This window comes from Nyctereutes procyonoides, unplaced genomic scaffold (assembly GCF_905146905.1).
Source record: "Nyctereutes procyonoides isolate TBG_1078 unplaced genomic scaffold, NYPRO_anot_genome, whole genome shotgun sequence".
In the NCBI taxonomy this organism is placed as follows: domain Eukaryota; kingdom Metazoa; phylum Chordata; class Mammalia; order Carnivora; family Canidae; genus Nyctereutes; species Nyctereutes procyonoides.
Genome location: NW_026575135.1, coordinates 47,158,603 through 47,446,960, shown reverse-complemented (window position 1 = coordinate 47,446,960; position 288,358 = coordinate 47,158,603). Strand labels below are relative to the sequence as shown.

The 288,358-nt window shown below is 38.8% G+C and overlaps 4 protein-coding genes and 1 pseudogene across 8 annotated transcripts; 1 reads left to right on the top strand and 4 right to left on the bottom strand.

Annotated features, from left to right (window-relative positions):
• Window positions 1–11,639: 11,639 nt before the first annotated feature.
• LOC129494609 (ribosome biogenesis protein BRX1 homolog) lies at window positions 11,640–15,032 on the bottom strand. The gene is made up of 2 exons (XM_055301514.1): window positions 14,998–15,032; window positions 11,640–12,228 (listed from the first exon to the last, which is right to left on the bottom strand). The coding sequence occupies exons 1-2, from the start codon at window positions 15,030–15,032 to the stop codon at window positions 11,640–11,642; spliced, it is 624 nt and encodes a 207-aa protein (XP_055157489.1).
• A 56,017-nt stretch (window positions 15,033–71,049) lies between these two features.
• MLANA (melan-A) lies at window positions 71,050–83,010 on the top strand. 2 transcript variants are annotated; one of them, XM_055302099.1, is made up of 6 exons: window positions 71,050–71,096; window positions 72,728–72,829; window positions 76,930–77,026; window positions 80,467–80,580; window positions 82,442–82,522; window positions 82,624–83,010. In XM_055302099.1, the coding sequence occupies exons 2-5, from the start codon at window positions 72,753–72,755 to the stop codon at window positions 82,508–82,510; spliced, it is 357 nt and encodes a 118-aa protein (XP_055158074.1). In that variant the 5' UTR covers window positions 71,050–71,096; window positions 72,728–72,752; the 3' UTR covers window positions 82,511–82,522; window positions 82,624–83,010. The 2 variants fall into 2 exon arrangements, with proteins under 2 accessions (XP_055158074.1, XP_055158075.1); XM_055302100.1 differs by lacking the exon at window positions 71,050–71,096 and adding an exon at window positions 72,498–72,582.
• KIAA2026 (KIAA2026 ortholog) lies at window positions 81,104–212,127 on the bottom strand. Of its 3 annotated transcripts, XM_055302098.1 has the most exons (10): window positions 211,784–212,127; window positions 210,681–211,417; window positions 186,278–186,478; window positions 149,638–151,043; window positions 140,403–140,482; window positions 131,599–131,688; window positions 117,035–117,150; window positions 101,956–102,143; window positions 97,738–100,500; window positions 81,104–81,508 (listed from the first exon to the last, which is right to left on the bottom strand). In XM_055302098.1, exons 2-10 carry the CDS (start codon window positions 211,271–211,273, stop codon window positions 81,210–81,212), a joined length of 5,736 nt encoding a protein of 1,911 aa, XP_055158073.1. In that variant the 5' UTR covers window positions 211,274–211,417; window positions 211,784–212,127; the 3' UTR covers window positions 81,104–81,209. The 3 variants fall into 3 exon arrangements, with proteins under 3 accessions (XP_055158073.1, XP_055158071.1, XP_055158072.1); XM_055302096.1 differs by lacking the exon at window positions 81,104–81,508 and having other exon boundaries at window positions 96,210–100,500; window positions 211,784–212,123; XM_055302097.1 differs by lacking the exons at window positions 81,104–81,508; window positions 131,599–131,688 and having other exon boundaries at window positions 96,210–100,500; window positions 211,784–212,123.
• Window positions 212,128–214,365: 2,238 nt separating this feature from the next.
• RANBP6 (RAN binding protein 6) lies at window positions 214,366–218,948 on the bottom strand. Of its 2 annotated transcripts, XM_055302776.1 has the most exons (2): window positions 218,783–218,948; window positions 217,479–217,667 (listed from the first exon to the last, which is right to left on the bottom strand). In XM_055302776.1, exons 1-2 carry the CDS (start codon window positions 218,916–218,918, stop codon window positions 217,597–217,599), a joined length of 207 nt encoding a protein of 68 aa, XP_055158751.1. In that variant the 5' UTR covers window positions 218,919–218,948; the 3' UTR covers window positions 217,479–217,596. The 2 variants fall into 2 exon arrangements, with proteins under 2 accessions (XP_055158750.1, XP_055158751.1); XM_055302775.1 differs by having other exon boundaries at window positions 214,366–218,948.
• A 48,485-nt stretch (window positions 218,949–267,433) lies between these two features.
• On the bottom strand, window positions 267,434–268,297 carry LOC129494608 (non-POU domain-containing octamer-binding protein-like; annotated as a pseudogene).
• Between the last annotated feature and the right edge of the window lie 20,061 nt (window positions 268,298–288,358).

Below are 288,358 nucleotides of genomic sequence, written 5' to 3'. Positions count from 1 at the left end.
TTTCACTTGGCACCACAGCCACCGGCCACCGCAGAGACGCATGTCCCGTCTGCTGAGGTGAGAAGCTAGAAGCACGGTGCACTCTAGGAAGGCCGATGTCCCCTAGAGGTGGACACGGCTTTTGAAGGCCCCCCCAAACTTCCTGAGGTGCTGGCTTCTCAAGCCCTTCTGGGATAGACCAGCAGAGAGCCACCCACAGGAGACTCTTGGGCCCAGGGTTCAGGACAGTGAGTGCCCTTGGGTCTCTATTGTACGGTGGAGCCAGGAGCCAGGAGCCAGGGCATACCTCCCACCTGGGAGGGACTAGCTGACAGTTTCATTCAAGGGACGCTCGTTCCTCAATGTTCAGGTCGTCGCACGGTCTTTTAACCTCCACAAAACCTGTGGAGAGGATGTGCCTAAGTCACCTGGTGACAGACTGGTTGAAAGCTCAAGGTCAGTCAGGGAAGCTGCTTTCTCAGTGAAAAATGCCTGGCTTCTCCAATGTCCCTCCACCAGCAAGGCTGGAGGTACCCACAAGTCTCCCTCAGCTCGGAGTGCTCGTTTCAAAGTTACATCTTGGGGGGCTGGCTTCTCAGGCCGAAGCCAACAGCCTGGCTGGCTACAGGCCAGACTCATCTGCTGGACTGAGCAGATCGGCGTTCTGTTCAGAAGGAGCCAGGGGGTGCTCTCCTCAAGGCAGCGTTGTGTCCCAGAGGCCTTCCAGCGCTTTTGAACTGACCTTCTAAAAGTTCCAGGAAGAGGGGTCTGAACCCCCTTCACGCAGAAGCTGGCCTCAGAACTCAGGCCTGCTCATTTCCATTGTGACCTCACAACTGCTGGGGAGTCAGTGTTTCCCAGGTGTCTGGGAGAGGCTTCGCTGTGAGCTTAGGCAGGGAGAGTTTTGCCCTCAGACGAATGTAGCCTGCTTTCACTTGGTGCCACCACCACCCTCGAAACAGATGTTCCATCTACCTGAGGTGACAAGGTAGACACACGGCGCACTCTGGGAAGGGTCTATATACCCTGGGGGTGGACAGGGCTTTTGTAGGCCCCTCCAAACTTCCTGAGGTGCTGGCTTCTCAAGCCCTTCCCAGGCAGAGACCAGTGGAAATCTCCTCTCTCGGGATCCTTTGGCCCAGGTTGCAGGACAGCGAGTACCATTGGGTTTGCAGCCTAAAGTGGAGGCAGAGCACACCTCCCGCCTTGGGGGTGGGGGGTGAATAGCCGAAAGTTTCGTTCAAGGAACGCCAGTTCCTCAACGTTCGGCAGGTCACACAGTCTTTTCACCTCCACACCAACTGTGGAGAGGATGTGTGCCTTGTCACCCCATTGACAGGCTTGTTGTACGCTGAAGGCCAGGAAAGCCGCCTTTTCTTAGTGAAAGATTCCTGACCTCTCCAATGGGCCTCCACCCCCAAGGCTAGAGGTGCCTGCTAACCTCCCTCGGTTCTGAGTTGCTTGTTGAAAGCTCACATCATGGATTGCTAGCTTCTGAGACTGAGGCCAACGGCCTAGCCCAGTGGCAAACCTCTTCTGCAGGGCCGAGAGGTTTGACTTTTGTCTGGGAAGCAGCCAGCAGAGCGTTGCCCTCGAGGAACTGTAGAATCCTAGAGGCCCTACGGCACTTTTGGATCTTGCCTCCAAACCTTTAGTGGGCACAGGTTTGATCTCCTTTCATTGTGAAGGCAGCCCTCTGAGGATTCCTGAGACACGGTGCTCAGGCCAGCTCATTTCCACTGTGCCCTCACAGCTGCTGGGGTGGCAGTGTCCCACAGGCCTCTGGGGGCCTAGTGGTGAGCTTAGCCAGGGAGGGCTTTGTCTTCGGGGGAAAATAGCCTGCTCCCCCTTGGCCTCACCACCCCTGCGGAGATCCCTGTTCCACCTCCCTGAGGTCTTTTCACATCCACAACAATTGTGGAGTTTCTGTACTAATTCACCCTGGTGACAGACTCCTTGTAAGCTAAAGGCCCAGAAGCTGCTTTCTCAGTGAAAAGTACCTGAACTCTCCACAGTTTCTCCAACACCAAGGCTGGAGCTAGCTACTAAACTCCCTCAGCTGTGAGGGATCATTAAACATTCCCTAGGGCAGGGCTTGGATCTCAGACTGAAGCCCAAAGGCTTGCCACTGCCCAGTCTTGTCTCCTGGGCTGAGAGATTTGACTTTTCTCACTGTAGGCACCTGTAGAAAGCTGACTTTAAGGAACTGTGGTATCACAGAGGCTCTACAGCACTTTTGGACTGCCCCTCCAAAATATCAGGGGAGACAGGATTAAACTCCCATCATTGGGTAGCTAGCCTTCTGAGAATACCTGAACCTCAGAACTGAGGCCTCTTCACTTCCATTATGTTCACACAGCTGCTAGGTAGGCAGAGTCTCACAGGTCTCTGGGAGACTGACTAAGCTATTTTTCAGAGGAAAATAGCCTACTTTCCCTTGGCTCTGCCACCACTGCTGAGATCCATGTTCCACCTCCCTGAGGGGCAATGTTAGTCACATGGTGCACTCCAGGAACACCTATGTCACCTAGAGGTAGACAGGGCTATCCAGGCCTCTCCAAACTTCCTGAGGAGCTGGCTTCTCAAGCACTTCATAGAGAGGCCTGGAAAGCTGCTCTCAGGTGACCCTCGGGTTCAGGGTTCAGGACAGTGAGTGCCATTGGGTCTCTGTCCTAAGGTTGAGCCAGAGCACACCTCTCTATACTTGGAGGGATAAGCTGAAAGTTTCACTCAAGAAATGCTAGTTCCTCTGTGTTCAGTAGATACAGTGGTTTTTCACTTCCGCAACTGTGGAGAGGGTATGCTAAATCACCCTTGTGACAGACTCCTGGTAAACTGCAGGTCAAGAAATCTGCTTTCTCACTGAAAAGTACCTGGCCTCTCCCCTTCCTTTCCAACACAAAGCCTGGAGCTAGCTTCTAAACTACCTCAGTTGTGAGAGCTCATTTAAATATTATCTAATGGAGGGTTTGGGTCTCAGACTAAAGCCCTGAGCCTTGCCACTGCCCATACTTGTGTATTGGGCTGAGAGATTCAAATTTACTCACAGAAGGTGCCAGTGGATAGATGCCGTCAAGGAACTGTAGTGTCCCAGAGGCCCTATAGTGTTTTTGGACTGCCCCTGTAAACCATCTGAGGAGACATGTTTGACTTCCCTTTATTGAGAAGCTAGACTTCTGGGAAGGCCTGAGCCACAGACTCAGGCCAGATCATCTCCATGGCTCCCCCACAACTTCTGGGAAGGCAGGGTCTCACAGGCCTCCGGGAGAGGCTTAGTTGTGAGGTTAGTGATCCAGAGCTTTCTCCACAGAGGAATATAATCACTTGGCTTCACCACCACTGCTGAGACATAAGTTCCAATTCCTAAGGTGAGAAACAAGTTGCAAGGTGCACTCCAGGAAGGTCTATGAACCCTCAAGGTGGACAGCGCCTTCCAGAACCTCTCCAAACTTCCTGAGGAGCTGGCCTCTCAAGCGCTTCCTGAAGAAGCCAGTGGAAAGTTGCCCTCACTGGACCCTTGGGACCAGGATTAGAATAGTGCCTGTCACTGGGTCTCCAACCTATGTGGAGCTATGAAATTCCTCCCCCACTGGGAGGGTCTAGCTGGAAGTTTCATTCAAGGAACACTGATTCCTCAGTGTTCAGTACATCCCATGGTCTTTCACGTTGAAAACAACTATGGAGTTTGTGTGCTAACTCACCCTGGTGACAGACTCCTTGTAAGCTGAAGGCCTCGAAAGCTGCTGTCTCAGTGAAAAGTACCTAGACTCTCCACTGTCTCTCCAACACCAAGGCTGGAGCTAGTTGATAAGTCCTTCAGCTGTGAGGGAACATTTAAAATTCCCTAATGGAGGTGAAAGAACAGCAAATAAAACCTACACTCAGCAGAAGAAGAGAGTTAATAAAGATTTGAGCACAAAAAAAAATAAAGATTTGAGCACAACTCAATGAAATAGAGACTAGAAGAACTGTGGAAGAGATCAACAAAACCAGGAGTTGGTTCTTTGAAAGAATTAATAAGATAGACAAAACATTAGCCAGTCTTATTAAAAACAAAGGAGAAATGACTCAAATTAATAAAATCATGAATGAGAAGGAGAGATCACCACCAATACCAAAGAGATACAAACGATTTTAAAAACTTATGAGCAGCTATATGCCAATAAATTAGGCTATCTAGAAGAATAGACACATTTCTCGAAAACCACAAACTACCACAACTGGAACAGGAAGAAATAGAAAACCTGAACAGGCCAATAACCAGGGAGGAAATTGAAGCAGTCATCAAAAACCTCCCAAGACACAAAATCCAGGGCCAGATGGCTTCTCAGGGGAATTCTATCAAATGTTTAAAGAAGAAACAATACTTATCCTACTAAAGCTGTTCAGAAAGAAAGGGATAGAATACTTCCAAACTCATTTTATGAGGCCAGCATCACCTTAATTCCAAAACCAGACAAAAACCCCACCAAAAAGGAGAATTATAGACTAATATCCCTGATGAACAGAGATGCAAAAATTCTCAACAAGATACTAGCCAATAGGATCCAATAGTACATTAAGAAGATTATTCACCATGACCAAGTGGTGAGATTTATCCCCATGATGCAAGCCTGGTTCAACACTCATAAAGCAATCAATGTGATAAATCATATCAACAAGAGAAAAAACAAGAACCATATGATCCTCTCAATAGATGCAGAGAAAGCACTTGACAAAACACACCATCCATTCCTGATCAAAACTCTTCAGAGTGTAGGGATAGAGGGAACACTCCTCAGCATCTTAAAAGCCACCTATGAAAAGCTCACAGCAAATATCATTCTCAATGGGGAAGCACTGGGAGCCTTTCCCCTAAGATCAGGAACAAGACAGGGATGTCCACTCTCACCACTGCTATTCAACATAGTATTAGAAGTCCTAGCCTCAGCAATCAGACAACAAAAAATAAACAAAAGGCATTCAAATAGGCAAAGAAGAAGTAAAACTCTCCCTCTTCGCAGATGACATGATACTGTACATAGAAACCCCCCCCAAAAAAAACTCCACCCCAAGATAGCTAGAACTCATAAAGCAATTTGGCAATGCAGCAGGATACAAAATCAATGCCCAGAAGTCAGTGGCATTTCTATACACTAACAATGAGACTGAAGAAAGAGAAAGTGAGGAATCAATCCCATTTAGAATTGCACCCAAAAGCATAAGACACCTAGGAATAAACCTAACCAAAGAAGTAAAGGATCTATACCCTAAAAACTACAGAACACTTCTGAAAGAAATTGAGGAAAACACAAAGAGATGGAAAAATATTCCATGCTCATGGATTGGCAGAATTAATATTGTGAAAATGTCAATGCTACCCGGGGCAATTTACACATTTAATGCAATCCCTATCAAAATACCATGGACTTTCTTCAGAGAGTTGGAACAAATCATCTTAAGATTTGTGTGGAATCAAAAAAGACCCCGAATAGCCAGGGGAATATTAAAAAAGAAAACCATAGCTGGGGGCATCACAATGCCAGATTTCAAGTTGTACTACAAAGCTGTGATCATCAAGACAGTGTGGCACCGGCACAAAAACAGACACATAGATCAATGGAACAGAATAGAGAATCCAGAAATGGGCCTTCAACTCTATGGTCAACTAATATTTCAACAAAGCAGGAAAGACTATCCACTGGAAAAAAGACCGTCTCTTCAATAAATGGGGCTAGGATAATTGGACAGCCACATGCAGAAGAATGAAATTAGACCATTCTCTTACACCATACCCAAAGATAAACTCAAAATGGATGAAATATCTAAATGTGAGACAAGAATCCATCAAAATCCTAGAGGAGAACACAGACAACACCCTTTTTGAACTTGGCCACAGCAACTTCTTGCAAGATACATCCACGAAGGCAAAAGAAACAAAAGCAAAAATGAACTATTGGGACTTAGTCAAGATGAAAAGCTTCTGCACAGCAAAAGAAACAGTCAACAAAACGAAAGGGCAACCTACATAATGGGAGAAGATATTTGCAAATGACGTATCAGATAAAGGGCTAGTATCCAAGATCTATAAGGAACTTATTAAATTCAACAGCAAAGAAACAAACAATCCAATCATGAAATGGGCAAAAGACATGAACAGAAATTTCACCAGAGAAGACATAGACATGGCCAAAATGTCTGAGAAATGAGAAAATGCTCATGAGAAATGCTCCGCATCACTTGCCATCAGGGAAAAACAAATCAAAACCACAATGAGATACCACCTCACACCGGTGAGAATGGGGAAAATTAACAAGACAGGAAACAACAAATGTTGGAGAGGATGTGGAGAAAGGGAAGCCCTCTTGCACTGTTGGTGGGAATGGGAACTGGTGCAGCCACTCTGGAAAACTGTGTGGAGGTTCCTCAAAGAGTTAAAAATAGACCTGCCCTATGACCCAGCAATTGCACTGCTGGGGATTTACCCCAATATACAGATGCCGTGAAACACCAGAACACTTGCACCCCCCCCATTGTTCATAGCAGCAATGTTTACAATAGCCAAACTGTGGAAGGAGCCTCGGTGTCCATCGGAAGATGAATGGATAGAGAAGATGTGGTCTATGTATGCAATGGAATATTACTCAGCCATTAGCAATGACAAATATCCACCATTTGCCTCGACGTGGACGGAACTGGAGGGTATTATACTGAGTGAAATAAGTCAATTGGAGAAGGACAAATATTATATGGTCTCATTCATTTGGGGAATATAAAAAATAGTGAAAGAAAATAAAGGGGAAAGGAGAGAAAATGAGTGGGAAATATCAGTGAGGGTGACAGAACATGAGACTCCTAACTCTGGGTAACGAACAAGGGGTGGTAGAGGGGGAGGTGGGCGGGGGGACAGGGTGACTGGGTGATGGGCGCTGAGGGGGGCACTTGATGGGATGAGCACTGGATGATATGCTATATGTTGGCAAATTGAACTCCAATGAAAAAGAAAAAATTCCCTAATGGAGGGTTTGGTTCTCAGACTGAAGGCAGAACCTTGCAGTTGTCCAGACTTGTCTGCTGGGCTGGGCTGATAGATTCGAATTCCTCATGGAAAAGGCCAGTGGAGACCTGCCCTCTAGGAACTCTGGTGTCCCAGAGGCCCTATAGTGCTTTTGGACCACCCCTCCAAACTTTCAGGAGAGACAGGTTTAAACTCCCTTCATTGGGTACATAGCTTATGAGAAGGCCTGAGCCTGAGAACTCGGCCCTTCTCATTTCCTTTGTGCCCCCACAGCTGCTGAGTAGGCAGCTCACAGGCCTCTGGGATAGGCCTAGTAGTGAGCTTAGTCAGGGGCAGCTTTGTCTTCATAGGAATATAGCCTGCTTTCCCTTCGCTCCATCACCACTACTGAGACCCATGTCCCACCTCCCTGAGGTGCAATGCTAGTCACACTGTGCATTCCAGGAATGCCTATGTCACCTAGAGGTAGACACGGCTATCACTCCCCTCCAAACTTCATAAGGGGATGTCTTCTCAAGTCCTTCGTAGAGAGGCCTGGAAAGCTGCCCTCGTGGGACCCTTGGGCTTAGGGTTCAAGATAGCAAGTGCCATTGGGTCTCTGTCTTAAGGTGGAGCCAGGCATACATCTAACCTTGGAGGGGCAAGCTGAATTTCATTCAAGAAATGTTAGTTCCTGGGATCCCTGGGTGGCGCAGCGGTTTAGCGCCTGCCTTTGGCCCAGGGCGCGATCCTGGAGACCCGGGATCGAATCCCACGTCGGGCTCCCGGTGCATGGAGCCTGCTTCTCCCTCTGCCTGTGTCTCTGCCTCTCTCTCTCTCTCTCTCTCTCTCTCTCTCTGACTATCATAAATAAATAAATTAAAAAAAATTAAAAAAAAAAAGAAATGTTAGTTCCTGTGTTCAGGAGGTAAAATGGGTTTTTCACCTCCACATCAACTGTGGAGATTGTGTGTTAACTCACCTCTATTATACAGTCGTTGTAAGCTACAGACTAGGAAAGCTACTTTCTCACTGAAAAGTACCTAGACTCTCCATTTCCCCTCCACCACCAAGGCTGGAGCTAGCTTCAAAACTCCCTCAGCTGTGAGGGCTCATTTAAAGTTTCCCTAAGGGAGGGCTTGGTTCTCAGACTGAAGCCCAGAGGCTTGCCACTACCCAGACATGCCTGCTTGGCTGGGAGATTCGACTTGTCTCATGGAAGTGGCCAGTGGAGACCTGCCCTCAACGAACTGTGGTGTCCAAAGGCCCTACAGCTGTTTTGGACCGCCCCTCCAAACTTTCTGAGGAGACACGTTTGACCTCCCTTTATTAAGATGCTAGCCTTCTGGGAAGGCCGGAGCCTAGAACTCACACCACGCTTATTTCCATTGCGCCCCAAAGCTGCTGGTGAGGCAGAATCTCACAGGCCTCTGGGAGAGGCCTAGTGGTGATCTTAGTCAGGGAGAGTTTTTTCCTCAGAGGAATGTCGCCTGCTTTCACTAGGTGCTGCCACTATTGCAGAGACACATGTTCCAACTCCCTGGGGTGAGAGAACCTAGACAAATGATGCACTCTAGGAAGGCCTATGTCTCCTAGAGGTGGACAGGGTTTTCCAAAGCCCCTCCAGACTTCCTGAGGTGCTGGGTTTTCAAGCCATTCCTCGATAGAGCAGTGGAAAGTTGCCCTCAGGGGACCCTTGGCCCCAGTGTTCAGGACAGAGAGACCCATTGGGTCTCTAGCCTAAGGTGCACCCAGGGCATACCTCTCACCTAGAAGCAACTAGCTGAAAGTTTCATTCACAAAACGCTAGTTCTTTAGCATCAGTAGGTCACATTGACTTTTCACCTCCACAGCAACTATGGAGATGTTGTGCTAAGTCACCCCATTGACAGACTCATTGTAAGCTAAAGGCCAGGAAATCTGCTTTCTCTGAAAAGTCTCTGACCCCTCCAATGGCCCTCCACCACCAAGGCTGGAGGTATCTGCTAACCTCCCTCATATCTGAGTGCTTGTTGAAAGGTTACATCAGAGAGTGCTTAGTTCTCAGACAAGCGCCAACAGCCTTGCCAATCTCCAGGCTTTTATAGTGGACTGAGAGGTCTGACTTTTCTCTCGGAAGGGGCCAGTGGAGAGCTGCCCTCAAGGAACTGTGGTGTCCCAGAGGCCTTCCAGTGCCTTTGGACGATCCTCAAAACCTTGATGGGAGACAGATTGAACTCCCTTCATTGAGAAACTAGCCTTCGGGAAAGACTGAGCCTCAGAACTCAGGCCAGATAATTTCCATTGTGCCCTCAACAGCTGCTGTGTAGGCAGGGTCTCACACATCTCTGGAAGAGGCCTAGTGGTAAGCTTAGTCAGAGAGATTTTTGTCCTCAGAGGAAAGTAGCCTCCTTCTTATGGCTTTGCCACCAATGCTAAGACACATGTTCCAACTCTGTAAGGTGAGAAACTGGTGACTGGGAGATTCGACTTGTCTCATGGAAGCACCAAGCACTTCAGGAAGGCTTATGAACCCTACAGTTGGACAGGACCTTACAGGGCCCCTCCAAACTTCCTGAGGAGTTGGCTTCCCAAGCCCTTCCTGTAGAGGCCAGTGGAAAGCTGCCGTTACAGGACCCATGGACCCATGGTTCAGGATATTGAGTGTCATTGGGTCTCTAGTCCAATATGGAGCTAGGAAATTCCTCTCACCTGGGAGGGTCTAGCTGAAAGTTTCATTCAAGGAACGCTAATTCCTCAGCACTCAGTAGGTCCCATCATCTTTCACATCCACAACTGTGGAGAGGGTGTGCGAAACCCATCCCCATGACAGACTCCTTGTGAGCTGAAGGTCCCGAAAGATGCTTTCCCAGTGAAAAGTACCTACACTCTCCACTATCTCTCAACACCAAGGCTGGAGCTAGCTGCTAAACTCCCTAATCTGAGGGCTCATTTAAAGGTTCCCTAAAGGAGGACTCGGGTCTCAGATTAAAGCTCAGAGCCTTGCCACTGCCCATACTTATGTATTGGACTGAGAGATTCAAATTTACTCACTTTTTTTTTTTTGGGTCTGGCAGCACATGCCAACCAAGTCCCAAACCAGTTTATTAGTTTAACCAAAAGGTAAACAGGTGATGGAGATGCAGAAAGACAAGCATGCAAGCAGCTAAAAGCATTATCCGGCTGTCTACCAGGAAACAAATTTAAGACATTTAAAGTGGCATTAAATAAATGAGGCTATGTTTTATCTACTTGGAGTTTCCATTGTCTTTAAAAAAGGAAAAAAATTCACATTGCAGTATATAAATCTAGATTCTACATATACAGTACAATACATAGGGCGAGCACACGGGCACAACATGTATGTCTTTGTAGCCACACCCTAAACCAGGCAAACGGTCCTATATTTTGCGACCTTCAAACCAAGAAATTCAGGCTGAGGCTACATTTACTTCCATCTCCATGATGTCTAGCACCCTGGCCATCTCTCCTTTTTTTTTTTTTTTTGCATTTAAAAAAATTATCTTTATTTAGTTTTCGGATTCAGCACATGTATCAAAGACTAATCAACATGAAGTAAATAAGACATTAATTGGAAGTCTTACATCTGTCTAAACTCTGACCAATGTCAAGATTGCCACTATTACCAGAACTCCAACATAGTCAAGTTGTAAACAAGCTATCATGAACAACACACAGTGTGCACGGAGATGCAGAGGCAAAAGACATGCTAGCACTGGGCTCTCCTCTCTTCCTTGCTGATGTCTTCCCATTTGACGGTCCACTTTTGCTTTCCGTGCTAAGTCCCAAATAAAGTTCAAAGGCTCAAGGTCAACCTGACCAAAAACTCTTCCAGAGGAATGCATTCTTAAACTGTTGTGTCTGCAACCTTGTTTTTGCCAGGATGAAGTTCAGATCAAGATGTACAATACAATCTCGATGACGGTGCAGACCGAGTCGAGAACTGAAGTTGAGCAGTAACCCGAGTTAAGGCATGAATGCACACACACACGTGCACACACACAGCGCCCGCGCTATCACGAACGTAGGATTCCTTCTACCGCCTCCCGAGAGGCAACCAGGGCTTGGCAGTAAACCACGACTGCTGAGCATTCTGGAAAATGCTCCCCATAATGTCATGCTAACAGCTGTGTGTATGTTAAAAAAAAAAAAAAAGTAGAAAAAAAAAACAACCACCCAGAAACGAAAACCTAAAAACCCCTTAATCTCTTACAATGGCTATTGAGCATGGAACTCATGTAGCAGTGTCAATGGCTGGCTCTTTAATAAATTTGGAAATAAAAGATTCTTTTACTATGTATTTCTTTGGTAGTTACCACGACAAAGTTGTCAGTGTTGGTTACCTAAAAGACAAGTACTGGACAGAAGATCAAGTTACACAGAAATGATTCTTCTGTACTGGTAAGAGAAAAATATTGCGCTCTTGAAGCACAAGTTACGATGCTTGTTCTCGCCTTATTGGGCATCCTCTATAAGCAAGGCTTCGTGCAGGAAAAGTTTATGTCTACCTAACAAAGGGCGATACATAGTCTATTTTTTTTTTGAAGCCACGAAGTTTAATTTGGTTTTTCTGTCTTAAACGCCACACTAATGAGATGTAAGGTAGTCCTGGATAATAAAACCATATTTACACACTGAATACAAAATAAATATAAAATTACTGAAAAGTTGGTTATCCACTGATTCATTTTGCATTGCCACTGTTCATCTTCTGTTTCATTTTTCTTTGCCTTTTGTAAATCCTTTTCTTTCTTGCCTTCAAATCCACTTTTGGCTCTGGTTTTACCCACTGTATTTCTATTGGCTTTTCATCAGCTGGTATAACAAAAACATCAGCAGTGGGATAGTGTGGAAGAATAGTCTTTGGTTCTTTCTTTTTCATTTTCTGTGCATCATTCACTTGTTGTTTCTCTTTGTATTTTGCAGCTGTGATGGATCTTATGATACGCCGATGCATGTTTGGTGACTGGTAGTGAGGATTTTCATATAAAGTTTGTCCTCCAAAACTTCCCTGGAAAATCTTTATGAGATTTAAGACAAAACGAGGTCCTATTACTACAAGAGCAGCATCTTCTTCTATGATCTGAAAGTTCCAAAACCATATCCTATTATCCAAAATGGTGAAAGTAAACACATGGTCCACAAATGGTTGGCTTTTGGGATGATACCGTGGTGTACTAAAGATCTGAATTAAGAGTTCTTTTAACAAAGCATAATGTGGTAATTCATCAAAAGCTGGGTCAAATGACAAAAGGGGCCGAGAACCTAAGAAACTAAGAACGTAAGAGTGAGGCTGAAAAGTTCTTCTTGAAGGCTATTGAGCTGGATCCCACCAAAGGAAACTGTTACATATATTATGGTCAGTTTCTCTTGGAAGAAGCTCGCCTTATAGAAGCCGCTGAGATGGCAAAAAAAGCAGCTGAGTTGGACAGCACAGAGTTTGATGTGGTCTTCAGTGCTGCCCACATGCTCAGACAGGCTAGCCTCAACGAAGCTGCCGAGAAGTATTATAATCTGGCAGCCAGACTAAGACCTAATAGCTTTCCTGAAAAAGAAGAAAAGGAAAAGAGAAAGTAAAACACAACCCTTCAGACATCTCCAGACATTTCCATTTCCTTTGTGCCTGAGGGTTGAAACTGCCAGGTTCACCGAATGAAACACTACCTCCAATGAATCCCCAAATGTATCATATAAAACAGGGAAGAAAAGGCACTAAAATATTTTTATAACTCTTAAAAAAAAAAAAGATAGATGGATAATGGATAGATGCCCTAAGGAGCTGTGGTGTCCCAGAGGCCTTACAGCAGTTTTCGACCGCCCCTCCAAACCTTCTGGGGAGACATGTTTGACCTCCCATTATTGAGAAGCTAGACTTCTGGGAAGGCCTGAGCCACAGACTCAGGCCAGTTCATTTCCATGGTGCCCCCAACAGCTGCTGGGGAGGCAGGGTCTCACAGGCCACTAGGAGAGGCTTAGTAGTGAGCTTAGTCAGGGAGAGCTTTGTCCTCAGAAAAATGTAATCTGCTTTCACTTGGCCTTGCCACCACTGCAGAGACACATGTTCCATCTCCCCGAGGTGAGAAGCTAGTCACATGGTGCACACTAGGAAGGGCTATGTCCCCTAGAGGTGGATAGGGCTTTCCAAGGCCCCTCCAAACTTCCTGAGTTGCTAGCTTCTCCACCCCTTCCTGGATAGACAAACGGAAAGCTTTGCCCACGGGACCCTCGGCCCCCTGGTTCATGACATCAAGTGCCACTGGGTCTCCAGCCTAAAGTAGAGCCAGGGCATACCTCCCACCCGGAAGGGTCAAAGTGAATGTTTCATTCAAGGAACCCTAGTTCCTCAGCGTTAAGTACATTGCATGGTCTTTTCACCTCCACACCAAGTGTGGAGAGGGTGTGCTAAGTGACTCAGGTGACAGACTGTTATAAGCCAAAGGTCAGAAAAGCTGCTTTCTTAGTGAAAAGTACCTGGCCTCTCCAATGGCCCTCCACTACCAAGGCTGGAGGTACCTGCTAACCTCCCTCAGCCCTGAGTACTTACTGAAAGGTTACAGCAGGGATGTCTTCATTCTCAGACTAAAGCAAACAGCCTTACCAATCCTCAGGCTCTTAGACTGGGCTGAAAGGTTCGATGTTCCTCCTGGAAGGGGCCAGTGGAGAGCTGCCCTCAAGGAACTGTGGTGTTCTAGAAGTCTGCCAGCGCTTTTGGGTGACTATCCAAAGCTTCTGGGGAGACTAGTTGAACTCTCTTCATTGAGAAGCTAGTCTTCAGGAAAGCCTGAGCCTCAGAACTCAGGCCAGTTCATTTCCATTGTGCCCTCACAGCTGCTGGGGAGGCAGTGTCTTATAGGCATCTGGGAGAGTCCTAGTGATGAGCATAGTCAGGGAGAATTTTGCCAACAGAAGAAATAGCTTCCTTCCCTTGACTCCACCACCATTGCTGAGATACATGTTCCAACTTTTTGAGGTGAGAAAGTAGTGGCAAGGTGCACTCCAGGAGGGCCTATGAACCCTAGAGGTGGGCAGGGCCTTCCAGGGCCCTTCTAAACTTGCTGAGAGCTGAAGTCCTTCCTGGAGAGGCCAGTGGAAAGCTGCACTCAGGCGACCCTTGAGCCCAGAGTTGAGGACAGTGAGTGTCATTAGGTCTCTAGTCTAATATAGAGTTAGGAAATTCCTCCTACCTGGGAGAGGCTAGTTGAAAGTATCATTCAAGGAAAGCTAATTCCTCAGTGTTCAATAAGTCCCATGGTCTTTTCATTTTTTTAAAAAAGATTTTATTTATTCATGAGAAACACACACACACACACACACAGAGAGAGAGAGAGAGAGAGAGAGAGAGAGAGAGAGAGAGGCAGAGACACAGGCAGAGGGAGAAGCAGGCTCCATGCAGGGAGCCCGATGTGGGACTCGATCCCGGGTCCCCAGGATCATGCCCTAGGCTGAAGGTAGCACCAAACCGCTGAACCACCAGGGCTACTCCAAGTCTTTTCATCTCTATAACAACCATGAAGAGGGTGTGCTAATTCACCCTGGTGACAGACTCCTTGTAAGCTGCAGGCCAGGAAAGCTGCTTTCTCAGTGAAAAGTACCTGGACTCTCCACTATCTCTCAACACCAAGCCTGGAGCTAGCTGCTAAACTCTCTCTTCTCTGAGGGATGATTTAAAGTTTCCTAAGGGAGTGCTTTGTTCTCAGAATGAAGCCTAAGCTTTGCCACTGCCTAGAAATGTCTGCTGGGCTGAGAGATTCAACTTCCATCATGGAAGAGAATAGTGGAGACCTGCCCTCAAGGAACTGTTGTGTCCCAGAGGCCCTAAAGTGCTTTTGTACCGCTCCTCCAAAACGTCAGGGGATACTGGTTTAAATTCCCTTTATTGGGTAGCTAGCCTTCTGAAAAGTCCTGAACCTCAGAACTCAGGTCACCTCATTTCCATTACTCCCCCACAGCTGCTGGGTAGGCAAAGTCTCTCAGGCCTCTGAGAGAGGTACACTGGTGAGCTTAATCAGGGAGAGCTTTGTCTTCAGAAGAAAATATCCTACTTTCCCTTGGCTTCGCTACTGCTGCTGAGACCCATGTTCTACCTCCCTGAGGTGAGATGCTAGTCACACAGTGCATTCCAGGAATGCCTACGTCGCCTAGAGGTAGACAGGGCTATCCAGGCCCCTCCAAACTACCTAGGGAACTGGCTTCTCAAGCCCTTCGTTGAGAGGTCTGGAAAGCTGCCCTCATGGGACCCTTCGGCCAGGGTTCAGGACAGCGAATGTGATTGGGTCTCTGTCTTAAGGTGGAGCTAGGGCATACCTCTACACTTGGAGGGACAAGCTGAAAGTTCATTCAAGAAATGCTAATTCCTATGTGTTCAGAAGGTACAATGGTTTTTCACTTCCACAACTGTGGAGAGGGTATGCTAAGTCACCCTGGTGACTGACTCCCTGTAAGCTGCAGACCAGGAAAACTGCTTTCACACTGAAAAGTACCTGGACTCTCCACTTCCTCTCCACCACCAAGTCTGGAGCTAGCTGCTAAATGGCTCAGCTATGAGGGCTCATTTAAAGGTTCCCTAAGGGGAAAGGAGAGAAAATGAGTGGGAAATATCAGTGAGGGTGACGGAACATCAGAGATTTCTAACTCAGGGAAACGAACAAGGGGTAGTGGAAGGGGGGAGGTGGGCGGGGGAATGGGGTGACTGTGCGACAGGCACTGAGGGGGGCACTTGACAGGATGAGCACTGAGTGTTATGCTATATATTGGCAAATCGAACTTCAGTAAGTGAATATACAAAAGAAAAAAAAAAGTTTCCCTAAGGGAGGACTTGGTCTCAGACTGAAGCCTGGAGCATTGCCACTTGCCGTAATTGTCTATTGGACTGAGAGATATGACTTTCCTCATGGAAGGCGCTAATGGAGAGCTGTTCTCAAAGATCTGTGGTGTCCCAGAGATGCTACAACAGTTTTGGACTGCCCCTCCAAACCTTGAGTGGAGACAGGTTGAACTCCCTTCATTGAGGAGCTACTTTCAGGAAGGCCTGAGCCTCAGATCTCAGGCCAGCTCATTTCCATGGTGCCCCACAGCTGCTTGTGAGGCAGGTCTCACAGAACTGCCTCACAACTTAGGGAGAGCTTTGTCCTCAGAGGAATGCAGCCTGCTTTCACGTGGCGCTGCCACCACTCCATAGACACATATTCCATATCCCTGAGGTGGGAAACGGGGTCACATGGTGCTCTCTAGGAAAGCTTATGTCCCCTAGAGGTGGACAGGGCTTTCCAAGGCTCCTCCAAACTTCCTGAGTGCTGGCTTCTCAAGCTTTTCTTGGATAGATCAGTGGAAAGCTGCCCTCAGGGGACCGTTGAGCCCAGGGTTCAGGACAGCGAGTGCCATTGGGTCTTCAGCCTAAAGTGGAGCCAGAGCATACCTCCCAACTGGGAGGCACTAGCTGAAAGTTTCATTCAAGTAACACTAGTTCCTCAGCATTCAGTAGTTCGCATGATCTTTTCACTTCCACACCAACTGTGGAGAGGGTGTGCTATGTAACCCCACTGACAGACTCATTGTGAGATAAAGGCCCAGAAAGCTGCTTTCTCAGTGAAAAGTACCTGGCCCCTCCAATAGCCCTCCACCACCAAGGCTGGAGATACCTGCTAACATCACTCAGCTCTGAGTGCTCTTTGAAAGGTTTTATCAGGGAAGGCTTGGTTCTCAGACTGAAGACATCAGCCTTGCCACAGGCCAGGCTCATCTGCTGAAACAAGACATTAGACTTTCCTCTTGGAAGGGGCCAGTGGAGAGCTGATCTCAAGGAACTGTGGTGTCCAGAGGCCTTCCAGTGCTTTTGGACCACCCCTCCTAAACTTCTGAGGATGCTGGGTGAAATCCCTTCATTGAGAAGCCAGCCTTTGTGAAGGTGTGAGCCTCAGAACTCAGGCCAGTTTATTTCCACTGTGCCCTCATAGCTGCTGGGGAGGCAGTGTCTCACAGGCCTCTGAGGGAGGCCTAGTGGTGAGCTTAGAGTTTTTTCCCCAGAGGAAAGTAGCCACCTTCCCCTGGCTCTGCCACCACTGCTGAGACACATGTTACAAGTCCCTGAGGTGAGAAAGTAGTGGCAAGGTGCACTACAGGAAGGCCTATGAAAACTAGAGTAGGACAGCACCTTCCAGGGCCCCACCTAACTTCCTGAGGACCTGGCCCTTCTTAAGCCCTTCCTGGAGAGGCCAGTGGAAAGCTGCCCTCATGGCACCCTTGGTCCCAGGGTTCAGGACCATGAGTGTCATTGGGTCTCTAGCCTAATGTGGAGCAAGGAGATTCGCCCCACCTCTGAGGGACTAGCTGAAATTTCATTCAGCAATGCTAATTCCTAAGCGTTTAGAAAGTCCCATGGTCTTTTCATTTCCACAACAACCGTGAAGAGGGTGTGCTAACTCACCCCGGTGACAGACTCCTTGTAAGCTGAAGGCCTGGAAAGCTGCTTTCTCAGTGAAAAGTACCTGGATTCTCCATTGTCTCCCAACACCAGGGCTGGAGCTAGTGGCTAAACTTCCTGGAGCTATATGCTAAACTCCCTCAGCTAGAGGGATCCTTTAAAGGTTCCCTATGGGACTCCTTGGTTCTCAGACTGAAGCCCATAGCCTTGCCACTGCCCAGACTTGTCTGCTAGGCTGAGAGATTTGACTTTCCTCATGGAGGAGGCCAGTGGAGAGCTGTACTCAAGGAACTCAGGTATCCCAGAAGCCTTAGAGGGCTTTTGGACTACCTCTCCAAACCTTGAGGGGAGACAGGTTGAAGCCCTTCATTGAGAAGCTAGCCTTCAGGATGGCCTGAGCCTCAGAACTCAGGCCAGCTCATTTCCATTGTGCCTCTACAGGTGCTGGGGAGGCAGCATGTCACAGGCCTCTGGGAGAGGCCTAGAGGTGATATTAACCAGGGATAATTTGTCCTCAGAGGAAAGTATCCTGTTTTTCCTTGGCGCTGCCACCACTGCTGAGAGACATGATCCAACTTCCTGAAGTGAGAAACTAGTGGCTAGGTGCACTCTAGAAAGGCCTATGAACCCTCGAGGTCTACAGTGCCTTCCAGGGCCCCTCCAAACTTCCTGAGCAGCTGGCTTCTCAAGCCCTTCCTGGAGAGGCCAGTGGAAAGCTGCCCTCATAGGACCCTTGTGTCCAGGGTTCAGGACAGTGTGAATCATTGGGTCTCCAGCCTAATGTGGAGTTAGGAAATTCCTCCCAACTTGGAAGGGGCTAGCTGAAAGTTTCACTCAAGGAACACTAGTTCCTCAGCGTTCAGTAGGTCACACAGTCTTTTCACCTCCACAACTGTGGAGGGGATGTGCTAACTCACCCTGGTGACAGACTCCTTCAAAGCTGAAGTCCTGGAAGCTGCTTTCTCAGTGAAAAGTACCTGGACTCTCCATTGTTTCTCCAAGACTGGAGCTTGCTGCTAAACTCCCTCAGCTGTGAGGGATCATTTAGATTCCCTAAGGGAGGGCTTCATTGTCAGACGGAAGCTCACAACTTGCCACTGCCCAAAATTGTCTGCTGGGCTGAGAGATTTGATTTTCCTCATGGAAGAGGCCAGTGGAGACCTGCCCTCAAAGAACTGTGGTGTTCCAGAGATCACACAGTGGTTTTGGATTGCCACTCCAAACCTGGGGAGACACGTTTGAATTCTATTGAGAAGCTAGACTTCTGAGAAAGCCTGAGCATCGGAACTCAGGCCAGCTCATTCCCATGGTGCCCCCACAGTTGCTGGGAAGCCTTGGTCTCACAGGCCTCTGGGAGTTGCCTAGTGGTGCGCTTAGTCAGGGAGGGCTTTGTCCTCAAAGTGGCCTGCTTTCACATGGTGCCACCACAACTGCTGAGATACAGATTCCAACTCCCTAAGGTGATAAGCTAGTCACAAGGGGCACTCCAGAAGGCCTACCCTAGAGGTGGACAGGGCCTCCAAGGCCCCTCCAAAATTCCAGAGGTGCTGGCTTCTGACACCTTCCTGGATGGGCCAGTGAAAAGCTGCCCTCATGGGATACTTTGGCCCAGGGTTCAGGACAGAGAGTGCCATTGATTCTCTAGCCTAAGGTGGAGCCAGAACAGAAATCCCACCTCGAAGGGGCTATCTGAATGTTTCATGCAAGGAAACCTGGTTTCTCACCTTTCAGTAGGTTGCATGGTCTTTTCACCCCCACAACAACTGTAGTGAGGTTGTGCTAACTCACCCTGGTGACAGACTCCTTGTAAGCCAGGAAAGCTGCTTTCTCAATGAAATGTACCTGGCCTCTCCAATGGTCCCCCACCTGCCAAGGCTGGAGCTAGTTGCTAATCTCCCTCTGCTGTGAGGGCTCACTGAATATTTCCCTCAGGGAGGGCTTGGTTCTCAGACTGAAGACACAGCCTTGCCACTGCCCAGGCTCATTACTGGGGTAAGAGATTTGACTTTTGTCATGGAAGGGACCAGTGAAAAGCTAAAGTCAAGGAGCTAAGGTGTCCCAGAGACCCTCCTGTTCTTTTGGACCACCCCTCTAAACCTTCTGGGGAGATGGTTTTGAATTCTCTTCATTGGAAAGTAGCCTTCTGGGAATGCCTGAGCCTCTGAACTCAGGCCAGCTCATTTCCATTGTGCCCCCACAGCTGCTGGGTAGCCAGGGTCTCACAGGCCTCTGAGAGAGGCCTAGTGTTGAGCTTAGTCTGGGAGAGCTGGTGTGAGGAAGGGGCTTAAAATATCTATTCAGTACATAAATCCATTTCTGGGACATCCGTACAGTCCCCTGGGCGGGGGGTTTGCTGGAAAAGAGGTAAATATTGATCATGAAGTTGTCCAGGATATTAAGGTGAAAAGGAAAATAAGGCACAGAATTTCATTTGGCATTGACAAAACATTTTTTCTTTCTTTTTCCATTTTTTCCCTTTTGTTTGTTTTTCTAGTCCAAGTATTGGAGGGCACCTGACTGGCTCCATGTGCCTCTTGATCGGCGGGTGTTCTGAGTTCCAGCCAGCACCATGTTTGTTGGATGGGTGTAGAGATCACTTGAAAACAAAAAGGCTTTGGAAGCCTGGGTTGCTTGGGGATTGAGGCTTTCCCTTAGGCTCCAGGTGTAATTCCAGAGTGGCTCCCCATGGGAGCCTGCTTCTCCCTCTGCGTAGGTCTCTGCCCCACCCCCCCCCCTGTTTCTCATAAATAAGGGAATTTTTAAAAATCTTAAAAATCAATCAATCACAATAAAAAGCTTTGAAAAACAAACAAAAGTGACCACAGAGGACAAGGAGAAGCAATAACTATCAAAGATATACATCTGTGAGCATTAAGCAGTCATAGGAAAACATAAACAGTGGTGGCAGATAATAGGACCCTGGAGGTGACAAAGCAGCATCCTGTCTAGGTGCTATGGCACTTTAATGCTTTCTGAGACCAGTAGGGACCTTTCAAAAAAACTTCACCCTCTGATCCAGGCAGGAGAGGGCACAAGCCCCTCCAGCAAGAATTCCTCTGATTAAAGGTAACTCTTATCACGTTAAGGATCACCAATTGACCATGGGCTTTTAAGGGTTTCATTTCTGAGCCTCTATCTTGGCCTTCTTCTCACCTGTATGAATCCCTGATTCCACTTCACAACATCCACCCATCCCAGGATGAAAATTCTTCCCTGTAAATCCTACATTCTGAGCACTATGAAAGCTACTGATGAGACGCCCACAAGAGAGAAATCAAGCAAGTCATGTGACTCGGAAGGCTGGCCGTCTAGCAGGTTGAAAGCGTTGACTGAACATCAGAAACTTGAAAATAAGGGTTTTCTTTCAAGGGAATCCTTCCTCAGTTGGCTAAACTATGTGCATTACTTGTATTTCCTCCACTCAGAGGGCAACTGAGCAAAAGGCTGCTCAGCAGGAGAAAGGTCATGGGTGATGTCTTCATGTTTGTTTTACAAGGACATGTATTTTAGGGCACCTGGCTGTGGCTAGAGGAGCATACACCTCCACGCATGATCAGAACACGTCCTGAGGGCCAGCACCGCATCAAATGGGTGTAGAGATGACCCTGACAAGCTAGACAGGTAGAGGTTTAGAGACGCTATGGCTCTCCGCTTTTGCCTCCTCTGGATCACCCAGGACTGATCCCAAGGAGTGGGATGGCTGGATCCTCCAGTAAGAGCGTGTGCAGCTCACAAAGGCATAGCCTCTCCCCAGGGTGTTTCTTGAGATGGTGGCTGAGAGGGGGGGCAGCACCCTGAAGGGAGCGAGGAAGACCACGAAGGAGGTCAACCCCAAATTCACTGGAAAGGAAGGCATCCCTGAGACACCAACTTGACCTCCACCCTCTCAGCATCTGGGGCCCAACTCCGAGGATGACCTTGAAGTCAGTCCTACAAACGAAGGAAAAGGAGAGGACAAGTTTGTCCTTGATAAGCTTCAAGTGGCAGAGCCCTCCTGAGCAAACAAAGACCCCAAGGAGTGGCAAACCCTAAATGCTTGTCTATTGGGCTGAAAAAGGAGAAGAGATTGTGGAAGAGTAACTCAACTATGTGGGGAGGCTAAAGGAGCATAAGGATTTTCTTTTTTTAATAACAAGATGTGTTTTTCCAGAATTCTCATGCTCATGCTCAACTTCCTGTCCTTGAAGATAAGAATGTCATTCACTCCCCTCCTGGCACTCCCCTCCGAGGCACCTTCCAGGGACACGGGAAGGGGTGTGCATCTCAGGAGGAAAAGGAGAGGAGTCAGCACACCTTCCACCTGCTGGGGGTGGGGGGTGGGGGTCCATGTGTTTCTTTGCTGCTGCTGCTACATTTCAAAAATGTCTATAGTTCAAAAAACTATTCTGGTTTTCTTTATATCCAAGCCTTATCTCAGATTTGACTTTTGACAGGAGGAGGGAGGGCGGGCCACATTTTCTTCTGCCAAGGTGGAGAAAGACAAGATGGGTGCAGACCTGTGCATATTCTTTTCTGTCATGGGGGTGAGCAGAGGATTCAGATTCATCTCTTGCGGGATGGGATCTAATTGCTCCGTGAACAATCAGGCAAAATATCAGGCAAACTGAGGGCGAGTAAAGGTTAAAAGAACATGGACAAGATTGGCTATAGATGCTGGAGTTTCCAGAACAATGATTTCATCAGAGGCATGTGAACGTCAAAGATTTCTGGGGACCATGTTTGTGGATGCCTTGGCGTGTAGGTCCTTTCAAATTGACAGTGCTACCATCTGGTCACTTTACCATATTGTCTCCAGCTCACGTGAGCAGTGTGGTCATATTATTATAATATGGGCCTAATGGGGGATGGAGTTGTGTCAGAGAAAGAGAGACAGCATCAAGTCATTGAACCTAAGGCATGTCTAAGACAGTGACTCTCTACAGTAGATTGAGGCAGAAGGAGGCCAGCTGGATTTTTGTTTTGTTGGTTGGGTATCTGTGGCTATGGGGTGGTTGTGGGTAGCTGTTGTTTGTTTTCTGGATGAGGTGTAAGAACTTTTCAAGTGGAAGTATTTGCAAAAGTGGTCTGGCAGGATGGGAGGGTGTGGGTCAGTCCATTCACTGAGAAAACAGGAGAATCAGGCTTTTTAAGAACTAGGCAATGGGAGGAGTTTAGCTTTGCGCATCACAGCAACTGACAGCTCAGCAGAAAAAAAAGAATGTTCCCAGCATGAATCAAGTTGCAGGAGCCAACTAGAGCATGCCCCACCACCCTCAGTGTGCACCCGCGCTCACATACACACATATCTGGTCTTCCATTCCCAAATTCACTGGAGGATGGGGTGACTGGTGGCTGAAGAGAGGTTCCAATGGGCCTCAAACATTTCATTCAAATGGGCTTCAATCATTTCATTCAAATGCACAAGGTTGTCTGTTTTTGTTTTTGTTTTTTTAAAGATTTTATTTATTCATGAGAGGCACAGAGAAAGAGAGACAGGCAGAGACAGAAGAAGCAGGCTCCATGCGGGGTGCAGGGAGCCCGACATGGGACTCATCCCGGGACTCCAGGATCAAGCCCTGAGCCAAAGGCAGGCGCCAAACTGCTGAGCCACCCAGGGATCCCCAAGGTTGTCTGTTAAAGTCAGAGTCTGGGATTTCTCTACATTGAATGGTTTTCTTCAACTCTCCAACCCTCAGCCTGCAGCTTCCAAACTGTGGGGGAGGGGAGGGGAGGGAGAGAGAGAGAGAGAGAGAGGGAAGGAAAAAGGGAAGGGGAAAGAGCATGTCTGAAGAACTTACCTTGTCTGGGGGCAAAAGAGTCACCTCCTCATTTCCTAAACCAGGAAACACCAATAAAACCTTTGGGAATCATTGATGTGGAGGATGACATCTCACTCTAATGCCTTCCAGGGGTGGGGGTGCATCTGGGAGGGCATGGCATGGTGTGGCATGCTGAGTCTGAGGGGGACTTAAATACATGATGGTAGTGTCTTAGGGTCCTAAGGCCAAACACAGACATGGAGTGATAAGGGCGAAGGACTAAGGGAGGCCTGGCAGAGGACAGTTCTGACTCATCCACCCTGGGTGAGGGCCCCACAAGCAGATTCTTTCCTCTAAAGCAATGCCAACAGTTTACTGGTTCTCCATTGACCTATTCTCCCTCTCGCACCCAATTCCTAAGGGAAATCCTCAGTCTCTTTATTTTTCCCTCAGTCTCTTTTGACATAGTCACTGGCTGTTTCACAAGCCACCTTCTGTCTACTAAAAGGAGGAAGGAAGATGGACAAACATGAACCAGCCTGACAGATGTCACCTCCGCACGGAGAGTTGGGGAATGGGGGGCCTCACCAGACAAATGGTCACTCTGAGCCATAATCCCAGGGTTCTTGAAAAAATGAAATGGCAGGAGCACCTGGCTGGCTCAGTCAGAATAGGACTCAACTCTTGATCTCAGTCAGGGTTGTGAGTTTGAGCCCTATGTTGGGTTTGGAGATAATGAAAAATGAATGAACAAACTTTTAAAAAATTAAGTATGTATGGGTGCCTGGGTGGCTCAGCAGTTGAGCGTCTGCTTCAGCTTGGGGCATTATCCCAGGGTCCTGGGATGAGTCCCGCATTGGGTTCTCTGAGGGGAGCCTGCGTCTTCCTCTGCCTGTGTCTCTGCCTCTCTCTCTGTGACTCTCATGAATAAAGAAATAAAAATTTAAATTTAAATTTAAAAAATGGAATGGAAAGATAACGGTGTGAGCAGCATGTAAATGTACCCAATATTGCTGAACTCTAGGTTTAGAAACGGCTAAAATGCTCCATTGTAGGTGATGTCCATTTTTAAAAAAAGATTTTATTTATTTATTCATGAGAGACAGAGAGAGAGAGAGGCAGAGACACAGGCAGAGGGAGAAGCAGGCTCCATGCAGGGAGCCCGACATGGGACTCAATCCTGGGTCTCCAGGATCACGCCCTGGGCCCAAGGTGGCACTAAACTGCTGAGCCCCTCCCACCCCGCCCCGCCCCCTGGGCTGCCCACAACTATTTTTAACCACAACTTAAAAACAAAACAAGACCTCTGTCCTTGGCCCAGAGTAAGGGAGTTCCTGGTTCAGGTTGGGGGGAGTCCTGTCATCCGCAGTGTGGAAAACGAGGGTTCAGCAATCCGCAATATTTTCTTCCTCTGCAGGTAGGAAGAGGACCATGCAGACATGGTCACTGACATCATCCCTGTAAAGGCAAGGCATGAAGGAAGAACTTCAGCGTTTCAAAGCATCTTTTAGGGGCACTTGGGAGACTTGGTCCGGTTAAGCCTCTGACTCTTGGTTTCATCTGCCAGGAGGTGGCACTCTTGACTCACCTGGTAAGGCTGAGGCAAACTCTGTAAGAAAGGTATTAGGCCAACATTTTGCAAGGGGTTTTGTTGGCTTCAGAAAGTTGATCTGAGTTTCTCAAAGCTGTCTGACCCTATCTGAGGCTATGCACGTGTCTTAAGGACGGGATTCCTGGGGCACCTGGCCTGCTCAGTCAGTAGAGAGCACGACTCTTGACCTCCAGATTGTGAGTTTGAGCCCTACGTTAGGAATAGAGATTACATTAAAAAAAAAAAAAACAAAACCGGGTGTGAGGGGTGAGAAAAACAGATGTCATTCTAGTCAAGACCTTGGTAATGTAACCAATCCTTCCAAGGATGTCTGGTTACAATGAGAACAGAGTCCCACCCAACCTATGCAGATGATTTACAATTGCCATAAAAGAAGGAATACTCAGAGTTTCTGAAATCTGGAGGGTTACAGGTAGGGGGAAAAATAAATATTTTAATTTGTTTACAAAACAACATTTTCATAAAATTTCTGTAAGTTATAGATATCTCTAGAGACAAAGTTTCCTTCAATCTAGAGGAGGAAACATCAGGGGATCAACAATGTTTTGAACAAGAGTCATTCAAAACGGTCATCATTTTCCTTCTCTCATTCAGTTCCATGTTGTTCCCTTTTCTGTTTAAATGCAGCTTTTTCATTAGTTCTGGCAATTCATACTGCAGTTTTATGATCTCAGGGTGACCAGAAACTGGTATTTGTCGAAAGTCCTTTTTGTGAATCTTCTGGAAGCTGGACCATATTTTTGCAAGAGCATCAGAACAATACCTGTAATTGACAGGGCGGTCAACAGTGGTGTGGTTAAAGTCCCTATGGGAGTTCATCAGAATGCAGTTGAGAAGAAAATTTGATTATTTTTTGTCACACACAGTATTTTAACAATTCAAATGTTGAGTGATGGCACTATACCAGGACATATTACAACTTTAGGAATTTCATTTAATTTTTGAACAGCGAAAGCATTCATGCACCCAATATAATCTAAGAGGGTTTATCGTTATTTGTTTGACAATGCTTCTCACATGTTGACAATGTTCTCCCAATCTCAGTCAGTCCTGACCATGCATAGAATTCCTTTTCAAAAAGCCTCCTTCAGAAACCCCTTCTACAATGTCCTTTGTCATTCAGAGTCAGTCTTAAGTTTTCTTTCTCTAAGTACCCAGGCTCTGGGAAGACTGGGTGGCTCAGCGGTTGAGTGCCTGACTTCAGCTCAGGGCATGATCCTGGCGTCCGGGGATCCAGTCCCATATTGGGCTCCTTTCATGGAGCCTGCTTCACCTGTCTCTGCCTCTCTCTGTGTCTCTCATGAATAAGTAAATAAAATATTAAAAAAAAAATTAGGGACACCTGGGTGACTCGGTGGTGGGGCCTCTGCCTTAGCTCAGGGCTTGATCCTGGAGTTCCAGGATCTAGTCCCACAGTGGGCTCCCTGCAGGGAGCCTGCTTCTCCCTCTGCCTATATCTTAACTTCTCTCTGTGTCTCTAATGAATAAATAAAATGTTTAAAAAAATAAAAATTAAAATTAAAAAAACCCAAACAATAACCAGGCTCATTTCAGGACAAAATTATTTTCCCTCAACCAAAAATGTATTCTCATGCCTTGTACCTCTTCTACACATCTTCCACCTTCTCAAACACCGAGTTGCTTTCCTTATTATTTTCCAGCAGTCTCGAATCCATGTAGCAGACTTTTTAAGAAAATTATCTTTATTACCTTTTTTAGAGAGAGAGAATGTGTGTGAAGGGGGGAAGGGGGAGAGGCAGGGAGAAAGAGAGAATCTTTTTTTTTTTTAAGATTTTTTTTAAATTTTTTTTTTTAAGGCGTGAAATTCTGCACTATATTTTATTTTACTTTTTATTGGAGTTCAATTTGCCAACATATAACATAATACCCAGTGCTCATCCCATCAAGTGCCCCCCTCAGTGCCCGTCACCCAGTCACCCCCACCACCCGCCCACCTCCCTTTCCACCACCCCTTGTTCTTTTCCCAGAGTTAGGAGTCTCTCATGTTCTGTCTCCCTTTCTGATATTTCCCACTCATTTTTTCTCATTTCCCCTTTATTCCTTTTCACTATTTTTTATATTCCCCAAATGAATGAGACCATATAATGTTTGTCCTTCTCTGATTGACTTATTTCACTCAGCATATAACCTCCAGTTCCATCCACGTCGAAGCAAATGGTGGTTATTTGTCGTTTCTAATGGCTGAGGAATGTTCCATTGTATACATAAACCACATCTTCTTTATCCATTCATCTTTTGATGGACACCGAGGCTCCTTCCACAGTTTGGCCATTGTGGACATTGCTGCTAGAAACATCGGGGGAAGATGTTCCAGCGTTTCACTGCATCTGTATCTTTGGGGTAGATCCCCAGAAGCGCAATTGTTGGGTCGTAGGCCAGATCTATTTTTAACTCTTTGAGGAACCTCCACACAGTTTTCCAGAGCGGCTGCACCAGTTCACATTCCCACCAACAGTGTAAGAGGGCTCCCCTTTCTCCACATCCTCTCGAACATTTGTGGTTTCCTGTCTTGTTTATTTTCCCCATTCTCACTGGTGTGAGGTGGGATCTCATTGTGGTTTTGATTTGTATTTCCCTGATGGCAAGTGATGCGGAGCATTTTCTCATGTGCTTGTTGGCCATGTCTATGTCTTCCTCTGTGAGATTTCTCCTCATGTCTTTTGCCCATTTCATGATTGGATTGTTTGTTTCTTTGGTGTTGAGTTTAAGAAGTTCTTTATAGGGATCCCTGGGTGGCGCAGCGGTTTAGGGCCTGCCTTCGGCCCAGGGCGCGATCCTGGAGACCCAGGATCGAATCCCACATCGGGCTCCTGGTGCATGGAGCCTGCTTCTCCATCTGCCTGTCTCTCTCTTTTTTTTTTTTAATTTTATAAATTATTTTTTATTGGTGTTCAATTTACCAACATACAGAATAACACCCAGTGCTCATCCCGTCAAGTGTCCCCCTCAGTGCCCGTCACCCATTCACCCCCACCCCCCCGCCCTCCTCCCCCTCCACCACCCCTAGTTCATTTCCCAGAGTTAGGAGTCTCTATGTTCTGTCTCCCTTTCTGATATTTCTCACACATTTCTTCTCCCTTCCCTTATATTCCCTTTCACTATTATTCATATTCCCCAAATGAATGAGAACATACACTGTTTGTCCTTCTCCGGTTACTGTGGCCAAGTTCAAAAAGGGTGTTGCCTGAGTTCTCCTCAAGGATTTTGATGGAATCTTGTCTCACATTTAGATCTTTCATCTATTTTGAGTTTATCTTTGTGTATGGTGCAAGAGAGTGGTCCAGTTTCATTCTTCTGCATGTGGATGTCCAATTTTCCCAGCACCATTTATTGAAGAGACTGTCTTTCTTCCAGTGGATCGTCTTTCCTCCTTTATCGTATATTAGTTGACCATAAAGTTCAGGGTCCACTTCTGGGTTCTCTATTCTGTTCCATTGATCTATGTGTCTGTTTTTGTGCCAGTACCACACTGTCTTGATGACCACAGCTTTGTAGTACAACCTGAAATCTGGCATTGTGATGCCCCCAGCTATGGTTTTCTTTTTTAGAATTCCCCTGGCTATTCGGGGTCTTTTCTGATTCCACACAAATATTAAAATAATTTGTTCTAAGTCTCTGAAGAAAGTCCATGGTATTTTGATAGGGATTGCATTATACGTGTAAATTGCCCTGGGTAACATTGACATTTTCACAATATTAATTCTGCCAATCCATGAGCATGGAATATTTTTCCATCTCTTTGTGTCTTCCTCAATTTCTTTCAGAAGTGTTCTATAGTTTTTAGGGTATATTTTGAGAACCATTTGAATGGTAAATGGTTCTCCAACCTTTTATTTTCAGGTTGTAGGTGTCCTTCTGTCTAAAATGAGTCTCTTGTAGACAGCAAATAGATGGGTCCTGCTTTTTTATCCAGTCTGAAACCCTGCGCCTTTTGATGGGGTCATTCATCCCGTTCACGTTCAGAGTTACTATTGACAGATATGAGTTTAGTGTCATCATGATATCTATTTAGTCCTTGTTTTTGTGGATTGTTCCACTGAACTTCTTCTTAAAGGGGAATTTTAAGAGTCCCCCTTAAAATAGTGAAGCTTGCAAATTCCAAAGATAAAGAGAAGACCCTTAAAGCAGCAAGACAAGAAGTCCCTGACTTTCATGGGGAGGAATATTAGGGTAACAGCAGACCTCTCCACAGAGACCTGGCAGGCCAGAAAGGGCTGGCAGGATATATTCAGGGTCCTAAATGAGAAGAACATGCAACCAAGAATACTTTATCCAGCAAGGCTCTCATTCAAAATGGAAGGAGAGATAAAGAGCTTCCAAGACAGGCAGGAACTGAAAGAATATGTGACCTCCAAACCAGCTCTGCAAGAAATTTTTTTAAGATTTTGTTTATTCATGAGAGACAAAGAGGCAGAGACACAGGCAGAAGGAGGCTCCCCACAAGGAGCCAGATGCAGGATTAAATCCCAGACCCCGTGATCATGCCCTGAGCCAAAGACAGATGCTCAACTGTGGAGCCACCCAAGGGTCCCCCCATGTGGCAGACTTTTAACTCATAGAAACCTCAGTCTCTGGTGAAACATCAGTAGGAACCAAGGGCGCACTGTCTCTTGTACCAGAATTCTTTAGATTGACAAATGTATGAATACATGCCATAGTTTTTAGAAACACAGTGTGTGTGTATGTTTATAATACAATTTTTAGGAAAGCATGAAACATGTTTACTAATGCACCCAAGTGTCTACAGTTTTCCTGAATAAGACAAAGGACAAAAAGAAAAAAGGGAGGGGGATGGAAGAAAAGGGGGAAAGGGAGGAAAACACAGCGAAACAAAACAAAAACCCACCTTCGGTGTCTTAGTGACTCATGCTTTAGCATTTTACCTTATGTTGAAAAGATGTAGGTATTCGATGAATTCAGCCCAATTTATCAATTAACCTTGCACAACTTCAAAGTTTCAGGTCATCAAAGATTTTGGAAGCTATTGTAAAGATTTACCTATAAACCATTTTTTAACCTTTACCTATTTGCTCTTAACAATGAAAAGTATACGAGACAGACAAAATAGGCCATTTTAAGTAGTTTCTGTGGACACATCACAACAGGTGAATTTAACTAATCAACTGAGGTAACAGCAAAGCTGTGTACACCCCTCCCTTGGGCCTGGACCCTCCAGCATCCAGGTCGGTCTGGGTAGAACAAGGGCATAAGTAGTTCTCATTTTCTTTTTTGTGCCTGTTATATAACAAGACAGCAAATGTGGCTTCTTTGTATAAAGGTGACAGAGGGGTCTATTTTAATCACCACCATTCCAAGTTTACAAACTGTGATGGGAGTGCAGCACATCCCACTGCTCACCCCAACAGTAGATAGAACTGAAAATCAAGTGAGTTTAGAACTTGAGGGGGCTGGGGGGTAGATAAAGCTGGTTATCTGTATAATGTGTGATGTTGATAGCTCCAAAGACATGTCTTTTTAAAATAAACCAACAACCTTGAATTGGCTTGAAATCCATATATGTCTCCCCTGTGTCCACTAAAAAGTCAATCCATTTGTTCCCCACTCCCACTGTCAGGCTCCTGTGAGAAAGTCTGAGGTGGGCAGTTTAAGTCCAGGGGAGCCCTTGGGCCCCATCCTGCCTGCAGATTTGGGAGGTACTCCAATGTGAGAAGGAGGAGGGGGAGAAGAGGAGGAGGGGGAGACAGGGAGGGGGAGATGGGGTAGGGGGAAGCAGAGGTGGCAGGGGAGCTGCCTGCAAGGCTTGAGGCAGATTTAAAGTTTTTAGGTTTTTTAAAAAAATTTATTTATTTACTCATGAGAGACAGAGAGAAGCAGAGACACAGGCAGAGGGAGAAGCAGGCTCCATGCCGGGAGCCTGATGTGGGGCTCGACCCCCAGGAACCCTGGCATCATGCCCTGAGCCAAAGGCAGAAGCTCAACCACTGAGCCACCCAGGCATCCCTCTTCTCCTTTGTCTTATCTGGCACCTTCCACCCTTCCGCCTCCACCTCCACCTGTTCCTTCATCTCCAACTCCTGTCTTTTCCTCCTGCAATACAGGTTTCATCTGTGGTTGCCTTGCAGCCCTCTGAAGAAGGTGGAGGAGCAGGCAGTGGCTTGGGCATTGGTTCTGGTGCTTGTGCTTGGGGAGGAGGAGTGGATTTTGGATTTCTGGCATCTGCCTGGCCTGCTTTCTCCCTCTTCTTCATGATTTTGATTATTGGGAAGTGGGTGGTCAGGTCAGGTGTGTAAAATTTTGGTCTATCCTCATCTCTCTGGATCACCTCTTGGGTCCCATCCTGCGAGGCATCTTTCTGATGGGGTGACCCAGAAGTCCCAATGTAGGGAATTTCTTTTTTTTAAAGATTTTATTTATTTATTTATCGGAGAGATAAAGAGAGAGAGAGAGAGAGAGAGAGAGAGAGAGAGAGAGAGAGAGAGAGAGAGGCAGAGGCCTAGGCAGAGGGAGAAGCAGGCTGCATGTAAGGAGCCCGATGTGGGACTCAATCCTGGACCTAAGATCACGCCCTGAGCCAAAGGCAGATGCTTAACAACTGAGCCACACAGGTGTCCTGAATGTAGGGAATTTCATCCCAGATCATGGGAACTTGTAAAAGATTGGGTCTCATCTTTATCTTTCTGAGATGTACGGTGCCTGAGTTTTACCGGCGCCTGCCTTTCAACTCATGAGCTAGAGTTCCTTTACAAACGGGTGTTAGCAATAGCATCTGGAGGCAGAGGAAACCTCTCCCACGTAGAACACATAGGGACACGTTGGCACAAACAAGATGCCAACGAACTCCCATTTGTGTACAGGTCATGGAAGACCCGATGTTCCAATTTCAGCCACTTACGAAAACAACTCTAGTTGCCAGGTAGCACGACCATGTCTGGATCCCATCCATCTGTTGTTTTCCATTTCCAATCAGAACAGGGCTGGTTTCACGCAAAGCTACCAAAAGCTGCAGCAACAAACCAACCAAACGAAGACCAGAGTATCTCCCTGAGCTGGCCGAGCACTGGTTTCTCCTCAAAAGTCGGGGCTTTCTTGATGGAACCAGAGGGCTTCCTAGGTTCTCGTCCCTTAGCTAGCCTCATTGCCGACTTTCCCTAATTGTAGACAGCATTCAGGCGTGTCCAAAGAACAGCGTTCAGGCATGTCCAAAGAACCCCATTCGGGCCATCTGAGCCTCAGGTTATCCTTCCACGTGTCCCACGTAAGTGAGCACTTGCAGGTAAAGGCCCCCTAAGCCTTTATCATATGGGTAGCCTGCCAGAGTGTTCTGTGGGTGGCGGGTGTCTATTCTCAACCTTCCATGCAGGGTTCTATAGGGTCTGGGTCGGTTTGGTCTGGTTTGCTGCGTGCACGTGTATATGCATGTTTGCGTGGGTGGGCATTCTCCATAAAGAGCTGGGGTGTCCTCATGATGAGGAACACTGTAGAAAGTGGACAGTTTATTTTCTGTTTTTAGGATGTGCAAGGCTGTAGGACTTGAACAGTAGGGGAACCAGGAAGGTTTTCTTTCATTTTCTCATCTTCAGGTTTGCCAGGTTTCTTTTTAGTGATGGATCAATTGAAAAAAAAAATTTTTTTTAAAGATTTTGTGTTTATGCAATCTCTGCAGGTAGGGCTTGACCTCGCAACCCCAAGATCAAGAGTCCCACACTCCCCCGACAGAGCCAGCCAGCAGCCAGGCACACCTTGATCAATTTTACTTGTTTGTGTGCTTCCTTGCTTTCTTGCTTATTTATATATTTATTTATTCATTCGTTCATTTTCATTAATCACTCATTTGTTCATTTTTAAAAGATTTTCTTTATTCATGAGAGACAGACAGAGACAGTCAGTGACAGAGGCACAGGGAGAAGCAGACTCCCCGCGGGGAGCCCGATGAGGGAGTTGGCCCCAGGACTCCAATGACCTGACCCCAATGCAGACACTCAACACGGAGCCACCCAGTATCCCTGTTTTTTTTGTTTTGTTTTGTTTTTTTAAAGGAAGCAGACAGGCAACGTGTGTTCAGAGGGACAGAAATAGAGCCTGCATGCTGAGGTTTGTCTGAGCCATTTGGACCTGGGTCAGTGTGAAAGCCAAGGGAGCAGGGCCCAGAAATGTTCAAGGCTCAGAATTTTCTTCCTTGATATTCATTTCACAGATGCTTTATTGAAAGTGCTAGTGTATGGCAAACATCATTCTATGTTTGGGATATACCAAGAACCAGTGAGCTAAAGCTCCCAACCTCACGGACTAAGAGTTAGTTGCAAGTTGGATGCAGAGACAGGCAGGCAGGCAGGGCCAGAAAACCAGCACTTCTGTGAGTCCAGGTGTGATGAATATGGGATCACATGGTGGCTGGGATGCAGCCTCCTCCGGATCCACTTGGGTCAGTAGCATTCCCTGACTCAGGACTGGTGCGTGCACACTCATGCCAACAGCCAAAGAGGGGCCTTGGGGATGTTTTTCTCCTCCTCCCTGGGACAGGGACATCTGCACTGCTAGGGGCCATGCCCCTCCTCCCCCCCCCCCCCGCCCACCTCCCCCCACGTTGCTGCCTCTGAATCACCCAGGCTGCACCAGTTCCTGTTCTGGTTACAGTTCCGGTTCCAGCCCCAGGCAAGGGCGCATTTGGAAAGATCATCAAAGGAGTCCTGTCGCACTCACCCCCAAAGACCCAGGACACTGGACAGTGGGAGCAGTTCCCGATCAGATGTAGAAATGTCCACAAACCAAAACCCATCCTTCCTTCGTCATCTCCCAATGACCTGGCACCTTTTGTGGAGAGAGACCCTTTGTTTCGCTGCCACCACTACAGCAAACAAGGACAGTCCTCAACACAAGATTTGTCAAATGAGAATCAGTCCCATTTAGCCTATAACCTAGATGGGGATTGCAGGGTGTGTCTAGAGATAGAAGGAGAGCACGAGGTTGTGTGTGGGAACCAGACAAACACGCAGGACCATGGGTGGCAATGGGGTGTTAAGATGGACTGGACTAGGGATGTCTCGGTGGCTCAGCAGTTGGGCATCTGCCTTCAGTTCAGAGCATCACCCTGGTCCAGGGATTGGGTCCCACACTGGGCTCCCTGTGAGGAGCCTGTTTCAACCTGAGCCTAGGTTTCTGCCTTTCATGAATAAATACATAAAAATCTTTCTTTAAAGAAAAAAAGCAGGGGGGGGGTAGATTAGGCATGATGAGAGTCAAATAAGGGGTGGAGTCCATGGGTACCTGCTACAGGCCATCAAACTCTGGTTCAAAGGCAGAAAGAGCAGAAGTTGCAAGTGCGAGGACAATGGGCAGCAGGGTGAGGAAAGGGCTGCTGATCGACCTGGGATAGTGGGGCGGGGGAAGGGGGCCAGAGACTCCAGGGTTCCAGATAGCTGGTCGGCAGGCCTGGACACTTGGGTGGCTGGTCAACCCGGCAGGTGGGAGACCTGCACAGCTGGTTGACCCAGGGTGGTGGGAGACTTAGCGCCTTGGAGTTGCCAAGAAGTGGCTGGTTGACCCAGTGGGCCGGGAGACTCAGCGCAGCTGCCACACCACCCACAGGGCCGCTGGTCGACCTGATCTACTGGGAGGGAGGAAAAGCGGCATAAGGTCGTGCACCTGGCCCCCACCTCCGCAGCAGGTGTAAGGACCCTGGCACTGATGGGCGTCCCTGGCTCACGCACTGCCCTCTTCTAGCCTCTCCTCCCTGTTGACATAGGTTCTAACTCCCTTATGTTAGAGGCTTGTCAAAAGCTGCCTTCAAGGAACGCTTGTTTCTGAGTTAAGTATACCGCATTTCACTCCATCCTCCCCACTTACTTTTGATATATGTTCTAATGCTTTTCTGTGAGAGGGTAGTGGAAAGTTGCACTCAAGGAACGCTTGGTTCTCACAGTTAACTCTACAGTATTTCCATCGAACCTCCACTTCTGTGGAGATAGCTTCTACCTCCCTTATGTGAGAGGCTAGTTGAAACCTTCAGTGAAGGAACGCTTTGTTCTCAGAGTTAAGTACAGCGCATTCCCCTTGAGACTCCACACTTACTTTTGATATATGTTCTAACTCCCTTATGTTAGAGATTTGTTGAAAGCTTTAGTCAAGGACTTCTTGTTTTTAGAGGAAGTACAGCACGTTTCCACTGTACCTAGACATCGACTTTGAGATAGGTCCTAACTTCCTTCTGTTAGAGCCTACTTGCCAGCTGCATTCAAGAAACATTGGTTTCTCAGAGCTGGCCCTGTGCCTATCCCTAACTCTAATCCTACACTATCAACCTACCCTACTCATACCCCTATCCCTACACCCAAACCTACACCTACCACTAACCATCCTCCACGCCTAAGCTTTCATTTACCCTAACCCTTCTCCTACCCTAACACTTACCATTACCCCTACCTGTAATGTACTCCTATCCCTACCTCTTACCGGACCCCTAAACTTGCCCATACACCTAACACTACACCTAATGCTAATCCTACCCTTATGCCTACACCTACATGGATCACTATGTCTACCCATAATCCTATCCCTACCCCTACCCATACCTCTAACCCTACTCCTTACCCTACTCCTACTCTCAACACTACTCTTACCCTATCCCTGAACCTAATCCTACCCCGACACCAAACTCTACTGCTACCATGATTGATAAACCTATACCAAAACCTACCTCAACCACTACCCATCCTCTTCCTTACCCCTGTCACAGGTCATACCCCAAGACATACCCTTAACACTACCCTATCCTTAACCCAAACCATAAACCTACAATTACAACTACACCTGGCCCTACACATACTTATAACCATACGTATAACTCTAATCCTAACCTTGCACATACTCCTAGCCCAAATCTTCCTCCAACTCATTCGACTACCCCAAACCCTTACTAAATCTATTCCTACCCATACCCCTGCCCCTACTGCTACCCTACTCCTACCCTGAGTCTATCCCTACCTCTAACCCTACTGCTACCCCTACCCCTAAACTTACCCCTATATCTTGCAGAATCCCACCGTTACCTTAACCCTATCCCAATTCCTATCCCACCCATAAACTTACCCCTAACCATGCCCTTAACCTTCCACATACATAATATACCCGTACTCCTACTCCTACATCTACAAAGAACTGTAGACTTACCCCTACACCATAACTTATCACTTCCCTACCTCTACTGTTAACCCTGCCCCCACAACTTCTATTACTCCTATCCCTATCTGTAACCCTACCCCACACCCTACCCTACTCCTATCCATAACTATACCTGTACCCCTACTCCTAGTTCTACCCCTAACCCTAGCCCTACACCAATATCTTTATTTTTTTATTTTAAAAAAGTTTTTATTGGAGTTCAATTTGCCAACATATATCATAACACCCAAGGCTCATCCCGCCAAGTGCCCCCCTCATTGCCCATCACCCAGTCACCCCAACCTCCCGCCCACTTCCCCTTCTACTACCCCTTGTTCATTTCCCAGAGTTAGGAGTCTCTCATGTTTTGTCACGTTCACTGATATTTTCACATATTTTCTCTCCTTTCCCTTTATTCCCCTTCACTAATTTTTATATTCCCCAAATGAATGAGACCATATAATGTTTGTCCTTCTCTGATTGACTTATTTCACTCAGCATAATACCCTCCAGGTCCCTCCACGTCGAAGTAAATAGTGGGTATTTGTCATGTCTAATTGCTGAGTAATATTCCATTGTATACATAGACAATATCTTCTTTATCCATTCATCTTTCGATGGACACTGAGGCTCCTTCCACAGTTGTGGACATTGCTGCTATAAACATTGGGGTGCAGGTGTCATTGGGGTGCAGGTGTCCCGGCGTTTCACTGCATCTGTATCTTTGGGGTAAATCTCGAACAGTGCAATTGCTGGGTCATAGGGCAGATCTATTTTTAACACTTTGAGGAACCTCCACACAGTTTTCCAGAGTGGCTGCACCAGTTCACATTCCCACCAACACTTCAAGAGGGTTCCCCTTTCTCCACATCCTCTCCAACATTTGTTGTTTCCTGTCTTGTTAATTTTCCCCATTCTCACTGGTGTAAGGTGGTATCTCATTGTGCTTTTGATTTGTATTTCCCTGATGGCAAGTGATGCAGAGCATTTTCTCATGTGCTTGTTGGCCATGTCTATGTCTTCTTTGGTGAAATTTCTGTTCATGTCTTTTGCCCATTTCATGATTGGATTGTTTGTTTCTTTGCTGTTGAGTTTAATACTCTTTTTTTTATATATAGATCTTGGATACTAGCCCTTTATTTGGTAGGTCATTTGCAAATATCTTCTCCATTCTGTAGGTTGCCCTTTAGTTTTGTTGACTGTTTCTTTTGCTGTGCAGAAGCTTCTTATCTTGATGAAGTCCCAATAATTCATTTTGCTTTTGTTTCTTTTGCCTTCATGGATGTATCTTGCAAGAAGTAGCTGTGGCCAAGTTCAAAAGGGTGTTGCCTATGTTCTCCTCAAGGATTTTGATGGAATCTTGTCTCACATTTAGATCTTTCATCCATTTTGAGTTTATCTTTGTGTATGGTGTAAGAGAGTGGTCTAGTTTCATTCTTCTGCATGTGGATGTCCAATTTTCCCAGCACCATTTATTGAGGAGACTGTCTTTTATCCAGTGGATATTCTTTCCTCCTTTGTTGAAGATTAGTTGACCATAAAGTTGAGGGTCCACTTCTGGATTCTCTATTCTGTTCCATTGATCTATATGTCTGTTTTTGTGCCAGTACCACACTGTCTTGATGACCACAGCTTTGTAGTACAACCTGAATTCTGGCATTGTGTTGCTCCCAGCTATGGTTTTCTTTTTTAATATTCCCCTGGCTATTCGGAGTCTTTTCTGATTCCACACAAGTCTTAAGATGATTTGTTCCAACTCTCTGAAGAAAGTCCATGGTATTTTGTTTTGTTTTGTTTTTTTATTTTTAATTTTTTAATTTTTATTTTTTTAATAATAAATTTATTTTTTATTGGTGTTCAATTTGCCAATGTACAGAATAACACCCAGTGCTCATTCTGTCAAGTGCCCCCCTCAGTGCCCATCACCCATTCACCCCCACCCCTCGCCCTCCTCCCCTTCCACCACCCCTAGTTCATTTCCCAGAGTTAGGAGTCTCTCATGTTCTGTCTCCCTTTCTGATATTTCCTACCCATTTCTTCTCCCTTCCCTTCTATTCCCTTTCACTATTATTTATATTCCCCAAATGAATGAGAACATATAATGTTTGTCCTTCTCCGATTGACTCATTTCACTCAGCAAAATACCCTCCGGTTCCATCCACGTTGAAGCAAATGGTGGGTATTTGTCATTTATAATGGCTGAGAAATATTCCATTGTATACATAAACCACATCTTTTATCCATTCATCTTTCGATGGACACCGAGGCTCCTTCCACAGTTTGGCTATTGTGGACATGGCTGCTAGAAACATCAGGGTGCAGGTGTCCCGGCGTTTCATTGCATCTGTATCTTTGGGGTAAATCCTAACAGTGCAATTGCTGGGTCATAGGGCAGGTCTATTTTTAACTCTTTGAGGAATCTCCACACAGTTTTCCAGAGTGGCTGCACCAGTTCACATTCCCACCAACAGTGTAAGAGGGTTCCTTTTTCTCCGCATCCTCTCCAACATTTGTTGTTTCCTGCCTTGTTAATTTTCCCCTTCTCACTGGTGTGAGGTGGTATCTCATTGTGGTTTTGATTTGTATTTCCCTGATGGCAAGTGATGCTGAGCATTTTCTCATGTGCATGCTGGCCATGTCTATGTCTTCTTTGTGAGATTTCTGTTCATGTCTTTTGCCCATTTCATGATTGGATTGTTTGCTTCTTTGCTGTTGAATTTAATAAGTTCTTTATAGATCTTGGAAACTAGCCCTTTATTTGATAGGTCATTTGCAAATATCTTCTCCCATTCTGTAGGTTGTCTTTTAGTTTTGTTGACTGTATCCTTTGCTGTGCAAAAGCTTCTTATCTTGATGAAGTCTCAATAGTTCATTTTTGCTTTTGTTTCTTTTGTTTTCGTGGGTGTATCTTGCAAGAAGTTACTGTGGCCGAGTTCAAAAAGGGTGTTGCCTGAGTTCTCCTCTAGGATTTTGATGGAATCTTGTCTCACATTTAGATCTTTCATCCATTTTGAGTTTATCTTTGTGTATGGTGCAAGAGAGTGGTCTAGTTTCATTCTTCTGCATGTGGATGTCCAATTTTCCCAGCACCATTTATTGAAGAGACTGTCTTTCTTCCAGTGGATAGTCTTTCCTCCTTTATCGAATATTAGTTGACCATAAAGTTCAGGGTCCACTTCTGGGTTCTCTATTCTGTTCCATTGATCTATATGTCTGTTTTTGTGCCAGTACCACACTGTCTTGATGACCACAGCATTATAGTACAACCTGAAATCTGTCATTGTGATGCCCCCAGCTATGGTTTTCTTTTTTAGAATTCCCCTGGCTATTCGGGGTCTTTTCTGATTCCACACAAATATTAAAATAATGTTCTAACTCTCTGAAGAAAGTCCATGGTATTTTGATAGGGATTGCCTTAAACATGTAAATTGCCCTGGGTAACATTGACATTTTCACAATATTAATTCTGCCAATCCATGAGCATGGAATATTTTTCCATCTCTTTGTGTCTTCCTCAATTTCTTTCAGGAGTGTTCTATAGTTTTTAGGGTATAGATCCTTTACCTCTTTGGTTAGGTTTACTCCTAGGTATCTTATGCCTTTGGGTGCAATTCTAAATGGGATTGGTTCCTTAATTTCTCTTTCTTCAGTCTTATTGTTAGTGTATAGAAATGCCACTGATTTCTGGGCATTGATTTTGTGTCCTGTCACACTGCCAAATTGCTGTATGAGTTCTAGCAATCTTGGGGTGGAGTCTTTGGGGTTTTCTATGTAGAGTATCATGTCATCTGCGAAGAGGGAGAGTTTGATTTCTTCTTTGCCAATTTGAATGCCTTTAATGTCTTTTTGTCGTCTGATTGCTGAGGCTAGGACTTCTAGTACTATGTTGAATAGCAGTGTTGAGAGTGGACATCCCTGTCATGTTCCTGATCTTAGGGGAAAGGCTCCCAGTGCTTCCCCATTGAGAATTATATTTGCTGTGGGTTTTTCGTAGATGGCTTTTAAGATGTTGATGAATGTTCCCTCTATCCCTACACTCTGAAGAGTTTTGATCAGGAATGGATGCTGTATTTTGTCAAATGCTTTCTCTGCATCTATTGAGATGATCATATGGTTCTTGGTTTTCTCTTGCTGATATGATGAATCACATTGATTGTTTTACGAGTGTTGAACCAGCTTCGCGTCTTAGGAATAAATCCTACTTGGTCATGGTGAATAATTTTCTTAATGTATTGTATCCTATTGGCTAGTATCTTGTTGAGAATTTTTGCATACATGTTCATCAGGGATATTGGTCTATAATTCTCCTTTTTGGTGGGGTCTTTGTCTGGTTTTGGAATTAAGGTGATGCTGGCCTCATAGAATGAATTTGGCAGTACTCCATCTCTTTCTATCTTTCCAAACAGCTTTAGTAGAATAGGTATGGTGTCTTCTTTAAACGTTTGATAGAATTCCCCAGGGAAGAAATTGAGGAGGACACAAAGAGATGGAAAAATATTCCATGTTCATGGAATGGAAGAATTAATATTGTGAAAATGTCAATGCTACCCGGGGCAATTTACACATTTAATGCAGTCCCTATCAAAATACCATGGAGGGAGAGGCAAGATGGCACAAGAGTAGGGTCCCCAAGTCACGTGTCCCCACCAAATTACCTAGATAACCTCCAAATCATCCTGAAAATCTACGAATTCGGCCTGAGATTTAAATAGAGAACAGTTGGAATGCTACAGTGAGAAGAGTTCGGGCTTCTATCAAGGTAGGAAGACGGTGGGAAAAGAATTAAAGAAACAAAAGGCATCCAAGGGGGAGGAGCCCCGCGAGGAGCCGGGCTAAGGCCGGGGCGAGTGTCCCCAGGTCAGGAGAGCCCCGTCCTGGAGAAGCAGGAGCTGCACCAATCTTCCCGGCTGGGAAGGCGCTTGCAGGGAGTTAGAGCAGGAACCCAGGAGGGCGGGGATTTCCTCAGGTTCCCTGGGACACTAGCAGACACCTGCCCCCAGGGAGAGCGCCACAACCCGCGGCCGAGCTCCCTAAAGGGCTGCAGCACGCAAGGCTGGACCCGGGAGCAGCTCGGAGGGGCTCGGACGGCTCCGCGGGGAGGGGGCTGCCCGGCTGGGAGCGCGAATCCAACAGTGCAGGTGGGGAGCACAGGGCGCAGGGGACACAGCCCAGGATCCGGCCTCCCCCCAGGACAGGCAGAGGCCAGGAGGGCCCAGGACAGCAAGGACGCTCCTTCTGGCCCTGGACTTTTGTGTCTTGGGAGGTTTTTGATGACTGCTTCAATTTCCTCCCTCAATTTCTTCAGAAGTGTTCTGTAGTTTTTAGGGTATAGATCCTTTACTTCTTTGGTTACGTTTATTCCTAGGCATCTTATGCTTTTGGGTGCAATTCTAAATGGGATTGATTCCTTAATTTCTCTTTCTTCAGTCTCATTGTTAGTGTATAGAAATGCCACTGATTTCTGGGCATTGATTTTGTGTCCTGTCACACTGCCGAATTGCTGGATGAATTCTAGCAATCTTGGGGTGGAGTCTTTTGGGTTTTCTATGTAGAGTATCATGTCATCGGCAAAGAGGGAGAGTTTGACTTCTTCTTTGCCAATTCGAATGCCATTTATTTCTTTTTTTGCCTGATTGCTGAGGCTAGGACTTCTAGTACTATGTTGAATAGCAGTGTTGAGAGTGGACATCCCTGTCATGTTCCTGATCTTAGGGGAAAGGCTCCCAGTGTTTCCCCATTGAGAATGATATTTTCTGTGGGCTTTTCGTAGATGGCTTTTAAGATGTTGATGAATGTTCCCTCTATCCCTACACTCTGAAGAGTTTTGATCAGGCGTGGATGCTGTATTTTGTCAAATGCTTTCTCTGCATCTATTGAGATGATCATATGGTTCTTGTTTTTTCCTTTGTTGATATGATCAGTCAGATTGATTGTTTTATGAGTGTTGAACCAGCCTTGCATCCCACCACTTGGTCATAGTGAATAATCTTCTTAATGTATTGTTGGATCCTGTTGGCTAGTATGTTGTTGAGAATTTTTGCATCTGTGTTCATCAGGGATATTGGTCTATAATTTTCCTTTTGGTGGGGTTTTTGTCTGGTTTTGGAATTAAGGTGATGCTGGCCTCACAAAATGAGTTTGGAAGTATTCCATGCCTTTTTATCTTTCTGAACAGCTTTAGTAGAATAGGTATTGTTTCTTCTTTCAACATTTGATAGAATTCCCCTGGGAAGTCATCTGGCCCTGGACTTTTGTGTCTTGGGAGGTTTTTGATGACTGCTTCAATTTCCTCCCTGGTTATCAGCCTGTTCAGGTTTTCTATTTCTTCCTGTTCCAGTTTTGGTAGTTTGTGGTTTTCCAGAAATGCATCCATTTCTTCTAGATTGCCTAATTTATTGGTGTATAGGTGCTCATAATAAGTTTTTTAAAATAGTTTGTATTTCCTTGGTATTGGTGGTGATCTCTCTCATTCATGATTTTATTAATAAATGATGCTGGGAAAATTGGACATCCACATGCAGAAGAATGAAACTGGAACATTCTCTTACACCATACACAAAGATAAACTCAAAATGGATGAAAGATCTAAATGTGAGACAAGAATCCATCAAAATTCTAGAGGAGAACACAGGCAACACCCTTTTTGATCTTGGCCACAGCAACTTCTTGCAAGATACATCCATGAAGGCAAGAGAAACAAAAGCAAAAATGAATTATTGGGACTTCATCAGGATAAGAAGCTTTTGCACAGCAAAAGAAACAATCAACGAAACTAAAAGACAACCGACAGAATGGGAGAACATATCTGTAAATGACCTATCAAATAAAGGGCTAGTATCCAAGATCCATAAAGAACTTATTAACCTCAACAGCAAAGAAGCAAACAATCCAATCATGAAATGGGCAAATGACATGAACAGAAATTTCACCAAAGAAGACATAGACATGGCCAACAAGCACATGAGAAAATGCTCCGCATCACTGGCCATTAGGGAAATAGAAATCAAAACCACCATGAGATACCACGTCACACCAGAGAGAGAATGGGAAAATTAACAAGACAGGAAACAACAAATATTGGAGAGGATGTGGAGAAAGGGGAACCCTCTTGCACTGTTGGTGGGAATGTGAACTGGTGCAGCCACTCTGGAAAACTGTGTGGAGATTCCTCAAAGAGTTAAAAATAGATCTGCCCTACGACCCAGCAATTGCACTGTTCAGGATTTACCCTAAAGATACAGATGCAGTGAAACGCCGGGACACCTGCACCCCGATGTTTCTAGCAGTCATGTCCACGATAGCCAAACTGTGGAAGGAGCCTCGGTGTCCATCGAAAGATGAATGGATAAAGAAGATGTGGTCTATGTATGCAATGGAATATTACTCAGCCATTAGAAATGACAAATACCCACTATTTGCTTCGACGTGGATAGAACTGGAGGGTCTTAGGCTGAGTGAAATAAGTCAATCGGAGAAGGAGAAACATTATATGGTCTCTTTGGGGAACATAAAAATTAGTGAAGGGGAATAAAGGGAAAGGAGAAAAAATATGTGAAAATATCAGTGAACGTGACAAAACATGAGAGACACCTAACTCTGGGAAATGAACACGGGGTAGTGGAAGGGGAAGTGGGCGGGGGGTTGGGGTGACTGGGTGATGGGCAATGAGGGGGCACTTGATGGGATGAGCACTGGGTGTTATGCTATGTTTGCAAATTGAACTCCAATAAAGAAACAACACGAAAAAAAACAGAGTGTCTGTTTACCTGAGGTTTTCAGAGGTTAGAAACATTATGCTAAAATAGGATTTATGCATGACATGGGAAAAATACATGAACAGAAATTTCACAGAGGAAGACACAGACATGGCCAATAAGCACATGAGAAAATGCTCCGCATCACTGGCCATCAGGGAAATAGAAATCAAAACCACAATGAGATACCACCTCACACCCGTGAGAATGGGGAAAATTAACAAGACAGGAAACAACAAATGTTGGAGAGGATGTGGAGAAAGGGGAACCCTCTTGCTGTGTTAGTGGGAATGTGAACTGGTGCAGCCACTCTGGAAAACTGTATGGAGGTTCCCCAAAGAGTAAAAAATAGATCTGCTCTACGACCCAGCAATTGCACTGTTCGGGATTTACCCCAAAGATACAGATGAGTGAAACGCCGGGACACCTGCACCCCAATGTTTATAGCAGCAATGTCCACAGTAGCCAAACTGTGGAAGGAGCCTCTGTGTCCATCGAAAGATGAATGGATAAAGAAGATGTGGTTTATGTATACAATGGAATATTACTCAGCCATTAGAAACGACAAATACCCACCATTTGCTTCGACATGGATCAAACTGGAGGGTATTATGCTGAGTGAAATACGTCAATCGGAGAAAGGACAAACATTATATGTTCTCATTCATTTGGGGAATATAAATAATAGTGAAAGGGAATATAAGGGAAGGGAGAAGAAATGGGTAGGAAATATCAGAAAGGGAGACAGAACATGAGAGACTCCCAACTCTGGGAAACAAACTAGGGTGGTGGAAGGGGAGGAGGGCAGGGGGTGGGGGTGAATGGGTGACAGGCACTGAAGGGGGCACTTGACAGGATGAGCACTGGGTGTTATTCTGTACGTTGGCAAATTGAACACCAATAAAAAATAAATAAAAATAAAAAAAATAAAATAGGATTTATGGTGGGATTCTTGGGCCATGTGGTATCAGCTTGACTTCTGGAGAGACTGGAGTCTGAGGATCAGTAACACAGGTGTCAGCTATGCCTACATGACCAACTTCTTGGATGCCAAAGTTTGGATGAGAATCCTGGTTGGTAACACTGCATATGTGTCATTACTTATCACTTCTGGGAGAATTAAACACTATCTGCATTACTCTTATTGAGAGAAGACAACTGGAAGCTTGTACCTGGTCTCTTGGATACTGCTCTACTTGTTTTTTTTTTTTTTGTTGCTGGTTTTAATCTGTATCTTTTCACTGTACTACTCATGCTACTGTAAGTATAATAATTTTGTTGAGTTATATGAGTCCTTTTAGGAAATCACTGAACCTAAGGATGGTTTTGGGGACCCCTAATCATAGTAGACAGCAACTCCCTTGTGATAACATAAATAACAAATGTAGTCTCCATGTTATCATTTGTCTTTTATTCTTTACTGCTTTTAAGTTAATTTTAAAATTTTCTGCATCATAAAATTTTTTTCTTCCCTGTGTAGATTCTAAGTGTGTATGAGGTTTTGTTTTGTTTTTTTTTTCCTTACACAAGTTATAGATGTTCACAAGTTTTTTTCATACATTTTACATGAAAACATAAGTACACAAAACATGGGAGTCTATGAGTGTAACACTGAGTGACATTCAACTCCTATTCTAATTCCCTCCCTGGAAATTTACTGTCATTTGGTGTACCTCCTTTTTTTGGGCATTTATGAACATATATAATATAATCACAGCCCTACTTAATGTACACCATACTATGTGCCATGGTTCTACAGCATCCTTTATTCACAGTCTTAGAGATCTTTGTTTGTTAACTTCAAAATAAATTACCTTATTCTATTTGATAGCGTACAGTATGCCACTGTGTGGATCTATCATAATATATTTAACCATATCCCTAGCAAACATTTAAGCTGTACTCATTTCTCACAATTGCAAATAATATTGTAATAAACATCTTTTTACACACCTCCTTGTGTACCTGCAAGTAATTCTGCAGGACTGATTCTAGAATGAAATTTCTGAGCCAGAGAGAGCTCATTTAACATTTTGGTAGGTATTGTCAAATTGCCATTCAGAGTGTCTTCCTTAGTTTTATAACTGGTACCCTTCCCCCCAGCACTTTCCTCAACACCTTGTATCATCAGTATTTTTTTTTTAAATTTATTTATTTATGATAGTCACACAGAGAGAGAGAGAGAGGCAGAGACACAGGCAGAGGGAGAAGCAGGCTCCATGCACTGGGAGCCCGATATGGGATTCGATCCCGGGTCTCCAGGATCGCGCCCTGAGCCAAAGGCAGGCGCCAAACCGCTGCGCCACTCAGGGATCCCTCATCAGTATTTTTATATATTGGCAGTCTACTGAGTGAAAAATATCTTTGTCTTCATTTGCATTGTATGGTCATTTATGAGGCTAAGCATGAAAATTTTTTTTCTGTTTTTTGGTTACCTATATTTCTACTATAAATTGCCTATGCATATCCTTTGCCCATTTCCCTTCCTCCCTCCCTTCCTTTTTTTTTTTTTTAATTAACAGAGGCTCTTTACATATAATGGAAATCTTTTGTCTCTTACACATGTTACAAATATTTTCATCTGTTTTATTTTTAGGTCTTTGCTCTCTCTGAATACAGAAATTTAAAATTTTGACATAATCAAATTAATGAATTTTTCCCAGAGGGCTGTGTGTCATGTTTAAGTAGTTTGGTATGGCTACAACATGATGTGCAAGGGTGGAAGGCAAAGCAGTATGCAACATTAAGGTCATAAAGGGCTTTGAGTGCACTTCTAAGAAAGTAGAATATTATCCTGATGGCAATAGGGAAACATGTAAAAGTTTTCAACACAGTGACTTTCAATAAACACTCCCTCATTTAATAACTATCTGTTGAGCACCTACTCAGTACCATGATCAAATCTGTCTCTTAGGGATCCCTGGGTGGCACAGCGGTTTAGCCACCTGCCTTTGGCCCAGGGCGCGATCCTGGAGACCCGGGATCGAATTCCACGTCGGGCTCCCAGTGCATGGAGCCTGCTTCTCCCTCTACCTATGTCTCTGCCTCTCTCTCTCTCTCTGTGTGTGTGACTCTCATAAATAAATAAAAATTAAAAAAAAATCTGTCTCTTAGAGAATGATAATTTTTGTATTTTTACATTTTCCACAAACTTCAAATACATCAAAAGAAATTACCCATTATATCCAAGGACATATTTAAGGGCGATTTGCTCTGATACATATTAAAATAAATTTTAAATTAAAACAAAACGGTATCAGGGCATAAACTATCAGAGCTGTGAGAAATTGTCTAGAAACAGACCTGATGGTGGAAGGGGAGGAGGGCGGGGGGTGGGGGTGACTGGGTGACAGGCACTGAGGGGGCACTTGACGGGATGAGCACTGGGTGTTATTCTGTACGTTGGCAAATTGAGCACCAATAAAAAAAAAAAGGAAAAAAAGAAGAAAAAAAGAAACAGATCCGAGGTTACACACCTGCAGAATATAATAAAAGTGTCGCTTCAATTCAGTGGGAAAATGATTCAATATCTAATAGCAGGACAACTGGGAAAAAGGTAGATTTCTATGTAAGACCTACAACAAAATTACTACCTAACGACATATAGGTAGAAATGTAAAAAAAAAAAAAAAAAAAAAAAAAGATATTTTAAAAATCCTTTAGCAGCATTAGAAAAAAAGGTGAATGTTTTAATAATGCTGAGATGGCGAAAAACTTTCCAAAAAATGATACTGACCTCCACCCACACAACCCGCAACGGCAGAGGAGCCAGAGGAAAATACGTGTATAGCCTTGGGATGGGGAGGCCTTAGCAGGGAAGGGTGCGGGTCTCCGGAACGCCCGGGGGCGCGGCTCGGGGGCCCCGGTGGAGCGCGGGCGGCCGCCACGGCGGCACCGGGCCCGCGCCGCACTCCCGGGACTCCGCGGACAAAGGGCGCCGGGGCGACTCCGCCCCCTGCCGCCGCCGCCGCCGCCGCCGCCGCCGCCGCCCCGACCCCGGGGGACAGCGTGCCTCAGCCAAAGAGGCGGGCGGCGAGGCCCCTGCGGCCGGACCGCCCCCCACGCGGGAGGGGCTCTAACCCGCTTCCCCAAGGGGGAGGCCGCGGCGCGCGGGCCGGCGCTCCGGATGCGCATGCGCGGGCCGCTCCGGCGTCCGGCCTCCCGCGTGCGCGGGCGGAGCAGAGCGCGGCGGACTGGGGGCCTGCGGGCGGCGCCGGTCCCCGGGCGTGGACCCGCCGCCCAGCCGTCGCGGAGCGTCGCTTATGGGAGGCGGGGGCACGTGGAGGGGGCTCGGCGGCCCGGGGTCGGGGGCTCGGGGCGGCGACGGCGCCGAGGACCCTTCCGTGGCCGGTTCCCGCCGGGGGAGCTGCTGGGCGGGCGACTCCGCGGTCCTGCCCCCGCCCGCCCCCGCCCTGGGTACCAGTCCCGCCCCGCCCCGCTCGCGGTTAGACGCTCGAGCTGTGATGGTGATGAACGAATAGCTTGCTTCCTTGTGCTGCAGGTCTACCGAGGAGAAGAATGAAATTCTTTTCATGGGGGAATATTTTGTTGAGCTGGGATTCAAAATGTTCACCAAATTCCAACGCATCTGTTAAGGTTACTCCAAAATATCTTATTTCATCTTTGAAAACTTTTCAAATAGATCGATGCTGTCACATACTGACATTCACAAGCCTAGGATTTAAATGGAGCACATTCATTGCTTGGAAGGCATTTATACAATCCCCTGGTTTCTTCTCTGTTTTTTTTTTTACACGTCAAATGGCAGACGAATCACTTCTAGATGAAGGTTAGGTACCAGCTCCTCAAATGCATAAAGGGATTGGGAAATACAGAAGAGACATTTGCACTTACATAGAGATTTTTAAAAATTAAATTACAGTTTAATTCCAGTGTAAATAGTGTTCTGTTACTTTCAGGTGTACATTATAGTAATTAAGGTGTACAATATATTACTCAGCGCTCATCATGATAAGTGAATTCTTATCCTCTTCGTCTGTTTCACCCCTCCCCCACCCACCTCCCCTCTGGTGATCATGTTTGTTATCTACAGTTAAGAGTCTGTTTTTTGGTTTGTCTCTTTTTTCTCCCCTTTGCTTGTTTGTTTTGTTTCTTAAACTCCACAGATGAGTGACATCATACGGTATTTGTCTTTCTCTAACTTATTTCACTTAGCATGATACCCTCTAGGTCTTTCCATGTTGTTGCAGATGAAAAGATTTCATTCTTTTGGATGGCTGAGTGATATGTTGTGTATATATACGACTTCTTTATACATTCATCAGTTAATGGACATGTGGGCTGTTTCCAGATTTGCCTGTTGTAGATAAAGCTACTATAAACATGGGGATGCATGTCTCAATTTGAATTAGTGTTTGTTTTTGTATTATTTGTGTAAATACCTGATGGTGCCATTGCTGGATTGTAGGGCAGTTCTATTTTTTGACTTTTTGAGGAACTCCACACTTTACCAGAGTGGCTACACCAGTTTGCATCCCTACCAATAGTGCATGAGGGTTCCTTTTGCTCCACATCCTCACCAACACTTGTTTTCTTGTTTTTTATTTTAGCCATTCTGCTAGGTGTAAGGTGATATCTCATTGTAGTTTTGACTTGCATTTCCCTGATGATGAGTGATGTCAAGCATCTTTTCATGTGCCTCTTGACCATCTGGATGTCTTCTTTGGAAAAATATCTATTCATGTCTTTTGCCCATTTTTAAATTAGATTATTTGGTTTTTTTTAAAAGATTATTTGTTTTTTGAGTTTTCAGTGTATAAATTCTTTGTATATTTTTGATACTAACCTTTTATCAGATGTTTTTTGCAAATATCTTCTTCCATTCAGTAGATTACTTTCTAGTTTTTGTTGATTGTTACTTTCACTGTGTAGAAGCTTTTTATTTTGATGTAATCCCAGTAGTTTATTTTTGGTTTTATTTCCCTTCCCTCAAGAGACATACCTAGAAAAATGTTGCTATAGCCAATGTCAGAGAAATTACTGCCTGTTCTATCTTCTAGGTATTTTATGGTTTCAGTCTCACATTTAGGCCTTTCATCCATGTTGAACTTATTTTTGTGCATGACGTAAGAAAGTGGTCCCATTTTATTTTTTTTCATGTTGTTCTGCAGTTTTCCCAACACCATTTGTTGAAGAGACTGTCTTTTTCCTGTTGGATATTCTTTCTTGCTTTGTCATAAATAAGTTGACCATACAATTGTGGATTTATTTCTAGGTTTTCTATTCTGTTCTATTCTGTTCCATGGACTAATCTATGTTTATGCCAGTGCTATACTGTTTTGATTATGATAGCTTTGTAATATAACTTGAAATGTGGACTTGTGATACCTCCAGCTCTGGTTTTCTTTCTCAAAATTGCTTTAGCTATTCAGGGGCTTTTGTGGTTCTATTAAAATTTTAGGATTGTTTATTCTAGCTCTGTGAAAAATGCTGTTGGTATTTTGATAGGTATTGCATTAAATGTGTAGATTGCTTTAGGTTGTATAGACATTTTAACAATATTTATTCTTCCAGGACACGTGGTTTTGCTCAAAGTTTGAGTGTTCACCTTGGGCTCAGGTTGTGATCCCAGTGTCCTGGGATAGAGTACTGTATTGGGCTCCCTGCAGGGAGCGTGCTTCTCCTCTGGCGTGTCCCTGACTCTCTCTGTGTGTCTGTCATGAATAAATAAATAAAATCTTTTAAAAAATATTTGTTCTTCCAATTCATAAGGATGAAATGTCTTCATTTTCTTTCATCCGTGTTTTATAGTTTTCAGAACAGATCTTTTACTTCTTTGATTAAGTCTATTTCTAGATATGTTACTATTTTCAATGCAATTGTAAATGGAATTGTTTTCTTAATTCTCTTTCTGCTGCTTCATTATTAGCATATAGAGTGCAATGGATTTCTTTATATTGGCTTCATGTCTTGTGACATTGCTGAATTCGTCAGTTCTAGTAGTTCTTTGGTGGAGTCTTTCAGGCTTTCTGCAAATAGGGAAAGTTTTACTTCTTCCTTATCAGTTTGGGTGCCTTTTATTTCTTTCTGTTGTCTAAATTGCTGTGGCTAGGACTTTAAGTACTGTGTTGAATAAAACTGGTGAAAGTGAACATCCTTGTCTCCTTGACCTTAGGGGGAAAACTCTCAGTTTTTTACCATTGAGTATGATGTTCACTGTGGGTTTGTCATATATGACGTTTATTATATTGAGGTATGTTCCTTCTAAACCTACTTTGTTGAGGGCTTTTATCATCAATGAATGTTGTAATTTGTCAAATGCTTTTTCTGTGTCTATTGAAATGATCTAATGGTTTTTATCCTTTCTCTTGTTAATGTGATGTAGCATGTTGATTGATTTGCAAACATTAAACTACTTTTTAAAAAGATTTTATTTATTTATTCATGAGAGACACACACACAGAGAGGGAAAGTGACAGAGACATAGGCAGAGGGAGAAGCAGACCCCCCCCCCCCCCCCCCCCCCCCCCCCCCCCCCCGTCAAGGAGCCTGATACGGGAGTTGATCTCAGATCCCAGGATCATGCCCTGAGCCGAAGGCAGGTGCTCAACCACTGAACCACCCAGGCGTCCTAAACCACTCTTTTTTATTTTTATTTTTTAATTGGCAGTAAATCCCATTTGATTGTGGCTAATGATTTTTTTAATGTTGGGTTTTATTTGCTAGTATTTTGTGAAGGATTTTTGGTCTATTTTCATCAGAGATGTGGTGTCTTTTCTGTTTTCTTGTCAGGCTAATGCTGGTCTCATAGGATGAATTTGGAAGTTTTCCTTCCTCTATATTTTTTATTTTGTTTTGTGAGAAAGAGAAATGTTTCATTTTAATTCAGTAGCAATATTAAATGTGCCTGGGAGATATGACTCCTTTTGAAAGCTCCCAGTTCAGTTCACCAATGAGGTGCTGTTGTGATTAATTCATGGGGATATATTTACTATATTGCCAAAATTCTCATCTAAGTGTACTTCCTTCAATAATGATAGAGGGGATTCAGGGCACCCCGATCCACAGCCAGCATTTGGCAGATTGTCCAAAAGAATCTAGCTTCCTGCATGTTCCAATTCAACCTTTGTTATTTCAACATTTAGTTCCTATTTCATTTAAAACAATTCATGTCTTCATGAATTTCCAGTGGACAAATGTATTAAGCATTTATGCTCTATGTCGTTATCGTCATGGGAAATTAGCTGGCAGGCATCATGTTTCTTTTTACTGTCTTAATATATACGTAGGAACGGTTCACGGTCTAATGTAAAATCTTTTCATGCACTTCTTTGCAATTAGTCCTTCCTCTATATTTTTTAGAATTGAGAAGGAAAGGTATTAATTCTTTAAATCTTTGGCAGAATTTGCCTATGTCACTGTCTGGTCCTGGACTTTTGTTTGTTGAGAGTTTTTTGATTACTGATTTTATTTCATTGCTAGTAATTGATCTCAAATTTTTGTTCCTTCCTTCTTCAGTTTTGGTAGGTTATATGTTTCTAGGAATTTATCGGTTTCTTCTAGGTTGTCCAACTTCTTGATATATAATTTTTCATAATATTCTCTTTGTATTTCTGTAGGTTTGGTTATTACTTCTCCTCTTTCATTTCCTTGTAGTTTTGCCACAATTCATAATTATATACATATCCAATAAAAATAATTTTTGTTTATTTGAGTCCTCTTTCTCACTCTTTTAGATGGGTATGGCTAAAGGTTTATCATTATTATTGAATGTTATTCTTTTTTAAAAGAATCAACTTCTGGTTACATTGATCTGGGTTTTTGTTATGTTTTGTTTTTTGTTTCTTTGTTTTTGTTTTTGAGAGAGAGAAAGAAAGAGCATAAGCAAAGGGAGAAGCAGAGGCAGAGGGAGAAATAAGCTCCCCACCGAGCAGGAGCCCAATGCAGGGCTGATCCTAGGATCTCAGGATCATGACTTGAGCATGAGGCTGCTTAACTGACTGAGACACCCAGACACCCCTGATCAGTTCTTTTATTTTTTTATTTTTATTATTTTTTATTTGTTACTTATTTATTTTTTTATCAGTTCTTTTATTTTTTTTTAAATTTTTTTAAATTTTTATTTATTTATGATAGTCACACAGAGAGAGAGAGAGAGAGAGAGAGAGAGGCAGAGACACAGGCAGAGGGAGAAGCAGGCTCCATGCGCCGGGAGCCCGACGTGGGACTCGATCCCGGGTCTCCAGGATCGCGCCCTGGGCCAAAGGCAGGCGCCAAACCGCTGCGCCACCCAGGGAATCCCTATCAGTTCTTTTAAACAAAATTCTATGTTGTTTATTTCCACACTAATCTTTATTGTTTCCTTCCTTCTTCTGGTTGTGGATTTTGTTTGTTCTTTTTCTAGCTCCCTTAGGTATAAAAAAGGTTGTTCATCTGACATTTCTCATGTTTCTTGAGGTAGGCCTGTTGCTATATATTTTCCTCCTAGAACCACGTTTGCTGCCACCCAAAAATTTTAGATCATTATATTTTCATTTTTATTTTCCTCTCTCTATTTTTTAATTTCCTTTTGATTTTTTGGTTCACCCATTCATTGTTTAGTAGCATGTTCCTTACCTACATGTATCTGTGGTCTTCCCAGATTTGCCTTGTGGTTGCCTTCTGGTTTCACAGTATTGTGGTCAGAGAGGATACCTGGTGACTTAGAACTATTTGAATGTGTTGAGACTTCATTTGAGGCCCAGTATGTGAGCTATGCTGGAGAATGCTCCATGTGAACTTCAAAAGAATGTGTATTTCGCTGTTGTAGAATGGAATGTTCTGAATATATCTGTTAAATCCATGTGTCCCGACGTGTCATTCATTCAAATATATTGTTTCCTTCTTGATTTTCTGTTTAGATCATCTGTCCATTAATATAAGTGGAGTATTTCAATACCTACTATCATCTCACTATAGATTAGTTCCTTTATGTCTGTTATTACTATTTTATGTATTTGGCTGTTTGCATGTTTATGTACATGCATATTTATAATTGTGATATTGTCTTGTTGGCTTGCCTACTTTATAATTATATAGTGTACTTTTTTGTCTCATACAGACTTTTTTTTTCCTTTATTTTTTAAAATTTTATTTATTTATTTATGATAGTCACAGAGAGAGAGAGAGAGAGAGAGAGAGAGAGAGAATGAGAGAGAGAGGCAGAGACATAGGCAGAGGGAGAAGCAGGCTCCATGCACCGGAAGCCCGACGTGGATCCCCAGGTGGTGCAGCGGTTTGGTGCCTGCCTTTGGCCCAGGGCGTGATCCTGGAGACCCGGGATCGAATCCCACGTCGGGCTCTCGGTGCATGGAGCCTGCTTCTCTCTCTGCCTCTCTCTCTCTGTGACTATCATAAATAAATAAAAATTAAAAAAAATAAAGTCTACTTTGTTTGATATAATTATTGCTATTCCAGCTTTCTTTTCATATCCATTTACATGATTAATGTATTCTCATCTCCTCACTTCAGCGTGTGCCTTTAGGTCTGAAATGAGTTTCCTGTAAACAGCATGTAAATGTGTCTTTTAAAAAAATATTTTATTTAAATTCAATATGCCAACCTATAGTTTAACACTGAGTGCTTATCCCATCACATACCCACCTTAGTGCCTGTCATTCAGTTACCCCATTGCCTCAACCACCTCCCCTTCTGCACCCTTTCTTTGGTTCCCAGAGTTAGGAGTGGCTCGTGATTTGTCTCCCTCTCTAATTTTTCCCACTCATTTTCCCTCATTTCTCTTATAATCCCTTTCACTATTTCTTATATTCCCCAAATGAGTGAAACCATATGATGATTGTCTTTCTCCAAATGACTTATTTTACTGAACATAATACCCAGCAGTTCCATCCACCTCGAAGCAAATGGTGGGTATTCATCCTTTCTGATGGCTGAATAATATCCCATTGTATGTATAGACCACATCTTCTTTATCAATCATCTGTCAAAGGACATCATGCCTCCTTCTACAGTTTGGCTATTGTGGACATTGCTGCTATAAAAATTGGGGTGCAGGTGTCCCGGCGTTTCACTGCATCTGTATCTTTTTTTTTTTTAATTTATTTATGATAGTCACAGAGAGAGAGAGAGAGAGAGAGAGAGAGAGAGAGAGAGAGGCAGAGACACAGGCAGAGGGAAAAGCAGGCTCCATGCTCCATGCACCGGGAGCCCAACATGGGACTCGATCCCGGGTCTCCAGGATCGTGCCCTGGGCCAAAGGTAGGCGCTAAACCGCTGCGCCACCCAGGGATCCCCTGCATCTGTATCTTTGGAGTCAATCCCCAACAGTGCAATTGCTGGGTCGTAGGGCAGATCTATTTTTAACTCTTTGAGGAACCTCCACACAGTTTTCCAGAGTGGCTGCACCAGTTCACATTCCCACCAACAGTGCAAGAGGGTTCCCCTTTCTGCACATCCTCTCCAACATTTGTTGTTTCCTGTCTTGTTAATTTTCACCATTCTCATTGGTTCACAAGAGGTGGTATCTCATTGTGGTTTTGATTTGTATTTCCCTGATGGCAAGGGATGTGGAGCATTTTCTCATGTGCCTGTTGGCAATGTGTATGTCTTCTTTGGTGAAATTTCTGTTCATGTCTTCTGCCCATTTCATGACTGGATTGTTTGTTTCTTTGGTGTTGAGTTTAATAAGTTCTTTATAGATCTTGGATACTAGTCCTTTATCTGATATGTCCTTTGCAAATATCGTCTCCCATTCTGTAGGTTGTATTTTAGTTTTGTTGATTGTTTATTTTGCTGTGCAGAAGCTTTTTATCTTGATGAAGTCCCAATAGTTCATTTTTGCTTTTGTTTCCCTTGCCTTCATAGATGTATCTTGCAAGAAGTTGCTGTGGCCAAGTTCAAAAAGGGTGTTGCCTGTGTTCTCCTCTAGGATTTTGATGGATTCTTGTCTTATATTTAGGTCTTTCAACCATTTTGAGTGTATCTTTCTTTGTGTATGTTGTAAGAGAATGGTCTAGTTTCATTCTTCTGCATGTGGCTGTCCAACAGTCCCAAAACCATTTGTTGAAGAGACTGTCCTTTTTCCAGTGGATATTGTTTCCTGCTTTGTAAAAGATGAGTTCACCATAGAGTTGAAGGTCCATTTCTGGGTTGTCTATTCTGTTCCATTGATCTATGTGTCTGTTTTTGTGCCAGTACTACACTGTCTTGATGACCACAGCTTTGTAGTACAGCTTAAAATCCAGCATTGTGATGCTCCCCAGCTCTGGTTTTCTTTTTCATTATTGCCTTGGCTATTTGGGGTCCTTTCTGATTCCATGTAAATGTTAAGATGATTTGTTCCAACTCTCTGAAGAAAGTCCATGTTATTTTGATAGGGATTGACCTGAATGTGTAAATTGCCCTGGGTAGCACTGACATTTTCACAGTATTAAATCTTCTACTCCATGAGCATGGAATATTTTTCCATCTCTTTGTGTTTTCCTCAATTTCATTCAAGAGTGTTCTATAGGGATCCCTGGGTGGCGCAGCAGTTTAGCGCCTGCCTTTGGCCCAGGGCGCGATCCTGGAGACCCTGGATCGAATCCCACGTCGGGCTCCCGGTGCATGGAGCCTGCTTCTCCCTCTGCCTGTGTCTCTGCCTCTCTCTCTCTCTCTGTGTGTGTGACTATCATAAATAAATAAATTTTTTTTTTTTAAAAAGAGTGTTCTATAGTTTTTAGGCTATAGATCCCTTACCTCTTTGTTTAGGTTTATTCCTAGGTATCTTATGCTTTTGGGTGCAATTGTAAATGGGAATGATTCCTTAATTTCTCTTTCTTCAGTCTCATTGTTAGTGTATAGGAATGCCATTGATTTCTGGGCATTGATATTGTATCCTGCCACGCTACCAAATTGCTGTATGAGTTCTAGCAATCTTGGGGTGGAGGCTTTTGGGTTTTCTATGTACAGTATCCTGTCATCTGCGAAGAGTGAGAGCTTGACTTCTTCTTTGCCAATTTGAATGCCTTTTACTTCTTTTTGTTGCCTGATTGCTGAGGCTAGGACTTCTAGTACTATGTTGAATAACAGTAGTGAGAGTGGACATCCCTGTCATGTTCCTGATCTTAGGGGAAAGGCTCTCAGCTTTTCCTCATTGAGAATGATATTTTCTGTGGGCTTTTCATAGGTGGCTTTTAAGATACTGAGGCATGTTCCCTCTATCCCTATACTCTGAAGAGTTTTAATCAGGAATGGGTGGTGTATTTTTTCAGATGCTTTCTCTTCATCTATTGAGAGGATCATATGGTTCTTGTTTTTTTTTTTTTTTCTTGTTGGTGTGATCTATCACGTTGATTGTTTTATGAGTGTTGAACCACCCTTGCATCCTGAGGATAAATCCCACTTGGTCATGGTGAATAATCTTCTTAATGTACTGTTGGATCCTATTGGCTAGTATCTTCTTGAGAGTTTTTGCTTCCGAGTTCATCAGGAATATTGGTCTATAATTCTCCTTTTTGGTGGAGTCTCTGTCTGGTTTGGAATCAAGGTAATGCTGGCCTCATAAAATGAGTTTCAAAGTATTCCATCCCTTTCTATCCTTCGGAACAGCTTTAGTAGAATAGGTATTATTTCTTCCTTAAACATTTGTTAGAATTCCCCTGGGAAGCCATCTGGCCCTGGACTTTTGTGTCTTGGGAGGTTTTTGATGACTGCTTCAATTTCCTCCCCGGTTATCGGCCTGTTCTGGTTTTCTATTTCTTCCTGTTCCAGTTTTGGTAATTTGTGGTTTTCCAGAAATGCGTCCATTTCTTCTAGATTGCCTAATTTATTGGCATACAGCTGCTCATAATAAGTTTTTAAAATCGTTTGTATTTCCTTGGTATTGGTTATGATCTCTCCTCTCTCATTCGTGATTTTATTAATTTGAGTTTTTCTCCTTCTTTTCAATAAGATTGGCTAATGTTTTATCTATCTTATTAATTCTTTCAAAGAACCTACTCCTGGTTTTGTTAATCTGTTCTACAGTTCTCCTGGTCTCTATGTCATTGAATTCTGCTTGAGTCTGTATTATGTCTCTTGTTCTGCTTGGGCAGGTTTTATATGCTGTTCTTTCTCCAGTTTTTTAGGTGCGAGGTTAGCTTGTGTATTTGAGTTTTTTTCCAATTTTTTGAGGGAGGCTTGTATTGTCATGTATTTCCCTCTTAGGATAGCTTTTGCTGCATACCAAAGATTTTGAATGGTTGTATCTTCATTTTCATTAGTTTCCAGAAATCTTTTAAATTCTTCTCTAAGTTCCTGGTTGACCCATTCATCCTTTATTTTTTTATTTTTTATTTTTTTAAAGATTTTATTTATTTATTCATAGAGACACAGCTAGAGAGAGAGGCAGAGACACAGGCAGAGGGAGGAGCAGGCTCCATGCAGGGAGCCTGATGTGGGACTCGATCCCAGGTCTCCAGGATCACGCCCTGAGCTGCAGGCGGCGCTAAACCCCTGTGCCACCGGGGCTGCCCCCGTTCATCCTTTAGTAGAATGCTCTTTAAGCTCCATTGTTTGAGTTTCCTCCAAATTTCTTCTTGAAATTGAGTTCTAGTTTCAAAGCATTGTGGTCTGAAAATATGCAGGGGACAATCCTAATCTTTTGGTATCAGTTGAGACCTGATTTGTGACCGAGTATGTGGTCTATTCTGGAGAAAGTTCCATGTGCACTTGAGAAGAATGTATATTCAGTTGCATTAGGTTGGAAAGTTCTGTATAAGAACATAAAGACTCCTAACTCTGGGAAATGAACTAGAGGTGGTGGAAGGGGAGAAGGGCGGAGGGTGGGGGTGAATGAGTGGCGGGCACTGAGGGGGGCACTTGACAGGATGAGCACTGGGTGTTATTCTGTATGTTGGTAAATTGAACACCAATAAAAAATAAATTTATTATTAAAAAAAAGGAAAGTTCTGTATATATCTGTGAAATCCATCTGGTCCAGTGTATCATTTAAGACCCTTGTTTCTTGACAAATACCCACCATTTAGTTCAATGCGGATCGAACTGGAAGGTATTATGCTGACTGAAGCAAGTCAATCAGAGAAGGACAAACATTATATGGTTTCATTCATACGGGGAATCTAAAAAACAGTTAAAGGGATTAAAGGGGGAAGGAGAGAAAACGAATGGGAAATATCAGAGAGGGAGACAAAACATGAGAGACTCCCACAAAAACAAGGACTAAATAGATATCATGATGACACTAACTGGGAAATGAACAGGGGTAGTGGAAGGGGAGGTGGGCAGGAGGACGCGATGACTGGATGATGGGCACTGAGGGAGGCAGCACTTGACGGGATGAGCACTGGGTGTTATGCTATATGTTGGCAAATCGAACTCCAATAAAAAAATATACAAAAAAAAAGACCCTTGTTTCTTTGGTTCTGCTTAGAATATCAGTCATTTGCTGAAAGGGCCTTGTTGAAGTTTCCCACTATTACTGTATTATTACCTATATACCTCTTTACTTTGGTTATTCATTGATTGATATACTTGGCAGCTCCCATATTAGGGCCATAAATATTCATGACTGTTAGGTCTTCTTGTTGGATAGACCCTTTAAGTATGACACAGTGTCCTTCTTCCTTCTTACTACAGTCTTTGGGATAAACTTTAATTTTTCTAAAGAGTTCTCCACCCTTTCATTTTCAGGCTGAGGTGTTCTTAGGTCTAAATGAGTCTCTTGTAGACAGCAAATAGATGGGTCTTGCTTTTTTATCCAGTACAGTACCCTGTGTCTTTTGATGGTATCATTTAGCCCATTCACGTTCAGAGTAACTATTGAAAGATATGAATTTAATGTCATCGTATTTCCTATTCAGTCCCTGTTTTTGTGGATTATTTTTTTGGGCTTCCTTCTTCTTTTACAGGGTCCCCCTTAATATTTCTTGCAGAACTGGTTTGGTGGTCACATATTCTTTCACTTTCTGCCTATCTTGGAAGCTCTTTATCTCTCCTATTCTGCATGAGAGCCTTGCTGGACAAAATATTCTTGGCTGCATGTTCTTATCATTTAGTAACCTGAATGTATTCTGCCAGTGCTTTCTGGCCTGCCAAGTCTCTGTGGAGAGGTCTGCTGTTATTCTGGTATTTCTCCCCTTATAATTTAAGAATCTCTTGTCTGTGCTGCTTTTAAGAATTTTCTCCTTATCATTGAAATTTGCAAGTTTCACTCTTGAAAGTTGAGTTATGGAATGGTTTTTATTGATTTTTTTTGAGGGGAGGGTCCTTTCCATCTCTTGGATCTGAATGCCTGTTTCCCTCCCCAGATTAGGGAAGTTGTCAGCTATGATTTGTTCAAATATACTTTGTGGTCCTTTCTCTCTCTCACAGCCTCTTCTGGTATTCCAATTAGACATATATTCTTCCTTCTCAACCTGTCATTTATTTCCCTAAGCATTTCCTCATGGTCTTTTAATTGTTTTTCTCTTTTTTACTCTACTTCCTTCCTTATCATCAACTTGTTTTCTATGTCACTCACTCTCTCCTCCACCTCATTAAACCTAGTAATTAGAACATCCAATTGGATTGCATCTCATTTAACCTATTTTTAATTTTTAACTTATTTTTAATAGATCTCAGTTCTGCAGTAATGAAGTCTCTAGAGTCCTTTACGATTTTTTTCAGAGCCACCAGTAGCTTTAGAATTTTACTTTTAAATTGACTTCCTGAGGGACAGCTGGGTGGCTCAGCAGTTGAGTGTCTGCCTTTGGCTTAGGGTGTGATCCCTGCAGGATCGAGTCCCACATCAGGCTTCCTGCATGGAGCCTGCTCCTCCCTCTGCCTATGTCTCTGCCTGTCTCTCTCTGTGTCTCTCATGAATAAATAATTAAAATCATAAATAAATAAATGAATAAATAAATAAACAAACTGACTTTCTGACATCATATTTAAATCCAAATTCTGTAACTCTATGGCAGAGAGTATTGTTTCTGGTTCTTTCTTTTGTGGTGAATTCTTCCTTCTAGTCATTTTCTTTCCAGTTCAGAATACTGTATGGCTGGGCTGAGTCAAAAATATCAATCATGACCTAAGTAAAATACACTCTATATGTTTCTGAGGAGGTAAGAGACCAAAAATAAAAGATAATAAGAACAGAACAAAATAAACAAAAAGGACCACTAAAGTGAAAAACAAATTTTAAAACTAAGTTATAAAGATAAAAAGTCAAAAACCAAAAACAAAGAAGAAGAAAAAATAAAAAAAAAGTAAAGAGGAAAAAGAAAGAAAAGGGGTGGTGGTGGTGGTGGTGGCAAGGAATGGTAGTGGAGATAGAATGTAGTCTGCCTGAGAGGTCCTAGAGGGTGATCCTCTTGGTTCTGAGTGTTTTGTGTTCTGTATGTTAGAAGATACTCAATCCCAAATTTATATAAACCAGCAATAATTACAGAAAGCCCCAACATCGACCACAAAAACATAAACAAGATAAAAGGAGGGCAGGATGGGAAAGTAGAATATAATCTTACAGAATGAACTAGCACAGTGTTTCACTTGGTTTTGGGGGTATGTTGGTCGTGTTTTAGAAGGTACTAACTTCCACCATTGTAAAACAAAATGAGGCAGGAAAAACAAAAACAAACAAACAAAAAAACAAACAAAAATAAAAACCCATATCTCATATATCTACCAAGATTAAACTGAATACATTGAAGGAAATCCAGAAGTGAAAAATATATCTAAGACATGTAATTGTAGAAATATGAAAGTCAAAAAGGAAAAAAGCTTAAAAATGAAGAGCTGGTAAAATATTGTAGTTAAGGTGGGAAAAGTGAAAAATATTGCACATTTTTAGTGTGATATAAAAATGAATCATAATGGAAAAGTAAAAAACAAACAAACAAACAAAAACCCCCAAAAACCCTCTAGTTTTATATACTATTTTCCCTCAGACCTGGAGCTTTCCAGCACTGCTTGGTCAAGAACATGCTCTTCCCCTGTCCTTCCAGCTGGTCTTCTGGGGGAGGGTCTGCTGTGCTGTTTCTCAGGTGTCTGTACCAGGGGGAGATGCCCCACTTCCTGCCAGGTGCCGGGCTCAGTGGGAGCTGTTTATCCCGTGAGGCCTTTGTCCCCCAGCGACCCCACCTCTCCCAGGCACAAGGTGAAACAAGGAGGAAAAATAACAATGGCTGTGCCCAGATTTCCAGCTCTGGAGTCGAGCTCCCTGTGAGTAACTAACTGCAGTCTCCCCGTCTGCATTGGCCTAGATGCTCTCGGGGCCAATGCAGGTGTCCTGATCTGCACAGCTTGTGGGGTGCCCAGCAGCAGGAGAGTTCTCACTTTCCTGTGCCCTCCCCAATTCTGCCTGTCCCGGGGGAATGAAGAATCACTGACTTTGTCCCCTTGGACACTCTGGGATCTGGGGCCCTGTGCCGCTGGACCCACACTCCCACGGATGCGTCTCCCAGAGGGAATGGTGTACATCCACCTCTGTCTGGAGCTAGCCTATCTAACCAACTGGCATCTCCCAAATGCCCCAGAGGGCTGAGGCACTCCAGCCTTTTACCAGGATCGGACTATGGTTTGCAGTGAGCTTTCCCTCAGGCACCCCTCTTTATACTTGACCCCAGGAATCTTGAGGCTTCACTGCCCCTCCGGGGATTTTGCCTGATTCCCCTGCTAAGCACTTTTCTGCCAGGGAAAACTCTGGTGTGGATTTTTAAAGTTCCCGCTTCTCCAGGGCTGGGCTTTCACCGCTCCACTTAAGCTGGGCTACTCATGGGCTACTCATGGTTCCCCTCCCCCAATTTACTCTTTTTTTGTTTGTTTTTCACCTTCCTACCTTGTTAGAAGCAAAAACTTTTCTCTCTCAGGCATTCCAGCTGTTCTCTCTTTAAGTCTCAGGATGAATTCATAGGTGTTCAGGATGTTTTGAAAGTTATCTAGGTAAGTTTGTGGGGCCAGGTGAGTTAAGGACCCCTATTCTTTTGCCATCATTCCCCTTCCTCAGAAATACATTGATAATAATACAGTAGCATGGTACTTCAACACCCCACTCATAGCAATGAACAAATCATCTAAGCTGTCAACAAAGAATCAAGGGTTTTGAATGACACATTGGACCAGATGGACTTCACAGATATATACAGACCATTCCATCCTAATGCAATAGAATACACATTCTACTCGACTGCACATGGAACTTTCTCCAGAATAGATCACATACTGGGTCACAGATCAGGTCTCAACTGATACCAAAAGATTGGAATTATTGTGCATATATATATATATATATATATATATATATATATATTTTATGATAGTCACAGAGAGAGAGAGAGAGGCAGAGACACAGGCAGAGGGAGAAGCAGGCTCCATGCACTGGGAGCCCGATGTGGGATTCGATCCCGAGTCTCCAGGATCACGCCCTGGGCCAAAGGCAAGCGCCAAACTGCTGCGCCACCCAGGGATCCCTGTTGTGCATATTTTTAAGCCGCAATACTTTGAAACTTGAATTCAATCACAAGAGGAAATTTGGAAGGAACCCAAACACTTGGAGGTTAAGGAGCATCTTACTAAAGAATGAATGGGTCAACCAGGAAATTAAGGAAGAATTTTAAAAATTCAAGGAAACAAATGAAAATGAAAACACAACTGTTCAAAACCTTTGGGATGCAGTAAAGATGGTCCAAAGAGAGAAGAATATGCTGATACAAGCCTTTCTCAAGAAACAAGGAAGATCTCAATTACACAACCTAACATTACACCTAAAGGAACTAGAGAAAGAACAGCAAAGAAAGCCTAAACCCAAAAGAAGAGAATTCATAAAGATTAGAGCAGAAATCAATGAAATAAAAACTGAAAGAACAGTAGAACAGATCAACAACTCCAGGAGCTGGTTCATTGAAAGAATTAATAAGATTGATAAACCCTTGGCCAGACATGAGAAGATCTTTTTCAAAAAGAAAATAGAAAGGATCCAAATAAATAAAATCATGAGTGAAAGAGGAGAGATCACAAACAACACCAAGGAAATACAAACAATTATAAGAACATATTATGAACAACTATATGCCAACAAATTAGGCAAGCTGGGAAGAAACAGGTGCATACCTAGAAATAGATACACCACCAAAACTGAAACAGAAAGAAATAGAAAACCTGACCAGATCCATAACCAGCAAGGAAATTTAAGCAGTAATAAAAAAATCTCCCAACTTGGGATACCAAGTAGCTCAGTGGCTACTTGGCTCAGTGGTTGAGTGCCTGCCTCAACTCCCAGGATCGAGTCCCACATTGGGCTCCCCATGTGGAGCCTGCTTCTCCCTCTGCCTGTGTCTCTGCTCCTCTCTTTCTGTGTCTCTCATGAATAAGCAAATAAAATCTTAAAAAAATAAAAATCTCCCAACAAACCACAGTCCAGGGCTGGCTAGCTTCCCAGGGGAATTTTACTAAACATTTAAGGAAATACTAATACCTATTTTTCTGAAGCTGTTTCAAAAACTAGAAATGGAAGGAAAACTCCCAAACTCATTTCATGAGGCCTGGATTACCTTGATCCCCAAATCAAAGAACCCACCAAAAATGAGAATTACAGGCAATTTCACTGATGAAAATGGATGTCACGGGGATCCCTGGGTGGCGCAGCGGTTTGGCGCCTGCCTTTGGCCCAGAGCGCGATCCTGGAGACCCGGGATCGAAACCCACATCAGGCTCCCGGTGCATGGAGCCTGCTTCTCCCTCTGCCTATGTCTCTGCCTCTCTCTCTCTCTCTCTCTCTCTGTGACTATCATAAATAAATAAAAAATTAAAAAAAAAAAGTGCTTTCTTTAAAAAAAAAAAAAAAAAAAAAGAAAATGGATGTCACAATTCTCATCAAGATACTAACCAATAGGGATCCCTGGGTGGCGCAGCGGTTTGGCGCCTGCCTTTGGCCCAGGGCACGATCCTGGAGACCCAGGATCGAATCCCACGTCGGGCTCCCGGTGCATGGAGCCTGCTTCTCCCTCTGCCTGTGTCTCTGCCTCTCTCTCTCATTCTGTGTGACTATCATAAATAAAAAAAAAAAAAAAAAAAAAGATACTAACCAATAGGATCCACCAGTACATTAAAATAATTATTCACCACAAGCAAGTGGGATTTGTTCCCTGTATGCAAGGGTGGTTCAATAGCCACAAATAAATAAATGTGATAGATCACATTAATAAAAGAAAAGAATTATATGATCCTCTTGACACAGAAAAATCATTTGACAAAGTACAGCACCTTTTTTTATTAAAACTCTCAAAGTGGGGATCTCTGGGTGGCTCAGTGGTTTAGCACCTGCCTTTGGCCCAGGGTGCGATCCTGGAGTCCCGGGATTGAGTCCTGCTTCAGGCTCCCGGCATGGAGTCTGCTTCTCCCTTTGCCTGTGTCTCTGCCTCTCTCTCTGTATGTCTATCATGAATAAATAAATAAAACCTTTAAAAAAATAAAATAAAATAAAACTCTCAAAGTGCCATCTATGAAAAGCCCATAGTGAATATCATTCCAAATAGGGAAAAACTGAGAGCTTTCCCCTAAGGTCAGGAACACGACAGGGATGTCCACTCCCACCACTATTATTCAACATAGCACTAGAAGTCCTAGCCTCAGCAATCAGACAACAAAAAGAAATAAAAGGCAGTCAAACTGGCAAGAAGTCAAACTCTCAGTCTGCCCAGATGACATGGTACTCTAGGTGGAAAATCCAAAAGACTCCACCCCCAAATTGCTAGAATTCACAGAGGAATTTAGCAAATTGGCAGTATACAAAATCAATGCAGAGAAATCAATTGCATTTCTATACACTAACAATGAGACAGAACAAAGGGAAATTAAGGAATCAACCCCATTTATGATTGCTTCAAAAACCATAAGATACCTAGGAATAAACCTAACCAAAGAGGCAAAGGACCGGTACAGAAAACTATACAACACTTATGAGAGAAATTGAGGAAGACGCAGAGCAATGGAAAAACATTCCATGCTTATGGATTAGAAGAATATATATTATAAAATGCCTATGCTATCCAGAGCAATATACACATTCAATGCAACCCATTTCAAAATAACATTGACATTTTTCACAGAACTGGAACAAATATTCCTAAGGTTTGTATGGATGCAGAAATGACCTCGAATAGCCAAAGGAATGTTGAAAAAGAAAACCAAAGCAGGGGGCATCACAATCCCAGACTTCAAGCTGTATTACAAAGCTGTGATTATCAAGACTGCATGGCACTGGCACAAAAACAGACACAGAGATCAAAGGGAGAGAATAGAAAACCCGGAAATGACCCTCAACAATATGGCCAACTAATCTTTGACAAAACAGAAAAGAATATCCAATAGAATAAAGACAGTATCTTCAATAAGTGCTGTTGGGAAAATTGGACAGCCACATGCATTTTCATTTTACTGACTGTTACCTTTGTTATGCAATAGCTTTTTAACTTGATGAAGTCCCAATATTTCATTTTTGTTTTTAGAGATGTGTCTTGCAAGAGGTTGCTGCAACCAAGGTCAAAGAAGGTGCTGCCTGTGTTCTCCTCTAGGATTTTGATGGATTCCTATCTCACACTTCGGTCTTTCATCATTTAGGGTTTATCTTTGTGTGTGGTGTAAGAAAATGGTCCAGTTTCATCCTTCTGCATGTGGCTGTCCTTTCGTTCCAGTCCTCTGCAGGTTCTCCTGGTGGAGAGCATTCAGGGCTCAAGGTCTTGGTGTACCAAGTTGAAAACCCCTTCCCGGGCTTGGGGACCCCAGTTTCCCTGCTCCACTCCTTGGGAATTCCACCCAAGCTCAGGCCCCCAGTTAATTCTGTGACTCCAGGGATCCTGAGACTGCAGGCTCCCACCTAGAATTCTATTTCAGTACCTGAGCACCTTTCAGGCAGGATGTCTCTCATTGGAGCAGATTTCTAAGGGCTTTGATTTTGCCCTCTGGGTTTATGTCACTCTCTATCAGCAGGCTTTTGAAAGCTCCCACTCCCGCCCCCCACCATTTATCTTCTGATATCTCCCCTCAAATTCACTTCTCTGCACCTCCTACCTTGTAAAAAGTGGCTGCTTTTCTACTTGTAAAGTTCCAGATATTCTTTTCTTACATCTCAGGTTGAATTCACGGGTATTCAGAATGTTTTGATAGTTAACTAGCAAAATTCAGGGGACCAGAAGAAATGAAGTCCTCCACTCTTCTGCCAGCTTGCCTCCTCCGACTAGAGCCTCCATTTTTGTTTGCATGTCATTGATAGCCTTTTGAATTTCGACTTGATTGGATTGGATTGATTTAACTTGATTGGATTTTAGTTCTTTTATTTCTCCAGAAAGGAATTTTCTAGTATCCTCTATGCTTTTTTTCAAGCCTAGCTGGTATCCTTATAACCGTTATTCTGAACTCTAGTTCAGCATCACTTATTAGGTCCCTGGGAGTCAGTACTGCCCTTTGTTCTCTTTTTGAGGTGAGTTTCATCTTGTCATTCTGTCCACATAAGAATAGATTAATGAGAGAACAAAACACTAAAATGGCAACAATGACTCCGAAGAAATATACACTAAGCAAGTCAGAAGAGACCTGTAATAAACAAAATATTTTTTTTAAAAAAAGAATATAATTAGGCAGGTGAACAGAACAGAACAATACACTGGATCCTGTGTATATTTTGGTCTGTTTGTTAGAAAACTAGATCCCAAAATCGTAAACAAACAACTTATATATGTACAAAAATAAAATTAAATACAATGAAAGGATAGAATGTAAATGTAAAAATGAAAATTAAAAGACAAAGAAAGAAAGAAGGAATATATAAACAGACTGGTGAACAGAACAGAGCAATACACTATATCCTGAGTGTATTTGGTTGGGTAGAAGAAACTACATCTCGAAATTGTAAAGAAAGAAAAACTTATATATATACAAAATTAAATACATTGAAAGGATAGAATGTAACTGTAAAGATGAAAATTTTAAAACACTTTAACAAATAACAAAGAAAAGAGAGGATATGATCAGACAGGTAAAGAGAAGAGAGTCATACATTAGATTCTGGATATATTTTGGTCTGTTAGAAGAAACTGCATCCTAAAATTTTTTATTTTTTATTTTTTTATTGAAGTTTGATTTGCCAACATATAACACCCAGTGCTCATCCCGTCAAGTGCCCTCCTCAGTGTGCATCCTAAAATTGTAAAGAAAGGAAAATGTATATATACACAAATAAAATTAAGTACAATGAAAGGATAGAATGTAACTGTAGAAATGGAAATTTAAAAAAAAGATTTTTTATTTTTTTATTTTATTTTTTTTTAAAAGATTTTTTAAAAAGTTGATAAGAAATTAGTTGAAAAAGGAAAGAGAAAATATTAAAATGGAAAGGCTAGAGGATCGTGGGGGGAAAGCCCCTGAATTCTCTCTGCTATATCCCCCAGCGCTGGAGCTCTGCAGTTAGGGCGGTAAATTGGTCTTGGCTGGATGATCTTGCTCATCTCTGGGGGAGGAGCCTGTTGCATTGATTCTCAGGTGCCCCTGCGGAACTGCACCCCCCTCACCAGGGGTCCAGCTAAACAAGGGGCTCTGGGGTGCTCCACGTGGCTTTTGTTCCCTGAAGGCTTTCTGGGCAGCTTTAGAGGATGAGAGTGAAAATGGAGGCCTCCCAACCTCCAGTTCCGCAGCCTGAGAGCTGGGGCCCCCTCCTCAGCGTGCTTTCAGGGAAAAGCAGTCAATCCCTCCTGTCTCCCTGCTGTCCTTCTGCAGGCCCTGCTCACCAACAGCCTATGATCAAGCATTTCTCTCTCAGGTTTATATATGCCCCTGTTTCAAGTCTCTATACCCTACAGAGTACTGCCCTGCGCACCCAAACTGCTCCTCCCAGTGAAACAAGAGGAGTCTCACTGAGGTTTTGCTGCTCACTGGGACCCTGCTCCAGTTCGCAGTGTATGGTAACCCCGAGCTGAGAGCCTAGTCCCAGGCTCTTTGACTGCAGCAGCCTTCCCTGCTCCGATGCCTGGGAACTCTGCCACACTCAGCCCCGCCCCCGGCCCCGGCCTCCTGTGACCCCAGGGACCCCGAGACCACACTGTCCCACCTAGGATTCCACCCTGCTTCACCACCTGAGTGCCTTTCAGCTTTCAGGATGGATGACCCTCACTGGAGCAGACTTCTAAAAATTCTGCTTTTGCGCTCTGCTGCTCACTTTCCCGTGCTGGCTTACAGAGGCTCCCTCCTCCCATGGTTTATCTTTGATGTATTGGCTTGCATTCACTTCTCCACACTTCCTACCTTGCAGAAAGTGGTCACTTTTCTATTTGTACAGTTGCAGCTATTCTTTTCTTAGATCTCCGGTTGAGTTCAGGCATTCAGAGTGATTTGATAGCTATCTAGTTGAATTCCTGGGACCAGATGAAACTAAGGTCTCCTACTCCTCCACCATCTTGTTTTACTGATTTTGGTACAGAATCTTCTGAATCAGCCTGGGTTCTGGAAATCCAGACTAAGTCCTATTCTGTTACTCTGCCTCAGGGTCTTTGTTCTAGTTCTTCTCTGTCTGAAATGCTCTTCCTTCATCTTTGTATGACTCCTTTTTTTGTCATTTAGATCTCAGTTTACATTTTCCCTCCTTTTCAGAAAAGCTTTCCCTCTCTAACCTAATAAGGATCAATCCGTCTCTTTGTCTTTTCTCTCTTTTGCCATTTCCAGTGATGATTATCCAGTATCCAGTAAGTTGATAATGCCCTCACACAGAATAGTCCAAAACAGAAACTGGAAAGCCATAGTATTGTGAAGGTGTGGGGACGTTGGATGTTATGGGGAAAATGATCTTAGTAGTTATGTAATCTCAGTCCTCATTTGGTAAGAATTGTCACATTCCTTAATTCTGGTGGGTGTTTTGTTTTGTTTGTTCACAACAGTCACAGAGAGCTGGTGAGCAATGGTAACAGTTGTGTCTATTGGAATGCTTCTAGGGGCTATACATGTTGACTCTCAGGATAGATGATGATGATGTCAGGTCAAATCAGGCCTGGTTTCAGTTAGTTTGTAGGCAGGTCATATCTACCTTCAAAGAGAAAATTTTGTCTGCTCCTTGAACATGCACAAAATCCATTCTCCCCAGGGGATAGTTATCTCTGAATATGTCACAGAGAAATCAGGGACCTTAATGTTACAGGATTTTGTGACACCTTAGTGCCCACAGTTTTTGGTCACACTGCTTCAAAGAATGAAGAGGTAGACCAGACAAAGAGTGGTGGGCACCAGTGCAAAGTGTTTTGAGCAAAAGTATAAAGCTCCGGAGAGGGAAGGGGATCCAAGTGGGTTGTCCTCAGTATTTCTAAATTTAGGGGTTATTATGAGCTCTTTTGTGGAACTTTCTTAAGTAATCATGGTGTACTGAGTCTTGCCAATCAGGGCTTTGGTCACTTATCTGTCTAGCTATTAGGTTAATGTCCAAGTGCTAATGGTCTTTTCTTCTTCTTCTTCTTCTTCTTCTTCTTCTTCTTCTTCTTCTTCTGACATCTGGGGGCTTAGATCTAGCTGCTCCTTGTCTGTGATATTGGCAAATGTTTTTGTGGTTAATTGTCTTATTTTAGGACACTTTGCAGAAGTCATTCCTGCAAAAGCTGCAAAGCAGAATGTCCATGCCGTCCTGTCTAAGCTGTAAAGCAGGAGGTCAGTGCTATTTTATTTTAGCTGTTCTGACTCCATATTTTCTTGTTGGGGACCCTGGCCCTGACTATGTAACTGTCCAATTAACATAAGGAAATTTTTTTAGGAGGCTTTAGGGATCTTCTATTTCCTCTTCTTTATCAGGAGAGAGTGGGACTAGATGGTCTCCAGGTCTGAGACCAAAGGCTCTTTGGAGAGCAGATGAGGGAGGGTATAGGGTATAGGGTGCTCAGTTACATTTGAATTTCAGATAACAAACATTTTTTTTAAGATTTATATTCATTTGTGAGAGAGTGAGAGACAGAGAACATGAGTGGGGGGGAGGGGAGAAGCAGAGAGAGGGAGAAGCAGACTCCCTGTTGAGTAGGGAGCCTGACATGGGGCTTGATCCCAGAACCCTGAGATCATGACCTGAGCTGAAGGCAGATGCTTAACTGACTGAGCCACCCAGGCACCCCATAAATATTTTATTAGTAAAAATATGTCTCTTCCAGTAAGCAGGGCTTAATTATACTACAAAATGTTGCATGGGGCATAGTTATACTAAAAAATATTCACTGTTTTTCTGAAATTCAAATATTCAATATTTTTTCTGGCAATCCTATGAAGGAGTGACCAATATTTAAAATAAATGGCTTCTCTAGGAGGAAATCCTGAGACTGGGAAAAACAGAGGCCAGAATGAACAATGATTTTTTGAGGAGAGAAATGAAGGCAGTTTCTTTCATGCCAATTAAGCAATCATAGATGACCCTGTCAGAAATCCAAACTCATGACTAACATGGGACTGGAGACCAGGAGAAGCAGTTTAAAAGATTAAGAGCCAAAGAAGCAATTGTCACACACAGAGCCAGCCAACAGACAGAACAATCCCATCCAGGAAGGTAAGAGCATGGCCGTGTCCAAGAGAACAGGTTTTGGGGGATTCTGGTGGGCTCCTCCTCCCTCCCTTATTGCTTCACAGTGCTTGGCTAATAGCAAAATTTCTCCTCAATGTAAGTCTCCAGCTTCTGAGGGCTCATGAAGTCTCCTCCTAGATCCTGTTCCTAGACTGCCAAGAAGCAAAGCAGAGAACCAGGAAGAGCAGTTATTTAGGCTGCATCCTGCTTGTGATTCTGCTTGTGTATTCACTTGAAAGATTGCTTTTCTTGGTTTGGGATGAGGTACATTTGTTGTCCCTACACTGTTTGCAGAGGTTTACATAGATTTACAAAAACAATTTAATGCAGAATTGGGTGTCGTAGCTGTAATTTTGAACATAGGTCTCACCCCTACATCATTCACCTGAGATGATCAGTGAGTTCAACTATAATTTCTTTTTTACAACAAAGAATGAAAATTTACACAGAAAATGCCTCAATAGAAAGGGTTCGTGTGGCAAATGCCCCACTCTGTTCTTCCACTTCTCTCCTATTGTTTTAAACAGGCTCATTAATATAATTCTATTATCAGATCTTTGAAAATCATAAGAATAAGAGAGAAGAAAAATGCACAATGACAATGAGAGAAGAAAAATCGCTGTTGGTTTTCAACCAGTACTCTTTAATCATGACCTCTGCAGTTCATGAGCTTTTTGTCTATTTGTTTGTATTATGGTTTTAAACTTTGTATTATATATATTCCATATTATGTATATTCTGTGTATGATACCATACATACATATTTAAGCCCTATTCATGAAACTTGAATGAAGGAGAGCAGAAATTTATTTTAGCGGGAGAGAAACAAATAGGCGAAGTCAGGTTATGGGAGTCCTTATCTTGGTTTGGGCAGGGTGAACATGGACAAGCCCAGGCATTTCCTTTGTTAGAAGGTGGACTTGGAGGATGCTGTGCTCAGCTACATACTCATATGTGATCATAACCGTCTATTTGACCAAAGATTGACATCAAATTAATACCTTTGGAGATAAATAACTCCTTTTATTAACTCCTTTTAGTCTTCTGTCAGTGAAAGTAAGGAATGAATACAAATGCCTTTTGTGGAGGTGTGTGGATGACTAAGTTGTTAAGCATCCGACTCTTGATTTCAGCTCAGGTCATGATCTCAGGGTGGTGAGATGAAGCCTCACATGCAGCATGGAGCCTGCTTAAAATTCTCGCTCTCCCTCTCTCCTCTTACCTCTCTAAAAAAATAAAAAAATAATAAAAATAATAAAATGTCATCTTTAAAGAATGTATTTTGTTTCTCTACAAGCTTATGGTGTACAGTAAATTGATAGGAAATGAAGAGCATTCCTCCCCCCCAAATAATAACTCAATTTCAAAGTTTTTGCTTTTGTTTATAGTTTCTTCTTTGAACTCAATTTTCAGTTGGTGGAAGCAGTTAGAAACCTGAGCAATTTCCACTGGATATCAATGAAATAAGCAGGTACAAATTCTCTCATAGAGAGAAACCAGAGGGTCCCAGCTATCATTAATGTTCACCTGGAGAGAGTTTTTTGTAGATATTTATGGAATGCTGTGTGAGGATGTTCTGAATGTGTTAAATGATGCCTGTTTGACTCTGCTATTAGGTGTTCTGTGGCCTTATCCCACAAGATGCCAAGAGAAGAGGCTCACTTCATCCTTGGTTATCCCAAGAAGGGGCATAACCACTCCTACATCACAGCTGAAGAGTAAGTTCAAAATTGGATCCAGTGGGGTTTCCAGTTTGCCATTTGCAGACAGCCTACTGATTTCCACAAGCATATGTCTGTCAGTAAATCTCTCTAGTGTTCATTTCTCCAGAGATTAAAAAACCCTGGCAATGAGGTGATGGGACCCCATGTCCTACAAGGGGCTCACTCAAGCTTTTCTGAGGCCATACAGGCTAGGAGATAGGAATGATAAGAAGTTGGATCTTGGCATTTTTGGGGGGTCTGTATTCTTGGTTATTTGGCTTTCACTGTAGGTTCCCAGCTGGAAAACATCTATCTGGGAGCAAGGTGACTCTTTCCTCAAGCCTTGTTCTGTCTCCTCCACTTGGGCTCCTATAGGTGGCCTGTGGATAGAACAAAGGTGAGTTGCCAAAGAGCTAGTAAGAATGATGGGCAGGTATGTGCAGCTGCACTCTGACCCCGCTTGTTATTTCTGCATCATAGTTTTATTCTAAGGAAAGGTGTTTAAAAGTATGAATTAATTTAAAATAAATATTTATAGGATTCAGCATTTCTAAGTGCTAAGCAATGTATAGTCAGTCTAAGATGCTATACTTATCTTTGAAAAAAATTTTACAGTGTAGTGGAGAATTAGGCTCAAGAGTAATTTTGGCAAGCGTAAGTGATGTAGTGGTAGGACAGGCTGCTGGGACACATTCTGCATGTACTAGAGTACACAAGAGTATGGTGCTCTAGATTGGGTTTCACCCTCTGAGTGAAGACTCCAACAGGACAAATAAGGTACCGGGTTTTTATTTGGACCATGTCTTAAGTGATCTAGTCAGAAATTCCTGCAAATTTGCTCTCCCTTGGGGAAGGAACTATTGAAAAATCTTTACTAGAGTGAACTAGCAGGGGCAAATAAGATGTGGAACTCATTAAAGGCACTGAGGAAGAGTTTAGGCTGGGAGCATTTCCTCAGAAGATGCCAGTGGGATTTTCTAACATCCCTGCATGGTCAGTTGGGAATGGGGAGATTTTCTGAAAAAATATCCCAAGAGTAAAAAATGTATTCTTCGGGGTATGTTTAGAGTACACATGATATTAAGTAGGATATTGTTTCAGTTTCTGTATGATGATTCAACAAACTGTATCTCTGTAAAACTTTAGTAAGAAGTGAGACGTCATGCGTCACTCATGGAGGTTTTGTAAAATGCAGTTTCCCAGGCATTTCTGCCGGAGAGGCTGATTTGGTAGGTCAAGAGGTGGGGCTCAGAGTTTGCACTTTAACATCCTCCTCAGGTGACTCTGCTGCAGGAGGCATTTGGTGATACTCTAGAGAGTCCTGCCCAGCTGCAAACTGCATTATTTTGGTGTGTCTGGCATATCCTGATGTTTTCTAATCTATCAATCACTGAGTGTGTGTGTGTGAATGCAATGTGACTGTGCATAAGGAACTGGAACAGAGCTCTGTCTGTGTTAGGATATCCAAGGGGATAACCACAGCCTTGGTGGGTGAAATTGGAGCACAAGCATGCCAGGAATTGAATCAGCTGCCTTCAGTCACAAGAGCCCACTGAATGCTCCTTGTGACAGCTTCATATCAGGAAAGGGGGATATGGCAGGAAAGGCACTGGTTGGGTATCTTAGGCCAGTCACTGTGAATTCTGGTTCTGCCACTTACCACTTGTGCATCATTGGGCATTTTACCAGTTTAAAATTATGGGGATACCCGCTGTGACATGAACATCGTATCTACCTCAGAGGATTACTGTGAGGATGAAATAAAAGCCTATATGTGGGGTGCTTGGCACAATGCTTGGCACAAATCAGTGCTCAATGAAGGACAGAGTAGCTGCTAAGGTGGTGGTGATGTTGATGAGTCTCAGCTTCATGATCCACAAAGTGGGTGGACTGACCTGCATAATTAGGTCAGAGTTTTTATCCAGCACTGTCACCCAACTGGTTTAGAGATGGACAGGATAGACTTGATGCCTCAGCTACCTTGAGAAGGAGGTGGTCAGGTAGTTGGTACAGGACAAAGATCTCTCCAGGAGAACCCTCAGCTATATTTTGATTCACCCTCAGCTGCTCAATCTCCTATATCACCCAGCTCTGCAGAACCCTTCTTTAGCAAGTCACAGCACTTTCCACTTTGATCATGTTGTGATGTAGAAAATCAGGCAGATGTTAGCTAATTGTTATACAGGGAAAGCACAGCTTTCAGACCTGTTTCCAGGGCCTTTGCAGTAACTAATCTTTCCCAGGGGCCACTGGACACAGGGCTCAAAAGGCTTGTTTAGATGCCCAGATTGCTCCTGCTGCTGGAGCAGAACAGTTTCAGTGATGCTACAACTTTGCTGTAGGTTCAGCCCAGACACTTCTCCCCATGATTGAATCCCAATGCTCTATCTTTTAATAATCCATGCCTGGTTAGTTGGGAGGTGCTTACCTAATATCTGCAATCTCTGACTTCAAATGTCAGCTGGGGTCTCTGACATGGCAGCCAAGCAGGCTGGAGAGATCAGGCCTCTTGTCTCAGCATCCCCAGAGTTCTATCTCTAGTTCCATTCTGAAATGTCTTTTCCAGATCACTTAGGTGATAACAGAGTAAGCAGCAAGGACTGACCCATCTGGTTTGGTCCTTGGTCATCCTGAACTGGATTCCTTGAGCAAGCAGAGGTCAGATAGGAGCTTGCCTAGCTGAATGTAAACATGAGTCAGATGTCCTGGGATACCCTAGCTGGGCTGGGCTATGGTATCCCCATGCAATAGGTTAGTCTTGGATATCTCTAAATCCTGCAAGCCCTACTTCCACCCCTTCAGTCAAGATGTGCCAGTTCTAACCCTCGGTGGCTGCTTTAAATGCTCTCTCCTTCTCTTCATTACCTTTTCTTTATCTCCAACCAAAACCTGCTGTGTGGAAAGTTGTGGATTTCCTCATTCTCACTAGAGTGTCAATACCCACAAGAGGTGAAAGTGACAGAGAATTAAGCAGTAGGACAAAGGAAGGATGGATTTTTAAAGATGGTATTTCAGATCTTCAGTTCCAATTGCAAATGGAAAAAAATAATGATGTTGGAACTAGCATCATGCCCCAAATCCACATATTTATACATAATTATTTTAAAGAAGATATTAAATGGCTCATTAATTTTGCAGATGTGGATTTGTAATCACTCATAATTCATTTGTTCATTTTTAAAAATATGTTTGGCCATCCATCCAACTGTCTATTCATCCATCTATCCATCTTCAAGAAATATTTTTTGAAACACCAGAGTGCCTGACATTTTCTATGCATTGAGGACACAAAGTGAAAACAAATCCCAAACCAAACAACTCATTTGGGAACTCCTTTCCTAGAAGAGACAGGTAGGCACACTGCCAATTACCACTGTAGGGCTGTTTATGAGAGAAGCCAGAATAGGTTGCCATCATCCTGGGAGGGGTGATGCTGAGTCTTTGAATGTGAATATATTAGTCATGGGCAAGGAGTGAGGGGATGAGTTTCAGGCAAAGAGGACACAAACACAAATGAAACAAACTCAAGTTCAAATCCTGGCTCCATCTTGTCCTACCTCTTTATAACCATCAGCAAAGCACTTAACCTCTGAATCTATATCCTCACCTGTGAAATGGGGATGATAAGTGGTGCCTACTTTACAGGGCTGTTGTGAGAATTAAATAATCTAATACATGTAAAATGTTCATCATAGCAATCTTAAGTTAATTTAAGTATCAATCCTTTTTGTGGACTGATAGTTGGGGGGAAATGCCCTGATAAAAAGAAAAGATAACTCAGTCTCTGTAAATACATTGTTCACATATGGGTTAGTTGCTCCTGCACCTCTTGTGCCTGGAACTGGGATGGTTAGGCCATGCCAGTTAGCACTACTTATGTGGGCACACATCGGAGAGGCTTCTAAAGAAGCTCCTGTCCCTCGAAACAGGTGCTGGAGGTTGGTGGGTGTTCAGTGTGGGGTCAGGTGGGGTGGGGGTGGGAAACTACTTGGGAAATGGAACATGTGGCTTTGGGATGGGAAAGCTCCTGTGAAGATTGAAGACTGATGCATGATTCATCACAATCTAGAACAAGGTTTCTGTACCCAGATGGATTTGTCTATCTCTTGGGCCAGGGCTGCAGGGATTGGAATCTTGACAGTGATCCTGGGAATTTTGCTGCTCATTGGCTGTTGGTATTGTAGAAGACGAAGTGGATACAGAAGCTTAAGGGTTAGTAAACTTTCTGCTGCTGGGATCCCTACAGATCCAGAACACCCTTGCCCTTCTTTCTCTGATTTTCTGGGGAGTAAGATAACATTCTTATGATCACCTTTAACTCTCATTTCTGGTTCTGACGAGTCTTTCTCTTCTTCTTGCAGCTTTTCCTTTGCTTTTCCCTAGATATGAACTCCAACAGAAACTTGGCCCACCTCTTTGGTTTCACTCAGAGCAAACTTAAATGCTGAGCACTGATAATTTGCGGAGCCCAGGGGTAGGGGTTCTGATCCTTTTGCACAGCAAACAGCAGCATGTGAGTTGCTCCAGGTCTTATCAATCATCCTGAGGATTCTCAGGGGTTCTGTTCCTCCATTTAGTGGCTGCTCATCTCACCTTGCTGCTTTACCCCTTTCCTCCCAGCTTCCCTGGGAGTTCCAAGTTCTTCTAACTCTGTTATACCAAACATTTAGCATAAGTAGGACCTATCCAGCCATCAGTACATTAAGTAAACCATCCACCCCTCAGCAGCACAAAGGACCACTGGGTTATTAACAAGGTCCATTCTCTTTTGATAGCCAATGTAGTTTTGACAGAATTTTTTCTTCTAAAAAAAAAAAAAGAATTTTTTCTTCTTTACCCATTTGAACAGGAAGCTAACAAATTACACAGTCTAGTCTTAGAGTAGCAGTGTCTTCCATAAATGGGAAACATCAACTGAGTTGCTAAACTGTAAGAACTACAAGTTTCACTTCAAAGCGGGGTAGCACCTTAGGTCTTAAGCATCCAGAGGCATTATCCATTGTGAGCAGTGGAATGAAAAAAGAATTGCAATTTCTCTCTCCCCTTCCCCCTCCTTCCTTTTCTCTCTCTCTCCCTCCCTCCCTCCAGCTTTCCCTCCCCCTCTTTCATTACACATCTGAAAACTGAGTTGATACATAATGGAATAAAAGTATCTTTACAAAAGATGTTGGAAAGTCCCATTCCTCACTCAGCAATTTAGGCAAAATGGTTGTGTGGTGGAGGGGAGGGTTGGTGTAGGTGGGGATTTGGAGTTTGGCAGTCTGAAGAGGAGTAGAGGAAGGTGAGAGCTCTAGCTTTGACTTCTTCTCCTTGTCAGGAAGTTTGGGCAGTCCTAAGTGTCCCTTTCCTAATGCCCATCTTGCCAGAGTGCCCCAAATACAAATCATGAAAGACATAGCAGGTTTGGGGGATGACACAGAAACTGAGCAGTAGCCCTTCAGTATACTGACATTTAGCAGAAAGGAGAATCGCAGAGTCTGAATAAGATTCCAAACCAAGTACCATAGGAAAGCTTTGGGCTAAGAGGTTAGAGATGGACCTTGTGCTCATATGATACCTCATTTGGGCTGTCCACAACAGATTAGGGAGGGACTTTGCCTTCTGACACAGAACTCCATTTGTGCCTCTAGCATGGAGTTAACATTGTCTTGTAATTGGTTATTTACTTTATGCTTCTTTTACTCCTTTTCTTCCCCCACATATGAACTGGGACCAGAGAATATTTCTTAGACATCTTTGTACCTCCAGTGCCTGGAATATAGCAACCACTCAATTATATGGCATCAGCATTTGGTCTCATTGTCACTGACTTGCTTGGTGACCTTAGATTTTAACTTCCCTGAGCCTCATTTGCTCTATTCTATACTAGGCACATGTGATGTGTCTTTATTCAATATATATTTTCTTCTATATTTTTATTTAATTCTGTGCTTGTGTACAAAAACACATAATAGTTTAGTCTTTTAAGGAATAAAAGCTCTACAAACTCAATGTGTTAGTACCCTAATTGTCAACAACTACTAGCTTGATGCTTCTGGACAAAAATACAATTTTTTTCACTTTCTGCTTCAACACTCTAATCTTAAATTTAATTAAGCTATAATAGGCAGTCTTTAATGTCATAAGCTCAGACACTATGGACATTTTGCTTAGTAAGGTTCAAGTTCAACCTACCATGTCTCCATTCCTCTAGGTCTAGATCAGTGATTTATAGAGTTTCTGGAATTTTTATGAGATGGAGCTGTGTTTAAATTCTCTGGTTCTCATGGCATCTAAAAATGCTGTCATTTATTTTTTAAAATTATATTAAAATCTCGTTTTGAGACTTAGTCTTGAAAAGCTGGGTTGGAATCCGTAGTTTAAGAAACTTAGGCAAAATTATGTACAATAGTGCACTGAATACTGCATTTAATTACATAATTACCTCCCTGCCTCTCTTTGGAGGTTTCCCCCCTTTCTTTCTTTCTTTTTTTCTTTAAATAGGCTACACACCCAACATGGCCCAGTCAATTAAGTGTCTGGCTCTTGTTCTCACCTCAGCTACTGATATCAGGGTCAAGAGTTCAAGCCCTCCATTGGACTTTGCACTGGGCATGGAGCCTACTTAAAAAATAACAATGGTAAGCCAAAGGACACAAATGACAATAAATGCAAATTTCAGACACCTGAGTTTTAAGCTTTGAAATGTTTATTTCCCCACTTTCTCTGAACGTAGAATGGTAGCAAGATTGGTTGGAATTAAGGTCTCCTAAAATGTCTCCACTGACTCACAATTCCCTTTAGCCCCGAAAAACATCTTTTGAAAGATTGCTTTTAGTAGCAACTTGCTTCTGCAGGAAGATGATTTGTAAGGGGATGAAAGTTGTTTTTTGCATTTACTAACTTTATCCTTTCACCTGGAGGTTTAAGACATAATGCTTTTTGATTCTTGGAGAAGAATTTTGAGGACCCCCTTGACAGCTCAGTTTATATTCATGTTTCACACTTGATCTTAGCCAAAAGGCCGAGAAGCGATATATATTCATGTTTCATATGTTGTGTTTCTCAATGGTCAGGGGCCCCTGCACTCATATCTGGAGCTCTTGCTAAAATGCAGATTCTAGGACCCTCTCTGAGGGTGAGACCCAAGAAGCTGCCTTTTAAAATGCATGCTAAAGTTTTAATGCAAATGCAAAGAACTAGCAGTGAGCTGAGTGAGTAGATCATACTCCTATCCCATGGAAAGTGAGAAATTTACAAAACAGAAAAACAACAGTGATAATTAAGGTAAAGGGAGAAAATGCATTGAATACTTTACCTGCAGTATATTGCTGGGACTTGGAAGAAAACAAACTTCGCGCATCCTTACGTCAAGACCAGGCCCTGTGTATATATCCTTCCAGTGTCTGCCTTTGGATCAGGTCATGATCCTGGGGTCCTGGGACCCAGTCCTGCATCAGGCTCCCCAAGGGGAGCCTGCTTCTCACTCTGCCTGTGTCTCTGTCTCTCTCTCTGTGTCTCTCATGAATAAATAAACTCTTTTACAAAAATAAACCTATTCTTAAAAAAAAAACACAAACCTATTCTTAAAAATAACTTCAGTTTTCTTCTCTTTTCTTACAGAACTCCATTCTTTTTTCTCACCCACTGACCTTCATGCATTCACATTTCAGGACAAAAGTATTCATGCTGGCACTCAAAGTACCTTAACAGGAAGATGTCCACATGAGGGTTTTGGTCACCAGCACAGCAAACTGCCTTTTCAAGAGAGTAATTGTGAACTTGTGGTAGGTTGAGATCCTGCATCTTGGTGTTTATTGTGTGGCTGCTTTTAATTCCAATGAATAAAATTATTTCAACTTAAGCAAGGGCAATGTGTATATATGTAATGCTATTGAACTCTACACTTAAAATGATTAAAATGGTAAATTTTATATTATCTGTATTTTACCATAATAAAAAATTAAACAATAACAAAGATAAAAAAAAAGATGGAAGCACAGAGATTTTCTTAAATTGTGTCCTGTTATAGCCAGATTTTCCAGGGTCCATGATGAGATCCCTTACATATGTAAGATCCAAAGAAAGAACTCAATTCTGGATATAGTATTTTTTTTTTTGTTTTATGTCTTTTTTTATGTCTTATTTGCCTTTTTCTGAATGTAGATATATATATATATATTTGTATTTTTTTATTGGACTTCCATTTGCCAACATATAGTGTAACACCCAGTATTCATCCTGTCAAGTGCCCCCCTCAGTGCCCATCACCCAATCACCCCATCACCCCGCTCACCTCCCTTTCCACCACCCCTTGTTCTTTTTCCAGAGTTAGGAGTCTCTCATGTTCTGTCACCCTCACTGATATTTCCCGCTCACTTTCTCCACTTTCCCCTTTATTCCCTTTCACTATTTTTTATATTCCCCAAGTGAATGAGACCATATAATGTTTGACCTTCTCCGATTGACTTACTTCATTCAGCATAATACCCTCCAGTTCTATCCATGTTGAAGCAAATGGTGGGTATTTGTAATTTCTAATGGCTGAGTAATATTCCATTGTATACATAGACCACATCTTCTTTATCCATTTGTCTTTCGATGGACACCAAGGCTCCTTCCACAGTTTGGCTATTGTGGACATTGCTGCTATAAACATTGGGGTGCAGGTGTCCCAGCGTTTCACTGCATCTGTATCTTTGGATGTAGATATATCTAAGGGAGGAGGAAAAAAACATCTGTTATTAATTGAATAAGCTGTGCAGTCTTAACAGAGTAGCCACTGGCCATATGTGGCTATTGAGCACTTGTAACATAGTAGTTTGAATTAAGATGTGCTGATACATACTGGATTTTAAAGACTTAGTCTGAGGAAAAGAATATAAATAATTCATTAATGATTTTTATATCAATTACATGTTGAAATGATAATATTTTGACATGTGGGATTAAATAAAATATATTATGAAGATTAATTTTACCTGTTTGTTTTTATTTTTGTAATATGGCTACTAGAAAATTTAAAACCAGATATATGGTATACTGTATTTTCTATTTCTATACTCTATACAGCACTGGTACAGATGCAGTATATTTTAATGGTTGAAAGAACAGACTCTGGAGCCAAATTACTGTGAAGTTGTGTGACCTTGGACAAATGACTTGACCTCAGTTTTCCAACCTGTAACATAAAAACAATGAAAATACTCCTAGAATTGTTGTAAACATTAAATGAAGGCCTAACACATTGTGCTGTACTGATAATAGCACTGGCCTTTAGACACAACTACAGAGATCTATATATATGGTATATATGTATATTAGTGGGTTTAAACAGTGTTCAAGAATTCACTATTTAGGGCTTGGGACTTGTCCTGACAAGAATAATGAAGATATAAATAAGTTTTTGAGATTTTGGAAAGGCCATTAGCTCTATTTTTCTCTACTCTTCCCCCTCCTGCTATTTCAACATACACACTTATGAAATTTAACAATGATTATCTTGTTGGGTGGGAATTAGATGCGAGCACTTACAAGGTTCAGTCCAGAGAAGTAGTATACATATGATGCTGACCACTAACTTCACCCCTCTTCCAGAAACCTCTGCACTGTTGCCAAGCCCATACTCTCCCTTTCTCATTTTCACAGGTTCCCAATGCACCACCTGCCTATGAGAAACTCTCTGCAGAACAGTCACCACCACCTTATTTGCCGTGAGAATGCCAAGAGGTGCTTAAATGATTTCCTTCACACTTCTGCTGGATTTTATTTTATTTTATTTTATTTTATTTTATTTTATTTTTTAAAATTTATTTATTTATTTATGATAGTCACAGAGAGAGAGGGAGAGGCAGAGACACAGGCAGAGGGAGAAGCAGGCTCCATGCACCGGGAGCCCGACGTGGGATTCGATCTCGGGTCTCCAGGATCGCGCCCTGGGCCAAAGGCAGGCGCCAAACCGCTGCGCCACCCAGGGATCCCTCTGCTGGATTTTAATGTGGATACCTGATGTTCTGCTTCAGAATACCATAGAAACAGTGTACATTATCTCTAATAATAAGCTTGCTGTTAAATTCTTAGTAGAGCAACTAGCAATACTAATTGAGGAAATGATAAGAAATATTAAAGTGGAAAAAATTTTGTCAACTAACGTTGTAATGCCTGATACAATTTATGCTAGTAGTAATTCTAATAAATCTATGGTGTTATTATCTGAATTTAAATTTAAATATGTGTTCTGGGACCATTCAATTTTTTTAGTTGAAATTTGGCTAATAACTAACAAACTACTATCCTGATTTTTGAAGAAGCAATCTTTTGACCAACATGAACTCTAACAGAATTGTTGCAGATGAGTCTGTGCCATGGAGTACTCACAAAGGATACCTCTATAGGTTTAAGACAAAGAGCTCGCGATGCCTGGGTGGCTCAGTAGTTGAGCATCTGCCTTCGGCTTAGGGCATGATCCCAGAATCCCAGGATTGAGTTCCACTTCTGGCTCCCTGCTGGGAGCCTGCTTCTCCCCCTCTCTACCTCTCTCTCTCTGTGTCTCCCATGAATAAATAAATTAAATCTTTAAACAAACAAACAAAAAACCAGAGTTGATTGACCTACCAAATTACAGTCAGATTCATCTGATCAGTAAAGTGTCAATAATGGCTCTTTGTGAATCAGTGGCATTTCTATACACTAACAATGAAACTGAAGAAAGGGAAATTAAGGAGTCAATCCCATTTACAATTGCACCCAAAAGCATAAGATACCTAGGAATAAACCTAACCAAAGAAGTAAAGGATCTATACCCTAAAAACTACAGAACACTCCTGAAAGGAATTGAGGAAGACACAAAGAGATGGAAAAATATTCCATGTTCATGGAGTGGAAGAATTAATACTGTGAAAATGTCAATGCTATGCAGGGCAATTTACACATTTAATGCAATTCCTATCAAAACACCTTGGACTTTCTTCAGAGAGTTGGAACAAATCATCTTAAGATTTGTATAGAATCAGAAAAGACCCCGAATAGCCAGGAGAATATTGAAAAAGAAAACCAGAGCTGGGGCATCACAATGTCGGATTTCTAGTTGTACTACAAAGCTGTGGTCATCAACACAGTATGGTACTGGCACAAAAACAGACACCTAGATCAATGGAACAGAATAGAGAACCCAGAAATGGGCCCTCAACTCTATGGTGAATTTATCTTTGACAAAGCAGAACACAATATCCACTGGAAAGAGGACAGTCTCTTCAATAAATGGTGCTGGGAAAATTGGACAGCCACGTGCAGAAGAATAAAACTAGACCATTCTCTTACACCCTACACAAAGATAAACTCAAAATGGATGAAAGACCTAAATGTGAGACAAGATTCCATCAAAATCCTAGAGGAGAACACAGGCAACAAACACCCTTTTTGAACTTGGCCACAGCAACTTCTTGCAAGATACATCTATGAAGGCAAGGGAAACAAAAGCAAAAATGAACTATTGGGACTTCATCAAGATAAAAAGCTTCTGCACAGCAAAATAAACAATCAACAAAACTAAAAGGCAACCTACAGAATGGGAGAAGGTATTTGCAAATGACATATCAGATACAAGGCTAGTGTCCAAGATCTATAAAGAACTTCTTAAACTCAACACTGGAGAAACAAACAATCCAGTCATGAAATGGGCAGAAGACATGAACAGAAATTTCACCAAAGAAGACATACACATGGCCAACAAGCACATGAGAAAATGCTCCACATCCCTTGCCATCAGGGAAATACAAATCAAAACCACAATGAGATACCACCTCAACCAGAGAGAATGGGGAAAATTAACAAGACAGGAAACCACCAGTGTTGAGAGGATGTGGAGAAAGGGAAGCCCTCTTGCACTGTTGGTGGGAAAGTGAACTGGTGCAGCCACTCTGGAAAACTGTGTGGAGGTTCCTCAAAGAGTTAAAAATAGAACTACCCTACAATCCAGTAATTGCATTGCTGGGGATTTACCCCAAAGATACAGATGCAGTGAAACGCCGGGACACCTGCACCCCAATGTTTCTAGCAGCAATGTCCACAATAGCCAAACTGTGGAAGGAGCCTCTGTGTCCATCAAAGATGAATGGATAAAGAAGATATTGTCTATGTATACAATGGAATATTACTCAGCCATTAGAAATGACAAATACCCACCATTTGCTTCGACGTGGATGGACCTGACCTGGAGGGTATTATGCTGAGTGAAATAAGTCAATCAGAAAAGGACAAATATTATATGGTCTCATTCATTTGGGGAATATAAGAATTAGTGAAAGGGAATAAAGGGAAAGGAGAGAAAATGAGTGGGAAATATTAGTGAGGGTGACAAAATATGAGAGACTCCTAACTCTGGGAAATGAACAAGGGTTGGTAGAAAGGGAGGTGGGCAGGGGGCTGGGGTGACTGGGTGATGGGCACTGAGGGAGACACCTGACAGGGTGACCTTGGGTGTTATGCTCTATGTTGGCAAATTGAACTTCAATTAAAAAAATATAAAGTTCTAAAAAATTTTTAAAAAGGCTCTTTATATTCTAAAATTCCATGATTCTACAATAACACATGGCAGAAATCCTGAATCTTAAGTAACATGTAATGCAGTTTTATTTACATTTCACTTCAAAGACTCAATGCTGGGCAGCCCGGGTGGCTCAGTGGTTTAGTGCTGCCTTCAGCCCAGGGCGTGATCCTGGAGATCCGGGATCGAGTCCCAGGTCAGGCATGGAGCCTGCTTCTCCCTCTCCCTCTGCCTGTGTCTCTGTGTCTCTCATGCATAAATAAAATCTTAAAAAAAAAAAAAGACTCAATGCTATCACAATTTATGACAAAATGTTTTTGCTAAACCAGAAGGTGGTATAAGGATTTAAATAAGATACTACAGTTTGGCTGATGTCTTGCTTTAAATGTTCCAATGGTAATTTAGCACCTTTATGCTGTCAAAGCCCTCTCAAAAAAAAAAAAAAAAAACCAAACCCCAAATACCCTCAAAAAACATATTTATGTATTCATGAAGGATCACAGATTCTGGAATGGTGTGGAATAGTGGAATGGTGCATAATAACTTAAAAATTTTTTTTGTTGACATCTACATATCATATATACTATTATTTATCTGATATTTATTCTTTCAGTCACTCATTTAAAATTTTTTTTTGGCTTACTAAATGGAGAATTGGTATCATTTTCCATAAGTAGAAGAGAACTACAAAAATGAAGATGACAAAAGTATTTTTATTTAAACCTAGAAGGATACCAATGTTTGCAGAGGCTATCAACCTGAGAACTGCTGTTTTTATTTAAGAGGGAGTTTAGTAAGAATCAAAGAGCTTTTAACATAATTAAAAGATTTGCAAGAGAAAGAAGTTATTTTCTTGCTATGTGACTCAGTGTTATTTAATGCCAAGTCAGTAAACTACCTAAAATCACCTTGTGTCATCGGAAACACCAGTGTAGCATAATTGCTTCATTTTCTACAAAAGACAAGATTGTACTGAAGAGAAAAAACACCGAATAAACATTTATAAACGTTGAAAAAAGTCATTGAACAAAATACTGAAATATGTTCCTACTGTTTCTGACTCTGTCCAGTTTTACCACTTAAAATAAGCTGTCTCTTTCCCTTTTCAAACAAATAAATGAATTCTAAACAAAGTAAACTTCAACAGACATTTGGCCAGCTGCTTTCCTCACCAAAAGTCCTAGTCTAAGCCTCAATCCTCCACGTCTTTAGAACATATGGCTTGGGTGCCTGGGTGGCTGCAGTCAATGTTTTCTCCTTATCCAAATGTACTAGACAAAGAATATCACTTATCACTCTCTATTTGTACAGTAAGCAAAGTTAGAGAGTTTTGTTTTATAGAGCCTGGCCTTGCCTCCTACTCCTGTTCTGTATTAGCTTTCAGATGGTGTTGTCTGATGTTTGAAACAAGTGTTTTCACTGGAGATTATGATATGGGCTTCTTGACTGTTTTTATAGTTAGAGCAGGCATGCTTTAAGGAGAAAAAAAAAGATCCATACCAAAGATTTTCTGCCTGGGGTTAAAGTAAGTGAAGAGACCAGACTCATTACACAAGCTAATGAAACTCTCAAGTCATCTCTACTGAAGACCAGTGCTCTGAAATCACAAACATTGAGTTTTGCAGCACTTAAAAATATCTGGACTGGTCCACCCAACACTTGAGAACATTGTAAACCTTTTCCAAAAAGAACAGAAGGGAGTCCCCTAAACTTTCATTTCATGGCTTAACTTTAAAGACAGACACAATTGCTCAAAGATGCAGCAAAATCCCTCAATCTCAAGTGACTGATGACAAAACATCTTAAGAGCATCTCAGAAAAACATCCCTTAGAACATCCCTCATGGCTGGCTGGGATAAAAACACTCATTTTTAAGAAAGCCTAAAGCTGCTATTCTAAGAAACTGCAATGGAAGAAAAAGTGTGGGGAACAGAAATCAATGCTTGACAGCTTGAAAACACAAATGAAAGAGGCTTTAAAATCTCTAAAGCCACACTAAAGACAAATTTGCTTGCTCTCTTTAGAGATTATGTGGATGATAGCAACTTGAAATTCAGACAAAGCGAAAATCAGAAAACTGCCAATTAGAAGTCGATTTGAAGAAATACATTGATGCTGTTTTTTCTTAATAAGGCTTGAAGGAGAAAAACAAGGACAACTTAAAAAGTTCAGTGAAGAAAAATGAATCAATCACTTATAATTCAAATGAGTGGTCTCCAAATGAACAAACATCTTTGCAGTCTAAAAACATTGTTTGAGATTGGGATTCAAAATTTCAGCTAAGACTTCAAATAATGCTTGAACTACATCAAAAACATGTAATGCATATCTGCAGAAAATCCAAGGAGAGAATTTACTGCTTAGAAATCTGGAAGAAACGTCCCAAAGTATATGAAGCCTTATACATCAGAATTATGACTCCTTCAGGAAGGTGGTCTTGAGAAAGAGCTGGAAAGAAGCACTTCCTTTTATTAGGGCTGGATTGTCTCCCATGAGAAAAGAGCTGCTTGGCTCAGAGAAAGCTTGCTAAGAAAGTAATCACAACCAACAAAAATTGGCTGAAGAAGTGTAAATTCCAGCTTTTCCCAAGTGGCCTCCCAGGTGTTCCAAATGCAGTCCTGGGCAGTAGCTAGAAAGTATCTGCAGGAGAGTCCTTGAATCATCCATCAGGTCCCCCAGGGAAGAGGAAGATAAAACTGTAAGGTCTTAGATGTCTGGGTCACCTGCAAATTTGATTCAGGTTTACAGTAGCACGGGATATTCATAGTGTAATATCTGTCTTTTCTCTAAAAATAGTTTAGAGCAATATCTTTTTAATTTAACTCTTTTTACTTAATTGATGCTATATTAGCTCAAATTGAAGTTTTTCTAGAATTATAATTCCTAAGATGGTGTTTTGCCAATCTAGAGGCTTTTACTAAAATTCTTCTGGAGATTAGACCATTTCATTTGATCTTTTAGAATTAGATCCAAGTAAGTATTGTACTCGGATGCCTGGGTGGCTCAGATGTTAAGCATATGCCTTCAGCTCAGGATGTGATCCGGGTCTGGGGATTGAGTCCTGCATTGTGGTCTGAGTGAGGAGCCTGCCTCTCCCCCTTGCATAGGTCTCTGCCATTTTCTGTGTCTCTCATGAATAAATAAATAAAATCTTTAAAAACGACAACAACGACAAAAACTACAATACTTATAGTTAGATTGAACTAAATAGTTTACTATTACTTAAGCCATAAATGAATTTTTATATAATCACAGAAAAATATTTAATCAATAAACACCATTTATATATGCTATTAATGGTTGGAGGAAATCTACAAAAACAACAATATTTACCTCAATGAACTTTGGGTTAAAAAACAGGAACCCACCCAAAACCAAAACCCCAAACAAAACAAAATCAACACTAGCCTCCAACTAAACCTATTAGTCTTATTATTAGTTTAGCATTAGATTCATAAATTAATTTAGGGCAGATAATACTTTATTGATGATATTCTTTGCTGTTTAACCATTTTTAAGATTTATGCAAATCTTTCCTTTAAAACAACAAAAATCCTTCCTCTATCCTTCAAAATCTTTTTTTTGTATATATATATTTTTTAAATGTAATGTTTTATGTTTTTTTTTTAATTTATTTATTTATGATAGTCACAGAGAGAGAGAGAGAGAGAGAGAGAGAGAGAGAGGCAGAGACATAGGCAGAGGGAGAAGCAGGCTCCATGCACCGGGAACCCGATATGGGACTCGATCCCGGGTCTCCAGTATCGCGCCCTGAGCCAAAGGCAGGCGCCAAACCGCTGCACCACCCAGGGATCCCTGTATATTTTTTATTAGAGTTCAATTTGCCAACATATACTGTAACACCCAGTGCTCATCCCAAGTGCCCCTCTCAATGCCCATCACTCAGTCATCGTATTACCTATTCAGTCCCTGTTTTTGTGGATTATTCCTTTGGGCTTCCTCTTTCTTTTACAGGGTCCCCTTAATATTTATTGTAGAACTGGTTTGGTGGTCACATATTCTTTCAGTTTCTGCCTATCTTGGAAGCTCTTTATCTCTCCTTCTATTCTGTATGAGAGCCTTGCTGGATAAAGTATTCTTGGCTGCATGTTCTTCTCATTTAGTACCCTGAATAGATCATGCCAGCCCTTCCTGGCGTGCCAGGTCTCTGAGGAGAGGTCTGCTGTTAATCTCATATTTCTCCCCATATAAGTTAGGGATCTCTTGTCTCCTGCCACTTTAAGGATGTTCTCTTTATATCTGTGAACTTTGCAAGTTTCACTATTAAATATTGAGGTGTTGAATGGTTTTTATTGATTTTGGAGGGGACCTCTCTGTCTCCTGGATCTGAATGCCTGTTTCCCTCCCCAAATTAGGGAAGTTCTCAACTATGATTTGTTCAAATATGCTTTCTAACCCTCAGGCCCTCTCAGAGTTTTGTGGAACCGCAATTATATGTAGATTCTTTCTTCTGAGGCTATCAATTATTTCCCTTAAGCATTCCTCATGGTCTTTTAATTGTTTTTCTCTTTTTTCCTCAGCTTCCTTCCTCACCATCAACTTGTCTTCTATGTCACTCACTATTTCTTCCTCCTCATTAACCCTTGTTGTTAGGACCTCCAGTTTGGATTGCATCTCATTTTAATTTTTAATTTCGGCCTGATTAGATCTAAATTCAGCAGTCATGAAGTATCTCGAATCCTTTATGCTTTTTTCCAGAGCCACCAGTAGCTTTATAATTGTGCTTCTGAATTGGCTTTGACATCGAATTGCAATCTGAATTCTGTAACTCTGTGGCAGAGAGTACTGTTTTTTATTCTTTTTTTTGTGTGTGTGTGGTGAGTTCTTCCTTCTAGTCTTTTTGCGCAGTGCAGAGTGGCTGTATGAGCAGGCTAAATCAAGAATATCAACCACGACCTAAGTAAATTTCACCCTAGATGTTTCTGACGAGGTAAGAGACCAGAAAATGGAATCAAAAATAACGAAATAAAACAAAAGGACCACTAACGTGAAAAACAAATTTTAAAACAAAGTAGTGAAACATAAAAGGCCAAGAATCCCAAAGAAGAAAAAAAGAAAAAAGAAGAGAAAAAAAGCAAAAGTAAAGAGAAAAAAAGAAAAAAGAAAAAAAGTAAAATGAGGAGAAAAACAAAAGGGGGACTGGGAGATGGTGTTGGTGAAGAAGTTGTAGTGGAGGGAGAATGTAGTCTACCTGAGGGGTCCTAGAGGGTGAACTTCCTGGTTCTGAGTTTGTTAAGTTCTGTGTGTTAGAAGATGCTCAGTCCCAATTTTATATAAACCAGCAATACTTGTAGAAAGCCCCAGCATTGACCATCAAAAGAAAAATGAGATAAAAGAGGGGGCAGAATGGGAATGAAGAGAGTTTATAATCTCACAGAATGTACCAGCACAGTATACCACTTGGTTCTGTGTGCAGGCTGGTCATGTTTTAGAAGGTATTAACTTCCACCGTTGTAGAACAAAATGAGGCAGAAAAAGCAAAAGACACAAAACAAAAAAACATATTTTGTATATCCCCCCAAATTAAATGGAGTATGTTGAAGTGAATCTAGAAGTGCAAAATATATCTAAGACCTGTAATTGTAGAAATATGAAATTCAAAAAGGAAGAAACTTAAAAATGAAGACGTGGAAAAATATTGTGGTTAAGGTGGGTAAAGAGAAAAAATATTGGAAACTTATAGTCTGATATAAAAACGAAGTGTACTGGAAAATGGGGGGGCGGGAAGGAGGGGTACCCTCTAGTTCTATGTACTATAAATCTCTCAACCTCACCTGGAGCTTTCCAGTGCTGCTGGGTCGAGAACTTGCTCTTCCCCCGTCCTTCCAGCTGGTCTTCTGGGGGAGGGGCCTGCTGTGCGGGTTCTCAGGTGTGTGCACCTGGGGAGATGCTCCGCCCCCTGCCGGTGCCGGGCTCAGTGGGAGCTGTTGACCCCGTGAGGCCCCTGTCCCCTGGCGGCCCCGCCTCTCCCAGGCGCAGGGTGACACCAGGAGGGACAACCCCACTGGCGGCGGCCCGGTCCCCAGCCCTGGAGTCAGCTCCCGCAGTACCGACCGCAGCTCCCTGTCCGCACTGGCCTGGATGCTCCGGGGGCGGGGGGCGCTGACCCGCACAGCTCGGGGGCGCCCGGCGGCGGTGGCAAGAGCGTCCCCGCTGTCCTGGGCCCTCCCCGCCCCCCTGTCCCGGGGGGAGCGCAGGATCCTGGGCTCCGGGGCCTGCGCTGCCGGGGTCGCTCCCGGGGCCGCGGCTCCCGAAGGCAGCAGGGCGCAGCCCCCTCCGCCCGGAGCCCCCGCCTGACCGACCTGCTGCTCCTCTCACTGCTTGGAATGCTTGCTGCCTCTATAAAGGCTCACTGCAAAACAAACGCTGAATGCTATTTTTGCTTTTCTCTCTCTCTCTTTTTTTTTTTTTTTTGTAAAAGAGAAAAACCTCTTTGGATTTCCTTTGGTTAGCAAAACCAGATACTAATGGAGGTCTTTTGTAAAAGTGAAGTAGAATAATGCAAACTTTTGAAAATTGGGGCAAACCTATAGTTTCTCTTTTTGTCACTTCTCTGTTGCTACCATCACTACTAGATAATGTTTTCATATACCTTCTTGATTCACCTAGAAACTTCCCAATTGTCTTGTCTCTAGTCAAGTAAATGATAGCAGGTACTATTTATTAAACATTTATTTGGTAGCAGGCTTTGGGCCCAGTGTGTTACATAAATTATCATATCTAACTCTCACAATGATCTTGCATGGTAATTTAATTGGTCTTTCTGTTAATACTCATTACTTCAAAAGCCTTAGCATCCTAACTACTTTCAGAACATTTTTCAATCCTTTAATACTCTACTCACCTATTTTTTAGTTATTCTCCATTGGCCCTCTTAACTAATAATATCCCATTCAAACTCAATTGCTTTGTTCCCTAAATGCTACTTGTGCTTTTCTTTAAAATTGAGATATAACTGACATACAACATTGTATTTAAGTTTACATAATTTACATATATATTATAGAACTATCACCACATTGTCTAGTTAACACCTGTCACCACACAGTTACAATTTTACTTATGAAGAAAATTTTTACATCTACTCTTAGCAACTTTCAAATGTGCAACACAGTATTAACTTCTGTTTTTCTGAGTCCTTGCAAGCTCAGTTCTACAAATACTTCCCATCCCAGCACAAATGCCACCTCTTGTATGAAACCTCTATCACACTGCTGCTAAATTCTTAAGAGTTCTTTATTCTGCTGACATTTACTTTTAACTTATTGTTATATTCTTTTATTGTCTTTTGTGTTGAGGACAGGGATGGGATCTTATTCATCTATGTTGTTCCTACATCTTCTGCAATTACATGGTTCTCAACAAATGTGTCGAATGGATCTGAACTTGAAACTTATGTTGACAATTATATTTTCCAATTACATTGATAATTACCTTAAGAATGATATTAAGGATTACATACACATAAAAACACGTTTGATTCTTTAGTACTTCTTCATATATTAACTACAGAATTTTCTCACACTCAGATTTTGTCCCCAAGTTAAATTATAAGAATCTGAACTGTCATGCCCTTCACCTTTCCTGTCAATAAACCAAACACCAAGTCATGCATAATAAATTCTTGCTGAATAAATTAGTAAAAATGCCTGGGAGGATTGACAGCATTATAGCAGCAATGAGTCTTCAGGCCCAGGTGACAGCAAAACAACCTCTGGAATGATTTACGGTAAATTGTAGACCATCTCTGTTACAGTACAGTGTAATTCTGGATAACATCAAATTTCTTAGATCACTTTCAGAATTTGCTACATTCTCAAATTTTAATATTAAAGATTTCTTAATCCACTAAGTTAATATGATATACTGGATCAAGTAAACATTTTCATTCATTTTAGTGTACATATTATAGACATTACTGCTTTAATTATAAAGCTATTGATGTCAATTAATTAAATGCACCCAAAGAATTGGAGACTTGAAATGGAAACAGGGATCTAAAGAGACGTTTAGTATTTTACATATAATTTTTTTTTATTACTCACAAAGGAGAATTAAAATTTTTTCAGCAAAAACCATACAGGAAATGAGAGGAAAGAGCTAACATACCAGGAAGAGATGTTATTTTAGCATGTTTTAACTTAACTTTTAAAATGATGCTGAATTGGGATGCCTGGGTGGCTCAGCGGTTGAGCATCTGCCTTCGGCTCAGGGTGTGATCCTGGGGTTCTGGGATGGAATCCGCACCCCCCCCCTTCACATTGGGCTTCCCGCAGGGAGCCTGCTTTTCCCTCTGCCTCTCTCTTTCTCTGATGAATACATAAATAAATCTTAAAAAAAAAATGATGCTGAATACAGACTCCCAAATGTCCTAATTCTACACTATGTGTGGTAACATACTATTCCAGTACCATAAAGCCATTCAGGTAGCATTGTAATGACTTTTCTTTCTTTGCATTAATGCCTTTATAAACAACTGTTGAAGAATACTTAATGATAACACTGAATACAAAGAACTGAGTAGTTTGACTTTGTACTCGTTGGCCAAGATCCCAGGAATCCACCTGACCTACCAAACTGGAAGCAAAGGAAAAAGAATTTGGCTTTTGATTATACAAATCCATTAATTCAGTCAAATTTCTAGTAAAAAATGGAGTATTAATTTTAAAAAGTAAACCAGACCTTAGATAATGTAAGAAGCTATCTAGATTTTTCACTGATTTATTCAACAACTATATGTTGAATGTCTATTGGGTGCCAGTGGCTGAGGTGACAATGATGGAGACAATTGACAAGGTCCCTCTTTAAAAAAGGAAGATAGGCTTTAAATTGCATATAAATAATCTCGTTACAGTAGTATAGCACTATGTCCTTTTCAAACTATGTCCTCAATCTATAAGTGACTGCGGTATCTCATGCTGAGTGTGGTAAGGAGAGGGAGTTATGTCATATGTAAGGAGATCTGTAATGAAACATTAAGTCAAAGAGAACAAATGGGAAGACCCCGATTTGTCTGGAACAATTTTAGAAACCAAAAGAAAACCGGAGTGCAAATAGCAAGGAAAGAATATGTTGAAAAGAAGCTAGTGAGGAAAAAAAAAAAAAAAAAGCTAGTGAGGTAAGCAGGAATAGACTAAAGAGCTTTTTAAGCCCTAAGGGGATGGGGGTAGGGGCCTGGGCTTCATTGTAAAAAGTTCACCAGATCACAGAGTTTCAAAGGTCATATTAGGATTTTGTATTTAAGAGTTAGAAAAGAATTAGTGGTTAATAATTAGTTTAGGTCTTTCACTGGGATTAAAGTTGGGCCATAGGTAATTCAGTAAATTAGTTTCTGGAAATGGCTTAGAGAATTCTTTTCAGGCAAAAGATGAATAATTCCAGGTTGTTTTGCTTTAAAGTATGTAAATATATTCATTTATTGAGCACCATCTAGGCACAATTCAATGAATTTCCAAACATTACCCAAATGCCCTTGAAATCCAAGGTCTTCCTAAACTGATAGGGAGAGGGGGAGGGTGACCACATAGTAAAGCACAGACAAAACTGGCAAAGGTACTGTTTTAGAACATAACTATAATTTTTTGAGAGCCTTTAGCAACTTTCCACGAACACTCTCACTGCCCTCTCCACTTTGATAACTAATAAATTTCAATGTAGTTTCAAAGAAAGTCTTAGGTCTACTCTTCTCTATTTTCAACTCCAGACTATAACTCCATGTGACGAGGTTTAACAATATCATTATAAACGTAATGTGAAAGAGTATACAATCAGTATCCCAAATAAGATAATGGATATAAAGATTCAATAAATATAAAATTTTTTTAACTTTTTAATATAAAATCTATCTTCCTGCCTTGTCTTTTAAAAAATATTTATTTATAACTAAACAATTACACATTGTGTGTGTGTGCGCGCATGTCTTCCCTATGTTCCTTTGTTCTTCTTTTTTTTAATTCTAATTCCAGTAGAGTTAACATACAGGGTTATAGTTTCAGGTACACAATATAGTGATTTTAACAATTCTATACACTACTCAGTGTTAATGGTGAAATAAAATCTATCTTTTATTTAAAATGAGGCATAGTCTGAAATACCACAAAGTCAAACCCTGAGAATAAGCTGACCAATAAAAATTGCTTGCTTTACAACAGAATATAAGTAACTGCTCTGTGATCGAAAAATACAATAAAAGCAAAGAATACTTATAAATAATTGAAGGTGTCCATATTCGTTATTCTAAATTTAAAAAGAAAAATTCATGTTTTTATCATTTTGGAAAATCAGTTAATTATGAAAAAACACCTCTGTATAAAAATAGACATATCAGAGGGAAACTAAAGAGTATGTAGAACCTTTTCATACTAGCATCAGAACTTCTTGTGAATCTAAGATTTAAAAATAAAAAGTTAATAAAACGTATCTGAGGTGCATAAACACATACCAAATATACTGGGCCTGAAAGAAGATTACTTATTTTGGTCAATGTAGAATTTGGTGGTGAAATAAGAGAAAAAACTTAAAACAATGAAATCCAGAGTGAAATTTTATACCAGAAGTAATGCACAGTCTATGGAAAAAAGATTTAAAGCATCAGGTCTACCACTACCAGCTCAGGTTTACCACCCACTAGCTGGGTGACCTTGGACAACATGACGTAACCTTTCAAGAGTACTGTGAAAATTAAATATGTGAAGTAAAGTTTGTAAACTGCAAAACATTGTGCAAATGCTAGCCATTAATTCAAATTTCCCAGCCTTAATTCCTTTTTGTAAAGGGCTATCTTCATTTTATATAATGTATTCTTTCAACGGGATAAGAACGCACTTTAAAAATGGTATTCAAACGCAGAAATACAGCAACTCAATTTATTACATGCAGATTCCTCTGCATTGTTGCTAACAGTTCACTGGTCCAAAATTACTAAAATACTTAAAAAACTATACATTATGTAAACAAAACATAAATAAGACAACATAGTTCTTTGTACATATAGTTTAGTACAGGTTGTTAGGGATTTAGGAATATGTACAATTTTACACAATGGACTGCATTTTCACAATGCATAAATATATATATATATATTTATATTTTTACAGAAACAAAAACAAGATTTCACTAATGACACAAGATATCGTATTGTAGATACACGTTCCAACAGTCCAAATTCAAGAAGAAACATGTCAATGCAAATGTGCAACAGCTAGCTTACTCCAAACTAGTGAAACTTGACTGTTCAATTTATGCGACACAGACAGGTAAATCCTAACTGTCTATTTTAAGCATTCTTTGAAAACATACTCATACCAACGAGTGAAATGGAATAGATCTTTTCTTCCCCAAGAAAACAAAGCCTTGCTGCAAGCTAATGAAAAGATACATTAATACACACACACACACACACACAACTATGTATAGCATGTTTTCAACAGTATAATAAAGTTAAAATTTTTTTGAGAGTCAAAACAATGCCCCATTATTTAAAAACTGGCTCATATAGTCTAAATTCAAGATGCAGCTGTGTCGGGATTCTCTAAATCAGATGAATGAAAAGTAGGTAAGACAGAGGCAGGATTTCGACTGGCAGATACGACAATTTGAGACAGAGATGGAGAGACAGAAGAAACCTTAGATGCTGGAGTATTTATGGTATTCAAAATGGCTCCTTCTGGGCTAACCAACAATTTTTTGACTGATGTGTCCAAATGAAATACTGATGTATTACTTGGCAGTGGAGGATTAGTAGAGCAAATGGCAGAAACCAAAGAGGTCTTAGCCAAAAGAGGAGCGGGAGGAGACTTAATTACTGAAGTCAATGACACTGTTGGTGTGGGAGGTGGAACAGAAACTTTAGCAGTTGTGTTTATGATTTGTGGAGTTGTATGTACTGTGGGTAGATGACTGGCATTCCCAAGAGAGTTTACAATTTTTGTAGAGCTTCTTAGAGACTGTTTCACAGGCTGCCCACTTAAAGAATTATTTGATGTTAGTGTAATCTCGGCAGGGTTATCAACTGATGTAGGTGGAAGGCCTTGGCTACTATTAAGAACTAAGGGAGGTCCATATTTTGGATTAGTAGATATAAGAAGAACATGGCTGCCAACTCCAAGACCTTGTGGTGGAACAATAAACCGGGTTCCATTAATCATGATCTGAGTGCCAGGTGCCAAAGGTGTACTGGTGTTGATGACTATTTTTTGCTGAATACAAGATTCACTGAACTGACCCCCTATCACACTATTTACATTAGATGGTGCTGTAGCAGTGTGAATGGCAGAACCACCTGGAGCCGAACTGTAACTGGGAGTTGATTTTACTAAAGCAGGAGATATTTTTTGCTGGTTTGGCAGAGAAGCAAAATTGGAAATATTAATTACTTTACCTGGACTTGGTGAAAGGGGTGGCAATTCAGTCTGAGGTTTATTTGTGTTTATATTTGTTGGCACTGTAGTTGAAGTCCCTGGTGACTGAAACTGGACAGAAGTCCAAGATTGTCTTTTAGAAAGAGATATAGAACGTGTGGCTCCTGGTACTGTTGCCACTTGTGGAACTGTGTTGATTATTTTAGGGGATATGGTCACAGGTGTAGGCAAGCCAACAGTAACAGGGATTTGCAAAGCTGACGTTAAACATTTAGGAGACACTGTTGGTTGTGTAGCTGAAATCAGAACAGATGATGCAAGATGTCCTGTTTTCACAGTTGATATAGCCACAGTGTTTCCGAGATTTGATGTGCAAAGTCTATTTGACAACATAGGCATAATTCTTGAAGAGGTATCATTTCCACTGACTAAAACAGGAGGTCGTGTCCCAACAGAAGCAGAGGTTGAGGTCACTGAAAGAGAACCCAAAGACATATTTGCTCCTGTTACTGAAAACATGTTTACTGCTCTTGTTGCAGAAACCACTGATTCATTAACAGGAGTAATATTTTGACTCCCAAAATTTGAGCTTACGGGAATTGAATTACCACTTGTTGACAATGGCAAAACATAGCCTTTCGTACTTTTTTCTTCTCCTTTTGGGGTTACGTTTTGCAATATGTTAATTGATGGTACAGCAGGCACACTGCCTGAACTATTTACAATTGCCTGACCTATGTTCAATCCAATTTTCACATCTTTTATCTGAGACACAGTTGGTGATGAATTTATTTTTATTGGTGCTCCCACTGTAGATGGAATTAGCACTATCTGGGGTTGTTCTGGACTCTTAACATATGTTTTATTCAAAGGGGGAGGAAGAGTTTGTTTTAATGGTTCTGCTACAATAGCTGGAGTTGAAGAGCCACTGGGAATTGGAGCATTAATAAAAACTAATTTCTGGGCAGAAACACCTGTAGATGTTGGTGCAGGTGTCACATTAATTGCAGTTCCACTGCCAGAAGAAAGAATAGATGGAGCTGACACCAACATAAGTTTGTGAACTGCAGTCCCGCTGATCGCATCTCCATTTGTTGCTGCTGTTGCTTCTGATCTTGTAACTGGGAAATTTTTCATGAAATAATCTACTTGTTGCTGTTTATTTGGAGTATGAATAACATTTGCATTGGTTTGTCCAAGATTTCCTGTTGATATGCTAATTACACTTAGTGAATTATTTGCTGTTGATGGTAGTAGAACACCAGAAGAAACAGAGGACTTTAAGGGAGAAGAAGGCATGTGTGAAGCTTTATCTATCATGTGGCCCAAATTACCACTGCAGGAAGGTTGGCCTAATGTAAGCCTGAGATTCTTACCCACTGACGGATTAAAGCCAGTTGGAATAGAAACAGAAGTTGGTGTTTGGCTAAAAGGTGGGAGACTAGATGTAGTAGTTATTCCAACTGCGGGTGAAAAAACAGAGGATGATGAAGTTGTAGATTTGGGCACCAGAAATGCCTGAAGCTGAGGAGCAAAAGTGAAAACTGAACTTGCAGATAAGCTATTAGGTGAATTTTGATCTGGACTGGTCTGTACTTTTACAACTCCAGTGTTCCCACCTCGTGTCCTAACAAGAATTGACTGTGAATCTCTTATACACACAGTTTTCAGTTCTTGCTTTGCTTCAGAAGAATCAGCAGTTTGTTGTGCAAAACAGTTAAGGGAACTACCAGGATCTGTAGATCTACTTAGTGTAGATGCTGGTAACAGAGGCTGAACTGTTGAGGAAATGGATGCAACTGGCTGGGAGAATGTAGCTGCTGAAACTGCATGCTTGCCTTTTCCTGACTCACTCTGGCTAGTCTTAACTGGTGGTGTTAAAAAATTACTTATGGAAGTTATAGGTGACAAAGGTTGTGGCCTACCACTACTCACATTTGACAAAGGTGTAATAGTCCTATTGAAAACTATATTAGGTAGTTGGTTAGAAACAGTTCCCGCTGCGCTGACAAGAACTGATGCTAAAGAAGAGTTTACATTTGCTGTCTGTGGGAAAGATGAACAATGTTGTTCTGTACCTTTCTGTTCAAGTGGCAGTATTTCTTTTGCAACTGCTTTCCCTTCTTTGTGCTGAATCACAAAATTCTTAGGCAGAATGAGAACCTGCTGCATGATTTTTTCTCCTGTTTTAGGATCTAGCACAGGTTGCATCTGAATCTTCACAGAGCTGTTTTGGAGATCTATGGGCAACCACTGGCCACAGGGCATTTTGTAGACCATTTGTAAAGGACCTTTTGTACTGCTGTGGCAGGTCAATGCTGGCTTTATGGGGCTTGCTTCTGGAGGAGACAGAATTGCTTTATCCACTGCAGGAGGACTTCTACCTGTGGAAGGGGACAGTTGATTTGTTAAGGTCACTTTGTTCCCAATATTCTTTGCAAGCAAGGCCTGAATAGGTTTGGTCCCTTTCTGGAGAATAGATACTGGTGTTGAATCCATTGAGGCAAATGACTCTGGAAACAGTGGCTCCGTATGCTTTAATTCATTCAAACAGTCCATCTGCATCTCACCTTCTACATTCTCAACTGTTGTCTCATTTGTGCTTAACTTTGCTCTCTTCCTTGGGGAAAGCTCTTTTGTGCTATCATCCAGATAATTTGTTTGTTTGGACTGTCGTTTAAGTGTTTTAGGCAGTATCTTCGGAACATCTTTAGAAGGCAATTCCTTTTTCAATGACTTGCTTCTGGCCATAGGAAAATCTATTTCAGACAGTTTCTTATCATCTAAAAAAAATTACAAAAGTATTTTGTTTAAATAAAACAGCAACTGAATAGCAGTAATAAGACCAATTATAAAAAAGCAAATCAATCTCTGAACGGGCAATTTATTAAATTTACTATAGGATGATTCAAAAGTCTCAGCACCCTGATTGGAAATTAATGTAACATGATCTTTGATACAGCAATCTTGATGACATAACCATAATGAGAAATTTGTTTTTGTTCAAACTACTGATTCTGCTGTCAATACAAATACAAAGGAAAATTTACATCTCTTAAAGAGATACTCAAGCCAGCAATTAGAGCTCAGAATTCTAATCCAATTTCAGAGACTCTAAAAGATGGAAAATGTCCAGTTTTTCCTGGTGCTTACTTATTCATTCCTACAGTAAAAAATTTATGTTCATATATGGTCAAGCTGGGTTGATGAGAAGTTACTCTTTTTCAATGCACCAAAGACATGTAAAACAACATTTCTAACTGCAAATTTTCATACTAAACTCTTTTTTTTTCATACTAAACTCTTATGTAACTAAAGGGAGTTATTTAACTAGATTTAAAGAAAAAAGTAACTCGATTTATGGAATAACATAATCTGATAAACTGAAATGAATTACAGATAATTTTTTTAAATTTATTCATGAGACACACACACACACACACACACACACACACACACACAGAGGCAGAGACACAGGCAGAGGGAGAAGCAGGCTCCATGCAGGGAGCCTGACGTGAGACTCAATTTCAGTCTCTAGGATCACACCCCAGGCTGAAGGTGGCGCTAACCCGCCAAACCGCGGGGGTTGCCCGAATTACAGATAATCTAATCCAACCTCTTTATTAGAAAGATATGTCTACTCTGAGGTTTCATTTGGCCATCAACCTTGGTCATTCCTCATAAAAGTCTTCACAATATTAGGGACTTGTCAAGTTCAATTTAAATCAAATTTAAGAACAGTGCTTCAAAATAGTAATAATAAAAAGAAGAGGATGAAGCTGTTTTAGAGATCTATGATTGTAGATCAAAGATGTGTGGTCTATAATGCGCAAAGACATGCCTACAGCTCAGAGACAGGCAGTGGCTCCAAAAACTCCTAGAAATATAATAATGACTCCAAGGAACCTTTTTATAAGGACAAAGGACACTTAAAAATATACCAGATTTCCCTAATCAATACACATCATTAACACAGATTACCCTTTACGTTAACAAAAGTTACTAAAACTTCTCTTTGTGGTATTAGTAATTTTATTTTTTTAAAGATTTTATTTATTTGACAGAGAGAGAGAGCATAAGCAGGGGGAGCGGTGGAGGCTTCCCAGCAAGCAGGGAGTCCAACGCTGGACTTGATTCTAGGACCCCAGGATCATGACCTAAGTAGAAGGCAGACACTAATTGACTGAGCCACCCTGGTGCTCCTTTAGTGTGGATTTTAAAAAAGTTTTAATAACTACCTGAATCAAAGTGTTCTTTTTCCAGGGTATCTAGAGGTTCTGTCGCATCTACACACTTGATAATTTCTAATTTAGGAGATTCTTTTCCAGGATCTCCTTCACCTTCTTCAGTAGTCCACAGTTCTCGAGTAAATTTATCATGATCAGGCTGTCTTCTGAAATCATCATAGTCTTTCTTTAGGCGGCTCCTGAAATAAAATGCCCAACATAACAAATAATACACATGTATTAAACTCTTGGAAGCTAAACTAAATATTTTAAAAAATATCTTGAAATTAAGTCACTAAAAGCTACATTATCAACAATAGCCAAACTATGGAAAGAGCTCAAATGTCCACTGACTGATGAATGGATAAAGAATATGTGGTGTGCATGCGCGCGCACACACACACACACACACACACACACACAGAGAATATTACTCAGTGAGCAAAAAGAATGAAATCTTGTCATTTGCAACAACGCGGATAGAACTAGAGTGTATTATGATAAGCAAAATAAGTCAGAGAACAGCAACTGAATAGCAGTAATAAGACCATGAGATTTCACTCGTAGAATTTATGAAACAAAACAGATGAATATATGGGAGGGAAAGAGAGCAAGAGGGGGAAACAAACTATAAGAGACTTAATGATAAAGAACAAACAGGGTTGATGGAGTGAGGTGGTTAGAGGATAAGCTAGATGGGTGATGGGTGTTAGGGAGTGCACTTGTTATGATGAGCCCTGGGTACTGTATGTAAATGATGAACCACTGAACTCTACTCCTGAAACCAATGTTGCACTCTATGTTAACTAACTAGGATTTAAGTACAAATTTGAAAGAAAAAAAAAAAGCCACTGAAAGCTATGTTTTAATTTCAAATGTGTCTAAGATGCTTAACTCAGATTATATATACAATTTCAGAATAGAGTGTTTGAACGTATCACCAATTTGTCTAAAGGCTGCTATAAGACCTATTATTATTATTTTTTTTATTATAAGACCTATTAAATGAGAGAGAGGTAGTTTTTTTTCTAACTGCATGAGACATAGATTTGATATAGTTTTATAATTACTGATTATAATATGGTGAAAGGGCCATTTAAAAAAGTTAATAAAATTCTAGACACTCCACCAAAAAACTAGAATAAATGAATTCAGTAAAGTTGCAGGATACAAAATTAATACCCCGAAATTGGTAGTACTTCCATATACTTACTAATAACTAGTAGAAAGAGAAGTTAAGAAAACAATTCTATTTATTATTGCACTGAAAAGAATAGAATACATCAGAATAAACTTAACCAAAGAGGTAAAAAAGACCTGCACTCTGAAAACTATAGAACACTGATGAAAGAAATTAAAGATGACACAAATGGAAACATATTCCATGCTCACTGACTGGAAGAATTAATATTGTTAAATGTTCTTACTGCTCAATGCAATCTACAGATTCAATATAATTACCAAAATACCAACAGCATTTTCCACAAAACTAGAGGAAGCAATATGAAAATTTCAAAAGACCCCAAACTGCCAAAGCAATTTTGAGCAACAAAAACAAAGCTGGAGGTATCTCAATTCCAGATTTCTAGATATACTACAAAGCTGAAGTAATCAAAATAGTATGTCACTTAAACAAAACTAGACACACAGATCAAGGGAAGAGAATAAAGAATGCAGAAATAAACACACACTTATATGGTCAATTAATTTACAACGAAAAAGGCAAGACTATACACTGGGAAAAAGTCTCTTCAATAAATAGTGCTTGGAAAACTGAACAGCTACGTGTAAAAGAATGAAGCTGGACTGCTTTCTAACACTACACATCAAAATTAACCTCAAATTAGTTAAAGACCTAAATGTGAGACCTGAAACCAGAAAAATCTTTTTTTTTTTTTTTTAATTTTTATTTATTTATGATAGTCACAGAGAGAGAGAGAGAGAGGCAGAGACACAGGCAGAAGGAGAAGCAGGCTCCATGCACTGGGAGCCCGACGTGGGATTCGATCCCGGGTCTCCAGGATCGCGCCCTGGGCCAAAGGCAGGCGCTAAACCGCTGCGCCACCCAGGGATCCCTGAAACCAGAAAAATCTTAAAAGAGAACACAGGCAGTAATTTCTCTAGTATTGGCATGGCAACATTTTTCTAGATTTGTCTCCTAAAACAAGAGATATAAAAGCAAAAATAAATTATTGGGACTATAAAAAACTAAAAAGTTTCTGCACAGCAAAGGGAATGATCAACAAAACAAATAGGCAACCTACTGAATGGAAAAAAGTATTTGCAAATGACATATCCAATAAAGGGTTACTAACCAAAATATATAAAGAACTTACACAGTGCAACATCAAAAAGCAAACTACCTGATAATGAGCAGAGGACTTGAATAGACACGTTTCCAAAGAAGACATACTGATGGCCAACAGACATATGAAAAGAAGCTCAGCATCATCAGAGAAATACAAATCAAAACTATAATGTGATTATCACCTTACACCCGTCAGAATGGCTAAAATAAAAAAATCAAGAAGTAACACGTATTGGAAAATGTTATTTCTCCATTAATGAAAACAAACAACAAAACAAAGCACCCTCTCTTGATTCCAGCTACTGCCCTATTTTTCTGCTCCACTTTATAACAAAACTCTAATTCCTCTCCCTTAATTCTCTTGAATAGACTCTACCTTACTGAACACTTCTTTTTAGTTTCCTCTACGGAGTCCTACTCCTCTTCACCATCTCTAAACGTCAGAATGCTCCAGGGTTCATTCAGTCTCTCTTCTTCGCTATCTATGCTCACATTCTAGGTAATTTCTACCAGTCAGAGCTTAAATATAATCCATATTCTGACAATTCCTCAATTTATGCCTCCAGTCTGGTTTACTCCCTTGAACGGGGACTCATACTAAAGTGCTGGCTCAACCAGCATCCAACTGGATATCTAAAAATCCTATCAAACTTTACAGGTTGAAAAATTTTTTTTTAAAGATTTTATTTATTCATGAGAGACACAGAAGAAGAGAGGCAGAGATATAGGCAGAGGGAGAGCAGACTCCTTGCAGGGAGCCCAATGTGAGACTCGATCCTGGAACTCCAGGATCATGCCCTGAGCCAAAAGCAGACGCTTAACTGCTGAGCCACCCAGGTATCCCTACAGGTTGAAATACAAACTCTTGAAGAATTCCTGCCCTGCAGACCCCCTACTCCTTTAATTTCCCCTATCTAAACTAACAACAATTCCATTATCAGTTGTTTAGACCAAAAATACTGGGCATCATCTTTTTACTGTTCTTTTTTTTTTTTTTTTTTACACTCTATACCCAATGTTTAAGAAAATTCTGCCAATCCCACTTTCAAGACACATCCAGAATCCAACCATTCCTTGCCATCTGCATTGCTACTCTTGGGGAACATTATCAAAAAGATGAGACGGCCAAGTGACCCATGAGCTGGACCTGGGTAGGTTCTGCTTGCGTTTCCTGTTCCCAGAGGCTGTTCCAAGAACACAGCCTTGAGATAGTGATATAATACTGAAAACACCTGCACACTATATGGCTGCATCCAGTTAACACCTCTCCTATAAATTTAAGATCTGGCAGGCAGGTGCAGAGATCCATTTGTCTTGCTGCCACCCAAGACAAGCCTCACTGAATTTAAGATCTATTTACTTATTCAGACACCTACAAACCTGGAGTGGCCTGCTTCTTTCTTTATCTCTCCCTGCCCTCTGAATACAAATGTCAGTTTCAGATTATACCAGGGAAACTCCTAAGAGGGTTGTAAATCAAGAGCTACCACCTTGTTCCAAGCCACCATCATTTTTTTTTTTGCCTGAATTATTGCTTTTTGCAACTGATTTCCCTGTTGTCCCACACTACATTAATCTCAATAGAAGAGGCTGTGTAAGTGCTTTAAAAGGTAAGTCAGATCATGTTCCTCTGCTTAAAACTCTTCAATGTTCTGTCACCTTAGAGTAAAAACAAAATGTAAAGACATACACAACCTGTCTATGGTTTCCTATACTATACTTGTTTTTTTTTTAAATTTATTTTTTATTGGTGTTCAATTTGCCAACATAGAATAACACCCAGTGCTCATCCCATCAAGTGCCCCCCTCAGTGCCCATCACCCAGTTACCCCCCCCGCCCACCTCCCTTTCTACCACCCCTTGTTCGTTTCTCAGAGTTAGAAGTCTCTCATGTTCTGTCTCCCTTTCTGATATTTCCCACTCATTTTTTCTCCTTTCCCCTTTATTCCCTTTCACTATTTTTTATATTCCCCAAATGAATGAGACCATATAATGTTTGTCCTTCTCTGATTAACTTATTTCACTCAGCATAATACCCTCCAGTTCCATCAACGTCAAAGCAAATGGTGGGTATTTGTTGTTTTAATGGCTGAGTACCACATCTTCTTTATCCATTCATCTTTCGATGGACACCGAGGCTCCTTCCACAGTTTGGCTATTGTGGACATTGCTGCTATAAACATCGGGGTGCAGGTGTCCCGGCATTTCACTGCATCTTCCTATACTATTCTGATTATTGACTCTTACTCCTCACTCACTCAGCTCTTGTGACATTTGTCTGTTTGTACTTCCTCCAAATGCCAAACATAATGCCAACCTTAGATCTTCTGCCTCTTCTTTTCCCTCAGATATTCATATGACTTTATCCCTCATTTGTAGGTCTCTGTTTGAATATCAACTCATCAGGGGGCCTTTCCCTGAAACCTTAGTAAAAGAGTATCCATCATCTAATCCAAATCAGGCATTTCCTGTTCTCCTTATCCCACTTTATTTTTCTTCACAGTGCTTATCACTAACATTTTGAGTTCATCTGTTTCTTCCAAGAATGCAAGCCACAGATGAAGTTAGAAATTAGCAACAGAAGGAAAACGGGAAAAATTTACAAATTTATGGAAATTAAACAACATACTCTTAAACAACCAAGAGATCAAGAAGAAATTATAAGAAAAATTACAAAATACTTACAGATAAATTGAAATGAAAACAACATACCAAAACAATGGGACACGGTAAAAAACAAAAAAAAAAATCTCAAATCAACATCCTAACTTTTTAACATTAGGAATTTGAATAAGAAAAACAAATTAAATCTAAAGCTAAGGGAAGGAAATAATAAAGATTAGATCAGAGATCAACGAAACAGAGAAAAGAGGAAATCAATGAAACCAAAAGACCAACAGATTTAACAACCCTTTAGATTGATGAACTCAGAAAAAAAAAGAGACTCAAATTTGGAAAATCAAAGATGAAAGTGAGGCCATTATGACTGATTCTATAAAAGGAATTTTAGGAGTACTATGAAAATTGCCACCAAATTGGATAATCTAGATGAAATTCACAAATTCCTAAAAACAAAAATCTACCAAGATTAAGTCACAAAAATACCTCAGAAAATCTGAATACACCTATAACTATTAAAGGAGAAATGAATCAATAATTTAAAAATCTCTCAACAAGGAAGAGTCCTGATCTGATGGACTCATTGGTGAATTCTACCAAAAACTTAAAGAACTAATACCATTCCTTTTCAAACTTTCCCCAAAAATCTGAAAAGGAAGAAACACTTCCTAACTTGTTTGAGGCTAGCATGAGACTAACGCCAAAGCCTGACAAAAACATCACTAGAAAACTAGATCAGTATCTTTTTATTTCATTTTTTGTTTATATTTTAATTCTTGTTGGTGAACATATAAAGTGTAGAATATAGTGATTCAACAATTCCATACATGACCCCCCAGTGCTTATCACCAGAAGTGCACTCCTTAATTGCCACCACATATTTAACTCACCCCCCACTCTCTGATAACCATTAGTTTGTTCTCTATAGTTAAGAGTCTGTTTCCTGGTTTGTCTCTCTCTCTTCTTCCCCTTTGCTTGCTTTGTTTCTTAAATTCCACATATGAGTGAAATCATATGGTATTTGTCTTTTTCTGATTGATTTATTTCAATTAGCATTATACTCTAGCTCCATTCACGTCATTGTAAATGGCAAGATTTCGTTCTTCTTTATAGTTGAATAATAATATTCCAGTGTGTGTATGTCTATGCCACTTTATCAATCAATGGAAACTTGAAATGCTCCCATATCTTCACTACTGTACATAATGCTGCTGTAACATAGGGGTACATGTAACCCTTTGAATTAGTGTTCTTGGATTCTTTGGATATCCAGTAGTGACACTGCTGGATCATAGGTCATTTTATTTTTAACTTGAGTAGCCTCCATATTGTTTTCCACAGTATCTGTGTATGCATTCCCATCAACAGTGTAAGAGGGCTGGTTCCCTTTTCTCTACATCCTAGCCAATATCTGTTTTTCTTATGTTATTGATTTAGGCCATTCTGACAGGGGTGAGGTGATACCTCATTGTAGTTTTGATTTGCAGTTCCCTGATGAGGGGTGATGAGTATCTTATCTTCTGTGTCCATTTTGCCATCTGGATGTCTTCTTTGGAAAAATGTCTGTTCATATCTTCTGCCTATTTAACTGGATTATTTTTTTTCGGTGTGAGTTGTATAACTTCTTTATATATTTTGGATACTATCCCTTTATCAGATATGTCATTTGCAAATATCTCCTGCCATTGTGAAGGCTGTCTTTTAGTTTTGTTGGCTGTTTCCTTCTCTGTGCTGAAGCTTTTTTTTTTTTTTTTGAAGCTTTTTATTTTGATGTAGTCCAATAGTTATTTTTGCTTTTGTTTCCCTTGCCTCAGGAAACATTATCTAGAAAGACACTGCTATGGCCAATGTCAAAGAAGTTACTACCTGTGTCTTCCTCTAGAATTTTTATGGCTTAAGGTGTCACATTAGGTCTTTAATCCATTTAATTTAGTGTATGGTGTAAGAAAGGGGTCCAGTTTTCCCAACATCATTTACTGAAGAGTCATTTTCCCACTGGATATTCTTTCCTGCTTTGTCAAACATTAATTGACCATATTAATTGTGGGTTTATTTCTGGGGGTTCTAATTGGTTTCCACTGATCTATGTATCTATTTTTGTAACAGTACAATAAATACTGTTTTGATTACTACAGCTTTGTAATATAACTTGAAGTCCAAAATTGTGATGCCTCCTGCTTTGCTTTCCTTTTTCAAGATTGCTTTGCCTATTCAGGATCTTTTGTGATTCCATGCAAATTTTAGGATTGTCTGTTCTTGGTCTATAAAAAATGCTGTTGGTATTTTGATAGGGATTGCATTAAATGTGTAGATTGTTTTGGGTGGCAGACATTTTAACAATATTTGTTCTTCTAATCCTTGAACATGGAATATCTTTCCATTTCTTTGATCTTCTTCAATTTTTTTTTCTTCTTCAGTTTTTTAAACCACTGTTTTATAGATTTCAGAGTACAGGTCTTTTATCTCTTTGGTTAGATTTACTTCTAGGTATCTTATTATTTTGGGTGCAAATGTAAATAGGACTGATTCCTTAATTTCCCTTTTTGCTGCTTCATTATTGCTGTATAGAAACAACAGATTTCTGTACACTGATTTTGTATCCTGTGATTTTATTGAATTTGTGTATCAGTTCTAGCAATCTTTTGGTGGAGTCTTTTGACTTTCTATGTAGATTATTATGTCATCTGCAAATAGTGAAAGTTTTACCTCTTTCTTGCTGATTTGGATGTCTTTTATTTTTGTTTTCTGACTTTTGTGACTAGGACTTTCTGTACTGTTTAATAAAAGTTGTGAGATGGGACATCCTTCCCTTGTTCCTGACCTTGGGGAAAAGCTCTGTTTTTTCCCATTAAGGATGATGTTTATTTATTTATTTTTTTAAAGAAGGATGATGTCAGCTGTGGGTTTTTTAATGTATGGTCTTTATGATGCTGAGGTATGTTCCTTCTAAACCTACTTTGTTGAAGGTTTTTATCATGAATGGATGTTGTACTTGGTCAAATTCTTTTTTGCATCTATTGAAAAGATCTTTAAATGTCTAGTTATTTTCACCTGTGAAGAATTCATCTGGTCCTTGAGTTTTCTGTCAGGAATTTTTTGGTTACTCATTCAATTTTGATTGGTTATCAGTCTTAAAATTTTCTATTTCCTTCTGTTTCAGTTTTGGTAGTTTATAGGTTTCTAGGATTTATCCATTTCTTCTAAGTTGTCCAATTTGTTGGCATATAGTTTTTCATAATATTGTCTTACAAGTATTTGTACTTCTGTGGTATTGGTTATTTCTCCTCTCTCATTTGTGATTTTGAGTTTTTTTCTTGATAAGTCTAGCTAAATGTTTATCAATTTTATTGCTATTTGTTCAAAGAACCAGCTCCTGGTTTCACTGATCTGTTCTATTGATTTTTTTTAAGTTTCTGTATCATTTATTTCTCTTCTAATCTTTATTCTATCCTTCCTTCTGCTGGTTTTCAGTTTTGCTTGTTGTTCTTTTTTTGCTCTCTTAGATGTAAAGCTAGGTTGCTTATCTGAGATAGGTGTTGCTATTAACTTCCCTCTTAGGACTGGTTTTGCTGCATCCCAGAGATTTTGGACTGTTGTGTTTTCCACTTTCATTTGTTTCCATGTACTTTCCCATTTCTGCTTTGACTGCCTTGTTGACCCATTCGTTGTTTAGTAGCATGTTATTCAACCCCCACGTATTAGTGGTCTTTTAAGATTTCTCTTATGGCTGTCTTCTAGTTTCACAGCATTGTAGTCAGAAAAGATATGTGGTGGGAGTCTGATCTTCTTCAGTTTGTTCAGGTTTGTTTTGTGGGTCGATATGTGATGTATTCTGGAGAACGTTCCATGTCTATTTGAAAAGAATGTGTATTCTGTTCTAGGATGGAATGTTCTGAATATATCTGTTAAATCCATCTGGTCCAATGTGTCCTTCAAAACCATTGTTTCCTTGTTGATTTTGTTTACATGATCTGTCTGTTGATCTAAGTGGGGTGTTAAAATCCCCTACTATTATTGTATTATTATTGATTAATCCTTTATGTTTGTTATTAACTGTTTTATGTATTTGGGTGCTCCTATGATGGGTTAATAAATATTTACAGTAGTTATCTCTTCTTGTTATTGTTCTCTTTATCTTCATATAGTATCCTCCTTTGTCTCTTGTTACAGTCTTTCTTTTAAAGTCTAGTTTATATAAGTATTACCACTCTGGCTTTCTTTTGGGATTGATTTGCATGATAGTTGTTTTCTTCATCTCTCCACTTTCAGGTTGCAGGTGTCTTCTGGTCTGAAATGAGTCTCTTATATGCAGCATATAGATGGGACTTTTTTTTTTATATATATACATTCTGTCACTCTATGTCTTTTGATTGGAGCATTTAGTCCATTTACATTCAAAGTAATTATTGATAGTATGTACTTATTGTTGTTTTATTACTTGTTTTGTGGTTGTTTCTGAGGATTTTCTCTGACAGCTGTCTTTCATGTTTTGCTGATTTTCTTTAGTGATGTGTTTGGATTTCTTTATATTCTTTGCATGTTGTCATCAGTGGGTTTTTATATATGGTTACCATTGGGGTTATATATAATCTCCTCTGCATACATCAGTCTATATTAAGTGACAGTCATTTAAGTTTGAACCCATTCTCTTCTGTTATTATATTTTATATTCTTTCTTTTGTGAGTTTCTTGACTGATATTTTTAACAAATAGCCACTTTTATTGCTTTTGTGTTTTCATTCCTTTACACTGTCACTCCTGGTCTCTCCTTACCACTCAGAGTACCCTTTAATATTTCCTACAGGGCTAATTTAGTGGTCAACAACTCCTTCAGTGTTTGGGAAATTTTTCTCTCTCCTGTTCTGAATGACAGCCTTGCTGGACAGGGTGTTCTTGGCTGCAGATTTTTCCCATTTATCACTTTGAATATATTATGCCACTCCCTTGTAGCTTGCAAAGTTGTTGAAAAATCTTTTCCTAGCCTTAGCTTTTAAGGCACTTTCTTTATCACCATATTTTGACAATTAATTACAGTGTGCCTTGGTGTGGGTCTGTTTTTGTTAATTTTGATGGGAGTTCTCTGTGTTTCCTGGATTGGATATCTGTTTCCTTCCTAAGATTAGGGAAGTCAGCTACTATTTCTTCAAAGAAATTTTCTGACCTCTGATGAGTACATCTGATGGAGTCAGTGAGTCCCCTAAGTGTATTCTTGTTTTGTGTAATTCTTTTTTCTTTCTTTTGTTCAGCTTAATTGCTTTCCACTACTCTGTCTTCAAGGTCACTAATTTATTCCTCTGCTTCTTTCATCCTGCTATATTCCATCAAGAGTATGTCTCATTTTGTTTATTGAGATGAACAATAAACATGTTATCTCTGCTACTTCTTTTTTTTTAAGATTTTATTTTTAATTAATCTTTATACCCAATGTGGGGCTTGAACTCACAAGATCAAGAGTCTCAGGATCTACTGACTGAGCCAATCAGATGCCCTTTTATGTTAGTCCTTAACTCTGTGTTAAGGGTCTTACTCATGTCTTCTACTCTTTTCTTGAGTCTAGTGAGTACCCTCATGATCATTGCTTTAAACTATCAGGTATGTTCCTTATATCTGTGTGGCTTAGATCTCTGGCTGTGGCCTTGTCCTGTTCTTTCATCGGGGACAAATTTCTCTGTCTCATTTTGTTTGCCTCTCTGTGTCTATTTCTCTGTGTTAAAAAAGTCAGCTATATCACCTGCTCTTGAAAGAAGGAATTTCATGAAGAGGAGGTCCTAGAGTCCTCTGCAGAGTAGTGTCCCCTGTTTATCAGAACCTGACACTTCAGGAGAGTATTCTATATGTGTTGCTTCCTGCTGTTATGTCTGAGTCACTTTTCCTTTCAGTGCAGTTGTCTGCACTGCCCGTCTGCTTGTGGAATGTGCTTACTCTGTGGTTAGAAGGACTCAGACAGACCTGTTCTCAGGGGGCATGCCCACCAGGGAAGTTGGGAATAGGGCATCAGTGTTAGCCAGATTGCCTTGGACCACTACTCCTATGCAAGATCATCCAAAGTGCTGTGGCTGCTGGGGACATGGAGCTGGTTGACAGTGCGTGACAATGGCTGGTCATGGCCTGTAGTAGTAACAGGTTTGCACTCAGAGTCTGGGCAGGTTGCACAGGCAGCTTTAAAATTTGCTCTGGGCCCTTGGTCCAGGCTATAAGTGTCTATGCAGCCTCTTCTCCCACAGAAAGTTTATGTTTAAAGCTGGGAGTTTGGGAGAACCAGTTTCCTCATTTTCAAAGAAGTCCACCAACATGCTCTGAAATCAGTATGAACACATCTGTCTCCTCTTGGCCCGTGGTGTTGCGTAAACTGCCAATTTTATGTTGCCTCTCTGAACAGGCTGCTGTCTCTTTAAGGGCAGCAGCCCAGCTATCATTTTCCCTTCAAGCTCCCCCAGTGCTGAGTCAGCAGACTTTTAAAGGTACAGATCCAATTCCCACTGGTTTACAAACTCATAGAATTTAGTTCTTCTGGTTTTTTGTTTTATTTTATTTTTAAAGATTTTATTTATTCATTCTTGAGAGACATAGAGAGAGAGGGGCAGAGACATAGGCAGAAGGAGAAGCAGGATCCCTGCGAGGATCCTGATGTGGGATTCAGTCCCAGGACCCTGGAACCACAACTTGAGTAGAAGGCAGACATTCCACCACTGAGCCACCCAGGCATCCCACTCCTCTGGTATTAAAGCCAAACATTATGGGGATTAGTCTTCCCCTTATGAGTTCCCAAACAAGTGTTTATTTCTTTGCCCTCTCTGCATGCGCAGCTCCCTCCCTCTGCAGGTAGATTCCTTCTTTCTGACTTTCCTAACCTTTCAGATACAGCTTCTTCTCTATATTTAGTTGTGGAGTTTGTTCTGCCAATCTTCAGATTGCTCTCTGGTTTATTGACTTGGATGTGGATGATATCTAGTTGTAAACACTGGGTGGTGAGCTCAGGGTCCTCCCACTCTGCCATCTTCCCATGCTCCCCCATATCAGTATCTTTTATAAACAGAAGCAGAAATCAACAAAATACAAGCAAATCAAATTCTGCATCATACTGAAAGGATTATATATCATGATGCAATGACATCTATTCCTGGAATGCAAGGATAGTCCAACATATGAAAACTGATTAATGTCATACATTATATTAAGACAATAAAGCAAAGGAACCACATGATTATCTCAAGAGCAGAAAAAGCATTTGACAAAATTCAACATTCTTTCATGATAAAAACACTCAACAAACTAGGAATAGAAGGAAGCTAACTCAACATAAGAATAGCCATACAAGAAAAACCCATAGTGAACATCATATTTAATGGTGAAAGATTAAAACCTTTTTCTTCTAACTTTGGGTACAAGGCAAAGATGTTCACTTTTGATGTTTCTATTCAACATTTAACTGTTCTAGACCATGCATTAGGCAAGAAAAAAGAAAAAGCATCCAAATTGCAAAGAAAAAAAATCTCTTTTTACAGATGACATGATCTTATATGTAGAAAACCTTAAAGATTCCAAGGAAAAAATTGTTAGAATGAGGTCAGCAAAGTAGCAGGATACAAAGTCAACACAAAAGAATCAGTTGCATTTTTATACAGTAACAACAATCTGAAAAGCAACTTAAAAACAATTATTTTAATAGCATCAAAAAGAATAAAATACTTAGGAAATATCATCAAGCCTTAAAAAGGAAGAAAATTCTGACCTGTTACAACATGGATGAACCTTGAAAATACAATAGGTGAAATAATACAGTCACAAAACCACAAATGTTTTATATTATATGAGGTACTTAAGAGTAGTCAAAGCATATGGACAAAGTAGAATGGTGGGGGAGGAGGATGGGGAGTTATTTAATAGTTACAGAGTTTCAGTTTTACAAACTGAAGAATTCAGGAGATACACTGGGAATAATAACATAACATTGATTATGAATGTATTTAATACTAATGAACTGTACACTTACAACTGGTTAAGAGGGTAAATTTTGTCTGTGCATTTTATTGAAATGGAAAAATAATGGGGGAAAAGAAGGAATGTAAGCCACAGAGTAGGGCTCTATTTAATCAACACTACTTTTTCAAGGCTTAGGAAGTACCTTGGACACAGCAAGCACTGAAAAATATCTGTTGAATTATAAAGACTGAAGAAAGGGAAATTAAGGAATCAATCCCAATTCAAATTGCACCCAAAACCATAAGATATCTATAAATAAACCTAACCAAATAGCTAAAGGAACTATACTCCAAAAACAACAGAACACTTATGAAAGAAATCAAGGAAGATGTAAAGAGATGAAAAAACATACCATGCTCATGGATTGGAAGAATTAATATTGTGACAATGTCTATGCTACCCAGAGCAATTTACATGTTCAATGCAATCACTATTAAAATACCACAGGCTTTCTTCACAGAGTTGGAACAAATCATCTTAAGAATTGCATAGAACTAGGAAAGATCCCGAATAGCCAGAGCAATGTTTGAAAAAAGAAAACCAAAGCTGGGGGCATCACAATGCCTGACTTTAAGCTGTATTATGAAGCTGTGATCATCAAGACAGTACAGTACTGGAACAAAAACAGACCCACAGATCAATGGAACAGAATAGAGAACCCAGAAATGAACCTTCAACTCTATGGTGAACTCATCTTTGACAAAGCAGGAAACAATATCCACTAGAAAAAGGACAGTTTCTTCAATAAATGGTGCTGGGAAAATTGGACAGTCACATGCAGAAGAATGAAACTAGGCCATTCCCTTACACCATACACAAAGATAAACTCAAAATGGATGAAAGATCTAAATGTGAGACAAGATTCCATCAAAATCCTAGAGGAGAACACAGGCAACACCCTGTTTGAACTTGGTCACAGCAACTTCTTACAAGATACATCTATGAAGGCAAGGGAAACAAAGGTAAAAGTGAACTATTGGGACTTCATCAAGATAAGAAGCTTCTGCACAGCAAAGGAAACAGTCAAAAAAACTAAAAGACAACCTACAAAAAAAAAAAAAAAAGACAACCTACAGAATAGGAGAAGATATTTGCAAATGATGTAGCAGATACATGGCTAGTGTCCAAGATCTATAAAAACTTATTAAACTCAACACCCTAAGAAACAAACAATCCAGTCATGAAATGGGCAAAAGACGTAAACTGAAATTTCACCAAGGAAGACGTTCATAAGGCCAATAAGCATATGAAAAAATGTTCCACATTACTTGTCATCAGGGAAATACAAATCAAAATCACAATGAGATACCACCTCATACCAGTGAGAATGGTGAAAATTAACAAGACAGGAAACAACAAATGTTGGAGAGGATGTGGAGAAAGGGGAACCCTCTTGCACTGTTGGTGGGAATGTGAACTGGTACAGCCACTCTGGAAAATGGTGTGAAGAAATTTAATTTCAAGAAATTAAAATTAGAACTGCCCTATGACCCAGCAATTGCACTACTGGGTATTTAACCCAAAGATATAGATGTAGTGAAATGACAGGACACTTGCACCCCAATGTTCATAGCAGCAATGTCCAAAACAGCCAACCTGTGGAAGGAGCCATGATGTCCTTTGACAGAGGAATGGATAGGGAAGATACACATATGTATATATATGCGCATATATTATACACACACACAATGGAATATTACTCAGTCTTTAGAAAGGACGAATACCCACCATTTGCTTGGACGTGGATGGAACTGGAGGATATTATGCTGAGTGAAATAAGTCAAGTGGAGAAGGACAATCATCACATAGTTTCACTTATATGTGGAATATAAGAAATATTGAAAGGGATTATAAGGGAAAGGAGAGAAACTCAGTGGGAAAAATTAAAGAGGAAGACAAATCATGAGAAACTCTTAACCTTGGGAAACAAAGGGTAGCAGAAGGGGAGGAAGGTGGGGGGACGGGATGACTGGGTGATGGGCACTGAGGAGGGCACTTGATTGGATGAGCACTGGGTATTGCACTATATATTGACCAACTGAATTTAAATAAAAAAAACGAAAAAAAAATCTGTTGAATTATTTATCAATGGAAAGTTACAAAATGATTCCAGGATATCTTCCCATAATCATAAATTAAGAGCCCTAAAACATGTAAAACAAATTATAAAGCTCAAATTACCTGTTTCTTTGAAAAGCTTTCATCAACTTTGGTTCCCATGGCAGCAATTCATTTAAAAGGCGTATCAATGTACCATGCAATTCTTTTACAGCTTGCCTCCGATGATACCATTTGCCCTAAAAACACAATGTTAAAGTAAATCCTTTAGATTTAATCCAAAGTGAATGTTAAGCCTTATTTTCTGAGTAAAACACAAAATGAAATGCCAATACTCAAATGAGTATGTCTTCTGCAGAAGGTTGTAAAGGGGAAAAATAACCTGCAATAAATCTTATTTGTAATATTTTAAAGATTCTCAATTCTACAGGAGCAATCTAAAACCTATTTAATCAAACAAGGAGACAAGTTTTTAAACAATTTTTAATTGAATCAATTATAAATATTTTAATAAATCATTTACTAAGTACATGTAAAAATAGATGTATATAAATTCACTAAACATGTAACTGGTATGGCTCACTTCTGTAAAGGTTTTATAATTATCCAAAAGCAGTCTTAAACTTCTTTAGAAGATTTTACAATTATTGCATTCAAAAATGTTTCCGGCCCAGAGAAGAAGACAAGTGGTCATAATTTTTAATATTATAATGCTATAGCTACAGTAAGAGTTAATAATTACTGACACCCCCTTCTCCATTTGCTAAGTATTAGCCTAAGTATTTCATTCATATATCTATATCTAGTGGGGAAAGGAAAGGAGTGAAGAGGAAGAAGAAAGTGAGGAGGAGAGGAGGAAGGAAGGGGCAGAGCACACATGTACTCAAGCAGTTATGAAAACCTTTCTAATGTATGTGCATTTTAGACTCACTTAAATGATGAAACTAAGGCTCAGAGAGATTAAATGACTTGTTCAAGGTTCTATGACTTAAACCTAGATCTATCTGATGCTGAAGTCCAAGTTCTTAGAACTATATCACCACCTCTTAAAAGCTGTATCACATAATTCAATCGGACATATGTTATAAAAATCTCTAGAAAAAACACACTTCACCAGTAAGCAAAAGTTATTCAAATACAATAGGAACACTAAGTCTATAGAAGTTGTATCTTAAGGTAGCCCCACTTCCCCCCTCCCCACGTTAGTATATACCTATGAACATCACCACCACCACCACCAACCACCACCACCACCACCACCACCACCAACCACCACCACCACCACCACCACCACCACCACCACCACCATCACCATCTTTATTTACCATTATATAACCATGTTGTATTTTTTTGAGATATAATTCACATACCATTCAGTCCACTCATTTTTTTCTTTTGTAACAAAAAATACACAACTATATATTACGGGTCATATTTAACATGCAAAAATTAGACTTCATCTCATCAACTTTTCAGTTAATTTGCACATATGTAGAACATTAAGGCAGGTAAATAAACAACTACATTTCTACTTCTGAGGTTTTTAAATTATTAGAAGAGCAGGAAGATGTGGAATTACATGTGTATGTGCATATAATGAATATGGAACCTAGGTTCAATGACTAATTCTTGTGTCTTCTTAATGGCATGACAAATGATAGTACTGTGAAAAAAATTTCAAGGAAAGTAAATATTTCATATAATAACCTAGACAGACCTTCTCGCTTGTCAAATACTATCTCAAAGGGCCTAACAGTAAGTTATACCTTAAAAGTTTCTTTTTCTAAAAAAAAAAGAAAAAAAGTTTCTTTTTCTCCAGGAAAAAAAAGGGTTGGAGACAGTATAAAGCACTTATTCTAACCCATGCAAACAAAACCATTAAACAAAAAAACGATACTTTCTTCTAGGGAGAACTAAATGATGACGATGAAAAGGCAGATGATAGTTACCCTAAAATCCTTTGCAGAATGATGTAGTATTGTTTCGGTTAAAAAAAAAAAGGCACATCAACATTATTTCTTTATTTTTCAACTATTATTTGGCTCAAAAATGAAATGGTGAGAATAAATGTTTACTAAGCTAAAGAAAGCAGAAAAAGGTATGAGTAATGAATTATACCTTTGTGGTATAATTATTTGGAAAAGTGTTAAAAGACTAAAGAGTGACAGGCATATCGAATTCTTTGTATCTGAGAGTTTTATGGGGAAGCAGATGCAACATTAACCTGGGCAGTATGCTGCTGTTTGGATTAGTGTCGTGGTGATGGTGTGGGAAATGCAGAAGGACTAGTGGTACTGTCAGACCTTGGGACTAGGTAGATTGAGGCACAGGAAGAGGAGTCTGCGTGGCTGAATGTCAGTATTTCAAGACATCTGTCAGTTGTGTTTGTGTCTCTCTAAATTACAGCATTAATTTTTGTAGAAAAGAGTTCTAAAAAGATTAGAAGATTTTGTCTTTTGATTTTGTTTTTTTTTGTTGTCTTTTGATTTTATTCTGATTACTAACTTTTAATTAATCCAATGCCCAGAAAATATATTACTAAACTAGCCAAATATATAGAGAAGGGATCATAAATATTAATCAGAGTAGATTTCTATCTTTCATATAATTGTCTTATCTGCTGACCTATTTGAAAATGTCTATGGCCCTCTAATTTTATATAATGCTTTTTGGCCTTCCCTTTCCTTTTATTGTATATTCTCAACTTGGGGTTGTGATAGTATGTTATTTCATTATTTAAAATGCATATGTAATAATTTTGTGTTTGGAAAACAAAAAGTCTATTATTCTTATAACAGAAATTATAGAAAGCAAAGATTGATAAAACTAGAAGATACATATAAAGAATACAGTGACCTCAGTGAAGGATATCACCATATCTAGCCATGGGGTATGTGTGTCCACAGTTTTTATGTTTATCAAAACAGGTTATACATTTAAAAAAGTTTGGAATCACTGCTCTGGGACTGGTATTTTAGGTAAAGTGTTTTAACCAATTGACAGTAACCAAGAAACACTGCCTGCTTCATTATTTGTCTTCTTTGGTTGATACAACCAAAATGGAATTAAAACATGTCCCTTTCTACCTAGAGATAGTCTTAGAGTGTTACAATATACAATGAGACTAATATAAACAGAAAAAAAAGTTGTGAATTTTTAAAAGAAGTTAGTCAGACATGGCAACGATTTGCCTTAACTTGGGTTTAATGTAAAATCAAACAAATATCTCCTGAATTTAAAGCAAGTCAATAACTAAAAGCTAGCAATAGCTTTTCTGACTGATTAACTTTACTTACACAGAAAGGAAAAACTGAGAACAACTAATTGTGTTTTTTCTACGGTGAAATTATTAAAGCTAAAGAGAATGAGGTGAACATAATTTTCTAGAAGGAAATTAACTCAGTGAATCACAGAGAAGAATTTTTAGATAGAAGTACACTTTCAGTTAGAATTCTAGGTCTTCTGAATGTTAAAATCCACTACATAATGCTGTCCCCCACTTGGTCTACACATACAATTCCTAAAGAATAAAAGATCATATTGCATAAGTACTTATCTTTACATGTATGTGCCTCTGTAATGCAAAATTTAAAATCTATATAATTTATTTTCATTTTTTAAATTACAGTAGTACTTAAAATTACAGTTTCTAAAGTTTAAAAGTGAATTAAAAAACAAGGAATACAAGTTTCTCATTCTTCAAATATTAAGAAAGCATATGGATGTTATAAAAATCAGAAAGCTCTTATAATCTTTATCTGTAGTGATCAATATAGAATCAAAGACAAGTATGAGGATTAGATTAGTAAAAGGTCATTTGTGGAACAGTGTTATAATCATTTCTCTAATAAAAAATATATCTAATAAGCTTTATGTATATAAACGTAGCCTTAACATTTTTTTACAGTTATGTGAAAATAGGGATAAATGAACTGTTTTCATTTGATATTATTTTCATTTACTATTTCATTCGATATTAGAATTCTCACAATATTCAGGGATAAAAATTATCTCCTAAGGTAATTCTAATATATTATGTGAACTTAATTAATAATGTAAACTTTACTGAGGATCACTTTAAAAAAGGGGAGAGTAGTATTTTTCTTTTATGCATTTACTGTAAAGTTTAACATAAAGTATGAATTTCAAGCATATACCATGGAACCAAAGACATACAATATGGTCTAAATCTGAAGCTTACCTTTCAATACTTTCTCATCCAATGTCCACAGCAGCTGCAGATTGCCAGCTCCCTTTCCATGAGATGCCCCAAATGTCAAACAATTGTGGTTTTATAACCTCATAGGGATTATTACAAAAAGAAGCTGGTCTATGGTCACAAGATAAATCTTTTATTATATTATGCAGTTTTATAAGTTTTTGAATATGATACATTAGTAACCTAAGGAACCATACGGGAAAAGAAACTTTAAAAAAACTTACAAAACTACACAATATTATAAAACAAAAAGCTGAGTCAATGTGTGTGAAATGAGTGGGGAGGGAAACTTACCTTTCAACTAAAGAAGGACTCCATTCTGCTGCAGTAATCGGGGGTGGGCATGACAGAACCAGCATAAATGCTGGCTGGGGTGCTGCAAGGACAGGGAGTTGGCAATCTACTGATGCTGGAGACATTGGACACCTAAAAGGAAGAAAAAAAGGAAAACAAATAAATTCCAGGTTTCTTATATGTCTCAGCATCATGGACATATTTTACACATTTTCATAAATTTAGATGCTTTGAATGTTAAACTTAGGTGACAGTAACTTGTTTACCCAAACCATCCTGTTACTTATGTAGATTTTCTTATAACATTATATGTAAACAAAATAGCTATCAATAGTTATATGAAGAAAACTAAAATCATATATAAATATACAAAGTAAACAAAGAATGCTTTTATAAATTGAAAGGGTAAGCAGCATTACTGTGGAGATAGTAAAAAAACATTTTTATTAAGGACCAGTACAAAAACAAGATGTACATAACAAAAGTATCAATGCCATTTTTCTATACATTTTTACTTATAAATGTTAGATCACAGAAACTGGATCATATAACAAAATATTTTTTTTTTTCCAGGCTTGGCTCTTGTCACATAAATCCCATTGTGGAAAAGGGATTAAATAACAATAGATCTCACTTTTCAAATAAAATGCAAATAACTCTGAGAAAAGCCACACAGATCTATGCACAAAGATGTCTCATTTAAAATCACTAGCAGTATCTGAAGATAGCTTGTAAATAATTTAAAAACTTATGTATAAAGACAGCACAAATAAGATTAACTATATTAGTAAACCAATTATTTGACATTCTTAGTCTAAACAATATTAAATGAAAAGGTAGTATTTACTTTTTAAAATTGTTTACCTAAAGAAAACTATCACCATACTCAGTTTTAGGTGTAAAACATCACATTCATTTTGTTGATATACAGTCCTTTGAAAAAGTGCTAGTTTGACGGAACAGTGAAATGTACGCATATTAACATGGGAAAGGTCAAAAGGTATTTTAACACTGCCAGAAGTTCTAATATGAACTATCACATGCTAGTATTTTCTCTCATCCATTTTCATTTAAGACTAATTTAACAGAAAAGGAAAGCATTTGTACTTTATTTTAAAGGCAAATTTTTTTCTTAAGATTTTATTTATTTATTCATGAGAGACACACAGAGAGAGGCAGACACAGGCAGAGGGAGAAGCTGGCTCCATGCAGGGAGCCCGATGCAGGACTTGATCCCGGGACTCCAGGACTGTCCTGGGCCGAAGGCAGGCGCTAACCCACTGAGCCACTCAGGGATCCCCCTAGAGGCACCCCATATTAAACATTTCCATATTATTTCTAAATTAGCATTTAGCTAGAAAGCATGAAAACAAACAACTATATTTGTGATTAGAATTTACTGCAAATTTCAATGTCCTTTAGCTCTGTAGAGAGGAAAAACTGGATGACATCATATTCCTAGTAAGGTAGTTACTACTACTGGGGAAGAAAATCTAACAATATATACATATTGATGGTATATAACCACTTTCATTTACAAAGAAGAAAGAATCCTGGACTGGAAATTAACCACTGGCTGAATATCTGAATTTGACCCATTTCACTACATTAGGGGTAGCAAATTAAGTTGGTAACATTTGATCAAATCTATACTTGATATATCAGAAAGGTAGGTTCTTAAGCAAGTCAGTACACAATCTAAATCACTAAGCAATGCTATATTTGGTGTCATCGGAGCATAAAAATTCCACATAAGTGACATGAAGACTGGGAATATCTTAAGAGCAGGACAGTAGCTTACTTATTTTTACTTTCTCAGACTATATCACAAAGCCTAGCACAGAGTGGGCCCACACAAAGTATTCAAACTACACGAGTAAATTTCTTAGTTAACTGAGGCTTTCTCCTTACATGCAAAAGGTTTTTTTAAATTGAGAGAAATATGTCTGCCAGATTTTCTGAACAAATGATGAATATAATTTAATTCTTGATCATTATGAACAAATTATGTTACATTTTAATACACTGACTCTCAGGCCCTGTTCAAGTTTCTCTCTGATCTATATATTTAAAAAAATATTTTATTTAATTATTTGAGAGATCAACCTCAAGCAGGGGTGGGGGTGGGGAGAAGCCCTCGGAAAGGGAAAAGCAGACTCCCCTGCTGAGAAGGGAGCCTGACTTGGAGTTGGATCCCATGACCCTGGGATCATGAGTTAAAGGCAGACACTTAACCAACTGAATCATTCAGGCACCCCTACAATCTATATTTCTATATTAAATGGTTATTGACAATTTATACGTTTAGACTCCCAAAAGATGCTTTTATAGTTTCTTTTTTCAATTGCCTGTCAGTGTTTCACGTGTCAATAAAACTGTTCCTGTCCTAATAAAAGCACCTGCTCCTACTTGTTAGAATCACATCTTCAATTAAAAAAATAGTTCCAGGTAGGCCTTTTCCTATAGTATTTTTAAATTTTAATTCCAGTGTAGTTAAATACAGTGTTATATTGGTTTCAAGTGTACAATATAGTGACTCAACAGCTCCATATATTACTCAGGTGCTCATCAAGATAAATGTACTATCTCCATCACCCATTTTACCCATCCCCCCGCCCATCTCCCCTCTGGTGACCATCTCTTTAATCTCTATAGTTAGGAAGAGTCTGTTTTTTGGTTTGTCTCTTTTGTGGACTCTGTGCCCTCTATGAGCCTCCTTTTTGTCACTCTGCAGATTCTGGGTTGACTTTTCAAACCAGGAGGAGAGACAGGCAGAGGGAGAGGGAGAAGCAGACTCCCTGCTGAGCAGAAAGCCTGATACAGGGCTCAATCCCATGACCCCAAGATCATGATCTGAGCCAAAGATAGATGCTTAACCGACTGAGCCACCCAGGTACCCGTAAACTATTCTACTTTTAAATTTTGGGGTCTTTCCCAAGATTTCAGTATCTTCTCTAATATAAAAAAACCAGAATGATGTGGAATTTTTTTTTTTTTTTTGCCTTAAGTACCCGAAGGATTTCAATTCAATTTTCCAGAACTCTTTTCAGTGTAAGTAACTATTAAGTGGATAATGCAAATTTAGTTGGTGCTTTGAAAATTATTTGACATGTGTTATATTTGTGTATGATATGTAATTCAGAAGGGTTTAAGGCAAATTATAAAAGCTACAGGTACAGAAGGATTTGTCAACTTCAACCCTTCCTTGAAGCTCACTCCATGCTGGGAATATACAGCATCAATCTGCCTGACGTAAAAATACCAGATAGCCCTTTTCCCTTTTAATTGCAACTTTCTTTGGAAGAAAAGGGATTTTCAAATACTTTTTTTTTTTTAAGATTTTATTTATTTATTTGGGGGCGGGACAGAACAAGCAAGTGGGGCAGGGAGGAGGAGAGGGAGAAGCAGACTCCCAGCTGAGCAGGCAGCCAGATGCAGGGCTCAATCCCAGGACCCCAGGATCATGACCTAAACTGAAGACAGATGCTTAACTGACTGAGCCACTCAGGCTGCCCCTCAAATAATTCTTTTTATCAAAGTTTCCTCAATGGGATTCAAACTATGCCAAATTGTAGTAAGTAGAAACAATGAGCACTATTGATGAGGGTTAAAATCCATTTCTTAGCAGAGTAGTTATAAAACGTTAAAAAATACCCAAAGAACAAAATTTACCATAGATAAATGCAGACAATACATTCTTAGATAATTCAGTGACTAACTGAAGATTTGTCTTACCAGTCATATACTGCTGGTTCACATTTCCGGTCATCTAGCTTTCTTTTCTCACTATTTTTTTGAGTATGTCAGTTACCATTTGATTCTTCATAAAATGCATGTTACTTTCCTCCACCCTACTCCCAAACATGTAATTAAGCGAAATGAGCAAGTATCTGGAGTTGTTTGGTGACTTCTGAATTAACATTGCTTGAAAAGATTAAGTCTTTTATAAAAGGACAGAAGCTAGCCCAATTTACCTTGATTAAAATTAAAAATTTATCCCTAGGGTTGGGGATAAAATCTTAAGCTCTGTAAGTGAATTCTTTGAGGATAAGGACTTTGTTTTAATTTCTGAATCCCTACCAAGTTCCTGGTACTACTATAACAAACAGAAGACACTAAGCAAGTACTTGTCTTATGAATAAGACTTGAATCTGTAATTAAAATAGGTAAAGAAATATTTTTATCTGTGATGCAGGCCTTCCAAAAGGGTGTTTTAATTTTTAAAAGCTTTAAATATAGCTCTTTAACGACAAAGTGATTCCTGTTCCCCAACAGCTGAGATTATTTTGTTTTCTTAACCAGCAGTTTACCAGAAATCTAGAATAAGAAAATGATATATATAATTGTAAAAAACTTAAATAAAACTCATTTTAAGGTCAGTTTAGAGATTATTGCAACCATATCTACAAGAAAATCCATTAAAGTTAATTAGTGCATATTCAGGACTCAATGTATCCAATGTTTCTTACACTCTAGTAAAATAGATTTTGTACTCAACAGCAGCGAGGTATAAAGTAATTTTGATTTGATGCCTCACTGTGAACACATGAATAATGGATATGGAATAGAGAGAGGAGGGAAAAACCCCATAATCCTTCATTATAATAAAATTTCTGTTATGGTATTAGAAAGTAAGATTAATGTATAAATCCCTGTGTCTTACATTATACTACATGCAATTATGTTTTGGAGATCCATATAAACTCATGTTAAGTTTTAAACATAATTTGACTATATTTTTCTATTTATCTGTTTCTATTCCTTACTACATCTTCATTTTTAAAAATAATTTATCACATCATCTTTCTAAAAATAAAATACATATGCAATTATGTTATTTATAACTTCTTCGTTTTCTATACAAAGGAAGATAAAGAGTGAACATATTTGAGAGAGGCCATAAATCATAATAAATTGAAAATAGTTGGCTATAAAGTCAAGAATCTTTTTAAACTGATGGAATTACAAAGGGTAAAGGTTAAAACTAACATTCACAAGTTTCACCAAATGTGAGTCTGAATTAGAAGTATATGATCCAATAATGTACTCTCAATTATGGGATCAGATGTCTGATTCCACTTACTTCTAACTTTCAAAATATCAACTTGTTTTCTCCCCACAGTAAATTTGCAGTGGCAGGCAAAGTGAGAGAATAGGGCCCTTAGCAAATACATGTTTATGCTAGGGCTTTGCAATTTCCACACAACTGACATTTGAGGCCAGGTAATTTTTTTGCAGGGGATTATCATTTGCATTAGGGTCATTATAATGTAGGATATTTTCAGCAGCATTGCAGGCCTCTATCCATTAAATGCCAGTACTATCTCTTCAACAACCAAAAATGTCTTTGGACATTGTCAAAAGTCTCCTTGGGGGTGGAGGGGTGGGGTGGGGGAATCATTCCTGATTCATAACAGTGGCTTACACAGAACTCTGTGACCAAAAAATGGGGTGTCACAATCTGATCCAAGCTTCTGGATTCTCTATTTGGTCTTGCTAAAATACAGCCTTTGGTTAGGCAAGGGAAATATTATTATAGTATGATGAATTTAAATTATCTTAAAAACATAATAAAGATTAATTTTATCCATTACTTGAAATTCCTTTCCCATTCTTAACAAGTCTTTTTGTATGTTGTAATCATTAGGCACATATTATTTTGTGTATTTAAAAAATTTAACATTTCACAAATACTTCCATATAGTAACAAGTATTTTATTTTTCTAGCTATATGATATACCATTGTGCTAATATTGTTTGGCTAATCATCTCACCACTGTTGGTCATATAGGCTTTTTCCAAATTTCCACTATTAGAGGTAGTCTGCTGAACACACCACTGTGTAAAATGCTTTCTTTGGGGAGAAGGGGCAATGAAATGGGAAAAATGAAAATGAAATTCCTTTTTTTTTTTTGAAAGTGAAATTCCAAACAGGATTACAAGATCAAAGAGCTAGGCAGTTTTATAGTTTTTCTTACATATTGATTACGATATTTATCCTAAGTGTTATTTAATTGCTAAAAGATGTATTAGAAGAGAAAAAGGTCTTACATTTTAAATTTTAGTTTCTCTATATTAATAAGACTATTATTCATCATTATATAATCCAGAAGGTTCTTTTCTATTAAATAACATCTTTTTTTTTTTTTTTGGACAAATTGTTCACACTTTTCCTTATACCCAATTTCTATATGGATCTTTCCTTATTAAAGAAAAATAGGTTGAAACCTCTTTGAAAATCTAAATTTTAAATTATGATATAAAAACATAAGGAAATTAGGCAGATATCAGGGGGGAAAAAGGGTCACACAAAAAACTCAGAAATACAACCACTTCTGTTGTAAGCCTGGCAGAGTTTTCCAATTTTGATGATTTAGAAAGCAACAATGTCTAATAAATTTCAAACACAATAGGATCAGGCAAACTTATCAGTATCTTAGCACTATCTTTCTGGAAAACTAATATATTTCCTCAATTTAAAAAGATATTTTCCAAATAATTGGGCAAAACGCAAATTTTCTCTCTTAACTAAAACCACAAAAATAAAATGTTATTTCTCCTATAACTTACTAAAGAATCCTATGATCTAAATAATGAGAAAGATAAAATTTAAAAACTATATACTTCTAATTTATCTCAACCAGATGTCTCACTTTAAACAAATCTCAGGTAGATAATTAAGTCTAACTCAGCAGGATCTAAAGGATGTTGAGAGTTTTTAGAATAAGTTGCTAAATGAAGTAATGGTACCACTAAGTGTGCTAGAACAAACTCAAGAAAACTATTTTTCTCTCCTTATATTATTATTATTTTTTCTCTCCTTATATTATTAACTATAAGTGGAATCAGTTGTCTGGCAAAAATAAAGAATCTAGATTTTATAAGACTATAAATCTTCCAATACAATGAGTAGCTCAATGGCAAAAACTCTAAGAGGTTAGGAAAGCTTTTATAATGGAATGTTGACAACGGGTAAAGAAATGGGATAATTCTTCCTTGCTGCTTTGGTGGAAAGGCCCTGAAGAGAAAAAATCCTCTAAAGAAGTGAAGTATTTGTATGGATCCATGTTAAATCCTCTATCACACAAATGTTTCCATCTTTAGCAATGGCATTCATGACAACCAAATGTCCATATGGAATACAACCTTTTTGTTATTAGAGTCATTATTATAGATATAAAGGTTGATGATGAGTAAAATAATTGTTTTGACTCAATACTATTTTGACAGTGATATGTTCTTATGAAGATCAAAATTAATACTCTATTTGGCAATAGTGAAGAAAGCTGAGAAGCTGAGAGGCAATGAATCAGTCAAAATGGCTATCACTATCGCTAAGGTCAGGCATTTATTAAGACAGTCTCTTGGGTCCTTACTCTGAGTCCAATTCTTATAAATATTGTTACTTGTTTTGTAATTTATAGTGTATCAGCTAGGCAAATACATGGACAAACACAAGAAACAACAGGCGGACAATGAGGAAAGAGAACAAAAGCAAAAATACAAACACGTACCTTAAAAATATAAAGGTCTTTTGGTAAATGTTTAATTAGAGTTACTGATATCAATACATTTTTAGGGTATCAGTACAATTATGGATATTCATAATGATCCCTGAGTCATCAAAAAAGGGTTAAAATTTTGTTCAATATAGTAAAGGGAGGCATGGAAGTTTCTCATTAAATAATTAAAATAAGAATTTTTTTAAAAAAGAAATTTAGTCCTAAAGTTAGGTTTCAGTTATCTAGAAAATTCAGTTAAGTAAAACACTTTATTCCCAAATGACAGAATGGCAGACAAATAACCTAGTATTTAATATTACTATAAATATTCAATAAAGTTAATTCCTACACCATCTATGACAATCAGTATTAGCTTCTGGAGAAAAATAAGGAATGATACTAAAATGTAAACATTTACTGTCTATTGCTACCTTTATGCTTTGGGGCCATTATAAACTGTCCATGAAAACAACCTTTTAGGCAGTTCAAAGGGCAATAGCTTATATGTTAGTAATCTCAAGAAGATTATCCCTACTAAGTACAGTCCTAAGAATTTCTATTTCTTGAAGAACAGAAAACATATTTTAAAACTAATATGTGGGGCACCTGGGTGGCTCAGTCGGTTGAACGTCCAACTCTTGGTTTCAGTTTAGGTCATGATCAGCGTCCTGCGCTCAGCCCAGAGTCTGCTTGTCCCTCTCCCTCTGCTCTTCCCCTTACTAGAGCTCTCTCTCTCAAATAATAAATCTTAAAAAGAAAAAACTAATATGCAAATACTAGGAGTCATGGACAAGTTAAAAATTTAGAGTCACAAAATTTAATTAATTAAACCCCATATGTAACCTGAAATTTTCTTATAAACATGCCTTCAAAGACTACAGTGTTAAGTATTTGTAATCTGTGTTTTCTTTTACCCTTCTAATCATTTCTGTAAAGGAAGGCAGTATGTGTATACCTCCTATCACTAATGTCAGTGATGTGGAAGGCTTTACAGAAAAATTCTAGGATGCTTGCAGAAGTCTTTTTCTCTTACAATGCATGCTATAATTACATAAATCTATTATGCATAAAACTATTCATTAAAAACAAATAAAACACTAATTTATAATATGGGAACAAGTTCAGATGCATATGTTATGTTTACCTGCAGCATAAAAAACAATTAGCAAATATATTTAACAATTCTATTTAGACTCATGAAGAATAGACAACTCACTAAAAATAAACAGCTTCTGCAAAAATTATAAATAATAGCCTGATTAAGAGACTATTCTTTCCTATTAAAGAAGAGAATCAGTCCTTTATGAGGATATAATATCAAATATACTAAAAATAACTTTGTTGAGAAAATATTCTAAATGTAAAATGTTGTTTGAGAAATATATTACAGAGGTAAATTTTAAAACAACCCCTGGTGTTCCGTATCAAGTAACTGCCCATATACCAAAGTATGTGTACATACACCACACACACATACACACACACACATGAACATAGAAGAATTTAATAAGGATTTAAACCATTTTTAATAAATATTTCTAAAAAATATACAGTTTTCTGTATTCTTGGATTGTACATTGAACATAATGTTTTCCTGTTACCTAATAGTTTATCACTATAAACAGTATTCTCTTAGACTATACTGATATTTTCAGGGATATCACATGAAACTTCTGAAATGCTTAAGGCTGTTTTACGCCTATATTAAATAACCTCAGAAGGTTGTACTTTCATGGCACTTAAGTCTCCTCCCTTCAGAGTGCTACCAATATGTCTTTTCTAAACAGCATATCAAATGACTACCACAAATCTGCTGATATGAAGCTTGCTGTATCACTATCTTTATTTTATACATAATTCTAGATTAATAGGTTTGAGCAAAGACCTAACTAAAACTGAGTGGCTTCATGGCATTCCTAAGACATAAAATAAAGGGATTTTTAAAATAATGATTTATTTTCTTCAGTGCTTCAAGACTTCCCTATTTATTTACTGATGTATAATTGTGTTTCAAGTCTGTAATATCACTGAATGTCAGTTAAATAAGTATTACTGATTTAATAGCATAATTGAGTGTTTTACCAAGTGTTGAGTGAATAAATATAATGGTTTATACTCTACTCTCTCAGAGAACAAAAAATGAAGCTAAAATTGTGAATTTTGAATATACAGTGAAAGTTTAAAAATAACCTTTAGCTAATAAAGGTGATTTAAGAAGACATACTGTTAAATATATATAAAAAACATCTGGGGCAGGACTAAACAATTTATATCTGTTATTTATGTCACAGTTAACTAAAGTTTTTATTTTACTAAGTGATAAACTTCCATTAAAAGCATATGCTTATTAACTAAGAATATTTGCAAGGTAAGCATTACCCAAAAAACTACCAGTCAGAAAACAACCAACCAGTATATTGGGAAATATCTACAACTATACCTGATATAAACCAGGCAAACAAATTAAATTACTTGCCTTGGTACCATTTTTTTCTATGAAAAATGAAAACTAGACCACACAGGAGAAATAAAAGGAACAATGTTTCTATTTTTCATTGCAAATTTTTATGTAATCCAGAGAACAAGGTTTTTTTTTTAAAAAGCTTTAGAAAAAAGCAGGAATAAGTTTTAATGCTGACAATAACAGATAGAACTTTTGGATCAACACCTACCGATTTTTTTCTACTGTTTTCCAGATCTTTGAGTTCATTCTCGATTTTTGTGATTAATTCCCTGAGTTCATCAAGATTAGTGCAAATAAGCTAAAATAAAACACAAAAACACAGCTTGATAACACATAATATAAAACACCCAAAATGTGGTAACAGAAGTTGTTTTAACATACACTAAATTCACAATTATTTGTATTTGTCATAGCAAAAAGCAAAGAAAGCCCCACAAGTTTATGTTTTAAAAGATATTACTTTTATAATGTATAAACTCCAGGCTTAGTAAAAATAGCTGAAATTTCAACATTGGTGGTTTCATACCACACCCCCCTGTCTCAGCTTGCTTTATAATCCAGGTACTTTCTTAACATTATTAACTCTCAGCCCAGAATGACAAAGATCTGGAAACTCACCCTAGATTTCACAGGTTACTGAATCACCTTTAAGAATCATCATCAGGCAGTCTCCTAGCTGGTGAATAATGCACACTTGGAGAACTGTCTTTATACCTTTGCTTTGGTTTGCTAACTATACACGATTAAACTAATTGTATTGCTGTTGGCATTGCTCAGAAAAAAGGATTTCCATGGTCTGTAATATATTCAAAGAAGTAAATGAAATTAAGTACACATTCTTAATATCATCTTAGTAGTCTTTAATAAAACCATCTCCATAGATAGCAAGTATTTCCTCTCACAATTTTGCGGCTCATTTTACTTCACCTTGGTAATTTTTGCAAATCACCAAAATAATTGGGTTTTAGTTATGAATAATGAAACTAGTTTGGCTTAACTACTAAAGCTTTAAACAGTGAAGTGTCAGCAACAACAAAAATATTAATAACTACATTTTAGTTCTTGTAAAATTATATGGAGTTCCCCCTAATATATTTTTTTCCTAAAATAATTTAAATTCATATTTTAAAAAATCTATTATGAAAAAGAAATAGGTTTCTAAAACAAAACTACAAGCACATAAAGAGGAAAAGTTTTAGATTAATGAAAGTCTTGTAATGCTTATACTGCGATAACTTTTTTTAAAATTCTACATTTATAAAACTATTAATCATCATAAGATTTTATTATTCCATGTTTGTGACATTCATTAATCTTTGTGTAAGGGTACTGTTTTCCTAATAGGCATATTTCTTGTAAGAGAAAACAAAAACAACAAAAGAAAAGAAGTTACAGCAAGATCATTCCTAGTGACTACTGTGACAAAAATGGGAAAGCAGGACTCCTTTAAACTTCCTTTATTAGATTAAACCATATGAAATCACTGATATGCCTTTGATCTACATAAATGGCAATATATGGCCTACTCAATCTAATAGGCTAAGAAAAAATATCACAGATATTATAAATTATAATTAGTATTAACAATTATTATTAGAAATGTTTACATAATTTCAAACTCACAGACCTGACAATGTAGAGAAAATATGCATAAGTAACCCAACTTAAATAATTCCAGAGTAGAAAACAGTTCACAATAATAGTGCTACTGCTATTTACTATAAATTACACATTGCCATTTTCCAAATCTAGAGGTATAGAAGAAATGCTGATAGGCAGGGGACTGGACAACTATGTAATTGCTCTAAAACTTGATAATGTCTTCAACTTCTATTTTGTTGGCCCTACATCAGGTTTTCAGTAAGTACTCAGCAGGAACTAAAACTTCCCATTGTATAATTTGCTATTTTTGATTGTCATGTCAAATTTGCCCCAGAGCTTGCAGATGGTTACATGTCTTTTCACTGAACTTGGTGCACTAATTAATATCACAGCACAGATTCCTCATTTGCACACATGGCAAAGCTCAGAGTTGTTTTTACTTGCATCTTAGGTATCTCATTATACAAAGAATAAAGGTACATTTTGCATATATATAGTTTATAGAAACTTACAGTAACAATGAAAACATACACCATTACAACTAGACACACTCTAAGACACTTAAAACCTTTCAATTCATGGGATCAACAAATAATATTTCATTTGAAAGAAGAGGTAACACAGTTCTGAAGGCAAACTCTGAATGATTTCCACAGCTTAAGAGCTAGGTAAAACAGTACGTTGAAGTGGCTTACCTAGTTAGTAAGTTGTACAAAATCAATGCTTCTCCAACTTTAATGTGCATAAGAATCACCTGGGAATCTTGTTAAAATAGAGTTTTTGATTTAGTAAGTCTGAGGTGCGGACCTGAGATTCTACATTTCTAACAAGTTCCCAGGTATGGGCTGCAGATCATACTTTTAAGCAGTAAAGGTACTAAATGATTATGAATTCCAAATATTCATGGCTCTTGAAACATTATGGTACTATGTAGCTAAAGAATATGAAGATTCAAAAAGACTAATTTCCAAATAGGGGATGAAATACTGATTTAAATGCACAATGATAAGATAAATATTCCTTAAATGACATGACTCAAATATAAATTTTGCTGAATTTGAGGGTGAAAATATTTTTAGCAATATTTACTTTGAATTTCTCTTAAAATGAGTTAATAGCTATATAACAACTTATAATCTCTTTCTATACTCTCTACAATTAGATATGATATACACCTAGTAGAGATAACATATAGAGAGCCAAGTAAGGTCTGAGAAAATTCTTGTATAAGAACATAATTATTTTTTTTTTAAAGATTTTATTTATTTATCCATGAGAGACACAGGTAGAGGGAGAAGCAGGCTCCATGCAAGGAGCCTGACGTGGGACTCAATCCTAGGTCTCAAGGATCACGCCCTGGACTGAAGGTGGTCCTAAACTGCTGAGCCAAAAATAAATAAATAAATAACTGCTGAGCCACCGGCGCTGCCCTAGGAACATAATTCTGATTGTGTTACTAACACTGAAGGAAAAAAATAATCTGATTCATGTCAATATACCTTCTACTCCTTCTCTTTTACTAGTAAGGCATATGTGTGGCCTTTAAACTCGACTCAGCTTCAAATGGGTGCTTTTATAAACAGAATCAATCCAAAACCTCACCTATAAAAGGGAGAACAGATGCATTTTTTTGACAAAGCAAAACATTTTATTAAAACATCCTTCTTGTAGCCTTGAATTTGGAAAAACCAATCTGAGGCTCAGGGCCTCCAGGGATGAAAAGGAAAGCTCCCCAGTAGATCAGATTACAGTTGGATCACACTGCCAACACTCACGAGAGAAGGCTTTTCAGTCATACTGCAGAAGTTACAGTAAGAATCACCCAGGAAAACCTCTTGGAAGCTATCACACTCTTCCTCAAGTTAACTTTTCACTTGAGGCAACCCATTACAAAGCCACAAAACCATCAATCTTAGAGCTGAAAGGACTAAAAATATGTAATTTTAAGACTAAAAAGGTTACCTCTCCACTTCATATATGAACTAATTAAAACTAACAGAGGCAAAGTATAAGATGACACACTGGTAGAGGAGACCACAGAACGTAGGACTCATCCACCTCCTACTCTATCATGTTCTTTAAGGAGTCTTTCTAAACAAAACAAAAAAATCTAGGAACAACTGAACATGTATAATAGTTTTAGGATTTAATTTATACCTAAGCTTTCATTTCTATTATTTCATTTCTATTAGTATTCTAGTGGTAAATATCTTCAACTCAAGAAGCAGGAATGTTTATATATAGAGGGAGAGGGGAGGTCCTATAGAAGTAAAAAGAATTCCATGACACATCTCAGAAAAATTACAAGATAAATCATTTCTTACTTTAGTATTACTTCAAACTAGAAATTGTGCTCTTAGGGTTTATACTCAATAGATCTGAGAGGTATTTACTTCATTTGTTCCAAAAATGACATAGGTAGCATACAAAACTAGAGCAATAGAGCAAATCATATTAAAACACAAAGGGAAAGTAATGCAGAAGTCAACATTAATAGGTGCAAACTGGACCTCTCATTCAGTATCATGCTAATACAGCAAACCTACACTTTATTATAAAAATTATAAGCAAAATATTAAATTCATGGTATAAATTTAAATTTCATATTGTATTTAAACTAAAATTACATTAACATCTTAAAACTATGAGGACAGGAAAATTCCTTCTCATTCCTTATGATCACCATACCAAGGAGAATGACTGCTTCAAAATCTGCAAATGCAGTATGTGTAATGTGAAAAGTCTGATTAACAACATGTTTATATTTATTAATGAGATATGTTTCTCTCAATGCACAATATTTAAAAATTGAAAGAATTTAAAAAGGGAAGTAAAGCCCATCCTGTTAGAAATGAAAAAGATGAAGCTGAAAACATTTACATTAAGAGGTAGCAATTCAAAATAATAATATAATCAAAAGGTCCTTAACACAGTGAAGTAGTTGAACTCCAACTTTAATTTTGGTCTCATTTTGTTACACTGAGGGCCTCATTTGTTACTTTATTTCATATCTTTTATTTTATTTTATTTTTAAGATTTTATTTATTCATGAGTGACACACAGAGAGAAGCAGAGACATAGGCAGAGGGACAAGCAGGCTCCTGCAGGGAACCCAATGAGGGACTTGATCCTGGACCCTGGGATCATGCCCCGAGCCAAAGGTAGAGGCTCAACACTGAGCCCTCCAGGCATCCCTATTTCATATCTTTTAGTTTTGCCATTGGTTAAATGGAGAAATATAGTTTTTTTCAGAGGTATGTCAAGGATCTGTGAGTTTATGCTTATGTTTGAAAACAATACTAATACATAAGTCTTAGCAGCTGGATTCTGGATTTCCTCTGCAAAATAGGCTTTATAGCAAATCATACATATACTACAGTAGCGAGTATGCATTACATTCAAAGATCTTGGTTACCAATGAAAAGCAAAGTCAAGGTAACTAAGGCTCTCACATTATTTTAGAAACTGACCTCATTGAGACTTGACACACTAAGTTTTAAAAATACTTTCTATGACTTTGTAACAATTGCATACAAAATGAAAATTCACATAATATTAGATTCCTCTTTTAATTATTAAAATAAAAGGCTTTTGGCAAAAATTAATTTTATGAAGAAAACTGATATTTAGTTTTCAGTTTAACAGTCTTATAAAACTGATTTTAAAAAGTCAATTTAACAAAGTCGTAATTGTTAAAGATGATATCAAAGCTTAAATCACCAACATGCTAAATATTAAAAATAAAAATATTTCCTAATTTTTTTGCAACTACTACTAAATAAAAAAAATCTAAAAATTCCCCTACATGCCAACTATATAACCACTATAACACTACAGTAGGGCTAAGCATAAGTTTTCCCTCTGATTAGACATAATGATGCAAATAATATTACTTCGTTTTTCACTTTTCAAATTCTTGTAGGCTTAATCATGACATTTCATGATTTATGAAACATGACCAACTTCAAGATTTCAAGGTCTTAAGTAGCTGAAAAAAGTGGTAAAGGTCAATAATAGATGCTTTTAAGCCAGTTCTTAGTTGATTTTCCTACTCATAACACTATTTATGTCTGAAGCACCTGACATGCTTTTTTGAAAAAAATAAGAATAAATAAAATAGTAAGCTCTATCATTTAATCCTCACAATACCCTATGAAGTAGGTACTATTATTACCTGACTATACAGATAAGGAATTGGAGGCACAAAGGGGTTAAGGATACAGAGTTAGTGGTAAAGCTGGCATTAGAACCTATATTGCCTGGTCCCATAATCCATATGCTTAACCACTATGCACATTACTGGTATCCACCTAGATCCACTGAATCAAGGATGAAATCTTGTAAGATAAACCCAGGAATTTTCATTCTTAATAAAGGCAATAGATTATTTTTATGCTATCTAAAGTTTGAGAACCACTGACATAACTCTTGGAATAAATGGCACAGATATGGTTAGTCCTTTTATAATACACACAAAAAAAACAGATCCAATCCACCATTTGAATATCTATAGTGTATACCTTAAATAAAGGTGGGATAATTATCTTCTTAAACTGAGATACAGATATTAGGTATACATGTAAGTAAACATGGATTCCTCCTAAGCAAATAGGCAGACAACGTTAATTTCTAGCTTTAAAAAAAGTCAACAAAAACACTACCAAATTAAAAAGTAATTGAGGGGTTAGGGTGACTGGGTGACAGGCACTGAGGGGGGCACTTGACGGGATGAGCACTGGGTATTATGCTATATGTTGGCAAACTGAACTCCCAATTAAAAAAAAAAAAGTAATTGAGGCCAAAACAGGATTCACTCATTAGGACTTAACAAAAAATAAACTTCACGATTTAATTCCTCAACACATTTATCTCTTAGCATGTTTTTTTAAAATTTTTTTTTCTTAGCATGTTTAAATCAATTTAAAGATGGACTAGTCCTTTGGCAAATAAGTCAGGTTTTGCAAGGGGGATCTAAGATCTACCCACCAACAGCTTCATTCTTTTCAGCAATAAGATAGTTTAGAATATATACTACAAAGAAAATCTTCCAGCAATACTTTTCTATAAAGTATTTTTATATTTAATGCTAGAAATGTGATCTTTAAAGAACTTGGATAAAATGAATAATTTGCAGGGGCACCTGGGTGGCTCAGTTGGTTAAGTGTCCGACTCTTGGTTTCGGCTCATGTCATGATCTCAGGGTTGTGAGATCAAGCCCCACATCAGGCTCCTTGCTGGGCATGGAGCCTGCTTAAGACTGTCTCTCTCTCCCTTTCCCTCTGCCCCATAGCCCCCCCCCCGACACCTTTCTCTCTCTCCTTCTCTATTAAAAAAAAAAAAAGAACAATTTGCAGAATCTGAAATACTTTTGGGAAGGAAATAAATTCACTTCTTTATTATATAATAATCAGTTTCTTACATGTGGGGAATTTCCAAATAATCAAAGAAACAAACTATATAAAGTTATTTTGAAAGGCAAAACTGTAGGTTTCATCCATAATAACAAAGTTTACTAGTAACTAATACTGTCTTATCTCCTGTTCTTTATTTGAAGCAAATGATGTATTTCCTAGGAGACAGCTGTCAATTTTCTTTTTTGAGTGATACCATGGTATTTGTATTATAAACTAGGCATAAGAACCAGTTCTCATGAGTCTATTCCCCATCCTAACCACACACACACACACTCTCTCTCTCTCTAGGACACCTTAAGAACCAGGAAGGGGATCTTACTTATTTATTTTAAACACCTCAATTTGGCAAAACGTATACTTTCACTTTAAGTTTCTGAGAGTGGTAAGCAAATGGTCAGTAACTGACAAAGCATCACTTAGTATTGTGCCTTTCTAATTTTTTTGCTCATGACCCATGGTCAAAAATATATTTTACGTTGCATGCCAGTACAATAAACACAACATCAAAACCAAACTTTCATGAAACAATATTACCCTTACTATATCTGACACACTCATAATTTCTTTTCTATTTTAACTGTTTAAAAAAGGAATGCTGGTCATGTAATCCACTAGATTAATTTCATGCCTCACTAATAAATACCATTTGCCATTTTAACACTGTCTATGCCACTTATAACATATGAAAGTCCATCCACTAAGACAGGAATGGAGACAAATATCAACAGCAGGCCAGATCTCTTCTGAGATTTATAGCCCTGGACCAATATTTTAAGGGATTGAGAGGGAAAGTGAATGGGAAAAATAGCATAGCAGAGGCTATGATGATATCAGTGACAGAATGACAATATACTATTCAAGTACTGAATGAGAGATACAAACAACAGAAAGTCCTCCCAGTAAAACAGTAAATACATATTTTTCACTAAATATTCTGTAACCAAGGTTACATTATATAAAATGATTTTGTAAAAATGTTTTTAATTCATTCTAAGATCATTAAAAATATTCTATCATAAAAAACTAAAAGAAAATGTATATTTTCTTTCACTGCTTATTTAAAAATATTAAATTTTTACTAATCAACTTCTATAAAAACACTTCCAAAAATAAGATTTTTACTGAAAAATAGGTCTACATTTTTGAATAAATATATTAAATTCACATTACAAATTACCAATATTTTCATAGTTATTACTCCTTTATTTTTTTTCTTGAGACCGACAAAAATTAATTTTAACATCACTTTTATTTTTTGGCAATTAAGTATTAGGTTATAAAACTTTTGGAGCTGGATTGGACACAGTAATACAAAGAAATTTTTTAAAAAGAATCATTTGAAGAAAATACATCTTTTATAAAACAGGAAATAAAAGTATTATTTAGAGTTAGATTCTCTATTTATCCTAGTACCAGCTACAAATGAAAAACTCTTCACATAATAATATAACAAATATACTTTTTTCTTTTTGCAGAAATATTTAAAGACCATTCAATTAAATGTTACTTAGTATTCTCTCTGAAGTTCATATATAGCTAAGAGTTGAAAGATTTGTTTTGAGCTAATACATCTAACCATTTCTACAGTGTTCAAATAAATGAAAGTAAATTGCCTATTTACAATTATGCTTTGTTCTTGAAGAGTTTCATGTACACATTTATTTTCATATATATATAAACACAATATATAAATATATGAATGTATAAAATTTATAATATATAATATATATTCTATTAAACTACTTCTACAAAGCAATATAACATATTAAAAAAACCAAAGAAATTTTTGGCTATCAAGGACAAAAACAGAGGTAAAAAATATTGAAGATTAAATCTTAGCTATGCCTTGCACTTGAAGGGAAAAAAGTCAAAGATGGAAACATTTCATTGAAAGTATGTGTGTTACAGTGGAATTTAGCCAATCTCTTGAGGAGCAATATAAACACTAAAACAGAAATTTAAACTAAAAAATGCTAAGACAAAATTGAAACATTACCTGAAATTCTGGTACAGTAGGCGACTTTGTGACAGTTTTCCTCTTCTTTGTGATTGCTTTTTTAGATATGGATTTTTTTCCTTTCAAGATTAAAAGAGAAAAGCTTCATAATACTGTTTATAGCACTTCATTAACAAAAAACAAATTACATAGAACCTTGAAAGTTAAAATATAACAGATGGTTGCTAGTGAGTCAAATAAAAATGATGAATCAAAACAAGTCCTAGTAAAAGCAAACATTAAACTATAACTACCTGTAACAGACATATTAACAAACACGGATTTCTTTACATATGAATGAAACTATCAAAATCTGCGATGACTTGCACAGTATCAGAATTTACTGTAATAAGATTTGGCAAAAAAATGTCACATTACTACTGCTTAGTTAAAATCTAATTCACAACTTAAAATGAGATTACATAAGGAAAAAAAAAAACAACTTACCTTTTAACAATGACTTCCACAGTTGGAAACTTGCATAAAACTATACTCTGAAGACTATGGTCTTTTTTTTTTTTTTTTTTTTTTTGAAGACTATGGTCTTAAGCCAACCTAATGTGAAAATCCTCTCAGCAGCTTAGGAAACAAGGTTTTTCTGTCCCTTTAGCTCTGCACTCACTTAATGGGCTGCCTTTGAAAGTATTCAATAACCAGATTTAAAACAAAGTAAAAATATCCCTTTAAAAAGTGCAACTAGTCATTTGTGCAATCAGAAAACACTGGGGAAAATAAATCCACATTCTTGAAGAAATCTAATTCATACCATATACTGAAGTATATCTACTCTGGTGTATTTAACATGACAAAATAGATACTATATGCATATAATCTATTTTTTGAAAGGAACATCTTAAATTATGTTTTGTTTCCACTTGCATTTAGCAAAATCAATAACAAACTGGCTGTTAATTATTCTACAAACGTGAGATACAGGGCACTGGACAACTGATGGGGAAAACAAAGAATTATAAAATGGAAACCCTGTACTGCAGGAGATGAAAATCTATGTAGGGGAATAAAAAATTAACCGGAAACACTTAAAAGTTAATTTTAGTCCACAATCATTTGTAAACTAAAACCAGTTTAAAAGTTACTATTTTTTGCAGAAGGGAAAATGAGTACACAAAGTAACTCTGCTCAACACAACCCCTATTGCTCCTAAGTATTCTATATAGATTATGATCTGTCATGCAAACAGTCCATTTGATTGCAACATTTTATTCAACTTGTAGGCACAATTCCATTTACAATATAATTGTATTTTCTTCTGTATTCCCTTTTTAACCATATCACAGAACTATAATTTGATAATTTCTAACTTTTGACTCAATCAAATGCATGTTTACTATGTCCGAACTACTACAAATTTTGAGTTACTGAGGTTCACATGGATTTTACTGTCTTATTCTAATAAGTATCAACTGCTGTCAAACGACATTTACTTTTAATTAAAATGACCTGTCATATTCATAACCCTTATCACTATTATTTGTTTCTGTGCTTACACAGAACCTATACCAAAATTAAACTTCTACAAAATTAGGTTAGGGAGTGGTTGGTTTAACCAATATTTAAGGGAGAAGTGATTAAATTCCTGGTATCTCTATAACACAGCTAGAGTAATTTCTAAACTGGGTGCAATAGATTCCTCTGAAGGTATCTCATGACTCCAGAGAGAAGAATGCCTTTCCTCTATAAACTACCATATTTTAAAGTTCATAGGAAAAGATTTAATCGCCTCACTGAGTCTGGGAAAGTTATAAAAACAATTTGAAGGGGATGAAATCCTTCCTTATCCTCCCCTCCCCCTCCCCACAGCACTGTTCTAATTAGCTTTTTAAAAATAATTTGATTTTGTTTTTATTCATAAGCACAAGAGGTCATCCTTGATATTCCCAATAAATTCCATATTGTAGCCCCATAGGCACTAATATCAGGTACATTTTCAGTTAATTCTAGAAGTCACTCTTATTTTAATGGATTAAGCACCTCAAATGGTTACTGGGTATTTCCTTTCACCATATCATTAGTATATTTAAATGTGATTAAGTAAACAGAGAAGTAGTATTCTGGTTTAAGCTTGAGTTTTGGAACTAAACTACCTGAGTTTGAATCAATTATTCAACTATTCAACTAAACTACCTGAGTTTGAATCAACCTGAGTTCTAATCAACTATTAGCTGCAAGTTACTTTATTTCCTTGTGTAGTTTCTTGTGTTTCTTATCTAGAAAACAGAGATAATGATATCACCTACTTTCTTTATGAGAATTAAAGGAATTAAGACATGTAAAGAGCTTAGACTACTGTTAATCACATGGTTAGGTGGTCAATGTTAATTGCTATCTCCCTTAGGTAAGCCATGATGATAAAGGTCTAAACCAAATATTATCTTTAACCTTCTTCAAATTCTTTTACTAACTTACTCCTGCTCTTAGCCCTTCTTGCTCATATGTCCTCTGTGCTACCACTCTACTTTGTATGTATATTAGTGTAACATTTATCATGCAGTATTATAATGATTTGTGTTTCTCGTTCTTACTAGGCTGAATTATTAATAGAAATCACATTATTCATTTTGTATTTACAGCATTTTTCATTAAAGAAGTTATGAGAAATGATCCTTAAATAGAATAACCCTATTTTTCTATTTCAACAGAAATTTCACCAATCTGGAGATAGGAAAAGGAAAGCAGGTAATTGTCTATAATTCTTAGGGCCCATCTGAGTCCATTATTTTTAATAAAGAAAACACTGACAATAAATAGTTTACACAATTTACCAAAGAGTTTTATAACATGATCTAGGAGTGGTAGTAAGAACACTAACATTTATTGAGAGCCTATTATATATCAGACATTTAGCAAGATAATTTATGTAAATTATCTCAGTTAATTCTCAAAACAATCTTCTAAGGTATGCAATACCTCACTTTAATGTGGGATAACAAAATTTAATGTGCGAAGATAAAAAATATTCCTTAATTTACCCAAGTGTTACACTGTAAGTAAGCACCATAGCCAGGGATTCTAACTCCAAAGTCCAAGTTCTTTCCATTATGTAATTTACCTCTTGAAAATCATGGTTACCATTTATTGATTCCTATCACATGCCAGGCACTATGTTAGTAGTATGCATTTGCTATTCCAATTAATCTCTGTTAATGATTGTAGCAAGGTAGGTATTACCTCATTTTTCACAGATAGAGAAACAGACTACCAATAAGGTAAATAAACTGATAAAGGACTTGTAGCTAATAAGCACTGGAACATATATTTGCACTAGATCTGTCTCACTTCAAAGCTGTGCTCTTTTTATGATAAAATACTGCATTCCTTCAAATGTTCTGCAGGAATGTAATCTGCTTCTGATTGATTTACAGCATTTCTTTTGGTGAGAAGATTTGCATATACTATTAATATCTTCATTCTATACCCTCATAAGAATTTGAATTCAAATTTTCTGTATTCTTCAGTAAAAATCTGCTCTTCCTTTTTATTACACTACTTTTAAAATGGAGCATGGGAAACTACAAAACCACATAGCCTTATTTGGTAATCTGTTTTTATTCCAAGGCAAGATATATACAGGCAAGTTACATACTGCCCCCCAGTGGGCTTCCATTCCTCTACCAAAAGCTTGATCATATTACCCACCTCCACTGCCCTAAGTCACCTGGTCCCATAAAACAGATTACAATTCTCAGATCTAGGATTGTACTAAAGTCAGAAGTCACTTTAAAGCATTTACAGAATTTCAACACAATTCTTGGGCCTAACACATAGACATGGGCAATATAGTTTTAAGAAGCTTCCTTAGGCTGCACTTGAACACTAATTACTAGGCCATATTAAGTTTTCCTTATCTATTTTCCAGGCACAAGTTGACATATGGCCTAGTAATTAGTGTTCAATGCAGCGTAAGGAAGCTTTTTAAAACCATAACCGCTATAGTAAGGAAGCCTGACTTGACAGAAAAACAATATAACTAAAAATATATTTTACATTTTAACTTAGACTCAGAATTCTAGTCTTTCAGAATGTGGGGATACACCTCTTAACTAGAAAAATGAAGATGTGCCTCAGTTTTTTAATTCTATATAATCTATATATTGGAGAATAACAATAGCATTTAGTGGAGTTTTATGAAAATTAAATGAGACAATATGTATAAAAGGCTTAGACTATTGCCTGGTATACAGTTAGCATTACAAGTATTAGCTTTTGAAGAGGAAAAGAGCACAAAGCATTAAAGTAAAAGGACAAGGTGTTCTATCAATTCTTTCATTCTCTTGTATCTTGGCACCTTAAGTTGGTCCTCTAAAAATTTTCCTATGTGTATCTAAAGCCACATAGAACCTGTAGTTAGGTTCTATAATGTTTATCAACAAAATACTGTGAAATTTCTTATAGTAATGGGCCTGGATGTGATCAAATATTGCAGATTACATTGCTGTCTCAGTTATTCCCTATAAAGAAGCTTACTGCTTTCTGCACATTAAGTTTTATTTTAAGCTCATTTCCTTCCACTGGGCACCTGGTGCAATTATTTAAAATAGCACTGCCTGCCCAAAAAGAGATCACCCCAAATTGGCATATTCTTCTCATCATTCAAACTGCTTCTAAAACCTCAACTTTGCAACTTTTTCCTTAAGCTTTTCTGTGCTTTTTTTTTCAGTGACACCAGCTTAATTATACCTCCACACTTTTGCTCATATTAGTAACCAATTTTCATTTATCCCATCCCCATTATTTTTCAGTCCTTTATCCTCCGTGAAACCTTCTGAGACTACGATAGCACACTGATTTACCCTCTGCTTGATCTTCTATTATATACTTAACAATTATTAAAACAAATTACTTACCATTTCTGAACCTTAGTTTACACACTTATGAAAGAATAACACCAATTGTCTTACTTATTTTAAGCAGTCTAGAGAAGCTACCACAAAATGATTTCATTAAAAATAATGACCATGTGAGGAGGGGAAAAGACCCTCCAAACCAAATTGGTTTAAACGAATAACTTAAAACACAGTAAGCTTTTTCTAACAATTGATGTATATTTAATCATTTTGCCTATTTTTTCAGATTTTATAAAAAGCTTTCTAACTTTTAAAATCTACTTGATTGGGATCCCTGGGTGGCGCAGCGGTTTGGCGCCTGCCTTTGGCCCAGGGCGCAATCCTGGAGACCCGGGATCGAATCCCACATCGGGCTCCCAGTGCATGGAGCCTGCTTCTCCCTCTGCCTATGTCTCTGCACCTCTCTCTCTCTCTGTGACTATCATAAATAAATAAAAATTAAAAAAAATTAAAAAAAAAAAATAAAATCTACTTGATTTCAGCCAACTCCACCTGCTCTACACAATCTATAACAAAACATCAAAAACAACCAAAAGGTTGGTTAAATAACTACAAAACACACATGACAGAATCCCATGCATTTAAAATGCTACAGAAATCTATTTATCACACAAAGACATTTACAGTATATTGTTATGCAGAAAAGAGACTGTAAAATCGTATGTATTAATCCAATCCTATTCAAAAATATAAATGCTTAAAAAGATACAGAAGACATATTAAGGGGTTAAGCTTAGTTGTATCTGAGTTAATCATATTATGTGTATTCATGTATTTATTCAACAGATTCCTAAACAATGTGTTGTGCTAACCTTCTGTCCTCAAGAATGTTATAAAATGAGAGACAATGATCAAAATAATCTAGAAATAAATGCAACCATTATAAATAAATTTTACAAATTTTATAAAGTAGAAGTATATGGTGCTATAAGCATGTACAACAGAAACTATTCCAATGTTTTTCTCTTCTATGTTTCTAAGAGTAAGAAACAGGCTTAAACACTTGCCATCAGGGAAATACAAATCAAAACCACAATGAGATACCACCTCACACCGGTCAGAATGGTGAAAATCACAAGACAGGAGGATGTGGAGAAAGGGGAACCCCCTTGCACCGTTGGTGGGAATGTGAACTGGTACAGCCACTCTGGAAAACTGTGTGGAGGGTCCTCAGAGTTAAAAATAGAACTACCCTACGACCCAGCAATTGCACTGCTGGGGATTTACCCCAAAGATACAGATGCAGTGAAATGGCAGGACACCTGCACCCCAACGTTTATAGTAGCAACGTCCACAATAGCCAAACTGTGGAAAGAGCGTCAGTGTCCATCGAAAGATGAATGGATAAAGAAGATGTGGTTTATGTATACAATGGAATATTACTCAGCCATTAGAAACGACAAATACCCACCATTTGCTTCGACATGGATCAAACTGGAGGGTATTATGCTGAGTGAAATACGTCAATCGGAGAAAGGACAAACATTATATGTTCTCATTCATTTGGGGAATATAAATAATAGTGAAAGGGAATATAAGGGAAGGGAGAAGAAATGGGTAGGAAATATCAGAAAGGGAGACAGAACATGAGAGACTCCTAACTCTGGGAAACGAACAAGGGGTAGTAGAAGGGGAGGTGGGCGGTGAGATGGGGTGACTGGGTGATGGGCACTGAGGGGGGCACTTGGCAGGATGAGCACTGGGTGTTATGCTATATGTTGGCAAATTGAACTCCAATAAAAAAATATACCAAAAAAAAAAACAGGCTTAAATAACCAAATTAAAATGAACTGAAAAATTAAGAACTAGAAAGAAAACTCTGAAAAATAGATAAAAATACTTAAAAGTTGCAAAACTGCCTCACAGTGCTCTAAAATTATCAAATCATTCTCAATTGATTTTTCTTTGTACTTTCTATTAAAAATTATCTCCTAGCTACTAAATGCAGAGATTCTACCAAAAATTAAAGCCTGTAGTAATTAATGTAAGATGGATATTCTACACATAGAATTTAGTTCATCCTAAGTGAAGGTTCGTGGATGACATAACTTATTCCATAGCATGTTCTACAAGAATGCTATTACTTGAAAAAAAAAGTTCTATGTTCAAATAAACTTGAAAAATATCAGGTTAAACAAAACTAAACAGTTCCTTTTCTTTAAGACTTTCCACAGTCCTTAAAACACAGGCCCAGAATCACCTATCCACAGTTCTTAAGTTCAAAGAGTTCTCAAAACTGGGACACCTGGGTGGCTCAGCAGTTGAGTGTCTGCCTTTGGCTCAGGGCGTGATCCTGGAGTCCTGGGATCAAGTCCTGCATTGGGCTCCCTGCATGTAGCCTGCTTCTCCCTCTGCCTATGTGTCTGCCTCTCCTCTCTCTCTGTGTCTTTCATGAATAAATAAATGAAATCTTTTTTTTTTTAAATGGTTCTCAAAACTAAAGTTTTAAGAATAATTTATATGGTAGCAAAACCTGAACAAACTGTTCTACAGTTCTTTATTGTCTTTATCTCATTTAATCTATTCACACATTTTTCTGTAGAAATTATGTTTACTTACAGGTGCTACCCAAACTCAACAGGAGATGTTACTTACTAAACATATACATCATAATATCCTTCTATAATCTAATGATTTCTGAATTCCAAAACATACCCGATACAGGAGTTTTGTAAAGGGCATGGACCTGTACTAATGCACAAAGTGAACTTATCAGAGGAGGATTTCCACATTTTCCAAACTTGTCACCATGGAGCCCACTTTTAAAAAGACTGAAAGAGGAAACACTGAATTAGAGTTTGCCCAAAACTGACTGTAAAAAGCCACAATGTCTCACAACTAATAAAGGAGCCCAGGGCAAAGCCTCAGAAAGACAAGTGTAGAAAATGATCTAAAACAAATGTTTTGTTGTTGTCATAACATTTTATGTAACACTGTTATAACAGAAGAGAGTTTAGTATCTGATAAAGAGAGAGAGAATGGGCATATGCTTACCCAGTACTATTAAGGGAAAAAGGAACTGTATTTGCCAGATTTAAGAATTTTTGTTACTGAAGACTTTCTAAAATTTGCTCTGAAGATAAAATTAGAAAGTGTAGAGGCAAGTGCATTATTTTATTTCATACCTGTAAGACTTCTGTACCCACCTAAATAAACATGCTCAGAGAGGGTACATAAATAAAACTTGCTGAATTTGCTTCCAAGTTTTTTTCATTCACTCTTCTAAAACTGGACATGAAACTCCCACAAATTTTCTCTCTGATCTACAAATATTCTGAACTTCCATTTAAAAAATGTGGTAACACTTTAATTGCTTACAATATAAATTCCTTTTAATCCAATGCCTAGCAGTTAATATTGGTATAGTCTGTATAGGAACTACATCAATATCTACCCCTGTAAGTCATAATCACCTTAGGTCATGAATAAACACTTAATAAAAGGTTTCAGATGACAATGGTAATAAATAATACAATATTGCATACTTATGTATGAACTAGAAAAATAATTCTAACTTAAAACAATTATTTAATATTTTAGAGGCTAACAATTCAAAGAGAACTTGCCAAATCAAACTAAATTTATATAACTTAATGGGTTATTATAAAAGTTAAAAGGCTTATTTCTGAAAGTTACTTTAAGCAACTGTAGTTTTTCATCACCTGGGTCAATGTAGACCACTTTGCGATTTTCAGTTTAACAAATTAAGCCTGTTAATAGTACTTTTATGCTTCCTTATCAATGATACATTACATATTATAAAATATATTTGATTGTATTTATTTAAATAACTAAGATATAACAGTGACTACATCAGCTAAACAAAATTCACTCCCTCATTTGCCAACTTATTATTATCTTTGTTACTGAGCAAAGACATAAAAACTGAAATCCAGAAATAATGACGATAAATCGAAACTCATTTTAGTGAACAATTCAAGTTTTTCCCAACCAGACAACTTTTATAACTTTTTAATACATGGAGTTAATCATCTGTTTTTATCTCACATATCTTCTCGACAAACAAGACATAAACTGATTAAAAGGCAAGCAATAGGAAAAGCAAAAACATCTGAGTAAAGAAAAGATAGAACAACCAAGCATTGAAGTATTGGTTCCTATCATTTATGAGAAGTGGTTTTATTTTTTCTTAGTATTTTTTCTTAGTATACAAAACCTCTTCTGCTCTGGGTTTTAATCATGTGGCAAAATATAAAACTTCACCCCTTAAACACACACACACACACACACACACACACATGCCCGCGCGCGCACACTTTTCATCCTATCAGAGTCTTCCATGATGCCTAATTGAAAGAACAACATGAAATATGCTTAAATGTAATCCTCACCCATTTGTGTTAGCTTACCGGATTTGTGCTTCTTGTGTTTTGCTTTCTTTTTGATGATCAATAACTTATTCTGGATCTCAGGTTTGTAAGATTTGAATGCCAGAGAATGAAGACTTTCACGCTTTCTCTGTAAGTTTTCATTTAAAACATCTTTCAATTTCTTTTTTTTCTTTTTCTTCTTTTTTGCCCTCATTTTAGTTAGCTTGATTTTCTTGTGACTCTGCTCTAACAGAATGTCCCTTACAACTTTGTGGCAGTTAATTTCTGGATGATCACTGTGACTTCCGTTTACATGTATTTGGCAAGATTTTAGAGCATTTTCTTTTAATGGACTGGGTTCAGGCTTTACTCTGGAAGCTTCACCATATTTTTCTTGATTTTCTATAAACCTTATTTCACCTGGACTAAGAGGCTCTCCAAAGCCAGTAACTTCCCCTGGACTCCCTGGTTCCTCTAAATTTTCTTTATAACAATCAGTTTTTTTAATTTCACAGGGCCTGTGAATTCTAATTTCACAGCTAGATTTCACATCCATTTCATCAGAGATGTCATGATTTTCCAAGTTCATTTTAGTAGAACCCCAAGTTGCATCAAAATTAAGTTCTTGCTCTTTCTTGAAGCCAGAGGACAGGCCTCTACTACACCTATGTTCACCATTGCTTGTACTGACATAGTCACACTTTAATTTCTCCAGTTTAATCCGAGGTACTCTTTGTATTTTAATGGGTGGAATTGGAAATTCTGGGGCCTGAAAAGGTCTCTGTTTATAAATCCGTACATCTGCACCACAAAACTGTGGAAAATGCACATAAGCATTTTCCAAATAATCATAACCAAGGATAACTTCCCTGCATTCATGAATAGGCTGTCCAAGCACAGCATCTTGAACTTCTTTTTGTGTTTCATAAACAAAGTCACAGAGACCCTTAAGTAACCACACTTTTTGGTAAAAAGGCAGTTCATGAAAAGGTTTTTCTTCCAATGGATTAACTTCTCCAAGAACTTTAAAAAACTGAGGACATAACCCAAGCTTTTCAGCACAGTTATCGGGATTTTCAGTCTGCCCTACAGCAGTGTACCACTGCTGTACTTTCTGCCTTAGTGCTGCTTCCCAGGTCCTATAAGGCAAAGTAGGTCTTCGATGTAAGGTAGGTCTGCGATGAGGAGGACTTAACAGAGAAGTCATTATTTTAGAAAGAAAAGCATTACACTGAGGCATTAGAAGACAACGTTCCAGTTCATAAAAGACTATTTCTGGCAAATTTAGAATTTGCTGGGCTAAACAAAGAAAATGCCCAATAGCTGGAATTTCCCACAAGGTCTCCATACAAGTTGGAGCTGCTTGAGCTAGTAGTTTTCTTTCCCATTCTTCCATTTCCTTTTGACTAGCTTCTTCTGCTTCTTTTCTTTCCTGCTCCCGAAGCCTAAAGAAAATTTGACAAATTATACTCTTATTAAAATAGAAAACACTAAAAATACTAAGTTTTTAGTGTCACATTAATCTTCAGTTAACAAGGCAACTAGCTGTTCCAGTTTTTAGCATTAGAACAGTATCCCATTAAGATGTACACTCTTTGTCTTCAGATGACGAAATATACATATAATTTGATCCTGGGTTTTATCATTGACATAACTGCCACCCAAAGTAAAATTCTTCACCTTATGATATGTATAAACTTCCAAATAAATGAAAAAAAATTTAAGCATATTTATTAAACAAAAGCATAGATTACTTTCTAAAAGTAATGTGTTGTCATTTAAGACCTAAAAAGGTATTTACATCCTTCGACTCTGTAATTCCACTCTTAGAAAATTATACTAGGATTGTATTTGTCAGGGCTAACTGGTCAGTGTTAGCTTTTAACATATGACAAAAGCAAAATTATAAAGAAGTTGTACTATTAGAAATAGAACTACCCTATGACCCAGTAATTGCACTACTAGGTATTTATCCAAAGGACACAAAAATAGTGATTCAAGGAGGCACATGCATCCCAATGTTTATAGCAGCACTGTACACAATAGCCAAAGTATGGAAAGAGCCCAGATGTCCATTGACAGATGAATGGATAAAGAAGATGTGAGACAGACAATGAAATAGTACTTAGCCATCAAAAAGAATGAAATCTTGCCATTTGCAATGACAGGGATGGAATGAGAGGGTATTATATGCTATATGAAATAAGTCAGAGAAAGACAAATACATATGGTTTCACTCGTGTGGAATTTAAGAAACAAAACAGATGAACATAGGGGAAGGGAAGGGACTTATTTTATCAAATAAAATAAGATAAAAACAGAGAGGGAGGCAAATCATAAGAGACTCAACTATAGGGAACAAACAGGGTTAGGGTTGGTTGTAGGGGGTGGGTGGGTGAGGGGATGGGGTAATTGGATGATGGGCATTAAGGAGGGCACTTGATGTAATGAGCACTGGTGCAATTGATGAATCACTAAATTCTACCCCTGAAACTAATACACCATATATTAACTAAACTGAATTTAAATTTTAAAACTTTTTAAATAAAGAAAGAAAGGAAGAAAGAAGTTATATTATACAACTGGGAAATAAGCTGGCTATTATTATGTAGCCACATGATCTAAGGGACGTACATACCCAAGAGAAATGAAAAGATCTCTCCCCACAAAAACCTGTATATGAATGTTCATAGCAGGATTACTCACAATAGCCAAAGAATAGAAACACCCCAAATGTCCATCAATTGCACAATGAATAAAATGTGGCATATCTGTACAATAGAATATTAGGCAATTAAAAAGAAAAATAAAGTGCTGATATATGTTACAACATAGATGAACCTTGATACTATGATACTAAGTGAAAGAAGCCATCCACAAAAGACTACATTTGTATAATTTAATTTACACGAAATGTCCAGAAATCTATGGAGATAGAATGTAGGTTTGTAGTTTCTTAAGATTGGAGAGCTTGAGGGAAATGGAAAATGGGTATTTTGGTTTTGTTTTGAGAATGACTTGTTAGTGGTCTTTCTTTTTCCAGTGATGAATGTTCTAACTTTGACTGTGGCCATGGGTGAAGAAGTCTGTGCATACAATAAAAGCAACTGAATTTTATACTTTAAAATAGGTGATTGTATGGTGCATCAATTATATTTCAATGAAGTTGCCAAAAAAAGAAAACATAAAGTTTGGGAAGGAGAAATAACAACAACAAAGGAGGGAAAATATAGTAATTTATTTTACTTGTGATTTTTCAAGAGGACTGTTCCTCTAGAAAAGGTGTGTAAAAGTACTGATATATTTCTATTCCCTCAGCTCTAGAGGAAAACCGAGGCATGGTATCTGACACTGGCTATTCATCTGTACTCTCACAGTGTTATCTGCAAAACAAATACACAGTAAGAATACCACGCTGGCAATATCAGAACATTCTCTTTTACAAAACAAGCCTACTTATATACTTCTAGCTAAAGGATCACACTATAACTACCTTGGTATTACAGATACAACAAATTATCTTATCAAGTAGTCCTGGTTTATTTTAAACAATTAAAAAAACCTTTCATAAGTGATTGGACATTTATGCGTACTGATTATATTTAAGCAATCAATGTTAGATAATCTCCATAAAATTCAAATTTTTTTCAAATGTACTTACAGTTTTGAAGACTTTAAACCTTTTACTAAATGGAGGTGCTTGTGGGCTGATAGAACCTGGTTTCCTAAATACAAAGCTGGGACTCTGAAACCCCACACAATCAGTAGAAGGTTGTACCAGAAACGACAGTCCCTTCCCGTCCCCAATTAAGGGGCTATAAGAAAAATTGTCTTCACAATAGATGTGGTAGATGGAAAAAAATAAAATCTCTCCTAAGAAATTGTAACTATAAGCTGATTCTCACATGGATCTATTGTCATTCACATTTCTGGGAGCTCAGAAAAACATCACACTAAGAAAGAAGTTTAATGTGGTCTCAGCCAAATTCGTTGTCTGGTACTCAAACAGAAAAAAAAAATCTCTAAGGAAGTGTAACTTACACCTAGATCTTTAAAAATCCCCACTGATATAGTGACAAAAACGTAGGTCACAAAGATTAACAAAATATAAAAAGAAATAAGGTACTATGAGGGGCACGAAAAAAATATGGTCCCTCAAAACCATAGATATAGGAATTATAGAACATACAAAATACAACGTTTAGTGAAAAGAAACTGAAAACATGGTTGAAAAAAAGACTACAAAAAACAACAAAGCAGTTGTGGAAAGAAACTGAAGAGAACTTCTAAACATGAAAAACATAAAAAAATGAAAAAAGTTAACTCTTCAATAGCCATAATGAAGGCCAACAGACAATGGAATATAGTTAATATACTTAAAAAATAACTATCAATGTAAATTCATATTCAGAGTAAAAATAACTTTCAAAAAGGAAGACAAAATTAAAATATTTCAGACAAACAAAAACTCAGTATTTGTGATGAACAGACCCCATGTATAGGAAATTCTAAAAGATGTTTTTCAGATGGGAAGACAGGCCTCTCTGCCTAAAGATCAGAGACAGGAAAAGAGCAAAAAAAGTGGTGATATATAATATAAATACTCATGGTATAAAATAATGATAAAAATGTTTTGGGGACTTTCTTTTTTAAAAAAAGGTTTTATTTACTTCAGAGACAATGATAAAGAACATGAATAGGAGGGGGCAGAGGGATGGGAGAGGGGCAGTGGGACAGGGAGAAGCAGGATCCCCACCGAGCAGAGAGCCCAAAATGGGGCTCAATCCTAGGACCCCAGGATCACAACCGGAGCTGAAGATTAACTGACTGAGCCACCCAGGTGCCCCTGTTTATAGACTTTAAAAAGAAGATAGAATTAAAATACATTATAACAATAGGAAATAAACTGTGCAAAAAAACTATTAAAGTATTCCAGGGTGCCTGGGTGGCTCAGCAGTTGAGTGTCTGCCTTCGGCTCAGGGCATGATCCTGGAGTCCTGGAATTGAGTCCCACATCAGGCTCCTCGCAGGGAGCCTGCTTCTCTCTCTCCCTGTATCTCTCATGAATAAATACATAAAATCTTAAAAAAAAAAATAAAGTTAAAGTATTCCAAGGTTTCTGCATTAACCAGGAAGAGGGTAAAAATATGGATTGATAGATTGATTTTAGGCTTTGATAGTAAACAACGAATGTGAAAATTTCTAGGGTAACTACTAAAATAATAGACTTTATAATATTCAAATTAGCAGAGATGGAAATATGGAAGAAAAAATAATACAATATTCAAAAGTGGTGGGGTGCAGCCAAAGCAGTATTTTGGGGGAAATTTATAAATGAAGAATATATTTAAGATGGTGGAGCAGGAGGATCCTGAGCTCACCTCATCCTATGGACACCAAGGCAACTACATCTAACTCATGGAACTAACTGAAAATGACATGAAGACTGGCAGAACAGATTTCTATAGGTAGTCACTGAATGGCCACCCATTGAAAAAGGTAGGAGAGGCAGACACACAATCAGGAACCAAAGCCCTGGCAAAACTAACCACAAATGGGAGGGATATCACAAGGACAGAGGAGTGAGGGGATTAGTCACTACACCCTGGCCTTGGGGATCCACAGTGGGTAAGACAAGTCTCCGTAACATCTAGCTAGCTTTGAAAATTAGTGAGGCTTAACTCCAGGAGTTTTAAAAATAAACAGAGCTTAACTCCAGGAAAGCAAGAAGGTGAGAGCAAGACCATGTCCCTGCCCCTAAAACCCAGTAGGCTAAATAGCTTGGCCAAGGCACAGCACAGAAGTAGTATTTTGAAAAGTGCCTAGGAAGATTTATTGACTAATCTTAGGACCTTTGCCAGAACGGCAAGGATACGTAGATTTCTCCAGGGAGAAAAGCTCTACCAAGCACCATTTTTCTTACCCTCTCCCAGGGTAGATAGTCAGATGCAGTTAGAGAGGTAGTGCTAACACTCTTCATCAGTCCTTCTAGCAAAATGGGCCTTGCCCTGGCATTACCCTGCAGACCCAAGGCACTCAACCTGCCTACACAAGAATGCAACCTTCCGAAACAGCCCCTGCCCTGCCATACCATTAGGCAGTTCCAGCTGGGACTGACACCACTCCAAACTGACTCCCTGGATGGGGGTGAGGGATGTGTGGAGGATGAGATAAGCCTATATGCCAGCGTGTTCACAGTGTCCATAGTTTCTGCAGCCAGACCTCTTAGCTGGCTGTACAATGAGCAAGCCCTGATCTTCAATACACCTGTAGCTGTTACAGAGGCTAACTGTAGCCAGCTAGTTTAGGGCCCCACTGCTCCTACCACTGCGGTCACAGCAATGGCTCAGTCACAACTGGAGGGAATGTGCACCCCACATGGAGGACACGATGGAGCGCCTACTTTGGGTGCCTGGGCGGGAGGGGATTGTGTTACAGGGTACCCTCAGGACCTCTACAGGAGGCCACTTCTTTTAAAATTTTTTAAAGTTTATTTATTTAAGTAATCTCTACACCAAACATGGGGCTCAAACTCACAAGTCCAAGATGAAAAGCTGCTCGTTCTTCTGACTGAGCCAGCTAGACGCCCCTCAGGAAGCTACTTCTTACAAGGCCAGAAAGTGCAGCTGACTTAGTTAATTAGTACAAAGACACACAGGGAGTTTGAAAAAAAATAAGGACAGAGTAACATGTCCTAAATGAAAGAACAAGATAAAAATAACAGAAAAACAGCTAAACAGAACAGATATAAGCAAAATGATTAATAGAGTTCAAAGTAATAGTCATAAAGATACTCACAAAAAAAAAATAAAAAAAATAAAAAAAGATACTCACTAGCCTTGAGAAAAAGTGAATGAACTCAATGAGAACTTCAACAAGATAGAAAATAAAAGAAAAGCCAGTCAGAGAGGAACAATACAATCAGTGAAATGAAAAATACACTAGAGGGAGTCAAAAGCAAGTCAGAGGATGTAGAACAGATCAGTAATCTGGAAGACGGGGTAACAGAATGCAACCAAACAGAAACAAACTACCAAAAAAACAAAATGAGAGGTTAAGGGACCTCTTTGACATTATAAAATATAGTAACATTCACATTATAAGGGATCCCAGAAGGAGAAGAGGAAAAAGGGGGCAAAAAACTTATTGAAGAAATAATAGCTGAAAACTTCCCTAATCTGGAAAAGAAAACAGACATCCAGGTCCAGGATTCAAAAAAAGCCCAAACAGGATGAACCCAAAGAGGTCCAATCAAAATGCATTATAATTAAAATGGCAAAAATTAAAGATAAAGAGAGACTGCTAAAAGCAACAGAAGAAAAACAGTTACATGTAAGGGAAACCCATAAGGCTATTTCAGCAGAGACTTTTCAGGTCAGAAGAAAATAGCATGATACATTCAAAGTGCTGAAAGCAAAAAACCTGTAACCAAGAATAACTATCCAACAAGGATGAGAGAGATAAGAAATTCCCCAAACAAATGCTAAAGGAGTTCATCACTGCTAAACCAGTGTTACAAGAAATATTTAAGCAGAATTCTTTAAGTGGAAAGAAAAGACCGTAACTAGAAGAAAGAAAATTATGAAAGGAAAACATTTCAATGGTAAATGCAACCATATAGTAAAGGTAATAGATTAATCATTTAGAAAGCCAGTATGGAGGCTAAAATACAAAATTAGAAAAATAAATTATATATAGAAATTAGTCAAGAGATACACAAAATAAAAAGATGTAAAATATGACATTACATAAAACATGGAGGAATAAAAACAGTGCTTTTAGAATGTGTTTGAACTTAAATGACCATCAACTTAAATATAGATTGCTATACACACAAAATGTAATATATGAATCCACTGGTATCCACAAATCAAAAACCTGTAATAGACATACAAAAAAATAAAGGAATTCAAGAACAATACTAAAGAAAGAGGGAGGGCGGGGCAAGATGGCAGAAGAGTAGGGGTCCTCAAACTCACCTGGACCCACCAGCTTACCTAGACAACTTTCAAAACTTCCTGAACACCTACGAATTTGACCTGAGATTTAAAGAGAAAACAGCCAGAACACTACAGAAACATTTTCACTTCCAGCAAAGTAGGAAGGTGGAAAAAAATAAAAAATCAAGTGGGGTAGGGCCACCTTGAGGACCCAGGTGAAAGCAGAGTGGCGAGAGCCTCCAGGGCAGTAAAGCCCAGCCCTGGAGAGTCAGGAACTTTAAAAATCTGTCCCGGAATTTTCCCTGGATGGAAAAGTGCTTAGGGAAATCGGACAAAATCTTAGGAGGGGCAGTGAAGCCTCCAGATTTCCCGAGTCACTATTAGAGGACGGGAGCAAAAAGGAAAGTGCACCACAAACCGCCTACAGATCTTGGTAAAGGGTTGGTGCTCGCAGCCCTGAAGGCGACTGGTTAGGTGGGCAGGCTCCGGACAGAAGTGGCTGAGTCTCCTGCCTTCCGGAGCCACGCCCCCCTAGCAGACAAAGCTGGTGATCCTGCATTACAATCCCTGGAACAGGCAGAAGCCGGGAAGACATGGGACAGCAAGGACTCTCCTGCAACTGTGCGACATATAAGCTGTGCAGATCAGTGCACCTGCGTCACCACCAGGAGCATCTAGGCCAGTGAGTACTGGGAGACTGCATTAGTTACTAGCAGGGAGCTGACTGACTCCAGAGCTGGAAATCTGGGTGCAGCCATTGTTGTCTTCCTTTCTTGTTTCACGGGTACCTCGGAGAGGTGGGGCTGCCAGGGAACAAAGGCCTCACAGGATAAACAGCTCACACTGAGCCCTGCACCCAGTAGGGAGCCAGGCATCCTTGCCCAGGCACAGACACCTGAAAATCAGCATAGCAGAAGACCAGCTGGAAGAACAGGGTAAGAGCCAAGTTCTCGACAAAGCAGAGCTGGAAAGCTCCAGGGCCAAGGGAATATTAAGGGAATAATATAGTATATAGAACTAGAGGGTCGGTCCCCCTCTTTTTAAAAAATTTTTTTCCTTTTCTCATTACAACTTGCTTTTATATCAGACTAAAAATTTCCAATATTTTCCTTCTTTTCCCACCTTAACTACAATATTTTGCCACCACTTCATTTTTAAGTTTCTTCCTTTTTGACTTTCATATTTCTACAATTACATATCTTAGATATATTTTTCACTTCTGGATTTCCTTCAATGTACTCAATTCAACTTTGGGAGATATACAAGATATGTTTTTTTGAGTCTTTTGTTTTCTCTGCCTCATTTTCTTCTAAAATGGCAGAGATTAGTAACTTCTAAAACATGACCATCATACACACAGAATCACCAAGTGGAATACCAAGCTGGTTCATTCTGTGAGATTATATTCTCCCTTCATTCCCATTCTGCCCCCTCTTTTGTCATTTATATTTTGGTGGTCAATGTTGCAGCTTTCTACAAGTATTGCTGGTTTATATAAATTTAGGATTGACCATCTTCTAACATATAAAACTTAATACACTCAGAACCAAGATCACCCTCTAGGACCCCTCAGGTAGACTACATTCTCCCTCCACTACAACTTCTTCACCACCACCATCTCTCAGTACCACCTCCCTTTTTTTTCCTAATTTCTATTTTTCCACTTTACTTTTTTTCCTTCTTCCTTGGGATTCTTGGACTTCTATTTCTTACTATTTGTTTTAAAGTTTGTTTTTCACTTTTTGGTCCTTTTGTTTTATTTTGTTCTGATCTGCATTTCATTTTCTAGGCTCTGACCTCGTCAAAATCATCTAGGGGAAAATTTACTTAGGTCATAGATGATATTCTTGACTCAGCCCGCTCATACAGCCACTCTGCACTGAAGAAAATGACTAGAAGGAAAAATTTATCGCAAAAGAAAGAATCAGCAACAGTACTCTCTGCCAGAGATAAAGAATATAGATTACAATTCAATGGATTACAATTCAATGTCAGAAAGCCAATTCAACAGCACAATTATAAAGCTACTGGTGGCTCTGGAAAAAAAGCATAAAGGATTCTAGAGACTTCATGACTGGAGAATTTAGATCTAATCAGGCTGAAATTAAAAATCAAATAAATGAGATACCATCCAAACTGGAGGTCCTAATGACGAGGGTTAATGAAGTGGAAAAAAGAGTGAGTGACATAGAAGACAAGTTGATGGTAAGGAAGGAAGTTGAGGGAAAGGAGAGAAAATGAGTGGGAAAAATCAGAGGGTGACAAAGCATGAGAGACTCCTAACTCTGGGAAATGAACAGGGGGTAGTGGAAGGGGAGTTGAGCAAGATGGGGTGACTGGGTGATGGGCACTGAGGGGGGCACTTGATGGGATGAACACTGGGTGTCATACATTATGTTGGCAATTGAACTCCAACAAAAAAAAATCAAAAAAAAAAAAAAAAGGGAAGGAAACTGAAAGATAAAAGAAAAACAATCAAGAGACCATGAGGAAAGGCTAAGGGACATAAATGATAGCCTGAGAAAGAAGATTCTATGTATAATTGGGGTACCAGAAAACACTGAGGGGGAGAGAGGGTCAGAAACTATATTTGAACAAATCATAGTTGAGAACTTCCCTACTTTGGGGAAGGAAACAGGCATTCAGATCCAGGAGTTAGTGAGGTCCTCGCCAAAATCAATGAAAACCATTCAATACCTCGTATTCACCTTTAATAGTGAAACTTGCAAATTCCAAAGATAAAGAGAAAATCCTTAAAGCACCAAGAGACAAGAAAGTCTTAACTTATATGGTGAGAAATATCAGATTAACAGCAGACCTTACCACACAGACCCAGCAAGCCAGAAAGGGCTGGCATGATCTATTAGGGGTACTAAATGAGAAGAACATGAAATGAAAAATACTTTATGCAGCAAGGCTCTCATTCAGAACAGAAGGAGAGACAAAGAGCTTCCAGATAAGCAGAAATAGAAAGAAAAAGTGACCATTAAACTAGCTCTGCAAGAAAGAGTAAAGGGGACCCTATAAAAGAAAGAGGAAGCCCCCAAAAAATAATCCACAAAAAACAGGGACTGAATAGGTAATAGGATGACACTAAATTTCAATAGTTACTCTGAACGTTAATGGGCTAAATGATCCCATCAAAAGATGTAGGGTTTCAGACTGGATAAGAAAGCAAGATCCATCTATATGCTCTCTACAAGAGACTCAGTTTAGACCTAAGAAACTCCAGCCGGAAAATGAAGGGGTGGAAAACCATTTACCATCCAAATGGTCCTCAAAAGAAAGCTGATAGCCATCCTATCAGATAAGTTTATCCCAGACTGTAGTACGAGATGAAGAGGGACACTATATCATACTTAAAGGGTTTTCCAACAAAAAGACCTAACAATCATGAATATTTATGCCTCTAATGTGGGAGCTGCCAAATATATGAATTAATTAATAACCAAAGTAAAGACATACGTAGATAATAATGTGCTACTAGTAGAAGACTTCAACATGGCATTTTCTGCAAAAGACATACCTTCTAAGCACAACATCATCAAAGAAACAAAGGCCTTAAATGACACACTGGACCAAATGGATTTCAAGATATATACAGAGCTTTCCAACCGAACGCAACTGAATACATATTCTTCTCAAGAATATCTGGAACTTTCTCCAGAATAGAACGCATTCTGGGTCACAAATCAGGTCTCAACCAATACCAAAGGATTAGGATTGTCCCCTGCATATTTTCAGACCACAATGCTTTGAAACTAGAACTCACAAGAAGAAATTTGGAAGAAACTCAAACACATGGAGGTTAAACAGCTTCCTACTAAAAGATGAGTGGGTCAACCAGGAACTTAGAGAAGAATTTAAAAGATTCATGGAAACTAATGAAAATGAAGATACAACTGCTCAAAATCTTTGGGATACAGTAGAAGCAGTCCTAAGAGGGAAATACATTGTAATACAAGCCTCTCTCACAAAATTGGAAAAAACTCAAATACACAAGCTAACCTTACACCTAAAGAATTGGAGAAAGAACAGCCAAGTAAAACCTACACCAAGCAGAAGAAGAGAGTTACTAAAGATTTGAGCAGAACTCAATGAAATGGACACCAGAAGAACTGTAGAACAGATGAACAAAACTAGGAGTTGGTTCTTTGAGAAAATAAGATAGATAAACCATTAGCCAGCCTTGTTAAAAGAAAAAAGACTCAAATTAATAAAATCATTAATGCAAGTGGAGAGATCACAAACAATAACAAGGAAGTACAAATGATTTTTAAAATGTATTATGAGCAGCTTATATGCCAATATATTAGGCAATCTAGAAGAAATGGATGCATTTCTCGAAAACCACAAATTACCAAAACTGGAACAGGAAGAAATAGAAAACCTGAACAGGCCATTAACCAGGGAAGAAATTGAAGCAGTCATCAAAGACCTCCCAATACATAAAAGTCTAGGAACAGATGGCTTCCCTGAGAAATTCGATTAATAAACATTTAAGGAAGAAATAATAACTATTCTACTAATGCTGTTCTGAAGGATAGAGACTGATGGAATACTTCTAAACTTATTTTATGAGGTATCACCTTGATTCCAAAACCAGACACAGACCCCACCCAAAGAGAGAATTATAGATCAATATCCCTAAAATGAACACAGATGCAAAAAGTCTGAACAAGATACTAGCCAATAGGATCCAACAGTACATTTTTTTAATTGGAGTTCAATTTGCTAACGTATAGCATATCACCCACTGCTCATCCCGTCAAGTGCCCCCCCCAGTGCCCGTCACCCAGTCACCCCAAACCCCCCGCCCATCTCACTTTCCACTACCCCTTGTTCTTTTCCCAGAGTTCTTTTCCCAGTTAGAGTTCTTGTCTCTCATGTTCTGTCAGGAGAGACTCCTCTCACTGATATTTCCACTCATTTTCTCTTCTTTCCCCTTTATTCTCTTTCACTATTTTTTATATTCCCCAAATGAATGAGACCATATAATTTTTGTCCTTCTCCGATTGACTTATTTCACTCAGCATAATACCCTTCAGTTCCATCCACATTGAAGCAAATGGTGGGTATTTGTTGTTTCTAATGGCTGAGTAATCCAATGTATATATAGACTACATCTTTATCCATTCATCTTTCAATGGACACCAAGACTCCTTCCAAAGTTTGGCTATTGTGGACATTGTTGCTATAAACATTGGGGTGCAGGTGTTCCAGCGTTTCACTGCATCTGATTCTTGACAGTAAAGCCCCAGCAGTGCAATTGCTGGGTCGTAGGATAGTTCTAGTTTTAATTCTTTGAGAAACCTCCACACAGTTTTTCAGAGTGGCTGTACCAGTTTACATCCCACCAACAGTGCAAGCGGGTTCCCCTTTCTCCACATCCTCTCCAACATTTGTTGTTTCCTGTCTTGTTAATTTTCCCCCTTCTCACTCGTGTGAGGTGGTATCTCATTGTGGTTTTGATTTGTATTTCCCTGATGGCCACTGATGCGGAGGAGCATTTTCTCATTTGCTTGTTGGCCATGTCTGTATCTTCCTCGGTGGAATTTCTGTTCATGTCTTTTGCCCATTTCATGATTGGATTGTTTGTTTCATTGCTGTTGGGTTTAATAAGTTGTTTATAGATCTTGGATACTAGCCCTATATCTGATATGTCATAACTTCTCCCATTCTGTAGGCTGTCTTATATTTTTGTTGACTGTTTTTTTTTTTTTTTTTTTTTTTTTGCTGTGCAGGAGCTTTTTATCTTCATTAAGTCCCAATAATTCATTTTTGCATTTCTTTTCCCTTGCCTTCTTAGATGTATCTTGCATGAAGTTGCTGTAGCCAAGTTCAAAAAGGGTGTTGCCTGTGTTCTCCTCTAGGAACACTCCTCATCATCTTAAAAGCCATTTATGAAAAGCCCACAGCAAGTATCATTCTCAATGGGGAAACACTGGAAGCCTTTCCCCTGATTAGGAACATGACAGGGATGTCATGTCCACTCTCACCACAGCTATTCAACAGAATACTAGAAGTCCTAACTTCAGCAATCAGGCAACAAAAAGAAATAAAAGGCATTCAAATTGGCAAAGAAGAAGTCAAACTTTCCCTCTTTGCAGGTGACATGACACTGTACATAGAAAACCCAAAAGACTCCACCTCAAGATTGCTAGAACTCATACAGCAATTCGGCAGTGTGGCAGGATACAAAAATCAATGCCCAGAAATCAGTGGCATTGCTATACACTAACAATGAGACTGAAGAGAGAAATTAAGGAGTCAATCCCATTTACAATTGTACCCAAAAGCATAAGATACTTAGGAATAAACCTAACCAAAGAGGTAAAGGATCTATACCCTAAAAACTATAGAACACTTCTGAAAGAAATTGAGGAAGACACAAAGAGATGGAAAAATATTCCATGCTCATGAATTGGAAGAATATTGTGAAAATGTCTATGCTACCCAGGACAATTTACACGTTCAATGCAGTCCCTGTCAAAATACCATGTACTTACTTCAGAGAGTTGGAACAAATCATCTTAAGATTTATATGGAATCAAAAAAGACCCCGAATAGCCAGGGGAATATTAAAAAAGAAAACCATAGCTGGGGGCATCACAATGCCAGATTTCAGGTTGTGCTACAAAGCTGTGGTCATCAAGACAGTGTGGCACCAGCACAAAAAAAAGACACTTAGATCAATGGAACAGAATTGAGAAGCCAGAAATGGGTCCTCAACTCTATGGTCAACTCATATTCGACAAAGCAGGAAAGATTATCCACTGGAAAAAGGACAGTCTCTTCGATAAATGGTGCTGGGAAAATTGGACAGCCAGATGCAGAAGAATGAAACTAGACCAACCTCTTACACCATACACAAAGATAAACTCAAAATGGATGAAAGATGTACATGTGAGACAATCCTAGAGAACACAGGCAACACCCTTTTTGAACTTGGCTACAGCAACTTCATGCAAGATACATCTAAGAAGGCAAAGGAAACAAAAGCAAAAAGGAATTATTGGGACTTAATGAAGATAAAAAGCTTCTGCACAGTAAAAGAAACAGTCAACAAAAATATAAGACAACCTACAGAATGGGAGAAGATATGACATATCAGATATAGGGCTAGTATCCAAGATCCATAAACAACTTATTAAACCCAACAGCAATGAAACAAACAATCCAATCATGAAATGGGCAAAAGACACGAACAGAAATTTCACCGAGGAAGATATAGACATGGCCAACAAGCACATGAGAAAATGCTCCTCCACATCACTGGCCATCAGGGAAATACAAATCAAAACCACAATGAGATACCACCTCACACGAGTGAGAAGGGAGAAAATTAACAAGACAGGAAACAACAAATGTTGGAGAGGATGTGGAGAAAGGGGAACCCTCTTGCACTGTTGGTGGGATGTAAACTGGTACAGCCACTCTGAAAAACTGTGTGGAGGTTCCTCAAAGAGTTAAAAATAGAACTACCCTACGACCCAGCAATTGCACTGCTGGGGATTTACCCCAAGGATACAGATGCACTGAAACAGCAGGACACCTGTACCCCAATGTTTACTGCAGCAATGTCCACAATAGCCAAACTGTGGAAGGAGTCTTGATGTCCACTGAATGATGAATGGACAAAGAAGATGTGGTCTATATAAACAATGGAATGTTACTCAGCCATTAGAAACGACAAATACCCACCATTTGCTTCAACGTGGATGGAATTGGAGGGTATTATGCTGAGTGAAATAAGTTAATCAGAGTAGGACAATCATATGGTTTCACTCTAATGAGGAATATAAGAAATAGTGAAAGGGATTAAAAGGGAAAGGAAAGAAAATTAAAGGGAAAAATTAGGGAGGGTGATAGAACATGAGAGACTCCTAACTCTGGGAAATGAACAAGTTGTGGAAGGGGTTGCAGGCGGGGGAGAATGGTGGTGACTGGGTGATGGGCACCGAGGAGGGCACCTGAAAGGATGAGGACTGGGTTTCATAGTATATGTTGACTAATCGAGTTTCAATAAAAATGTATATATATATATAAAAAGAAAACTAGAAGCTAATGTACCTTGTGAATGGAAAAATATCGACAAAATACTAGGGATCCAAATTCATCAATACATTAAAAGGATCATTCACCACCAACAGGTGGGATTTATTTTAGGATGCAAGGATCTTTTAATATTTGCAAATAAATCAATGTGATAAACATCATATTAACAAGAAGGATGAAGACCATATGATCCTCTTGATAGATGTACAAAAAGCATTTGACAAAATATAACGTCCATTCATGATAGAAAAAAAAACCTCTCAATAATATGGTTTTAGAGAGAAAATACCTTAACATAATAAGGCCATTAAAAAAGAGAAAAAAATCTCACAGCTAACATCATAATCAATGTGAAATCCGATACAAGGCAAGAATATTCAGTCTCACCACTTTTATTCAACATACTATTGGAAGTCCCAGCCACAGCAACCAAATAAGAGAAAAAACTAAAAGGCATCCAAATTGGTAAGGAAGTAAAACTTTTACTATTTGCAAATGATGTAATACTATATATAGAAAACCCTAAAGAATCCACCACAAAATTATTAGAATAAGTGAATTCAGTAAAGTTTCAAAATCTAAAATTAACATAGAAATCTGTTGCATTTTCTATACAGTAATCACAAAATAGCAGAAAGAGAAATTAAAGAAAAAAATCATTTACATCTGCACCAAAAAACCCCTCTGTAAATAAATTTATCCAAGGAAGTGAAAGACCTATACTTTAAATATTATAAGACACTGATAAAAGAAACTAAAGATAACAGAAATAGATATAGTATGCTTATGGTTTGCAATAATTAATATTGTTAAAGTGTCCATCCTACTCAAAGCAATCTATAGATTAAGTGCAAGCCTTATCAAAATACCAATAGTTATTTTTTACAGATATAAAACAAATAATCCTAAAATTTGTATGGAACCACAAAGGCCCTAAATAACCAAATACTCTTAAGAAAGAAGAAAGCTGGAGGAATCATGACCCACAATTTCATACTATACTATAAAGCTACAGTAATGAAAACAATATTACGCTGGCAAAAAACAGGCATATAGATCAACAGAACAAGAGAGCCCAGAAATAAACCCACACTTACATTGACTTACATCGTCAATTAATCTACAACAAAGGAGGCAAGAATTTACAATGAGGAAAAGATAATCTTTTAAATAAATGGTGATAGTGGGAATGTAAACTGGTACAATCAGTGTGGAAAACAGTATGGAGGCTCCTCAGAAAATTAAAATAGAAATGTACTGTGATCGAGGAAGACATGGTCAACAAGCACATGAGAAAATGCTCTGCATCACTTGCCATCAGGGAAATACAAATCAAAACCACAATGAGATACACCAGTGAGGAGGGAAAATTAACAAGACAGGAAACAACAAATGTTGGAGAGGATGTGGAAAAAGGGGAACCCTCTTGCAGTGTTGGTGGGAATGTGAACTGGTACAGCCACTCTGGAGAACTGTGTGGAGGTTCCTCAAAGAGTTAAAAATAGATCTGCCCTATGACCCAGCAATTGCACTGCTCGAGATTTACCCTGAAGATACAGATGCAGTGAAATGCCGGGACACCTGCACCCCAGTGTTTATAGCAGCAATGTCCACAATAGCCAAACTGGAAGGAACCTCGGTGTCCATCGAAAGATGAATGGATAAAGAAGATGTGGTCTATGTATACAATGGAATATTACTCAGCCATTAGAAACGACAAATACCTACCATTTGCTTCGATGTGGATGGAACTGGAGGGTATTATGCTGAGTGAAGTAAGTCAATCGGAGAAGGACAAACAGTGTATGTTCTCATTCATTTGGGGAATATAAAAATTAGTGAAAGGGAATATAAGGGAAGGGAGAAGAAATGTGTGGGAAATATCAGAAAGGGAGACAGAACATGATAGACTCCTAACTCTAGGAAATGAACAAGGGGTGGTAGAAAGGGAGGTGGGGGGGATGGGGGTGAATGGGTGACAGGCACTGAGGGGGGCACTTGATGGGATGAGCACTGGGTGTTATTCTATATGTTGGCAAATTGAACACCAATAAAAAATAAATTAAAAAAGAAAAGAAATGTACTGTGATCTACTAATTCCACCACTGGGTATTTACCCAAAGAAAATGAAAACGCTAATTTGAAAAGATATATGCACCCTATTTTTATTGTAGGATTATTTACAATAGCCAAGATATAAAATCAACTGAAGTAGAGTTTGAATAAATAGAAAATGTGGCAAGTGTATATACAAAGGAATAAAATTCAGCTACATAAAAGAATTAGATCTTTCCATTTGCAATAACAAGAATGGATCTAGAGGGTATGAGCTAAGTGAAGTAAGTGTGACAGAGAAAGACAAATACCATATTTCACTAACAATGTGGAATTTAAAAGAGTAAACAAAAGAATTAACACAAAAACAGAAACAGAATCCTAAATAAAGAGAATAAACTGGTGGTTGAAAGGAGAGGGAGTGGGAAAATGAGAAAATAGCTGAAGGGAATGAAGAGATAAAATCTTCCAGTTATAAAATAAGTAAGTCAGAGATGAAAAGTACAGTACAGAACTGTCAGTAATACTGTAATAACACTGAATGTAAACAAATGGTGACTGTACTTATCATAGTAAGCGCTGAGTAATATACAGAATTGTTCAATCACTATGTCATACACTTGAAACAAATAGAACATTGTGTCAACTATACATCAATGAATATTTTCTTTTTTAAAAGAATGTACATTTAGGAGAGAGGTAAGATAGTGGAGGAGTAGAGGAGCCTAATTCCGTCTGATTCCTAGCAATCAGCTAGATACTCATCAAATCATTCTGAACACCTGCAAAATCAACCTTAGATCTAAGAATTGCTGCAATTCTACAAATATAAAAGTGACCACTTTTTTACAAAGTAGGAGGTGTGGAAACGTGGTTCTGAGGAGATATATCAGAAGATAAGCCACGCAAGGGAGGGAGGGAGCCTCCGTAAGCTGGGTACCAGAAAGTGTTATAAGCAGTAGAATGCAAAATCAGAACTATTAGAAGTCTGCCTGAAAGACACTCAGGAGGCAAAGCAGAGCAGAATCCCAGGTGGGACAGCATGGTATATCAGGATCCCCAGAGTCACAAAAAGAAAGGGGGTGCCTAAGAGTGAGGGTTTACAGGCATTGAAGTAGGGAAGCCAGCTGCAAGCAGTGAGGCCAGGCACCTCCTTTCTGCTCAGTATTGCCATAAACCATGAATCACAGTACACCTGTGCAACCACTCTCCAAGCTGGGGGCCAGCAAGAGGCAGAACCCCAGCGAGAATCTTCTCTTTCCTTCAGGAGGAGTGGTTAGGGGGAGTGCTGGAAGAGTCCATAAAGTTTGGAGACTTGAAAGGGGGTCCTGTGCCTGAAAAAAAAAAACGCTGGGTCACAGGATAGGTGAACACAGATTTCCAATGGAAACCACGCAGACAAGAGCTATTGCTTTTCTGCAAGCGCTCACTGAAGAATGGGGGGCACAAACTTTCAACTCCAGGGCTAGAGATGGAGGCACTGCCATTTCAATCCTCCACACCAGTTCCAGAGAGACAAACACTGAGTTCAGCCCCCTGCCAAAGGCAGTGAAATTCTGCTTGGGCAAAAAAAATTGAAAATCACTACAAAAGGCCCCTCTCCCAGAAGAAGAGCAGGAACTTCCCGCTAATACCAAGTTTATCAATCATACAGAATTGTAAAAGTCCAATTCCTGGGTAAAGACCTATACAGCATTCATGTTTTTTTCTTACTAGTCTTTAATCCTCCAGTTTTATATTTTATTTTCCTTTTCAGCAATCATCTTATTTTATCAATTATTTTTTAAGACTTTTAAAATTTTTATTGTTACAGTTATGGTGTGTGTATATATATATATATATATATTTCAGTTTTATATGTACACACACACACGTATGTTTTCATTTTTGGCTTCCTTTCTTTGTATTCAACTTCATTTTTGTATCCACATACACACCTATATTAGGTTCTAGCTTCCTCTAACAGGCCAAAATACACCCAAAATCCTGTTTATTATTCTGTTCTATAAAATTTCTTGTTTGTTTTTATTCTCATTTTTTCCTTTCTTTTCTTTCCTTTTCTTCTTTTTTCTTTTCCTTTTTTTTCCTTTTGTTTTGATTTTGTTTGGGTTTCTGTTCTCTTCTGATTTGTGTAGTATATATTTTCCTGGTGTCACTGTTGTTATTATTATTTTTTTTAATTTTCCCTCTCTTGCATTTACTCTTTTCTGGACATAATGGCAAGTTGGATGAACTCACCCCAAAAAACAGGCAGTACTCAATGCCAGAAATTTAATTAATATGGATATAAGTAAGGTGCCAGAACTAGAATTCAAAGCAACAATTATACTAGCTGGGTTTGAAAAAAGCATAGAAGACACTGGAGAATAACTTACTGGAGAAATCAAAGAACTAAAACCTAATCAAGTCAAAATAAAAAGGCGATTACTACAATGCAATCAAACAGGGAGGCTCTAACTGCTAGGATGAATGAGGCAGAAGAGTGATATAAAAGACAAAATGATGGAGAATGAGGAAGCTGAGAAAAAGAGATCACCAGGATCACCAGGGGAGGATTCAAGACATCAGCAAAACCATAAAGCAAAACAATATTAGAATAATTGAGGTCCCAGAAGAGGAAAGAGAAAAGGGGCAGAAAGTTTATCTGAACAAATTATAGCTGAGAACTTCCCTGATCGGGGGAAGGAAACAGGCATTCAAGTCCAGGAGGCACAGAGAACTCCCCCTTAAAATCAATGAAAATAGGTCAACACCTTGACATATAATAGCAAAGCTTGCAAATTTCAGAAATAAAGAGAAAATCCTGAAAGCAGTTTGGGACAAGAGGGCCTTAACCTACAGAGTTAGAAACATAAGGCTGGTAGCAGACTTATCCACAAAAACCTGGCAGGCCAGAAAGGGCTGGCATGATATATTTGGGGTGCTAAATGAGAAACATACAAATCCAAGAATACTTTATTCAGCAAGGCTGTCATTCAGAATACAAAAATATAAAGAACTTCCAGGACAAACAGAAACTAAAAGAATTTGTGACTATCAAACCAGCTCTGCAAGAAATAGTAAAGGAGACCCTATAAGCAAAGAGAGAGTCCAAAAGTAACACAGACCAGAAGGGAAAAGAGACAATATACAGAAGCAGGGACTGTGCAAAGTAATACAATGGCACTAATTTCATACCTTTCAATAATTATTCTGAACATAAATGGGATAAATGCTCCAGTCAAAAGGAACAGGGTATCAGAGTGGATAAAACAAAAACAAAATCAAAACAAGACTCAAGATACCTCCAGACTGAAAATGAGGGGTTAGAGAACCAGTTTTCATGCTATTAGACATCAAAAGAAAGCTGGGGTAGCAACCTTATATCAGATAAAATAGATTTTAAACCAAAGACTACAATAAGAGATGAAGAGGGACATTATGTCATAATAAAAGGGTTTAACCAACAAGAAGGTCTAACAATTATAAATATTTATGACCTTAACTTGGAAGCAGCCAAATATATAAACCAATTAATAACAAAATTAAAGAAATACACTGATAATAAAATAATTGTATGGGACTTTAACGCTCCACTGACACCAATGGACAGATTATCTAACCAGAAGATCAACAAGGAAATAAAGGCTTTGAATGACACACTGGACCAAATGGACCTCACAGATATATTCAGAATATTCCATATTCATGAATTGGAGCTGTCTGCATAACCCAGAACAATCCACACAGTCAATGCAATCCCTATCAAAATACCGTCAACTTTTTCCACAGAGCTGGAACAAATAATTGTAAAATTTGTATGGAACCAGAAAAGACCCCAAGTAGCCAAAGGAAAGCTGAAAAAGAAAACCAAAGCCGGTAGAATCACAATCTCAGACTGCAAGCTGTATTACAAAGCTTTAATCATCAAGACAGTACAGTACTGGCACAAAAACAAATAACAGATCAATGGAACAAAACAGAGAATACAGTAATGGACCCTCAGGTCTATCACCAACTCATCTTCCACAAAGTAGGAAACAATATCCAAAGGAAAAAAGACAGTCTCTCCAACAATGATGTTGAGAAAATTGGAGAGCCACATACAGAAGAATGAAACTCTACCGTTTTCTTACACCATACACAAAAATAAACTCAAAATGGATAAAACATCTAAACTGAGACAGGAATCCATCAAAATCCTAGAGAAGAACACAGGTGTTGAGCAACCTCTGTCACCTCAGCCACAGCAACTTCTTGCTAGATACATCTCCAATGGCAAGAGAAACAAATGCAAAAATGAACTATTGGGACTTCATCAAGATAAAAAGCTTTTGGGATGCCTGGGTGACTCAGTGGTTGAGCATCTGCCTTTGGTCAGGGCATGACCCTGGGATCCAGGATCAAGTCCCACATCAGGCTCTCTTCAAGAGCCTGCTTCTCCCTCTGCCTATGTCTCTGCCTCTCTCTCTCTCTCTATCTCATGAATAAATAAATAAATATATTTTTAAAAAAAGATAAAAAGCTTTTGCACAGTAAAGGAAACAGTTGGCAAAACCAAAAGACAACTGACAGAATGGGAGAAGATATTTCCAAATGGCACATCACATAAAAGGCTAGTATCCAAAATCTGTAAAGAACTTACCAAACTCAACACATACAAAAAACCAAATAATCCAATCAAGAAATGGGGAGAAGGCATAAACAGACATTTCTCCAAAGAAGACATACAAATGCCCAATAGACACATTAAAAAATGCTCCATATCACTCAACATCAGGGAAATACAAATCAAAACCCCAATGAGATACCACCTCACACCAGTCAGAATGGTGAAAATTGACAGGATAGGAAACAACAAATGTTGGAGAGGATGTGGAGAAAGGGGAACCCTCTTGTACTCTTGGGGCGAATGCAAACTGGTACAGCCACTCTAGAAAACTGTGTGGAGGTTCCTCAAAGAGTTAAAAATAGAGCTACCCTACAACCCAGCAATTGCACTACTAGGTAGGTATTTACTCAAAAAATAAAATATAGTGATCCAAAGGGGCACCTACACCCCAATGTTTATAGCAACACTGTCCACATAGCCAAAGAATGGAAGATCCCAAATGTCCATGGACAGATGAATGGATAAAGAAAATAAATGTGATATATATATATATGTATATATATATATATAAATATCCGATATATATATATATAAATATCCGATGAAAGATATATATACTTACACATACATATATACATGCATACATACACACACATATATACACAATATTACTCAGCCATGAAAAAGATGAAATCTTACCATTTGCAATGACATAGAACTAGAAGGTATTATGCTAAGAGATATATGTCAATCAGAGAAAGAATATTATATGATTTCACTCATCTGAGGAATTTCAGAAACAAAACAGAGGAGCATAAAGGAAGGGAGGGAAAAATCTTTCCTTTTATCCAGAAAGACAAAATCAGAGAGGGATATAAACCATAAGAGACTCTTAACTATAGGAAATAAGCTGAGAGTTGCTGGGGGGGGGTGGGGAGGATGAGGTAACTAGGTGATGGGCATTAAGTATATGTGCTGCTGAAGCGAGCACTGATGGACATTAAGGAGGGCAATAATGATATAATGAGCACTGGGTATTACAGATAACTCTTGAATCACTGAACTGTACCTCTGAAACTAATAATACACTGTAAACATACAGTGAATTTAATACAGTGAATTTAATTCATACTAAATGAATTTAAATAAAACTTAAAAAAAAAAAAGAAAAAAAAAAGAAGGGCAGTCCGGGTGGCTCAGTGGTTTAGCACCACCTTTAGCCCAGGGCCTGATCCTGGAGACCCAGGATTGAGTCCCACATCGGGCTCCCTGCATGGGGCCTGCTTCTCCCTCTGCCTGTGTCTCTGCCTCTCTCTCTCTCTCTGTGTGTCTCTCATGAATGAATAAATATTTTTTAAAAAATTAAAAAAAAAAAAAGAACAAAAAAGCAGCAGCAGCAGCAGCTACCACCACCGCCTAAGCCCATGGCTAAAGTAGAACTACAGTAATAATGACCTTTCCATACTTCAATGTCTCCCAATATGACCCTTTCTTATGAGGATTTCAAAGTCCCTGTCTAGAACTGACTTTATAGTATTCTCAGGCACTCTCTGACCGTTTGACAGAAGAGTTAAAAGGTTGATAGAATGTCAAGTATCATGATAGGTGGCAGGTTAATTATACACAGGGAGGAAAGATTTGTTTAGCATTCCCACGTTATCATACAACATGTTGTTGCCTAAATGTCACACTTCCCTTCTGAGGACTCAAATCTTGGGATAGGCTAAAAAAAAAAAAAAAAAACTTAAAAACCTGCCTATCCCACTATCTGTATGGCACATTACAAATTCAATATTTATTTTATGTTTAATTTATGAAAGAAAAGCATGCTTAGGTCAGAAAATTTAGAAAACAGAGTTTAAAAAAAGTCTCACCATTCATGTGTTTTTATGTGAACTCCAATTTGGTTCCACATAAGTTAATAATTTCTTGGCACTGAAAAGAAGGCAAAAGGCCATTGCAGCTAGGAAGCAAGAATCAGGAAAAGAATGATAAGAGGTTAGACAGGTATGGTGAAACTTAAAGGTGAAAGAGGGTCTTATTAATAATATTAAGCCATTAATAGTTTTTGTGTGTACTTGCTTTGTTTTGGGGAGATCATAGGTACTAGGATAGGTAAGTGGCACCATCAAATTTGCATATGGGAAAATTCACTCTAGCTTTAATGTAAAAAACAGCCTGGAATTATGTAAGCATGGACACTGTTAAACCAATTAAGAGAAGATTACCACAGTCTTAAGTGAGAAATAAAGGAACTATAGACGGTGGTAGAAAACAAAGAGGAAAGAGGGCAAATTCAGGAAAGATTTAAGAAATAAAATGGTCAGGATTTGGGGATGGATTTGTGAGGGAAAGGAAAGTGTCATGGATGCATCCCAGGTTTCTAACTTTCATGATCAAATAGATGGTGGTGCCTTCTGCCATGGTAGGGAACACTACAGTGGGACAAAGTTTCAGGGAAAATCATGCTTTCTTATTTAATTTTGGACACAATCATTTTGAAGAAAATACCTACAGTATCTTTTGTTTGCCACCAGCTTTATACTCTATCCTTCTGTACAGCTTATCTGTATATTCTGTATAGCTTATCCGTGTCAGCAGGCAACCTCACCCACTAGCTTCCCTTTGGTTCAGTCAAGGGAACCCCGGCAGATGATCCAAGAGGAAAGTAGGGTGAAATAGTTATTCCCTTGGCTCCTTCTCTGTGAGGCTGTTTTGGGCTGTGTCCTTCAATAGGAGGTGTCATCTCAATACAGTCTCTTCTTTGTAACTCTCTTCTGGGTATGAGTAACTACTCCCTTTTCCTCATTCTGGTTAATAGCGTTATTTCCTAACATTCTGCTAACATATTTCAACCTCTGAAAAGAAACCGTCTTTGAATGATCTTAAGTTGAATGTGGCACTTATTTCCAGACAGATGAGAGACACTGGCACTGACAGAGCCCACATCCAGAAAATGTGTGAAGTAGGCAATTAAATCTGAAACTTAGAAGAGAAATTTGGGCAAAAGACATGTATCTATGAGTCTTCTGCAATAGGTGATATAGGAATAGATGAGATCACTTACAAAGAAAGTAAAACATGAGAAAAGGAAAGCTCTTGGACAAAAACTTGAGATTTGGCAACATTTGGGCAGTAAGAACTAGATGGAACTAAAATATTGGACAAGGATGACACTTAAGGCCAAGGGAAAGTGAATGGAGTTAAAAAGTTGGAAGATTCATGTGTTGTTGGAAAGGAGTAGGTATATTAAATTTACTTTCTAAATTAACAATGCATAACGAGACATTTTATTGCTATAGTGTATTAAACACTATACAAAGAACCAGTAAGATGGTAACTACTTTATCTTCACAACCTTAAGAGTATATTATAATGGTGGGGCACCTGAGTGGCTCAGTGGTTGAGCATCTGCCTTTGACTCAGGTCGTGATTCCGGGCTCCTGGGATCAAGTACCACGTCAGGCTCCCCACAGGAGTCCTGCTTCTCCCTCTGCCTATGTCTCTGCCTCTCTGTGTCTCTCATGAATAAATAAATAAAATCTTAAAAAAAATTATATGATTATGGCAACATTCCTTAAAATATTAAAGAACTTACTACAACATTTAATTAAAAACATAATAAATTCACACACACACACACACACACACACACAGACACTCCTATCTCTATCTTCATCCTTGAGGAAGACATGTACAAGAATGTCTATTGTAGCATTCTCTAAGAACAAAACACTACAGGGATCCCTGGGTGGCGCAGCGGTTTAGCGCCTGCCTTTGGCCCAGGGCGTGATCCTGGAGACCCGGGATCGAATCCCACGTCAGGCTCCCGGTGCATGGAGCCTGCTTCTCCCTCTGCCTATGTCTCTGCCTCTCTCTCTCTCTCTCTCTCTGTGACTATCATAAATTAAAAAAAAAAAGAACAAAACACTACAAAAAATCAAAAATATCCATCCCACCAGGTAAGTAAACTATAATACAGTCAATAACATAATATAGTAGCACTTGAAATAAACTAGAATGAAATAATTCAGCACAGATAAATCTGAGACACAATGTTCAATGTAAACAGAAAGCTGTTAAATCATTTATATAAAAGTCATGCAAAAAATGCTATATATTATCTACAAATACATACATGTGCTTAAAACAAAAACTGCATAGAAATGACCTCTTTTTATGGTCATGAAGGAGTAAACTGGAGCAAACTTACCTTCTGACTATAAACAATTACAAAACTGAACAAAATATATGAGGTGGAGCCACAGTGGAAAACAGTATGGAGCTTTCTCCGAAAGTTAAAAATAGAACTAACTTATGATCCCAATCGCACTATTGGGTATTTATCCAAAGAATACAAAAACACTAATTTAAAGGGATATATACACATTTACATTTATAGCAACACTATTTACATTAGCAAGGTTACGAAGCAGTCCAAGTGCCCATCAATTGATGAATGGAAAAAGGAGATGTGTTAATACATGCAACAGAGTATTATTCAGCCATAGAATATAATGAAATCTTGCCATTTGCAACAACACGCATGGAGCTAGAATATTAAGCTAAGTGAAATAAGTCAGCCAGAGAAAGACAAAAATCATACAATTTCACTCATATGTGGAATTTAAGAAACAAAACAAACAAAGAGGAAAGATGAAAGAGAGAGTCAAACCAAGGAATAGATTCTTAATTATAGAGAACAATCTGATGGTTGGGAGGGAGGGGGAGGATGGGCTAAATAGGTGATGAGGATTAAAGAGAGCACTTGTTGTGATGAATACAGGGTAATGTATGGCACTGTGAACTTACTATGTTATATACTCCCAACTAATATAACACTGTATGTTAACTAATTAGAATTAAAATAAAAACTTTATATTATAAATATATATTTATATATTTTATATATATATAAATTTATATATATATGAATGAATCAAATGTTTTCAGATCTGAATATTAAATAGTGCAGGACTGTGATCTCCAAGAAATAAAGCAAATTAAGTGATCCCTACAACTGACAAGCTTTCTGAGTAAAGACAATTTCCAAACTCTGAATACAAAAACAGGGCAACCCAAACAGTCCAATGGATTTCAGCTAAAGAGATGGAAATGAGCATTGGGGGAAAACAAGGCACCTAGAAGTTGCGAGATAATTCTGAAAAGAAGGCAGCTATGCAGAAAAGAGCTTCAGAAATCTACACAAAGATCCTCTTCAGGTTTGCTGAGTACTAGCCTGTGACTGCACAGTGTAAAACTCCAAAAAGTTTAACAAGAATGACCAGGACACTGTAAGCACAGAAGCTTAAAGACAATGGGGAAAGCATCTGGAGTGGAAAGTCCTCATCCCTTGGGAGCATTCTGTGGAGAAGCCCCAGAGGTCATGCATTAGTAAATAAGGCCAAACTGGAGGGAATACTATTCTAAATCCACTCTAGAACTTAAAATCTGGACTTGAAATGATCATCAAGTTGATCTACAAAGAAGCTAACTGCTTGCCAGAATAAAGCCCAATTCTCTTTTTTATTTTTTAAAGATTTTTAATTTATTTATTCATAGAGATACAGAGAGAGAGGCAGAGACATAGGCAAAGGGAGAAGCAGGCTCCTCATAGGAAGCCCGATTGGGACTTGATCCCCAAACCAGAATCGCGCCCTGAGCCAAAGGCAGAAGCTCAACTGCTGAGCCACCCAGGTGTCCCAAGCCCAATTCTCTTTAAAGAGAGAAAATAAAATTTCAGATATGCATCAAGGTAACATTCATATTGTCCAACTTCCAATTAAAATACAAAAACAAACAAACAAACAAAAAATCACTGTACATGCCAAGAACAGAAACCAGGAGAAAACACAACCAGGAGAAAAACTAGCCAAAGGAAGACCTAGAAAAAACTAAGATAATGGAGCTAACAGAGGAGGACATTAAAACCCAAACTTAATGATGAGAACTTCTATATTCTTAAAAAGAATTAAGTATCTAGAGTTGAAAAAAATACAAATCTGAAAAAGTTCTCTGGATTAGACACTGCAGAAAAGAAAACTGGTAAATTTAAAAACTTTCACAGAGAAAATTGAAAGCCTATACATCAGAAAACAAAATGAAACCTAAGCAAGAGAAAGACAGCAGAAAATTTATCTGAAGAAATAACTGCTGAAATCTTCCTTTGTCTGAGGAAGGAAACAGACATCCAGATCCAGAAGGCAAAGATAACTCCCAACAAAATCAACAACCACAGACCCACACCAAGACACATTGTAATTAAACTTGTAAAATTATAGTGATAAAGAAAATATCTTAAAAGCAGCAAGACAAAAGAAGTCCTTAGTTTCCAAGGCAAAATCCATACGGCCACTTGTAGATTTCTCAACAGAAACTTGGCAAGCCAGAAGAGAGTGGCATGATATATTTAATAGGCTGAAAGGGAAAAATCTGCAGCCAAAAATATTTTATCAGGCAAGGTTATCAGTCAGAACAAAAGGGGAGATAAGGAATTTCCCAGACAAACAAAAGCTAAAGGAGTTTGTGACCACTAAACCAGCCCTACAAGAAATATTAAAGGGGGCACGTCTGAGTGGCTCAGCGTGGTCCCAGGATCCAATCCTGCATCAGGCTCCCTGCATGGAGCCTGCTTCTCCCGCTGCCTCTCGCTCTCTGTGTTTCTCATGAATGAATAAATAAATAAAATCTTAAAAAAAATAAGAAATATTAAAGGGGATTCTTTGAGTGGAAGGGAAAAACCAAAAGTGACAGTAAGAAGGAAAGAAACATAAAAACAGTAAAAGTGAGTATTTCTGTAAAAATCAGTCAAGGAGCTCATTTAAAAAAAGATGGAATATAATATATACCAAAGTTGTGGAGAGGCAAGGGGAAGATTAGATTCAAACTTGAACAACCATCAACTTAATGTAGACTGCTATTTGCAGAAGAAGTTATATACAAACCTAATGGTAACTATATATCAAAAACCACTAATAAATATGCAAAGAATAAAGAAAAAGAAATCCAAATATATTACTAAAGAGTATCAGCAATGGGACACCTGGGTGGCTTAGCAGTTGAGCATCTATCTGCCTTTGGCTCAGGGCATGATCCCAGGATCCGGGATCGAGTCCCACATCCCCAGGATCCGGGATTGAGTCCCACATCAGGCTCCTTGCAGGAAGCCTGCCTCTCTCTCTGCCTCTCTGTCAGTGTGTGTCTCTCGTGCATAAATAAGTAAAATCTTAAAAAAAAAAAAAAAGAGTATCAGCAAAATATAAAAGGATCAGAGAAAATTTCCAGGAACAACCACAAAACAAGTAATAAAATGGCAATAAATATATTATCTATCGATACTTTCAATGTAAATGGACTAAATACTCCTAATAAGACTCAAGTCCATGTTGTCTAAAATAGACACATATCAGACCTAAAGAAGTTGCAGATTGAAAGTGAGAAGATGGAGAAACAGTTATGCAAATGGAAGTCAAGAGAAAGCCAGGTAGCAATACTTGTATCAGGCAAACCAGACTTTGAAATAAAGACTGTAACAAGAGACAAAGAAGAGCACTCTATAATTATAAAGCAGACAATCCAACAGGAAGATATAACAATTGTAAATATTTATGCACACAGCATGGGAGCACTCAATATATAAAACAATAACAAATATAAAGGAACTCATTAATTAGATTAGTAGGGGCCTTTAACATCCCATTTGTTTCAATGCACAGATCATAACACAAAATCAACAACAAAACAATGGTGTTGAATGACACAATGGACCAAATGGACTTAACAGATATATTCAGAACATTCCATCCTAAAAGAGCAAGATACATATTTTTTTCAAGTGCACATGGAACATTCTCCACAATATATCACATATTAGGTTATAAAACAGGCCTCAACAAATACAGTAAGACTGAAGTCATACTATGCACCTTTTCTGACAACACTATGAAACTAGAAATCAACCACAAGAAAACACTTAGAGACCACAAATACATGGAGATTAAACACATGCTACTAAACAATGAATGTGTCAACAAGGAACTCAAAGAAAAATTTAAAAACATGTGGAAATAAATGAAAATTGAAACACAAAAGTCCAGAATCGTTCGGATGCAACAAAAGCAGTCCAAAGAAGAAAGTATATAGCAATATAGGCCTACCTCAAGAAGCAGGGAAAATCTCAAATAAACAACCTAACCTTACACTGAAAGGAGCTAGAAAAGAACCATAAATGATATCTAGAGCCAGTAGAAGGAAGGAAATAATAAAGATTAGGGTAGAAATAAATAATGTAGAAACTAAAAAACAACAGAACAGATAGAAAAAAACAGGAGCTGCTTCTTTGAAAAAATTAATAAGATTGATAAACCTCCAGCCAGACTTATCAAAAAAGGGAAAGGACCCAAATAAATAAAATCACCAATGAGAGAGGAGATACAATAGCAATCAACAACAGAGAAATACAATTCTTAGAAAATATTATGAAAAACTGTATTTCAACAAATTAGACAACCTAGAAGAAATGGATAAATTCCTCGACACTTATGAATTACCAGAAGTGAAACAGGGAGAAATACAAAGCTTGAACAGACCAATAACCAGCAAAGAAACCAAATCATTACCCAAAGAACTCCCAATAAACAAAAGTCCAGGGTCAGACGGCTTCCCAGAGGAATTTTACCAACCACTTAAAGAAGAATTAATACCTTCTCTTCTCAAACGATACCAAAAAAATAAGAGAAAGAAAGAAAACTTCCAAATTCATTCTATAAGGCTAGCATTACCCTGGTTCCAAAACCAGATAAATATAATTAAAAAAGAGAACTAAAGCCACTATCATTGATGAAGACAGATGCAAAAATTCTCAATAAAATACTAGCAAATGGAATTTAACAATACACTAAAAAAATCATTCACCCACCATCAAGTGGGATTTATTCCCAGGTTGCAAAGGTGGTTTGATATTCACATTAATCAACTTGATAAAACACATCAACAAGAGGATAAGAAGCATACGATAATTTCAATAGATGTAGGAAAAGCATTTGACAAAATACAACAAAGTACAACCTCCATTCATGATGAAAAGCCCACAATAAAGTAGTGTGTTCCAAATCTAACATAATAAAAACTATACATGAAAGATCCACAACCAATATCTTAGATGAGGAAAAACAGAGAACTTTTTCTCTATTATCAGAAACAAGACAGGGATGTCCAGTCTCACTACTTTTATTCAACATAGTATTAGACGTCCTAGTCATAGCAATCAGACAATGAAAAGAAATAAAAGGAATCCCAATCAGCAAGGAAGAAGTCAAACTTTCACTCTCTGAAAAGGAGCTGATGTTATATACAGAAAAGCTAAAAGAGTCACCAAAAAACAGCTAGAACTAACAGACCAACTCAGTAAAGTCGCAGGACACAAAATCAACATACAGAAATTTATTACATTTGTACATGCCAGCAATCAAGCAGCAGAAAAAGAAATTAAGTAAGTGGAATCCGTTCCATTTACAATTGCACCAAAACCCATACGATACCTAGGAATAATCCTAACCAAAGAAGTAAAAAACCTGTACGTTGAAAACTATAAAACAATGGTGAAAGAAATTGGAAATGCACAAAGAAATGGAGAAACAGTCCATGCTCTTGGATGGGAAGAGAAATTTTGTTAAAATGTCTATACTACCCAAAACTATACATTCAATGTAATCCCTATCAAAAGAACAGCAGCATTTTTCATAGAGCTAAAACAAAGAATCCTAAAATTTGCATGGAACCATGAAAGACCCCTATCCCAAATAGCCAAAGCAACCCTGAAAAAGAAAAGGAAAGATGGAGGTGTCACAATTCCAGACCTCAAGCTACATTACAAAGCTGTAGTGATCAAGACAGTATGGTACTAGCATAAAAACAGACAGATCAATTGAACAAAATAGAAAACCCAGAAATGAATCTACAATTATATGGTCAACTAATTTCAAAAGAAGCAGGAAAGAATATGGGAAAAAGCAGTCTCTTCGACAAATGGTATTGGGAAAACTGGACAGTAACATGCAAAAGAATGAACCTGGACCACCTTCTTATACCATATACAAAAATACACTGAAAATGGATTAAAGACCTAAATGTGAGACCTGAAACCTTAAAAATCCTAGAGGAGAACACAGGCAGTAACTTCTTTGACATCACCCATAGCAACTTCTTTTTAGCTATTTCTACTGAGGCTAGGTAAACAAAAGGGAAAATATACTGCTAGGATTACACCAAAATAAAAAGCTGTGTACAGTGAAGGAAATCATCAACAAAACTCAAAGGCAACCTACAGAATGGGAGAAGATATTTGAAAATGACATAGCTGATAAAGAGCTAGTATCCAAAATATATAAAGCACTTATAAAACTCCACACTCAAAAAACAAATAATCCAATTTAAAATATGGATGACATGAAGACATAAATGACAGAAGACACGAATAAGACATTTTTCCAAAGAAGACATTAAGATTGGCCAACAGACACATGAAAAGATGCTTAGCACCACTGATCATTAGGGAAATGCAAATCAAAACTACAATGAGATATTACCTCACACCTGATAGAATAGCTAAAATCAACAAAACAAGAAACAACGGGTGTTGGCAAGGGTGTGGAGAAAAGGGAACCCTCTTGCACTGTTGATGGGAATGCAAATTGGTGCAGCCACTCTGGAAAATATTATGGAGGTTCCTCAAAAAGTTAAAAATAGAACTACCCTATGATCCAGCAATTGTACTACTAGGTATTTACCTGAAGTATACAAAAATACCAATTCAAAGGGACATATGCACTCTGATGTTTATACCACCATTACCTACAATAGCCAAATTATGGAAACAGCCCAAGTGTCTACTGACTAATTTATGGATAAAGAAGATGTGGGGTATATATACAAGGGAATATAACTCAGCCATAAAAAAGAACACAATCTTGCCATTTACAAGGACATGATAGAGCTACAGAGAATTAATAGTAAATGAAATAAGTCAGTCAAAATAAGACAAATACCTTATGATTTTATTCATATGTGGAATTTAAGAAACAAACAAGCAAAGGTTAAAGAAAAAGAGACAAACCAAGAAACAGACTATCAACTACAGAGAACATACTGAGAGTTACTTAGAAGGAAAGTAAAATGGGGGATGGGTTAAACATCATAAAAAGATATGCATGCAATAGCAGACTTTCAAACTACATGAAGCAAAATCTTTCAGAATTCAAAGACAAAGAGACAAAGGTCCATACACTAAAATCAATTGTAGTTCTACATATTAGCAACAAAAAATTGTAAACTGAATATAAAAATGATTTATAGTTACATCAAAAATATGAATATGTGGATAAAGATAACCAAATATGTGGAAAATGTAATCACTGAATACTAAAAAAATCACTGAAATTTACAATTATCCAGAAACTTATATTCAAAGTACTTACATCCATAATATATAAAAGACAAAATCCATGCAATTTCAATTTCAATCAAAATTTCCTCAGGCTGGTTTTTTTTTTTTTTGGTAGGAGTTTACAATATGATCTAAATTACACAGAAATGAGAAAATCCTAGGATAGCCTAATAATTTTGAAAACAAAAAAAACAAAAAACAAAGCTGGAAGACTTATCAAATTTCAAAGCTTACTATAAAGCTATAGTAAATGGACTAACCATATGGAAAAAAATAAAAGGACTAACCTTTACTTCAAACCACACACAAAAATTAACTTCAAATCATAAAAAATAAAATTTAGAGGTGCTCCTGGGTGGCTCAGTCGGTTGTCAAACTCTTGATTTTGGCTCAGGTTATGATCTCAGGTTGTGAGATGAAGTCCGTGCAAGCTCTGATTAGGCATGGAGCCTGCTTAAGATTCTCTCTCTGGCCCTCCTACCCTTACTCTCTCTCTCCCTTTCTAAATATAAATTAATCAATCAAAATAAAGTAAAATTTAGAGATTTCTGGGGGAGAAAGGGAGAAAATTCATAATCTTAGGTAAGCTTTCTAAGGTCATAAAAAGCATAAAACATTAAAAGAAGAATAAATCTAAAGTGAAAATGTTCTGTTTCTTAAAAAACACTGAAAATGAAAAGGAAGGCAAAAGACTAGGAGAAAATATTTGGAATAAATATATATCTCAAAGTACTTACATCCATAACATATAAAAGAATTCTTAAAATTCAATAATAAAATGCACAGGAATGATAAAGTGAGAGTAGTGGTTTCTTCTGGGGACAAAGGAAAAATGTAGGGAATACTGATTTAACTATGTTAATTTCTTTAAAAATTACTGAATAGTGAGTACACAGACTTTTATTACAATTTTATTTATTCCTTGCTTCATGTTTAAAATATTTATAATTTAAAACTTAAAAGTTAACACTAAACTCAAATAAAAAGTTTAATTCATATTACTGTATGAAATTATTGTAGACCCTAAAATATTTAGTGGATTTTTGCCTGTATCTTATTCACCTATGTTTGACATTAAGCACAGGACACACAAACATATGTAAAACTGGAGAAAAGAAAAAGACTTAGATTCCTAGTTTCCTACTAGATATTTCCCTCATTGCTTCAAACAACTCACTGAAAAGAGTTCACTGATCTTTCCTCATACTATAGACTGAGGCTCTTCTCTTTTCTTTGCTGGTTCCATCTTTATAAGTCATAAGGACAGTGTATTATTACTTAGGAGCATGAGCTTTAGAGCCAAAATGCCTGGGTTCCAATCTTGATTACCATTCAAAAGTTGCCTGACCTTGGGCAAGTTAATGAATCTCTCTGTGCTTCAGGGTAAATGTTAAGTACATTAGAGCTAAACATGGCAAATAATCATGTTCCGTGACTATTAACTATTCTTTTTATCTTCTTATTGCTGCTATAACTATTATTACAACTATATCCTGACTTATCTTTGTCTCTTCCTTTGTTCCCCCTTAGTATTAAGGAAGGTACTAAGTCTTTACTTGACCACACAACAATCTGACCTCTCTCTCCCTATTTCTGGTCATCAGTAGTGAAGATCTAGATTCCTATAGCTTTCTTCCTACAGGCCTTTTCTCTATTTTCTCTCTATTCCAATCTATTATATACTATTGTCAGATTAATCATTATCCCTTTTCATAAGATCCCCTTTCCTACAGCAGGAGTAGTTCTGTGAGGTTATGTAGAAGGGGAAAAAAAAGGATTTCCAGTGGTTCTGAAATAATCACTAGAATAAAAAGTATGGGGGATAAAGTCTCAACGTTGAATTTTAATCATACAAATATCAAAGCAAGCTAAATTATGAAAGTAGCAAAGACATATAAATTGCCTTTGAGTAGCAATAGCAGTTCCCTATTACATCAGCAATCACTCCTACTATAGTTTGAGTTTGAGATTTGATTTAGTATGAAAATCACCAATCATTTTTGAGTAATCACTTACTTCTTAGGGCCCTAGTCTCTTTTGTTATAAATAGTTATATAAATGCCATCAATCTATGCTCTCAGACAGTAGAAGGTAACACTGATTAAGCACAACATTTCTGATGAGCCCAGGGTAAGCTGAGTTAGCCAGAAAGTTAATATCCAATGGAGGAACTGGGAGAGGTGAACTTATGCATCATTGTGAACTACATAATCTCTGAAGTTTCTCCTAATTTTAAAGATTGTGAATCTATTCTAAAGATATACAAATCTATATAAAACTCTTCTAATTTAAAATTTGATAACACTTCTATATTCATTTATAATTCATTTAATAATACTTCTAGAAATCTAGGAAGCATTCTGAAATCTTCTGTAAAAATTATTTTTGTATAGCTTCAAGGTAATTTGGTTTGAAATTTAAAACTGTATTTTTAAACAAATTTCATTATGAATTCATACTAGGGTGGCAATATATTTTGCAACACTATAAAATGCACCCACATTTGATACGAGCACACAGAGGTTATATAGCTGTTCTTTGAAAACCAGTCCTAGAAATCTAAACATGAAACTTTTTTTTGTTAACATTTACCTTTTTTCTTCTTTTGCTCTCAGCTGTTCTTCCTGTCTCAAAACTTGGACCATTATAGATTCAAAAACTCCACTTGTCAAGCCTGCCAAACTTCGTGGTGTTGACCGACGCCTCGTTGAGGTACATGCAGTTCCCTTTTCATCCTCCAATCCATAATAGCCTTTAGATGTAACTGCTATCGTTGTCTTTTCTCTCAAGTGCCTTGGAGAAGAATAAGTCAATTCATAAGGTCAAATCTTCTGGGTAAGCAACAAGTCCCCTTAACCAGCATCTTAAGAATAATCTCTTTTGCTAACTGTATAAAAAGTATATAGTTAAACCTTACTTAGCTACACTCAAGATTTTTATCTGCCCTATATTTAATTTCTAATTTTCTATACCCATATCATAAAAATCAGTCTAAGAGACAGTCCCTTCCCTACATTTAAGAAATACACAAATCTTGGTGCACTTGGGTGGCTCAGTTGGTTGGGTGTCTGATTTTGGCTCAGGTCATGATCTTGGGATCCTGGGATCAAGCCCTAAGTGGTCTCCCTGCTCAATAGAGAGTCTGCTCTTCCCTCTCGCTCTCCCTCTGTACCTTCCCCTGTGTGTGCTCCCTCTCTCTCTAATAATTTAAAAACTTTCTTTTAAAAAAAAAGAAATATATAAATCTTTCACATTAAAATTAAAGATTAAAACACTATCTCTTAAGGGAAAAAAGTTTATTGTTTGCAAAATTAAATGCAGCTAATCTATACATTTCTTCATATATTTCATACTACCTATTATTGGTATAGGAAAATGTAGAATATTATCAAAACATTTTAAAAGAAAATTCATGGTACATAAACACTTGGGGGAAATTATAAACAAATAAGTACTACAATATATTAAGTATTATAATATGTAATTGCAAATCTGGAAACCTGACTTGACTTACCTATAAAAAGAATCTAGGAATCAAGATTCTCTCTTCAATGTCACACCTATGTCTCCCTACCCTATAATATTCATTCTATTAATGCACTAAGATACTAATCTAATACTTGAAAATAATACTGATAGAAAAGTTTCTCAGTAGTTTAATTATCCATAAATCCCCTTAGTGAATTTGAAATAATTGATTAAAAACATTTATACTAAAAAGAAAACATTAATCTTATCAAGTTTTTTAGTCTAAATCAAAACCTGATTCTGAACTTTCATCTATAAAAAGGGCTTATCATAAAAAAGCATCAGGGAAAACATCTGCTTTTCTACCTTTGTAAAATATGCCAGAACATCTGAAGTTTTTTTTTTAATGGTATATACACTTTTTAAAAGATTATTTATTTATTCATGAGACACACACACACACACACACACACACACACACACACAGGCAGAGACATAGGCAGAGGGAGAAGCAGGCTCCCTGAGGGAAGCCTGATGTGGGACTCAATCCCAGGACCCCAGGATCATGACCTGAGCCTAAGGCAGATGCTCAACCACTGAGCTACCCAGGCATATGACATCTGAAGATTTTAAACATGTTGTTTCTACAAGGGCAAAATCAAGTCAATACCCCAAGTAAGTATTAAATAGGCTAGATGAATTGTATGTAAATTAAAAGTTGACCCTGTAATCAAATTTTCCTGTAGGCTTTTTCTAATACAAAATAGGGTAAGGTTTAACAAAACAAACCTTTACAGCATGAAATACAATCAAATGCCTTTCCATCTTGGACTTTGTTCACAGTGGTTTATTACCCCAGGAAGAACTTTTATAGCAATCTCAGTCTCAGGCCATCTGAAGCAAGGTTCTATTGAACTATGGCACTGCTATATGTTTTTTTTTGTTATAAGGACATGATGTTGTAACCAATTCAGCTTTAAGTAACACATGAACTTTTAAATTAGTTTTCAAGTAATCCTGGAGAACCTGGGCTGATTGAGCAATAATGTTTCAGGCTGTGATTTTTTTTTTTCAGGCTGTGATTTTTTTATGTACAATAGCATATATCTATCTGCACGATGGCTAACTGGGCCAAAAGGAATGTGGGCCAAAAGATAATAAGCTGACTGGCAATAACAGACACTGAATGAGTATATTTGAGATCATTTTAAAGGTGAACTAACTAGTTCTGTAATTTTAATTACTTCTTCATCAATACTATTGGGAAGAGAACATTAATGAACAATATTGCATTGAAACATGATAGCTCAAAGGTCACAGTGTATGTAGAGCACTGGGGATAAAAGGAGTTGAGGGAAATACTAAGTCACATGGCTAAATTATTATGTAATAAACGAGTCAGAAACTTTATCCTTTAACTTCACTCCTACTTTTTTAAATAGTTATTTTCTCAGAACAAAGACCAAAGAGAAATTAATATCCTTCACTTGTCATCAGAAATAAAAATGTATGTATTTTGATATTTGTCATTCAAGATTAAAATACATGAGAGAAAACTATGATGTCTCTTTCATATCAACGTGCAAAGATTAAAAATATATATCACTCAGTGTTGGGGAGAATATGAAAAGAAAAATTTTCATAAAACATTATTGGATATATAAAATTGGCACAGCATTTCTGGAAATCAGTTTGGTAATGATCATTAAGATTTAATGTGCACATATCTTTTTGACCCATCACAGTCCTAAGAATTTACCCTACAGACGTTATCGCCACAACTGTGAGCAATCTCTTTCTCTGCCCCCTCTTCTCCCACACAGAGTATTATTGAAAAAGAACAACCTGTAAACATAAATGTCCTTTTATACAACATGGATTAAACAATGTATACCATAATATGGAATAACATCCATTCATCAAAAGGAATTAGGAAGTCTGTATATACTCACTGTAAAAAATGTATTACACTGCTGAATGTAAAACAGTTTCTGAATATATCTTTTAACCCAAAAGGAATTATATATAAGTATATGTAAATGTAAACATACATATGGCACTAAGCAGTATGTGTGTGTGTTTGAAGTTCTAACTCTCACCTAGACTATTGCAATCTCTTCATGACAGGCATCCTGGCTTCTATTCTCATCTCCTTACAATCTATTCTTCATGCAGCAACCCAGGTAATCAGATCATATCATTCCCCTACTCTGTCTCCTCCAAAGACTTTCAGTTACACTTAAAATCCATAGTTCTGAAGACCTACAAGATCCAGTGTAACATGACCCTTATCTACCTCAGACTTCACTTTCTACCACTCCGTTCATTATAGCTTTGTATTCTGGCCACAAACGTCTGTGTTATTCTCAGTCACACCAACATCAGCTTTGCCTTTCCCCTTGTCCTCATGTAAGGCACTCCTCTCCCAAATATCTGTATGGCTAGGTATTAACATTTCTTCCAAATCAGTTCAAATGCCAGCTTATTTGAAAGGACTTCCCTGACCATCATAACTAATAAAGGATTCCCTGTCACTCCTCTTTGTTCCCTTACTCATTTCTTTTTTTTTCCCCTGTTTATCACTACATTATACTGTATAATTATCTATTTATTTGGTAATTTTCGATCCTACCAGAATGAAAGTTCCAGAAGATAAAGATTTCATTTGTAATGGATGTAACCTCAGAGCCTCAAACACATACACATACACACACACCCACATGCAATATTTGGAAGGATACAAGCAATTTATTCATCATTTTAAATTTATATACATAATTTAAGATGAAAAATTCCAGTCAACTATTTTCTCTATAGTAAAATACCTATTAAATATTTGTTACTAACTACCTAGTCTTCATTTATCAGAGAATAAAATGCAGAAAGATAAAAATAAGTCTCACCTCCAAATAATACTTGTCAGGTAATTAACAATCAAAACACTACACTAAAATAACTCTCCTTTTCTAAAATTCAAGTTTTCCTACCTATTAGGAAAATTATTTTATAAAATCAGTCTGACAATAGTTTGAAAATAATAGATTGCTAACTATTAGCAAAAGCTTAGCAATAATTACAGTTGACTCACTGAGTTTTAGTTATCCTTTTTCTTTTTCACAAAGCATGAAATGTCTTTTCTATGTTGTTAATACATTCCAAATTTCAGAATTCAGAGGCTTAATTCTGTTTCAAATTATTAAAGTAGTAAAAAAGTGAATTGATATTAAGCTTTACTTAGGGTTAATGTATGTACTAACACTACCCTTCCCCACTAAAAATAGATGTTTGAAAAGGTTTCATTATGTGATTTTTTTGTTGTTGTTGTCACCTATAAAAATTCTATCTGCATAATTATAACTTGGAAATAATTATCTAATCTGTTTAAAAATTCTATAGTGTTTCAGTCATTTTTGTAACCTATTTACTTAAACATTTTTTCAATGCAACTATAGCCCTCAGGGTCTTGGCAAGATAAACTAAAAAGTAGGTGATGCTTAGGGATGCCTGGTGGCTCAGTGGTAAAGCGCCTGCCTTCGGCTCAGGTCATGATCCTCAGGGTCCTGGGACAGAGTTCCACATCGGGCTCCCCATGCGGAGTCTGTTTCTCCCTCTGCCTATGTCTCTGCCTCTGTTTCTCATGCATAAATAAATAAAATCTTTTAAAAAAAAGGAGGTGATGTTTAATGAAGAGACTATTCACAAATGTATAGCCAAGGTTAAGGAAAAACTCGAAAGGGATGCCACTCTTGGGCCAGGTAGGTAGCTATGCTCAAAAGGAGAAAGAGAAGGGATAGTTATGGAACAAAGAATCCTGTAAGTATCGAAGAGGGCCACAGAATGATGGAGCACAGTTACTGACAATTTGTTGCCCAGCAAAGAGAAAGCTGTTAGAATACCCCAACCCTCTCTGTCCTCCTGTCAGTGCCTCCCACCAACTGAACCCAATCAGATGCCAGAGCACAGGCAGACCAGTTGATGCAGTCCTTAGAAATCAACCTTCTGGAACACAGAGCACAGAGCACATTGCACAAAGATGGAGAATAGATTTGGAGGGACAAATGAAAATTATCCAGCAAAACAGAACTTTCACATCAGTATTCAAGAGCAACTAATTAAAATTAGGGACGACAGGACTCTTACTGGTGAATTTCAACAAAAACTTTTGCGTGTTTGATAAGCAGCACACTGTAGTCAGCCCAGCTTACAATGCCCTTCTTCTACCTGGATTTATGCATCTTTATGAGTTCTGAACTACAAAAGCTATTAAAACCAAGTACCAAAATAAACTTAAAAGAAACCTTTCAAATAGCTTTATAGCCAACTATTGAACCAAGATTTTCAAAACTAATGAAGTATCACAATGCTCTCACCCATACTAATGTTTTGTAACATTAATGTTAAAACTTATTTTTAAAATAAGCTTAAACTTTCATGTTTAAGTATCTAGACTGTAACACTTTACAATATATAAAACATAATAGTACAGAATATGATTAAATGATTAATATTGAAAAATTGAGGGTACATGGTCAAAATATTTTCTTCTTTGGAAACCTGATCATTAAAGTTTGGAAATCACTGCTCTCAGATTCAGCTGCACCAAATACTCAAAAAAGTCTTCAGGAAAAAATAAGTCTTCATACCTACAAAAAGTATTTTTGCGTTTATCAGACTATGAAATTTATTTCTCACTTGATATTCTTTACATTCTATTCTCCCAGTTAACTTTTTATTCCCCCCCACATTTTTTTAAAGAGGGTTTATTTATTTTAGAGCAAGAGAGCACAGGGGAGAAAGTCTCAAGCAGATTCCACAATGAGCACAGAGCCCACAGGAGGCTCCATCTCACAATCATGAAATCACAACCTCAGCAAAACCAAGAGTCCCAGACTTAACCAACTGCCACCACTGAGGCATCCCCTCCGCCCCTACATTTTTAACTCATCGTGTCATCCAGACCTCCAATCCTTTATTCGATTCCTTCATTTGCTCTAATGATAATTCAGCCTCTTTTAGCCATTCACATAGACAAGTATTGGGACCAACATTAAGACAAACCTCTTACCTCTCTTAACAATTATCTGTCTCAGGCATTCCATCTCTTTCTTGCATCTCAGCCAAAAACTCCTTCATTCCTAATACCTCCATTACTAAGCACTACAGGAAAAATCACCACCTTGTACTTGGTTGCCTGTATAACCTAAATTGAATTCAACCCCACCTAAGAGGACTTTTTTAACAGCAATTTAAAAACACAATCATTATTCAAACAGCAATTTCAAAATATAATCAAACACTTCACTCCATTACCCATCATAAAACTTAGTAACTGATTTTCCCCACCACTTGTTTCATAGAGAGAACGGTAGGTTTTTTGTCTTTTTCTTTATGTAGGCTCCATACCCAGCATGTAGCCCAAAGCAGGGCTTGAACTTACAACCCTAAGATCAAGACCTGATATCAAGAGTCAGACGCTTAACCAACTGAGCCACCCAGAAGCCCTGAAGTTTTTATGGAAGAGTTCCCACTTCCTACTTCTCACTGAACAAAATTATCTAAACGTTACTTTAAATTGCAGTGAAAAAATGTGCTCTTCATTCTCTTGCCAAAAGCTAATCCCACCACAAGTTTTCAGAATTCATATTCCATTTACTATCTTCTACAAATTCAACATCTACATGCTAGCTGTCTTTATAGCATACAAATATGTAAAACTTTATCTTAAAAACAAACCATCCCCCCCCAAAAAAAAACACCATTCCCCTTGATGGGACAACTCAGTCAGTTAAGCATCTGACTCTTGGCTTTGGCTCAGGTTCATGATCTCAGGGCATGAGACTGAGCCCTGAGATTGAGATTCTCTCCCTCTCCCTTGCCCCTCCCCCTGCTCTTGTTCTCATGCTAACATAAAATCTTTAAATGAAAAAAAAACATTCCCCTTGAAAAGAGTGACATCTAAATTCTCTGCCATTTCATGTTTCATTCACATACCAATCTGGCATCTGCCTGCACTTACTGAAATCACTATTCCAAATGATCTATTTTTAAACCTCAAACAATATTTTAATGAAATTTTTTATTTGAATTCCATTATAGTTACCAAACACTATTGTATTAGTTTTAGGTGTATGAAATAGTGATTCAACAATTCCATACATACTCAGTGCTCATTATCTAAGTGTACTGTGTAATCCCCATCACATAGTTCACCTATTCCCCACCCACCTCCCCCCTGATAACTATCAGTTTCTCTATAGTTAAGAGTCTGTTTCTGTTTTGTCTTCTCCCCCTCCTTTGTCTTATTTCTCAAATTCCACCTATGAGTGAAATCATACAGTATCTTTTTTTAAAAATATTTTATTTATTCATGAGAAACGCAGAGAGAGAGAGAGAAAGAGAGAGAGAGAGAGAGAGAGAGAGAGAGGCAGAGACACAGGCAGAGGGAGCCCAATGTGGGACTCGGATCCTGGGACTCCAGGATCATGCCCTGGGCTGAAGGCAGGCGCTAAATCACTGAGCCACCCAGGGATCCCAGTATCTATCTTTTCCTGACTTATTTTAATAGCTTCATCCATGTCATTGCAAATGACAAGATTTCATTCGTTTTTATGGCTGAATAATATTCCACTGTAGATCCATGCCACTATTTCTTTATTCATCTTTCAGTTGATGGACACTTAGGCTTCCTCCATAATTCCTCCTTCCACCATAATTATCTACATAAATTGTAGACAATGTTGGTATAAAGATAGGGGCACATGTATCCCTCTGAATTAGTGTTCTTGTATTCTTTGGGTAAATACTCAGTAGTTCAATTACTGGATCACAGTCATTCTATTTTTAACTTTTTGAGGAAACTCAATACTGTTTTCCAGAATGGCTGCATCAGTTTGCATTCCTACCAAGAGTGCACAAGTGTTCCTTTTTTCCACATCCTCACCAACATTTGTTTCTTGTGTTGTTGATTTTAATCTTTCTGATGATAGCTTACTGTAGTTTTGATTTGCATTTCTCTGATGATCAGTAATGCTGAGCATCTCTTCAGGTGTCTTTTGACCATCTGTATGTCTTCTTTGAAGAAATGTCCTCCCAATTTTTAACTGGATTATTTATTTTTTTGGTGTTGTTTCATAAATTCTTTATGTATATCCAATACTGACCATTTATCAGATATGTCATTTCCAAATATCTTCTCCCATTCTGTAGGTTGCTTTTTAGTTTTGTTGATGGAAGTTTCCCTTGCTGTGCAGAAGCTTTTATTTTGAGATAGTCCCATAAGTATATTTTTTTCTTTCCTTTTGCCTGATGAGACATATTCAGAAAAAAGTTGCTACAGCTGATGTTGAAGAAGTTAGTGCCTGTGTTCTCTTCTAGGATTTTCAGAGTTTCATATTTTACATTTAGGTCTTTTGAATTTAGTTTTCTATATGGTATCAGAAAATGGTTCAGGTTTCATTCTTTTGCATGTTGCTGTCCAGTTTTCCCAACACCATTTGTTAAAGAGATTTAATTTTTTCCCAGTTGATATTCTTTCCTACTTTAATTAGCCATGTAAGTTTGGGTCCACTTCTGGATTTCCTATTATCCATGTGTTTATTTTTGTGACAGTACTGTACTATTTCGATCACTACAACTTTATAATGTAACTTGAAATCCAGAATTGTGATGCCTCCAGCTTTGCTTTTCTTTTGCAAGATTGCTTTGGCTATTTAAGGTCTTCTGTGGTTCTGTGCAAATTTTAGGATTCTTTGTTGTAGCTCTGTAAAAAATGCTGGTGGTATTTTGACAGGGATTGCATTGAATCTGTAGATAGTTTTGGGTGGTATAGACATTTTAACAATATTTGTTCTTCCAATTCATGAGCATAGAATGCTTCTCCATTTCTTTGTGTCATGTCCAATTTCTTTCACCATTGTTTTATAGTTTTCAGAGTGCAGGTCTTTTACCTCTTCGGTTAGGTTTATTCCTAGGCTCTTATGGTTTTGGTGCAATTATAAATGGAACTGATTCCTTAATTTTTCTTTCTGCTGGTTCATTACTGGTGTATAGAAATGCAACAGATTTCTGTATGTTGGATTTTGTGTCCAGCGACTTTACTGAATTTATGTACCAGTTCTAACAGTTTTTTGGTGGAGTCTTTAGGGTTTTCTATACATATATCATGTCATCTCCAAATAGTGAAAGTTGACTTCTTTCTTATAGACTTGGATTCCTTTTATTTCTTTTCATTGTCTGATTGCTGTGGCTAGGACTATGTTGAATTAAAGTCCTAAGAGTGGACATCCCTGTCTTCTTCCTGACCTTAGGCAAACAGTTCTCTTTGGAAAAATGTCTATTCATGTTATCTGCCTACTTTTCAATTAGATTATTCATTTCTTGGGTGTTGAGGTTTGTTAAGTTCAACATCACTGATCATCAGGGAAATACAAATCATAAACCACAATTATACTACGAGGTATTTACCCCTCAAATACAAAAATACTAATTCAAAGGGATACATGCACCCCAATACAATAGCCATGGAAAAGAGCCCAAGTGTTCATCAACTGATAAATCGATAAATAAGATGTAGGATATATATACATGGGAATATTACTCAGACATAAAAGAAGAATGAAATCTTGCCATTTGCACCAACACAGATGGAGCTAGAGAGTTTTTATGCTAAGTGAACTAAGTCAAAAAAGATAAATACCATATGATTTCACTCATATGTGGAATTTAAGAAACAATACAAATGAGCAAAAGGAAAAAAGACAGAGGCAAACCAAGAAACAGACTCTTCACTGTAGAGAACTGATGGTCACCAGAGGAGAGATGGGCAGGAGGATGGGTTAAATAGTAGGTGATAGGGATTAACAAGGGCACTTGTAATGAGCACCAAGTAATGTATGGAAGTGTTAAATTGCTATATTGTACACCTGAAACGAATATTACACTGTATGTTAACTAAATGGTATTTACATAAAAACATAAAAAAATAGATTGGAACACACTAAGAATTCAATGTATTATATAAATGGTATAACAAAACAATGGAAAAAATAACGCTGCAACTGGCTGAATGTGAGAGAAAATAAAGGTGCATTTCAACCTCACTCCTTGAACAAAACAAATTCCAGAGAGATCCATTCATTTGTTCGTTCATTCATGTACTCCTTCATTCAATATTAATTACTTATAGGTAGTGGACTAAGTGTTGGCAACACAAGATCAACAAAGGCAAGATTCCTATCCTTACTGAAAATATACAAAATAATATACAAAAAGTGAGTAAACAAACACATACTTACAAACATAAGTTCTAACTGTAAGTTACATACTGTAAGTTCTGGGAAAATGGTCAAGAACAAAGACAGTCAAGAACTGAGAGGAGGAGCAGCCATGACAAAAACAAACCAAAAAATAAATAAATAAATAAAATCTTGAGGATAGAGCATTCTAGATAAAAGAAAGAATAAGTATCAAGGCTTTCAGGTGAGGAGTGGATTGGCTGGTAGATACAACGGAAAACCAAACTCCTTACTATAGTTTAAGTGCCAATAAAGTACTTTAAGCAGGAGAGTGACTTCCCTTACTGTACATTTTTAAATGTTCACTCTGGCTGCTAAGTAGAAAATGGGACTCTAGGAGGAAAAAGCAGAAAAAAAAAAGAAAACAACTTGTGAGTAAATAATACATATGATACAGATGAGATAAAAAGGCTACCAAGTGATTAATGATTACCTCTGTCTGATGGGATGGGTGATTTTTTATTTTAATTTTTTGACAACTTTCTATTTTTTTTTCAAATCTTCAAAAAAGAGTATGCTTGGCAGAGTATTTATAGAATATGGAAAGAAATGAATAAATTTTAACTATTAGAGAAAAAAGATTTAAACTGCTATTAAAAAACTAAACTAGGGCAGCCCCGGTGGCTCAGCAGTTTAGCACCGGCTTCAGCCCAGGGTGTGATCCTGGAGACCCAGGATCAAGTCCCATGTCGGGCTCCCTGCATGGAGCCTGCTTTTCCCTCTGCCTGTGTCTCTGCCCCCCGCTCCCCCAAACTCCCGGTCTCATGAATAAATAAATAAAATCTTAAAAAAAAATTAAACTAGATCTCAGTTATCCTATAGTGAAGGATATAAATGGTTCTCCTACTTGTTCAGTACTCTGTGGATCACCATGAAATACTGTCATATTTAACTGTTTCTTAAAACCTTTTATTTAACATGTTATTTGAGATTATATTCTTATAATTACATTACACATACAGATTTGGGTCTATAAAAACTGTCAAATTACCATAATTAGCTGATACTGTGGATGTGTATTTGCAATTTATTAATTATATTTGCCATATATATTTTTTTTTTTTTGCTTCCTGGCAAACAAAATTGTTGAAAATAACCTATAAAACTTGGTAGACAGAATGACATATTGGTAGAATTCTGTATTGTACCTACCTTTTCTTTCCTGTGAACTGGGAGAAGACTGAAATTATTCAATTAAAAAACACCCAAAGTCCAACGTAACATTAGATATTTAAATATAGCATCTAATCTAAATTATTTGGCAAAAACAGTGCTGTCTTTCTCTTCTTTCTAGCATTATTCTTGGACTTCTTAATATAAAACAATTTTTTCCAGATAGATTTCTATATAATCCTCCACCAAACTTGCTACTGAAGAGAAATAAAGTCAAATGCAAAATTAAAATTGAGAAGCCAAAAATTAAGGGATAGAAAACAATCAAATTAATGTAAGTTTTCTTTTCTAATTCATGTCATTTAAGTGTCCTTTGTAATTCTCCACCTTAAAAGCTTTAATAACTAATTTAGAATATCAAACTCTCTATTAGGACACCACATTAGGCCCTATGTGATCTGGCTCCATAATCTGCACTGCGTAACACCTGCCACTACTTTTCTATATATAACTACACTCCAGCCAAACTGCTGGTCATTCCCAGCAAATGGCGGTCATTCCCTAGCATATGGTGGCTTTTTTTGCCTTTATACTTTTGAATATTCTATTCTTGTTGACTGAAAGACCTTCACATCAACTTAGTTTATCAACTCCTATCTTTCCATATTTATCTCTGAATCCCTCTACAGTGCCTTATCAAATAGTAAGCACTGTAAATACATGTTGAATATAATAAACTGTCTTAATACATTAACATACACTACCTTCTATTATGCTTTTAAATACTATATCCATCCTCTAAGGGAAGACACGGTTATCTGCATTAAACTTAACCATTATCTACTGAACTTCTCTGTACTTGAAGAGCCAGCTTCTAGCGATACAAAAATGCATGACATAATCTTAAAATTTAATGAGGCAAATATATATGCAAACAGACAACTTCAGTATCATGGTATTCAAAAACTTCAATACAAACCATATGAATCCAAAAGGTATACCCTGCAAGAACAGAGAAGTACACCTACCCCATGCTGAAAAGAAGAGAGAGGAAGACATGGGCAAAGAAGTTTTCTTGAGATGACAACTGTGCTGAGTCTTTAAGAACAAGCAGGAATTTTGACTTCATGTAACAGAATATTTCATTTGATCTTTTTTTTCCATATGCTCATCTATTTCATTAATTTAAGAACTACCAAACAACTATTATATATGCCTTAGACTCTGAAGATGCAATGGTGAATAAAACATATTCCCTGATCTCTTGGAGAGTACAATAAGATAGAGAGCCAGATATATCCCTAACAATTTTCTTACATGCTATATATAAGCAGATGCAAAACGAAGAATCACAAAGTACAGGGGAAAGAGCAATTAATTCTGTATCAGGCTTTGGGGAGGTTTTAAGATCTGAACTGAGTTTCAAATAATAATTAGGAATAGGAAAAAGAGACTTCTAATTAAAAAAGGTACTCTAGATGTTTTGAAATTGTTCTGAATTTGATAAAGTTAATTGTCAATGACTATAAATCGAATTCTAGAGAAAACCAATGTCTAATTCAGGACAAGTGTCGGTGGCAAAACCAGAATTAAATTCACTTTACTCACAAAGGTATGACACCTCTAGTATAGTAAGTCATACATTCACTATCACTAAATTCTAGAATATCAAGAAAACTATTTTAAAGACATTCTTCCTCTAACTCAACTGCAAAGTAAAACATTACTCAAAGGTCAGAGTTATACAAGTCTCTTTAAACACTTAATAGTATAAATGTGGGCATAATGTAAACATATTTACCTTCGGGTATAATTCAGACACTTGGGTATTATTTCTGTTAAAGGCCTAATTTTTCCTTCATTTAGTTAACTGGAATTTTTTTCCATTTTAACCAAACATTATTACAACTTACTGGATACTTACTAATTTTTTGGTTTAAACCTATCCTTCTTAATCTTTCTTGGTCTATGCGACTCTGCTGACCTAATAAAGTTGTTTTTGTTTTTGTTTTTTTTTTTTTTGCATTCTCTCCCTAGAAAAATTTAAATATACACACAAATACACACAGTCTTCTGCATACTGAATAGAGGGATGGGGGTGTGTAGAATTCCGGTTAAAAAGTTCACATTTTATAAAGGCTTGGAACCCATACTGAACAACAAAAGAGAAACACAAAATTTAAAAATCAGCCAAAAGGCTATGAGGTCAATTAATATAATACTTTACCTGATATAGTGCAGAGCAACGCTACAATAGCTAACCTTGGATCTCTTTTCACTGCTCCCAAAAATAATATAAGAAACACAAAGAATAGTATTCATGTCCAAAGGTGATATATAAGATCATACAAACAAATTTAAATGGATATAAACAGATGAGAATAAAACCCAGAGTCTTTAACCTCAGACTTTTAAAAATATTGATGTTATTTTATAGTAACATAACATGATAATATTAACCCAATGCAGTAAAAGGAATTACTCCTAGAATTAATGTTTTAATATGATTCTAAGTTAAAAATTTTCTCAGGTTATATATAAAGTAGCTTGTTCTTGAAATTACTTTCATGTTCTAAACTCCACTAGAGGAAGAAACTGAGAAAAAACTACTTGTCATATAAAGTTCAATAGATTAATTTTAAACATGAAGAAAAAAAAACTCCAAAAACCTCATAAAATCACTACTCATAATACTCCTTTAGCAAAGTCAGCCAAATTACATTATGCCATCATGCTAAATCTAAAAATTCCTAATTTTTTTTAAAGATTTATTCATTCATGAGAGACTCACACAGAGAGAGAGCGAGAGAGAGAGAGGGAGAGGCAGAAACACAGGCAGAGGGAGAAGCAGGCTCCATGCAGGGAGCCCGATGTGGGACTTGAACCTGGGACTCCAGGATCACAGCCTGGGCTGAAGGTAGGCACCAAACCGCTGAGCCACCCAGGATTCCCCTAAAAATTCATAACTGATTTAGAAGGCAATACTAGAAACTGATAAACTCATCATAAACTCAGGAAGTAATCTTGACCCTTGCCTCAAAAAAAAAAAAAATTGATTCTAAATTTGATGGAGCTTCCAGAACCAGCTACCTATTTATAGGAAATACAGAGAACAAAAGAATGGAATGCTATCAGCAAAATCCAAGACTAGACTCCAAATAACCTGGTTTCTTCAACGAAACCAATGCAATAATGAAGGGGATGAGTGGGGGAGAAATAAGAGAGAGAAGGAAGAAAGAGAAATCTATAAAGAGACATACAAACCGATCACAAATGTGTGGACTTCTGTTTGAATCATGTTGAAACAATATAAAAATTTAAAAATTACAATTTTTGAAAAAACTGGAAATGTGATTTTTGCTATTAGAAATTTTTTTTTTTGGTTTATTATGGTCCTATAGTTACATTTTAAATCAAAAAGTTACAAACTGGGGATCCCTGGGTGGCGCAGCGGTTTGGTGCCTGCCTTTGGCCCAGGGCGCGATCCTGGAGACCCGGGATCGAGTCCCACGTCGGGCTCCCGGTGCATGGAGCCTGCTTCTCCCTCTGCCTGTGTCTCTGCCTCTCTCTCTCTCTCTCTCTCTCTCTCTCTCTCTCTCTCTCTCTGTGACTATCATAAATAAATAAAAATTAAAAAAAAAAAAGTTACAAACTGAAGCATTTACAGAATAATCTGTTGTCAATGATCTGCTTCAAAACAATAGAGAAAGGAGGTATACAAAAGGTATGGATGGGGCAGAACCAGCCATGAATAAATACTATAGGGGACTGAGTAATAGGCATGTAGGGGTTCAAACATTCTGTTTTGCTTTCATGTATATTAGAAATATTCTAATAAAAGGTTTTAACACAATGTGAAAAAATCTAAAATCAGAAATTCCTCTGTGTAATAATTTGTGACAAACATGACTTTCAAGGTCTCTCAGTTTTTTTTTCAGAGGAATAATACAAATACCAAGTATTGTCTCCTCACCCCATCCCCAACACACTCACTTTTTACCAGTTATTTCTGCAAACACTATTCCACATGAAAACATGAGTATAGGATTCTCCTCTTACTTCTCTCCTGCCTCCCCTTCATTCCAACTATAATCCAAACTGCAATGCAAATAAGGGCTGACAAGGGTAAAGGCAGTAGTAAATACTTCAACCAAAACTCTAAATTCTGAGGAGAAATCAAACATGACACAGTGTTACTATATCCTGAAATAACAGTCCTCAAACTTCATTGTGCATAAAAGTCATTCAGGGAGCTTATTAAAAAGGTAGATTTCCTTATCTCCACTCTGAGAATCTCAGTTAACAGATTTAAATATGCTATTCTGCAGCTAGGAAATCTGCTCTTTAACACCATTCTTATGTTGGGGATCTAGGAAACACCTTTTGAGGGATATGCCCCCAATACCTTTGAAAATGACCTTTAGGACTTATAACCATGTACTGCTTAACTGCAAGCCAACATTTATAGAAGTCAAACAGCAACAAACCAAGCAGAAAAAGTGCCTGCCCTCATAGATTTTACACTCTAGCAAGAGAGGAGAAAAAGGTACATGTAATTACTCCTGAAACTAATAATAAACTATAATGTTAACTAAATTGAATTTAAATTAAAAATTTTTTTTAAAGATATACGTAATTAAATCCTATTTTAATGCTACGTTGCAATAAATGCTTCCCTCATAGGAAGGAAAACAAAGTTAAGGAGGATAGATAATGACTAGGGAGAGGAACACTTTTTTTTAATTTAAATTCAACTGGCCAATATATAGTACATACTTAGTTTCAGATGTAGTGTTCAATAATTCATCAGTTGTTTATAACACCCATGCTCATCACTTCATGGGTCTTCCATTATGCACATCACCAAATTATCCCACCCCCTACCCCCTTCCCTTCCAGCAACCCTCAGTTTGTTTCCTACTAGTCAATGCAAGTCTATGAGAGTCAAGAGTCTCTCATGGTTTTTCTCCCTTTCTGATGACTTCCCATTCAGTTTTTCCTCTCTGACCCTATGATCCTCTGCCCTGTTTCTTGTATTCCACATGAGTGAAACCATACGATGAGTGTCTTTCTCTGGTTGACTTATTTCATTCAGCATAATACCTCCAGTTCCATCCACTAGGATGCTTTGGAAAGACCTGCAAATAAGGTAGCATCAGAGAAGTTGAGAAATGAATTTATCTCTAGGAAGGGTCTAAATTTAAACCTACTTTTCCTCAAGTACAAGTATTTAAGACAAATATAAAATATATCTTCAATTTTATTGATTATATTCTAACATTTTTACCTTCCAATTATAGTAATTCAGATTTTTAAAAATTAAGCTTAGGGGCACCTGGGTGGCTCAGTCAGTTAAACATTTGCCTTTGCCTTAGGTCATGATATAAGACCAGGGTCCTGAGATACAGCCCCACACCTGGCTCCCTGCTCAGCGGGAGACTGCTTCTCCTTTTCCCTCTGCTATTCCCCTTGCTTGTGCTTTCTCTCTCCCTCTCTCCCCCTCTCTCTCTTGAATAAATAAAATCTTAAAAAAAAAATAAAACAAAAATAAAAACTTAAGCTTATAGGCTAATTGTTTCCATGGGAAAACATTTCTATGTTGTAAGTTTTTCAGATGACCTGTTCCTCTCTTTCAATGCAAATGAAGTGGACTCTGTTCTTATTTTTTTTTTTTTAAGATTTTATTTATTTATTCATGATAGTCACACAGAGAGAGACAGAGAGGCAGAGACACAGGCAGAGGGAGAAGCAGGCTCCATGCAGAGAGCCCAACGTGGGATTCGACCCCGGGTCTCCAGGATCGCGCCCCGGGCCAAAGGCAGGCGCCAAACCACTGCGCCACCCAGGGATCCCTGTTCTTATTTTTAGAACAAACATGAGAAAAGCCCCTGAATTCACTTGGAAGTATATATTTCCAGATATGCTAAGACATTTAAAGAGATATAAAAGAGCTATTGGAGAAGTTATTTTTGTGAATATATTTTCAGATAGATGGCTATATTCAAAGCTTTAAAATAAAATTCTGGGGTGAATTATCATTAACTATTTCAACTCCTTAAAAGTGTACTTACAAAATCTATGTATTTTATATTTTGAATGGTAGTACAAAAATAACAACAGTAATACATGTTCATTATAAACAAACAAATTTAGGAATGGGAGGGAAAATTAAAAACACCCACAGTTCCACTACCCAGTTATGACGTTTTACATGTAGATACTACCTTACAACTTTGGTGATACAAATTTTTAATTTAATTTCTTAACCTACACACTTTTTCCAGTTGTAAATACTAATTTCCTTTAATAAAATCTTTTTTTAATCAGAAAGTAATATATTTATTACAGATACTCTAGGACATACAGAAAAGTTAAAAGAGGAAAATGAAAAATATTCAGAATCTTGCTACTTAGCAATAAACACTATAAACACTTGTTCCTAAGTCTTTTTTCAAAGTGAACATACTTAATATACTAACTTTAAGCACAATTAATTCTGGAACACTCCGAGGTCCCAAGTGGAAGATGATATAACAAAGAGCATGGTGATAATACTACCACTGGGGTTTATTAGTCTTTCCCAATTAAAAAAAGAAGAGCCTCAAATAATTTCAAAGATTCATATTATTATGCAAGTTCCTTGGAAATGAAAACAGCTATTATTTGCTATGGGCATCTCTAATTTTTTGGAGATAGCCTAGAGATGATTTGAAAGTTGAACTACAACTATGAAAGGGATCCAATCTCTCTGAAACATGAATTTTCCCTGCTCTAGTTTTTTTTCCTTAGGAAAAATAATAAATAAAAAGACACAATGAGAAACATGCCATAAAGGCAAAACATATTTGAATCTATTAAGATTTTTATTCTACTAAACCTAAATCATTCTCAAATTAACAAGTGGAACAAAATCTCCTAAAATAATAGACTATAAATTTAAAATATTCCCAATAATACCTTTTACTTATTCCAGAATGAACTCACTTCAGTTTTATTAATTGCCTATCCTTAATTATTTCAACTTTTAGTATACATTATACAGATTTTAATTGCATTCTTATGTCTCATCTTTCCAGTTTGAAGACAGTCAATCCTCACACAAAGTTCTGTTTTTGGTCCTCTTGTATTTTTACTAGATTCCCTCCTCAGCAATTTTAATCATTCCATTTCTTCAACCACCATCCTTCCACAGATTAATTCCTTTTTTTTTTTTTAAAGATTTTATTTATTTATTCACGAGAGACAGAGAGAGGCAGAGACACAGGCAGAGGGAGAAGCAGGCTCCATGCAGGGAGTCTGATGTGGGACTTGATCCCAGGTCTCCAGGATCACACCCTGGGCTGAAGGCAGCGCTAAACGGCTGAGCCACTGGGGCTGCCCAAATTAATTCCTAATTAAACATCTCTAATCTAACCCTAGTCACTCTGCTGAATTCTATCTGCAGCCTTCTAATAATTCTCAGTTGCGTATCTTCAAATGAAAGCCTCACGTTCCCTTAGCATCACTATCACCTGGGCTCAAGTTCACTTTGTATATCATCCTTTCCTTCATATCCACATCCAACAGCTTGCCATTTGATCACTTTCACCTCCTTCACAGTAGTCTTCAAACTATATGCCGTCAAAAATCCAAAAGTGATTATGTTCTCCCCATTTGTAGGGGGAAAAAAACTAATGTACTAGATAGAATCTCTTCAATTAAGGGTTTCATCCCACAATCTGTTTAAGCTTTTTGGATCCCCTAACAAAAAAATCTCATAATACAATTAAACATAATTCATCAATATTTCTCAGTGTTCTGCAAATGGTACCATACTTCCAGATCTGACAATGGCACAGGTTAGAGAATCACAGTTTTAACATATTTAACCTTTTATTATAACTGTGTATGTACCACCTTTTAAACCTTTTGGGTGGGACGCCTGGGTGGCTCAGTGGTTAAGTGTCTGCCTTGGGCTCAGGGCATGATCCTGGAGTCCTGGGATCGAGTCCTGCATCAGGCTCCCTGCTTCTCCCTATGCCTATGTTTCTGCCTCTCTCTTTCTGTGTCTCTCATGAATAAATAAATACAATCTTAAAAAAAAAAAGTAAACCATTTGGGGACAGGAACTGTCCTCTAAATTCTAACATACAACAGGTGCTCAATAAATGTCTTATTAATTGAAATCCTTCATCCTTTAATCAGTACACTTAAACATTTTCTGACTCTTCTCTCAATAACACAGTAATTTTTTTAGAATGCAACTGTAATAAATAGAACTACATGGAGTTTCAAGGTCTAACATTCTATAGTTCTGAACACGAGGTAAACTTGGAAGTTCTATTACCAAAGGTCCCCAATTTTTAAAGATTTACATTAAAAAGATAGAATTACAGAATCCAGTAGAGGTGGGGGAAGTTAGATTACTAGGGAGAGAGAAATATCCTGTCTAAATTCCCAATTAATTTCTGGAATTTGATCTCAACTGAGAATAAGCAAGTCAACAAAATTCAAAATTTTATCTAGGAAGTAATTAAAATTGGTCTATAAAATTTATTTTTCAGTTTGTGTACTTGGAAACCTCTACTGTTTTTACATTTTTGAGGTTTATGATGATGCTGTTGTACTCTCACCCCCAAGAAAAACATTCTGTCAAAAAGCAATCACAAAACTAATAACCTTTAGCTATATTTTAAGAAAACATTTAAGTCCATTACATGTACCATTTTTTAAAAGCAAGTTAATTCAGAAATCAAAAATAATTTTAACAAGGAAGTATTACAGATGACTTCCACCAAAATATTATTTTATAAGTTTTTAAATTTTAATTCCAGTATACTTAACATATAGTATTCTACTAATATCAGGTGTACAATTCAGTGATGCAGCAATTCTACATTGCTTAGTACTCATCATGATAAGTATACTTTTTAATACCCATCACCTATTTAACCCATTCCCCCCCAACTTCTCCCTCTAGTAACCATCAGTTTGTTCTATATAGTTAAGAGTCTCTTTCTTGGTTTGTCTCTTTTTTTTTTACCTTTGCTTGTTTGTTTTGCCAAAACATTATTTTAAGTTGCCAAAATTAAAAATTTAAATTCAGCTCTGTTGGAGGGTCACAGGTGGTAACTCTTCTACAGCTATAACCTTTTAAAACTACAAAAAGCCATCTTCTGGCTACATAGCAATATTCTTAAAGATTTCAACAATATTTTGGGATGCCTGGGTGGCTCAGTGGTTGGGTGTCAGCCTTCAGCTCAGGGCATGATACTGGGTGCCCTGGATCAAGTCCCACATCAGGCTCCCCACAGACAGCTTGTTTCTCCCTCTGCCTGTGTCTAAATAAATAAAATAAAATAAAAAAAGCTTTCAACAATATTTTAAAATTTAAAAGCTTTCAAATATATCATTATTTAAAATTTGGAGGAGTCAAAAATTCTTATTCATATTTGAAAGTTTCTACAGCTCTGCACATAACTATTAAGTATTTTTTATTCTTTTTCACTTAGTAGATGAATTTCTCCCTACTTCTAATTGCTATTTCTCTCAGTTGTTTCAAATAAACGAATGAGATCCCTTCTAAATAGAACTTTGAGAATAGTTATGTTGTCTTAGTCCTAGTTCTATCACAAATTATACATATAAAACATATTATTTTTTGCTGTATTTATATATAAAATTATATTTATAAATTCATAGATTTTTATACATGTAATGCTATTATATACACAAAAGGCAAAACAAAAATAGATATTTAAAAAGAATTTAAAAAACAACATTATACTATAGTTGTAATATTTTCTTCTCTCACCTCAATCATTCAATCATCCTGTATACCTGCTGTGGTGCAAACACTAGAGACCACACTGTAGCCATAGAGAGGTACTTGTAATTCCCAGAAACACTATACTGTTTCATAGCTTGCATTCACTGTAGTTGAGCATTCTAGTAGACTGCCCCCCTCAAGCCCTCTAAAAAATATCCAGCAGCAATCTTCAACTTCTTTAATAATCAGGTCACGTATAAACTTTTTTTTTTTTTTAAGATTTATTTATGAGAGACACAGAGAGGCAGAGACATAGCTAGAGGGAGAAGCAAGCCGACTCCCTGCAGGAGCCTGATGTGGGTCTCGATTCCAGAACTCTAGAATCAAGCCCTGAGTCGAAGGCAGAGGCTCAATTGCTGAGCCACCAGGCATCCCACGTATAAACTTCTTTACCAAACCTTTTACCTAATCTCTTTACCCCTTTTCATTTCCTCCTCTCATTTGCCATGCCCATGTTTCAGACTTAGGTCTCCCTCTTAAATTCTCCTTGCACCTTTTCATATGCCCACTATAGAATCATTATCTTTTTAAGTTTCTGTTTCCCTACTCAACTATAAATCACTTTAGAGCAGGGGACTTATCTTTTGATCTCAGGGACTTGAACGTCTACCTTTGGCAAATACTCTCATATTTGTACAATTAACTAACCTAGCCTAACACTTTCACAGTATGAATGACTGAACTGAGATTCAAATTAAACACTGTGTCCCCAGTCCAGGGTACTAATGCCATTGGGCTGCTCTATGATAATAATGTGGCATCTTCTCTAATGTACCTCATTTCTTATTCATAAAATACTCATAAAAGCTCAGCAGTATATGAAGCAGCTGTAAAGTTCTCTTTACAATAATCTAAAACTAAGAATTCAGTATTTCACAAATATATATAAAACAAAAGAAAAATTATATCTAAGTGATTTTTTAAATTACTAAAACACCACATAATTTACAAATAAAGTATCTGAATCAACTGCTGAAAATCATACTGTGTCCAGTCTATAGAATGTTGTTCTGGAATGTCTATGTATCTTAATTGCATACCAAACAGTTATAAACAATGCTTTTCTCAAAGTTATGCTCATTCAAAGTATTTATTTATTAATAACTCAGATTTTAGGCTCTTGCAGAAAAAGAAATGAATTCCTAATATCTCCAAGTGTGGACCAGCAAACCTATTATTTACAAAATGTTTACATACATCAAATACAATAAAAGCAAGGGACTCAAAACTTAAATCTGAGACCATATTATTTTTTGCTACTAAATTGCAAGAATTTTATCTCTCTTGAATTAAGAATGCCAGAAATACATTATTACGTTTATAAACAACATAACATTTTAAGTTTATTTTTTTTAAGGTTTTATGTATTTATTCATGAGACACACAAAGAGAGAGGGGCAGAGACACAGGCAGAGGGAGAAGCAGGCTCCCTACAGAGGGCCTGGTACTGGATCCAGGTCTCCAGGATCACACCCTAGTCTGAAGGCGGTGCTAAAGGGCTGAGCCACCCGGGCTGCCCTTAAGTTTAATTTCTATGTATGGATTTAACTATTAGATCATATGGAATACAGTATTCTGAGCATTGGCCACCAGGAATCATTCTAAGCATTCAGAAATTAAGTTTATGAAGAACAGAAATAATCCCCCTGCTTTTTGTAAGACTCAAGAAGTATTTATTATACACACATTGACTCTGAAAACACCTGTAATTCATCCAAACCAATATGCTACTTCTTAGCAACCATTCTCTCTCATTCTATATACCTGTTTCCACACTTATAAAACTGGATGCTGGACCTAGATGAATTCTATGGTGCTTTCCAGGTCTAAAATCTTGTGACATCAATTTGGAGTGTACCTTACTACTTTAAAAAAATGACATGTGAATGGATTTTTTAAAGGAGTCATAACTATAATGACTATGGAGACAAGACTAATAAACCCACAAATATAACATCACTAAATAAAATATTAAAAGAAAACCCGTGAATAATTATTACTGAATAATTCTACTTTATGAAAGAATTCAAGAAGGGATTCCTTAAATAGAGACCCTCTAGTGAGTCAGGCACGATGTTAACTAGTGTTTTCAGTAAAAGAAATCACTGACAGTCTTGCAAACATCCTATGGGAAGCCAGTGACAGATTAGACTACTTTTAAATTACCATTATAAATTAAGGAGCAAAAACCTACAAGTTCTCAGGAGCTATTCATAAAAGTACTGGTATAATGCCCGGTTTCAGATATGAGGAAAATATTCACTTTATTCAACTATTACTAATACTGTCATGGTTATAATTTATATGAGACTATGGAATCGACACTGTTGACTTTACATTTATTACCTCATTTAATCCTACAGTAAACCCCATGAGGTACTATCCTCATTTTACAGAAGAAACTGAAGCCAAAATGGTAAAGTGACTTGCTCAAGTTCACTCAGCTCATTAAAAAAAAAAAAAAAAATCAAACTAGTATTCCACTTCAACTACCATTTCCAACACTGAATCATTTTTCTATTCTATTTTTCTATTCCTGAAGCATTTCCACTTGAGAAATCAATTTGGTCACATCAAATATATAATTACAAATACGTTTATTTTGTTTATTGTGTTACATTACTTCCTCTCAGTTAAGAAAAATAATTGAATACCAAGAGCACAGTGCCACATGAATTGACTATGATTTCTGGTCGAAAAAACACAAATGTCTAAACGTCTTAAAAATTTTTTGTTGATGTATCCACCATTACGGCCAAAATGTAGTCTGCTCACATGAAGCTAGGAGAAAAGATCAGGAACACGCCAGAGTAATTATTAATCATTTAAAAACAATCCATACATTTACGACGGCCGACGTAGGTAGTGAAACATTTTTTGAGTGGTTTGAAACGACTACCTTTTTACATGAGCCAAACACATTTTTCTAACAGTATTTCATTCCAGAAGCTTTTTAAATGTCATGTTAAAACTGTCTAAAAGTTGTGATCTATCTTCTAACCCACTAAAACTTTTTCTCTACCCTATCCTATCCCCGTCATTCTTCCCGTGGGCATCACTTTACACCTACAAACTTGACCTGTTTTTCGGCGCTCAGGGCTCTAATCCCTTTCAGGTCGGTCTTCATCTGGGTGTCCACCTCCAGCACAGCCCTGAAAGCCCCCAATCAGAGCCGCTCCTCCTCCTCGGGCTCCCGGGCAACAGCTCAGCACCTATCAGCTACGCCCCCGGCCCCTGGCCCAACCCATCCTCGGACACGTGCGAGGCAGTTTGTGTCACTCCATCAGTCCCAACGGGGATCAGTCCCACTTACCGAGAGAGAAGCGCCAACTTTTGCTCCAGCATCATCTCCAGCTTCTGGCCCTGTTTGGAGATCCAATGGTCCACCCCATGCAGGCGGTAGCACGTTTCCAGCATCAACCTGAAGTCCGCCACGAAGTCGGTGATGCCCCCATACAGGCCGCTGGCGAACTTCTCCTCCATCTTCAGCAGACACATGCCCTGCCCGAGCTGCGGCGGGAGGGCGCGACCGCCCCGGCCCCAGCTGCGCGGCCCCTCGGCCACCTCCTCCTCCGCGGCGGCAACGCCCCCCAAGGGCTGCAGGAAGGGGGCGGTGAGGCCACGGTGCTTCTCCTGCAGGAACTCGCCCAGGATGCGGTAGCCCTGCTGCAGCTCATAGGTCAGCTCCTGCTCCTTGCAGCCCCCGCCCCCGACCACCATCGCCTCTTCCTCCTCCTCCTGGTCGCCCTCATTCTCCCGCGACGAGGCACTCCTCCCTTGGGCCGGCCCTGAGGCCGGGACCGCCGCTGCCATCGCCTCCTCGCCGTCCTCTTCCTCGGGCGCGGGTGGCGGCCGCTCCTCCTCCCCGGCCGGCTCCATCTGCCCCGGCGTCCTGGGCACGCTCATGGCCCCAGCGGGATCAGGTGGGGCGGTGTGGAGCCGCCGCTCGAGGCGCCGGGGACGCGTGAGCGCGGGCCGCCTCCTCAGGGCACGGTGGTGCAGCGCAGCCCCAGCCGCATCGGGTTCTCTCTCCGCCGCCCGCTCCGCTCACTACGCCGGGGGTGGGGTGGGGGGGGAGTGGGGGGGTCCTGAGCTCGCGGCCGGCGGGGCGGGGTTACATGGCGCGCGGGGGAGGGGGGAGAGAAGAGGAGAGCCGAGGTGCCCTCCCCCCCTCCCCCCAGCGGCGGCGCGCGCCAGGCCCTCCTTGGCCTCACCCCTCCGCGCCCCTCCCGCCCTTCGCAGGCCCCGCAGGGCCAGGCGGCCGAGGCCTCGGCGCCCCACCCCCTCCGGGACGGCTGGGAGGGGGCGAAAAGGAAGTGGGGCTTCTTCTCTCGCCGCCCCCGAGGGGGCCGCAGGACTGGGCTGCGGCGTCTGGGGCTCCTCCTCTCCCTCACACCCTCTCCCGCCCCTCTCTACCTGCGGGGTACCCGGGCAGGAGGAGGCGGCGCGCGGACCCGGCCCGGCGGCAACTGTCAGTTAGAAGTCCCGCTGGGCCGGGGGCGGGGGGGCGGGGGAGGAAGGGGAGGGGCAAGGAGAGAAGGGGGAGGGCCCTCAAGCTACTCCCGGGCTCTGGGGCAGGCTGTGGAAGGACGCAAATAAAGAGACCCTGTCGCCATCCATGGTGCGCATGCGTGGTAGGACAGCCCCACCCACCCTCTCGCGTCCCGCCGGGCTTCGCGAAAGCACAGGCTTCGGCTCAACTGCCCGCCCCGAGACTTGGTAGGTGGCGCGGCCGAATGATGTCATCAGTTTGTAGACGACTGTTAAGGACGGAATGGAGAGGGTCGCAGCTGTACTCGTCGCTGCCAGAGGCCAAAAAGGGCTTTTAAAAACGTGTACCGCAAGCCCTTCTTTCTTTTGCGAGATCCTAATTAGCCCTGAAAACTAAGAGTAATTCTGAAGGAACTTGCTAGATGACTCTCCTTAATGGCAAATGAATGGTGAGAAGGCACAAAATGTAAATCCTATCCTGTCGTGAATTTTACATCCTCTGCACCCACCGTCCCCTTTGTGACTGCCAGATTTTTAATATAAAACTAGAATTTTCAAAAGTTTAGAGAGGAGGTTCAAGGACTCAACCAGCTGAATCCTACGTTCACATGCAAAAGAACGAGATAATTTGTAGAACTCAAATTTCTAAAACTCCGGTCTCCGGTTCTTAAAGTCAGTTCCTATTTAAGTAAAATCATGCCATGCGTTAAAATTAAAAACCTATTATCACCTCGATTCTTGAGATTTGCTAAGAATAAATGAAGGGAATGGAAGCTTATTAAAAATCCTTGGGATTAAAAGCAGTCTTCAAATTATTCAAGTCTAAGTTGTACAGCTTTAGTCAAGTCGTTAGCCTTAAAACGTCACTACCCATTTAAAAATTACTGTTGAGAGAATGTCTAATAAGTGGAATCGTCATTCACTTTAATTTATATATTGCTTAAAGTAAGTGGAGAGAAAGGAGCTAATGGTTCCATAAAGCAGGTATTACTATTTTCTCATGTTCTTTTAGAAAGATGCACATATCTTTCTACTTACACAGAATGTTCTAGCTTGAAACCTGCAATAACTGTCCTAGAAACCAAGCATTTTAAAAGTACAAGCTATCTGGGACGCCTGGGTGGCTCAGTGGTTGAGCCTCTGCCTTTGGCTCAAGGTGTAATCCTGCGTCTGGAGATTGAATCTCACATTGGGCTCCCTGTGAAGAGCTTGCTTTTCCCTCTATGTCTCTGCCTCTCTGTCTCTCATAAATAAATAAAATCTTTAAAATAAAATAAGTACAAGATATCTAATCAAATGGTCAGGATATTTAATTTTTGGTTATTGTGAACTTTCAAAGTAATGATAAAAGTCAAAACTTCAAAGCTTGGTGGGGGGGACAATAAGTTAAATAGCAATATTAGGTAAAATAGTTAAATGGGAACAGTTGAGTATTGACACTCCCATAGACACATCCATTATCCAGTTTTCAAGGTCGTCTCTCATCAGACGTTTGTAATTAATTAGGCATTTACAGCATTCTCTCTCCTCAGAGCCCTTATATGTATCTCAGCTCACAGGAACAAAGCCAGGGACCAGTCTAACTTCAGCAACAGGCAAAGAAAAAATGTGTCTGACTGGACATTCCTCATTTCTTTTGACAAAGCTCAAGAATCTGGACCTACCCTCCCCCAGCAAATATCCCCTCATCTTTATCTACCAACCCTATTTTATATAATATAGATTGCATTTATTGAACCCTGTGCCACCAAGCACTTTATGTGATTATCTCCTTTAATTCTCCCAACAATCCTAGATATCATGCCTATCTTACAGATGTAGAAACTATAACTGATGCTTAGGTTGAAAAAGTAGTTTGCCAAATTCAAATTTATGTCTATCATACTTAAAAATTCTCTATGATGTCTAATTCCAAGTCATCTGGCAGGATTTCCAGTTCCTCATGCACAAGAGTGTAGGGAATTGCTAGAAATTTGATCAAGGGCTTCTGAAAGAATATTAAGATAAATAGGTTTGAGTTGAAGGAACATCAGCTATAAGTCATGGAGAAGCCAAGATGATTGTGATCTTAGCTATTACAAAAGTAAGATTGGGTCCTTAAACTTAAAAAAAAAAAAAAAGACTATCATACAAGAAATACATTGGTTGTAGGTAAATTAGAAAATATAGATTAGAAGGAAAATTGCCATTTAATCCCACCATCAGAGAAAACTTCTATTAATACTTTGTGGTAGGATTTTTCTATTTATTCATGTATACTTTTATCTATCTTAAATAAAATTAAGGCTATACCATACTTAATGTCCTTTCCTTTTTTCCCCATATTAATAATAAATCATTGCAAGAAATAGACAGAAATTCCATAGCTAAAACCTCAACTTCATATTTAGTCCACAACAGCCTAGATGGCCTGTTTAACTGGCAGGGAGTGAATCAGGGAAAATCTAATGAAAAAGGAATTCTAAACCATAAAAAAACACAGTAGCGGTACAAACAAACAACAGCACTAACAGGTACCATTTATTAAGCACTTACTTGGTCTTAAATATTTGCTAAATACTTTACATACACAGTACTCACAATAACCTCAGGAAATCATGACATATATTTCTTCTTAAGTTTTGGATCAATGATTTGCTGACTAGAAAGCTTTTCTTCCATATAAAAAGCTTGACATTAAAGATCAACATTCCAATTAACAAAATTAACTCTAGATTTATAGAACAGTTTTCTTAAAATGCACATCTACTGCTAAATGATCTCAAAGCTTTTTTTCATGCTTAAAGATAAAATTAATTTTGCTTCCCTTTCATTTTCGTAATACAATAGTATCTATTAAGAACTTCTAAATAGAAACCTATCTAAGCCCCATTTTGAACCAGGGCTTCTCTTTTTGTTGGGCTGTTTTGCATGGGGAAAATGGCATACATACACAATGTAATATTCTGCTCAAACACATAATATTGATAGACTCCCACAAATATTGATTACTATTTGTAAACACTGAGTAATAATGTTACATGCTACCAATGTTACATGTACCAGGACAGCCTATTCAGTAAACATAGTTCTTAAGAGTCCTGAATAACTTGAAAAATAAGAGACCAGTCAGGCTAAGATTTTAAAGTTCTCTTAATTTTCAGCTGGACACCTGGGGGACTAGAATATGAATATGCCTCACCCCGTTCCCAGGAGGACAATATGAAAAAGTTCACATACTACATAGAGAAGACTCCCTACATCCATGGCAATATCTCAAAACTCTCTCCCAATTTCAGCGTCCTCCCATTACCATGATAGTATCATCAAGGAGGAAGAAGCTTGCCACTATTTTTCATCCACAATTCCAAAGATATTTGTCTTGGAAGTTCTCCTATCTTTGTAAGCTCTCAGCATCTTGTGATAGGCAGCATGACATCTTAACACAAGTATATTGTTTGCCCAGCATCAATAATTCATACAAGCAGCAACAATTTATACACTTCACATCAACTAGGGGAAAGTTGACAAACATTCTAAGACAATGGAAGCATGGTTATCACCAAGTTCTGTGTTTAAGAGATAAAACATGCAAGGTGAACACCAGGCTAGAACACTGACTAATTCTGGAGAAACATATAGGAAAGGAATATAACTGTTTGGCAGGGAAAGAACAGTTCTCTCAATTATAATGGAATACATTCACAATAGTTACTTAGAATTACTTTTATGGTAAAAGACAGTCAAGTGACATTAAAGTGCATCAAGCAAAATTTAGCAGCTCCTGTAAAGCTTCCTGCTGCTCATCATCGAGTTTGGATATGCATTCCAACCATAATTCTTCAGAAGTCTGTACCTGACGCACAACATTAGCTAGGCGTTTGGCACAAGGATCTTCATAGTTAATAGTCTCATTAACTTTTCCTTCTGCAATTATACTGATTATTTTGGGAAGATTGGAATTATTTGGACCAAGTACAACTGGATGATTACTTTCAATTAAGTCACAGAGAAAACTCAAAGACTGAATAGCTTCCTCTTTATCCTCATGCAGTGGAAGCCATGATAACCAATGTGGAAGAACTTCATCTACATTTACACAGTTAGGCTTAAACCTCAAAATCTTCCCCACTGCTGAAATACAGTTCTCTGTAGCAATGACATTTTTTTTGGTTTTGGAATTTGCACACTTAATAACTTTTACCAGCAGTGGAACAGCTTCTGAACATAAAGAACGATAATCATCTCCACCAAACTGTGCCATAACACCCAGGCCATAAGCAGCAGCTTGTCTGACTTCAGGGTTATTGTCTCGCATATTTAGTAGCATTGGCCACCTAAAATATTCTACATATTTAAATGAGGTTGGACTGCAGTGCTCTATAATATCATCAAAAATGCACAATCCCCACTGTCTGTCTGGCCATGGCCTACTTGAACAAATTAGATTTACAATTAATGGAAGCAGCTGTTCAAACCACGGTAAAATCTTTTCCTTATAAGTACTAAATAATGAGTGCAAAATATCTGATACTTTGGTCAGAATATAAACATCACATTCATCCTCATCTTGTAGAGACATTTCAACCTGCTGGTCATAGTTTTCTTCCTGTCTTTTAACCTGTCTCAATTCTTGGTTTTTAAAATGCCCTTCAAGTTTTGCTTTCAGTATTTCTCCTAGTTCTTCCAAGTGTTCATCATTAAGGCACCCATCTCCCATTACTTCAATGGATTTTGCAAAAGAATTCATTACTTCTGAGAGTACATCTGTATCAGGTTCAGTCCCAATAGCCTTGATTAAAGGATCACATATGAATTGCCACATCTGTGCAAGATACTCTGGGCCACGAATTCTTGAGCATTCCAGGAGAAAAGGCATAGACTCTGCTGCTGCCACTCGAACATTGTCATGGAAATAAAATTTCAATAAAGGAACCATAAGCTTTACAACTTGTTCTGTATATTCCACAAATCCTTCCCCTAATTCCTTAGCATAGTAAACCAACATTTGACAAGCAGTTGCTTTTGCTTCAAGTCCTGAAGTTTTAATTCCAAAACTTTGTTGGTCTCCAAGATTTACAAATTGCCATCCATCATCATCACTCATATTTTCCACATCTTGTGTGTCTAAGAGAGCAACATCAGGTTTTGCTGAAGCAGTCTTAATGAGAGGCTCAATAACCAGTGGAAGATACTGTTGAAAATCACTTCCAAGAATTTTACACATTCTGGCCCATGCTGAAACCATGTAAGATGTCTGAGGGTCATCATCTTCCATATTATTTAAGTCTGATTGTGTCTTCAACAATAGCTGCATCACATTTGATGCATCTTGCATAAATTTTTCCTTCCCAACAGCAAGACCAACATGGCTAATGCACTCAATAGTTTTTCCTTTCAGAAGCTTGAGTTCCTTTTGAATAGCAAGCTCAACAATGTGCTTTAGTGATGGCATAAATATATCATAATATGGAACAAATTTTTCTTCTATTGTATCTGCAACTGAGGCAATGGTTGTCACAAGCTGTTCCAAAGCCAATTTAGTACCATTCCGAATCAACTCTTGAAGTTTAATCACCAAGATGGAATGTAGATTTCTCACCATACTATCCAAATATAGAACTAGCAATGCTTTGGGGCAGTCTTCTATAAAAATAATAAGTGCAGAAGCTGCATGTGATTGCACACGCTGATTACCTTGATTTTCCATGGTACGCAACAGAGCTGCAATCACTGTTTCATGGAATTTCTTTTGGAAGTTAGGCGCAAAATCTGTAGCCATCTGTCCAAGAGTAGTACAGGCTGCAGCCCTCACCCTTGGGTGAGGATCCTGAAGAAAAAGCAAAACAGAGTTAACTGTTTCATCTAGAATTGATTCCATTTGCTGATGGCATCCTTCTCCAATGGCAGATAAGGCCATTAATCCAGCATGTCGATATTTCCAGTCAGGGCTCTGAAGCATCTGCATGATGTGCTCCTTAGTCATTGGTAAAACAAGTTTTCCACCGAGCCCACAAGCCAGTCTGTCTAGTGCACTCTCAGCAGCAACTGCATTGCTGTCAAAATCATCTTCTTCCATCTCATCAGCATTTACCCAGTCCTCATCATCTTGTAGATCAACCATCATTGCTAATATATGAGGAACTGCCTGTGCAATTATATTTGTATGTTTTTTCAACATTGGGGTTGCAGTTTCAGACAAGGTCACTATTATTTCAAGGGCCAGCTGGCGTTGCAGATTACTAAGTCTAGAGTCTCCACATAACTTCAGACTCAACTGCAGAGTGTCTTCTAAATAAGGACCCAAGTATTTAGGTACAGTATCTGCAATCTCAACAAGGGATTCTAGCACTGAATCATCATCCTGGTAGCATGAGTCACTCACAGCCTGTAAGATTCCAGGAAGCAAGTCTGAAAAGTCTTTGAAAAGAGCAATATTATTCTCATTAGCAAGTACAAATGCAGCTGCAGCTCTAGCAGATAATGTCCTGATTGCTGGATGTTCTTGATCCTGAATGCACTGGTCCAACAACCGTTTGATGATATCCAAATCATGCCGCTCTTGGTTCCCAAAGATCCCAGGAAAGTGCCAGAAAACATGAAGTGCAACTTCCCATAGAACTACATTTTTAGAGTAGATTGAATCGATAAGGAACTTCAGACCTTCGGGCCAGTGGTTAGTGCCATCCTCATCTATCAAATTCCTGGCCAGCACTGCAAAAATATCACAAAGTTTTTTCCTCATGCTAGCATGTGTTTCTAACTTAACAGCCAGTATCAATTCAATCTTGACGTCCCTCTGAACATCAGAAGGCAGATTTGGATAGACTTCCTCAAACCCAGAGGACAAAAGCCGTCGTAGCAGTGCGGCAGCCATTTGTCTCACCTCATAACCTGCTCTTCTATTTCTGACAGCATCTAAGAGGAATGTAGTCTTACACAGACCTGGGATATTCTCATAGATTTCCTCTGCCTGCCTCCGCACCATACAGCTTGGATTGATCAAGTTCTTCAGAAGCTGATAAAACTCTTGCTTTCCCGACACAGTAGCCGGTCCCCCTGCAGACACGGCCGCCGCCATCGCGCTCTGTCAGAGAAATCGCGACCGGGAAGGAAAGAGGGGGTCTGCGGCCAGAAGCGGTGACGTCAGCGGAGCGCCGGCGGGGATGGGAGGGGCCGCTGGCCCAGGCGGCCGGCGGTTCGGCGGCGCAGCGGGGGTGGGCCGCCGGGCGTCCGGGGATAGCAGGATGCGGTGCGAGCGGCCGCCGTCCTCCAGCTGTTGGCCAATCAGATTTTTTAAAAAAAAGCACTTGCAGAAAGAGAGAGAGAGAGAGAAAGAGAGAAAAGAAAATTATGATATTGAATGTATTAGAATGGGATTATGGGTGATTTTTCCGGTTTTATTTCTAAACTGTTGTTACCCTGATAATTTTAAAACAATAATTACATCTTGAAAACTCCCCAGGTGAAAAGCCAGTCACAAAAGGCCAAATATTGTATGATTCCATTTATAGTAAAGGTCTTGAAAAGGCAAATCTATATAGTAGATTAGTGGTTGCCAGAGGCAGTGGGAACGAGAGAATGTAAAATGACTGCTGTCAGGTAATGGGTTTCTTTTGGAGTAATGAAATGTTCTAAAATTAATTGTGGTAATGGATGCACAACTCCGTGATTATACTTAAAATCACTGCATTATACAATTGAAGCTGGTGAATTGTATAGTATGAATAATAATACCTCAATAAATCCGTTTATCAAATAAGTGGGATAAAAGATAGTGAGTGATTAACATCCAATTACCACATCTAATGAGTAAGAACAGTGGTGCTCAAACTCTAGTGTGTCAATCACCTGGCCTATGGATGATAATAAAGAATGAGGAAGACAACTAAATATAGTGGACAGTGACCTGGGCTAGTAATCAGAGCACTTGAATCCTGGTCTTATCTGTAAATTAATTTTGTATCCGTGGTCATGTCACTCAACATGTCACTCAAGTTTGTATATTGCCTAACTTAAAATGCTCTTACAGTTTTCCTTTTAGTAGGAAGATGCTGAGATTATTCCAAGAAACAAATGCCCCTGAAGCTAAATATTATTTCTTTAAGCAGATGAATCAATCAAAAACAATGATCATTCCTCTAACAATGATTAAATCTTATTTGTATTAGCACTTTGCCACTGTGTGATTTTGAACCTTATACAGGTTTGCAAATTGGGTAGGCTGGATATAATACTACTTTTAGGTAATTAATAGAAACTCAGAGAAGTTAAGGGACCTGCCTAAGATGGCACAGCTGAATATCAAATCCACTTCTGAAAGGAACACCAATGATCTTCCACCATGCCACTTCCCCATAATTGCTCTTGGTTTTGCAAATGATCAGAGGTCTTCACTTATCGCAAAATCTATTGTAAATTTCTCCAAGCGGGCTTAATTTTAATTTTGTAAAATGCTACTGCATGTACCCACAGAGATAGAAGATCCAGCTTTAAGATTAGCCAGATGATAGACAAAACAGTCTCATAAATTACATCGTAATATGCAGTACTATGAGTATAGTACATTTAGGAAGAAGTATTACTCTCTAAACTGTTTCTCATTCTGTGGACTTAAAACCGACAGCATCAGAATCACTTGAGGTACTTACTTTTAAATATACATATTAGGGCCCAAGATCTAAACTACTGAAGCAGAATTTCTGGGGAATGCAACCCAAGAACATTTAATTTTAACAACATACTGGGTTTTCATTTTACACCAAAATTTGAGAACCCCTGATTAGATTAGTTCTGGTTCTGATTCCAAGATCTTGACTACAATTTTATATCTTTCTCCAGATTACTGGTTTTCCTACTGTTTCTTAAATAAGTTTAACTGCAGGACCTTTGCATTTGCTATTTTAGGAAATGTTAATAATTATATGAGGGTCAGGGGAAGGAGAGGAGGCTTCTCTTAACACCATATCTATTAGTGTATTAAAGACTTATTTAAAAATACAATAATATCACCATAGACCTACCACAATGTTTTAAATTTTAAATTTTGACAATAGCAATGGTTGGTGACAATGCAGAGGAACAAGGAACTCGGGTATGTTTTTGGTAGTAGTATAAGTAAATTGGTACAACTGCTTTGAAAAATGTTTGGAAAATGCTGGGCTAAGATTATGCAACTATTCATTCAATCTCTCAACAAACATTCATTGAGGTATACTCAAGCATGGTGCTGGGTGCTGGGGTTAAAGATTAAATACATGAGGATGCTCAGGAGAGACAGTAAATGCCACTTAGCATAGTTATCACTGTGGGGATGCCAAGTTGGCCAAGGAACCAAATGAGATTGTAGAGGCAACTAATCTTCTCTGAGTGTGAAGGAGATCAGGTAAGGCTTCCCAGAGGAAGTGATAGCAGGGCCTTCTTTTGAAGGATGAATCTTCATTAACTATTTGGGGAAAAAAGAGAAGAAAGTTGTTCTAAATAGATGAAACAGCTTTATTTAAGGCCAGAGAGGCATTAGAGCCTGGTGTAGTTAAGTGTTCTGCCAGTATTTCAGAATTGCTGGAGCACTGAGGACAGGACTTGAGGGGGCCTGAGATGCCACAGGAGGCAGAAAGGAGGAACACAGAAAGTTAAATAAAGGCCACATCATGAAGGGTCTTATATTCCGTGTTAAGAAATGTAGATTTTGGGATGCCTGGGTGGCTCAGCGGTTGAGTGCCTGCCTTTGGCCCAGGGCATGATCCTGGAGTCCTGGGATCGAGTCCCAAATGGGGCTCCCTGAGTGGAGCCTGCTTCTCTCTCTGCCTGTGTCTCTGCCTCTGTATCTGTGTGTGTGTGTGTGTGTGTGTCTCTCATAAATAAATAAAATCTTTATTTAAAAAATGTGGATTTATTTTCTAAAGGCAACAAGCTGTTTAAGGATTTTAATCAAGGACTGTGATATAATCAATTTACAGAAAGATTACTTTGATAATAGTGTGAGGATTGGAGGCAAATAGGAGACCAATTAACAGTTCAGTTAAGCTGAAAGTCTGAACTATAACAACGTGGAGGGGGGAAAAAAGAGGGCAAGGATTCAAGAGTTTTTAAGAAAGAATGTCAGTGGCACTTAGAGAAGGGGAAGCTTTGGAAATTTTCCCCCAAGTTTTAACCTGGGCACCAGGCTGGAGGTACTACCATTTATCTATTTATTTACCTATACATTGATAAATAGAAGTGTTAATGTGGACCAAAAGACGGCTAACTCTAGATGAAAAAGACTTCCTTAAAAAGTTGAGTCCCAGAATCTATATTGAGTTCTCTAGTTGCTTCCACATGCTATAGTGACAGTCATCATTTCAATAGTAGGAGGTAAACTGAATCCGTTTTAGGAAATTTATGATCTTTTATTTTAGAAAAACCACACATTGATTTAAAATCTTAAAGTACTTCCTCTCTATGTTGTATAATTTTCTTCTACTTACTCGTTGCTCTGTTATTTCCTCCCCTCCACTTCTGCCCCAGGAACACATATAATAGCCAAGATTTCAAGACTAGACTTGCAGAGTTGATTAGAATTGAGAAACTTTATTAAATTTTATAATTAAAGTTGGCTTTTTAAATTGTTTGTACTGTTGAGAGGCCACTTAAGAATGTTTCCATAAGATAGCTCAACACCAGACAATTCAAGTGTTTATTAGCAGCTTAGTAAGTGGAAAAAGTGCGAAATAAGTTGCAAATTTCTTCCAATCTGACAGATTTAGAGTCAAATGGGAGAAGGGACAGAATTAAATTGGACATAGTTGATATTTTTATAAGAATAACCTAGAATAGGGCAGCCCGGGATGGCTCAGCGGTTTAGTGCTGCTTTCAGCCCAGGGCCTGATCCTGGAGACCCGGGATCGAATCCCACTTCGGGCTCCCTGCGTGGAGCCTGCTTCTCCCTCTGCCTGTGTCTCTGCCTCTTTCTCTCTCATGAATAAATAATAAAAATAAAATCTTAAAAAAAAAATAATAACCTAGAATAAATATATAGGAAACAAACAAACAAAAATACCAGGAAGGCGCCCACTGGCCTAAGATGGGACAATCTGAATGTCAAAAAGAATAAAGCTGCGGCAGCCCGGGTGGCTCAGCGGTTTAGCGCCACCTTCAGCCCAGGGCATGATCCTGGAGACCCGGGATAGAGTCCCACCTCAGGCTCCCAGCATGGGGCCTGCTTCTCCCTCTGCCTGTGTCTCTCCTTCTCTCTCTCTCTCTCTCTGTCTCTCATGAATAAATAAACAAAATATTTTTTTAAAAAAAGAACAATGCCTATAACGGATTTAAAAATATCAAGTATATAAACAAAAGTGATGAGTCTCTAATATTAACAAAAGCCACTAATTCATTGATTATTTTTAGAGGTTGCTAGGTCACCATGAAATCAATAGAAATAATCAATATTTTTCCTGTCTTTCCTGTACAAATTGTATTTTAGGATAAACAAATTGTTCATGAGAATACACTCTTCTTTACAGAACTGCAGCTAATGAGGGCGCAAATAATACTAAAATCAGAAAATTTCTGTGTTGTAACCCCAAATGAAATCATGAATCTAGGTAATAATAACCAATAGATGTTAAAACCATTAAGTGAAACAATGATTGGGAATGTAATAATAGAGGGATTAAGCTGAAATCACCTGAAATTACTGATTAATCTTATTATTAAAGTGGGATAAATCAGACATGTCATTGACCTGTTGTCTTTCAGCTCCACATCCATACTTCCTATAATTTGTTCTCTGATCCTGAGATTAGGCTCTTGAAAAAAAAATATTTTCTTTCTGGGTGCCTGGGTGGCTCAGTCGGTTAAGCGTCTGCCTTTGGCTCAGGTCAGGATTGGGTCATGATCCCAGGGTCCTGCTATTGAGTCCTGTACAGGGCTCCCTGCTCAGCAAGGAGTCTACTTCTCCCTCTATCCCTTCCCCTGCTCATGTTCTCTCTCTTTCACACACACACACACACACACACACACACACACACACACACTCTCTCTCTCTCTCTCTCTCAAATAAATAAATTATATTAAAATAAAAAATCTTCAAAAAGATTATTTTCCGTAGCTGAGTTCCTGATGATTTCACCAATAGGAGCCATTAGAGATTTGGAGGATTTAAAAAAGGACAGAAAAAGGATTAATCGTTCCTGTTTTTCCTTTTCTTGTCATTGTCCCAGCAATGGCCCTTCCTCCTGGTGGCAATCATTTCCTCCCTCGTGCAACACTCAGAAAATCTAATCTCTCTCATCTATGCAGAGATACCACCAGTAGTCTGGGGGGGGGGGGGGCGGGTACCCCTTCCTCAGAAGTTTCACCCACAGCTCTGGGAAGTCCCTCTTCTGAGCTTAACAAGACCAGTTCCATTTTGTTCCCTCAACTTTAGGGATTTTAACAGTTCTTTCAGCTATCATTTTTGATTATCTCAATTCTATTGATTTACTCTTTCAAATCTCCCACATCTGCATAACCAATCCCTTAAATAAAATCCCTTCTTGAAGCAGAGACCCGGGATGTGATTTGTTCTCCTAACTAGCCCTTGACTCATGCCAGGCATTAAATGATACAATAGAAAGTATACTGAACCAACTCTGAAGCATTTGTATTTTAAATCAGGTTTATTAAGATATAATTTATATGCAATAAAATTCACCAAGTCCAGTAACCATGACCACAATTATATATAGAACATTTTTGTTACCCAAAAAAGTTCCCTTGGGTCCCTCAGTAGAAAATCTCCTTCCCCTACTCCTGGCTCCAAGCCACTACAGATCTGATTTCTGTTGCTATGGCTTTGTTTCTTCCAGAATTTCATATAAATGAAATCATTTAGTATGTGGCTTTTTGTGTCTGGCTGCTCTCTCTTAGCACAATGCTTTTGGCATTCATCCATTCTGTTAAATATTTGTTTCTTTTTATTCCATCATATGAATCTGCCACAATTTGTGCATTCATCAACTAAGAGACATTTGAATTGTTCTCAATTTTAGGTTATTATGAATCAAGGTCCTATGAACACACTAGAACAAGTTTTTATGTGAAAATATGTTTTAATTTCTCTTGACAAATACTAGGAGTGGAATTGTTTGGTTTAATGATAAGAAGTGCTCTTCAAAGTAGTTGTACTATTTTGCATTCCAGGAGCAATGTAGAAAGCGCCAGTTATTCTACATCATTGTCAGCACTTGGGATTGTCAGTATTTTATTTTATTTTAATTTTTATTTATTTATGATAGTCACACACAGAGAGAGAGAGAGGCAGAGACATAGGCAGAGGGAGAAGCAGGCTCCATGCACCGAGAGCCCGACGTGGGATTCGATCCCGGGTCTCCAGGATCGCGCCCTGGGCCAAAGGCAGGCGCCAAACCACTGCGCCACCCAGGGATCCCAGTATTTTAAATTTTAGTCATTCCAGTGAGTATGCAGTGGAATCTGACTGTGATTTTAGCTTGTGGGTTTTTTTTTAAGATTTTATTTATTTATTCATGAGAGACAGAGAGATGGGCAGAGACACAGGCAGAGGAAGAAGCAGGCTCCTCACAGGGAACCTGATGCAGGACTCAATCCCTGGACCCAGAATCATGCCCAGAGCCCAAGGCAGATGCTCAACTGCTGAGCCACCTAGGCATCCCTAGCTTGCGTTTTCTTAAGAACTAACAGTGTTGACATCTTTTCATGGGCTTATTTGAGTACCCAGTTGTATATCTTCTTTGGTTAGGTGTTTATTCAAACTTTTGCCTATTTTTATTTTTAAGTAATCTTTATGCCCAATATGGTGCTCAAACTCATGACCCTGAGTTAAAGAGTCACATACTCTACTGATTGAGTCACTTAGGAGCTCCACCTTTGCCCATTTTTAAAATTCTAAATTTTTTTGTCTTATTTTTGAGTTTTGAGAGTTATTTTTTGGGGGGAGGCCTGGGGGCGGGGGCTGATGAGCTGACACTGGGTGTTGAGTTCTTTATATGTATTGTATACAAATCCTTTACTAGATACATATTTTCAAATATTTTCTCCCTTCCTTTTTCTTAATTATGTTTTAGACAAATCAAAAGTTTTAAATTTTCATGAAGTTTATCAATTTAAAAATTTTAAGGTTTGTGCTTTGTATAACCTATTTAAGAAATCTTTACCCAACCCAAGATGACAAAGATTTTCTCTAATCTTTTCTTCAATAACTCTATAGTTTTAGGTTTTATATTTAATTCTAGGATCTATTTCAAGTTGATTTTTGTAGATGGAGTGAGGCATGTGAGGTTCATTTCTTTTTGCATATGGACTTAAAAGTTGCACCACTTTTCCCCCACTGAATTCTCTTGATACCCTTGTTGAGTTGACCATATATACATAGATCTATTTCTGATCCTTTTATTCTGTTTCATTTATCTATGACTATACTTACTCCAATATCACAATGACTGTCTCAATTACTGTAGCTTTATGATAAGTGTTGACCCAACTAGTTATACTCTTCCATCATTCTGTTTTTTGTAATAATGACCCAATTTCTCATCAAAAAAGGAAGGAAAATTGTTACAGCATAAAAGAAACAGAAAAGATATAAAGTCACCGCTCCAATTGAAAATGTTAACTTAGTGAAGATATTTATTTTTGTTTTTTCAGCCATTCATTCTGCTAATATCTCTTTTGTTATGAGCTCATCTCCTTTCAGTGCTCTACTTTTGCCTTTAAAGTAAATAGGAAACATCTATAATCCAACTTTTTAATGTAGGTCTTTATTTTTCCAGATTTATTGTGAAGAATCATTGTTAATAAGATTCTGAATAGGAATTAAGATGGTGGCATAGTAGAATGATCCTAGGCTTGCCTAGTCCCATGAACACAGCTAAATAGTTATCAAACCGTATTTCTTGAATACCCAAGAAAGTGACCTGTGGATAACTAGATGGAGAGAAGAGGCCAAATTTGGAAAGTAAGAGGTATGGAGATGTGGTTTGGGGGAGAAATAGATCGTGAGTATTGCAGAGGGGAAGAAACACTCAGCGCAGAGAAAGGTGTGTGTGTGTGTGTGTGTGTGAGAGAGAGAGAGAGAGAGAGAGAGAGAGAGAGAACAGGGGAATCACACAAAGAGAATACTTCCCCAAAGCCATTGGCTAGGAAAACAAGAGGGGCTGATTTCCATGAGTTTTTGCAACCACTTGGGCTCAAAGACTGGAGTTTTAGAGGTTCCAGGCTTGGCTGGGATAGAACCTTGAGGGTGCTGCCCTACTCCTGGAGAGAAGGCATATAAGCAACCTGGGGGCAGATGGGGCAATCTGAGGATCACCTAAGAGACACAGGGAGAGACCGTTTGCTTTTCTTGGAGTGTATCTGTGAGAAGTGGGGTTCACGGAGATGCCTCTCCAGAGACAAAAGAACCAGTGGGTTCCATTTCCCTCCTCAACCCTTCAGCAAAGGTGCAGAAACACCTACTGAGGGTGGTTAACAAGGACACTGGCTCTTTAGCCATCCTTGTTCCAAATCCCATGCACCTACACTCTGGTGCAACTGCCCTTTATAATCAAACCTGCATCCATCCCAGTGTGGAAAGGCCCTCCTCAGAGGACTAGCAGAAACCCCTGCCACATCATATCCCTAAAATTTGGAGTTTTAAAATTCAGCAAGCTTGGCTTAGATAGAGCAAAATGCACTGTACTGCTCCAGGCAGGGAAGCAACCCAGAGAAAGCATGAAAAAGCAATCTTAAAAATGCCTGAGTTTCACGAAGGGGATTATTCATTCTTCTGAGAGTTCTTCCTTGACAGCAGCAAACAAAGAGAGGGGTCTGAAGACCACTCTCTGGGGACAAAGAAGCTGATGGGCACCATTTCACTCCCTGCTCTTTAGGATAAACCAATTTCAGTAAACAGCACAGTGACAATACCACTAGCTGCCTAACATCAAATCCCACACACACCCCCACCCCTCCACAATCCCTTCCTGTGCTCTGCAAATACTGCTTTTCTCAGGAAAGTGTGTCTAAGGACCAGCACAGGAGGCCTCTTCCCAGGAGACCAGTAGAGACCCCACAGGACTACGTCTACTAACCAGAGAGTTCTTCCAGTCTTCAGTTCTAGCATCACTCTCATTTAACAAGAAGATCAGAGCATACCTAGTTAAAACTCACCACACTCTAGCTAAGGTCTAAACACTGCCAACTACAGGCAAGATGAAACTCTTCAAGAACACACCTGAGACATAGAGCAGCCAAAACACAGCAGCAGAGTGTATGCAGCACACACCAGAGATATTCCCTAAAGCACTGGGCACTGAACTCTATATGACCTCTTCTTCATTAAGCCATCACTCTCAGAAGCAGGAAACACAGCATACTTTTCTAATACACAGAGACATAGACCTAGACAAAAATGCCGAGATGGAGAAATTCATCCCAAAAGAATGAAGAAGAAAAGGTCATGTCATGCCAGCGATCTAGTCAAAACAGATATAAGCAAGATGCTTGACCCAGAGAAAAGCATGGAAAACATCAGAGAGACCTTTACTACAGAGAAAAAAGAGTTAAAAAAAAACACTCAGGAATGAAAAATGCATTAACTGAGATTTGAAACCTACCGGATGTGATGACCTCAAGGATGGAAGAAGCAGAGGAACAAATAAGTGATATAGAGAATAGAATAATGGAAAATAATGAAGCTGAACAAAAGATAAAAAATTGTGGATCATGAAAATAGATTTAGGGAACTCAACGACTACATCAGATATAATAACATTTGTATCTAAGAGTCCCAGAGGAAAAGGAGAGAGAAAAAGGGGCAGTAGGTTTATTTTGAGGCATAATAGCTGAAACCTTCCTTAATATGGGAAAGGAAATAGACATCCAAATCCAGGAGGCACAGAGAACTCCTATCAAAATCAACGAAAGCAGGCTAACATCAAGACACATTGTAGTTAAATTTGAAAATATATTGATAAAGAAAGAAATCCTAAAAGCAACAAGACAAAAGAAGTCCCTAACTTAAAAGGGAAGACCAATAAGGCTAATTGCATATGTCTCCACAGAAACTTGACAAGCCAGAAGATAGTGGCATGATATATTCAACATACTGGATTGGAAAAATCTGCAGCCAAGAATACTATCCATCAAGGCTATCATTCAGAATAGAAAGAGAGATAAAGAGTTTCCCAGGGTAGGGGAACTAAGGAGTTTGTGACCACTAAACTAGTTTTGCAAGAAGTATTAAATGGGACTCTGAGTGGGAGGGAAAGAAAGTGACAAAGAGAGATAGAAAGGAACAGAGAAAATCTCCAGGAACAACAACAAAACAAGTAATAAAATGGCATTAGATACATATCTATCAATAGTTACACTGAATGTAAATGGACTAAGTGCTCCAATCAAAAGTCATAGGGTGTCAGAATGGATTTAAAAAAGAAGATCCATCCATATAATGCCAACAAAAGACTAATTTAAGACCTAAAAACAGCTATAGTATGAAAGTGAGAAGATGGAGAAACATTTATGACACAAGTAGAAATCAAAAGAGCTAAAGTATATAGCAAAAATTATATCAGATAAACTAGATTTTTAAAAAGATCTATCCACTTATTTAAGGGGAGAGGGGCAGAGAGGCTTAAGCAGACTCCACACTGAGCACAGAGCCCAATGAGGAACCAACCTCATAACCCTGAGATCGACATGAGCCAAAGCCAAGAGTTGGACACCTGACTGCACCACCCAGGTGTCCCCAGAAAAACTAGATTTTAAACCAAACTATAATAAGAGATGGAGGAGGGGGTTGTACAATGAGAAGATCTAGCAATTGTAAATATTTGTGCCTCCAACTTGGGAGAACCCAAATGTACAAAATAACTGTTAACAAACATAAAATAACTCATTGGTCATAATACAATAGTCGGGCAGCCCGGGTGGCTCAGGGGTTTAGCGCTGCCTTCAGCCCAGGGCCTGATCCTGGATACCCGGGATCAAGTCCCATGTCGGGCTCCCTGCATGGACCCTGCTTCTCCCTCTGCCTGTGTCTCTGCCTCTCTCTCTCTCTCTCTCTCTCTCTCTCTCTCTGTGTGTGTGTGTGTGTGTCTCTCATGAATAAATAAATAAAATCTTAAAAAAACAATACAATAGTGGTAAGGGACTTTAACACCCTACTTACATCAATGAGGAGACCATCTAAAAATAAAATCAACAAGGGAACAATGGCTTTGAATGAAACACTGGGTGAGATTACTTAACAGATATATTCAAAACATTCCATCCTAAAACAGCAGGATACATATTCAAGTGCACATGGGACATTTTCCAGAGTAGATTATATACTAAGTCACAAATCAGGCCTCAACAAGTACAAAAAGATTAGGATCGCACCATGCATATTTTCCAAACACAATGCTATGAAACTTGAAGTCGACCACAAGAAAAAATTTGGAAAGACCATGAACACATGGAGGTTAAAGAATATGCTACCAAATAATAAATGGGTCAATGAGGAAATCAAAGATGAAATTAAAAACTACACGAAAAAAATGAAAATGAAAACAGGAGAGTCCAAAACCTTTGGGATGCAGCAAAAGCATCATAAGCATATAACACAGGCCTACCTCAAGAAGCAAGAAAAACTTCAAATAAGCCAACTAATTTTACACTCTTACTCCTAAAGGAGCTAGGGAAAGAAAAACAAGTGAAGTCTAAAACCAATGAAAGAAGGGAAATAATAAAGATTACAGCAGAAATAAATGACATAGAAATTAAGAAAACAGCAGAACAGATCCATGAAACTAGGGGTTGGTTCTTTGAGGAAAAAAATAATAAAATTAATAACCCCCTGACAGACTTATCAAATAGAAAAGAAAGGACCCAAATAAATAAAATCACCAATGAGAGAGAAGAAATAACAACTAACACCATAGAAATACAATTATAAGAGAATATCATAAAAAATTATATGACAACAAAATAGATAACTTAGAAGAAATGGATAAATTCCTAGACACATGTAAACTACCAACACTGAAAGAGGAAGAAATAGAAAACTTGAGAATACCAATAACCAGCAAAGAAACCCAATCAGTAATCAAAAATCTCTCAACAAACAAAAGTCCAGGGCTAGATGGCTTCCCAGAGGAAGGATTTAATACCTATTCTTCTCAAACTGTTCCAAAAAAATAGAAAAGGAAGGAAAAATTCCAAATTCATTCTATGAAGCTAGCATTACCCTAAATCCAAAACCAGACAAGACTCCACTAAAAAAGAGAACTATTGGAAGGAGGCAAGATGGCATAAGAGTAGGGGTTCTTGACTCATCTGATCCCACAAACTCACCTAGATAACTTTTAAAATATCCTGAACACCTAAGAGTTCAACCTGAGATATAAAGAGAGAACTGCTGGAATACTACAGAGAGAAAAGTTTTTGCTTCTGACAAGGTAGGAAGGTAGATAGATAGATAGATGATAGATAGATAGATAGATAGATAGATAGATAGATAGATAGAGTAAGTAAGTAAGTGGAGGGGAGAGGAGCCGTGACAAGCTGGGCAAAAGGTGAGCCACGAAAGCCTCTGGGGCATGAAAGCCCAGCCCTGGACAAGGGAGAACTTTGAAAATTCGTGCCTGAGTTTTCCCTGACTGAAAAGTGCTGAGCAAGGAAATTGGGCAGAATGGCAGGGGCAGCAATGAAACCTCAAGATTCCTGGAGACACAATAAGAGTAGTGGCACCTGGGAGAAAGCTCACAGCAAACTGAGGTCCCATATCAGTAAAGGGGTGGAGTGCTGCAACCCTCCAGGGCATTTGAGAGAAGCCAGCTGGTTATGCAGACTGGCTCAGGGGCTCCCTTTACCCTAGAGCCCAACAACAGATGGAGGCGGCTGTCCTCTGTTCCTTTCAGGAGGGATGGGTGGTCCCCAGGAGTCCAGGTCCATAATCAGAGGGTGCCTAAGTAGACAAAGCCGTTTATCCTCCATTCCCCCTGGGACAGGCAGAAGTGGGGAGGGCACAGGAAAGTGAGAACTCTCCTGCTGCTGGGCACCCCGCAAGCTGTGCAGATCAGGGCACCCACACCTGCACCCAGGAGCATCTAGGCTAGTGTGGACTGGGAGACTGCAGTTTGGTACTTGCAGGGAGCTCTTGGCTCCAGAGCTGGAAGGCTGGCCACTGCCAATATTTTTTTTCTTTTCACCTTTCACCTGGGGGAGGAGGGGCCTCTAGAGAACAAAGGCCTCACAGGATAAACAGCTCACACTGAGCCTGGCACCTGGCAAGGGGTAGGACATCTCTACCCAGGAACCTGAGAATCAGCACAGCAGACCCCTTCCCCCCAAGAAGAACTGCTGGAAGAACAAGGGAAAAGAAATTTTATTAAAGAAACAGCACTGGAAAGCTCCAGGACTGAGGGAAAATAGTATGTAGAAAAGTGTTTTTTCTTTTTTTTTTCATTACGACTTCTTTTTATATCAGGTTAAAAATTTCCAATATTTTTTCTCTTTTCCCACCTTAAGTACAATATTTTACCAACTCTTTTTGTTTTTAAGCTTTTTCCTTTTTGACTTTCATATTTCTACAATTACATGTCTTAGATATGTTTTTCACTTTTGGATTCCCTTCAACGTATTCAATTTAATTTTGGTAGATATATGGGATATGGGTTTTTGTTTTTTGTGTTTTTTTTCTGTCTCATTTTGTTTTACAATGGTGGAAGTTAGTACCTTCTAACACACGGACCAGAATACACCCAGAAGCATGTTGAACACCACATTGGTTCATTCTGAGATTATATTCTCTTTGCCTTGCCATTCTGCCCCTCTCTATTTTATTTATGCTTTTGTGGTCAATGTTGGGTCTTCATATAAATTTTGGGGATTATATAAATTTGGGATTGATGGAGAAGGACAAACATCATATGGTCTCATTCATTTGGGGAATATAAATAATAGTGAAAGGGAATAGAAGGGAAGGGAGAATAAATGGGTAGGAAATATCAGAAAGAGAGACAGAACATAAAGACTCCTAACTCTGGGAAACAAACTAGGGGTAGTGGAAGGGGAGGAGGGCGGGGGGTGGGGGTGAATGGGTGACGGGCACTGAGGGGGGCACTTGACGGGATGAGCACTGGGTGTTATTCTGTATGTTGGCAAATTGAACACCAATAAAAAATAAATTTATTATTAAAAAAATAAAATAAATTTGAGATTAAGCATCCTCTAGGATACACAACAAAATACACTCAGAACCAAGTGGATAACTCTCTAGGTCCCCTTGGGGAGACTATATTCTCTCTCCACTACCACTTCCTCACCACGAAACCCTTCTTCTTTTTCTTCTTCTTTGTTTTTTCTTTTTTAATTTTTACTACTTTGTTTTAAAAATTTGTTTTTCCTCTTTTGTGGTCCTTTTGTTTTATATTGTTCTGTTCTTCTTTTTCTTTTATTTTCTGGTCTCTGACCTCTTGGAATCATCTAGGGTGTATTTTACTTAGGTCGTAGTTGATATTCTTGACTCAACTCACTCATGCAAGCACTCTGCACAGGACAAAACGACTAGAAGGAAAAATTCACCAAAAGAAAGAACAGGAAGCAATATTCTGCCACAGAATTACTAAACATGGATTTAAACATGAAGTCAGAAATTCAATTCAGAAGTACAATTATAAAGTTCCTGGTGGCTCTGGAAAAAAGCATAAAGGACTCTAGAGACTTCGTTACTACAGAATTGAGATCTAATCAGGCCAAAATTTAAAATAGATTAAATGAGATGCAGTCCAAACTGGATGTTCTAACTGCTAGGGTTAATGAGGTGGAAGAGAGAGTGAGTGACATAGAAGACAAGTTCATGGAAAGGAAGGAAGCGGAGGAAAAAAGAAAAGCAATTAAGAACCCACAAGGAAAGGCTTAGTGAAATAAATGATAACTTTAGAAGGAAGAATATACATCTAATTGAGATTCCAGGAGGGGCAGAGAGAGAGAGAGAGAGAGAGAGAGAGAGGACCACAAAATATATTTGAACAAATCATAGCTGAGAACTTCCCTAGCCTGGGGAAAGAAACAGGCATTCAGAACCAAGAGATAGAGAGGATCCCCCAAAAAATCAATAAAAACTGCTTAACAACTTGACATTTAATAATGAAATTTGTAAATTTCAAAGATAAAGAGAAAATTCTTCAAGCAGCTCCAGACAGGAGATTCTTAATTTATATGGAAAGAAATATCAGATTAACAGCAGACCTCTCTACAGAGACCTGGAAGGCTGGCATGATATATACAGGATCCTAAATGAGAAGAACATGCAACCAAGAATACTTTATCCAGCAAGGCTCTCATTCAGAGTAGAAGGAGAGATAAAGAGCTTCCAAAATAGGCAGAAACTGAAAGGATATGTGACCACCAAACCAGCTCTGCAAGAAATATTAAGGGGACCCTGTAAAAGAAAGAGAGAGCCCAAAGAAGCAGTCCACAAAAACAGGGACTGAATAGATAATACGGTGACACTAAATTCATATCTTTCAATAGTTACTCTGAACATGAATGGGCTAAATGATCCCATCAAAAATATAGGGTATCAGACTGGACAAAAAAGCAAGACTCATCTATATGCTGTCTACAAGAGACTCATTTTAGACATAAGGAAACCTCCAGCCTGAAAATGAAGGGGTGGAGAACCATTTACCACTCAAATTGTCTTCAAAAGAAAGCTGGGGTAGAAATCTTCATATCAGGTAAATTAGAGTTTATACCAAAGACTGTAATAAGAGATGAAGAGGGACACTATATCATACTTAAAGGGTCTATCCAAATAGAAGACGTACAATTATGAATATTTATGTCCCATATGTGGGAGCTGCCAAGTATATTAATCAATTAATAACCAAAGTAAAGACATACTCAGATAATAATATACTAATAGTGGGAGACTTCAATATGGCACTTTCTGCAAATGGCAGATCCTCTAAGCAGAACATCACCAAAGAAACAAGGGCCTTGAAAGATACACTGGACCAAATAGATTTCACAGATGTATACAGAACATTCCATCCCAATGCTACTGAATACATACTCTTCTCAAATGTACATGGAATGTTCTCCAGAATAGACTACTTACTGGGTCACAAATCAGGTCTCAACCAATACCAAAAGAGTCGGGCTGTCCGCTGCATATTTTCAGACCACAATGCTTTGAAACTAGAACTTAATCACTAGAAGAAATTTAGAGGAAACTTAAACACATGGAGGATAAAGAGGGTCCTACTAAAAAAGATGAATGGGTCAACCAGGAAATTAGAGAAGAATTAAAAAGATTCATGGAAAATTGATGAAAATGAAAATACAGCAGTTCAGAATCTTTGGGAGACAGCAAAAGCAGTCCTAAGAGGGAAATACATCGCAATATAGGCCTCCCTCAAAAAATTGGAAAAGACTCAAATACACAAACTAAACTCGCACCTAAAGGAATCGAAAAAAGAACAGCAAATAAAGCTTAAACCAAGCAGAAGAAGAGAGATAATAAAGATTCAATAATAAAGAGATAATAAAGACTCAATGAAATAGAGACCAGAAGAACTATAGAACAGATCAACAAAACCAGGAGCTGGTTCTTTAGAAGAATTAATAAGATAGATAAACCCCTAGCCAGTCTTATTAAAAAGAAAAAAGACTCAATAAAATCACAAACAAAAAAGGAGATCACAACCAATACCAAGGAAATACAAATGATTTTTAAAATGTATTGTAAGCAAGAATAAGCCAACAAATTAGGCAATCTAGAAGAAATGGATATATTTCTGGAAACCCATAAGTTACCAAAACTGGAGCAGGAAGAAACAGAAAACTTGAACAGGCCAATAACCAGCAAGGAAAATTGAAGCAGTCATCAAAAACCTTCCAAGACAAAAAGTCCTGGGCCAGATGACTTCCCTGGACATTCTATCACACGTTTAAAGAAGAAATAATACCTATTCTACTAAAATTGTTTTGAAGAATAGAAAAGGAGGGAATACTTTCAAACTTGTTTTATGAGGTCAGCATTACTTTGATCCCAAAACCAGACAAAGACCCCATCAAAAAGAATTATAGGCCAACATCCCTGATGAATATGGATGCAAAAATTCTCACCAAGATACTAGTCAATAGGACCCAACAGTACATTAAGAGGATTATTCACTATGACCAAGAGAGATTTATCCCCAGGATCCAAGGTTGGTTCAACACTCATTAAACAATCAACATAATGGATCACATCAATAAGAGAAAAAACAAGAACCATATGATCCTTTCAATAGATGCAGAGAAAGCATTTGACAAAATACAGCATCCACACCTGATCAAAACTCTTCAGAGTGTAACGATAGAGGGAACATTCCTCAGCATCTTAAAAGCCATTTATGAAAAGCCCACAGCAAATATCATTCTCAATGGGGAAAACCCGAGAGCCTTTCCCAAGATCAGGAACATGATATCCACTCTCACCACTGCTATTCAACATAGTACTAGAAGTCCTAGTCTCAGCAATGAGACAACCAAAAGCAATACAAGGCATTCAAATTGGCAAAGAAGAAGTCAAATTCTCCCTCTTCCCAGATGACATGATACTGTACATAGAAAACCCAAAAGACTCCACCCCTAGATTCATAGAACTCATATGGCAATTCAGCAATGTGGCAGGATACAAAATTAATGCCCAGAAATCAGGGCATTTCTGTACACTAACAATGAGACTGAAGAAAGACAAATTAAGGAGTCAATCCCATTTACAATTGCACCAAAAAGCAGCATAAGATACCTAACCAAAGAGGTAAAGGATCTATACCCTAAAAACTACAGAAAACTTCTGAAAGAAATTGAGGAAGACATAAAGAGATGAAGACATATTCCATGCTCATGGATTGGAAGAATTAATATTGTGAAAATGTCAATGCTACCCAGGGCAATTTACATGTTCAATGCAATCTCTATTGAAATACCATGGACTCTTCACAGAGTTGGAACAAATCATCCTAAGATTTATGTGCAATTAGAAAAGACCCCTAATATCCAGAGGAATGTTGAAAATGAAAACCTGGGGGCATCACAATGCCTGATTCCAAGCTGTATTACAAAGCTGTGATCATCAAGACAGTGCAGCACTGGCACAAAAACAGACACATAGGTCTACGGAACAGAATAGAGAACCCAGAAATGGACCTTCTATACTATGGTCAACTCATCTTCGACAAAGCAGGAAAGACTACCCACTGGAAAAAGGACAGTCTCTTCAGCAAATGGTGTTGGGAAGATTGGACAGCCAGGTGCAGAAGAATGAAACTGGACCATTCTGTTACACCATACACAAAGATAAACACAAAATGGATGAAAGATCTAAATGGGAGACAAGAATCCATCACAATCCTAGAGGGGAATGCAGGTAACAACCTCTTTAACCTGGTCACAGCAACTGCTTGCAAGATACGTCTATGAAGCAAGGGAAACAAAGCAAAAATGAACTATTGGGACTTAATCAGGATAAAAAACCTCTGCACAGCAAAAGGAACAGTCAACAAAACTATAAGACAACCTACAGAATGGGAGAAGATATTTGCAAATGACAAATCAGATCAAAGGCTAGGATCCAAGATTTATAAAGAGCTTACCAAATCAACACCCAAGAAACAATCCAGTCACTAAATGGGCAGAAGACATGAACAGACATTTCTCCAAAGAAGACATACACATGGCTGGTAAGCACGTGAAAAAATGCTCCACATCACTCAGTATCAGGGAAATACAAATCAAAACCACCATGAGATAGCACCTCATGTGAACCAATGAGGATGGCTAAAATTAACAAGACAGGAAACAACAAATACTGGTGAGGATGTGGAGAAAGGGGAACCCTCTTGCACTGTTGGTGGGAATGCAAACTGGTACAGGCACTCTGGAAAACAGTGTGGAGGTTCTTCAAGAAGTTAAAAACAGAGCTACTCTACAACCCAGTAATTGCACTAACGGGTATTTACCCCAATGGTACTGATGTAGTGAAACGCCAGGACACCTCCACCCCAATGTTTATTGCAGCAATGTCCACAATAGCCAAACTGTGGAAGGAGCCACAATGTCTTTGGACAGATGAATGGATAGGGAAGATGTGCCATTAGAAATGACAAATACCCACCATTTGCTTCGACGTGGTTGGAACTGGAGGGTATTATGCTGAGTGAAGTAAGTCAGTCGGAGAAGGACAATCATCATATGGTTTTACTCATACATGGAATATAAGAAATAGTGAAAGGGATTATAAGGGAAAGGAGGGGAACTGAGTGGGAAAAATTACGGATAAAAACCATGAGAGTTCCTAACTCTGGGAAACAAGGGCTGTGTAAGGGTAGGTTGGTGGAGTGGATGGGGTAGCTAGATGATGGACACTTGATGGGATGAGCACTGGGTGTTATGCCATATGTTGGCAAATTGACTTTAAATTTAATTTAAAAAAGAACTATAGGCCAATGTCCCTGATGAACATGCATGCAAAAATTCTCAATAAAATACTAGCAAATCCAAAGCAAAAGTACATTAAAAGAATAATTCACCACAATTAAGTAGGTTTACTCCTGGGTTGCAAGTGTAGTTCAATATTCAGAAATCAATCAACATGATACACATCATTAATTAAAGAAAGGATAAGAACTATACGATCCTCTCAATAGATGCAGAAAAATCTTTTTACAAAGTATAACTTCCATTCATGATAAAAGTCCTCAATAAAGTAGGGATAGAAGCAACATGCCTGAACATAATAAAGGCCATATAGAAAAACCTGACATTTAATATCATCCTTAATGGGAAAAAACTGAGAGCTTCTCCTCTATGGTTAGGAACAAGACAGTGGTGTCCACTCTCAGCACTGTTACTTTTTTTTAAAGATTTTATTTATTTGATATAAACAGAGAATGTGAGAGAGAGAGCATGCGTGCAAGTATGAACAGGGGGAAGAGGAGAGGGAAAAAGAGAAGCAGGTTTCCCACTGAGTGGGGAGTTTAACAGAAGGCTCAGTTCCAGGATCCTGGGATCATGACCTGAGCTGAAGGCAGATGTTTAACCGAGTGAGCCACTTAGATGCACCAACACTGTTATTTAACATAGTACTGGAAGTCCTAGCCTCAGCAATCAGACAATAAAAAAGAAATAAAGGGCATCCAGTTGGCAAAGAAGAAGTCAAACTTCCACAGTTTGCAAATGACATAATACTATATATAGAAAACCAGAAAGGCTCCACCAAAAAGTTGTTAGAACGGATACACAAATTCAATAGTCACAGAATACAGTCAATGTACAGAAATCTGTTGTATTTTTATACACCTGTAATGAAGCAGCAGAAAGAGAAATTAAGGAATCAACCCCACTTACAATTGCATCAAAAACAATAAAATACCTACTAATAAACCTAACCAAAGAGGTGAAACACCTGCACTTTGAAAACTATAAAATGGTGATGAAAGAAATTGAAGATGATACGGAGAAATGGAAAAATATTCTATGCCCATGGATTGGAAGATCAAATATTGTTAAAATGTCTATATTACCCAAATGATTCTACCCATTTAATGCAATCTCTGTCAATATACCAATAGCATTTTTCACAGAGCTAGAATAAATAATCCTAACATTTGTATGCAAGCACAAAATATCCCTGAAGCCAAAGTAATCTTGAAAGAGAAAAGCAAAGCTGGAGGCATTACAATTCTGGACTTCAAATTTTATTAAAAAGCTGTAGAGATCAAAACAGTATGGTACTGGCACAAAAACAGACACATAGGTCAATGGAACAGAACAGAAAACCCAGAAATGAACCCACAACTTCCACATGCAGGAAAGAATATTAAATGGGAAAAAGAGTCTCTTCAACAATAAGTGTTGGGAAAACTGGACAGTAACTTGAAAAAGAATGAAACTGGATCACTTTCCTTTACCATACACAAAAATAAATGTAAAATGAATTAAAGACCTAATGTGAATCCTGACACCATTAAAATCCCAAAAGAAAGCACAGCCAATAATTTTTCTGACATAGACTTTAGCAACATTTTTGTAGATATGTCTCCTGAGGCAAGGAGGAAAAAAGAAAAATACACTATCGGAACTACATCAAAATTAAAAGCTTCTGCACAGAGAATGAAACAATGAACAAAACTAAAAGGGAACCTATTGAATGGGAGAAGATATTTGCAGATAAGTTACCTGCTAAAGGATTAGTATCCAAAATATACAAAGAACTTCTAGAATTCAACACTCGAAAACCAAATAATTTAATTAAATAATTAGCAGAAGATATGAACAGATATTTCTCCAAAAAAGACAGCCAGATGGCCAAGAGGCACATGAAAAGATGCTCAACATCACTGAATCAGGGAAATGCAAATCAAAACTACAATGAGATATCACCTCACACTTGTCAGAATGGCTAAAATTAACAATTTAGGAAACAACAAGTGTTGGAGAGAATGTAAAGAAATGTAAAGAAAGGGGAAACTTAACTGTTAATGGAAATGTAAACAGCTGCAGCCACTCTGGAAAACAGTATAAAGGTTTTTCAAAAAGCTAAAAGTAGGGAAGCCTAGGTGGCTCAGCGGTTTAGTGCTGCCTTCAGCCCAGGGCCTGATCCTGGAGACTTGTCAGGATTGAATCCCACGTCCTTCTCTCTCTCTCTCTCTCTCATGAATAAATAAAATCTTAAAAAAAAAGTTGAAAGTAGAACTATCTTATGATCCAGCAACTGCACTACAAGGTATTTACCCAAAGGATACAAAAATACTGATTCAAAGGGATACATGCACCCTGATATTTATAGTAGTGTTACCAACAATAGCCAAATTATGGGAGAAGCCCAAATGTCCATCAACTGATGGATGGATAAAGAAGATGTGGTACACACACACTGGGCTATTATTGCTCAGCCATCAAAAAGAATGAAATCTTGCCATTTGCAATGATGTGGATGGAGCTAGAGGGTATTATGCTAGGTGAAATATGTCAGAGAAAGACAAATACCATATGATCTCACTCAAATGCAGAATTTAAGAAACAAAACAGATGAACATAGGGGGAAAGAATAGGGGGAGGCAAACCATAAAGCAGACTCTTAACTGTAAAGAACAAACTAAGGGTTACTGGATAGGAGGTGGGCAGGAGGATGGATCAAATGGGTGACAGGTATTAAGGAGGGCACTTGTGGTGTTGAGCACCAGGTGTCATGTACAGGTGATGAATCACTAACTCTACACCAGAAACCAATATTACACTGTATGTTAACTAATTGGAATTTAAATAAAAACTTGATAAAGAGATTCTAAAAATCAATGAGCATTGTAATTTTTAGAAAGTACTCTCTAGGCTACAGTAAATTTAAGATAGTTTTAAGCTGGTTAAAGTCCATACCAATTTGTGAAATCTAAATATAAGCTATTTGTAATCCATATACACTGTGCATTAAAAAGTTAAATAATGAGCTAGAAAAAAATTATTATTTTTTCTTCTATTCTTATTTTTTTTCAGTGTCAACTTAGTGATTTTGAATATTTCAACTTTTCCACTCAGACCTCCTCCCAAAAATAACTGAAGAGAAAGATGTTCCTGACATATAGGGCTGTAACCTGAAGCAGTTTATGTTTTAACCTAAAATTTTTATGTGAACATATTTCAATTGCTAATATTTTCAAGTTTATTCCTATGAATTTGTTTTCTTCCTAAGCCTTTTACTTCATTTATTTAACAAGTATTTATTGCTTGCCTTCTATGTGTCAGCCATTGTGCTGAGGCATTGGGGACACAATTGTGAATAAAATAGACAGAAAGCCTACCTGTTTTTATTTTTTAAAGATTTTATTTATTTATTTATTCATGAGAAACACAGAGAGGAGAGAGAGAGAGAGGCAGAGGGAGAAGCAGGCTCCATGCAGGGAGCCTGACGTGGGACTTGATCCTGGCTCTCCAGGATCACACCCTGGGCTGAAGGCAGCACTAAACCGCTGAGCCACTCAGGCTGCCCAAAGCCTACCTTTATGAAATTTATAATCTAGTCTGGAATTCATTAGCTAATGCCAGGAAGAGCATCCATGGTCAAACTATGGTTTTGTGTATTTTCCAGCATATTAGCTCTTCCCTCCAGATGTATGAGAAACACAGTAGTAAAATACTGTTGTCATCTTTAAGAATTGCATGGCAATAACTCAAAGTATCCAAAGTTGAATAAAAATATAATGAATTGGAGGGAACAGAAAACTCACTGTGTGAGTACTCAACTGGTTTCTTCTCTAAGTGATTGGGAATATTTACATAGTTCTTCCAAACAGCAATCAATTTAATGCCACAGGGTCTTCCTCCATGGGAGTTAATTTAATGCTCATAACAAATAAAGAATGACACAGACACGTTTTTAAATAAAATACAGATTAAATTACTAAATAATTGATGCGGAGAAAAGTTATAATAGTGATTGATGGAGGATATCAACCATCCAGACATTTTATGTCATTTGTTCTTAAATTAGGATGTTTGGCTCCTACTCCCAGGATGTGAGAGAGCCCAGGAGAAGTAATGCCCAGGGACAGAAGTGGTGGGGAATGAGAAAAAATCCAAAGTAGGCATCAGATTTGGTTCCACTAAAATCAATTGTAAATTATATCAGCTGTAATTTTAAGAGAAAAGACAAAGCAGACATTAAACTCTGTTATAAATATAAAAAAACTCAGAAAAGTGTTTCTATTATTCTGCTACTACTATTAAGATTATAAAAATGAGGATATATCTGATTAGAGACAATGTTTTTCACAATTTCTTGTGTAATAGACAAAATAGAAGTTACAAAAATTATAATGTATTTGGTAACATAATCCTGAAAGATGATAAAACATTGTTATTTGCATTTTCAGCTGATGTGAGAAATAACCCTGACTTTCTACATAAGTTGAGGAAATTGTACATTTATGTAGAAATAATAATGAAATAATAAAGAATAAATTATTTATCTGCTTAATTGGAGTTCTTATTAGTGTAAAACTGACATTGGTGTACTGATCTGTTTTACAGCCAGATTGTATTGTCATGGGTATAACTGTATTGGTTTGCTTAGAAATGGGCTTTCTTGGTATGCTGGATTTTTCAGTTCTGGAACAGTCCCAGGCAAAGAGGGAGAGTTCATTTTCCTAACTTTTAATCAATTTTTAAGTATTAGAAAAGCATGGTTTCTTAAAAGATATTAACTCTAAAGTTTAAATTAGATGCAAGGTAAACATTTTTGACAAGAATCCTTTATAAGTGATGCTATATACTTCATACACATCACATCAAGATGTGCATAATGTTTGTCCTATAATTATTGTTACTAAGCTTTAAATGGTAACTGCTTAATCTCTGTTTTGTTTTTCCCCTTGAGCCCAGTAAGTTATCTTTGGGGTGATACTTTACAACCTGCAAACTATTCTTGCCTGAATAAGTTTTTTCTTCCAGGAGTGGGAAAAGGGTGATTAATTTTCTAGTTTCATAATTTCTTCTATGTTTATAAGGTGGCATTTTTCTTTAATGAAGAACTCTCCCTAGTTATCTCAGTCCATTCAGCCACTTTGAAGGAGTGATTAATTCTTTCTCTTTTATTACCAATTTTCAGAGTAAGGAGTTGTGTAATAGCCACCTTCACTGGCCTTCTCTTTTTTTGAATTGTCAAGAGCTGTGAAAGGTCTGGTTTTATCCTACTTCAGAGCTAACAAGTTAGCCTGCCATAATTTCATGAATGACATTAAAAGATAGAAGACTCCTGCATCAGAGACAAAAAATAGTTTATTAATCACAGTAGTAGCAGTAAAGTATCAGCATTTTTCACCAGTTCCCAACTCCTAATTTCTACAGCATGATGCAAAGAGGGATTGGTGACAGCTGCATACACTGTGGATTGTGTTGTAGGAGAGAAACAATGAGAGTTTAGATCCTCAAATCTTTTGTAGCAAACAGTAAGTTTGATTTCTTTTTCTCCATAATGAGATATATCTTTTTAGTCTGTACAGTAATTATGCTTACTCTTTTCCCCAGAGGGAGTTATTATCTCCAGCCTCCAGTATAATTGCTTCATAAAAATCCTCAGTAAGATAGTTCAGAATGGCTTTAAAATACAAGATGTGAAATGTGACAGATGACAGACCATAAGTATCATTATGTGCTGGTTCTCCTTTGTCTCCTTCCCTTCTTAAAATTCCCTGACCTGGGACGCCTGGGTGGCTCAGTGGTTGAGTGTCTGCCTTTGGCTCAGCACATGATCTTGGGGTCCTGGGATCGAGTCCCACATTAGGCTCCCTGCAAGGAGCCTGCTTCTCCCTCTGTGTATGTCTCTTCTGTGTATGTCTCTGCCTCTCTCTGTGTGTCTCTCATGAATAAATAAAATCTTAAAAAATAATCCCTGCCCCTTTCTGTAGCCAAGAGGCTGACGTCTACAGACTGCCTCACCCAGGCTCCTTTGCTCTCTGGCTTCTGATTGGATTGGCCAGTAAGGCATCAGCAAGAGATTTGGAAGAGGGGCTTAGGTATTCATTCCCTTCTCTCCACCCTGTTCTGTCTTCATCTTGTTGCAGTTCTGGTACTGGCTGCATTTTACAGTCACATTTCTTATCAGGAGGCCCTTCTTCCATGCTACAAACTGTATCTACACTCATTCTCTCTCATATCCCCTGTCTTAAAGATGGTAAAAGTATATCATTCTTCCTAGTGCCTGAGCTTTGTCATGTTCTATTAACCTTGTCTGGATCTTTGTAAATAATACGTTCAAGGGCACCTTGGTGGCTCAGTCAACTAAGTGTCTGCCTTTTGCTCCTTTCATCATCCCAGGGTGCTAGAGATTGAGCACCACATTGGGCTCCCTGCTCAGCAGGGAGTCTGCTTTGCCCTCTCTGTCTGCCCTTCCCCCCCAAATCGTGCTCTCTCAAATAAATAAATAAAATCTTTTTAAAAAAAACTTTCAAAAAATAATTTTCTTTCAGTACACTCTATCTAGTTACATTTTAAAAATATATTTTCTGTTTTTTGCCAGGACACTAACATGAACTCATAGATTCCATTAATTTTGAAAAGAGAAAAAAACAGAATTTAATGAAACCATGGATAAAAAAGTAGTTTAAGCAAAAAAAGATATTTTTAAAATAGGAAAACACTATTAGTTTCAGTATGCTAATTTGTGTGACTATATTTGTATAACTATATAAGATCAAAACCAATAAAATCCTTTAAGGATAATTTACAGAATGTGACTATGCAGTAGCAATGAGATTATTTGAAAAATCAAAGACTCAAAAGTTCAAAAGATTTTTATCTAAATTGATAAATGGCAGGAGCAGATGATTTACCAACAAAGAAACATAGACTCTAAGTCCTAACATGAAAAATTTTCCAATTTTGGTAGCAATTAAAGCAAAGCAAATTAAAGGCACAACTACGTTTCTTCATAATTATAAATCACACCAGCAACACAGCATTGGTGGACTGTTAGAAAATGAATATATTGCTGGTGGCCTCTGATGTCTTAGTTGATGATCTAGAATGGTAGTTACAAAAGTCTTCGATGCAGCAATTACACTTTGAGCAATAGTTCTGTGTTGTCTTAATTTTTTCATAGCCATGTATCCCTGCCCTACTTGCATAAAAAATAAGAAGTATGAAGTGATGGTTTAGTAAAGGCTAGGTTTCTGAACATGTTCCCATCTCCATAGAGATCATGTAGGCCCTATTCTACAGTGACTTGAAGCTTCAGACCCAGAAAAAGTCCTACTTGTCTCCTCTCAGCATAGCTCACAGTTGCTCCATAAGCCACATGGCTTAAAACAGAGCGAGTATTTGAAGTTAGTGGTATCTGGTTCCACTATTGCTGTAGTGGGAGATTCCAACTGCTCATAATGCTTTAATCTGCCCAGAAAAAGCTATTTAGACTTGGAAAAGATCTGGAAGACTCATAAAATTACTTTTTTCCCAACTGCTGAAAAATATACCTATAGGGAATTTCCTTCCAGCTGATGGGAGAGTTCTCCAGGTTCTGTTTTGGCACCTATGATGAGTGACAGTCACAAATATGCATGGTTGGCCCAGAACATAAGTGACTTTCTTCTTTATATTTATATGTCAGTATGAATTTAAAGCAATGGCAATTAATTTCTTGAAATAGTTCTTGTCAGTGTGATTTTCCTGAGAAGACTAATTCTACAGAACAAGACAGGGAGATGTCAATGATACATAAAGGAACATTGAATAAGCAAAATTCTTTTCTTGGTAAAGAGAAATTGAACATTAAAGGCCCAGATAAAAATAAAACCATCCATACTAATTACCTTATATTTGTAGTGGGAAGACCTTAAGAGGTAGATAGGGCTAGTTTAAAATTTGAGCTTCATCCTTTAAGAAGTGTGAGACTTTGGACTAGAGGCTGGGAAGATGTCAGAGTAGGAGGACCTTAAGCTTTGATAGCCATGAGACAACTGGGTAATACATCAGCATAAATAACCCGTAAAATGACCCAAAGATTAGAAAAATAAACTCCACAACTAAAGGTAGAAAAGAAAAAAAATAAAGGTAAGAAAGAGGCTTCATTGAAGAAGGTAGTAAGAGGGGAGATGTGGTTTAGTAGTGAAACTAGACTGTGGCCATCTATGGTTAGGACAGAGCTAAGGTCTCAGAGGAGAATGAAAATCAGACTACCAAATCATGGAGCCTGCATAGGAAAGACCAATCCCTTTAAAATTTGGCTTTGAAAGTGAGAGGGGCTGAATTTTGTGAGTTCCCAATCAGCAGGACTTAAAGCCTGGAATTTTAAAAATCAGCAGGTTCAGCTCTGGGAGAGCCCAGAGGGTGTTAGGAAGCTGAGTTCCTGCATTTAATAGACAGCAGATGGATGCCTGTGTGGCTCAGTTGGTTAAGTGTCCAACTCTTAGTTTTAGCTCAGGTCATGACCTCAGGGGCCTGGAATTGAGCTCTGCATCCAGCAAGAAGTCGGCTTCAGGTTCTTTCTGTTGTTCCCCTCTGCCCCTTCCCCCATTCATACTCTGTCTCTCTCTTTAAAATAAATAAATAAATCATTAAGAGTGAGAAAGATAAGGAGAGAGAGAGAGAGAGAGAGAGAGCAGAACCAGCTGTTTGAAAACACCTGGGATAAATAGGAGTGAGAGTTAATGACTTAGAAGACAGAGACATGAAAAATCAATCAAGTATAAAAGTTAGAGAAAAAAAGTATGCAAAATGAGAATAGACTTAGGGAACTCAGTAACTCCATCAATTCTAATAACAATAGTCTTACAGGGATCCCAGAAGAAAAGACAGAAAAGAGGATAGAAAAATTTATTTAAAGAAATAATAGCTGAATATTTCTCTCATCTGGGAATCAAAATAAGCAAGGAAGAAGTAAAACTTCCACTACTTTTAGATGACATAATACTATATATAGAAAACACTAAAGTCTCCAACAAAAAACTACTAGAACTGATAAATGAATTCAATAAAGATACTGAAAATTAATGGAAAGACATTCCATGCTCATGGGTTGGAAGATCAAATATTGTTAAAATGTCTACAGTACTCAGAGAAATCTACAGATTTAATACATCACTATCAAAATATCAACAGCATTTTTCACAGAACTAGAAAAAACAATCCTAAAGTTTGTATGGAACCACAAAAGATCCTGAAGAGCCAAAGCAACCAGAAAAAGAAAACCAAACTGGAAGTTCACAATTCCAGACTTCAAGTTATACTACGAAGCTATAGTAAACCTAACAGTATGGTACTGGCATAAAAATAGACACATAGATCAATGGAACAGAATAGAAAACCCAGAAATAAACCCACAATTATATGGTCAATTACCTTTTGATAAAGCATGATAAATATCCAATGGGAAAAAAAGCAGTTTCTTCAACAAATTGTGGTGGGAAAATTGGACAGCAACATTCAAAAGAATGAAACTGTACCACTTTCTTACACCATATACAAAAATAAATTCAAAATGGATTAAAGACTGAAACATGAGAAATGAAACCATAAAATACTAGAAGCAAGCACAGGGTATAATTTTCCTGACATAAGCCTTAGCAACATTTTTCTAGATATATCTCCTGAAGCAAGGGAAACTAAAGGAAAAATACACTATTAGGACTACATTAAAATTAAAAGTTTCTGCACAGAGAGGGGAACATTCAAGAAAATAAAAGATAACCCATGGAATGGGATAAGATATTCAAAATTGACATATATGATAAAGGGTTAGTATCCAAAATATACAAAGAACTGATACAACTCAACACCCCAAAAAACCATGTATTCCAATTAAAATATTGGCAGAAGACATGAACAAACATTTCTCCAAAGAAGATACCAAGATGGACAATAGACACATGAAAACACACTCAACATCACTGATCATCAGGGAAATGCAAATCAAAACTACAATGAGATATTACCTCATACCTGTCAGAATGGCTAAAATCAGCAGCACAAGAAAAAAAACAGATGTTGGTGAGGATGTAGAGAAAGGAGAGCCCTCTTGCACTGTTGGTGGGAATGCAAACTGCCGCAGTCACTCTGGAAACCAATATGGAGGTTCCTCAAAAAGTTAAACATAAAACTACACTATTATTCAGCAGTTGCACCACTAGATATTTACTCAAAGTATACAAAATACTAATTTAAGGGATACAGCACTCCAAAATTTATTCCAGCATTATCTACAACAGCCAAATTATGGAAACAGCCCAAATGTCCATTGATTTATAAATGGATAAAGAAGTGAATATATATATCCATAAATATTTATAAATGGAATATTATTCAGCCATAAAAAATAATGAAATTTTGTCATTTGCAATGACATGGATGGAGGAAAGAGTATTATGCTAAGCAAAATAGGGAAAGGCAAATGTCATATGATTTCACTTATGTGGAATTTAAGAAACAAAACAAATGAATGAAGAGAAAGAAAGAGAGAGGATGGGGAACTACATTTCTTCCATAGGCTGGATCCCCACAGGTATGTGGTGTACAGGTGAGACTGGATACTAAAACTTGGGTTCCCAGTTGTGGTAAATATTACTATGCTCAAAGGAAGGTGACCTGATAACTGAATAATACCAAGGGACTACTTAGGTTTGGTTAATGAACATCTCAAGTGGTGGCCTGAATTGTGTACCAAAGCTGGTTCATTTATTTTGCTCTTTGGAAGACTCAGGATCCTTTGTGTAACTTTATTAGGTGGGAATACCTTTTTCCCTTATGCCCTTGAGCTGGCAGTTTGAGATAAGGGCTTGGGTGCAGCTAATTTATTTGGAAAGTAATCCTATGGAGTAGGTGTATGGGACAGAAAATGGAACAATGGAACATAATGTTGCATTACTGAGCTGGTTACGGGCATGAACTGAAATCCAAATTGCTGAAGGGACTATTTGAACAAAAACAAGAGGGAGACTTATTCATGTGCTCCTGCCTCTCATTTTGGGGGACATTAATCTCTCTGGTCTATACCTTTGTGAGTGCTAAGCAGGCACTATGAGCACTCACAGAAAGGAACCAGAGCAGCCCTCAGGCAGGATGTGAGAGAAACAAGGCACAGGTTTGAAGCGAGGTGTTGTCAGTGCCAACAGGAAGGAAGCCTGAAGGAAGGAAGCCTGCAGTGCCAAGAGGAAAATGTGTTTGCCACAACCAAGGCTGAGGCTTAGAGGATGTGAAGTGGGGTTCAAATAGATATCTCTACCAAAGGGAAAGCCTCAGTAATGACTGAACAATATAGGGTGTGTAGATACTTTAAAAAATTTTTTTTAAATTTTTATTTATTTATGATAGTCACAGAGAGAGAAAGAGAGAGAGGCAGAGACATAGGCAGAGGGAGAAACAGGCTCCATGCACCAGCAGCCCGATGTGGGATTCGATCCCGGGTCTCCAGGATCGCGCCCTGGGCCAAAGGCAGGCGCCAAACCGCTGCGCCACCCAGGGATCCCGGGTGTGTAGATACTTTTAGAAATTTATCTTCCTTCAGGTAAAAAGAACACATATATTTTTTTAGACTGGAAACTCATTTAATTTGATTAAATACAAATGTAATCTTTTTGGTATTTCCTTATTTGTGGTCTAAGGTTGAAACCTGCTAACTATCACAATACCTTACATAACAGGTGCTAAAAAACAAACACACCTCTCTCCCCAAAATAGGATGTTTCCTTCTTCTTCTTTTTTTTTTGTGTGTGTTTCCTTCTTCTAATCACACATCAATACATATAAGCACACACACACATAACACATACAAACACACCCTTATCTGTTACATCTCTGGACACTTATCACACTGCCTAGTACCCAGTACTCAGGTCTATGAACACCACTGCTCTTCTCCGATGGCCCACATAAGTCAGAGGTGCTTTGGGGCCCACAGGCCTCACATTGACTCAGACCTCAGAGTGAGTCCAAGTGGAGGAATCCTAGAAAACAAGAGCAGAAACCACCCCAAAGCCCAGTCATGTCTGAAATAACCCTGATTCATACCAGTTACAGAGCTTGGAGGGAATGGGCCCCCCAAAGCAGTTTTCTAAGCCTTGAGACTCCACAAGAAGAACGACTGGGGTAGGGTAGGGATATGGGGGAGAGGTGAGGAAACTCTTTCCTGCACTCACCAACCCTGAAGCACGTGGAGAATAGCAAGTAGCACAGGGAATATATGTCGGGGGTGGGTAGATTGGTTGTGTGTCAAATGGAAAAGCAGGTTGATGGTTTCCTTGTTGGAAAATCATTCATGGAATCAGATGGACACAGGCAGTGAAGAAGGTTCACACTACAAATACCGTGTTCTCATCTCAGAGCAAATTGTAGTTCCACAAGGAAGTGTATGTGTCAGCTAAGCAGACAGAACACAATCTTATACCAGAATGTGTCCCTCCTGGGCTTCTGTCAACCCCCCAGCAGCAATGGGTAACAGCTGCTGTTCTCAGCTCACCTGACTGAGCCAATCCGGAAATTTTTATGCCCTGGGGAGGCTGCCTCCCACTGCACCCCTGGGCGGTTAGGGAGGGGTTCTGCTCCAAGGAAGAGGACTTGTCTTCTGAAGAGACAGCACCTGTTTGCCTCCTCTGCAGCTTTTGGCCTGAGCCGAGCTCGGCCGAAGTGGCGAGACCGAGGGGAGATGGCCCTCAGTTCTCCTCTCCTCTGCCTCAGTGTGTCTTTTTGTAACGTGGGCTGGTGTCATACAAAGGGCAGGGAAGCACACACACGCCCAAAACTCTTGCTGGTCAGAGATTCCCTGAGTGTCCTCGCCGGAGCCTGTTATGTGTGTCTGTGTTGTGAAGTTTGGGACTCTGGAGAGAAACTGGGAGTGGGAGGGGTAAATGTTGACCTAAGAAAGCTGATCATTCTTTGGTTGTTGGGATCTGTTCTTGGGGCAGGTGGGGGTCGGGGGGAAGTTTGACCTTGTGTCTTGGTCAGTACTCATTTACACAAAATGAAAATAAATAAAATAAAATAAAAAATAAAAAAATAAAAATAAGAGGAAATATTTTTTTTAGGAAGTGCTTTGATTCCATTGTGAGTTTGTACCTGTGTGATTTTAGCATTTGACTCTGAAAATCCAAGAAACTGACATGGGATCTCCCTGCTTCCCAAAAAGATCTGGCTTGATGTCTGAGGTGTGTCTCTATTATTCTGAAGAGAATTCCTATAAGGAATAATACTTCATTTACAGCACAGCTCCTCAAACTTTAATCTGCATACAAATAACTCAAATAGACACTCATCTACCACTTCTGTTTTGTGTTTCTCCTCAGCACTTATCATCTCCTAATATACTACATTTATAACTTATTTCTCACATTCATTTTCGTGTCACACCCTACAAAGTAAGCTTTACAAAATCAGGGATTTTTGTGTGTTGTATAGTAATGTCTGGCTCATAATAGGCACTCAATATTTGTTGAATGAATGAATAAATATTTAACTCATCTATCGAAATTGCATTTTAAAGAATACTAAGCACTTGTTAGATATCAAGTACTGCAAGAGGTACTTTGTGGAATACTAAGATAAAATAACCCTGGGCAAAAAGGAAAAAACTAAACACTGGGCCTGCCCTCCCTTCAGGAATTGACAGCCTAGTAGGGAAGACAGACATGTATAAATAAATGTAATAAAAGCAGGAGTGATCCAAGGAATTAAGTATCTATTCTGACGTGAAGTAGCGTGGGGACACTAAGTGGAGGAGGTAGCACTTAAAGGGTGGTAGAATTTTTACCTATGGGGAAGAGGAAAAAATTCCAGACAAAGGGAACAATTGGAGGAGAGACCAGGAGAAAGAAAAATATTCTTAATGTTTTTTCTAGGGATATTAATTTCTTTACTGCAACTGAAGCATGGAGGAGGGTTGTGTGGGCAGTAAAATTAGAAAAGGTTATGTGGAACTTGTTATTATGGAAACATGAGATCATGGTCTTTCATAAGGGTCCTTAGTTGTAGCCAAATACAAAAAATACACTTGCCCAAGCCCCTGTTGACCTATGCATGTGTATTTGCAAGGTTCCACCAGTATCCCTGGTGGCTGCCTAGAGCTAAAGTCCACTAACTGAAAAGATGATTTGGGAGACAGAGTAAGATGTGAGATGACTAGGAGGAGGCTGAGGCTTGAGACAAAGAATTGAGATAAAAAATTGCAAACCCAGAGAGGGTTTGTGGAGAAAAGAGAAGATGGATCCAGCTCAAATCAGTGAGAAGAGATCGGTAGAACTCTTATCTGCTAAATGTTATTGGGATCTATAGACTAGAAACTAGCTTTAGCACTCCTCCTTCTTGCCTTCCTGGTTCCATATATTTCTCCTTTCTCTATTGGGACTGTGTAATGCAGGTTCTAAAAAGTCTTGGGAGGTAGGATAACATAGTAATCAAAGAGAAACAATATAGATTCAAAGGACTTGCCTTGCTTCATGACATTGGTAAGTACTTAAACTCTTTAAGCCTCAGTTTCTTCATCTGAAAAATGGAAAAAAAGAGGAATAAATCCATTGAAAAGCTTGAATAGGAAAATATTTAAGCACTTAGTTGAATATCTTGCTGTGATAGTTGAGATAGGTTATGTTATACTACACTAATAAATAATCCCTAAATATCTGTGGTTTAAAATGAGCTTTATTTCTCAATCATGCTACATGTCCACTACGAATCAGCAGGAGAGCTCTCTCCATTATAGTGACTCAGAGACAGAACCAGGCAGACAGAGTAGCTACTATCTGCAAAATCACCCTTCCCTATGTCAAAGAGAAAGAGAATCCTGGAGGGTCTCACACTGACAAATAAATGCTTGGCCCAAAAGAGATACATATCACTCTCACTGATGACTCATTGGCTGGTGCCAATTTTATGGCCTCACTTACTACAATGGGGCCAAAAGTGGAATCCTACCATATGCCCAGGAGATAGGAGAGCCTGAAATATTTGGTGTTTATTATTCCTATTATAATCTAAGATCTATGATGTTGTTTTCCTTTCTACACTCCCAGCCTCCTTTCTTGAACTTCCATTTCAGGGGGCTGCAGTACTGTAACCGCCTCTCACTTTAATGGCCAGAGAATCCTCACAGTGCCTTCTAGTGGTCCTAGAGTTACTTCATTAGCCCTTGGAGGGAAGTTAATTCCAAGCCCCCCAGAGTGCAATTTACCTAACAGAGCTAATAATAGCATTAATTGTAATAGCATTAATTGTCCGGTTTGCCCCTTTGTAGGCCTCATAAAAGCATTCAGGATAAGTCCTTATGTTCCAAGACCACCCTTTCAGGAGTACTCTGAAATTCATCCTTTCTTCCTGGAAAGAATACCCAAATTTCAAATATTTAAAGGACCTGAATACAAAACTCAACATTTTTTCACCGTTCAGACTGTTTTTATTGAATATAAACTCCCCTCTGGCTTCAATACCTTCTCCCTTCTTATAATATATATTATGTGTGTAAATATTCAGAGAGTAAGCCAAAACTGTTTCATAATTCCTGAAGACCTATCTGCAAATCCAACTAGAATAATGATCCTTAATTACAAATAATAGAGAGGAATTGCTTCTGAAGGAACCATAATTTCATGTTTCTAAGTCTCCCATTGTGTCTTCCTAACTGGAGTTCAAGGACACTTGGTTACGACAGAATTTCAAATAATTAGTTTCCTTTGTAATTTTATGTATTGTATTTTCTGCATTTAAAACCATTAGTCTGAGAGGACATCCAAAACTTCACCAGACTGGGACGCCTAGGTGGCTCAGTGGTTGAGCATCTGCCTTTGGCTCAGGATGGGGTCCTGGGGTCCTGGGATCAAGTCCTGCATCAGGCTCTCCATAGGGAGCCTGCTTCTCCCTCTGCCTATGTCTCTGCCTCTCTTTCTCTGTTTCTTTTTTTTTCTTTCTCTGTTTCTATCATGAAAAAATAAATAGCATCTTAAAAACAAAACAAAACAAAACAAAACCGGCTTCACCAAACTGCTTAAGTTACTTGGCCTGTTTAAGAACAGCTATAAAAAGTTCTAAATGCTAGTTTGGGGCAACAATTTAATCTTACCACTAGGTGGTGCTATTGCTTTAAGTAAGGAAGAGCAAGGCACACTCCTTGAGGACTGGAGGAGTAGAGGTCTTGTGGTCACAGTTACAATACTCTTAGACATAAGAGACGTTTCAAATTCTTAGCAGATGAAATGCAAATCTGTTAACTGACACGCTGTGATCTAGTATATAAAATGTGATCAGTAATGGGTTTTACTACTTTAAAGAAGTATGTAATAGAAATGCAAGGTTTTGAGGACCTGTTAGCCAACCCATTCCCTAAAGATTTATTCTACACAATATTATAGATTTTCTTCAATGCACAGATGGCTCATTAGGTATCAGGATATCTCCCATTGTCTCCATTCTGGATTTTGTTTGTAGATAGCATAGTTAAAATGCAATAAATTCCTGCTAGATTCAATCATTTATTAGATGCAATGGCAAGTTCAAAGTTGAAAGTTATGTAATTGAAATTATAGGAAGAACCCAAAGAAGAAACAAAATAGAACTGGTTATGCTGACAAAAGTAACATATGCTTGAAACAAATTGCTTAAAAACAATGAAACCATTTGCTTCAAGAGAATCTGAGGGAGAAGAGGGAAGATGGTGGAAGAGTAGGGGATCCTCATTTCATCTGGCCCCTCAAGATATCACCTAGGTATCTATCAAATCATTCTGAATATCTGTGAATTCAATTTGATATCTAAGAAAAGAATTGCTGCAATCCTACAAATAGAAAAGTGACCACTTTTTGCAAGGTAGTAGGTGTGGAGAAGTGAATCTGAGGGGATATATGGGAAGATAAATGCCAAGGGAAGGGAGCCTACATAAGCTGGCTACTGACAAGTGATATAGCAGCTAAGTGCAAAATTGGAACTTTTACAAGTCTGCTCCTGTGAGGGACGTCCCTGCCTGAAAGGTGCTCAGGTGGTGAAGCAGGGCAGAGTCCTGGGTGGGACAGTGTGGTCTCAGGATCCCCCGGGGTCACAGAAAGAATGAGGTATCTGACTGTGGCAGAGATTGTAGCATTGGAGAGGCCTCTCAGCTGGGTGTTGCCATGAATCCTGAACCATGGCACCATTGGCCTACCACCCTCCAAGTAGGGGCCCAGCAAATGACAACTGCTTCAAGACCCTGCTGCTTCCCTGGGGAGGAGGGCCTGGGTGCTCCTGTGAACCGGCAACTGCTCCACAGCAGGGTCCCAGCAACCAATGAGGCTTCCATAAGAACCATCCTTTCCCCCCATTCCCTATCCTGGGAGGATTGGTGCAGGTATGCACCACAGGAGTCTGCATAGTTTGGCTCACACAAAAGGGATTGACTGCTTTTCCCTGAGGGTGCACTGAAAAATGGGGGCAGAGATCACTCAGCTCCAGGGATGGAGATCAGGTCTAAGCAATTTTTACTGTTTTTTTTTTTTTTCATCCTCCAAATCTGCAGCAAAAGCCTTCAGGGAACAAAAGCCACACAGAGCAACTGAAAGCCTATTTACTGAGCACCCCCTGGAAGGGGCTGTGCAACTCTACTGAGACAAAGACACCTGACATTCAGTGTAGCAGTGCTCTGCCCTCAAGACTGGCAGGAACATCAGGCTAAGACCAAGTTTATGGATCACACAGAACTGAAAAGCTCTGATGCTAGGGGAAAATAGTATACATAATTCAAGGTATTTTCTCATGAGACTTTATTAGTCTTTCAGTTTAAAAATTTCTTCATTTTGGCTTCCTTTCACTGTATTCAATTTTATTTTTGTATATATATGTTTTTCTTTACAATTTTGGGGTTTAGTGTCTTCTAACAAAAAGATCAAAATACACCTAGGACCAAGTGGATCATCTTGCTTTGTCCACCTGTAAGATTATATTCTCTCTTCTCTCACTTTTCTTTTTTAGATTCTATGGGTTTGGCTAGTGTGTATTTCACTGGGATTGTGGTTGATATTTTTTATTTTGTTCTCTCTTTCCTCTACACTTCTCTGGACAAAATGACTAAAAGGAGAAATTCATAACAAAAGAAAGAACCAGAGGTATACTCTCTGCCATAGATCTAATTGATACGAATATAAGTAAAATGTCAGACCTAGAATTCAGAATGATTATAAAGTTACTAGGTGAGCTTCAAAAAAGCATAAAAAAACCCTAGAGAATATCTTAGTGCAGAAATAAAACTAATCAGGCCAAAATTAAAAATACTTTGACTGATATGGAGTCTAAAATGGATGTTTTAACAGCTAAGGTAAATGAGGCAGAAGAGAGAAAGTCAGGGATATAAAAGAAAATTATGGAAAGGAAGGCAGCAGATGAAAAGAGACAAAAACAACTAATGGACCACGAAGAGAGGCTTCAAGAAATGAGCAATACCATAAAGCAAAACAATATTAGAATTATTGGGGTCCCAGAGGAAGGAGAAAGAGAGAGAAAAGGACAGAAGGTATATTTGAGCAAATCACAGCTGAGAAATTCCCTGATCAGGGGAGGAAAACAGGTATTGAAGTCCAGAAGGAACAGAGATGCCCCCTCAAAATCAATTAACACCAGATCAATACCCCAACATATAATAATGAAGCTCGCAAATTTCAGACAAAGAGAAAATTCTGAAAGCAACTTGAGACAATATTCCACTGTGTATGTACATATATACATAGATATATGTAACACATCCTCTTTTTAAAAAAAGATTTTATTTATTCATGAGAGACACACAGAGAGGCAGAGACATAGGCAGAGGGAAAAGCATGCAGGCTCCCTGTGGGGAGCCCAAGTGGGACTCAATCCCAGGATCCCAGGATCACCACTTGAGCCAAAGGCAGACACTCAACCACTGAGCCACCCAGGAATCCCTATACCACATCTTCTTTATCCATTTGTCTGTCAGTAGACATCTGGGCTCATTCCATATTTTGGCTAATGTGGACATTGCTGCTATGAACATTGGGGTGCAGGTGCCCCTTCATTTGGCTACATCTATATTTTAGGGGTAAATATCCAGTAGTGCAATAGCTGGTTGAAGGGTTGCTCTATATTTAACTTCTTGAGGAGCCTCCATACTTTTTCAAGAGTGACTGTATCAGCTTACATTCCCACCAACAGTATAAGATGGCTCCCCTTTCTCCACATCCTCACCAACATTTGTTGTTTCCTGTCTTGTTAATTTTAGCCATTTTACTGGTATAAAGTGGTACCTCATTGTAGTTTTGATCTGTTTTCCCTGATGACAGGTGATGTGGAGCATTTTTCATGTGCCTGTTGGTCATGTGTATGTCTTCTTTGGAGAAATGTCTTCTGCTCATCTCGACTGGATTGTTTTTTGGGTGTTGAGTTTAATAAGTTCTTGGATACTAGCCTTTTACCTGATATGTCATTTGCAAATATCTTCGCCCATTATGTAGGTTGCCTTTTACTTTTGTTGGCTGTTTCCTTTGCTGTGCAGAAGCTTTTTATCTTGATTAAGTACTAATAGTTCATTTTTGCTTTTGTTTCCCTTGCCTTTAGAAATGTGTCTTGCAAGAAGTTCTTATGGCTGAGGTCAAAAAGTTGCTGCTTGTGTTCTTCTCTAGGATTTTGATGGATCCTTGTCTCACATTTAGATTTTTCAACCATTTTAAGTGTATCTTTGTGTATGGTGTAAGAGAATGGTCCACTTTCATTCTTCTGCACATGGCTGTCCAATTTTCCAACACCATTTTTTAAAGAGACTGTCCTTTTTCCAGTGGATATTCTTTCCTTCTTTGTTGAAGATGAGTTGACCATCCAGTTGAAGGTCCATATCTAGGTTCTCTATTCTGTTTCATTGATCTATGTGTCTGTTTTTGTGCCAGCGCCACACTGTCTTGATGATCACAGTTTTGTAATACATCTTGAAGTCAGGCATTGTGATGCCCTCAGCTTTGTTTTTCTTTTTCAATATTCCTCTGGCTATGGGTTTTTTTTTTCTGGTTCAACTCAAATTTTAGGATTATTTGTTCCTATTGTTTCTGTGAAAAATGTTGATGCTGTCTTGATAGGGATTGCATTGAAAGTATAGATTGCTCTGGGTAACATAGACATTTTCACAATATTTATTCTTCCGATCCATGAGTGTGGAATGTTTTTTCATCTCTTCTGTAAGTGTTCTGTAGTTCTTAAGTGTTCTGTAGTTTTTAGAGTACAGATCCTTTATCTCTCTGGAATATTACCTTACCAGATATCTTATGGTTTTTCATGCAATAATAAATGGGATAGAGTCTCTAATTTCTCTTTCTTCAGTCTCATTGTTAGTGTACAGAAATGCCACTGACTTCTGTGCATTGATTTTGTAGTCTGCCACATTGCTGAATTTTTGTATGAATTCTAGCATTTTTGGGGTGAAGTCTTTTGGGTTTTCCACATAGAGTATCATGCCATCTGGGAAGAGTGAGAGTTTGACTTCTTCTTTGCCAATTTGAATGCCTTTTATTTCTTTTTGTTCTCTGATTGCTGAGCCTAGGACTTCTAGTACTATGCTAAACAAAACTGGTGAGAATGGGCATCCCTGTTGTGTTCCTGACCTTAGGGAAAAGCTGTTTTTCCCTATTGAGAATGATATATGCTGTGGGCTTTTCATAGATGGCTTTTATGATATTGATGTATGTTCCCTCTATCCCTATAATGTGGAGAGTTTTAATCAAGAAAGGATGACACATTTTGTAAAATGCTTTTTTTCACATCTATTGAGTTGATCATATGGTTCTTGCCCTTTCTTTTATTGATGTGATCTATCATGTTGATTGACTTGCGGATCTTGAACCACCCTTGCATCCCAGGGATAAATCCCTCTTGGTCGTGGTGAATAATCCTTTTAATGTACTGTTGGATCCTATTGACTAATATCTTGGCCAGTATTTTGACATCTGTGTTCATCAAGGATATCGGTCTGTAAGTCTCCTTTTTTGATGGAGTCTTTGTCTGGTTTTGGAAACAAGGTAATGTTGGCCTCATAGCACAAGTTTGGAAGTTTCCCTTCCATTTCTGTCTTTTGAAACAGATTGGTAAAATAGCTATTATTCTTTCTCTGTATGTTTGGTAGAATTCCTCTGGGAAGCCATCTGGCCCTGGACTCTTGTTTCTTGGGAGGTTTTTGATGACTGCTTCAATTTTCTTGCTGGTTATAGGTCTGGTCAGGTTTTCTATATCTTCCTGTTTCAGTTATAGTAGTTTATATGTTTCTAGGAATGCATCAATTTCTTCCAAATTGTATGATTTGTTGGTATATAGTTGCTCATAATATGTTCTTAAAATCATTGGTTTTTCTTTGGTGTTGGTTGTGATCTCTCCTCTTTCATTCATGATTTTATCAGTTTGGGTCTTTTTTCTTTTTGATGAATCTGGCAAGGAGCTGATCTATCTTATTAATTCTTTCAAAGAACCAACTCCTAGTTTCAATGATCTGTTCTACTGTTCTTGTTTGTAATTGCATTGATTTATGCTCCAATATTTATCATTTTCTTCTCCTGCTTCATTTAGGCTTTATTTGTTGTTCTTTCTCCAGCTCCTTTAGCTGTAAGGTGAGCTTATGTACTTGAGACTTTTCTAATTTCTTTAGAGATGTTTGTAAAAAAAAAAAAAAGAAGCTGCATAAGTGAATTTTTGGTGATTAGAGTTAGATATGTGAGAATACATACCAACTCAGAGAATTAGTGAGAAGAAAGGATGAATACTCATGTAGAAAATTTTTTAAGGTACAGGAAATGAATAAACTGGAGGAGACTGTTTTACTGAGTTTTATTACTCAATTTTCATTTATATTAAGCTCTTTTGTCAAGGAAAAGATTTTACAACACTTTCTTATCAGATCTAAAAATCAATTTTCATGAAACTTGATGAAAATTAATGTCTCATGAAACATTAATTTTCCTGGCCTTTTGTTTGGGGGTAAGGAGATGTTGAGAGAGTCAGCAAAGAACTAAGTGTTAGGAAACATGACAGACTCTTTTCAGCATTTTTAGGTAAAAGGGTCTGGAAGAAAGCTGCTCTTTCCAATTAGATTCGTAAATTCTTCATGGCTTTAAAAAGAGAAGACTTAATTTGTTCATTTTTATTTTCTATGGTCCACATGAAGACATATATTTTGAACCAGAAATCTGGTTCAACTCTACTGACAAAAAGGGATATTCCCAGGTTGTTACAAATGTATGTGTATGGGATGTAATATTTCGGAGAGGTTGAATAAAACTGGCTTTTATCCATGAATACCTTAATTTCTGCTCTAACCACAAGAGGAAAAAAATACCTTTAGCTCTTAATTTCTGCTCTAACCACAAGAGGAAAAAAATACCTTTAGTAATTTTTCTTAGCACTCAGAAACCTCCTCATTTTTTACTTTTTCCAGGATGACAGAAAGAAGGCGTTTCTATTGGGGCACCTGAGTAACTCAATCGAGTTAAGCACCTGCCTTCCACTGGGGTGGTTATCCTAGGGTCCTGGGATAGAGCCCCACATTGGGCTTCTTGCTCAGTGGAGAGACTACTTCTCCCTCAGCCCATCCCCCCACTTGTGTTCTCTCTCTCTCTCAAATGGATAAATAAAATATTTTTTTAAAGAATACATTTCTATTCTTAGTTTTACAATGACAAGTAAGAATCAGAACTTACTTTCTGTCAATATAAGGGTAGTATGCTGTCCTATTAAATAAAAGAAACAATTTATTAATAATAATGTTTTGCATTTTTATTTAAGCTAAAAACATTTTATAATCCAATTAGTCATGGAATCAGTTCATATGTTGAGGGAGATAATACTTTGAATTACCTCAAATTTAAGTAGTCTTATGACGGCTGGGTGGCTCAGCGGTTGAGTGTCTCAGGGTGTGATCCCAGAGTTTCAGGATCGAGTCCCATCTCAGGCTCTCCTCGAGGAGACTGCTTCTCCCTCTGCCTATGTCCCTGCCCCCTTCTCTCTCTGTTTCTCTCATGAATAAATAAATTCAATCTTTAAAAAAATTAAGTAGTCTCATTAGTAAACTGATTTTTTTGCTCCCACATTATTAGGTTCAGCCATGAAGTTGGAATCTAGGAGAAGGAGAATATGACTTACAGGAAGTCTCAAGTTTGAATGTTGCCTCTTTGGGCCTGTTTCAGTCAACGTTCTTCAGATAAAGAATAAATAGGATAGATGATAGATAGATAGATAGATAGATAGATAGATAGATAGATGATAGATAGAAAAGAAGATTTATTGTAGCAATTGGCTCACATGATTATGGAGGCTGAGAAATCCCATGATCTTCTATCTGCAAATTAGAGACCAGGAAAGTCAGTGGTATAATTCAGTTGAGTCCAAAGGATTGAGAACCAGAGAAGCCAATGATATAAGCTCCAGCCTGACTTCAAAGGCCCAAGAACTAGCAACACCCATGTCTGTTGTCAAAGGGCAGAAGAAGATGGATGTCACAGGCTTCTTTGCTGTGTGGTGATCTTGGATGTTGGAGCAGCATCCCCAGCCTCTACCTACAAGATACCAGTATCACTTTCCCCTCCCTGCAGTTGTGAAAAATAAATATGTCTCTAGATATTGTCAATATCTTCCCTTGAAGGCAAAACCTCCCCAATTGAGAGCCAGCTCTCTAAAGGTGGGTAGTTATTCCACTGACTTTGGGAGCCAGTGTGACTTACTTTAGTCAAGGAAGAGATTGAAACATATAGGAAATTTGATCTCTTGTGCATTTTCCATTGCCATGAGAAAAATGTCTCCAAGATAGCTGCACCCTCTCTAGCCTAGGCTCTAGAATGAGACATATGGAGCACAGCCACTTCAGCTGGGAGAGGTGCCTCAGCTACTACAGCCTTATTCAACCTCAGGCATTTGGGAAATAAGTACTACACATATTATATGCCACTGAGATTTTGTAGTTGTCATGCAGCAAAAGCTGACTGTAGCCAAAGTATGTCCAACTCTTAGTAACACTGATTGGATTCTCCAATTGCTTACTATATCTTAAGACTATCCCTCATTCCTTATTTCCTTCCTTTGATTGTAGATAATCCTCTAGGCAGAGGATGCTTCTGCTTCATACCAAACAAATCCATCTAGCTCTCCCTGAGAGCTACCTGTAACCACCTGGCCACCTACTTAGAATGAACTTAGGTGATGAAACTGGTTTGGTTTTTTATTATTGAATTTTATGAGGGGTTCTTTATGCATATAGGGTATAAGTCCTTTGTCACATATATGGATTGCAAATATTTTCTCCAAATTTGTGGCTTATTTTTCACTTTCTTAACAGCATCTCTTGATGAGCAAAAACTTTTAATTTTGATGAATCTGTTCTATCACTTTCTTCCTTTATGATTAATGCTTCTTTCTTCTAAGAAATCATTGCTTAGATTGCAAATATAATCTCCTATATTTCCTTTATCATTTTAGCTATAGTGCTTAGCTTTTATAGTTTAGTTTTTATATTAGGGCTATTATTTATCTAGAATTAATTTTTGTAAATGGTTTGAGTTGTAGGTCAAGATTAATTGTCATCTAAAAAAAAAGATTGTCATCTGTGTAATTGCCTAATTGTTCCAGCAATATTTGTTGAAAAGGTATTTCTTTCCCCGTTTAATTGCTTTAGGTACTTAGTCATAAATTAATTGACGATGTTATATGGGTCTATTTGTGGGCTCTATTTATTCTGCTCATCTATTGGTATATCCTAATGTCTATACTGTCTATTAAAGTTTAGTAAATTTTAACATGTTTTATGTTGTTGCAAAATAGCAGGGCACAAAGTAAATATTGAAGGATCAGAACCATTTTTTAAAGGCATAGAAGTGATTGAAAGTAAATGAAATCAGATTATTTGGTATACCTTGTTATTGGTAGGACTTTGGATGATTGTTTTCTTCTTCCTACTTTTACATATTTTCTAAATTTTCTACAATGAAATTGTACTATGTTCATAATTGGGAGGAAATTTTATTTTGTTTTGGTTTTGCTCTTTTTAAAGTTTTTGTTTAAATTCAAGTTAGTAACATACAGTAATATTAGTTTCAGGTGTACAAAATAGTAGTGATTCAGCACTTCCAAACAACACTTGGTTCTCATCATAACAAGTGCACTTCTTTAATCCCCATCACCTATTTCAGCCATTCCCCTTTCCATCTCCCCTCTGGTAACCATGTTTGTTCTCTATAGTTAAGAGTCTGTTTTTCGCTTTGCCTCCCTCTCTTTCCTTCCCCTTATGCTCATTTGTTTTGTTTCTTAAATTCCACATGAGTGAAATCATATGGTATTTGTCTTTCTCAGATGAGCTTATTTCATTTAGCATAATGCTCTCTAGCTCCATCCACATCATTGCAAATGACAGTTTTCATCTTTTTTATGGCTAAATAATATTCCATTGATACCACACCTTTATCCATTCATCAGTCAATGGACACTTGGGCTGCTACCATAATTTGGCTATTGTAAATAATGCTGCTATAAATATAGGAGTGCATGTATCCTTTTAAATTAGCATTTTTGTATTCTCTGAGTAAAAACACCTGGTAGTACAATTACTAAGTCATAAGTTAGTTCTATTTTTAAAAACATTTTATTTATTTATTCATGAAAGACACAGAGAGAGAGAGAGACAGAGACACAGGCAGAGGGAGAAGCAGGCTCCGTGCAGGGAGCCCGACGTGGGACTCGATCCCGGGTCTCCAGGATCACACCCTGGGCTGAAGGCAGTGCTAAACCACTGAGCCACCCAGGCTGCCCATCTATTTTTGACTTTATGAGGAATATCCATACTGATTTAAGAAATTGAAAACAACACAAAGAAATGGAAGACATTCTATGATCATGGACTAGAAGAACAAATATTGTTAAAATGTCTCTAATACCCAAAGTGATCTACACATTTAATCCAATCCCTATCAAAATAGCAACAACATTTTTTTTTAGCAACAACATTTTTCACAGAGCTAGAACAAGCAATCCTTATATTTGTTTAGGAATTAAAAAAGACTCTGAATAGCCAAAGCAATCTTGAAAAAGAAAAACAAAGCTGGGGGCATCAAAATTCTGTACTTTAAGTTATACTTCAAATCTGTAGTAATCAAAACAGTATGATATTGCCACAAAAATAAACAGATCAATGGAACGGAATAGAAAACCCAGAAAAAAACCCCACAACTATATGGTTAATTAATCTTTGATAAATCAGGAAAGAATATTCAATGGGAAAAGTCTCTTCAACAAATGGTGTTGGGAAACAAATGGTGTCAGCTACATGCAAAAGAATGAAACTGGACCACTTTCTTATACCATACACAAAAATAAATTCAAAATGGATTAGATACCTAAATGTGAGACCTGGAACCATAAAAATCCTAGAGGAGAGCACAGGCAGTAATTTTTCTGACATCAGCTGTGGCAACATTCTGCTTGATATGACTCCTGAGGCAAGGGAAATAAAAATGAAAATGAAGTATTGGGACTACATCAAGATAAAAAGCTTCTGCACAGTGAAGGAAGCAATCAATAAAACTAAAAGCAACCTACTGAATAAGAGATGATATTTGCAAATGACATATATGATAAGGGGTTAATATTCAAAATATATAAAGAATTTATATAATTCAACCCCCCCAAGTAATTCAATAAATATTGGCAGAAGAAATGAAGACATTTCTCCACAGAAGATATCAAGATGACACGAGAAAAAGCTCATCATTCATCATCAGGAAAATGAAAATCAAAATTACAGTGAGACATCACCTCACACCTGTTAGAATGGCTAAAATTAACAATGCAAGAAACAACAAGTGTTGATGAGGATACAGAGAGAAAGGAACCCTCTTTCAGTGTTGGTGGGAATGCAAACTGGTGCAGCCACTGTGGAAAATACAGTAGGGAGGTTCCTCAAAAGTTAAAAACAGAATTATGATACAATAATTACACTACTTTGGAGTATTTACCTCCAAAATACAAGAACACTAATTCAAAGGGATAAATGAATCCCTTTGTTTATAGCAGCATTATTTGCAATAACCAAATTATGGAAACAGCCCAAATGTCTATTGACAGATGAATGGATAAAGAAGATGTAGTATGTACACATTATGGAATATCATTTAGCCATAAAAAGAAGGTAGATTGCCATTTGCAGTGTGGGTTAAGTTAAGGAGTATTATGTTAAGCAAAATAAGTCCATAAGAGAAAAATAAAAACCATAGGATTTCACTCATATGTGGAATTTAAGAAACAAAACAAACTAGGAAAAGCGAATGAGAGAGAGAGAGAGAGAGAGAGAGAGAGAGAGAGAGAAACAAACCAAGAAACACACTCTTAGCTATAGAGAACAAACTAATGGTTACCAGAGAGGAGGTGGGTGAGGACGGATGGATGAAATACGTGATGGGGATTAAGAAGGGCACATATTGTGATGAGCACTGAGCAATGATTGCTGAATCACTGTATGGTACAACTGAAATTAATATAACACTGTATGTTTACTATACAGGAACTAAAATTTTGAAAAAGACATAAAGAAAACTGAAATGCATATTATTAGGTTATAAAAGTGGATATGAAAAGGCTACATACTGTATTATTACAAGCTATGCCATTTTGGAAAAGGAAAAACTATGATAATAGTGAAAATATTAGTGGTTTTCAGGGGCTTGGGGAGCGGGAAGAATGAGTAGGCAGAGAACAGAGGATTTTTTTGAGCATGGAAACTATTCTGTATGATATTGTAATGATGGATGTAAACTAAGGACTTTGGGTGATAATGATGTATTAAGGGATGTTCATCAATTGTAACAAATATACCACTTTGGACAACCAAAGATGTTGATAGTGGAGGCGATTGTGCATGTGTGGGTACAGGAGGTATATGGGAAATTTATATATATATTTTAACATGAAACTGCTCTAAGAAGTAAAGTTTATTAATTAAAAAAAATCACAGCTCTTAGGTATAATAGCTCTTTTAAAAAATCACATCTAAAAATTAATTAATATTTCTTTAATATAATCACATTTTCAATGCCAGGGCTTAAATTTTCCCATATATACTTGAATATCTTTTTATGCTTAATTTGTTTATATCTCAATCTGTATACTTTACAGTTAAGTTGATGTATCTCTAAAATTCTCTTACTCTAAAAATTTGGTAATGATGTTTAATATTTCACTATGTATAAATAAATATATTTGAATTTTTAAGCCATGGATATATATTTTTAAAGGCTTAAAACGTATTTTAATAAGTTGATGCTGCATCACTACTCCATTTCTCAGAAAAACTCCAAAGGTATCAGAGACAAATCAAACATGGTATACCAATTTAAAAAAAATGCACAGCATAACTACCTAAGATAGGCAAGACTAAGAGCTACTGTCTGATCTTCAGCATACAGCAACCCTGTTCCCAAGATTGTACTAAGGCTATCAAGAAAAGCTGTGAACAGCATCATAGACATAAAAGGGCCATTCCTGGGTTGTCCTTACCCAGAAAAAAGATGGAGGCAACTTAACACAAGATTTTTTAAAGATACACTAAAATGAAAATCTCTAAGAGAAAGGTCTTGCTTCAGACATGAAGGGGTAATATATGGGATATAACAGAATCATATGTATGTTGTCTGTGACCTCCGTGGACATTTGCCTGAATTCCCACCTGTGAGTGAATGGAGTGGGGCTAAGGTCATTGGGGGATATTTGTTTTTGTGGTGTATGTGGCAGTGTCTATGGGGTTGGAGGATATAAGAATGAGAAAGCAAAAAGAAGAGGATGGACAAGATTGGAATGATCAAGATTAATGGGGGCTCTAACTGGATTTTTCTAACCATTTTGCCATGGTTCCACCCCTCAAGAACCTCAACAATCACATGAGACTTCAGGAATGCACCACACAGAATCAATTAGTTAAACGATATACCACACAGAACTGATTTGTTAAATATTACCCCTCCCTTGCCCTCAGCCTCCAGTAAACTCCCTCAGAGTAGTACAGGCAAGGAAGACCTAACTATTGGGAGGGATCCCTAACACTTTTCCAGGGCTGAATTCTGACTAGTCCAAAAAGGCTCCTTCTTTTAAGGGTTTTTGGGAAACTAGACATTGAAATTTTTATTAGTATCTGTGATTTTTTTTTGGAGCAAATTCAGCTCCAGGAGCTGCATGGTTGAATGCAGGAGGGGGTCCACCAATTGCCCCAATTCCTTCCATTGTAGCAGCCTGGCCAAAGCATTCAGTTGTTGGTGGGGTCAACCCCAAGGTTCCGTCTGGCATCATAGTGGCAGGTCCTGGAGGAGCTGGGGTACCAGGTGGCACTGGAGCAGGGGGCATGGCACCTCTATTGTTTATGCCCATAGCACCTCCCATAGCCATCTGGCCCACCCATATCTCCTGTTCTTTCGCATCAGGGAATGTTCCCTTGAATCCTGCCTGCTGTCGCCGCATCATTTCTTCTTGTTGCTGCCACATTGCCACATTTCTTCCTCTAGGTGTCTGAGCTCCTCCTCCTGCCTGAGCTCCAGTTGCTTTCGGTTTTGTACTTCTTGGTTGTGCAGCTCTTCCATCCTCCTAAGTTCTTCTTGACGCCTCATCAAATCCTGTCTCATTAGCATGACCTGGTGCTCATGGCGGGCAGCCTCCACCTCCATCTCCAGCTTCTCATGAGCTTCCTTGATGTGGCAGCCCACTTGGTCCTGCTTCTGCTTCTCCATCTCAGTCAGTGCCTTCCAGCGCATGGCATACTCATACTCAAAGGATCCAGGCTGTGCAAATCTGGGTGGCTGCTCTTGCTCCTTGTGAAATTGCTGATTCTTTATAACCAGTTTCTCTGGAAGTCCCTCTTCATCATCCAACTGGTCCATGGGCTCCACAGTCCCAGGCCGAGGAAATGTGGTTAGCAGGAAGGAGCCTTCCCCTGCACCTGTCCAGAGCTTTCCGAGCAGCTGGCTTCCCTGAGAATTCAACAATGCCTTTTCCTGAGGGAAAATTAATTAATTAATCTATTTATCTATTTATCTAGTCAGTACATTTTTATCAAGAGGTTTACATTTTGTGGAGAGCACTTGTCAGTCTGAGTTGGGGTAAACAATTCTCTTTGTGGTGTGGTTTGAAATATACTTTCTGGCACCAGCATATCTCTCTCTTTAGCTTGTTGCTTACTAAAATTTCCATCATGAAGAGAGTCATCCTTTTGATGAGTGATGAGTTTTGTATCTCTGGAGATCCTCTTAAAATGCAAATACTCAGGCATCTGGAGTGGCTCAGCGGTTTAGCGCCGCCTTCAGCCCAGGGCGTGATCCTGGAGACCCGGGATCGAGTCCCACGTTGGGCTCCTTGCATGGAGCCTCCTTCTCTCTCTGCCTGTGTCTCTGCCTCTCTCTCTCTCTCTCTCTCTCTCTCATGAATAAATAATAAATAAAATCTTTAAAAAATGCAAATACTCCTTAGAGGGTAGGGTATAGTGTCATTGATATTATAACATAAATTAATGGATCATATTGGAACATTGTAAGTCTTCATAACTAGCTTATGAGCTCTGTCTTCCATGTCCTCCTGTATACTCTGGACTCTCTTGGTGACCATTCCCTCAATGAGTATGTGTCAAATGTATGGGGCAATTGAGGTAGGGAAGACTTGAGGTATAGGACAGGAGGCAATGTCTGAGTGTGGTGATCTCATAGCCAGGAAGCAGCCTGAGAGCAATGGCTGTCTGGGAAAGAGGAAGGAGCAGAGAAATGGCAGGAAAGAATGTTGAGGATAAACTTTATTCCAAAAATTATGTCTCATGCTGGCTTCCTGAGGCAGAGATTGTGTTTAAGAGAAATAATAGAATAGAATAATCTTTTATGGGAAAAGTAATAAGAAATTATTGATTGAGTCATAGTATTGGCCCACCCCTTCCTCTACTCTATCCCATCTATATTAATGTAAAATTAGTCATGAAATCAAGTTTACTAAGAATCACTGACCTAGGCAAACTAAATAGGTGGAATAAATCAGAGATAAAAAATTGTATTTCTTGGGGGCACCTGGGTGGCTCAGTCAGTTAAGCATCCAACTCTTGATTTCTTCTCAGGTCATAATCTCTGGGTTGTGAGATCCAGACCAGCAGTGGGCTCTGCACTGAGTGTAGAACCTGCTTGGGATTCTCTCTCACCCTGTCTCTCTGTCCCTCCCCCCAATCCCACTTATGCTATTGGTCTCTCTAAAAAACAAAACAAAACAAACTGTATTTCTTCTGTAATCCATTTCCTCCCCTCAGGCAAGATCAGTTTTCCTTAAGCAGTTATGGGGGGGTGGGGATTGATAAAGACCAACTCAGCCCCTGTTATCTCCATCTCTCCTCATTATCATTTACAAGGTTTCCAGCACTGACATTTTTCATCAGCTTTTTTCTTGTCTCCAAAAATTGTCAAATAAATGTTTATTTATATCAATATCTATGTCCAAATCTATATTTCTTTTTTTCTTAAGAGAGTTGTCCTTACAAAGGGCTTCTTTGTAGGATAAGCTGCATTGTAGAAGTATTACAAAATCAAACGAAAATATGGCTCAAAGGGAGTAATGTCAACATCATGGGAGAAAAATAAGACATCTTTTGTTTTTGTTCCCCAACTCAATGACAATAATTTGGTATTTATCCATAGATAAAAGAGCTTTTATGAAAACTGTGGGATCAAGTACCATATGACAAAAGACCCAGGAGGAGTCTCACTCACATGTGTATTGAGCAATAAGTATACAAACCTAAGTACTGGCTGTGTTTTCTGCAGTGGTCCATGAACCTGCTCCAGCCCACCTTAACCACTGTCCACTGTCTAGGGCTTCCTCAAAAACACTGTTCATAGACACTCCCCTATAGATGAGAGAGACTTTGTGAAAGTCCAGGCTTCTGAGAAGTTCCAGCACACTGCTGGAGGAAACAAACAAACAAACAAACAAACAAAGAAACAAAAATATATTTACATATACATATTCTTTTTTCTGAGTTTGGACATACTGGATTAAGAGAATTAGCTTGACTTTACCCACATCACCCCTTTCCTCAGGCAGTACAGCTCAGGGTCAGGAAAGATCTTCCTCAACCTGTGATTTATCCTGTGGGGGAAAGGGAGAGCATGTGAGTGCACTGGCTTCCCCAGTTGTGCAGGACACAGCAAAAGGGGTCATTTCTCTCTTACCTACTCAGAATACTGAATAATGAGATATAAAGTTTAGGGCATATAGGGGGTCCTGGGTGGCTCATTTGGTTAAACATTTGCTTTCATCTCAGGTCATGATCCAGGGTCCTGGGATCAAGCCCCTCATTGGGCTGCCTGCTCAATGAGGAGCCTGCTCTTTCCTCTTCCTCTGCCTGTCGCTCCCACTGTTTGTGTGTGTGCTCTCTCTCTTTCTGTCAAATAAATACATAAAATCTTTTAAAAATTAGGGATGGGAAGAGACTGGGAGAGAGGCAGATAAGACTCTCAAGGGGCATTAAAGGGGTACAGATCCTAACTTCACTGTGGTCCCCAAGAGGCTTGCTTACGAGCCACTGGGAATGCCACACTTGTGGATGCCCCCAACTGGCCTACAGGCATCCCCAGCATCTAATGAACCTTGCCCTCTCCATCCTATGACCAACAGCACTCCTGATAGCAGTGGTGGGAATAAACTTTGATAGATATCTGGTTGAGAATGTGGCGAAAGCTGGGCTGAATTTGAGGGTCGGGCAGAGATCACAAATTTGAGCTTTAGTGCCACCTTTGGGAAAACAAAAAAGAAGCTATCCTTACTCGGCCGAATGGAGAGAAGGCATAAAAACTTGAAAATCCTGCCACAAGAGGGAATAAGTAGCACAGAACAGTTGTATCTATATAGAAAGTTTGAGAAAGTCTCAGAATCCCTATCAGGGTTAATGGAAGATATTTCTGATTTGAAGACAATTGGTAAAGATGGAGAAGGTGACTGCTACTTCAAATGCAAACACAGCAATGCAACACTTTAAGTAACATGAAATTGAAAGAAACATGACATAACCAAAGAATCACAATAATTTCCAGGGACCAACCCCAAAGACATGGAGGTCTGCAATTTAAAGAATTAAAAATAGCTGTTTCAAGAATTCAGTGAGGTGGGATCCCTGGGTGGCGCAGTGGTTTAGCGCCTGCCTTTGGCCCAGGGCGCGATACTGGAGACCCGGGATCGAATCCCACGTCGGGCTCCCGGTGCATGGAGCCTGCTTCTCCCTCTGCCTGTGTCTCTGCCTGTCTCTCTCTCTCTCTCTGTGTGACTATCATAAATAATCAAAATTAAAAAAAAAAAAGAATTCAGTGAGGTACAACAAAACACAGAAAGACAATTCAATGAAATAAAGAAAACGAGAAGTTAAACAGAGATAGAAACCCTAAAAATTCAGACAAAAAGTTTTCGAGCTGAGGAATATAATGAATAAAATTAAAAATAAAATAGAAAACATCAGCAAAAGAATGACTCAAGCAAAAGAAAAAAATATTTGAGAAAGAAGACATGAACTATGAAATTATGTAGTCAAAGGAGAATCAAAAAAATTGGGTAGGGAAAGGAGTTAAGACAGTGGAATAGTAAGGGGACCCTGTGCTTGCCTCCACCTTCCAACACAGCTAGATCAATATCAAATCATTTTGAACACTTAGGAAATTGATCTAAGGATTAAGAAAACAGTCTTCAAAATTAGAGGGTGAGAAACCGGCAGGTATGACGTGTGGAGACATGAATTTAGGAAGAGAAAAGCCAGGGTGCCACAGAGGAAAATGAGTCCTTTCTGCAGAGAAAGTGTTGCAGAATTGCAGGGTTCTTGTCTCAAAGTCGAAGAATGAATCTTAAAAACAAAAAACAAAAACAAAGAATGAATCTTGTGGACACAAAATGGTAAAGCAAAAGTTTATTAATTGAAAGTGAGAGCAAAAAGGAAAGATGAAATCTCTCTAGAGTGAGAGGGATCCTGAATATTGCCACTGAGGGCTTTTAGTGGCAGTCTTTTATTAAGAACTGACTGGGATTCTTGTGGCCTTGAGGTTCTTGTGCTGACTTGGTTTGTTCCCTTACCTTTTGTTCAGCTCTGTCTCCACTTGCCAGGAATAGTTTTGGCATCCAATCAGGGAAGTCAGGGGCTTCCTATCCCACCTGCCTACAATTTAATCCCTTCCCTACTCACCGTACAGGACCTGTAGGCAGAAAGAGCTATACTGGGAGTGTAAAGAGTGACTCATTGTATACTTTTTAATTACTAGGGGTTAGGGAGAGTGCAAGTCTCCAAGAAATCTGGAAGCAAAACTTTCAGGACCTTGAGGGGCCAGATGCCACCAAGATATGGTTACTTTTAAACATTAAGGTAGAAACACAGCCATGAGTTCCTTGAGGAAGGTCATGCTTTTTATGTTTCAGATATCTATCAGTGGGCTGCAAGCTGTAGAAGATTTGATTTAAGCTACATTTCTTATGCCTTTGTTTCCCACATCAAGAGGACAGAGAGAGACAGAGAGAGAGGGAGTGAGAGCAGCATGTTGGGTTCATGCAAGAAAAACACTCCCCCAAAAGCATTGTTTGGGGAATTGAGAGAAACTGACTATTGAAAGTTTTTACAAAAATAGAGCCCAAATACTACGGGTTTAGAAGTCCATGTCACTTGCCAGAGTCAAGCCAGGCACTCAGCAGTGCTCATATGGAGAGGGAGGGCAAACAACCAGGATTGGACAGTGGACAGGGTTCCTCTAGTTTGCACAGGGAGAGAACATTCCCATTCCTGGAGCAGATTTGAAAGAGGGTATATTGCCTTTCCAAGGACAAAAGACCCACCATGTGCCATGAGTGGCTGTTCATCAGTAAGGGACAGAAACATGCACAAAGGTAGATAACCTGGTTGCAGCTCTTTGCTGTGCTTCACCATAAACTCCAATCACTTGTGCAGCCCTGAGACTGCTTTTCTTGGGGGGGAAAAACAGCAACAGAAACAGCTCTGCAAGTTTCTCCTCCAGGGGATGGGAGTGGGTCTGTGCCTTGCAGGGTCCTTTAATATTTGGAATGTTGAATCCCAGCCCAGGACCAAACACAGGAGAACTGTGGCATATCATTGGCCTGGACACAGGCAGGTTGAGGGCAGGGATCTGATGGAAGCTTCGGACCGAAGAGAGATTGTTTGATTTTATGTGAGGGCTTCCTGAACAGCAGTAGGTGGGCCTCCCCTTCCTGGGATGGGGGGTGGTGGAGGTGGGAGTGGTGGTGACACCATTTTCCTCTCACCCACTAGCACAGTCAGACTTCAGTGTGCAACACAGCGCCCCCAGTGGAGGCTGGAGGCATTTACACCAAACCCTGCCCCCGCTGCACCCAGGAGGGCATCTTTGTAATAGGGGAGGTCTGACTGCGAGGCAGTGCAGTGGGCCTCTCTCCCAGAGGACCAGTACCGGCTGCCCCACATCCATCAAGTCTACTGAATCATAGAGTGCTTCAAAACATCAGCTTCGGGATCCCTGGGTGGCTCAACGGTTTGGCGCCTGCCTTCGGCCCAGGGCGTGATCCTGGGGTGGCGAGATGGAGTCCTGCGTCAGGCTCCCTGCAGGGAGCCTGCTTCTCCCTCTGCCTCTCTCTCTGTGTCTCTCATGAATAAATAGACTCTTAAAAAAAACAAAAACCAAAAACCAAAAAACATCGGCTTTAGTTGTGGTGGAAATAAGACCAGGCTTTTTTTTTTTTTTAACTTTGGAATCAGTAAAAAAAAAAAAAAAAAAAAAAAATATATATATATATATATATATATATATATATATATATATATTTGATATATTTTGTCTTCTTACCTTTTCTCTCTTTAATTTTTTTTATTTTTAAAGATTTTATTTATTTATTCATAGAGATGCAGAGAGAGAGAGAGAGAGAGAGGCAGAGACACAGGCAGAGGGAGAAGCAGGTTCCATGCAGGGAGCCCGACGTGGGACTCCATCCAGGGTCTCCAGGATCACACCCTGGGCTGCAGGCGGTGCTAAACCGCTGCGCCACCGGGGCTGCCCTTCTCTCTCTTTTATTTTATTTTTTTTTAATTTTTTTTTTATGATAGTCACAGAGAGAGAGAGAGAGAGAGAGAGAGAGAGAGAGAGAGAGGCAGAGACACAGGCAGAGGGAGAAGCAGGCTCCATGCACCGGGAGCCTGACGTGGGATTCGATCCCGGGTCTCCAGGATCGCGCCCTGGGCCAAAGGCAGGCGCCAAACCGCTGCGCCACCCAGGGATCCCCTTCTCTCTCTTTTAAAATCAGAATTCCTTTTTATATTCTTTCTTTATATTCTTTCTTTCTTTTTCTTTGGAATCAGGTTTATAGTTTTTTGTTTCTTTTTTGGTTCCTCTTCATCTTCTTTTTTGGGTCAGGCTTTCTTTTCATCTCTCTCTCTCTCTCTCTCTCTTTTAAACCAGGTTTAACAAACAAATCAAAGCACACCTAGTTAAACGTCCAAATTCACCACTACAAGCAAGGAGGAACTCTGCAGAGGACTAAGCTGGGAGAAAGAGTAGCCAAGACACAACAGCAGAGAGCACACAGCATATGCCATAAACACATCCTGAAGCATTAGACCCTGGACAGTGCATGACCTCTTCTTAATATAGCATTACTCTCAAAAGCAGAAAACATAACAAGCTTTCATTACACGCAAAAGACAGAAACTTAGCCAAAATGACAAGACAGAGGAATTGCCCACACCCCCAAATCAAGAAGAAACCACAGCAAAAGATTCACTTAAAACAGATATAAGCAATATATCTGAACAAGTATTTAGGACTATAGTCAGAAGTATACTACTTGGGCTTGAAAAAACCATAGAAGACACCAGAGAAACCCAGGCTGCAGAGATAAACAACCTGAAAACAAGTCAAGACAAAATAACCTCTTATTTTTCAGGGTCTTTTCTGACTCCACACAAATATTAAGATGATTTGTTCCAAATCTCTGAGGAAAGTTTATGGTGTTTTGCTAGGGATTGCATTGAACGTGTAAATTGTCCTGGGTAGCATAGATGTTTTCCACAATATTTATTCTTCCAATTAATGAGCATGAAATGTTTTTTCCATCACTTTGTGTCTTCCTTAATTTATTTCAAAAGTGTTCTGTAGTTTTTAGGGTATAGATCCTTTACCTCCTTGGTTAGGTTTACTCCTTGGTATCTTATACTGCTTTTGGGTGCAATTGTAAATGGGATTGACTCCTTAATTTCTCTTTCTTCAGTCTCATTGTTAGTTCATACAAATGCCACTGACTTCTGGACATTGATTTTGTGTCCTGCCACACTGCCGAATTGCTGTATGAGTTCTAGCAATCTTGCGGTGGAGTCCTTTGGGTTTTCTATGTACAGTATCATGTCATCTGTGAAGAGGGAGAGTGTGACTTCTTTGCCAGTTTGAATGCCTTGTATTTCTTTTTGTTGTCTGATTGCTGAGGCTTGACTTCTAGTACTATGTTGAATAGCAGTGGTGAGAGTGGACATCCCTGTCTTGTTCCTGATCTTAGGGGAAAGGCTCTCAGTGTTTCCCCATTGAGAATGATGTTTGCTGTGGGCTTTTCATAGATGGTTTTTAAGATGCTGAGGAATGTTCCCTCTATTGCTACACTCTGAAAAGTTTTGATCAGGAATGGATGGTGTATTTTGTCAAATGCTTTCTCTCCATCTATTGAGAGGATCATATGGTTCTAGTGTTTTCTCTTGTTGATATGATCTATCATGTTGATTGTTTTACAAGTGTTGAACCAACCCTGCATCCTGGGGATAAATCCCACTTGGTCATGGTGAATAATCTTCTTAACGTGCTGTTGGATCCCATTGACTAGTATCTTGTTGAGAATTTTGCATTGGTGTTCATCAGGGATATTGGTCTATAATTCTCCTTTTTGATGGGGTCTTTGTCTGGTTTTGGACTTAAGGTGATGCTTCCCTCATAAGATGAGCTTGGAAGTATTCTATCTTTTCTATCCTTTGGAACAGCTTTAGTAGAATAGGTATTATTTTTTCTTTAAACGTTTTATAGAATTCCCCTGGGAAGACATCTGGCCTTGGAGTTTTGTGTCTTGGGAGGTGTTTGATGACTGCTTCAATTTCCTCCCTGGTTATTGGCTTGTTCAGGTTTTCTATTTCTTCCTGTTCCACTTTGGGTAATTTGTGGTTTTCCAGAAATGCATCCATTTCTTCTAGATTGCCTAATTTATTGGCATACAGTGCTCATAATACGTTTTTAAAATTGTTTGTATTTCCTTAGTATCGGTTGTGATATCTCCTCTTTCGTTCATGATTTTATTAATTTGAGACTTCTTTCTTTTTAATAAGGCTGGCTAATGGTTTATCTATCTTATCAATTCTTTCAAAGAACCAACTCTGGGTTTGGGTTTGTTGATCTGTTCTACAGTTCTTCTCGTCTATTTCATTGAGTTCTGCTCGCATCCTTATTATTGCTCTTCTTTGCTTGTTGTAGGTTTTATTTGCTTTTCTTTCTCCAGTTCCTTTAGGTGTGAGGTATATTTGAGATTTTCTAATTTTTTTGAGGGATGTTTGTATTGTGATATATTTTCCTCTTAGGACTGCTTTTGCCGTATCCCAAAGATTTTGAACAGTTGTATCTTCATTTTCATTAGTTTCCATGAATCTTTTTAATTCTTCTCTAATTTCCTGGTTGACCCTTTCATCTTTTAGTAGGATGCTATTTAACCTCCACAAATCTGAGTTTCTTCCAAATTTCTTCTTGTGATTGAGTTCTGGTTTCAAAGCATTGTGGTCTGAAAATATGACAATCACAATCTTTTGGTATCGATTGAGACCTGATTTGTGACCCAGTATGTGGTCTATTCTGGAGAAAGTTTCATGTACACTTCAGAAGAATGTGTATTCCACTGTATTTGGATACAAAGTTCTGTATATATCTGTGAAATCCATCTTGTCCAGTGTGTCATTTAAAGCCCTTGTTTCTTTGGTGATGTTGTGCTTGGAATATCTGCCATTTGCAGAGAGTGCCATGTTGAAGTCTCCCACTATTAGCGTATTATTATCTAAGTACCTCTTTATTTTGGTTATTAATTGATCGATATACTTGACAGCTCCCACATTAGGGGCATAAATATTCATGATTGTTATGTCTTCTTGTTGTATAGACCCTTAAGTATGATATAGTGTCCTTTTTCATCTCTTACTACAGTCTTTGGGATAAACTTTAATTTATCTGATATGAGGATGCTACCCCTGCTTTCTTTTGAGGACCATTTGAATGGTAAATGGTTCTCCAACCTTTCATTTTCAGGAGGAGGTGTCCTTAGGTCTCTTGTAGGCAGCAAATATGTGGGTCTTGCTTTTTTATCCAGTCTGAAACCCTGCGTCTTTTGATGGGATCCTTTAGCCCATTCTCCTTCAGAGGAACTATTGAAAGATATGAATTTAGTGTCATAGTAATACCTATTCAGTTCCTGGGTTTGTGGATTATTTTTTTGGGTTTCCTTTTTCTTTTGCCAGGTCCCCCTTAATATTTCTTGAAGAGTTGTTTTGGTGGTCACATATCTTTCCAGTTTCTGCCTATTTTTTTAACTTTTTTTTTAAATTTTTATTTATTTATGATAGTTGCAGAGAGAGAGAGAGAGAGAGAGAGGCAGAGACACAGGCAGAGGGAGAAGCAGGCTCCATGCACCGGGAGCCCGACGTGGAATTTGATCCCGGGTCTCCAGGATCGCGGCCTGGGCCAAAGGCAGGCGCCAAACCGCTGCACCACCCAGGGATCCCAGTTTCTGCCTATTTTGGAAGCTCTTTATCTCTCCTTCTATTCTGAATGAGAGCCTTGCTGGATAAAGTATTCTTGGCTGCATGTTCTTCTCATTTAGTAACCTGAATAGATCCTGCTAGCCCTTTCTGGCCTACAAGGTCTCTGTGGAGAGGTCTGCTGTTAATCTCATTTCTCCCCATATAATTAGGAATCTCTTATCTCTTGCTGCTTTAAGAATGTTCTCTTTATCTTTGGGATTTGTAAGTTTCACTATTAAATATTGAGGTGTTGAACGATTTTTATTGATTCTGGTGGGGGGACCTCTCCATCTCCTGGACCTAAATGTTTGTTTCCCTCCCCAAATTAGGGAATTTCTCAGGTATGATTTGTTCAAATATGCTTTCTGGCCCTCTGGCCCTCTCGGCACTTTCTGGAGCCTCAATTATACATAGATCCTTCCTTCTGAGGCTATCATTTATTTCCCTTAACCTTTCCTCATGGTGTTTTGTTTTTCTCTTTTTTCCTCAGCTTCCTTCTTTGTAATCAACTTGTCTTCTATGTCACTCACTCTTTCTTCCACCTCATTAACTCTGGTCGTTAGGACCTCCAGTTTGGATTGCATCTCATTTAATTGATTTTTAATTTCGGCCCGATTAGACCTAAATTCTGTAGTCATGAAGTCTCTGGAATCCTTTATGCTTTTTTCCAGAGCCACTAGTAGCTTTGTAATTGTGCTTCTGAATTTGCTTTCCGACATTGAACTGAAATCCATATTCTGTAACTCTGTGGCAGAGAGTACTGTTTCTGCTTCTTTCTTTTGTGGTGAATTCTTCCTTCTGGTCATTTTGCTCAGTGCAGAGCGGTTGTATGAGCAGGCTGAGTCAAGAATATCAACCACGACCTAAGTAAGTTTTTCCCTAGATGATTCTGATGAGGTCAGAGATCAGAAAATGGAAACAAAGATCAGAACAAAATAAAAGGACCACTAGAGTGAAAAACAAATTTTAAAACAAAGTAGTAAGAAATAAACAGCCTAGAATCCCAAAGAAGAAGGAAAAAGAAAAAAAGAAGAGAAAGAAGCAAAAGTAAAGAGAAAAGAAAAAAGAAGAAAAAAGAAGAAAAAATGAAGAAAAAAAGGGGAGGACTGTGAGATGGTGGTGGTGAAGAAGTTGTAGTGGAGGGAGAATGTAGTCTGCCTGAGGGGTCCTAGAGGGTGAACCTCTTGGTTCTGAGTGTATTAAGTTCTGTAAGTTAGATGTTCAGTCCCAAATTTATATTAACCAGCAATACTTGTACAAAGTCCCAGCACTGACCACCAAAACATAAATGACATAAAAGATGGGGGCAGAATGGAAATGAAGAGACAGTATTATCTCACAGAATGAACTAGCATGGTATACCTCTTGGTTCTGGGGGCATGCTGATTTCTTTAGAAGGTATTAACTTCCACCATTGTAGAACAAAATGAGGCAGAGAATACAAAAAACACAAAACAAAAAAACATATCTCGTATATGTCCCAAAATTAAATTGAGTATGTTGAAGTGAATCTAGAAGTGCAAAATATATTTAGGCATGTAATTGTAGAAATATGAAAGTCAAAAAGGAAGAAACTTAAAAATGAAGAGGTGGTAAATATTGTAGTCAAGGGGGGAAAGAGAAAAAATATTGGAAATTTTTAGTCTGATACAAAAATGAGTTGTACTGGGAAAAGGGGAGGGGGGAAGGAGCTGGGTACCCTCTAGTTGTATCTACTATAAATCCTTGGACTTCCCCTGAAGCTTTCCAGCGCTGCTGGGTCGAGAACTTGCTCTTCCCCCGTCCTTCCAGCTGGTCTTCTGGGGGAGGGGCCTGCTGTGCGGGTTCTCAGGTGTGTGCACCTGGGGAGATGCTCCGCCCCCTGCCGGGTGCACGGCTCAGTGGAGCTGTTGACCCCGTGAGGCCCCTGTCCCCTGGCGGCCCCGCCCCTCCCAGGCGCAGGGGGACACCAGGAGGGACAACCCCACTGGCGGCGGCCCGGTCCCCAGCCCTGGCGTCAGCTCCCGCAGTACCAACCGCAGCTCCCCGTCCGCACTGGCCTGGATGCTCCGGGGGCGCCCGGCGGCGGTGGCAGGAGCGTCCCCGCTGTCCTGGGCCCTCCCCGCCCCCCTGTCCCGGGGGGAGCGCAGGATCCTGGACTCCGGGGCCTGCGCTGCCGGGGTCGCTCCCGGGGCCGCGGCTCCCGAAGGCAGCAGGGCGCAGCCCCCTCCGCCCGGAGCCCCCGCCTGACCGACCGGCTGCTCCCCGAGGCCCCGCCGGGCGCTCCAGCCCTTTACCGCGCTCGGCCCGCGGGGTGTGGGGCGCCCTCCCCCGGGCGCACGTCCTCTGTCAGTGACCCCGGGAGGCTGGAGGCCCCACGGCCCCTCCTGCGGCTCTGCCCGGGCTCCCCGCTCAGCGCCTTTCCCTCCGGGAAGACTCCGGGGCGGATTTCAAGTTCCCGCTTCTCCGGGGCGGGGCCTCCCTGTGCGGAGGCTTCCCCCCGGCCTCGGCCCGGCTCCTCGGGGCCTCCCCCACTGGATTCTTTCTTATTTCATTTTTTCCACACCTCCCTACCTTGCTAGAAGCGAAAACCCTTCCCTCTGTAGGTTCCAGCTGTTCTCTCTTTAAGTCTCAGGTCGGATTCGTAGGTGTTCAGGATGGTTTGGAAGTTACCTGTGTGAGTTGGTGGGGCCAGGCGAGGTGAGGACCCTACTACTCCTTTGCCATCTTCTCAACTCCGAAATCTGATAAGTTCTTTATAGGTTTTGGATACTACCCTTTTATCTGATATGTCATTTGCAAATATATTCTCCCATACCATAAGTTGCCTTTCAGTTTTGTTGATTACTTCTTTTGTTGTGCAAAAGCTTTTTATCCAGATGAAGTTAATTTTTGCTTTTGTTTACCTTGCCTTTGGAGATGTGTCTAGCAAGAAGTTGCTGCAGCTTAGGTCAATAGATTGGTTCCTGTGTTCTACTCTAGGATTTTGCTGGATTTCTGTGTCACATTTAGGTAGTTCATCGATTTTGAATTTATTTTTTGTATGGTGTAAGAAAATGACCCAGTTTAATTCTTTTACATGTAGCTATCCAGTTTTCCCAACACCATTTGTTGAAGAGACTTTTTTCCATTGGATATGCTTTCTTTGTGAAAGATTGGTTCGCCCTGGAGTTGAGGGTTTTCTATTCTGTTTCATTGTTGTATGTGTCTATTTTTATGTCAGTACCATACTATCTTGATGATTACAGTTTTACCATATAGTATTTCATTAATCAGTTCCCATGATGAGTATCTTGGGGATACTCTTAATCTCCATCATCTATTTCACCCAACGACCACCCTCCTCCCCTTGGTAAACCATCAGTTTGTTCTCTATAGTTAAGAGTCTGTTTCTTGCTTTGTTTCTTTTTTCCCCTAATTTTTATTGTTTCTTCAATTCCACGTATGAGTGAAATTATATGGTATTTGTCTTTGACTGACTTGTTTCACTTAGCATAATGCTTTTGTTTTACAAACAAAAGTGAGTTTATTTACAAAACTTACAATAATTACAGATAGTACAAATTGAGACAATTTCCCCTGTTACTGTGACCTAAGCTACCAGCCCTTCACTTTAAAATGAGGGTTTTGTTATTCTGAGATACAATAGACATTCAGTGATCCACTGCCCTTATTTAAAATGCTTTTCTAACTAATTCCAGGGGCTGATTAGTGTATGTACAGTGGTCACTTCCCTCAACGTGTATTTCCAGACCTACTATGTACAAGTCCAACATAACTGGAATATAACGGCGTAGAACAGCACTGAGTAATTTTTTTCCCAACAATAAATTTGGATTATTCTTTAAATATTCATTTAGTGGGTTAGAACTGAAACCATGAATTTTGGCTTTTAAAAGAAAAGTCCAGTGATTCTTGATGGGCTGCACCATTCCACTATAGCCAGTATTACCTGGCTATTTTTTACAGGTTTACAATAGTTTTAGAAACAGAATTCTACAGCATTCGATTCTGTTTTGTTTGGTTTTTAGAGAAGGAGAGAGGCAGGGGGAATCTTCAGAGAATCTTCAGCAGACTCCATGCCCAGCACAGAGCCAGATACGAGGCTCAACCTCACAACCCTGAGATCACGACCTGAGCCAAAATCAAGAGTCTGACGCTCAGCTGAGTCACCCAAGTGCTCCCCATGATATTCAATTCTGTATGAATTGTGTCTTTTATGTTTTTAATCAGAGTCACTGCTACTGCTCGAGGAGTCTGTTGACATAATTTCTACATCATCTTCATTTTCTTTATTATGCCCCGGAGGTTCCAACAAGAAGTCATTACTGTGATTTGGTGGTGACATATTCATTGACATGTTATTTGACTGCCATTTTTCATTTTTAAATCCCCACTGAGGATCCAAAGTCAAAGTTAATCCCCACTGAGGACATATTCATTGACATGTCATTTGACTGCCATTTTTCATTTTTAAATCCCCACTGAGGATCCAAAGTCAAAGTTAATCCCCACTGAGGATCCAAAGTCAAAGTTAAATCCCCACTGAGGATCCAAAGTCAAAGGGAAGAGAATCAAATTGGGCAATATTGGAAAGGATGTCAACTTCATTGAGAAAGGAAATTTTCCTAAAGTGAAATAGTGATCTGTCACTTGAAGATACAGAAATGGTTTGGGGGCAGAAAGCAAACCAAATATGCAAACCAACAAACAAAACCAGCTATCTTTGCAGTCCCTATTGCCAGATATTATCTTGATGTCCTCCTTCTACTTTGAGCCAATTCTGGATTTCTCTGGAATAATAATATCTATTCCTCCTCCTGAGAATTGCAGCCCCATTTCTAAGTGGATTTTTATTTTTGTTAGGAAATTTTGTTTGAATGAAAAGAGAAGTTTTAATGAAATTTTAACTCCTTTCTTTGACCTGATTAACACTTCCTGGCATTTTCTGTATCCAGGACAGCTCCCAAGTGAACCTCATGTGTTCATGTTTCCTCCCAATTTCCCTGAGAAGTGAATAAAAGGCCACAACAATATCTTCCCACCCTCTTTACTCCTTTCCATTCTTTTTCCCTCTCACGGAATGTTTTCTGGGCCCACTCTATTCTCCTGACTGGTATAAGTTCCATAATAAATGTCATCATGGCTGCCATTCCTCGGGTACATTACACATCAAATGAGATAACTTAGTTTAATACACACCAGAACCCCAGTGAAGTTCTTGATACAGGTGGAAAAATTAAAACTTATAGAGGTTAAGTAACTAATTCAAGGCTGCATATCTGGTTAGTAAGTAGTAAAACTCATATTTAAACCCGTCTGCTTGATTCCAAAACCTGTATTCCTTCCATAGAATTGTGGGATCTGTACTGCCTCCCAAAATGAGGGAACAAGAGATGGAAGAGTGAGCAGGGAGTCTACACAGGCTTCTTGCCAGGTCTTTATTTTGAAAGAACATTTTAGATAAGACAAAGGATGTGACAATATAAATAAAACTAGAAAATCAGGAAATCCCCATCTTTATCAAATTGCTTTAATCTCAACCTTTTGGGAGGTTATGTACAGTGGCCTCCATATTTCTGGCTACTTGGGAATTTAGCTTTCTACTTGATTCAGTTTCACGATAGAAAATGTAAAGAAATTTTAAAGTTTCAAGAAATTATTCCCTTTCTTTGTAAAGAGCCTAGTCAGGTTTGGTTTAGAGAGAGTACCCTTTGCTGTTTAGGAGAGATAATTTGTAAACCAAAAGAATCCTTTACAAAATTGATACAAATGTACAAACATATTATTTCAAGTAATATACCATCTGCAATTATGATGACATGGAGTTTTCAGCAGTGTTCACATATACTAAGTATCTACAATGTTCCAAACTCTGTCATGGGTACTTTAATTTATCTATATTTTCTCATTTAATATAGGATTTATGAGGTAAATGGTATTATTTTCATTACTGTTTTCAAATAAAGAAAAACTCAAAGAGTTGATCTTTAAATTTTGGGTAGGTTGGTATTGTGATTCCATGGAAAGATAAGAGAAGAGATGACTTGGTTGGGTCATCATTCTCCAGCTTGACAGTGGTAGGGGAGTGGGGGGAGGGCAATGTGGAGATCAAAGGAGAGTATGATGGGGCTAACTCTAAATTTTGATTCTTTATTATAACCTGCTATCTCTATTCACTAAGTTTAAGAAAGGTTTTGATATAGTCATAGAAAAATATATCAGAAAATTATCTAGAGAACCTCAAGAGGTGACCTTTAAGATTAATTAGGACATCTTTTTCTCTCTTGTATATGTGTTTTCCCAGGGCCATTTTATTTATGTCCATAGTTACCTTTTATAAATCAATGACTCTGAAATCTATATCACAATCCAGATCCTTCTCTTCTAAATTCCTTTTCACATATCTAACTGTCTTCTGAATATCTCACTTGGATGACCCACAGACCCCAAAAGGAAGTATTCCCTGCCACTCTGCTCGTACTCCTTGTTACATGTTCCAGTGAACAGGAACATAATCCTCTCAGATGTCCAAATAAGAAACCTGGACAGTGGGGTGCCTGAGTGACTCAGTCTTTTGGGAGTTTGCCTTCTGCTTAGGTCGTGATCTCCAGGTCCTGACATCAGGCCCCATGTCATAGGGCCCCCTGCTCAGTGGGAGGTCTGGTTTTCCCTCACCCTCTGCCCCTGCTTGCACTCTGTCTCACTCACTCTCTCTCAAATACATAAATAAAATATTTTTTAAAAAAGAAAAAGAAAAAAAAAGAGACCTAGACATCTTCCTTGGCTTCTTATTTTTTCTCACTGTTCTCTATCCCTCTTATCTCAAATCTAATCAATAGTCAAACGTATCAGCACTTTCTTCCAATTGTCTCTGAAATCCACATACTTTTCTCTGCTAAGAGTTCAAATAACCTGGAGAGAGCTGAGCAGTCAGATGTTGATCAAAAAGGAGCCAAAATGACACTAACAGTTAAGTCTTTAGCCACTTACTACAATAGTACAAAGAAGCTAAAACCAGAAAAAGTGTTGACTTCCACAATTTCATTTTCTGCCATGGAAAGTGTGCAGGTAGGGTTAACTCACTGTTGAGGGATCCCCAAACAAAACACTTCTACAGCTTTATGGATTGTGGGGCCAAAGAAGAGGAAGAGAGGGATGAGGAGGGCTAGGAGTGGAAAAAATACTGAGTACTCTGCTAGAGTAGGGAAAATGTCTTCCAGGTCCCCTGATAAGGGGACTTCCAAATGCAGGTGTCTGGGTTAGGAATGCAGATATATTTAAGTATGGCTGGCCAGAAGGCTTTGAACTCTTCATTTCAACACACTACAGTACACTGGCAGTGCACTGAGTCTGGTGTGAGAGGACAGCTTTTCCCTCATGATAACTGCCTGGTAAGGCCTTTGTAATTGCCCATTGTAGGCCCTGAAAAATCACAGACAGGATTTTGGCCAAGAGCTGGACTGCTCACTCTCTAGTCCTACTACCTCACCCCAAGCCACCATCCCCTCTTACCTCCAGAACAGCTCCCTCACTGGTCTCCTTAAAGCCAGCCTTGCCACCCTCCAATATGTTCCCCATAAAGCTGTCAGAGGGACCTTTGTAAAACAGAAACATGATCTAATCATTCTTGTATCAGTCAGGTTCTCAAAAGGAAATACGTTTTAATTGAGATGGTCCAAATGGAAAGCTTTGACAAAAAGGCTATTTACAGAGATATGGGCAAGATTAAGGAGACTAGAAATAGGGGAAGTTGTATTCATTTTTAAGACCTGGGGGACAAAAAATAGTTACTCAATGAAAACCTGGAAAAACCTGTGGTCTAGGAGAGACACACCTATTGTCAGAGATAGCATTGAAGCATGGAGGCACAGAGCATAGGCAACTCATTGGCTGAACCCAATTAGAAGCCAGTAGGCAAGACAGACTGGACCCTGTGGTGATCAGATTTCTAGAGCAGAGAAGAGCAGAGAATGGATCTGCAGGTAAGGGAAACAGAAAAGAGCCAACAAAACTCCCCTGCTTAAAACTCATTAATGTCTTCACATTACACATAAGATAAAATCCAAGATCTTTGATAAGGCTTCCAGATCCTTCTTGATCTAGGCTGAGCTTTCCTTACCAGTTTTATCACACACTTCACCATCCTCCTGCTCTATACTTTAGCTACACTCAACTTAGTTTAATTCTTTCATGTATATAGAACTTTGTAAGGGCTATTCTCAGTTCCAGAAATATTTTCTCCAATCAGTTTCCCTTTAATCTGGATATATCTTACTCACTTTTCTGATCTCAGTTGAAATCACTCTCTGCATGAATTCCATTATGACATGGCCCTGAATGGGCTTATTGCTTTCTCATGGGTTCTCATATCCTACCTGTACATCAAAGGCTTCAGTAAATTGCCTGACACTCCCACTATCTGTAATATTTAGGGAGAACAAATTATATCATGTTCACTATTAGAACCCAAGAGTGTACCTAATACTGGCAAGTAATTAAATATTTACTGAAGGAATGAGCAGTTATTATGTTATTTGCCTTTTTTCATGTTTTCACTGATTTCTTTTTATTTCTGTTTTATGTAAAGATTTTGTTAGGAGAGACTGCTAAATTTTATCAGTGCCTTTTCAACAACTATTCATATGATCACATGGTTTTTATTTTTTAATTTGCTATTTTAATGAATTATATTAAATGATTAATTTTGGACCTAATACTTGCATTCCTAAAATACACACCACTTAGTAATAATATATATCATTCATTTTATTATGTGCTGTTTTGTTTACTAATAATTTATTTAGAATTCTTATGTCTGGATTCATTAGTGAAACTGGTCTGAAAGTTGTACATTTTCATAGTCTTTATCTGGTTTTGGTAATAAGATTATGCTGGCTTTATAAAGTATATAAAGGAGCTTACATTGGATCAGAATTATCTGTTATTTAAGAGAGAGCATAGTTATGAAACATCTGGTCTTGGTGCCTCATTTTAACGGTAGACCTAAAATCACCAGCATTAGTTTCCTATTACTACTATAATAAATTACCAAATAGTGTCTTAAAACAACACAAATGTATTCTCTTACAGGTCTGGAGGGCAAACATGCAAAATCACCTTTACTGGGCTAAAATCAAGGTGACTACGGGGCTGCAGTCTCTCTACATGCTCTAGAGAAGAATTCATTTTCTTGCATTTTCCAGCTTTTAGGGTCCACCCGTATTACTTGGCTCCTGGTCTTTTCCTCCATCTTCAAAGTTAGCATTATAGCATCTTCAAGTCTCTTTCTGCTTCCATGCTCACATTTTGTTCTGTGATCACATTACCCTCTACTTCACTTTTACAAGGATACTTATGATTATATTTAGGACACTCCCAGATAATACAGGTTAATCACTCCATTCTCAAAATTCAAATTTATACATGCAAAAATTGCTTTCCCACATAAGCTAACACTCACAAATTCCAGGGATATATTTGGGGGCTATTATTTACCCTATTGTATTTCCTCATATATGGACCAGATTACATCACTGGACCCACTCAGATAATGAAGGATAATCTATCTCCTAAGCATAATCTACAAAATATTTTTGCCATATAAAACAATATAGTCACAAGTTCAGAAGATTAGGGCATGGACCTCTTTGGTCCAGATTACCTTTTAAATTTTTTCTTTAGAAATTGATCTCTTTATGTTCTGTTCTTCTTAGGTCAATTCTAGCCATTTGTATCTTGCTAGCTTACCATCAATTTCTACCGAGTATTAAAATCTGTTGCTATAGATTTGCATAAATAGTCTCATAATTTTACATTTTTATTTGATAACTATCTTTTTTAATTCTTAATTTTATGCATTTTTTTGTGTATTTAATTGTTTTTTTTTGTTTTGCCATAAACAGTTTCAAGAAGGTTGTTCTCATCGGTCTTTTCAAGGAAATAGCTTTTATTTATTTATTTCTCTCTCTCTCTCTCTCTCTCGTTTTTTAAGTTTTTTTTAAAGATTTTATTTATTCATAAGAGGAGAGAGAGAGAGAGAGAGATTGAGGCAGAGACATAGGCAGAGGGAGAAGCAGACTCCATGCCCGATGTTGGACTCGATCCCTGGACTCCGGGATCACACCCTGAGACAAAGGCGGGCACTCAACCACTGAGCCACCCAGGTGTCCCTCATTTTTTAAGTTTTTATTTAAATTTCACTGCAATAGTACAAAAGTAATAGTGAAATATTATTCTCAGGTGTACAGTGCTTCAATAATTCCACACGTTACCCAGTG

What these genes read in the sequence shown, in the direction of transcription:
- RANBP6 (XM_055302775.1), bottom strand. Translation starts at nt 218,918, where the DNA reads ATGGCGGCGGCCGTGTCTGCAGGGGGACCGGCTACTGTGTCGGGAAAG.
- MLANA (XM_055302099.1), top strand. Translation starts at nt 72,753, where the DNA reads ATGCCAAGAGAAGAGGCTCACTTCATCCTTGGTTATCCCAAGAAGGGG. An exon ending in TCCTACATCACAGCTGAAGA is followed by an intron (nt 72,830 to 76,929) that starts GTAAGTTCAAAA and finishes CTCTTGGGCCAG; the next exon opens with GGCTGCAGGGATTGGAATCT. An exon ending in AGAGTAATTGTGAACTTGTG is followed by an intron (nt 80,581 to 82,441) that starts GTAGGTTGAGAT and finishes TCATTTTCACAG; the next exon opens with GTTCCCAATGCACCACCTGC.
- KIAA2026 (XM_055302096.1), bottom strand. Translation starts at nt 211,273, where the DNA reads ATGAGCGTGCCCAGGACGCCGGGGCAGATGGAGCCGGCCGGGGAGGAG. An exon ending in AAGTTGGCGCTTCTCTCTCG is followed by an intron (nt 186,479 to 210,680) that starts GTAAGTGGGACT and finishes TTCTTCTCCAAG; the next exon opens with GCACTTGAGAGAAAAGACAA. An exon ending in AGAGCAAAAGAAGAAAAAAG is followed by an intron (nt 151,044 to 186,277) that starts GTAAATGTTAAC and finishes AATTTTCTTTAG; the next exon opens with GCTTCGGGAGCAGGAAAGAA.
- LOC129494609 (XM_055301514.1), bottom strand. Translation starts at nt 15,032, where the DNA reads ATGGGTCTCAGCAGCAGTAGCGAAGCCAAGGGAAA. An exon ending in AGTAGCGAAGCCAAGGGAAA is followed by an intron (nt 12,229 to 14,997) that starts GTAGGATATTTT and finishes TTACGTTCTTAG; the next exon opens with TTTCTTAGGTTCTCGGCCCC.